Below are 222,064 nucleotides of genomic sequence, written 5' to 3'. Positions count from 1 at the left end.
TTCCTAGAACTGCAAGAAATCTCTCGCTGCGCAATTTATCCCCAAGGTCTTGTCAAACCTGCCCCAAACCCAGACTCTCCTGAGATCCTCTCTTCATTATCAAAGAGCAGAGAATATGATTCTTGCTTGTGAAGGACAATTGAAGCCTGAGGCTATCTAAAGAAGGGGAAAGAAAGATTTCCCTTGCTTCGTCTACAGAGCCAGTCCCCAGTCTTACCCCCCACACTCTCCTAGCCTGTTGTGCTGCCTGTTCTCTCTGTGCTTTTCCTTCTACCACATCCTGTGACTCCCCACATTCCCCCTTCTGCCTTCTCCATCAGCCACATACAGTGGCCAGAAGTCAGTAAAACCCACCAGCTATTCTCACCACTGGACCAAGCCCAGACCCCTCAGGCAGCTGCAGAAGCAGCTTCTCACCAGCCCAAAGGAAAGTGCCCTGTCAGCTCCCCCTCTCCAGAGCTGTCAGAGGGGAAAGCCCCATTTGCCAGTGTGCTATATTTCAAGTAGAAGATCTACAGAATTGAAGAGGTTGTATCTTAGCAACCACAAATGCATTAAGAAAGCAGTTTAACTGTTTAAACCTTCAATTATAAAATCCACCACAAAGAGGCAGCTGCTGTGCACGAGACACAAAGCCTGTGCAGTGGTTGCCCATGAGGGACAAAACTGCCGTATGCACATCCACATGCCAAAGGCACCTGGGTGAACCTTCTCCCTTCCCTGCACAAATAAGAGGGTGCTGTCATGGCCCACACCCACATCCTTTGCTCTCCTGCAGGAAGAGAAGTGGAGAAAAGGCATCGTTTTGCAGAGAAACCCTGAGGTTTGTGTATTGATCTTATGCCCATAGGACCAAAGCAAGATCTTCAACACTTTTCAAGGGGAAATAAAGGAGTCCCACAACGAAAACTCAGAGTGAAATAGGCATAGGGTTGTGATCACTTCACAAGAGTTGCTGTGATGCAGGAGGTATACCCTGATCTGTGCAGCTTAGAATCCCAATCTTTTCCCTTACTGGGTAATAATTATCAGTCCTCAGATACAAATTTCCCCCAGTTCTTTTCTTCCAAGGGTTTGTGCAACTGGAGTCAGGCCTCTGCTTTATGTGGACACCCCATACAACAGCTGTTTCAAGGTTTCCTTACCATGCCTGCAGCAAACCTGGAGTTCATCCTTGACCTGACGAAGTTATAACAAAAACAGGGGATCTGCAAAAGTTAGTTTAGACAATTCACCAATTTCTGTCTCAAAAATGGTATTTAGTGCACATTCTGTTCCATTCTACATTGTTCTCAATGGCTGGATCCCAGCTGTGTGATGACACACGGGGTGAGCCCATTGCCCTGCAAAGGGAGCTCCAAGGACTGTTGTTAATCCCTCCAAAAGGAGCTGCCTGAGAGGAACACACAGCAGGGATGGTGCAGAGTCCCTCATCCACAGACTGAAAACGTTTTGTGCAGAAAGGTAGGACTCAACCCATAAGCACAATCCATAAGCAGCCTCTGAGGGCAGTAGGAGCACATCTAGCACTGCAAAGGAAGGTCTTTGCACAGCCCACAAACTTCTTCCCCTCCTTCACTCTTACAGCTAATCTTATAGGTGTAAAATTTATTTCTGGGCTAAATAAAAAAATGGGGATATGAGCATCATAAAGGCACCCTAGGACAGATGGGAAAGGTGGCAGCCCTTGTCTTTCTCTCTCTTGCTTCATAGATGCACCATTCTGGAGAAACTTAGTATCATAAACAAAGCAAAAAAAGAAATTCTGCCAGGGCAGCTACCAGCCCCAAAGATTCTTTATGCTAGTGAGAACTGTGATAAAAGGCACAGGCATATACTCAGTGTATCCACCTGCACTTAAAGACTGTGTACCTCTAAGCTTAGACAGAAGAGCTGCCCTGGGCTAGAGAAACTTCAGGCTATAGGATTGAGGCACTCCATGGAAATTCACTTTTTAAACAACGATTGAAGATCAATTGAACTGTTACTAGAAGCAGTATTAGGAGAGATTTATGAATCATCCATTTATAACTGCAGGAAAGCATCTTCTGTAAAGAGAAAACTGAAAAATCCATTTATTGCAAAACCAATTGCTGGGCTCATCATCTGTCTGTCACACTGGTGCAAGGGCACACATATTGGGAGTGTGTCAACTGGAGCAGTCAATGGACTGCTTTCAGTGAGCAAGTTGGTAAATTCCTGCCAGTATGTGCTTTGAACAAAATTTAAAAACAAAACCAAAAGCAAACAAAAAAACCCACTCTGAATGGTTGTGCATTGCATCTTCTGGATTGAATATGTTTTGATCTTGAAGGATTTTTTAAAAAGATGGTTCTTAGAGTATTCAGACAGTGATATCCATCCTGACCTTCACATGGCATCTTTGGCTTTGATTCTAGACAAATTCTTGATCAGAACTTGGTTTGTAGACTACTTCCAAAGCATCTAAGCCTTATTAAAATAACATTTCCATTACCTAATTAATTGTTTGAAGCTGTTTTCAGTGATTGTTTATTGAAGTTATAGTTTGTCACCTGAGGCAACAGCATGGCTTGTTGTCGTGGAAACATCTCTGCTGTCACCAGCGATGAATAGGGAGGGAGGAGCTGGAGAGGAGCTACAGAGGAGATGCTTTGTTGAAATGCCTTGCTCTTTAAAGTGACTAAATTATTTCAGAAAAAGACAGGCCATGCTGAGATCGACAAACACTGATTCCTGGGATATTATGGGCTCTGTGGGCTTGGTTCAAGCCCTTTCTAATTTAGCATGACACAGCTCCTGCTGTCAGGCACTGTTGTCTCCCGTGGTTAACAGCAACATTTACAGGGCCCTTTCTGTTGCCAAACTTGCTATTATTGCACAACATCCTGCCGTCTACAAAAATAGAACAAAACATCTCTAGAAACCTGCTGTCATCTATCTATTTGATCTGTAAAAGATGAAAAATCAGTATTGAAGTTTCTCTTATTGGCCTTTACCTGGTGTGTGATCTTGCCACAAGTTTTCTACACTCCCAGATCCTTGTGTTAACTAATGTCCATGGGTACCTCAAGCAAGAGTTGCAGTTAGGTAGAAGCCATGCTGATTTAAGGGAAATTCTAGGTTTTTATTAAACTCTGCCACAGATTTTCTCAGTTTCTTGTTGTGCAGATAACAGAGAGTTAATAAAAAGGTTTAAGGTCTGGTAAACCATGATTATTATTTTTTTTGCTTCTGAGATGTGAAGATGCAGGAAGAAAACAGGGTTTCCACCAGCAGCACCATCAGGACTGTGTTTTGTCACTACTGACTTTACTACAGAACCAGACAATGCAAATTGATGCTGACAGGCTTGTAAGATCTTAGAGACAGGAACATTCTCAGAACCTGCTAAGCTGCAAATCAGCTAGGCTGCACTTTTCATAAGTTTCATATGCTGTTCATTTATCATTATGCAGTTTTTTTTATCACACAGAAAAATAGATCTTTTTCCTCCCTTTTCATAGTCTTGGATTGCGGGCACACTCCATAATGATGCCTTCGCTTGGCATTTGTTTAACTTCGCTTGTATCTGGCAGGGAATCGGCATCACAAATGGTTATCTATTTTTCATAAGAGTTTTTTTTTTTTTCTTCTAACTGCATTTCCTCTTCGAAATGGAGTAAAACCAGACCCTGAGTCTTTTGTTCCTTGGCGGTGCCCTCTGGAGACAGCGGCAGAGGGAGGAAAGCGCAGCATGAGCCTGGAGTGCCACCTGATGGCACGGGAGGCAAAGCGCCAGCTGAGTTCTCTGCCAGATGGGGACACCTGCCCTCTGCCAAACGAGCAAACGTACCATTTCCTTGCAGAAAGTCCTGAATAGCAAACCAGTAGAGCGAGGCTCCAGGCAGAGATGAGCTCTCTCTGGAGGTCAATGCTCCTGCGTGAGGACACGACCTCCTGGCTGCCCTAGGACTGGCTTTCTGACTTTTTAAAGAGCACACTCACGTATTTTTAAAGGAAGGCTATAAGCAGTGTTTCCATGTTCCTATTCTGCTTCAAAACTTGAAGTTCAAGCTTACTTAGAGGGGAGGAAAACACAGGGCTTAACACTTCTCCTTAAGGGACAGGTGACTCTCATCTTTTCCACATCAGGCTATGATTTAGAAGAGGAACTGCAGGATGCTAATTTTTTTGTTTGTTTGTTTTCTAGAGTAAAAGGTAATTAAAGCTTTTCAGTAATAAAATGAAAATAAATGAACCATCTTAATGCATATAAACAGGGATGTGATTTGGTGTCTGGTCTCCAGGCATCCTATTTGCACGCAACACTTTCTTGTATGTAGGTGCCAGGAGCAGGTATGTTATTTCCTTAGAAGTTGGCAAATTGCACCTAATTTTTGCTGCATGGATTAGTATATTTCTAACTCAATGGCGCAGTTGTTGGTTTTCCCTCATATCCATCTGCTGTTCAAACAGTTACAGCTGTGAAGCTGAGGTTGGAGTGCAGCTTCTTTCAACCTCCTTCAGCTGTTAGTGGATCTGAGCCTTAGCCTGAGAGGCTGCAATGGGTTTCAGAAGTATTGAAAAGGTATTCACTCATCTTCTTTTGCCTTTTCCAGTGAAAACAGAGAAGCCAGAAGGCAGACAAGCAGCTCAGTGTAAGAAAATAGGAAAGCACTACACTACCCCCAATGGTAAGACAGAATGGTTTGGGTTGGAAGGGACTGTCAGCCCCCCTGCCATGGTCAGGGACACCTTGCACTAGGCCAGATTGCTCAGAGCCCCACCCAGCCTGGCCTTAAACACCTGCAAGAATGGGGTAGCCACAGCACCTCTGGGCAACATTCTTATTACCCTGTTAAAAAAATTTGCAACAAAATTCCAATTAATAACAGCTATTGTATAGCACTTTAAAAAATCTATTAGTTCTAAGAAATAAAACCATGTTAATTCCTACAGATCTACCATTTTATTCTCTGGGAGAACAAGGCAAAACCCTACATTCTTGCCTCCTGCAAGATGCTGTTAGTCATTACAGAGTGGGCTCTTAAGTTATTCAGAATCTCTGTATGTGTTGTGTTGTTTTTCTGTGCTTATGGAAGAATGTACCAGTTTGGAGAACAAGCAGTACTTTTTCCTGTTACATTGAAGATGAAATTCAAATTAATATTTTTTCTTCTAAATTCTTTATATTCTAAATGCTAAAGCTGAACTTACAGAACAGCTGAACCTAATTTAGAATTGTCAATAGCCATGTAATATCCTCCTCCTCTTTCATTAATTAATACTAATTCAAAAGACGGAATAACCAGCCTAGAGAAAGGGCACCTGCCTTTGGAACTGTTTATAATTCATCATATATTGAAAACTGAGTAAGAAAATAATAAATGTAGGAATAATTGAATAATTAACAGCAGCTGCCAGATTCTGTGCCTCTCCAGCCTAGAAGATGGACTGGTTTGGAACACAGAGCTGTAGCAATGGAACAAAATTATTTTGTGCTCTCTTTGCTTGCAAGGTGCAAAGTAAATAGAGGCGCCCTTTGCAAAAACAACTTGATTAATAAATTCCAGCAATTTTGTGATTGTCAGCTAAAATACACTTTAAAAAGGAAAGATTTATTTGGTAAAGGTTTCAGAACACTGAACCACTGACAAGATCCATCAAGTCATTAATGTACCCTCTTTTTCCATAAAAATTTAAAAACATCAAGGAGAAACACTACAGAAATAGCATTAAAAGGCACTATTTAAAGGTCTTGAAGTAGAATTTGCTTCCTCTGTCCCTTGTGGCTGCACTGAAAACCTGAAAACATATGGAAAATTACCTTCAATGTGCTGCTGTGAAAAAATTCCCACCTGTGCTGAAAGGAGGCACTTGACAAATTCAAGTAGGCCCAACAATCCATCACTACAGAGCACATGGATTCTTTTTCCTAGGATCTAGCTAATTTAGCTTGGCTTTGGGTGTTTTTTTCTTCATGTAAGCGCATAAAAGGTAATTATTTAACTTTGACCAATATTGATATGAGTATTTTTGGAGGAGCTCTCCCCCTCTGAGGAACCAGAGATTTTTAGCTAATAATTCAAAGTTTTCAAATTTAATAACAGTTATATGCCAATATCCTCAACTTCCACAAAAAAGGCTGCAATACAAGCTTCAGGGTTGTTATTATGATACAGATGGCAACTAAGGTACCAAAACTAAGCCTTTTGTCTCTTAAAAAGCAACTCATTCCAAAGAAATCAAGTATCTCCCTCCTCTTGCAAAACTTCCCACACCTGACTTGAGTCCCTTTTTCATTTTCAAGACATGTAACAACTCCTTCAAAATGCACCGCAGTAAGTCACTAAGTTGACATCCATACAAAGGGTAAAAGCTAAAAGGAGAAATTTTAACATTAGCTCTGAATTCCAAGACTGTTGCCTTTTTTCCCTCCTGACAAATACATTAATAGAAGTTTCACAATTGTGTATATATGTAAGGGAAAAAGGTTTGAAAACTTAAAATCTTTTGCGCTTATATTTCAGAGCCAGGATGAATGTTTGGGTATCTAAAAAGAGCCTATGGATGTTCTAACAAAAGTAGGAGAAAGACCTAAGTTTAGTTTATTTCCAGCCAAAATGGGCCTGGATAAGGGAAGCTGTCAAAACTTGCATTTGCTTGCTATCTTATTCCTTTCTTTTCCCCAAGTGGAAACAGAGATACTTGGCAAGTTTTCAAAGCTACAAGCACCCTAAAAATATGGTTTTACTTCACAGATTTTCTGATGGGCTGAAGCATGACTGTGGGGCTTTGGATGGTGGGGGTTTCTGCCGTGGGCACTGGGCAGCACATCTGGAGGTGCCTTTGCTGTTCTCCCTCCAGCTGCAGCTCTGGGAGGGAGGACAGCATGCTTAAAAGGGTGCTCATAGCTGGCATGCAGCCATTGCCTCACTGTCCCCAAAAGTTTCCCCTTCTCCATCAGGTTTTCATTGCTAATCCTTCTCCCTGGTCCTGGTGAGGACTGACACACGCAAAAGGGAATCTAAAGCAGGCTCAGTGGAGGAGTCAGGGAAATGGCAGGATGGATCTGTGACATGCAGCCACAGTGGCCAGAAAAGGTCCAAAGTCACAACAGGGAGAAGCACTATGTGCAGACTGCACAGCTACAAAAACTTCACCTGGCACACCAGATTTTACTGTTGACTTCAAAACCATCAAGTGCAACTTCAAATATCTCACACCAGAATATTTTAAACATTCTAAATCATACTTTTCAGTGAAAGCTGCTATCAGCACAACACAAACTGGTCACAATGTCGAAGCATAATGAACAAATGTTGTACCCACTTAATTCAAGTTTGTACTTCATGTTTATTTGCAAAATACAAGTAATTAAACAAACATTCTATTTCCATTTCCACTAGAGACTTTTAGGTATAATTTCAGTTGCTGTGGCTTCTCCATTACTGGTACCATCTCAATACCAGCCTTGGTATTTGCCTTTCACACATCAGCATGGACTATATCTTAGTGTAACCAATCAGAACAAATAGAAAATTTCATTCACTATATTTAATGCTAAGTAGAAGCCTGGGGACTTTGTAAAACCTTGCTGGGGTGTGAAATGTTGTGCCCTTTCAAAAAACAGTGGTCACTATCTTCTGGACAAATAGTGAAACAGTGATTGCTGTACGCAAATATTACCACCAGGTACTGACTCTAAGATCAATTTTTTCTAGAAAACACAAAATAAATACAAGCAATAAATGCAACAAAAGCTATTGTCAGTTACCTATTCTAAACCATACCTGTGAAAATACAAATGGGCACATTGTGAATACTTAAAAGAGTAAAGTGCTTTTAACATTGAGCAAGTGAATGCATCTAGTGTTGTACCACAGGCAATATATCCATTTTGGACAAAACAGTTTCCATGCAATTAGTCAGCAGTGATCCCCTGCATTCATTTACAATATTAAAGTACTACATATCACTTCAGTCATATAGGGTTTAAGGTCAGGATATGGTGTGTACGCTTGCAAAACTCAACCAGTGCTCTATATTAGCACACTGTTTGAGCATTGCAACAGCAAGGTAGATTTTTGTTAGGTGTTTTATTTTCTCTTAAGGAGCCAAACCTTTGGTAGTGTAAATGCAGTGAACACTGAAAATACCACTGAACCAATATGTGAGCACATTATGCAGCTGACAGGAATGGGAAGAAGAAAAAATCAAAAGCAAATTTAATGGCTTTATGCACTGTGCTCCTCCAGTCCTGCTCTATTTTCACGTGCCTCCCTGCAGGTAAGAGTTTAGACATGCAATTCAAGCAAGTGATTGCTTTCAGTTCAAAGACAGGCCATTTACTGCCAAGACGACCCTCCAGAATTGTGCTGAATTCAATTATACTCCCTTGCCTCAAGTTCAGCAACACTGTTTTAAACTCATTGCTTGCCTTCAGCACAATATCTTTGGTTATATCATCCTCCTCTATAGGCTTGCTTCCATTTTTGCTACTGAAAGGCATGCCCACAGTTATTTCAAATTTGTACCGATCAAACATTTTCATGTGGCATTTATGCTTTGTCAAAAACTTCAGACGACACAATTCTTCCTCCTCCAGTGTAACATTTTTGGGATCACAAAGAGGATAGGTTTCACCATACAAGCATCTCATCCAATCACCAATAAAAAACGGAAGCATATTTATTGCAGATTCTGCACTGTTGTCGATTTCTGTCACGCGCACGTATTTGAACCGCCCGGTCCACGTCACTCGGTGTCCTTCCAGGTGACTGCACAAAATCTGAGTACGTGCCATGTTAGTCTCCTTCCAGGCCCGGGGTCCACAGAGGAAACCATACTGATTCCACGTCAGGGTGGAGTTGTAAACTTTCATGCCTTCAGATCGATACACATAGAACCAACAGAACAGCACCACAGCTGTAATCCACACCAGAATGAGTTTCACAATGGAGCTTCGAGTGAGCGATTTAACCACTTCAACCACGGAGAAGTTAACCTTTGTCCACCATCGAAAGAGCAAAGGAACAGCACACAAAACCAGGGTCACGACAATTTTCATGAGCTCCAAAGACAAAAACCACTTAATGAAGTGGACAAGACACATCAGTGCAATGCCTACACCCAGCACTGGCAGGGCAAAGAGGAACAGGAAGTAACCAATGGACGCACGAACGAGCCCAATGCCAGAGGACTCGCGCAGAATGACCACAGAGAGTTCACACCACATAAAGCACACCAGGTAAGGGACCAGGTAGCAGTAGGTGCCTTTAAAATTCCGTAGTTGGGCCATTCTAAAGAAAAGATAGAACAAGTACAAAAACAGAAGGCAGGGGATGCTAACATTGATCACAAAGAAATGGCCTACAGGAACTGTAAAGAAGGTTTTCCCTAAGAATTTCAAGTAGCCAAAATTCCCAGGTAATACCTGCAATAAGGATAAGCAACCTGCAGCTGTCTCAGTTATTAATGCCCTTCGTGTGTAAGGTTCTGCACACGTGCTTAAACTCATGTAACTTGTCACTGTGAAGAAAACTGAGACAGTAGCTAACTCTGAGCACGGTATACAGTCTTTGCTTGCTATAGGGAAGGAAAAAATTACAAAGAATACTGACAGTAAAAAATAAAAGTACGGCTCTAAATGATTCCATCCAAAGTTCACCTCAGCTTGCTCAACATCTAGGTTTGGTTCAAAACGAAGCAGTAAGTCAGTCAAAGCACGGAAGTTTTCCCAAGCCTTACTGTCCTGAAAAACTTTCAGTGTGCAAATCACCATAGAAATGAAGGACAAATAGAATATGACTAATGGAATAATGAAGGCAAAAAAATCAATTGTCAGATTACTGATGATGAAGAAAAAGATGAGAGCATTGATATGGTGTGTTGGAACAATGGTAGACAGCCAATGCATTCCTGCCTTTGATGCAATATCTATAAGGTATTCTTTAATTTCCATAATGGCATGAAGTGGATATTTTACAACCTGGAAAAAAAAGAAAGAAGCATTTTATTAACGAGCAGTTTTTTATCTTTGCATCACAGACATTCCTAGCTGAAGCAGTAGCAGCTAGGAGTCTAACACCAGCTAACATGAAAAGATTTGTATTTCAGATCAATGTTGCCTATAAAAAAAGATTACGGTGTCTGAGATTATTAGCTCCATTTTTATTAACTCAGTCAGACGAAGCTCAGAGACAATTTTGATTTCAGGCACAATGTATTTCATTACCTTTGACACATATAATTAAATGGCTTCCTAGTCAAATATTCTGCTCTGCTAACTTCATACTGAAGATAAACTACATGGCTACAGCCCTCCACTACCACATTCTGCAAAGATTATGCTATACATTCTATGCATTTACACTGCAGGAAGTAGTGCCTATGACTCATATACACATACAGCAAGTCTTTACAGCTGCGGTTTTATCTTTAAAGAATCCTTGCCAAGCATCTAGGGATGCAGCTGTCCAAACCTGTTTTGGAAGCAGCAGCAGTATGTTACATTCAATTACTACACATTTACAGATTCTTTTAACTCCACAACAGAAACTGTGGAGGATCTTAAAATTCTTCCTATTTTACGTGGCATTTTCCAACACAGTCACTGGACAACAGAGAAATTGCTGGATTGAATACTCTCCCTGTAACCAACCATACTTTACAGAAGATCAATTAAAAGGTACTGGATTTTTCAAACACACATTCAAATATTGCATAGGGACATTAGATGCTGAAATCAATCCTCCTTCCCCCATAAAACGACAGTTTTCATGTTTTCCCAGATCCTACATTTTTATATTAATTAGTTCAAAGGGAAAAGCCAAGAATGTTCCAGCAAATACCTGTGGCACTGTGATGAACTGGGACAGCACACCCCTAATGATTTGGGCAAAAGCTTCTTTATTTGTGAAGGCATCTCTGTACCTCATAAATGCAACTCTTTCAGACAATTAGCCACGTAAAAGCTTGGAAAGAGACACCTTTCACACCCCCCTTTTTCCCCACCCCTGCAATATGATAACGGGCAACAAACTTACACCAAAAACTCAGGTCAGCAACCACACACCCCCTACCTTGCCTAAAATTTATGCCAATATTGAAGGCATGCACCTTTATTTTCCCTTCTCCTTTCACTGTCTAGAGAAGCATCAGTGTATAAGCTAACAGCAAGTTTCATCTTTCTTGAATTCCATCATAACAGAACCTTTTCATGCTATGGATAATTTTTCCACCTGCTTACTCCTGTTTAAATTAGAAAGACATGAAGCGTATAACAACATCTATAATAAAAATAGGGCAGTGATGACAGGTACATTTAAATCCTCCCTGAAGATGTAATGAAGGTAGATTGATCCCTTACAGGGAAAACTGTTGTTCCTTCCTTTTAAATACGTGGCTCTTATATATGAAACTTGAAACATATAATTGAAGTCAAGTCCAAAAAGAAGTTACAGCAACAATTCTTGTGGTGATCTATACAGACTAAACATCCATATTGAGACAGAAGTGCGAGTCACTCCTGTTTTGTCTGTGATGCTTAAGAGGCCATTCAACATAGCCTGTTCCATACTGCCTTTTTACCTTCAGTCGTAGGGGTAACTCTTCAGGACTCTTCCCTGCCAACTCATCATCTTCCTCTTCCTGCATAATCAGGTTGGATGGGATGATTCCCTTTGCATACTTCTTGGTGATTTCAACAAAGTCATCCAAAGCAATAAATTTTTTAGCTAAAAAGATAAAATGAAAATTTGGAGTAAACTTTATCACAACACTGTATTGATTATGAATTGGAATATTGGAATATTAGAATTTGCTTTCCTGCCAGAACCTAGTCCACAAAAACTGAACTACTGACAGCATAGGTTTACCTTGCAACTTGTCCTGAGATCTCTGCTGAAAACAACAACCTCCTTGAGACAGCAACAAGTATAATACTCTACATCTTGTCAATCAGCAGGTAAGTTTATTATACTGATAAATAGGATAACAGAGTGAGTGAATGTAGCTTATCTGCAAGGATTCCACAGGAAAAAAGACTACTGGATTAGCTCACAGTTTTAAATCATAAACTATTTTATCTGCTTCAGAGAAATATTCAACAGCTGCATTGGAAAGAAAGATTGTACAGAAGCAGTAATGAATTATCTGCATGTCATCAACTAAAACATTGACTTATGATTTGTCATTTAGCAGTCATTTTCTGAGTTCAGAAGTTACAGACCTATAATTATGGGAAATACACAATTATTATATCTATGGATATAATCCATATAGTAATATGGGTTACCTAAAGTGTATTTAATATGATATGTGGCTATACAAAGGGCCTCCTCCAAACTGTATCAACTGTGATCTAAAACAGCTACCAGCAATGAAACAGACTTTGCTCTGTTTACATAGAGACAAAATTCATCCCTCTGCCCTGGAAGATCCTTATCCACTACTGTGACCATAAGGGAGGCACGGGGTTCGTACTGAAAACTCAGGGAAATGGCAGGACAGAAGATGATTTATACACTGGTTCAAACTCTTTGCACCCAGTTCTCCACATTAGCATGGATTAACTAGTTTGTATGGCAGACAAGCTTGATGCAGTTTGTAAAGGAGAATAATTAACAGCAATTTTTTTCCCCATACACTAAAGCAAATGACATTGCCGTATACATGAAAGAACTGAATGACGAAAATCTGTAACACACCTCCTACACAGTAAATGTAACTAGTTAGCTGATGCAAAGATATGAAAGCTGGCCTGCTTACTAGTTAGAGATTTTAAAGAGACAGATAACTGCTTCATTAAATTCAAACTCAGAGGATTAATGGGTTTGGGCCCAGAAAATTTTTAATTTAAATATGCTACTTTTATAGAAGCAACATAAAAGTAACTCTGTATTTAAGACTGAAAACACTGGAGATATAGAACAAAACAAAGTATTTGTCTCAAGATACATACTAGAGGAAGAGGAATGTTAAGAGTTCAACAGAAAATCAGCATCTTACAATCTATCTTTTGGTTTAATCTCACAATATGGATGCTGCCTTTGGCTTGGGCTTTTACCACCCCCCCTCCTCCATCATGAACCCTTATGTCCCACAAAATACCATCTGGCATGCCTCCCAAGAACAAGAAAGGATTTATTTTTGCTAACTGTTCTTATTATTCACAGACTGTAAGGCAACTTTACTTGCATCAAGAAATCTGTGAGACTCTTTAGGTGTTTTGGTGGGCTTCAGATTAAGCCTAGTATGAAAGGTGTCATCTAACTTTACTGTCTCATTGGGAAAAAAAATATACAGTGCAGGAATAGTCCTATTCATGTAGAATCAGCAAACAGGCATGTTAGAACCTCACAAAAATACCTTAACAGCCCTTTTACTGTATCATGGGACATCCTGAGAAGGAAGGAGTTATTAACTTACTATGTATGGATGGCCTATCCACTGCAATGACATGCACCCCCTCAGGCATGCAACAACGGCCCATTGACAATGTCACCTCTAATTTTCTGTTTATACCTCCATTAAAGACAACCCAGATCAGATATCTGCAAACACATATCTGGCTTAAAAATTATCTTCCAAGTGTTGGCAATGTACTAACACTGAAAGAAGAATCTCCTTCTGGCAAGGTAAATGAAGAAACTCAGTGAGTCAGAGAAGTAAATGCTCAAGAGTAACAGTTTTCTTGTTTTCCCATGAAAAGATAAAAGCTCTCCAGAGAAGAGGTAACAGCTTAACTCCTACTTTAAGTGTTTGATGAAAACTGTGGCGTTGCGTGTTTTAGAAGAATGTTAATTTTGGTTCTGTTAATTGTTTTCTGTTTAGAAATGGTTTGGTCCTCAGTTCTCCCCATGTGATCCCCTCACGATGGTTCCTTCCAAGTTGTTTACCCCTACCTTTCCTGCCAGTGGCCTGCCCCTCAGAGTGATCCTCCACTCCTCCCCTTCTGCCCCTATAAGTTTCTTCCCCTCCTTATGGTGCTGCCCACTCCCCCTGCCTGTCATTGTAATCACTCCCCTTTATTTCGAGAATTTTCTGTGTCATCCCTAACCTGCTACATATTTGCCTCTGTGGCTTCTCCCCTCCTCTGTGTAACCCTCATAGGTTCAGCTGTGTTTTACATTCCTCCCCTGCCCTTAGCTTATTGGATGTCTTGTGTCTCCTCCCTTCACGCCCACTCCCTTTATCAGTGCCTCTCCAAGGCCTCCTTTTTCGACACTTGTCCCTGGAGACATCTGGGGTGTCAAGCCTCCTTGACACCCACACAAGTGCCCACTCTTTCCTTCCTTTACCTTGGGACTTTGTAGCCATGCTCTCGCCTGTGCCACCCATGCCGCAGACGGCACCACTGCCAGGGGGTCCTGAGGAGGACCCAGGAGTGGCCACACTCTGGGAGAGGCTAGCCAGCGCTGTCCAGCTCCCGCGGCCTCAGAGAAGGCTACAGAAAACTTTTCAGTTTTACATGTCATTAGTATTTTGTCACCCAGGTGTCCCTTAAATTGATATAAAAAGTGTATTTTGTAGACTATACTTTATTATTCATAGATTTTTTTCAATTTGGTTATGACAAATTCTCCTGCCTCCCCCATCCATCTTAGGAAGTGGAAAAATATTCACATCAATTTCTGCCTACACTTATATATAGTTTCATTTACTGCCCCGCTATTTTATCTGCAATTTAAGCCTTAAAAAAAAAACATATTTGCCAGTTCCTTTTCTGATAACTCTGAATTACTGAAGAATCCAGAACAAAATGAGTTGCTCTGCACTCACTTGAAGCAGCATATGCCAGTTCACGTACAGGGATGGAAAGAACCCCAATGCAACATAGCTCAAATGAACCCAAATACATCTGCATTATGATACAATGACGGGACAATGAAATTCAACAGTCTTGTCCTTGAAGGACTGCTTCTAGCTTGCCAGAAGTGGCAGCCAAGTCACAAAAACAGCTGACATAGTCTCACAGAAGGTTTGATAGGACCATAAAGCTTGGTTTCCAAAATATTATTTCTCACATCCCTTAATACCTTTTTCTTACACAGGCACATGCCCCGTTCCTCTTTTACTTCTGTGAAAGCTAATGAAAACTAAAATACTCTGCTTTTCTTAGGAGTGCTATTTTTAAAGTCACCTGTGTAACAAACACAATCCTTGAAGGTAAAGGACAAATTTACCTAATGAAGTGTAAATCTAATCTTTCAAGGAGTTTAAACCTGCAAAGCTCCAGATCTGACTCTCTGTTCCTTGTATGATACTTCAGTTACACATAATCTTAACTACAGATGTATTAGTAAATAATATGCTGCGTGACATTTAAAGTGCTCTTCAAGTATTGATCTAGACTCCCCATGACCTATTCCATATGACTTAGTGCATTTCAAGAAACTGAGGTTTTCCTGACAATGAATAATTGAACCTTATGTTAAATACTTTTCTTGAAAAACTACACATGCTGCATTGTTGCTAATTCATTTTCTCTAATATAGCACTTTCCTCCTAAAAGCCCAAAAGCACATCAGTATTTCTAACAGTTATGCCAGACTAATAGTTTTCATTTCCAATCCCCACCTCACCAAACCTTACAAAACTCACAGACTTACATCTACAAATCTGACCCTGTATGTGTTAAGGGGTTTAATTCTTCTCAATACGTGAATTAAGCTGCTGTAAATAATGAAAGAAGTATCTTGGTGCATCTTTCCTAATTCATTCATTGAACAAATATGAAAAGACAAATATTAATTATAAGGGAAGAGCAAATGGAAGCAAGGCAAATAGAATGAAGGATCTGTCTGCACTAAATTGGTGCATAATTCATTCCCTCACTGTAATCAGAAACAGTACTGCATTTACAACTAAAAAAAAAATATGGAAGGTGAGAATCTTCTTTGCTGAATAGCTTTTGAGTGCTGAAAGGGCAAGAATATAAAAATAACAAATGACATGCAAATTTCCCTTTAGTAGTTGACTGCAATGATGATGTCTTCTGTGAATTCACAGTTACTTGTTTTCCACACAGAATAAACTGACACTATCAGTTTATTGCAATCCAAACCTTCTATACATTCTTAGTCTGGCAGCACAAAATTGTTTTCCAAAGCAAACTGGAAACTAAAACTACTGGCCAAGACTGAAAGCAGCAGCGTGCACTCACATTCACTGTTCACTAATCGCTCCAGCATCCTTCTCTGCTTCTGCACGGACTTCGGGACTGGGCCAGGCTGCTTCTCACCATCTGTTTCAAGAACAGAAGTTTATGGAAAGTCAAAGCAGTCAATTAAAGTGATCGAACAGTAACTGAAACATCTGGGGAATGATATTTTCTCAAAGTAAGGAAAACACAAACTTACACAGAAACAGATAACAAGTAGCTAGTTTTCTATATTCCCATTACTGTATTAGAAAAAGAAACAGGACTGCCACAGACAACATTTAGTGCTGTAGTGGCAGAATGTCTTGAAGACTGAATCTATAAATTGAATCATCTAGTGAGGTATCATCAGATGACTGTTAAGAGGGGAAAAAAATCAAATACAGCAGAGCCATAAAATACCTATTTTCCAAAGACAATGAGTGATAAATAAATATATTTTAAATAAATGGTCAATTAAACAAGAACTCAAATGACCCACAACCTACAGCAAGTGATGGTCCAGAGAGCAGAGTTATTAAAAGAGGGTTAGTGTTCGAGAGAGTTACATTATCTTAAGTAGACTGTACATTTACTATTATCTTATTCCTGATTGTTCATAAAGCCCTTTAGGTTTCGAGCTGTACTGTGCCCAAAAGACTGTATTTATCAATACCATAATTCAGTTCATGAACAAACCTTCATTGTCAACTTGCCCAACATTTTCCAGCAGTTCAGAAACCGCTAATTGCTTCTTCTTTTTTGGATTTAATTTCCAGTACATGACCAAGGCAGCTTTTCGAACAGCCCTCTCCAAGTCAGTCTCAGATGTTAACTTTTTCACCTCTTCCTCATTCTCAGAAGTTATGCCTCAATAAAAGAAAAAATACATTACACACTCATGCCACACCCATGCAGAAATGATAGATTTTCTCACAATTTATTTTTCTCAGTTTAGTCTGAAAACTTCTCAAGTTTCAGTCACATTCTGACCCCCTAAGCAAATTACTCAAATGTGCTTCCACGTCCATTGCTTATCAAAATCTAGGTTTAAACTGTACTTCAAAGATGTGAAGACATGCATTATACTATGTCTTGCTTCAACTTTTGAAGCACAGTGGATCAGGCAAAAGGTAGTGCAGACAGGCATGGGTGACATGCAAAGGCAGCAAAAACTGAATAAAAGTTGGTTTTCTTTTTTGTTTTGTGGGGTTTTTTCCCCCCCCTCGTAAGAGTTCAGATAGTTGGTGGACCAGAGGAGACCATTCCAAGCATGAGAAGTAATATGAAGGAAGATGAGAGTCTTACAGTGGGAGAAGACAGCCAACAAGACCAATTAGAAGAGGTTGGAGGGGGACAAAAGAATGAAACAACAGCAGATATGTAGCTGGTGTGTGGTTATATATGCTCTTCAGAGTCAAAGAAAAGAAGCTTCCATGAAAAGTTAGGATGAGAAGAACATGTATGGATTTCATTAAGAAATTCAAGCAAATAACTAACAAAATGCTTTAATAAGCAGTATTGGTAATTAGTGCTTTTAAAATTACCTGTTGGAACAGTCTGTTAGCAACTCTCACGCAATTTTGCCACAATCATTTCCATCATACCTTAACCACTCTTTTCAGAGTTAAAAGGAGTACAGCATTGTTTCAGATAATGTGAGAAGTGCAAGCAGGAAGCCTCAGGGAACCCATACCTCTTCTGTCTTCCAGGCATCTACGCAAGAGTTTGACAGCTTCTCTTCGACCTTGCTTAGCAGCAAGAATGAACCAGTCAACTGCACTACAATTGTTAAGTTCTTCATCCTCCTCTTCTGCTAATTTCAAGAAATGCTTCCCCACCTATAATAAATAGGAAACAAAATTCCTTCAATTACTAAAATATACTCTACTTTGTCTTTATGTCTTTCTCTCTTCTTCCCTCCCACCCCCTGGAACTCAGCTAAGATGACTTCTCTCTGAACAAGAGGTCAAAACATTTGCTCCTAGCACTAAACAACATAGTTGTAACCTGATATTCTGATTGGAAAGATCTGGAAGAACTGGAAGCAAGAAGGAATTGCAACACATTTGGCCAGGTTAGTGAATCAGTTGCTGTCGATGTTCAGGCACCTGGCAGAATCAAGTGAAGCTCAGAGTGTTAAAAGTTTTCTTGAATTCTTTTCCTCCTATAGCAATGATCAGACAACACTGTTAGTTTCCTTTTAGATCCAGAAAAAGTAAGTGTAATATAATCTGGTGCCAGTGACAATCAGAAATTCAGATGAAACTATTGACAAGGCCTTGACATGGAAGAAGGCATCAAGAAGGGCAATCCCTGACTCACACCAGGTCAGTCACTGAAGGTCAAAGCAAACTCATGATTATTTGGTAAATAGAATAAAATTAATGCTGCTTAAGAATCAAGAAAATTCAATGAAAAAGCTTATAAAAATTCTCCTATTCAGGATTACAGAAATTACCAAGCAGGTGTCTATATTACTGTTTTACAGGTAAGAAAAAAACACCATCTTTTTTCTTCCTTCAAAAAATTAAAATATGTGAAAATGTACTAGTAAATATATTTATGCAATAGTATGAAACACTTCTGCTTATCACAACACAAGGCAATAAGAAGTTAAATGGCAGAAAATTACCAGAAATACTGGACATTTTATCTGCATACCTCGAGAATATGGGAAATGTTTTTGCTGGGCTCACTGCACTCCCCCTCTCTCTCCGTAATGTTACTTCATTCAGCTACATTCTAGAAGCAATTAATGCAATACCTTAATAGCTTTTAAAATCCACAATATTATCTGCTGGAACAAAAAACCCTGTTTGAAAGGTTCTCTGAAACTTTCATTTGTTACTGAAGCATTTGTACTGCCAGTAAAGGTGACTAAAAAAAATATCACTGAAAGATTAACAAATCACGTTACCCTTCTGAAGATTAAATGCAGTGATATAATATATATAATAATTATATATATATGTATAATAAAATTATATAAGACAGGTCTTTCTTCCTCCAGTAGAGTTTATTTCTCCAGCCATTTAACTGGTTTCATACACTTCAGAGAGTGCTTCAACAACTTCCACACAGAGAGTTATTGGGTACATATGAAATCCATAGCACATACAGTGAAGCTATCCAAAACCATACAGAAATAAGGAGAAAATTGGACTAGATAATCCAAACATTGATTACAAAGTCATGCCAGAGTTCAATGGGAGGTGCACACCAAAAAGAGAGTGCATGAGACGAAAAAAAAATCTTTCCACAAGATAGATTGCCAATTGCATGGCAATCTATCATTCAACTGCAGATGTACCTACAGCTATTTATTTCAGAAAGGAATTACTTGAACAAGTTACATGGCAAATAACACCCATCTGACAAGTACAGCTGTTGCTTAAGCAGGTTTATATTTATAGCCATTGAGATTTTGAGCAAAACTTCAAGAGTAGCAACACTTAGTTATGCAGCTCTTAAGTTTCTAAGGACGTCTTAGGTATAAAAACATGTATTGCAACATCAACTAACAGTTTGTGGGACGAGTCATAGCACAAAAGGCACATAGCACAAGCGAAATGATAGCATAACCTCTTTTATAACTGAAATGCTTTTTGGCTTGTCTGTGGTTCTAACGGCAATGCTCCTACATCAAACCACCTGAAAATGGCTGCAAAGCTCTGGTCTGTAGCAGTCAAAGGAGGAAGAATGGATAGGAAACAGTGTTAACCTCAAATCTGTCATTTAAGTAGTCTGGGATTCTCTCTTTCTCATGAGCTGAAAGTGTGAAATAAAGTCATATTTGGTAACAGCTTAACACAGACTCTCACACTGTACTTCTCTAAAGGCTGTTCCCATTTCTGGCTTTGCTAAATGAGGTGGTCATCTCAAGCAAGATGTCCCCTTGCAGACATCCTCTGGTTAAAGACACAGAACTGCCTTTTCTCCATTATAGAATTCCAGCTGTGGGTGTTTCATTTATGTAACTGCCACACAGTTATTTATTGATTAAAAAAATATATATATAAAGTTACAGTAATACATGTTGACAGCCACTCAGAGTGCATTTATTTCCATAGTCATTTTCAGAATTATTTTTGAATAAACACAGAATAATAAAATAACTACAAGCCATTGAACCAGCTAATTTCTTGTGTTTGACTTAGTAATTGTTAACAAACAGCATAAAAGCGGCATCTCAGCATCTCATTCATGCTCCTACAAATGTGAGAAATTAAAATACATTTTTCTAATTGATTCTAAAGGAATGTATTCAACCATAGAGAAGAAATAAATTTCTTTTTGGGTTTTAAAAACTAAAAGCTAATTTTGTCTCCACAAGCAACATGAAACGTGACTGCATAAAAAAAGAAATTACTGTATTTTAGGCTCCATTTCAGGCAATTTATCCTGAGTGATACTGAAGCAAAACTGTATGCTGTATCTTTTTATGGTAAGAATCCTATTACTGTGTGGGAATAGAAAATGTACACAATTAAAGAGATAAAGGAAGAGAGTGAAAGTGGAATTAACAGTGAAGGAGAAAAAACCCCATCATTTATATACATATGTATGCATCACAGACTTAGATTATGTAAGTATTTCCAAGTATTTTTGCTCAACTGGAAATTATATCCTGAAAGAATATTATGGACTTTGCTTTCTTACGTGTGGAGGAGTAGAGCCAAAAGATGCATTTTACAGCAATGATTCCCTCAAGGATAATGTTTCATCCTCCACAAAGCCACCAGCTGTTTCAAAGTGAGGAATTTGTTACTATCTCAGGTTACAACTCCAAGGTCAGCTTGCCCCTCAAACAAATTGATATGGAACGGAGAACAAGCCAAGCACTGCCATTTTTTTTTTTTTACCAGCTTTGAAAGAATTACTTTTTCATCCCCAACTCTGATTTTTACTTACAAGAGGAGTGGGGATCCTGGGGGAAAAATCCAAACCACCAATGAGCATGTAGGAGACTGCAACCATTCCTATTTGTAATCAAAGCAGAATTTGGAAAACAATTCTCAAGTAAAACACCAACCAGGTTAAACACAAATTAAAACCCTTCTAGAAAATTTTAATCTATATATAATTTTAATCTATAATTTTAATATACTAGACCAAAATAGACCAACCAGGCAATATAATGCAGTAGAAAACTGGTACAATTTTTCTAAAACCTAAGGGAAAACCTGAACTGCTAACAAATGCAGGACAGAAGTGATACTATTAATTCAATTTTATCTGCCATTAAATAGGTAAAAGATTTCAATAAACATGGGGGTTCTTTTCTAAAACGTGTAATGGTATATGAGCAAAACATCAACAACCAACCTTTGTCCCTGCTAAAGCGCCTCAATGGCAGCTTCCTCCAGAGTCCAGCCTAAGAGCCCTGGTATCTTTGTATACCATGTAGTGCTGAACCAACAGCATTCAACAGTCCCTGTCTGCACAGCTCCCCACATGCTTCTTTAAAAAAAAGAAAAGCAAAATCAGGTCTGTACTTTTTCCATGCTAAAGAGCTGGACCTGAAGCCACACTCTCACGGAAGCAGCATGTCTCAAGGCAGAGAAACCATATGGCACCACCTTCCTTTGAATAGTTTAGCATCTAAGCAGACACAGTTCAACTGAGGAAGAGATAATAGTTCTGCAGCAGGCAGAGCTATTTTTAGAATGAAGAACAAATGAGACTGGACAAAAACCATATATAATTACCTCTGTTTGTGCTTTTGGTTCTCCAGCTTTGGCCCTCTCAAGCAGTTCTTCAAAGAGCATTTCAGGTTCTTCCTTCATGCCCTCTATAAATTAGATAAAGAAAATTGTTTATTAGCAATAGTTTAGTTTTTAAATTGTTGCTATATGTGGTTGAAGAATTAAATTATCATAACGAAAAAATCCAACAGAAGGATTTTGCAAGAACAGTGAAAATTAACTTATTACAATATTGACTCTCCATCTCAGTACTGTACTTCAGCATATTGACCCTTGTTATTTGCTACATGCCACAGGATGCCACAGTTTACAGTTTCTCATTTACTTCCACAAAATTTGTTTCTCAATAGAATATTCATTATAATAAATATGAGCACATGTGAAACACGTAGTATCGGTTAGCTTTTGTACTATTACTATTCTTTTCTTGGTATCACCTCAGTCTTTCACCTGTCAATCTCTTTATTTAGCACTGGAACTTTTTCTAGGATTTTGAAAAATTAATCAGCTTTTAAAACAGTGTATTTGAAAGCTCAGTCCCTCAGTCTTTAGAACATACAGAAACTAACAACAATTACACCTGCTAAACCTTCGTTTTTTAAAATTTTTCTCAAGACTCCACCTTGTATTTTATTTCTTTCCCATCTACTGAACACCTACAGATTTAAACAACTGGTTTTCTTCAAAAGCATCATACTGCTGCATCAGTCAATCATAAAGAAAAACTTGAGAGCTTTATCTGATATCCAGTGTTTGCAAACAACATCATACTGCGTGCTGCTTGGTGAATAAATAATTAGTTAACAGCAAAGCTGATGAAGGCCTGGACTGCTACTCTTTTATGAGATGACTTCTCATAAATTAGTTTGGAAAAACTTTAAAGAGAAAAATCAATACAACTTGTATGTTTTAAGTTGGGCAAGAATGGACAACTGACCATTCTTGCCCACTCTGACTCAGAGTACAGCTTTACTAACCAACCAATCTAAAATTACAGTGAGAAAGGCAGACCCAAATTCTACACTAAGCACCAAAGTCTGACCCTTAATGACATTACCCCACACAAACACTCTGTGACACTTTGTAGCTATGTCCTGAGGGCAGTGACAGCATGAAAAGCGAGCTTGGGAAGCAGTTTCCAGGTGTAGGCAAGTGACTTTCAGGCACCACTCCAAGTTAGAGTCCCTACCTGACTGGGCACAGCAATGCCAGCTGAGGGGCCAGGCACTACCAGCTATTCTTCATGAGATGGTAGGAAGGAAGAAATCAACCCCATCCCCCATGATCTCCTGAAGAACAGGGTCACTTGCATTCTTTAACATCCCTGGTACTGGGACCATTTTTAAAGAAGAACAGGCTACAAGCCAACACTTTCATTAAAATGGATGTATTTAACAAGAGCAAATAATGAAGTAAGATTTCTTCTTCACCATGCCACAGTTCTGTCTGCCAAGTTCTACTTGGAAAAGTTCTAATGCCAGATTATAACATGTTGTCTGGCTAAACAAGGCACATAATGAAAAATAGTTTTCATTTAGTACTTGGTCTTTTCAAAAAGCTGTAAAAATATTATTGTAAAATAGGCAAACACCATCACAGCAAAATTAACTGCTTAATCTCCTTGCCCTGACATATAACCAACATAATTTGAACTCTAAACAAGTCAGAAGCCTGTTTTCCAGATGGCACCATTAACACCAGCAACATCATTCAGGGGCTCTCTGGTAACAATAAACAGGAAGTTACAGGAAAGAGCATATTGTTTGAAAGAAGCACAATATTTATCTACCTACCCCACTCAAATGAAACAAGCTGGGCAGGGTGGTACTTTTCTTGTTTCCTCCTGTGCTTTCAAATTCATTAAACCCTTTTGCATCAAAATTTCTGTACTAGAGGGCTTAGGAATGCCTTTTGTTTTTTCTGTTCAAGGTTTTCTACATGTTGAGAACACCACAGATATTTCAGTGATACCCTGGATAATATAGGAGGCACCATTCTTAAGTCAGTATTAAATGATAAAGTGGAATTTGCACACATAAGAAAAACAACAAACTACAGAAAGCAGTTTGCTAAACTGATAAAAGCTCGAATAAGAAAGGCAGTTCTCTAGCAGCTTATATGGCAAAGTCGCCTCCTTTCTGTCCTGTTCCACCTGGCACACACAAGAGCATGGCACAACTCTGACCCCTTTTAGCTCTTTTTGCTCAGTAGAACGTGTTAGACAAGAAAACATACTTCCAAAGAAAGCTGAAGAAACAAAATGGGAATGTTTTACAACGCCAGGCTATAGTTACTTTATTGCAATTACACTGCAGATTAACATGTACATAGTGGTATTTGCAAAGATGGGGGGGGGGGAAAGAGAAAAATTAAAAATACGCAGCCTTATGGTGAACTACCCCCTTCAATGAGGAAAAAAAAATGGTGTTATTGCAGTAAACTTGTTGAACTTGTTTGTTCTACACAGAGCTGACTGCCAGGGGAAAGAAACACTTTCTGTGGTTATTTTCAACCTACTGCCCCATCTCTCCCACCCAGTTATCAATTCTGTGTACTTGCACATGTGACCTATGAATATAAATAACAGACAGTTAATTAAAAATATGCCTGTGGGTTGATTCTGTAGTTGTAGGGTAAAGGTGGAAGAACAGGTTGTGGAGATCAAATTTAGAATATCTTAGTATATACAGCTCTTGTAACCAGCAATATTTTTCCTCTGCTTAGAAGATAACCAAGAGGATAATTAATCAGGCCAAGCATGAATGACTCTAGTTTCATGGCTGCCAATATCAACCTACTTTTTTATACGGTATACAGGTCGGTCTCTAAAGGTAAAAGGTCCAAAGCACAGTTGAGGTGTTTTAGAACAAGGATGGCCAACACATTCTTTCAATTCAGCTCAACACTGAACAAGGAACTACACAGGAGTATATGCACCCCCCACAAAATACCATAAGAAGTGATGACTGCGACTTACCACCCTTGTTCTTAAGCATGTTTTTAGTAAGAAAATGTCTTGTGTATTTCTCCCACATAAAAGTATTGTAATGGAAATGCTGTCAGTGGAAGCTTTTATTTTCCAGCTTTGCTAAGAACTCATGCCTTTTTAATGTCAAATTTTACTCTGTCTTGAATATAAAAATTTCCACAAGACATGAACACTCAACTTGCAATACTTCATATATCTTTTATGACAATTAAAATTGACTTCTCTAGCTGTTTTGTGTCAAGTGTGTTAATGCAAGCCAATGAAGTCTATCAGTCATTCAAGGCTCACAAGCATTGCAGTCATTCAAATGAAAGCAGGCAAGAGAAAGCAGAAAAGTTTAAGACAGCACATAGCATTCATAAAAGAAGTTAAGACCAGGGTGTAGAAGGGCAGTTAGTACTTAGTACTTGCTGTAGTTCCAACTCTGCCACCAAGAAATGAAGACTGTGTAAGGCTTAGTTCACCATCAGGCTGCACTATAAATCAGTTCCCAATACAGTTAATTCTACTTTCCCAGAGACAGATCACTCATTCAACACAAACTAGTTAATAGATATTGTAACAATAACATTATTAACAAAATTTTAGTTGTTTTAGATTTTTTACTCAGTGTGATAAAATCTTAGGTTTAAGATATAAAATGACACTGTATACTTTAATTTTTCTGTTTCGTTTAAAAAAATGGAAAAAATTATTTGTGATCTGCAAAGTATGATGCAGATGCAGATCATACTTTGGTGCATCTATGTCATCATACTACAGAAAGACAGCTACTTACTTTTTGAAGCTTTACACATTACTTGGCACATTGGCCACATAAAGTAAGATTCCAGCTTTGTTGCTGTAAGCTCAAATGGGAATTTAGCATTCATTCTGTCATAGGCAGGCTTTTTTACTATTTCTATCAGGTTTTGATCAGAAATAGGGAATGTTTAAAAAGGAAACATTTCAGTTTCTTAAGTACTTTGCTGGGATGCAATTATTGTCCCTTACCTCTGAAATGTAGCTATCAAATTGACAAAAAGGCAGTCAACCCACAGTAGGGGATTAGTCCAAGTGAGATTGTAAAATACCAATGCTTAAAATTTTAAAGGAAGATGCCATTACAGGTTAACGATTAAATAGCATATCTAAACCTCATCTTTGGAGTATATTGAAGACTAAAACCCAACAAACCCTTCAACATTCATACAAAGTTTTGAAGAATGGACTTACACAATCTAGATAAGGAATATGTTCAATGCAAAAGACTTTAAAGTCCTTCCCAGTATTCTAATACAAATCAGTAATAGATGCAGTAGATTCCCAACCCTTTTGATACCCTTAATGTTAAGGGTATCAACTGAATCACATCACGTGAGCATTCACTGTAGTTGGCTGGCTTGCCACAAGGTGTCTGACCACATATTTAGCAAAAACATTTTACACACATTTTAGACAAACACTGCTTCCAAAACCTCAGCATGTTAAAGTGACATTGCATGTGACGCTTCCATTCTTGAATTCTGAAATCTTTAAAGGCACATAATAGTCCTTTCACGTAAAGGAAGATTTTCAGTTGTATATATAGGCACACAAAGTGGATCATACACACACACCCATCACATAGAACACCCTCAATTTTCTCAGTGCTCTTCTAACCACAAAGAATCACTGCCTTCCTTCAAAAAAATTACTAAAGTTATTTCAGGCAGAAAGAATCAATAGAGTGCATGCTGAATAATAAAAAGTGTTTGTCGATTTACTTTCCTACCAACACAAACACATTAAAGCTCTAAGCAGTGGATTTACTCAGCTCAAGGGAGTTTTAGCCCCTTGGCTGCTAATATCACCCCTGGCCAGGTGCACACAGCTTTCTTCTTAGGTCACAGCTGCAGCACCTGAATTCCAGATTAAGCAAGAGGGCAAAGACCATGAACAGGGAATAACTAAGGAAAAAAAAAAGGTATTTTAAAGGATCACAATTTCTTACGCCTTTTGAGCCTGAGATTTTATTTGTTCACACAGTTATTGGAGGCTGGCCCCATGACAGTCATGCTATCATGCACAACAAATAATTATTTTAAACAAACACAAGCTGGAGACTTGTAAGTGCTTTGAATGAAAAGGTGAAAACCTTGTGAGAACAGGATAAAAGAAAATCTGAAAGCACCTTCTCAGACAGGAAGCAATAATGAAGCATTCATACAAAATATGTAAGTTTAAAAGAAATTACAGGTTTTACAAGTGAATATTAAAGCTCATGGAAACTCTACTGAACAAAAGATTAATGCATTAAGCAACACCCACACAAAGAGTATGAAGGAAGCCTGTATGGCATACACACTTTATATGATCATGACTTCATGCATTCATTTGGGCTCAGAAAAAGAATTGACAGGAATGTGCAGTAGGAGGAGGATAAAACCCATGTGCTGGGAAGAATAAAGGATCTGAGATGACAAGATACAAAACAAGATTTCTGGATTGGCCCTCCCATTTTATAGTACAGGAAGTATTCCTGAAGTGACTGAAAACAGTCAGGAACAGCTAAGCATATGCACAACAAAATAATATGTTCAGTCCTACCCAGTGGGAGCACTCCTCCAAGCTCACTGAGCACACCCTAGGAAAATACACAACCATTTTCACTAGTCCATGAGAAGATCAGACAGTTGACACAGGTGAAAATTGTTATCAAGGTGGCCCAGCAAAGTGAGCTGAGCAGTCTTACAAATGATCTTGCAAATTTTTGGTTTAGCTATAGAATTTTAAATGTAGTTTCCCTAACCTTTTGTTTGAATAGATGTGACTAAGACAAAAAACAGAGCCACAAAAAGTCCAGAAAGCAACACAACAATAACCTCAACCACACCCTAGAAAATTATGCATTCAAAAACAGGATATGCTTTTAAATACATTTAATAAATAACTTTATATGTTAAGTAGTTCCTCCAACTAAGGAGGATACAAAAAAAAATTTAAAACCTATTTTTTCCCTAATTAAGAAAAATAGACATACTGGGTTGGACAGGCGGATCCAGCTCATATTTACATCTCTAAAGGCAGGGAGCAAGGTTTCTCACAGAAGTCTTTTAAACAAATTAGAATGCAGGTTACATGGAAGAGTGAGAGATTAAGAAACAGAATATGAACATTAGAAAAACACAGCTTTCATTCTCCCAGGGGAAAGATTATCAGTTTAGACACACAGGGATATAAAATAAGGCCTAAATCACTCAATACATTTATATGAGTGAAAGAAAAAAGGGTTAATACCAAGATGCCAAAATCTGCTGATGATTCCATGTTATTCAGGAAAAAACAACAAAAAACTCAAGCAAAATCAGCAGAAGGATTTAATTACTAGCTAAGTGATAAAAGGCTGGATGAAATGCACCAAACCAGGAAGGCACTTTATCATTGAACACGCAGTAATAAGCTCTGAACTATTATCACTCAGCACAACACCTTAGAGTTGTAACAGTGTTTTATGAAAAACACAGTTCAGGGCTAATAAGACTGTTATCGGAGCTTTATAACTTGGGGAAGAAAGAGAGGAGGATGAAATGGAGAAGGTAAATAGAGTCTATTCAGTGTCTTTCCAAACACAAGAACTCAAGGGCATGAACAGATTAAAATATTTGGCCAATGCCAAATATTTCTGTGAGCTTAAAAAGACTTTTAAAAAATGTTTAGGCTGTAAGAACTAAAGAACATTCTGAATAAAATAAAGGACAGCAGTAGCACTGCATTTAGAAAAAAGCCCCTTGACTCTAACAGGCATGCTGGAAATAACAGGGTAAATGATTCTCAGGAGAAAGATAACAAGAACCTTGAAGCTGACAAAGCCTGTTACCAATCTCTGATATTAGCACTGAGTATTGACAGCAACCTCTGTGAGCCTTCCTAAACTGGAACACACCCATGCTAGTTCAGGTGTAAGAAAAAGCTGGATGGCATCCAGAGGAAGAAAAACTGCACTTCACGTTTTCATTAGCTTTATTCCAAAAGCTCACTACTTAACTTCAGTGGGTTTTCTACTTATAAGGAGTTACAGGATGTCAGGCATCTCCCTCAGTGCCATGTTATTAACTGACAGAGTAACTGAGATGTTTGATGGAGTAGTATGGAACAAGATTTCATCCCCAGGCATTTCTACCAGCTAAATTACTGGGGTGGGAGCAGGGAGTGAAGAATGTCTTCTTTGACATTAGATCTCCCACATATGAACAAATCCTCTATAAACCAAGAAGAGCACTGATGTCTGAACTGAACTTTGTCACATTGCACAGCACTGTACTTACTTGGAGCTTCAGGCATCCATCACTTTACTGCTTTAGCAAGAAGGCTTTACTGTAATTGAATCTGAAAGGGAGTACTGTCTCAATCACAAGGAAAATTACTTGCTTCTACTGTGAGTGGATACTAGTATGAATAAACTATATTCACTGCTAAACTCCACTCCTCCCACCATGCTCCACAAGGTAAGATGAACAAATGAATGTGTAGGTGGAGATTGATATGGCACAGAAAAGACAGATATAGAATTATTTGTATTTGAGAAAGCCTCTTCTATGACTTCCATTATCAAGACTTGAAGCTGGATTTTTACTTAACCTTTTTTCTGTTTAGGAATTTCCATAAAAATATGCCTCTGAAGTGCAACATGCAAAGCTTATCCCATTCTTAGAATTAATAAAAGTGCTTAAGTAGTACTTCCAGATAGGTTCTAACTGTTCTACAATTAAGTTTAGAATCACAAAAGCAGTCTTTGCCACAAGTTTCATCAGAGAAAAAATTGAAATGCAGCTATATAACCCAGCATTGGATTAGGCTGAAAAAGAAATAGTCAGTAAAAGGTCAAAAACGTGCTAGGAATCCTGTGCCAACAGAATTGAGGGTTGTGCACCAAAGGACCTACATCACCTTAACTATTACCATATATATTTACAAAGACAATCAGCTTGCTGGAAGCCAGTCAGTTTTTAATACTAATTTTTCATCCTCAGTTTGCATTCAACAGCACTGAAATGTGTTCTGTTCCCTAGATTTCAATGCCTTTGGTAGAAATAACCCAAAATGAACGACATGAAAAAGCATCATTTGGTTTTGTACAAACCAAGCATTCAGCTGCTGAAGACAACCCACCTGCAAAACCTCTGAATTTGCAGACTACTTTGAGGCACTGGCATCTTTCAGCTCTGCATGACTGAATGGCATTCTCAGACAACTGTTAAAAAGGAATCCTTCTCCTATAGCTCAGTTTTCATCAGTCTTTTTCTCTATTCATCCAGTATTTACCTTTGCTATAGCACAGTCAGAAAATGTTATAGCTTCTTATGAAGTCAGTAGATGTCTTACTGCACTGTTCAAAACTATGATACGATTGTATTGTAATCAATCATCTGGTTTTATCATGGTACTTAAAAAAACAAGGCAAAAAACAAAACCCAAACCCCCATGACTGAACCATCAGAAAAACACCGTCGCAAACACGAAGCAGTTAATTCATGTTAGAAGAGAGAATGAACTTGCTTTCACAATTTTCACAAACTAAATATACTAGCTATAGGAAATCCTTTTGTGGTGGATTCTCAGTAATAGCTCATTTGCTAGTATGAAGGAAACTTCATAACATGGGAGAGGGAGCAGGCAACAAGAATGCATGCACATACAAGGTATATAATCAAAGCTTATTTGTAAACCAATAAATAATCAAGAAAAAGTAGCAAAATGAAAGCTTATGGGGGTGCCTGTCCATGGATATCAACCAAAACAGGCAGAGCAGCACATTTGATGCACAATCTGCCTACAAGGTATTTCTTTTGGAGTCACGTCCTATATAATACATCCAGCTTCTTTTGGAAGTGCATGGTGGTAATTCTGATAGTGTTACACTGGATTTTATGCTTCTTTCTGTAAGCACAAATCTGGTAAGGTAATTAAAAAAAAAATCAAACAAATTCAACAATTTCAAGGAACAGCACACAGCTTTTAATTGCAGATTTTATTTTCAGTAGGAAACGAGCTTTCTAGAATTTCAGACACTCTTAGGAGTAAAGGCATAACACAATTAAGGCAAAATAAAAATAATTTCTTTTGTTAGAAGATGCTATGCAAGCTCATCTCCTAAGTGAAAGATGTCAGATCGCCTCCATTCATCTACAGGCAGAATACGTACTTTTAGAAAATTTGATCTGTACATTTTATAACAGCAAATGCAGGTTCTAACAGCTTTTTTGTGTCACTGGATGGTATTGTTGAGCTTTCAGTGCTCAGGAGAGCCAGCCTGAGTCTCTAGAGAAATCCTCCTACTCACTTTCTGCAAGTTCCGAAAGCTCAGTGGTATTGTGTGCAGTAACTGTGTGGGAGTTAAGTTTCTGGAAAGACTGACATTCCACTTAAAAGCTGGCATGAAGCATCATGTCATAAACATGATTTGCACATATCAAATATAATGACAGAGGAACTGACTGCAGAAGAAGAAGAAATACTTTGCTCAACAAACATCAACGATTTGAAAAAAGGTTTTATTAACTTTAGATGTTTAGCTGTTCCTCCATGAGTGCTGAATCCCTTCATCCATTCAGAAGCCTCCCAAATTCTTAACTGAATAGTAAGGGCTTGGTACAATTTAGAGTACAGTGCATCTTGTTCTTTTATGCCTTTAACCTCCATGGTCAGATGTTAAGACAATTCTACTTGTCCCAAGAACAATTCCAAGTTCTTATACTACCATACTTTAGCAGGAATTCGACTTTAAAAGGTGATAACAGCGATGGGAAATAAGGGAATAACATTTGTTTACAGAGCTGTTCAAGTCTACTTTCTCAACTCTACTTTCTCTGGGAGGAGCAATGCATTTGTAGACATGGTAATAGTCTTACTCACACCACAATTGCAAGTCATCAAATAGCATTAAATTGAACTGGGAACAACTTCTGCACCCCCACAAAATGAACGTAAATTGTCAGGAGAGCAGTAAAAAAAAAGTCTGTAGGTGGAAGACAAAGACTGATATTATAGACTATAAATTTAAAAAGTGGAGGAAAAACTATTCTTCAAATCTGTATTTTTCTAGTGTAGCTATTATTGTACAATGATCTTTTAAAGTCATTAAAATAATTTTGTATTCAACTAATGAGCCAGTCCTGCTGCTTTTTTCTATGAAGGCATCTCTGATTGAATCCTTTATGGATGAGCTGGGATAAATCTAACAAAAATCTGCAGTTCCAGAACTGCAGAGTTAAAAATAAATTAGCATTTTGTCATTTCTTAGTTGATAATCATCAATATTAACCATTTCCAAGAAAAAAACAAAGGAGAAAGCAATGCAAAGCAATGTGAGAAGATGAGACCACAGAGCTCACCAAGCCCATATATTTTTGTAGGTACAGACAGAAAGTTATCATAACAACTTGCACAATGCACATGGAATTTCAGCAATTCTGCAGTTTGAGCACTTCACCACATTGACACTCCAACAGTCCATTTGCTGTCAAAACAGAGGGGCCCTTAAAAAAGTAACATTCCAACATTTTAGCAAATCTACAAATCCAGTGACTTAAGCATTTCTAATAAATAACTTTTCAAAGGATTAGCTTTACTTGCCATTTTACTGTTCCCAGTCTCACCTTCCAACTTTCACAATGAAGTGGGGCTGCTGCTGCTGTGAGGGGCCCTCCAGCAACACAACAGCTCCAAGTCTCTCCTTGATTACTGTACTGGAACAGGGATTTGTCTGCACAGTGGAACACACACACTGGATCTCTTCTGAAGGAAATTGAATTGGAAGATTCCAGCCACTAGATTAAATTCTTAAATTTGCACAAAAGGAATGTCAAGTCGTTCACAGCAAAGAATTTATAGGGCCACTCCCATTTCATTACATAATTCACTAATATGAGTATAGCTCTTCCCTTTCTACCCTCCTTTCTTTCAGCACCCTGGGACTATGCTAGAAATTTTGTTATCATAAACAGATTAGGAAATTGATCCACCTAGAAAATAATGGATGAAGACTGAAATAGGGCACCTTCCATAATCTGGTTCATCATATGAATGTAAAAAAATTGATAGCAGTAAGAGTATTTTGTTATCAACCAAAAAACCCATTTATGTATTTCAAAAGGTGGAAAAGGGAAAGATGGAGAATGTTTCCTCCAACAAATGGGTGTTCAATCCTCCTCCCATATAGGGTAAAAATACCAGCATGTTACTGACAGTAGCAGCAGACATGAAAAAGCCTACTTCCATTGTTCTGCACCAACAATGATGATGTCCCAAAATTTTATCAAAAAATACAGTCATTAACTTTTGTTTGGATAGAATCCTTTCTCTCCCACAGCAATGCCTGGCAAATGAGCTTTCTAGGAACCTGAGTATTTAAAGGTAAAGTTTGAAGGGGCATTAATAAAATGACAGATAAATTTTTAAGTAATTAATACTTCAAGGCATAATCCTCCCCTTCAAATAATCAAAGGTTTTTCTAATATTTCTTCAAGCTTTGTACAAACTCTTCAGTTTGCCTCAAGAGTTAGTCTGTAATAGCTAACTGGCAAAAAGTAAAGACACAGAAGTGCTAAAACACAGCTCTGAAGCAAAGGTTCTTTGTAATCTTAAGTGGAAGAAGGTAACACTTGGAAAATATTTGTAAATTAGAATGGTTCCCTATTTGCTAGCTATCATTTAGCAATGCCTTGGAGACACACTGCTATAAATTGTTGTAATGTATTGTAAACTGTTTAAAAGATTTTTTTACTATTTATAAATATGAAGTCAGTCAATTAATAAAATAATTCTCTTCCTAGAGGTACAAAAAACTTTCATAACCTAAGTACACACAGAAGTCTGTATATCTACAAACAAAATATAATAAATTGATTTTTTTGTCTGCAAAGCTCTCTGTACAAACACCTTCCCTTGTGTTCTCAATTCTAGAACAAGAGATTACAGCAAAACCATGGACAAAAAACCCTAACTAGTTCCTCAGCCAAAGAGACCTTTCTTCAAGCACTGCAACTTAGCTTTGCAATTTCTCCTTTCCAACCTTATTAGCTAGCAAATGTGCATGAATGATGTAATCATCTTTTTCATACACATATGAAAAATTAGCATCTTTTCCCCAGGTTCTCTAGTATCCTAGCATGACCTCTTTTATCTGCTGACTGGCAGACAGTCAATTTTTACGAAAGACACTTTACATGCTTGAATGTACTTAAGCATTACAATAAATGGTAACTCTTCCAGATAACCTTGATGCATTGTTCACAGAGGTCTTAGGAAGAAGGAAGAGACGAGAAAGTTGACTCCATGTTCCGAAGGCTTAGTTTATTATTTTATGATATATATTATGTTAAAACTATACTAAAAGAATAGAAGAAAGGATTTCATCAGAAGGCTAAGCTAAGAATAGAAAAGGAATGAATAACAAAGGTTTGTCTCTGACCGACAGTCTGGACATGTGGACTGTGACTGGCCATTAATTAGAAACAACCAGATGAAACCAATCACAGCTCCACCTGTTGCATTCCACAGCAGCAAATGAGAATTGTTTGCATTTTGTTCTTGAGGCCTCTCAGCTTCTCAGGAGGGAAAAATCCTAAGGAAAGGATTTTTCATAGAACATGTCGGTGACATAACCTCCTGCACAATAAACGTTCACCTGGGGTGAAAGTCATCCAGTTCAAGTTATCACTGTGGCTGAACTGAAGCAGTTATTTGAATCCAGACATGACAGTCAAGTATCCACTCATGACTGTATTGTGAAACGCGTCTCTCAGTTCTGCTCTCCTTTCATCTGAATCAAACCATCTCCTGGGACATACAGATCTACTTTCTAACTCAGCAATACAGGGCACTTACCATGACTGCAGACTCAGGCATCTCTTTCAAAAAACATTAATAGCAGCAGTACTACAGATACTCACATGCTAACTAAGTCACCACATTGAAAGTGCTTTTTTCCAAGCTCTGTTCTGTGTGTAAGGAAAGGAAATGGTTTCTCTAGCAAGAATGATATTTTTAAGCCTACTTGGAGAATTTGGTGTTGGGAGCTCCAGAGCTCTCACCCAAGCTCTGTCTTTTCACCTTGCTTTAAGGCTGTATCTGAAGGAAGGAGATTCTACAGAGTGGATGAAAACACAGAAACCAGGAAGGGGTATGTAACACTTGGACCAAAACTGAGGGGCCTGTGCACCTGAGAGGCATAAAAGTGTCTTATGAGATCAGTCTTAGTCTGTTTCAAGACTTCACTAGCAAGCAGACACTGGTCTTCCCTGCTATACACGAACTCTCCTGTAATTTCCTTACATGAATACTGATGACTCCATGGCTTTAATATTTCAGGAGCCCTAATTATATGCTTTGCTCACTAATAAGCTTCCCTGTCCATGAACATCCTTGGAGTAGTAACCATTTTTCTTCTCACTTATTTTTAAACCTGAAAGCTGACATACTGACATTCACTCCATTCCTACATATAGAAGGAATGGAAAACCAAAACCATACATAAGCAGAATGCAAAAGTTTTGAGTAGAAATAGGAATGCCCTCCTTTTCTAACAAAAAACATGTATCTAAAAATTATCCCAATGATTATTTTTTTCATTAAATCTAGATTCAATTTGCTCAATAAATTCTCGAAACACTGTTACCTCCCATTGTGAAAGAAATTATTGAAGGAATAACATAAACATTACCTAATGATACATCAGCAGAACAGAGACTGAAAAATTGCTGAGAAAAAAAAATTGCAGTGTAAGAGTTTGATCTAAAGGAGGTACCTGTTCTGCTGAGGATATTGTGTGTGTTTAAGTGCTTTACTGAGTCAGAGCCAAGGCATTCATTAATTTGTTGGATTACACTACAAGATAGGGATAATGCTGCAGGAATAGATGATGTGCTTCCAGGAAACAAATTACTTAACATTCACTTTGATGCTATAACCTTAAACACAGTGTATTTTAACAAAAACTGGAAGAAGAAGCACAGATCAGAAATGCAGATATGGTGTCAAGAATATTACAAGAATTAGTAAAATGGTTGAGGTTAGAAAGGATCACTGGAAGTCATCTGTTGCAACCCCTCTGCTCATGCAGGTCCACCTAAGTTGGCTGCCCAGGACAGCGTCCACATGGTTTTTGAGTATCTCAAAGGATGCAGACTCCATCACCTCTCTGGACAACCTGTGCCAGTGCTCAGTCACCCTCACAGGAAAAACAAAGTGTTTATTGATGGACAAAGGGAACCTCCTGTTTGTGCCAGCTGTCTCTAATCCTTGTGGTGGAGACTACTGGAAATATCATGGCTCCATCCTTTTTGCACCCTACCTTCAATTATGCCCACTGATAGATCCCCCTGAGACTTCTCTCCCCCAGGCTGAATAGCCCCAGCTCTCTCAGCTGTCTCCCACAGGAGAGATGTTGCAACTATTCACCATCATCTCTGTGGCCCTTTGCTGAACTCTCTCCATGCCTCTCATGTACTGAGTAGGCCAGAACTGGATGAAGCACTCCAGTGCTGACTGGAGGGGAAGGATCTCCTTCCACCTGTTGGGCAATGTTTCAACTATTGCAGCCCAGTATACCAGTGACCTTCTGTGAGGGAAGGGCACATGGGCACGAAGTAGATAGTCCTGAGCTGAAACTGCCTTTCCAAATAATTGAGATATACACAGTCCATTTCCCCTTCTCAAACAGAAATTATAGCTGATTTATTAAAAATTATACAAACTTTAATTTGTTAAAGTAATTTAAATTTGAGCAAGATATTTAATTCACTATTAAAGACGAGTGTTCTATGTATTTAGTAAGATTTGAGACAGCTTTCTGTATATTAGTGTGCTGGTCTTTTCTATCCTCTCTCCATCACTCTGAGTTAGTCACAATCATAGTGGCTATTGAAATTACCCAAAATTACCCAACTTCTTAATCTTCTAAGAAAGAAGTCAGAGCAGCCTTTCCCAGAACATCTGGTCTGAAGCATATTTCCTTTCATACAACCAAACCACAACATGCCCTGACTGTGAGTCCAAATCCTTCACTTTTCCTAGACCTGTCAGAAACTCAAATGCTATTTATCGGAAGGGCTCTGGTGATTCCAAGGAACACCTTCATGTTAGTTCAAATATTTTGACAATTTCTGAAGTGCCAATTTTCTTTTTGACATATCAGTTTGTTTTGTACTTATTTTCATATGTACATATTTGAATTTGTATTTTTATTTGCTGGTCTTTCTGAAGTCCTACTAAAATACCCATTTTTAAGTTCTGATGACTAGAACTTCCTTTCTTTTAAAAAAGTTTTCACTTCTAGAAACTGTTAGCACTATCACAAATGGCATAACTCTAAAACCATAAGCCATATAAGAAAAGACATTTTCTATCTAAATTCACTAAAATCTTGGTTGTTAGAGATTCCAGCAAAACACTATGGCAATGGTAGCTCATTCTGCTGCATTAAATACTTGAGTATATTAAGAAGGACATGGGAAGGGCAATGACAGTGGCACCAGGCACCCATAATATTTTAATGGGAAGCAACTTAAAGCAACCAGGAATGAGTCACAACTGAAAAGGAGAAATACATCAGTGCTCAAAAGCCCTCTTTAATGAGCAGCATCTCTAATACAGTGCTGCATAGGTAGGGCTCATTAGCAAATACACAGGACTATAAAGATAACTAAGATAAAAATCAGTGTGATTTTAAAAGTCCAACATTCGTCTAGAGTAAGACAATCTCCAAATTATCTAGAAAAGAACAGCTGACAGAACCTATATGCAAAACACCGCTGGACAGATTGTGTTGATTTCCAGAATCTTGCATCAATATGGGCACCAAGAACAGAAACTTACGGATTGCTTTTTCAAATCACAGTATAACTAAGGCCAAGATGACTTCATATTCCTATTAGAGTTACTATTCTTTCCTTGTTGAACCATACTAAGAAACTAGAAAATGAAGAAAGAAGAGAAAACATATCTGTTAGCACTAACTCTAAATTAGCAACCATGTAGGTAATGTTTGCAGTGTCAAATCTCCATAATCTCTCAATTCTTTTACAAGTGGGCTAGATGACAAAATTGGTACTGAACACTGATGCATGACAAATTAGGATATCAAAAAAAAAATTCTCCTTCACTGGGAACAGGGAACCCAGAAGGTTCCAACAGTCAATTATGAATTAGATGCAAACAATAGATTTGCTGACACAGTCATAACATTGGCCTGAACTACGTGCAGAGCTCAGTTCCATCTGGTATGTGCCACACAGATAGTCACACATTTAATAATTTTAAACTCTTGGATGCCTTACTATCTTCAATAGAGAGACTCATATTTGTGAACATAAGGGCATGTACATAAGCAGTTTCACAATCAAAAGTCCAATTTTAAAGAAAGTTAAAGAGCAAGAGATGACTTAGATCTGGAGCACATGACCATCTTGCACAAGTGTTAGATGACAAACTGAATTAAAACCAGAACTCAGCAGGTGAATACAGGAGCCAGGTGGTTTTTGTTCTATATTTTGCACAAGACCTTACTCTCATCCTATCAGTTTCCACAATCTTTGAAACTCAATAGTTTCACAGCAAATGGAGGAAAAGAACCACATTATTCTACCTTTCACAGTGTATCATGACTGTAAATCCAAATTCTTATCTTACTGCTAATATTAACTTCAATTTTGGCTTCATGTACTAGTTTATTATTCTGTCAGTCTACATTACAGTAGTATCTTATGCATCCACATTAGAATTCATATTAAAGCTACAGTTATAGCATGTGTTCTAGCCAAACAAAGAAATTAAATTGAAACATTATTATGCTAAATTTAATTAAATCTCCCTGCCAATTTTTCAAATAAAGTTCTTTCCTATTTCTTTGTACAAACCTGAAAAATTAGATAGGAAAACCCAAAAATATGCACAAAGGAAGCTGAAGTAGAAAAGACTCTTCCACAACAACAGATTAAAAGAAATTGGAGAAATTTATTTTCCTACTTTACAGTGTCTTTAAACAGAATTTTGAATACATATAGATGAAACATTGGGAGATTATTGTGTGTAAGCCCATTTTGCACAAGAATTACGTTCATACTTACCCTTTTTTTCTGTTTTCTCCCTGCTGCGGGAGTAGCCAGGAACTGAAGAAGTTGCAGAATCTGCAGAAGAGGTTCCAGGTCTCTGACTGTTCCCACTATGGGTCACAGGAGCAGCATTTAGCTGGGACCTTCCAAGATGCTGCTGGGGGTGAGAGGGACTTGAGGTGGGATCAGGAACTGAATTCATTTTAGCTGCCAAAGAAGAAAATAATGATAAATTATCAAAAAGCAGGTTTACAATGTAAAACTGAATGAATTTTTATTCATTTAAAATGAATAAAAACTTGAAATCTGAATTTACTTGTATAATTTAGGTAAACAAAAGCCTAAAAAACAGCAACAAGGCTGACAGGAACTTCACGATTTATCTATACATTCTTCAGTAATTCCCAGCATGAGCAGCTATAGCTGAGTCTAACCTTATATACAACATTGTGCCAGAACAGCAACTGCTTTTTTCCCTAACTAAAATAACAGGGTTACAAGTGTAAACAAATGCTGAAACTAATAATCAATCCTGTAAATGCTGCATATAAATTTCTTCTTTGAATGTAATGTTCTGCTTATGCTAGAAGTAAAGACTAGCCCCAAACTTTTTATGGACAAGTCTATAATAATTTAAAAAATCACATCAAAGGCCTGGTTAACTGTCACCACCTAATCAGGAGACATAGAATAATGATAAGAAGGCAAAGCAGGAGGAGATGTAGGACTCTGCATGGGAAATCAGAGGAGGAACACCACCAAGGATGCTGTTTTTAGACATTATCAACTTAAATGCCCATGATTCAAAATTAGCTTACTTTAAATACCTTTATGTCCCATTTAAAAAAAAAAAATAAAAATCATACATGGCAGGGAGGCAAAGGTGTTACACAAGAGGGCCTTTTAGCTATAAGCCCTCTCAAAAATAAGAGGGGACCTCTGCTCTATAGTAAAAAGTTCCCTAAATAAGTAAACTTGCATAAAAATGCCTACTGAAATTTTGGCTTTCGCAAGACAAACGTAGCAAGGTATGCATATACTACCACAGCATAACACATAGCAACTCCTGCTGCTTAAGAACAACTTTCCTGAAGTTAAGCAATTTGCAAGGAGCATTTTAGAATATTTCTGGCAATAAACAATATTTTTTAATTCTGCATAAGCACAGAATTATTTCAGAATACCAACCTGAACATGTCCTTGTAAACATCAAAGTAGTACAGCCAAAACCACAGACACAACTTAACCAACAACTTTCTCCACTCAAATGACGCAAAAATCACAACAGGGTGCTAAGAGTACTAGCAATGTCTCCACTGCCAAACATACTACTCGTAAAGTGACAACTCGGCTGCAAAAATTAAGCTGCCCTAAACCAGAAAATATTTTACTGATACAAGTAAATGCGCTTCTGTATTATGTTTCTACATCAAGTTATTAATAAACCAAGATAGTTCAGTTCAACCTTCAAACAGTCCTCGGAAAATACAGAGATTAAAATACCTTCCCGGTAAACCAGCATGAGTATTTTTAACCATTATACAATCACAAAAGTTACTGTGCCTCCAGTTTTAACTTGACCTTAGTGCTTTGTAAGAGGGATGGCGAGCGCGGCCAGGCCGCGCCCGAGGCGCCCCGCGGGGGATGCGCGGCTCGGACGGTCCGGCTCCTTCCAGAACGGGCAGCACCGGCACAGCCGTGAGCAAGAGCTCACCTCGCTATCAGCCACCGCGCAAAACCATTCCCGTCCCAAAAGTCACTCTGCGCTTGCCCTACAAAGAGCACCACCAACTTTTCCTCCGGGCCGTTCACGAGCCAGCGGGAGGTGACTCCGCACCCACCGCCGCCAGCCGCTCCCAGTCGGGAGCACCGGAGTTCGCTCGGCCTCGTTCCCCGAGGTCCGAGAGTACCCGGACGGCCCTGCCTCTCCGGAAGGCCAGGGAGCCCCAGCGGGGGGGCGGCAGCTCGGGCTGTCCTGCGCGGGGTCCCGCCCCACACGCTCACCGAGCCCGGCCGGGCGAAGTCAGCACCGCGCACCCCCGATGACGAACCTCCCCGCAGCTCCGGAGGCGGCCGGACGCCGACTGGGGCTCCGCCAGCAGCCCGCAGCCCTGAGGGGCGGTGCTGCCCCGCCCATCGGCCGCAGCCCGCTCCCCTCTCCGCTGCCACTCACCGCCCTCCGCTAGCGGGGAGGGCTCCGGCGAGGGCCCGCCGAGGCCGGGCGGGGCCGGCGGCAGGAGGCGGAGGCGCGGTCGCGCATGGCCGGCGGAGGGAAAGAGCGGGCGGCGCAGAGCAGCAGTACCGGGGCTACTGTCGTGTGCGGCCGCGCCCCGCGCAGTGACAGCGGGCGGGGGCCCCCGTGGGGCCCAGGGGTATCAGGACGGGGGCGGGCTTGGGCCGCTGCAAAATGGCGGCACCGGGTGAGGCGGGCAGAGGCCGGCGGGTCCGGGGTGAGGCCGCAGCTCCGCTCCGGCGGTGCAGTGGCGGCAGGGCCGGTGTGAGCCAGGCCGGGGTGAGGGTTCAGCGGCGGCAGGGTCGGTGTGAGCCAGCCCGGGATGAGGGTGCAGCGGCGGCAGGGTCGCTGTGAGCCAGCCCGGGATGAGGGTGCAGCGGCGGCAGGGTCGGTGTGAGCCAGCCCGGGATGAGGGTGCAGCGGCGGCAGGGTCGCTGTGAGCCAGCCCCGGTGCTGCAGCGAACTTTTCCCCTCCTAGCTCGGGGTTTCGCGGTACAGGAGCGAAAGGAATGGGGAAAAAGGGCGGTAACCCAGTAGCTGATTTTTTCTAAATGCCCTCTAAGTTACTGCTGCTGCATCTCCTACCATTTCTGCCACATAGGTGGAAGGCTTCTGGGCGGGAAGCGAACGGTAAACTTATGTGTAACTGTTGCTGTTGTTATGATGGTGAACTTAATGCATTTTAGAAATAATTTTTATTTTCCAGGTCTTTAAATAAATCAAGGTCCCTATATAGTACTTTGAATAGCTTCTAATTAAAACCTCAATCAATAGAACAAGCTTCAAATTCAAAGTAGGAGATTTAAGTTTAAACTTAAGTCATTCGTATAAGTTACTTTGTTGATTTTCACAAGTTCCAAGTTTGCAGGAGATGATGGGGAGCTTTCATTTTTTTAAATGTCAGTTAAATCCTTTCTGTCACTGCCTGCTGAGTTCTTTTTAATCCCCACATAAGAATGTGGTCCCGGTGTTGTTATTTCCTTGCCTTGTAAGGCATAAGACTTTTTTTTTTCCTACACAAAACAAGTTTAAACAAACATGGCTAAGTTTCTGTTTACTTCAAAATAAACTTAAATTTCAAAAAAACCCCACATTTAAGAAGATCACTTGTAGTCTTGAATGTAATGTGGTTTCATCAGGAATATGCAAGCCATGTGGTACCTGTTGTTTCTTCAGACTGACAGTATGACTTAACTCTGATATGACAAAGTTCTGCAATCTGCTCCCCCTGCTATTCACATTTCCTTCAAGACATTATTTTATACAATTGATTGGTATTTAGTGGGTGTACTTAACGGATGTAATATGCTTAGGGAACAGGTGGAAATGAGGGTGGTAGCTAGAAAAGCAACTATAAAGGAACTGTAAAATAAAGCCTCCCCTGCTGCTTTCCAGCACAGGCAGAGTCATACATGGCAGAAGCCATTCCTGTTCAAGGGTAAAATTGCCACACTGGCTACTAACCCTCATAAGAGCAAGGCTTGGTATAAAAGCTTTGGTTGCTTATGTCTGATCCTACACTGAAGATGCACATTGCTGAATTTGATCAGGTCCTTAGTTAAAGCCAACTAAACCTTTGCAGTAAATGAATTGTCATGCACACCTTATATGCTCACATGTGTTATATGAATACTGTAACTCCAGTGAGGGTAAACCAAACTCAGACATAATGACAACTGCCATTATCAATTCCACTGATTTCACTTTGGCATTACTTTATCACAAATGATGAGTTCCTATCTGACATTATCACAGTTGCAAATTGTTGCAGCTACAGAGAAGAAACATGGAAGTCCTGTAATAACATGGCACACCACCTGTTTCAATTTCAGTTATGACTCATGGCGTCAGTAGAATGGCTGTGGTTGGAATGGACATCCTGAGGTCAGTTGCTCTTCCCTCCTGTTCATGCTGGGTCACCTAGGGCTGGTTGGCCAGGACTGTGTCCAGATGAGTTTAGGAGGATCTCTAAGGATGGAGACTCCATCACCTTCTTGGGCAACCTGTGCCACTGCTCAGTCACCCTCCCAGTAAAAAAATTATTTCTTCATGTTCAGAGGGAACCTCCTGTGTTCCAGTTTGTGTTCACTCCTCTGGTCTTGTAACTAACTGGACACTACTGGAAAGATCCTGGCTCTGTCCTGTTTGCATTCTCCCTTCAGGTCTTTATGTACATTGGCAGATCCCTCTGAACCTTCTCCAGGCTGAACAGGTGTTATGATCAGGTTCTTAAAATTTTTAGAATGAGATGCCTCTGCCTGAATTAAGGTGCAAATGTGACCATATGCCAAAGTCAGTAGTATGGATTTTATTTAACAGCAAATGAGAGAGAGAAAAGAGAAAGAAATAGAACAAAGAAAAGGGGGAAGAGAAAGATAATGACAGAGACAGATTAAGTAGAAATTACCACAGATTAATGACAGAGACAGATTAAGTAGAAATTACCACCACTCTGGATCTCAGTGTCCTGTTGGTCCTGTCCTTCTGGTTTTCTTGATGGTGAGGGTCCCCCAGAAAGAGAGGGTTCAATGGATTGATATACATTTGTGCCAGGTGGAATGCCCAGGTATCCCCCCTGATGGGTGGGGGACAATTTTGACACAGTCTCACAACAGACTCTGGACCTGTTGCATCCCTTTGCATCACATGCAGTGCTCTGCTGCAAGGCCTCAGGAATCAGTCTGGGGAGCACTTTGGGGGTCTTTGATGGATTATGATACCCCCTCAGCTGCCCCCCACATGAATGTCCCATGGATGTGGCCTTCCTGGGGTGGGGGATTTTACAGCTGAGCCAGTTTGTGTGAAGGAGTATGGGTGTTCATTGTCTCTGACCAGAGTTAGGCCACACACTCGAAACTCTGCTCCCCCTTTGGCTGGGGGCAGTCTGAACAAATCTGGCCTCAGCAGATAAGCCTGTGGGCTATGGCCTCCCCAGCCTGAACCCAGCCAGGATGATTTTCAGGACAGCTGATGGGTTTGGTTATCTTGTGGATGTTCTCCCTCAGCATTGTTTGCTTTTCACTAGACCTGAGATGATTGAGCAATACTGTCACCTTATCTCAGGTTCCCTTAGGTGGCTTAACCCGCAGTCCACGGTTGCTCTCAGGAGGCATAATCACAGTGGGGTGCTCTTTGATGATCACAGCCTCTGTATACAGTGTTCCCTTAATGGGCAAAGCTCCTTCATAACAATGTTCCAGCCATTAACCATGACATTTCAGTCTCTGACAACAAGCCTTGCTCGTTTGGCTTTTCCCTGTAGGAGAGGTGCTCCAGTGCATTCATCGTCTTAGTGGCCTTTGTTGGACTGACTCCATGCTCCTTGCATGAGGGAGTCCAGAACTACACACATGTTTAACTGCATGAGGTTGCTGTCAGCCCAGATTTAAAAAAAACCTTGTTGCAACAAGAACAAAATAAAAAAGCCATACTTTCTGTACTAGAGAATCAATCATCCTTTTACAAGTATTTTGAAGGTTTACAGAGTGATATTGGACTTAAGCTGATTTCTGTAAACATTTTTTACTTGAGATGATGAAGTGTAATAGAAATGGCTGTCTGAACACCTGAGGTGCACTATTGAGATACAGGCTGAAATTAACAGCTTTTCCATATAATCATCACTGAGTTCTAGAAATATTCTTGGGATATCTAATAATCTGAGCAACTCTTATGTTGCCTCTGTTAACCTGCATGTAATATAAACTGACATTTTTACATTCTGTTGAGAAGTTTGTATTTCTGTATTTAGGCATGTGTTTAGTATTGAAATGTGTAAGAAAAGTCTGTCTTCTAGAAAATTAATTTGTGACCTCAAAAGATTATGCTAAGCAACATTTAAATACATTTTATTATTAAATCCCTCAACTCAAACTGATTTATCTATATTACTGAAATGAAATCATGTTTATAGCATTGCTGGCATACAAGTAGTTTCTTATCACTCCAGAGGGAAAACTAGCCACACTTCCTAAAAGGAAGAGAGAAAGCAGTGATCATCCAAGAAAACAGACCTGCATGAAGTGTGATTCATTCCGATGAAGAGCCTTCAGCTCCGTATGTTTTTCACAACACCTCTGAAAATGAATTTCTTTAGTCCATGGTGTACTAAGAAACAGATTTGGCATAGTTACTCTTGATGGTTTTGGAATACATTAATCCTAGCAAAAAACCTTGTCAGCAGTGCTCTTGTGCCAGTAAGAAGAGGTGAAAAATTCATACAAAAATACCATGTGCATCTTCAGTAGTTATGAAAGGAAGTACATTATGGAAATGAAAATGTCTGAGTGATGCTAACTAAACTGTCCTAAAACCTGTCTCAAAAATAATCACTTCTTTTCTTGCCACACCTTATCAATTAAGACAAGAGCTGTTATTTCAAAATAATAGGTTTAATTGTTTACTCTGTTTACCCATTTTAAAAGTATAATTTAATTGATGGAAGCATTACATCACCATAATATTAGTGCAATACAAGCTGCAGCATTCCTCTTGGGCATCTGGATAATATTGTTTCCTTAGACTAAGGACCACAAAACCAGATTTTTTAAAATGTTTTTAAAGCAGTGTATAATTTAAAGTGGGAGGTATTTTCTGTTAGAGCACAATACTTGAGCATAGAAAAGGGACACCAGCATCCAGAGAATCAACAATTTGATGGGAACAATTAAGATGTTAGTGCCATTTGGATGGACATTCAGTAGAAAGAAATGATAAAAGGGTGTGAGGAAATGGAAGGAAAAACACAAGAAGTAGGCACAAAAAGTAGGTAAAAATAGGAATTGAGGAGTTTTGTGAAGATAATGATGATGAAGACTCTTCTTCCCAGATCTGCATATTAAATTTCCCTGTGTTACCTCAGGGTTGGAGTAGCTTCCACACAAGTACTGTTTTCATGCACTAAAGTATGTAGGGTAATGTGAGCATCATTCCCCGTCCACTGCTCTTTTAATCTCTCTTTATTCCACTGTCCTTGTGCCAAATACTCTGGGTGGCAGCACAAAAGTATTGTTCATCATCACTGCTTTTATAGAAAAGCATCACTCTCATTCTCCCATTGGCTCTCTCAGCCATGAGGAAAGGGTTAACATTTTCCTTTTCAAATGAATACCTTCACTAAAGGAAGCCATAGGTGGCACCAGATGTTCAGTTTTGCATTTACTGCTCAGCCGCCATTTCAAATCATGGGCAGGCACTGTGAAAGAGCACAAGTTTTTAAAACTGGGCACAGGTACAATCATGTGCAGGTGAGACTGTAAAGGTCTGACACAGCAGCTGTTGGGAGGTAAGCCCTGGGTTGGATGCATTCCCTGAAACAGGTAAAGGACAGTCCACTCCTCTTTCAGTTCCTTGAATGTTCTAGATTTGTTCTATTCACAGCTTCACTCTGAGGCAGCTACTGATGTTGTTCCTAATCCACAATACAAACGGGACTTAGCTTGCTTAACTCTGGAAGCAGAACTTGAATCTAAGTTGCACTGTTCTGCTACAGTCCAGAGAAAGCAGGGCAGTTTTCCTAGGGGGAAAGAATAGTACCTTAAAATTTATAAGTGAAGAAACAGCAACAAGGATCAACAAAGTCTGGAACTCTTATCATTAATCAGTTTGGTGTTGCCAGAGATTAAATTTGGTCTAAAATTGAACTGGACATATTCAAGCACTAAGGATTTCTTCATAGGAATAACTTCTTTAAGTAAGTAAGTAGTTGTCTTGTAAGTAGTTTGTCAGTAAATGAGGTAACATTAAGTACCATGGCCCCTCTCAAATCACATATTTCACATGGATGGCTTTGTGTCAACCTTTGAAATCCAAAGATATGCCACAAATTTCGGCCTGTAAATTGATCCATCAGTGTTCTTGCCTTTTCAAGCTTAATCTTTGCTCACAGTGACCTCTAGTGTGACTGGATGAGACAATGCAGTGGATCCAAGGCACAAAGAACTTCAAATGTCTTCATACTGTTTCCAGGATGGGGGACACGTGTCTGTGCCATCTGTTTGACTGTAGACAACACTGCATTAAGCATGCAAAACATGAACAGGAAACCATGAACTCAAAAACATTCCTTCAGCCAAACCAAATAAAGAATTTAAAGATTTCTTCATTCCTGTGCCATTTTGATCAGATTTTTGTTTATCAAAAACTCCATGAATGGTTTGATATGTTTGGTAACAGGTTCAGGTAATTTTCAGCATTCCCAAGTGCAAGAGATTGCTTTTACTTTCTGAAACCCTGCACTGGACTTTGTCTGAAAGATACAAATCAGAAGGCAGTGATGCAACAATTTCTGTAAGAACTGCTGTAAAATGTACAGATTCTTCAAACCCTGTCCGCAGTATAGCTATGAATTAACTTCAGTTGTTAAGAATTGACATCAATATATTACATATATTTTCTTCAGCCAAGTACATTGAAGAGCCCATTTCCCTCCTCTCTTCTGCAGAACAATTTGCATGAAATAGGGGCAGGAAAAAAGCTCTAAAGCAAAGATTTTTCTGTTTGGTTTCTCCAAAATTGCAGGAGAAAAAAGTGGAGGATATAATTATAGAAAGTCATTTAGTAGGAAATATTACATATTAAAGTGTTTGGGAGTGTTAAACTGAAATTTGGTAGTTAGAGAGAATTTAGAATTAGCTAATGCAGTCCTTTACTATTAAGAATTAAAGTTGTAAGCGTAATCACACATTTCAGAATGAAGTAATCTTGGGCTTACTTTGGACAAATAGAGATGACCATTCCTTTTTCAGACAAGTTCACATGGCTTGAAATATAAACTGTCAATACTTTGCAAAAGACCCTGGAAGTTTTTTTTTTCCTATAAACTACTTTCTGTCCCTCCTAGGATTACACGTGGTACATGGCAGCAATGGTCATGTTGTTCTCTAACCACAAAACATGGCATATGAATTGCTGTCTGAAAAACTGCCTTGCTACATCTCAGTTTTAGGCATGTTTAATGTAAAAGAATTCTGTACAAGAGGTTATGCAGAATATCATTAAGGTTTCAAAAATGTGCAAAACTGTCACGTTGAAAATTTAATTTCTGACATGAAGTATATGCTATTAGTCATATCAGATCAAGTTCTGTCACATTGTGGCTTTGGGGGTTTAGTCAGAAAGCAGGACTTGCTTGTGGTAACCATTTCCTAACATTCCATGTTTGGGTAAGGTGAATTCTCATTGCACACTCATAAAACCCTAGAATGCCTTTAATGGCTCAGAAGGGACATTACAGATCATCTAGTTCCAATGCCCCTGCAATGGGCAGGGATGCCATCCACTAGACCAGGTTGCCTAGAGCCCCATCCCTGGAAGTGTTCAAGGCCAGGCTGGATGGGCAACCTCTTCTAGTGCCCCACCAACCTCTGAGTAAAGAATTCCTGCCTAATATCTACTTGTCATCTTCCATTTTAAAACTCTTCCCCCTTGTCCTATCACTATTGGCCTGTATAAAAAGTTTCTCTCCATGTTTTTTTAAGCTCTAAGCTTTTTGGATACTGGAAGGTGGTGCAAGATCTACTCAGAGTCTTCTCCAGGCAGAACAACCCCAACTCAGCCAGTCTGCACTAGAGGTCCTCCAGCCTTCTTTTTGTCTTGCTGTGGACTGCTTTAATAGGTCCAAACCTTTCTTGTTTTGGGAGCTGCAGAGCTGGACTTGACACTCCAGGTGGGGTCTCTCAAGGCAGAGTAAACAGGGGAGAATCACCTCCCTCAGCCTGCTGGCTGTGCCTCTTTGGATGCAGCCCAGGCCAGGCTTGGCCTTTTGGGTTGCAAATGTGCGCTGCTGTGGCATGTCCAGGTTTTGTTCCACCAGAAACCCCAAGTCCTTCTCTGACAGGCTTCCTTCAATGAATTCTTCTCCCAGTCTCAACTCATGGCAGGGATTACCCTGACCCCAGTGCAGCACCTTGCACATGGATTGTTGAATTTATGATAATCTCCTGGACCCACTTCCTAGGTCCCTCTGGATGGCATCCCCTCCTTCTGTTGTGTCAAGGAGTTCCTAAATGGAGAATTCCAGAATTATTACCTGCAAAGTTCACATTATTGACTGTCAGTTACAAGGGTTCAGTCAATTTAAAATGCATACTTAAACCTCTGTTCTTTGTCCATTAGGCTATCTTCCCAAAAACTTTTAAATACAATTTTCTGCCATATTTCATAGGTAATAAGAAAATTATATTTTTCTACTATATTTCACATTTAAAAGCTTGTTCAGATTTTATTTCTACATGCCAGTACTCCTGTTGTGTTGATTAACATCAATAGAACTGGAATTTAGTAAATTAACCATGCCTTTACCTGACATTAAAAGGAGTGTAAGGACAGATTGCAGCTCTTTAATAATGCTTTTCAATAATGTTTTTTCTTAGCAAATTGAATAATCTAATTATTCTCATGATGCCAGATGTAGTCAGACTGTGTTCTTGCAGGATGGTGTTGGTCAGTTTGAGATATTTCAACATCTTCCCAATCTTGTCTGCATTTAGGACGTGTCACACACAAGACTCCCACCAGGTGGCAATAAAACCTCTTCATTCTTTAAAGCATTTGCAATTATTTTCGATGGTAGAAACGTCTGTTGTGTACTAATTAGACGGGGGAAATCGTGATTTCTAATAAGATGATAGAAAATTATTTTTCTGAATTCTCAAGTTACCAGTGCTTACAAAAAGTCTGGGAACAGACAACAGCATGCTGGGCAATAGTCATTGTTGTGTTCTTAACAGCTATTTCAAGGTAAATACAAGTAATATATTCCACTTGGTTCCTGAGAAACTGAAATAATTTTGTCTTTTGATGAAACTGTAGAGAGCAGACAGTGTGAAATGCTAATTTATTAGTGGGAGCTTAAACCTCACAGAAGGCTCACAATTATAGTTCATATTTAGACTGATCAAATTCACATCTTCCACTACAAAAGAAATACTCTTTTTAGACTGAATCCAGGTGTGTTTCTCTAAGTGCTGTACAGCTGCTATATTCCTATCCTGTATTTCTAGTCCTCTCCTATTTTTGAAGGAGAAAAACCCTGCACCCATACAGCCTTAGTCGACTGCCCCTAGTGGTGAAGTGCCCGTAGCATAACCTGCAGAAAGATGCACTGATTTGCCCCCTACTTTTCTTTGATAGTTTCTGACATATATTTCTCACCCCCTTCATCCCGATTTCCTGCAAAAATCACTTTTTCCCTTATTTCTTAATGATAAATGATGTTTTTCTTCTTTATGTATTACGTCACCCTTGATTTTACACCCAAACAGGCCTCAGTATGATGAGTAGCACACTGATACAACTTTGGCCTGTACACACTTCCTGGTGCAAATTTTCTTTTTAATTTTGAAACAGTTAATGTATAATGCAGATTAACAGACTCAGTGTATCGAGTTGACCCTGGCTAAATGCCAGGTGCTGGCTACGGTCACTCTATCACTGCACTCAGCTGGCAGGGGAGACAAAGGGAAAGGTTCATGGGTCCAGATAAGGGCAGGGAGAGATCACTCACCAGTTACTCTCATAGGCAGAACAGACTCAACTCGGGGAAAAATTATTTTAATTTATTACCTATCAAAAGAGAGAGGGACAATGAAAAAAAAACCCTCTTGGGCTCAACTTCACTCACGTATTCTCCACCTCCTCCCCACAGCAGCACAGGGGGACGGGGGTCAGGGGACTGCAGTCAGTTTATCACAGGTCATCTCTGCTGCTCCTTCCTCCTCAGAAGGAGAGCTCCTCACAGTCTTCCCCTGCTCCAGTGTGGGGTCCTTCCTGCAGGACAGTCCTCCATGAACTTCTCCAACATGAGTCCTTCCCGTAGGGTGCCTGGGATCAGGACTGAATTGCTGCCTTGACTCAGGCCACACATTTGCCCTTTTCTATAGCTCTCTTTCTTTATCTGCAAGAGCTGCTTAACTGCCCTTCTAAAGGACTTCACAAATTGTTAAATAAGGCAAAGATTTAGCAAAAGTTACTATTGCTCTTTAGGCAAAATTACAAATCTGAAGAAAAAGCCATCCAAGCTTGCGGGCACACAAACACTCCATGTATTATGAAACATTACAAAATTTGTAATATATTAAATACTAGCAAAAACCCGTTTAAAAATTAATCTCATGTTCTTGGTTAAGCTTCGTAACTTGTACTTGTATCTGTCCCCACTTAGATTGTTCACAGTTAAGAACACAGAATTTGACATTAAAGGCTACAGTAATATTTTTTCCTATCTCCTCCTCCCCCCCCCAAAAATGTCACCAAAACCCACCAAACCAAACAGCTCTGCAGAACAGTATCTGGCTTTTGGTACAGACCATTTGTTCCTCTCCAGTGATAAATGCATTTATAATGCACTTGTATCAGTCACAGGTGCAGCAAGAGATACACTTCTGAGATACACTTCCTAGAAATACTGCTCCTGATGAACAAATAAATAGTGTAATTCTGGCTTTCATAAAAAGGAATACCAGCATATTTTCAACATATGAAAAGTTCTGCAGTTCTCTGTTTGCATTTCCCTGTTTTCCCCAACATACTAATCAGAGGATACTATTATATTCTGTATTGAATTCAGAATTCATAGGTACATTTCACTGAGGAGGAGATAACCTAGTTTTCTGAATGGAATTAGAATTTATCAACACAGCTTAAAACAAACAAGTTATGACATTTCCCACCTCTCACTACTGATAATTGTCTTCAGTCAGTCTGCTGACTTTGTTAACAGAAAATTAAACTATTGAAAAAAATCACTCTATGATTACAAAAAAAAGTACTGGGGGAGATTCAAACCCATTTCTCTACTATGTGTATCCCTATACTACTTCAGGAGCCACTTTACTGTAATTGATCCAGGAAAGATTAAATAAAATGACTCCGGATATTCAAAGACAATCTGTTACAGTTCTTCACTTATTTTATCATTACAATGATTCAAATAAATTGGAAAAAAAAAAAAAAAACAACCAAAACCAAACCACCCAAAAATTTGACACAGTATGTTACATTTTTTAGAGCTAAGCTATTATCCAGGATAGGTCAATAACAGGATGGATCAAGAAGCCAAAGAAGGATGAAGAATAACTGGCTGTGTACTAGTACATAGGGGATTACAGTAGATTAAAAAATGATAAATCAGGAATGTCATTCTATTTCAGATAAAAGCAAGTGCCATTGTGGCATGCAAGGCATACAGGAGGTAATCCGTTCACTACTCAGGCTTGTAAGGCCACAGCTGCCACACTTCAAAATCCAGGTCCATACTTTCGAAAGGGACAAGTCACATGGATAAAGTCTAGTGGAGAGCAGCGAGTCAGAAACCTAGATAGAATTTTGGGAAAAAAATGTGGGAAAATTGGTCTTTTAGCCTTGGCAAAGAAGATACTTCAAAATGTGCAAAATGTTTTGCAAAGAGAATGTTTTTTAGTACTCGGAGGGGTTAGAACAGAAAGTAATAACTTGCAGCATATGAGATTTAGATTAGATATTAAAACTTTACAAGAACACTGTAGCAGGCCATCTGTACCACCATCATGAGAGGGTTTTTGTAAGAGGAGGCAATACAAACTGCTATAAGGGATATCCAGGTATTAGGAATAATGTTCAGAGAACAAGATAGTTCAGATAATGTATCAACATTTTGTCCAACTTTGAGATTTTTATCAACATGTCTTTATTATTCAGATTACCACATTTTGTGAATCGCTCTTCTTTTAACGAAGTTTTGAGGAAGTTCAGAGCATTGATAAGTACTTAATTCCAGCTGCATGTTGCAATATATCACTTTTTAAAAGTATGGTATTTAGGATATTCCCTTATTACTTCCTCCCTCTGTTAATCTCACTAAGATTGGTGAGAAAACCTAAAAAGCTTTTTCTGCTGGACACAGCTAAGACTACCGATAGAGACTTATTTAGTAAGAGTCAAATTTAGATATCCAATCAGCATAATGCTTTGCTAACACGATGTTTGACAATATTCACAGTTAGCAATTTGAAAGCAAAAAATACATCTGCCTTTTATTTTTTGTGGCTTTGTTGACATACTTATGTGAATCATTGCATTAATTAAGTTTCACGAATAGAGATCTGATCTTTACACATGATAAAGGTGTCATCTGGTCTTAAGATAAAACTTTCAATAGCAGAGTGGGAATAAGAAACAAATCTTCAAGAAGCTCTTGGGGCACAGGATAAAAAAAAAAAGGACCAATTTAATTCTTGAGTTAGACCCCCTTTAGTTGTCTAAGCTGGCATTTTAGTGGAGTGAGAGAGGGCAGGGAGGGTTGTTTTTTTTTTTTAAGTTATGTGTTGTGGTTTCACCCCAGGCAGAGCTGCTTGCTCACTCCCTCAGTCAGCAGGATCAGGAAGTGAATTGAAAAATAAAAGCTGGAAAACTCACGAGTTGAGATAAAGGCAGAGTAACAGGGAAAACAAAAGCCACACACACAAGCAAAGTAAAATGAGGAATTAATTCACTGCTTCCCATGGGCAGGCTGGTGCTCAGCCATCTCCAGTACAGCAGAACCCATCACGTGAAATGGTGATTTGGAAAGAGAAACGAAGGCAAACACCATCACTCCAAATATCCCCCCTTACCTACTTCTTCCCCACCCCACTAATATACTGACCATGATGTCACATTGTTTGGAATATCCCATTTTGTCAGTTTGGGTCACCTGTCCTGGCTGTGTCTCCTCCCAGCCTCCCATTGACCTCCAACTTCCCACCCAGAGTGGAGGGTGAAAAAGCAGAGAAGACCTTGGCTCTGTGTAAGCTCTGCTCAGCAATAACAAAAACATCTCTATGTTATCAACCCTGTGCTCAGCACAAATCCAAAACAGCCCCACACCTGCCACTGTGAAGAAAGTTAACTCTACCCTAGCCAAAACCAGCACATCCTTAAGATTAAAAAGGTTATTTCATAAAAATGCAATTTGAGGTTTGCAAAATTTTTTTGGTTATAAATTTTTAACTCACCTAAAATCTTTCCTTTGGGCAATTCTAAAAGTCTTTAGAATATGTTAAGACTTTTTATGGTAAGGGCCCAAGCCACTTGAAATGATTCATAAAAGAACACAGTCTAATAGGGAAAGTAACATAAATAATTCAATACTGTTATGCCCTTTGATAGGTACATGAGGAACAGAGAATGCCTTTGGAGGTTCTGTTTCATTTGCACTTTAGGCAAGAGAACATTCTTTTTTGAAGCAGAGAAATACTTTGCCTTACACTGCCTCATGTCTGGCACCACAAAGTGTTTTGTACACACTGTGCTTGACTCATTCCATGTGAGGAAGAAGGGCTTCTGTAGGAGACAGGCAGGCTATATTCCAAATGCAGTTGTATTGACATCTTAAATAAATAAAAAAAAAAGCTAGGGAAATAACGCAGAAATTCCAAGCACATCCGGTTGCTTTATGAGCTTTACCCTTTTTAGCAGATTAAACACATTTCAAACACTGAGCTCTGGGGTATGAATAGTGTTCTCTTTGCTTCTTCTTGCCCTGCAGCCTCCTTGGATGAGCTTTGGGAAATTGGAAAGACTGCACAGAGAGAGAGAATTAATTTGCACGCAGGATCTGCGGCCTAAATTTGTCATCCTGGCAGCCCTCTATTTTTGAAGTAAATCATGAATCATCACCAAGGGAAGAGGCACAGAGGATGAAGTCCATGTTACAAAGTACTGTGGCTGGAGCCAACCTTCGAGAGTCCCCATGGAGACTGGTCACGGTTCCTCTGGAAGCAAGCACAGCCACGAGCCCCTGGGCTGTGAACAGCCAGCTCATGCACAGTATGAGCTGTGGGACCTCAGCAGTTTGGTCACCTCTGTGGCTGACTGCCCTTTCCTCCACTGTACATCCCTTGTATCTTCTCACAGCCTAATTTGCTGATACCTTCTGCTATCAGCTTCCCACTTGACCTGTTTGAACCCACTATGACCATACTGTGGCTAGACAACAACTGAGAGCCTTTTTCAGGCTGTTGTATGTATAACACCATCTTATGGCAGTAGTCACAACACTTTCATAGTGTTACTGTTTATCTGAGCCTGCAATTACACAGTTTAATTAAATTTTGTTTGACATGCATCTCCGTTTTTTCTTAGTCTTTATTTGCATGTGACTCCACCCTCCATCATGAAATGGTACTGGCAATCTCCACCAGCATATATTGCTGTTGGCCTAGAGGGCTGATGTAGGTCCCTTCCAACTGAACTGCTCTATTCTAGTCCCAATTATTTTTCTAAAGAAAAAAGGGGGCCATTAGAAAATGTAAGTGCACTTGGACAGAAGTCTATGTTTACACATTCTTAATTACTCAAGTTGTTACTGAACTCTGAGCAGTGTACTTTAAGGCAATAATCAATTTGGTACCTTTCCTAAGGACAAACATTCTAAAGACAGAGCTAATGTCATTAATCCTGTCTAAACTTTCTGCTTATTGCAGCCTGTTTTATTGAACTTAGGTGAAATTGCCTTTAAAGTGGTGTAAGTAGACCAAAACTATATGAGCAAATGATACAATTTTTTTTTCTCATCATAATATTAATTATACCTGAGGCAATTAATTTTTAAACTTGAGAAATATTTTCTTTTTTCTCCACTGCATATTAAGCTGTCATTTAATAGAAATGAAATATGCTTAACAGAGATTAAATATACTTTTATTACACACAAAATCATCCAAGTTCTGCACCACCAGAAACCAGACAGCACGGAACAATTTAAGTTGTTTTGCTTCTGAGCATTTACAAGAATGTGATAGTACAGGACGAGTTTTGGTATCTTCACTGAGCATGGTAATGCATCTCTAGGATGAGTAATGAAAGGGCTCATTTCATCTTCCACAAGGTAAACTCCCTGATTCCAGTACCTTTGGTTTGCAACTGCTCCTATCCAGTTTCTACCTCTAAAGAAAAGACCACATTCAGCATTCAAAGTCCTGCTCTGTCTTTGAAGAAAGCTGCTTCCAAGTGAGAAACAGCAGATCTTACACATCTGTGCTTGGTTGCATACTGCTTTCCAAAGATAAACAAATCTCTGGCTAATTTTCTCTTTTAATATGGAAAAGGGAAGGAATTTATCAGACTATCTGTTCACTTCTCTATCACCTTTTACTTCTTAAAGGTCAGCTTTATGAGAGCAACCCTTTTTCATTCTCTAAGAAACTACATCCAGGGGAATTCCTCAATATTCCCCTTAAACAAAGACCTTGCATGACAGCAGTAGAGAATTTATTGATTTTGAATACTGATTGAAGATTTACATCAGTGTGCATAACAGAAACTGTGGTAGGTCTTAAATGGCATTTCCAACTAGCTGCTATCCTTTGAAATGATGCATAACCTTGTATCATGTCCTGAACCTGCAGTTTTGAATCCATAGGTGCAAGAAAAGTTCACCTATGCTCAAAACATACAAACTGCTGTAGCAGTACTAAAATATTCTGTGTGATTAAATTCTGATATTAATTAGAAGATCATAAAGGGTATTTTCATTTCTTTTTCCCTTTGCATGTTAAGTTTCTAGAAGAGGGATGCTACAACCCAAGAGCTGATGAACTTACATAATATTATCAATATATACTATAAGATTTGTCTTCAGAAAGTCAAGGTGGTCATTAGCAAATCATTCTTAAAAAGAAAGAAAAAAAGAATCATGAAGAGAAAAAATGATCCACCAAAATGTCATGATTTTAACAGCCGTGTTTAGAAGCCTTTTTCCATCAAAGCTCTGACTAGCTCAATACATCACATAGTAAAGCAAGCGTGAGTGAGTCACGAGCACACATCCTCAGAGAATTCCTTCTAAGAAGTAGAATGGCTGTTATTTTTACACTTTTAATCCCTAGCCTCTCCTTATTACAGCTAATCATCTCAGCAAACGCATTAAAGAGGGCTCTGCAGGTAGTGTAGCATGAGAAATCAATTGCCATCCAAAGCACTAGTGCTTGCTTCTATAGCAGCATCTTTGACCACACATGGGTTAATATATTGTGAATCTTCCATTTTCCCTTTTGTTTTAACCTGAGTCAAATGCTTTATTCCCATATTCCACAGCATAGTCACTAACTTCATCTATTTATATTGTCATTTTTAATTTGATAGGTGACTGCACAGCAAGGCAGCTTTTAACCAAGTCAGCTGTACATAAAGCCTATAATAAATCCTAATTTCAGGATGTATATTCCCAGAAGACTCTTCCCCCTCTATTAAGGAATAAGTGACTTCTCTAAAACAGGTGCAAGGAAACATTAAAAGTGCATAGATATCTGCTCAGACACGTGCTGACACACAAAAGAAAGGAATATTGTACAATCTATCCAGTACAATGCAGAAACACAAGTTAAATATTCCGTATTAAAAGCAGGAATTTGTGACAGATGCTATTTCTGGGTATTATACCATCACCCACCTAAGGCAGAACCCATCACTAGGGTGAGAAAGATTGGAGAACATCTCCAAAAAGATACACCTAACTGAAACTGTCATATCAGTGTTTTGACCATTTGTAAAAGAAGATTAGATTCTGACTATGTGTTGTTGTGAGAATTTATACAATTCACACACAACTCATGGTAGGTGTGGGCAGGTTCTGACCTTGGCCAAACCTTTACTGGTCCCACCTTGTGAGCTGTGGGACATCCCAGCATCACTTCCCCTTTGGTAGAGCAGACACACCCCCTGTGTTTTGAAATTCAGCAGCATGGTAGGTGATTTTTTCTTTTTTGGCATGTGTTGGTGCCACTATAAATTTTGTACAGAACTGCACGGCAAGACAGATTCTCTTGGGGTGTGTAAAAGGCAGCACTGCTCCAGGGCCAAGGTAACCTTGCCAGAGATTCACCCACAATGCAGAGAGGGAGCCCAGGCACCCCATACACAGACACTTAGCAGCCAGCTCTCTGAGCAAGACACGTCTCAAGTACAGAAAATCAGGCCAGCTCTTTCCAGCAAGCTTGAATCTGAAAATAGTGTTTCTTAAAAAAACTTAAATGAATGCTAAACATGACTGTTTTAAATGCAAATCCACTGCAAGTTTCACAATGCCACAATAACTTAGAAGAATAAACCTCATTCCATTTCAATGACTCCGAATCTCCCAGGCTTTCTGAAGGAGATGTCTTGAATCCAACTTTTCTAGAAAAATCATTCCCATAAAAGTTCACATCCAAATCCTTTAAGGGGCATAATTATAGTCAGTCAACTTAAGGTTCCCCCTAAATGAAACTTTCTCTTGCTTGTCCTGAGCAGTATTAACATTCATAATAATCAGTGCTGTAAGAAGTTTTAAATATAGCCATATATTGTACATAATTGTTGCACTGTTGCTATGCACTATTATATAACTGCCTGCAGATGGCTGCATTTCAATGGGAAAAAAACACACTGTTTAAAAAAAACCCTGTTCTTTGAGTGTGTATTTCTGATTTCTAAATAATAGTATTGATAATATTAACAATAATAGCAGCAACAATAATAAAAAATAAATCAATGCACTGCTTTTACATTTACAGCAGCAAATAGGCTGGTCCCCTCTGTGTAAATCAGTTTCAAATGTGCTCTATTTTTTTTTTTAAAATAAAAGAATGTAAAAGCTTAAGGCATTACAAAAAGAACTGAAGGTTTAAAAACTTCTCATGCTTTGAGTTTTAACTGAACAGGAGCACCACCTCTGTTTATAAGAGATTTTTATTAGGATTAAAACTCAAATTTAGAGCAAGAAATCTGATATTCTTCTGCTAGTCTGCAGGATTAAAGCTCTTTAAAATGAGAATATCAATATTAAAAATGAATTAACTTTTCAATTATGGCCTGTCCTTGAAATTTTATTTTGCTTTCTACTTAATATAGTTACTGCAGAATGAGTGCAATAAAGTCAAAGTGCTTCTAATTCTAAATTGCATAGTTGTAAAGTTACCAGAAGGTTTTTAGGGCATTTTTAAAGTGCTGTTTCAAAGAGTCAGTTTTATTCCTCCTGAAATAAATGAAGAATTTGCATTGATTTTTAAGGAATTCAGAACAGAGCTGAGTATTTTCTTGCTGATGTCTCACATACCACTTTTCAGATCCAATACTTCAGTCTGCTCTACCAGTCACTAATAGCAGAGGTAGGAAGCTGGTAACACACTAGGCAAACAATCAGTAGTAATAAATCAGCTGATAGCTGGGCAAAATATCTTCCTTTGCAGACATCTTCTGTATTTCACACTCCACACTCTGTGTTGCTCAGAAGCTTCTCACATCAGCAGGGACACCACAGTCACCAGGACATATCAGGATTAATTTTTGGTCAACCCACTGAATTCCAGTGTGAACTTGGGCTTGACCCAGTAGTTTTCTTCCAGTAAGATACAACACTGCTGTAAATAAACAGGCCAACAAAAACTAGGCCAGATGATAAATCTTTGCTTTCACTTAATATGCCAGTCTCTTGGCTATTCCACGACCACTAACAGCACTTGTTCTTTGGGGATGGGCCCATCTTTCCAATAAATCTGTGCAGCACAGAGAGTGCAGTGCATTCTTCAGGTTCTAAATATTAGTGGATATCAAAGTCCAAGCTCTCAAAAGAATGCTTTGGGGTTTATGGAGCGATGGTTGCTCTCCAGCTGAATGGAACAGCAGGTATTAGAGCCATGTCTGACAGGAAGATAATTTTTTTGACTCTCTGCAGACAAGATAATCACATTACTTTTAAAATAAATCAAATTCATGGTAAATTAAAAAAAGAGAAACATTTCTATTAATGAAAAATACTGAGAAACAAAGTGCTAAGATATAAACTATACTTTCTTCTTTATTTTCAAGTAATTTTGAGTGAAAATTATTTATTAAGAAAATATTTTACCTGTAACAACCCTATGCACCTACCCATTACAAGCAAATCCTATAGAGAACATGCTGCCTTTTTTCAGAACACATAACACTAATATAACACCATGCATATATTATTTATGAGCTCCAATTTCCTCTCTTCCTGACCAGGGCCAGAACTAAGGCCCCAGATTCCTACTCTTATGAACAGTTAGATAGCAGCTGAAGCATAACAAGCTGCTTATTCTGGTTTCATTAATCCAGACTTGGAACACAGCCACTAATAAATGTGTTGGCATTTTTTAAAAGCCTAAATATCAAACATTTATACCTGAAATTTTCTTAGAAAATGGTAAATTAACTATATGAAGTAATTAACACCAACTGGGACATTCAATTTGTATTGATTTTAAAATCAAAAGTGGCATTTTCTCTTATAGAGAAGGAACTTTTGGGGTCATTCTGGCTACACGAATTCCTTTAGGTCTTGTTTGAAATGCCTCCCTTTGGAAAGAGATTTAAGTGTTGCTTCACACCACCCAGCAATGAATATTCCCTTTTAGTCTCATAAGGTTTTTCAATTTAATTGCCTTGACTGTTAAAATGTGCATTCCAATTTGGATTCTAATCATTCAGTGTGGCCGTCAATATAGTTTTATCTGCAATACTGAAGTGTTCCCTTCTCAAATTTCTGTGCCTGTGATGATGCTGCCCTGAGCTGTCTCTCTGCTAAGCTCCATCAACCTACTTTGTGTATGTTCTGAGGCTGATGCATGTTTCTTGTATATTGTGATTCCTGTTCAAATCTATTTTCCCATAGCCATCTTGTCTTTTTAAACTAAGTACAAACCTAGCACTACAGCAGCAGCAGCAATAGCAAAACAAATGGAGTGGTAAACTTGTTTATTTTCTCCTTGATTTGAGGCCAGTTTACACAAATTCCGCATAAGCCATCAATATAACGCTGAGCCAGTTATCATGACTGTTCCTAATCCCTGAGGTCTTGGTGCTTGGCTCACAGAACACATTTCTGCTGCATTCACTGGGTCATCACTGAATTAACCACGAACATTTTAGTAAAGGTGCGCTCACAGCCGATGCAAGGAGGAGTCAGTCTGGTTTGAATCCCCCAGCAAAGCCCGGGAGCTTCAAGCTGATATTCTCTTCCATTCTGACAAAAGAACGAGGTTTTAAATGGCATCAGGATTTACACGCGTCCGCAGCTGAGCTGATCTGACAACTCCGTGTCTAATTCTTGTGCGACATAAAAAATTAAATGGGTCCATCCCCTGGGCACTCTGTGCCGGACGTGCCCGCACCTGCTGAAGCGGAGACCGAGCGAAGGGACCCGGTCCCCGTGGCGGGCGGGACGGCTCTCCCGGAGCCGCAGCCCCGCGGACCCATCGCGGCCGCGCTGCCGAGCGCCCCGAGCGGCGGCGGGCGCGGGGCGGGGCCGCGGGAGGGCCCGGCCGCCGCCGCCCCCGAGGGCGGGCCGCCGGTGACAGCTGGGGAGGGACCGGGCGCCGGCAGCGAGGTGCGGCTGCCGGGCGGTGCTGCGCCGCTGCTGTGTCCGCATCGCGCCGGCGGATCCCTGGGGAAGGAGCGGGCAGGGGCTCGGCCGGGCCCTGCCGCCGTCGCTGGCCGCCGAGTGGGTGAGTGGCGGCGGGCACGAGTGGGTGATGCGGGGGCGGCGCGGGCACGGCGTGGCAGACGAGGGAGGACGGAGGGATGAAGGGATGGAGGGATGGAGGGAGGATGCTGCCGCGCTCGGAGACTTTGGTCGTGCGAGGTGTCTAAGGGAAAAAAGTGCATCCCGAGGCGGGGCGAGGCTGTTCTCCTCTCCGCTCGCCCGTTCGTGCCGGTGACCCGACGGGCGAGGACGCCCCGGGAAGGGGGGCCGGTCCTTGGCGGGGCAGGGGCTGCGCGTCCCCAGGCGGGGCGAGGCGGCTCCGGCCCGCCCAGGGGCCCGCTCGGCCGGTCCCCTGCCCGCCCCCGCCCTCCCGCAGCTCCCCCGCAGCCATCAGCGGGCCGGGGCGCGGCCGCGGAGGGGCCGGGACAGCTCCGGGGGCTCCCTGTGCTCCCCACCCCCCCGGTAGCCGCGGCATGGCGGCATGACGGTCCGGAGCATCCCCGCGCTGCGCCCGCCCCCCTCCCGGGCCGTTCCTGCGGTACCGGGGGTCCCCGGGGCAGCCTCCGGCACTGGCACCTGCTCCTGCAAGCCGGGTCCTGCCAGCGGGGATGTTCTAGGAGCGAACCCGAGGCCTGCCCTTGGAGGGCTGGCAGGACGAGGCCTTTATTTTTTTTTTTTTTCAGGGTGCTGGCTGGCTGATATTTACATAATATCTCTGCTTAAATGTGACCTCGTCCCTAATTGGAGACTTCCTTTCCATTTTCTATGGCAACACTACAGAACAGATCACTCCAGTGGGCTGGATCAGAGGCGTACCTGCACACACTGTAATTTTTCTCTCTTGGTTGCCCATCAAGACTGGTTTGTTCTAGTGGATGAATGAGATTTTTAAAAAGTTCTTTCCATCAGCCCTTAAAGCAGTGGCTGTGCCTGCAAGTCACTGCAGATTTACAGGATCTCTAAATTAGAGGAGGATGAACACAGGCTTAACTAACTAGCAAGAATTATTTTTGTTAGGTATTTATACATTTACTAGCCTTACAAATAACTTCCATGCACCACACTGCTTAATCAAAACAATCATTAGAAATTATGTTAATAATAACTGACTGTATTTATTTTAAAATTAATTGAATGATTAGAAGAAATAAGAAAAGAAATCCTAGCAAATTCTGTAAGGAGGAAGGAATTGAGACCCACTTCATTCAGAGATTCGTTTTGCTCAATGAAATCCCTGCCCTATGCTTCATACCCATCATATATACACAGTAGTGTCTCTTCTTACACAGTTGTTCTCTACTGACAGTAAGCTTGATGTACCTATATATTTATGTAGGAGTTGGATTCTGTAATGCTTATTAGGATCTGCTGCGTTTCATCTCTGTGAGATGCCAGCTTCAGTTTCAGGTTTTATATGGCGAAGGGCGAATATCTTTGTGTTGGTTTTCCAAAACCTGCTGAAAAGAAGTGTTTTGTGATTGTATGACACACTAATTCACGGTGCATTTAGGCAGGAAGGGTTTTCTAAAGACCTTTAAATTTTGCCTTAATTGTCTTTTGACATGGTGGTTTTGTTCTGCATTGAAAAAACACGTCTTTTTGTTAAAAATGCTAAAATTAGTTACTGTGATACAAAAGCTGGGATACTGTGTATGGCTTAGAACATTTGTTTTCTGTCTCTGCTCTGTTTGTACTTCTTGGTTCACTGGGATGACTTTGTTTCTTGCACCTGAGGTAGTGTGGGGTCTTTTGAGGTTTGAGCTTTTTGTTTCTGGATGGGTGCACGGAGTTAGGTTGTTAATACTAATCTAATCTTTGAATAGATATATTGGAGATTCAAACAGAAGGGTCAAGAACCTTGGTTCTTGTGGAAGAGGGGATTCTTATAGGTGGAGAGACCACAGCTGGGAGAGGTGCTCTACAAGTTCAAGGAGGCCACTCCTGGGACTCTTTCACTGAGGCTCTGGGGCTTGTCTGCTATAGGCTGACACAAGTACTGTAAGAGGCCATTGGTTTAGAGATTTGCCTAACGTATTTAAGTTCTCCTGCATGTAGATGAAGGCTTTTTATTTCCATTTGCTTTTTGGAAATGCTTTGCTCTGAGCAATGCTCGCTCTCCACTTAAATGAATGCTCCTTTAGTGTCTTAGGTTGTTGTTACGGGAATGCAGGAGATGGAAATGTCCTCGAAAGCCATGTGTTGAACCTGAGGTATAAATGAGGCTTGAACTGAAAGAGATGTGCTCTTTTCAAATGTTAATTCCAAGTCACAGTGATGGAGCAGAGGTTTCTTAGATTCTTCTCTCAGAGGTCCATCTCATTCAAGCTCACGTTTTGTTTTCCATAGTTGGTACCTTTATATCCACAGCATCATCTTCGTTGCAGTTCATCCCAGCTCTGCTGTCAGTTTCTGCCTTTAAGTATAACTTGTCTGTATGCAAATGTTGATAGTTACTTCCATGTATAGATTTTCTTTCTTGTAGAGCATTTTGGTTGGATTATGGTGGAAGATGGGAGATGTAGGAGTAGCAAGTATATGACGAAGGAAACGGGCCTGGGCTGTATTTCTGGATTGTGCAAAGCCAGATGGAGCTGGCATAAATACGTGTCAGGGAGCAGAAAATACTGAAGAATGTGAAATTGGATTGCCCCTTTGTATTAAAGCAAAGTTGGATGCATGCTGCCTCTGTGTAAGAGGATATTAGGTCAGGTACAACTGATTCTTGCATCTCCATTTATTAATGTTGAACCAAAGTTGCTCTGCCATCAATCAAAGGAAACATCAAGCCCTTCCTCATGTCTTTGTCTGTAATCCTGATTTTTTTTTTCTCTCAACTTTCATTAACTCTGTTCTGCTGCATTTTGAAGGCACAATATTCAGAATATACACAAAGCCTTAATTGCAGCTTTGTGTACTGATATGCACAAACACATTCCATCTCTTGTTTCTCATTAAAAAATTCCATATTTAGAACAATTGTTAATTTAGGGTACTTATTGCAATGTTACTCAGCGTTAGCAAGGAAAATCCATTTCATGGTCATTGTTTTCTCCACATATTACAATAAAATATCTTGAGTTAATGATCTAAAAAAGTGGAGTTTTTTCCTTCTTGGGAAGTTTCACTCCTGTATGCAAATTTTGTTTCTTCTGTTTAGTTGTTGCTAAGGTTTTTTAAAATAGCAAACTTTATGAGCCCTAATTTCAGTAATAGGGAAAAATCGATAGTAGTTCAATCAAAGTGATGCAGATTCATTGTCAGTGGGGCAAAATGGAACCACAGTAGTAGTTTAAACTAATTTTTCATTCATTCTTTTTTTCCATGATACTTCCATCCTTTGCACATTACTGTAAATGACAGAACTTTGTCTTTGGCAGATGGAATGCTTTTGTAGGCCTTTCTTAGAAATCACTAAAACTTGGTTGGTAACTTCCTTGCTTGCAATATTTCATCACTTTTTTTGTCTAATAAGAATGGCAGCTGAAGAGAACCTTCTGCCACGTGCTGTGGTGGCTGAGGTCTTCCCCTTTTCCTCTCAACACAATCCAAGCTCATAGATCTGGCATTTAATTCCACAGCTGCCTTTGGATTTGATGCATTCTTTCTTTACCATATAGGCGCTCAAACACATGCATAAATGCACATGAAGAGCCAGATGTATTTGGGAGGCTCCCACCTGGAGCTGTTAAGTTGGACAGGAATGGGTAATGCTTGATGTAGTGAGGAATACAGTGGGAATTTCCTTAGTTTATTTTTGTTCTGTTAGTTCACAGAAACTTGTAGCCAGTCTGTATCTTGTTCACAATGGGAAATTACATGTTGATGAAGACAAAGATATAGAGTGGTAATTTCTAATTTATCTTCAAATCCATGGCTTTAAGAGAGGGTTACCTAAGGCACATTTTATAAAAACATAAACATACACATGAAGTTGTTCTGGTGCTTTCCTGTTAACATGCTGGATAATCCAATAAACTGAAACCAGCTTCTGGAGGTAAAAGTGAAATTGATGCAAAAATCACCTAAATTCTGTAATGTTTAGAAGTAATGAATAGACTTTTTTTTATAGTTGTTACGTCATCCTCAAAAAGCACAGTCAACACTGGTTTGCTTTGCTTTGACTTGACTTTGTTTTTAGTGGAAGATGGCTGATGGACATCTTTGCTTTGTTCTGATAATAAGAGAACTTTGATGTAAATATTAGTTGATTTGTTTCTTGCAGATGTTTTTTAAAACCTATGTATTTAATCTGCAAGCTGACATTCTGTAATCACTGAAAAATTAAGAGAGGAGCTATTTATATTAAACGTATTTGTTCATGTGTGGCTTATTTGGTCCTTACTAAATGGTGTATGTAGCCACAACTATAGGGGGATCAAGATGTCTCTCCTAACTCTTTGAAGTTTCTGTTCAGTCTCCTTCTCACTTTTAGCCCATTTTAACCCCGTGTTGCCCTATATCTAGCACTGTCCCTTGACATTAAGGAAAATGAGAGCTCTTTCAGAAAGTATGTTTTTTCATATTTCCTAGTCCATTTAAATTTAATTTGCATTTGACAAGACATTATGACTGAAAGCTTTGAGTTGCCCTTGTGATAGCTGTTACCTTTCCATCCAGGAAGGAAGTGTCAGTAGAGTCTCACAGCTGCGTTCTGCAGTTTCACTTTTGATTTAGCACTGATGCTCAGCATGTGCTGCAGATGAAGTGTGTGGCTTCCTGGGTGTAACCTCAATCAGTGGTGTCCCTTTGGCCATGGTCAGCATGGTTTGCAGCCTTCATTATGGGCACTGTCTGCAGATCTGATTGCTTTGACTTTGCTGTGCAGGTGAGGAGGTGATTTTTTTTGTTTTTCCCTGCGAGTAGAACACACTAAAATTTAATCCTAACATTATCTATTTATTTTAGGATGAAGTGAGCCAAGCGGTATGTTGGTGTAATTGAAACTGAGGTGCTACTATTGTTGTTATTATTATTATTGTTTGTATGATTAGAGTAAGAGTGAGCCATTGCAGAACAATCCTCTGGATTCTTCCAAAATTAACTTCTTCTCCTTCTTCAACAGTCAGAACAAGGAACATTTTATCTAACTAAAATAGACTATTTTGTAAGACTTTCCAAAATGTCAGTGATTATGAGGCTGAGATTTTATTTTCTTTTTCTGTTTTCTATCCAGAGCAGTATCCAGTATCTGGTAGGTTTTTATTTACTGCTCTGTAATGCTTCTGTTTGTCCAAAAAAGCATCCAATACTTTGCATTTCTTCTCACTAGCTTGTGTTTGAACTACCACCCAAAGATACAAGCCTTGTTTTCTTGTGAACTGCTGATTCTCTGAACAAGCTTATTATCCATATTTATAAATACTTGAGGTGATGTGATGCATGTCTGCCCTGAGTCTAATCAGGACATGTTTCCAGGGTGAAGGTTTTACTTTGTGAGACAGTGTTTCTCATTCTGTTTGAGTCCCTAAGGTGCAAGCACTGCTCTGGTTTTGAAGGAACTGCTTCCTGTAGTACTTTCTGCTCTATCTGGATCCATTCAGAATGGACAGAGTGTGTTGGGAAGTGCTCCTTATCTGAATTGCTTAGAAATGAGAAATGAAACTCCAAGAACCAACTTTTTTTCCCATATCAAGGTGTAAAGCAGTACTTTCACAATGTTTTAACTTATGTTGATCTACTTGAGTCACATCTTGTCATTTCCTGTAGAACAGATCATGGCTCAATCATTTATTGCTAAGTTTGTTAGATATAGACTATATTATAATTATACTCTGCTCATTTAGTGTGGCAGACTTCTATTTCTTATAACATAATTAATTCCTTTTTCCTCTTGAATACTCTTCTGGACTCCCTAGTTCGTAAACAAACAAACAAAAAAGTCTGCGAATTCCTTTTATGCCACCTTCCTATGTTCTTTGAGATGCACTCATTTTAAGGAAGACCAATTGATAATTTATCTGCACTATGGCAAAAGAAAATAATTCAGCTGACCAGTAAGGATGATGGATTTAGTTCTCACAAAGGCAGACTTCAGCTTCTCTGTGCAGCATAATCCTTCTCAAGATAATCATCCTGTTAGCTTCTGCATGAGGCTTTGGCCTCCACCACGTAGGATGGGAGGGAGGATGGGGTGCTGTGGCCCAGCACTTACTGTCTGTTCTGGTAATTCTGAGGTTTTTTAGTAAAATGGCAAACTCTTACTAAAAACTTTAATTACATTTGCTGTAGCCTGGCTTCCTACGGAAATGAGCCTTAAATGCTTCTGCAGTCTCTGAGTCCCCTATGACTAATTTTTGCATTTGTTGGGCAATTTCAAACTACATGTGTGAAATGCTTGAAGTCTTGAAGATAAATCTCCTGCTCCAGAACTTAAGACATATATGCTTGATTGCAGATGTTAGATGAGCCTTTTTTTTGTATTTTTGGTCAAGTTTAACTGATGAATGGCATGAACTTGTGTTCTTTGCAATGAGTCACCTTGAAAAATGAATCTTTTGGACGACTGTGTTCCTGACAACTCACTATATATCCCTTTAAACTCATTATATCCCTCTATTAATGCTTTCTAGTTTGGTTTGGTGGTGAGATTTTTTTGTTTGTTTGTTTATTTTGGGTTTTGTCTGGATTTGTTTGGATTTTTTTGTAGATTGCCATCATATCCTGAAATTTCTCGGAATTTTTTAGATTCTATATTTGACCAGCTGGGAGGCTGGAGCTATTACTGCCTCTTGCAGCAAAAATGCAAAGCTTTCCTGCATTCAGCTAACTACCAACCCTGCCTTTATGTCAATAACAAATTTTTTGTGTACATATTATAGCTTGCAGATTTTTTTTTTTTTTTGGCTACTGTCCACTGTGTAAGAAAGCCTGAAATATTTTTAGGATTTTTTTGTACTTTTTTCCCCCATCTTTTCCCCTTAGCCTTTCCTAGATTATGTATAGTCTAAAAAGTAGATGCCTACTTCTGCATCAAAAAGGGAGCTGTGACCATAGCCATAGTTAGGTATATCTGATCTAGATTTAGTCTGTCTATTTAGTGAGCTATTAGGATTGTAGGTATTGGGTAAAAAAGCTGTGCTTTCTAAGAGTAAAAGTTGAAATGCTGAGAATTTTGTGTGTACTCAGAAAATGCTCCAAGAATTAATATACAGATAAATCTGTTTCATCAGCCTATCTGATGAACTGGGTGAAATAGAAGATTCCTGCATACTAGCACTTTAGCATAATTGCATAATAATGATAAATTATGCTTTACAAGGGAATGTGTTGGAGATGTGTCTTATTTAAACAGTGTTTAAGCTCTAATCACAGCACTTAGTTTATCTAATATATGTATTGTCCAGGAACTGAGGAGAGGCTAATCCTTCAAATAGCACAAAAGCAATGCAGGATTCCAATTATTTGCTGTTTCCTCACACAAAGTAGAGAAAAATCTAAAACCTTTAGAGGGATGTTTTCCTATATCACTTGAGGTAATAAATACAGTGCATTTTTTGAGATTTAGATCTGTGAGTATAAAATCAGTAAAGAAGAGCTGTGAATATCATGATTGTCAAGAACAATAATTCTAATCTGCAGAAAACCTCCCCAATATATGCTGCAGGTTTGCTCTTTCATACCCAGTCCACTATGTCTAGCCTTTGCACATCTGATGCAAAAATGCATTGCTGCTTCAGCTGCCATAATCAGCTGTAACTAGGATGTGGACTAAGGGAGCTGGAAAAAATCCATGGTCCTGCACTGGAATGCAGTAATTGCCATATCCTTACTGGGAGGTGGAACCAAATGTGTGAATCTATCACAGCATGAAGCTTAGCTCTGTGGAATAACTCTCCTGCTCTAGTTATTTCAGATACTCTGGAATAACATCTCTCTTTCTCAAGGAAATTATTTTTATTGGTATATAAATAAAGAGGGAGAAGGAAAAATTAAAATGGATGCTGTATTCTGAACTGTTTGTAAGGTCAGTCTTCATGTGAAATTTCCATGGTCAGTCTTCATGTGAAAACAAGTCTGAAGAAGCTGTATGGGGAGTAGATAAGTCAAGAATGGTGAGAAAGATGCAGAAGGAAATGAGTGAGTTAAAAAAAATATACTGCAGAGAAAATAAGAAAGAGTGGGTGTCTATGTAGGCAGCTTTGTTGATGTCAGAACGCTACATGGTCTTATTTTGTTGTGCTTTGTCGTGATGGAGGAGTACATGTTCTGCACAGATTAAGCCATGTCATTCTGTTTTCTGAAATATTTTTTTTTAATGTGGAAGGAATCATTAAGTCTGAGATACATTCTTTAACAATGAATCTGTGCAATATGAAACTCTTATTTTTGGGGGTTTTGAATTACACAAAGCATTTTTTCTTTTTCCTGTTTCATATTGCCTGAGATGCACCCCACCCTGTGGGTGATAGAAATGTTGTCATGGCTTCTTTCTACAGCAAAGGCTGTAGATTTTAAAGTAGAAAAATAAGAGCCCTCTTGATACTGACTCATTTGATTCTGTTCTCAGCTGCAGTATGTATAACGTGGATCCATCATCCATACATTCATCACCTTTACTGCATGAGTTCTGAATTTGCACTGGATGTAAATAACACCCAGTCTAGGCAGTGAGGTTGACAGTAGGAGTTACACCCATTGTGACCCTGGCCTCTGTGCATGGGAAGAGCTGCTACAGTTTTGGGGCTTTGATTACACATATATCATTCTTCAATCAGCAGTAAATAATCTGAAGTAAAGTCTAAAGTTTGGATTTTTTTCCCCAGCTTTTAGCATGGCCCATGCTGCAGGTGTTTTTGACTGATGAAACCTGCCCTGAAAAGTGGGACTGTAAGTTGGTGCTTGTATGGATTCCAAGGATTTTAGTAGACAAATGTGACTTTGGAGCCACAGAAGAAAACTTAAATGATTGAAGAAATGCACAGACCTTCTTCTGTGGTGCTAACTCTTTATATTAGTATAAAACTAACACAGTACACTTATTAATTACAATGTCAATAAATATAATCAGGTTGTATTGTAGTTCTGAGACTCATTAAACCTACCTGTGAAAATCCATGTAACAAAGCTTTGTATCATCCATACCTGCATTTTTAGGACTTCATTGGTTGTCCTTAGTTTTGTTTTCAGTTCACACGCCAAGCCCTTTCATTTGAACTGCCCAAAACTTATTTCTTAGCATTTTTCAGTAGGTTTCATGTTCAGGAGCTGAATTCTTCATCCACTGATGCATTTGACCTCCAACTGCATGTGCTCTCTGAGTCTGTTCTATTTGGTGGCAGACCTCAGACCTGGATGAAGTTTCCTAGAAGGTGGAGACAACACGTAGAAGCCACTGGAGATGCACCAGCAATAATTCTGTGTTTGTTTCTGAACTTAGAGTTGTTGACTGGTCATGAAGGAGATCTTCTGTGTGCTAACCTGGCAGACCACAGTTCCTGGCCATGTGGTTTTGCCTGTGTTGATAATCGCTGTAGACTCTTGATAGACTGACACTTTGGGTACAGGATAGGGGGTGTATTCTTACAGCATCCCAGCCCCTAGGGAGGGATGGGGATGGTAGGTGTTGGATGACAAGAAATGGTTGTGCCTTTGAAGCAGGGGCATTCTTGCAGTGTGTACATGCAGTGTTTCCCTCATTGCAGCCAGTGAGAGGGATAAAGCAATAAAGAAGGCAGTGACTATTGCCCTGAGAGTGCTGGTTTCACTACAGGCCAGTTCACTACATGTCTGTGAGCCTCCAGTTGGATATTTGGAAGTGAGTTGTGCAGGTGGTGGGTGCACCTGCCTACTGAAAAATGAAGAGACTGCTCTTTCTGAGTGATTCTGTCAGTAATGTGTATCCCTACAGCTTCCATGTTGCATGGAGCACATAAGCAGGGTAAGTAATGCTCATGCTTTGGTAGCTCTCAGCAGACCTACATCAGTGTGGAAATCCTCAGATGTTGTGCATTGGGTGCAAGGGTCTTGCCTGTTTTTGCCAGATAGGATTTAACTTTCTCCAAGTAACATATCAGATAGTCTTTCTTAATGTTTTGAGAACTTTGTTGTTAATTTTTGCTGTGGCTTTTAAAACTGTGCTTGGCTCCAAGGTGTTTGGTGAAAATGCTGCATGTCACATTCATTTAGGTGGCTGAAGGTGCTGCATGCAAACACCATTGGTATGGGATCATGGCCATTGCTATCCTCATTATAACTTGCTGTGCAAAGAGCACATATGCAAATCCAGAGGAAAAAAGACCTCACTCTTTGTCTTTGTAAAGGCCACTGCTACAGAGACGAGAAACATTTCATCTTAGCATAAATCTGGGAAAGGTCAGGGTCAAACTGATTGTGTTAATCTGTTGTAGTAAACTGCAGGCTTGTCCTCTACATCTGCTTTAGCTGGATATCAACTTAGAGAACTGTGGTACACAGGAGCTCTGTCTTGTGACACTTCTGGGGTAACAGATAAAATTGTACTAGACTTGTCAAACAAAACATCAAGAACAGAGAGATGGCTTGAAACATGTGTTAAAGTTCCTGAGCAAGGCTTCTCTGACTAATAATAATTTCTCCTCCATGGAAAACTGTCAAGTAGCTCTGGATTTTATTTTGGTTTTTTTTCAGGTAAATATTTTCAGTGTGCTCCACTGAGATGTTATGACTCACTGACAGCAAGAATCATTCCCTTTGGAACCTGGTCCTGCACATTCTGACTGCAGATCCCCTGGTTTGTTCCTGGTCTTCTTTCCTTGGCCACTTCTGTCCTTTTGACTTAGGGCTGGTTAAACAAGACCAGATGCACACTAGCTTGACAGCCCTTTGCAGAGATTTCATCCCATTGATTAAGGAGTACTTATTTTTTCAGATATTTTAAAGTATGTCCCAGCACCATCTTCTGTGCTATATGAAGGTTATAGATCCCATTGGAGCAGTATGTTCTGTGACTCTCTGGTTAACTAATGTTCTGCATTGTGGTATCTAGGGTTCTTTGTCTTAGGTGAGATGTTGGAGAAGTGGTGGCTGAAGAGTTTATTTAAAATGCTGCTTAAATAAATATAATCTAATAAACACCTGAGTCCAAGAGGAATGTTGGAAATGAGTTGCAGGAAATCCTGCATTGTAGACATGTAGAGTGGCACTGAAGACTGAAAACCCTTGGTTCTGTCACCTGGGCTTCAAACTGGACTGGGTATACCTATGCAGATGTGAAAAGCTTTATCCTGTAACCATGGCAAGCAGAGGTTTAAAGGCAGATCTGTGTTGGCAATGTCTTTTCTGCATGCTGTTAGTAGTTTTTTTGATGATAAACGAATTTTTGCTTAGAATAAAGCTGCAGTGTAGTATGCAATATTGGTATCAATGGGACTGTCAGGTTAAAACAGTGTTTTGGTTTTGGCAATTCATAGTTTCAAGCAAATCAATTAAATATCAAAGCTTCATTACTTAAGAACTTCCATTAAATTTTGTGTTTCTTTCTCTGGTTTTGTAGAGAGTTGGAGTAGATTGCTGTGGTGTTTGTATTGAAAATCACGTAACCAATCAATTTTTTTTACTACAAGAAAAAAAAAAGGAAAGCATTTCTAAGAACACTGGGTTTCACAGGGGCCTTAACTTGCAATATGTGGTCAGACTTTTATATTTGAGTGATTTTTGCCTTGGATATTCCTGTAGTGATGCTGAGTAATACAATTCAGAATTGATGTCTACATCACTGCAACTAGCAGAGAGACAATCTGCCAGTTGGATCAGAATTTGACTCTGCTTCTGTTCCTGAGTAGATGTGTGGGGAATAATAGTCTCTGTGCAGAGATTTATTTCATCTTTTAATGCCAAGGGAATTTGATTTCCTGAGTCTGTGTTTGGAGTGCTGGCTATGGAAATATGTCAAGGAGACAAAACTGTCATCCTGTTCCTGATAAGGCAGAAAGCAGTGTACTCAAAACTGATGGTTGTTTAGTTATTGTTCTGACTATCCACATGGCAGGAAAGCAATAAATTCCTTGGTCATCCTTCTGGACAAGATACTGAGGCAGTAGGAAGATGCCACATTCATAGTGTTGATCTGTAAGCTGGAGCTCAGCTTTGCATTTTCTAACTTGTCTAAAAGTCATGCTGTTTCTCATAAGTAGAATATATGTGCTGATGTTTCATATGGCTGTACCATAATCTGCATATTATTGTATAGCTAGTTGATACACTTCCTCTTTTTTCTTCATAGCATGATTTCTCACTTATTGATGTTTTCTTGCTTCTTTATTCACAAAGCACCTAAGCCTCCTGTGTAACTTGAATTTCAGCTCTTTCTGGTATGTTTCAGTCTGCATTTCCTTTTTACATAATTGCCTCTTTTCTTCCATTGAGATTATCTTTCTTTGTAGGATAGAATATGTATATTTCAGTCTGCACAGATCATCTTGCATTTGTGTAAGACATTTTAATGAATATTCATAACATGTCTTTATCTTATGCATTTGTAATAATAAATGTTAGCAATCAGATTCAAATTTACCTTTATAATGCTGAAGAAATGTATTTTATAATAAATTTCACAGGTGCTAAGCATGGAATTTATCTTTCTGGATTCAACATCAGTTTTTTTACTTCAAGAGCATGTCATGTTGGATGACTTTAAATTTCCAGAGTATTTACAGTGTTTTTGATAAATGATTTTTTTCTGAATTGCCCTTAAATTAAGAAAAGTGACCTTTTTTGTCTTTTTTTAAATAGCAAGCTACTTGTTTTCTAATTTCTGATTTTTGCTTTTAGTTAGCTTCTACTTGGCTCACCAATACCTTTTCTTTTTCCCTCTGAGTGAGTGCAACCACCCTTCTAAATTTTGAATACGTTATAAATACTTTATTCAGAGCTTGTGGCTCAGTCAGCATGCTGAGTCATTGTGTAATGCCAGGTTTTCTACTGATTGTATTGTTTCCTTCTTGGACACACAGATTAGCTTTCTTGAGCTTGAGAAGACTGCAAAAAATCAATCATTCAGTTTACCGAAGCCACATTCACAGAAAATTAACTTTTAGACTTTCCCTTCCCAATCTTTCACCTCATTGTGCAGAATATGATGCACACAAAGATGTAGCTGCTTGTGAGATAGTTCAGTGCCTGGCCCCTTTTCTGCACTTCATCTGAATGACTGGTTGTTGCAGGAGGGTTCACCTCTCCCTCTCTCCCATTAGGATTAATGTATTTCATGTGAACAGCCAAGCCAATGACAAAATTTCTGCTAGATTGGGGGCCATTATTTGTTGCTTTCCTGTCATCAAGGATTTTTTTATAAAATATTTAGGTAAAATAAATATAAACTGTTTGTCTTTGAGGCACTTCTGTGTTTCCTTTGTGAAGAGCTAAATTAGTAAAAGCACTTCCCCCTGGACTTCAGCTTTAGCTTTGCAGGGAAATAAGTAGCCTTTGAAGCCAAGATACCGTGTTTATGGCCTATTGCCCCTGTTTGGTTTTGGGAATGCCGTGTTTCCATGCCTAGTGTAGTTGCTCTGCCCTGACTCTTGAAATCTGTGGACCTGATACAGTAAGAGAGAAAGACCTCTGAGTGCCCCAGAGAAAATGTGATGTTCAGAAATGACATCTCTGAACTGCGTTTTTAGTGCTTTTCCTCTGTGTGCAATATCAGCAGAGACAGTGTAGAGAAAGCAACTAGTGATACTGAAATTCAAATTATTTTTATACATATACATTTTTTGTGTTGGGTTCATTTGTTGAGATGAACTTCAAGTGAAGAACCAGCCAAATCTGTAAATGACAGGAAGTGAAGTTGCGTGATACAATGACGAATTGTAATGATGAATTCTTAACTATTTCTTCTGGTTTTAGCAATATTTTTTCCTGTCTTTGTTTCTTACATCACAGTTTTGCATTTCATGCTGTGCTTGATTTCAAGCAGCAGTATGATTGCATTTGGCAGGTGTTTACAGTAGATGACTTGGGTCAGAAAGCAGGTTCTGAACAGCTTCATCCTTTTCCCTGCTCCTTTTCCCATCTGTAATCTTAATGTGCTGCTCTTCCCATACACCTTTTGTCACTACAGCTGTCTTTCAGCATGCAGGGGTGATCTAAACTGCTTTCAGCATGTCATTAATGCCACTTTTGATCAGCTGGCAGATGTTGCCCCAGCCCCGCTGATCCCCACGTGCCATATGTGCCTGCCGGGCAGGTGGTGGGATGCAGGACCCTCAGCTGGGGAAGCAGGACTCTCAGAGGATGCTCTCTGAAAGATGAAGACCTTTCTGAGATGGATGAGCTTCCTTGTCAGTAGATTTTCAAGGGAAAAAGAGGCCACTGTGATAATAACTCACTTAACATATAATTTGAGTCCTAAAGCATCTTTCAGTAATTTCTTCATGTGTTCATTGACTTGTAAATGCAGGCATCTGCTCTCTCTAGTGAATGCTCTAGTGTCAAAGAACTCACCAATCTTTTTATTTACCTAATTCCATTGACTGCATATTCCCCTGCCTTAAGAATCTCTTCTTTAATAACACTGACTATAGTTATACAGCAGATATAATACAAATAAAGAGTCTGTGTTATAAATATGGGGTAAATTAGGCAGAAGTTTATTTTTAAGTTACTGATTATATTGACGATTGCCATATTTAACAAGTGTGCTCTTCGTGCTGTGCAGCAATTTTTACAGTGAAATTGTACTCTCATCACTGAGTGAACATGAAAGAGCAGGGAACTTGCTGGCAGGCATATCTGGGTTAGGCTGCACTAACTCATTAGAAGCTCCTAAAGTAGGATTACATAAATGGGACCCTATCTTCTCAGGTTAAATATAGTTCTGTTGTTTAATCTAATATGTGGCTGCTGTAAAATCCATGTTGACTGGCAGCAGTAGTCTGATTTGCCCACCTTTTCAGTGCTATGCTTAAAACAAGACAATCAAAACATAAGATTCCATCTTTAATGGAATTCAGTGTGACTTTATTGCTGTATTTGGGGTGGGTTTTATAAAAATGAAAATATTAATTAACAAGTCAGACTGGAATAAAGTTGAAATATGTACATCACAATTTTCACTAATCTATTGTATCTTAATTAAGGTATAAAAAAATTACTTACTTGTCTTGATTTAGGATATAATCTTGAATCTAATTTCAGCAAAAGTAGAGATGATGTTAAAAATAAAAAAATCTATAAAAATATAAAAATCTATAAAATAAAATACATAATTTTGCATTATATCACAATAACAAAGAGAGTAAAGGAAATGTATTCATTCTATAGGAATAAATAGATTCCATTGGTGTCTTTTTTTGAACTGCTAGATTTACATTAAGATTAGAAGTTCATGACAAAGTTTATAGAAGCAATGTTCCTTAGTGAGATTTGGAATATTATTTTTATTTTATTTTGCTGCTCTATACTTCTATAATTATTTTTAAACACAATTTTCTAGGGACATTATTCTCACTTTTGGTTTCCATTCAAAAGGTTGGAAAAAAAAACCCAAAGAAAAACCCACAAATGCCCTTTTACTAGCATTAGAGTTCAGGTAGGTGTTAAACATCTTTATCAATTTCTTTGTAGGGACTTACCTTGACCTGCAGTCAAAAGTGACATTTTTTCGTATGGTTGTCAGATGCATATTTGTGTGCGTTCATTTAGATGGACCTGTATTTGTTAGTGGTTATACACAGAAGTCACATAGATTGAAAAGATTCTTGCCAGTGCCTTGATTTAACATCTTGATCTCAAAAAGCCTTTTGTTGGCACTGTGAGGTTCATTCTGCTGGGGCTCTGAGCAACCCAGCTCAGTGGGAGGTGTCCCTGCCCATGGCAAGGGTAGCAATGATCTTTATGGTCCCTCCCAACCCAAACCAGTCTAGGAGTGTGAGCAGGGCTACATTTCACAGTGCTGAACTCTTCAGCTTCTCCCTGTTACAGCATGAGCTGCATCTCTTAGTGCAGCCTTGCATTTTACCTGTGAATGTGTGGGGGCACACCAGAGCCAAAGTTCTAAAGTTCTGCTCTCCTCCATGTGTGTTGTCAGTGCCACGTCTGCTGAAGGTGCATGTGCACATCAGCACAGAGCATGGTTTGGAGTGAGGGGGAGCCTTAGCTGAAGACATGATGAGCATAATTCAAACTCATCATTGCTGTTGATTTTTTTTTTCTCAGATAAATGTGGACAAGTCTGATGCCATGTCCACCAAGCGCAGTCCAGTTATAAGTTCAAGTCGTAGTAGTAAATTTATTTATATAAAACAAAATCTCTGAGTTGCTGGGAATCTCAGTCCTTCTTTTAATTCACTGCTGCAAGTAAATTCTCTGGCTTTTATATATTATTGCATCCTGAACAGATTGTTTACATTAATAAGTCAGTGAGAACATAAAGCAATTGATTAAATTCTCTTCATTTGCTAATGTAAGGGAAAATTATTTGTTTGCCTTACATCTTTATTTGAAAGTCCAGGAGCTGTGAAAATCATACATATGAAATAAACCAAATTCTCACAGGAGTATTTCCTTTAGAAACATCTCTGTTTTTTATGACAGTCTTCTAAACAGAGAAATAAAGTTGTTTTATGGCATGCATTAGAAATGTAAAAAAGCAAGGGCAATATTTTTGGGGTACCTCAGGTGTTTTCTGGTAGAAGGAAGGTTAGATATGGAACAATAGTAAGAAAATATGCCTTTCTGCTAAATCACAATGAGAATTTAGTCCTTGAGACCAAGCACAGCTTGATGTAAGGTATTTTCAGGAGAACTCTCATAAATCCAGTATCCAAGATCAGTACTGGAGAAAATGTGGTGTTTTTTAAAAACTTGCAGGAGACAAATATACTTGGTTATTGCAACACATTCTGTTTCCATTGGCTTTAAAATTTTTTCTTAATCCTCAGCTATAAGGAAAAAAAAGAAACCTGAACAATAGAAATGTTTTATTTTCAAATAACTTTTTTTACCAATACTTTTTATTTAAAATAGATTTCCTTATTTTTGCTTTATTTGGATTATTTTACCAGGCACAGAGCAGCATTTAGGAAGGACTTCTAGTTAACTAGTAAATTCTAAACAATTTTGGCTTTTTGTTAGCTTCCCAGAAAAACTTCTCAGATTGCATCTGAAAATACAGCTGATACTTCCATTGCTTCCTCTTGAATTTAAGGTCTTTTGAACAAGGACTACCCTGTACTATTAATTCTTGCTTTGTTGTCAAGGAAATAAATGTGATAATGCATCCAGTATGTTTTAGCATGTGTTAAAAGTATGGTAGACATGTGACATATGCTTTTACAAGATGTGGCTTTGCTAGTTTGAGTGTCTCTCCTTGAGCTTTTTATCTGTGCCAGCTTAGGTTGGGGTTTTTTCATCCGGACCAGACTTACAGTATTTTCACAGCAGTGTTTTGAGCCCTAGATAAAGACAGCATGTTTATGTGACAAGCAGTCATATTTTCAGCTAGGTTCTCCTTGCATTTCTGGAATTTCAAGTTACAATGATTGTTAGTGGTATAAGTAAACTACATTGTCCAGAAGAACTCTGAAATTGGGTGCTTTTCAACTCACACAGTAATGGATGCTCTAAGTATATTTGGGTGTATGTTTAATACTTTGATTGAGGCTCTAGAAAAAAGTACCATAATAGCAAAATTATTGCCAAACAATTTTTATTTTGGAGTAGGTGAATGAGCACAAATTGCCCTCTACAGTCAGGGAGGAATGTGTTATTATCAGGATATTTTGCAGGTGTTAATATAAAAATACCTTCTATCAGCAGTCAATTTATCTAATTTACATTTGAAATTATTTAGAGTATAGTATTTGCCTGAAATGTGACACATGGATTAGTAATAATTGGTTACAAAGTCACAAGTTTAATATTTAAGTTAAAATATGTGGGCAGAAGCTGTAAGAGAGTGGTTTGTAAGGCCAGCAGCCACAGAGCAGCTGTATTTCTGTCTGGAATTTCTTAGAAGATTGTGCAGATGAACTGCATTGCATTGCTCTTGCATGCCCTAGGTGGTTACTAAATGCATCAGATTTAATGTTCATGAGCAGAAATTTCTATTTCTTAGAAGTCTTGGCTTGCTCACTATTTATAATTTTTTATATTATTGGCTAATGTGCAAATTCTTTCTAGGCAGGAAAAGTGAAAATACTCAGGTGAAATCCAGGTCACGGCTGCCTTGCTTTGTGCTTTGTATCTCTAGTTCAAAATAGTCCTTGCTGTGAGACAGACTTTCTCTAGTGCTTTTTGCTGCCTGTCTTTCTCTTGGTGGTATAATTAGAATTCCACTGAGCTGAAGCACTTTAGTGTGAAATAAATTTTATTTATTTTACTTATCTCTCTCAAGATCACCTAAATTTAAATAACGTGCGTGCATCTGTACCTCTAAGTTTATTGCTAAGATAGCTGTTGAAAAGATCTCAGTGTGTTTGTTACTTCATCTTATTTTCTGACTTCAGGTTATGTAATATTTGTAAATATTCTGGGTCAGTGGGCATGCTTGGATTGTGGCCTGAATATCAATTTGTCTTCCTTTCACTTGAAACCAAGATGGATATTCTTTGGTAAAATTCCCAGATCATGGTGACTTTATTGGGCCAGAGAGCAGGAAAAGAACAGCAATGTTTCAGCATGTTATAGGATTTTGATTTATGCAAAAAGTATGAGTGCCAAAAAGAGCAGCAATCAAAATATGTAAGAGGCGTAGCATTTTATGTGTTACCTTTGTAGTGTGATGTCATCCTTCTGTAGCTCCCAGCACATTGTTGCTGAATTACTGACTGAAAGGTTTGCAACCCCAGTGTGTTTGACCATCATCATTCTGAGTTCCTTTATTCCTTTGCCCCGGTTCAGAAGGATAAAAAAAACAAGTTTATTTTTGAGACACAACTTATCATTTTGGGTTATCCTACTTAGCCCCAGAATCCATCCATTTCTGTCCTTATTATATCTCACCAAGTCATGCTACTGCTGTTTCAAATACCCTGTTAGTTTTCCTTTGCATTACTCTGTGAAGGTCTTGCTGGTATTGGGAAATCCAGCAGTGTGTGCAGAGCACTGACCGAGGAGGGCAGTGGAGGTGGTGAAGGGCCTTGGGGGGAAGCTCTGTGAGGGGTGGCTGAGGGCACTGGGTCTGGTCAGCTTCGAGGTGCTTGAGGGCAGACCTCATTGCAATTATAGCTTCTTCATGAGGGGAAGAGCGGGGGCAGACACTGATCTCCTCTGTGGTGACAGTGACAGGACCCCAGGGAATGGCCTGAAGTTGAGTCAGGAGAGGTTTAGGTTGGATATCAGGAAAAGGTTCTTCACCCAGAGAGTGGTTGGCCACTGGAACAGCTCCCGAGGGAAGGGCTCACAGCACCAGCCTGACAGAGCTCAAGAAGCATTTGGACAATGCTCTCAGGCTCATAGTGTGACTCTTGGGGATGTCCTGTGTAGGGCCAGGAGTTAAACTCAATGATCCTGATGGGTCTCTCCCAACTCAGCTTAGGCTATGATTCTGTGATAATATCATCGAATGCCCAAACAAATTGCATTATTCCTCTTTCTTTATTCATATCAATATGGAATTTATAAATACAGAAAAATGATCACATCTACTGGACTACGAGTTTTTAAATTTAAAAAAAAAAACTGTATGGCCTTTAGGACATTAAAATTTCATTAGATGTTTAGTAGGCAGAACTGGATAAAGAAGCTGTAAGTGGCTGCTGACACAGTTTAGGACTTAATTTTATAAAAGTTTTGGAAACCAACACTGCAATGAAGAGAGGTTTTCCTCCTCTCCTGCCATACCCAGCTTCTTTTTCACTGCTAAACTCTCCCTTGTGCTGGCTCCAGCATTTTACAGATTACAAGAAGAATTGGCTCAGAAAGAAAGCAATAAATGTTAAAGATATAGAGAAGGGAAAATGCCTCACTTTTAGCTTGAATTTGTTCTCCCTTTTGATTTACCACATCTGTGCTGCCTCAAGGTAGGGGCAGAATTATTTCTTTTTAAGGTTTACACTGGCTTAAAATGTCCATGAAACTATAACCTTAATTGCAGCAAATTGCAAGGAGGGAATTGCAGGGAGCACCTGTCACTGTGCATCCTTCTAGGGATTACCTTTGAATATTGCTGACCAGAAACTTAGGATATATATATTTACATAAAAAATATCATACCAAGATATTTCCTTCAGGTGCCTTAGCACTCTTCTCTTGTATCCTGTTCCTCTGCCCTTTTCTGGTGTTCATCATGACCACTTTGCCCCAGAACAGCAGAGATAGGTGACCTCATTGCTGATGTTCCACAACAGCCCTTGCTGAGTTTAACAATTCTCACTGCTTCTGTGCTGCATTCTGCACAGCTGTGACAGGGTGTACTCCTGCAAACACCACTGGTACCTGTGGGACTGCCTGGCTGGCTGCAGCCTTGGGTCATGCCAGCATGGCCAACAGTAGCTTCTGCTCCAGTGAGGTGGTGGGGAAGGCTGGATTCACAGACACATTGAATTACCCAGACCTAAAGGTGAAATTCTTTAAGTGCCTGCATAGTAACTTCCATTCTGGGAGGGTCTGAGTTTGTGTGTCCTTAGCTCAGGTGATGAATTTTTCCAAGTTGATAGAGACTTTATTTATTGCTAAACTAGTCACTGTTCATCTGCTTTTAATTTAATCTGTATCACCAAAGGGAATAAAACCAGCAGGTGTTTCTTACTCATAGATGCTGGCAAATTGCTTGCCTTAAGAAATGCAATTACTGGATTTTTGCTCACAAATACCATCAGAGAAAGACAGGAGAGGCCTTTTCTGTGTCTGGAGAAGTCTTTTGTTCAAATCAGAGCTAGCCATTGAACTACCATTAAAAATATTTCAGGATGCCAGTTTTCTATTGAAACTAGGTCACTTTGCATAAAATAATTAAAGATTTATTGGTCCTTAGGGAAGGTCCTAGATCTCTAGACTAATGTTTGCAGCTCTCAGTGGAGAAAAATGAATCAGTCCTTTGCTGGGAAAGCATTGCAGTCATTACAATTGTGTGAAGGGCTGTTACAACATGGTCTTTCAATTGCACCAAAAAAAAAAACTTCACCTGCTTTATTTTTTAAGAAAAGCGGATCTGAACCACGAAAGGGGATTTAGAGCTGGATTAAGTGGAGATGCCTGCTGTAGGAAATCTTAGTAACAGAAATACAACTTACTGCCTGTTTTCTGCTGAGGATTGTATAGAGAGGAAAAAGTGGACTTTCCCCCTTACTGTAGAGGCAGAGGAAAGGCCAGAGGCTGCATATTCTGGATGTTTTGTGATGCTGCAACTGCAGATCTACTCTGAAATCATTAACTGAAATTTAACAGAATCACCATTATCACATGGTGCACCTTCCAGCAGTCCGGTGTCCTGCCACCTGGAATATTCACAATATTCTTTGAATTAAGAAGGCATGTCTATTTTTTTTTTTCCTTTTCAGTAAGAGTTTCTAGACAGTGTTGAAAACCATTACTGTCTATCTCCAAAATCTGCTTAAATGACAGCAACTTAAATACTGGGAGTACTTATAACCTAAGATATTTGTTTACTTTTGACTAATCTTAATTCTCTGGGCAATTGGTGTTGTCCAGACAAATTGCATTTGTTACCTGATGTGAAACAAGCCAGTAATTACACACTTGAAAACACAGTGGTTATTTATTCCAGAGTTTCACAAGCCTGGGTGCTCACTGGTATTCCACAAATCAAGCACAACAACTATCAAAACCTCTTACTATTTGTACATTTTAGCAAACAAAGGCATTAATATTCATTGGCTGCAAGTTGTATAGTTCTGTTATTAGTTACTATTCTGTCTTCTGTTGGTTGATGATTCTCTCACTTCTCATGCTGGTTAATTCACATAGTCAGTCTTTCCCTTCTTTGGGTCAGGGGTGTTTCTTGGGTCAGTGCTTTGTGAGTTGGTGCTCAGGATCTGCCCCAGCCAGAATTACCCTTTACCTGGTTGGAGCTGATGCAGCACAGTGGCTGAGTTGTCTTTATTAGTTTCTCCCTTATCTTGGGAGTTCTGCCAAATGACCTTGCAGCCTGTAAATTCTGCATTCTTTGTGTCCACTCTCAGTGGTACATCTGTCTTCCCAGGCTTTGTTAGCTTCCCACTAGGTCTGAGGTCATTGAAACATGTCAAGCCCTAGACCTTAACAAGGCAACTCTACCCACATGTAATTTGTCTTTCTAACACCTGAACATCACTTAGAGCTTGCTTGGTGGTTGCTCTCTGTTTCACAGATTAAATCTTCCTTCTTGTTGACTAGGCTGGAAAGTATACAAAGTTCAAACATCAAAGAATACCCTTTCTTAAGAAAATTTTTACACATTCCCCATTTTACAAAACTGGAATAGCAGAGCCATAATTAAAACAAAACATCATGAGCTGTATCAAAAAATGGTGCAAATTTTAATGGCAGCTTCTTTATCAAGTGCTCCTCATTCGTTCAATCATTAATTTGAAATGTTTCATATTAACCTTATTTAAAAAGACAGCCTGCTAAGTGACAGCAGATGGTGATGATTCTCAACTGTAGCAGAACCTCAGAAAGTAAAACAAAGCAGTGTGACACTGTTGTTAAGAGAGGAATTGATTCTATAATAAATTGTAAAGTTTTCTTTCTATCCCAAACAGTGGTACAATTAATTTATTTTCTTTTTGTTGTCTAATTTCAAATTAATGGAGGTACCTACGTACATCAGTATCAAATACTTTCTCTGTGTGCATGAAAGAATTTATTTTAGGATTATTTTGGGGGAGGTTTTTCCCTCTAGCTGGGAATATCTCACTTTTTTCCTGCAAAGCTAGTTGACCATACTGAGTAACTGATTCAAGTTAGCTTTCTAAAATGCAGAAACCCCAGTTTAAAACTAAAAGAATATTTAAATTAGATGTTAGGAAGAAGTTCTTCATTGTGAGGGTGGTGAGACACTGGCATAGGTTGCCCTGAGGACTTGTGGATGCCTAATCCCTGGAAGTGTTCAAGGTCAGGTTGAAGGGGGTGCTGTGCAGCCTGAACCCTGCCCATGAGAGGGTGGTTGAAATTAGATCATCTTTAAGTCCCTTCCAAGCTAAGCCATTCTGTGATTCTATGATTTTATGATCTTAAACTTTTTCTAAAGTAGGCAGACTTAAGAAGTAATATCAGGTGTGTATAGAACTCTAGATGGTAAGGGTTTACAGTTACCAGGTATGCTTAAGATGATGCTGATATTAAAATTAATCTTTTGCCCTTAGGAGGAAGACTACAGACAGGCTCCTAAATAACTTTTCTTGTAGAATAACAATTGTTACTTCTTAATTTGAATTCTAAAAATATTTTGATTTATACTGTGTCATGATAATGTTGTATCAGTACATAGTTTAACCCATCTATGAGGCAATACAAAATTAAATTGTGTTGTTTAATGACTGTTAGAATAATCCTTGTCCTTGCTCCTCCTTAATGTATCTTCCCATAGGCAGATAGCGTGCAGAGGTAGAAGTGATGCTGTGATACTTTTCTCTTCTAGCCTGGTGCAGGCAAATGTCCCCAGAGGCCATTGGGAAGCAAGGCAGGGCTTGCAGGTGGATGCCTGGGGGTGGGAATGCCAGGCAGGGTCAGCACATCCCTGGCAAACCAGCACCTCTGGTTATGCAAGGCTCTGCTGGTGCTTTGTGGTGTCACGAGGGCAGAACTGTTCTGTTTCTGTCAGTGTACCACAGCAGAGTGGTCTTCCTGCAGGATGACAAATGACAGATTTTTAATACTTTTTGACACAGATATTAATGCTGTTGCTAAAGGAATGGAAACAATTCTTCTTATTTTTGTTAGATGAAATCACAATATCATGTAGCAGGATTTGATTCAGATGGGAAAGATCATATCATGTTACTTCTTAAACTCCCTATTCATCTGTTGGGGACATTGTTCTTTTGATTTGAAGCATTTCCAAAGGGTTGAGTTGTTGGCTGTGGGGCATGAATATACAGATATTTGTCCCATAGTAAATTTTACTCTCTTTTTACACCCAGATTAATGCAGGAGAGAGTATCTTCTGCTGTGATGACATTCTGGCAGAGTAGTAAGCTCTCAGATCTCACAGACAGATACATAGATTAGCATTTTAAAAAAATTGCTGAACTCTGGTTATTCTTGTGACCAGTTGGAACATTGATGTATACTCTAATTTATAATGAAAAAAAAAGAAAAATTAGGTTGCTTTTTGTTCTGTAGTTTACAGGAGTTTGAAGGACAGTTTGTGCAAATATATCAATTTTGTGACAATAAAACATTTTAGGTAAGTAGTGTAGCCCTTCTATTTCATAACACAAACATTTCATAGTGATTTTAGAAGTTGGTTCTGTAAGGCAAATGAAATATACTTTTCATTTTTTTTTCATGATAATAAATAAATAGACATTCAGATTTGTTAAGCCATTTCATAGGTAATTGTTGTAAACTAAGAAAGGGTACATTCAGACTAGATAGAAGGAGGTTTTTTTTGGGGTTTTTTTTGCAGTTAGGGTGGTGAAACAGCAGAACAGGGTGCCCCAGGGTTGGTAGATGCCCCATCCCTGGAAACATTCAAGGCCAAGTTGGAGGTGGCTCTGAGCAACCTGTCCTGGTTGAAGATGGCCCTGCTCCTTGCAAGGGGTTTGGGCTAGATGACCTTTAAAGGTCCATTTAACCAAAGTGTTCTGTGCAATGCACAGTGTTAGTCCCTCCCATATATTCCATCCTGTACCTAACAGCAGCTACCAATAACCAAAATGAAAGAAGGAAAACAGCATTTTGTTCATCTGCTTGCATTATCTCCTCCTAGGTTTTTTAAGTTTCCCAATGAACTGCCCAGTGTCTTTACATCTCTTAGATCTTTTCACACCTCTTCAGTTTGTGAAGAAATAAACTGCCTCCTGAGCTAAAACTTGGGTCAGCTATTCCTTTTAATTCTCAAATGGACTCTGTTGTAGATGCTTTTGCATAATGCCCTTGGGTCCTGTAGTAGCTGCTCTGTTCTCTTGAGTTGTGTAACAGGAAAGTTTGTCCCAGATAATGAATGATTCCAGGCATATGTACTTCTGCTAGGGTTGAATTGGATTTGTGTTCTTCAAAAACACTGTATTTTTTTGAAAAAATAACTGCTATTCTTGAAAAGCACAGAGCAGCTTTTCAGTGTGGTTCTGGTGTTTCTCATACTCAGTCAAAGAGAAGTAATCCAGCCTGGTCCAGTGCTCATGTCAGTCACTGAGTGCTCTGAGATGCAGCAGGGTTTCAGTTCCTGTCCATGGTTCTCACCAAGAAGGAAACACACCATTCCACAATGGATGAAATCCAATTCCCTCTTCTGCCAGAAAGTGCTCCTTTCTTGTTTTAAAGATAATTCAAAGCAAAGCACCGCTCCCAATTTTTTTTCCTAATAGTTCAGATCACTTCCCAACCTATGGTTGGACTATAACCAGAGTGTTTTGCAGACAGATTTCTAAGATAGTCACCTTGCAGATCACAGCCAGATCTAAAGTTGATATTTTCCAACAAGGCAGAAGGTTGCCCTCTCTTAGAGAGTGCTTCAGAGGGAATGAAGTGTAACTGTTTAAAACCAGCAAAATCTGAGTTTCCTCTGTGATGTTCTACAATGACAGTTTGTGCAATAAACTATCATGGAAGTCAATAGCAAAGTTTTTAATGTTCTTGATGGAGCCAGGAAATTAATAAAATGATTCAAAGCAGGATTTGTATACTTTCCAAGGGTAGCAGCATAACCAGCAGAGAAAATAGGGTCTTCAGTAGTTTCTTCCTCCTACCTGGGTTTTGTGTGTCTGTAAGAATATTTTAAATTAAAGTAAGAAACATTGTGAATCAAGTGTTTGGCTTTTAAATACCCTTTACTGTAGGAATTCCGTTACTGATTCTGATTACCAGTGTGATTTTACATGGAAAAAGACTGTTTTTTACTTCCCTCTGGTACTTTGTAATTTAGGAAGCACTTATTTTTCTTTTTAAAGGATACATTTGACAAGAAGGAAATCACTTTACAGAAATGCTATATTGTAATTCTGCTTTTATAACCTATTACCATTTAAGTGTTTCATTTTTTACAGTCAAGATATTTCTCACGAGTGCTTAACTTTTTATTTCTCCTGCACTTTAAAAGCATTAGCATGGATTATGTCCTGTTGAAATACTGAGGAAAGCTTTTGGGGGAGGGGGATTGTAGGGTGTGACATTTGTGCATTCTGCATCTCAGCTGCATGCTGCTATTCAAGAGTGACTTGCCAAAAATGTGTGTGAAGTTTTTGTAGTACTGAGGTATTGTAGAGTTTTACACCAGTCATCTCAGTTGATTTTTGAGAAGGTTAGGGAAGGCTGGAGGGGTGTGATATTGGTAATGCCAAGGCCAGTAAAGTGCACCTAGAAATACCAGACCAGAGAACTGCTGATGCCTCATCTTGCCTGAGAGAATTGCTGTTCCCACTATATATAATGGTTGTAATTTATTTGGGCAGAGGATGCCTGATAATAGCCCAGGACGCTTCTCAGGATTTCATCAATTAGTTCACACTTCTGGGAAGCTTAGAGAGCCTTCCTGGTTGTGCTGTCATATGGGAACTGTTCAATTACACAGGCAAGTGGAAAGAAAACTTGGCAAGAGCAAAGCTGGAACAACACTACTGACAATAATTATCTCCACCATAAATCATCAATAATATAAAAATTAATCTTACCAATTATATGCTTTTGTTGCTGTTGTTAGGAAAGCCCACTGATCTTCAAATATTTGGAAACTTTGATTTTTTTTCTCATGGGTTTTTTCTTAGTCTGCTGTTAGCTTATAATATAAGTGTCCAATACCAGAAAAGGGTGTTTTTCAGAGCTGAGAATATTCTCCAGATCTTCACAGGTTTTAAGAAAGATTTAGAGAACCTTTTTTACTCACTAACATTTAGATGTATTTTCTGGAGGTTTCTCAGCAAGATCTAATATAACGAGAAATAATATGTTCAAGACATTGGAAAATAGTAACTAAGGAAATGCTACAGTCAGTCAAGCAAAGACACTAAGAAGACACTAGAAACCCATAACTTCTTTTGAGATTTTGTTACTTAGGATTTTTTTATTTATCCATCTCTACCAAAAGAGGTAATTTACGTGCAGAAAACAATTATAAATTAAGTTCTTATTAACAGCAGCCTTAATCCATCCACTCTATGTGTAGATGGTTACAGGAAAATAGGAATAAAACTGTACTGTCTAGCTAATTAGACAAAGTATTTATTTAATGGAACTCCCTTTCACATCCTGCAATAAGTGAAAAATAGGTAAAGCTGCAAATACAAGTGTATTATGCACTATTGGGATCAGTAATGCAAAAACTTAATTGAAAATTAGCTTCTGCTGTAAAGTGGAGCTTCTGAAGAGTTGTGAGGTGAATGCATGCCAGGCACTGCAGGAGGTCTTAAATGTGTGACTTGATTCTTATGGTGCTATTATAAAATAAGAAGAACTCACCATGTCAGGGGGCAGCCTGCCAGTGAAAAAGCAGACTGAAAATTATCTCATTAACCAAATTCATCAGCACCTGTTCTGGCCCTTTTGGAGCAATTTTTAAAGCAAAGAATTGACCTAACTGGTTGGTTATTGTGGTTTCTTTGCCTTTAGGCTACCCATCTTTCCAGTCAGGAAAATCCTTATGTTCATGACATCTGTCTGTCTTCCCCACTAAGAAAATCAACGAAAAATGTCCCCCCTAAACCCTTTTCTTCATCAAAGATATTCCAGTTACAAATACTGTGGAAATCCAAGAAACCAAGTTCATCTTGAATTGGAGAACTGCTGGTTGTTCAGTTGGCAAGATCCCGGGCAATAAATAATCTCTCAAAGGGAGGGGTGAATCTCCTTAAGCTTTTTGTTAGTTTGAAACACTTTGTTTCTTTGTTATTTCTTTAGAAGTCCACTCTTTAAAATGTTTCCTCCACCACTGGAATTTTTTTTCATGTGTGCACACAGAAATGCTCTTCTTTTTTTTCTTGTAATAAAGAGAGAGAATTGTTTTGTGATGTGTTTTTTTTTGCTTCTGTTCTCTCTTTTCAGGGCTGGCAGCTAGTTTTGGAGAGCAGGAGGTACAAAGGTGTGTTATGTGTCTAAGGGGAAATAGATGAAATAAATTATTTGGGGAAAAAGATTTCAGGTTTTGTTACTGGCCTCTAATGAAAAGATGCTATTATGTATTCTTAAATGCTACCACTTCAAAAGTCCTACAGGAACTTAAATTTGGGGTCAGGATAAGTGCATATGTGTTCCAGTGTAATTCAAAGATTTCAGGCTTTTTGTGTGAAAGGCTAGGTTTGTGATTTATGTTTGCACTGTAGGAAGGGCAAGTGATCAAAGTATCAGTTATGTTTTTCTCCAGAGTACTTGTGACCTAATTCTCCTTCAGTCAAGCAATTCTGGTGCTTTAAATTGAACATCCTTCACAAGGAAACACCTGCACAGCAACTGCAGATAGTAATTGGAACTCTTGAAAACGAGGTTCATATTCCTTCTGTTTAGGGGATTATTTATTTGCCTAAGACTCCTTGGAAAAAGGAAGTTTTTGATGCAGTGCCTTGCTACTTAGCAATGTTATGGCTCTTTTATATCCTATCTCTAGCCTTGTAGGGAATACTGCAGCCTCCCAACTCTTCCTACAGCCAGCTGAATTGGTTTGCAACTTCAGCAAAGAGATCAGCTTTAGTTTCTTTTTAACTTTTTAAAATTTTTAATTCTGCTGGACATGAGGATGAAAGCTTAATATGGTGTTGTGGATCTGTATGAAACCAGTAACTTAAATACACAGTAGGGAATGTGTGCCAATGCATTGAAGTTTCCTGGGTACCACTGGTAGCTGCAAATACTAGCAGTGGTTCTGCTGGCTCTCACAGGATTGTCCAGGAGGGCTTTCTCCTTTCTCTCCTTTCTAAACAGATGCCTTCACACCCTTCCCTGCTCTCTCTTGTGCTGTTCTCCTTAATTCTAGCTATTTGACCAACCCCACATTTTCTTCTAAGCACCACTGAAGATCCAGTAGTCTTTTACATAGTGGAAGATACACCTCCCTTGGATCAATGTATCCAAAAATCAAATGGCAACTTAGCAAAGAAGCTGTATCTCAATTGCTTTTTTGATCTATTTAATGTTGATGCAAGTTGTGCATGAGGATTGGGACTTTTATTTTTAAAAAAGCACAATTCTGCAAGCAGAAGTATTAGTAAAGATGATATTGAAGAAGCAGCTAGACTTCTATGAAGAAGTAATATGATCTAATGATATGTCAGCAGGTGTGGAGTTGGAAATACAAGTAATTTGTTTTTCATTTGTAGCCCATAATCCTGCTCTGTAAAGAAAATGAAATCTTTGTAATTAATTGTTAAAATTAGAGAGAGAGGAGTAGAGTAAACCTCAGATATACTCTGAATTTTGGATTTTTTTGCTGTGAGAATGGTTTGAGAGCTAATAGCATTCTTCTCTATTTTTGACAGTGAGTTACACTACTTCATCCCAATGTATGCCTTAGGATTTTCCTTTGGTCCCAAGGACAGAATTTATGGTCATTTTGTGAGTTTATTTATTATGTGAAAAAGTAGTTAGCAATAAAATATGTTGATATCTTCAGACAGAAAAACTCAACATGCCAACCACTGAGAAAGATTCCAAGTACCTTCACACTCAAACAGTGTTTACTGTAAAGTCTAATGGGATATTAAGAGAGGACAGTTGAGGCAAATAAGAAATTTGTGCCTTACCTCAAACAGAAGTAAGGATTTCATAACAAGATTAGTAACAGTTCTTGGTGATGAGATTTAAAGGGATTGTCCTAGTTTATTCTTTCACAGACTACTTGTGTAATCTTGGAGAGGTTTTAAATTCTTTCTTTGCCTTAGTTCCCTATTCAGAGGGTTCCTCATAGAATATATAAGCAATGTCTTCCTTTTTTTTTGTGTGTGTGTGTTTTTTGTTTTGTTTTGTTTTGTTTTGTTGAACCTTTCAGGGAAAGGTATATATATTTACATATATATATATATATATATATATATATATTTAAAAAAACAAACACTGAACAACTTCTCACAGCTTTTCTCACTTCAGTTCTCTTCTAGTGAAGTTTCAAGGTGTTAGGGCTTAGGATTTCAGTAGGAGTAGGGTGAGAGAAGCTGTGTGATATATATAAAAACTTGGATTTTGGGTGAAAGGTGATAATAATTTTGCTGATTCTAATTATTGAGTTATGTGAATTGTTACTCACCTTACTGTTTTAATATCTTTTTTCCCCCATCAGCTTGGGCAATATGAGTTTTAAACCTCTCTGAATTTTTCAGAAAATTGTACAGCCCTGTTAAATGTCACAGAGTAAGAAAAATCATGCCATACCTTAGCTAAGAATCTTCTTAAGCCTTCACTGAACAGTAGTTCCATTGATCTTCAGAAGAGGCCTCAAGGTATGAGTGGAAAAAACAAGGTGTATCAAACAGGACTTGGTATTCCTATAGCTTTAAGAAATCTGCTCTATAAATTACTGTCAGACTGCTTTTGCTTTTCCCTTTTGTGGTTTTTTTTCCTATGCATTTCAACATGACAACTTGACGTGATAATGCAAAGATTGTAACCAGTCTTTATTTCATCCCTCCTCTTGCTAAAGTGTTCTTTATTGTCCATTATTTTTTTGATAACTAGGCCTGTTCTCTATTCCTAGCCAATGAAAAAACTGCATAAATAGTTTGCTTGGAAACAGAAAGAAACTGATGGCAAAGTTTTTTTCAAGTGGTACTTTTAAGAGAAAATCATTAAAATTTCTCTTGGTAAAACTCATATTTGTAAGAGATGTTCTAAAACAAAACTCATAAATGGTCTTCTGCTAATCTCTCTGTCATTCAATAACTTGTATCTTACTAAAATGATCAGATTTATGAAAAATAAGATATAAATTAAGGTGAGATTGTTTGGTTTTTTGTTTTTCTTTTTTTTTTCCCTTTAGTAAAACACTTAATGTTTGCAGCTTAACCACTGGAATACTGGAAGCTCTTGCAGTACTGGCTGTCATGCACAGATCCTTAGTCTAACACTTGCTCTCAGATAATGAACAGAACTAAAATGTGGCAGAAAAAGAAGCAGAAACCTTAAATGAAGTCTATTGGAATCTTGACCTGACACATTTTATATGTTTTTGTGACAATTAAAGAGAAGTGATGCTATGTAATAACAAATTTAATCTTAACACAGTATATGGTGTATCCTGATTGTTGTTAAGCTGAGTCTGGGGTAAGAAAGAATTAAAGGCAGGTCAAAAATATGAGATGCTTCCCACTGACTCTTCCACTCCCTGGCTGTTGCAGCTTAGAGGTTTTGTGTACTGAATGTGCTTAATTTGTAATTAGAAACCATCACTGGATTGTTTTTCTGCAGAAATCTGTCCATTCTCCCTCTCAAACCATACACATTTCTAAAGCAATAGGTGCTTTTAGTTGTTTTCACTCCAATGCTGCATAGCACAGGTGGTACCAATGTGTGATGATCCTGCAGATACTGGCTGTGGGCATTTTATTTCTCATCTATCTGTTCCTATACATTATTAACATTTTCAGTCAGGGCAAAATGGTTTTGCCTGATGTAGTCTTTGTAGGGGTGGTAGAGTTTTCTACCGTTCTGTCTATGTAAAAAAGAAGCAGAGCTTGATTACTTGTTTAGATTTTTTTGTCCCTGCATTTTAGAGACTAAGAAGTACCAAAGTGCTGCCAACATTATTTGCAGTATTTGTCCAGCTTCTCCATATCTAAGCTATTTTAATATCCAAATACAGACATTTAATTAAGTAAAATCTTAGCTTTGAGCAGTGAGGAAGCATTAATGTCAGTAGCAAGTCCTGCAATTTCTTTTGCATGTTGTAGATCCTTGTTGAACACAAGATCAGGAGCTTAACTTTTGTAATGTTTTTGTAAGTGGGGAGATAGCTTTAAAGACTGAATTAATTACCTGGTTCTTTTCAGTTGGTTGTCTGATTCCCAAGTGTGTCTTAAAATCCCCCTTTCTCCCTCATGTATATTAATAGAGAAACATGTTCTTTCATTAACAGTTTTACAGTATGGGTTTCCTTAACAAAGATCATTTCATCCAGGTGGAAATGCAGTGTGATCATAACATATTCTTGTAAAACAGATGAACATATAATAAAAAATGAAAAAGAAGTCAGTGTGGTGACCTGACTAATACACCACAGTCAAGCTGTGTCATAAAATGTGCAAAAACTGTTTGGAATTCAGTGTTTCCTTCTAATACCAGTAAATAATACAGATATATAAGAAGCATAGAAAGTGCAAAGCTGGTGTTAATTTTCTTTTTCAACAAAGAACAAGCAGGTAAGGTACAAAATCAGATCTTTCAATGGCATCTTTATGTTGTTGTCATTTTTTATCATGATAAAATGCATGACCTATGAAAGTACCAACAATTCTTAAGTCCTTAATCCACTTATAAAATGCACTTTATAAAGGCAGATCTGTCAAGCAAATGTCCTACTTCTCAACAGGTCAAGTCAGTTCTGGGTGCTGAAGGATTTGGTTTTGGAAAGTCTTGAGTATTATCAAGTCTTTTGTAGTGAACAGGAGTTTGTGTTCTGTGTTTTTCTGTATCAAAGCTTCTGTAGTTGGACAGTAGAAACTTGCAGTTAGTTGAATAAACATAGCATTTAAGTATTCTGTTCAGCCAGAGGAAGTTTGCCATTTCCAGAGCAATGCCAGTTAAATTAAGGCTCTTAGTGTTTGTGTGTCTTTCTTTTTCTCTTTTTTTTTTTTCTTAGAAGTTATGCTGCCTACCAGCTTGAATAATTATAGAGGAGTCAGTAGAATACTGATCAATAATTTATTGTATAATGAACTGATATTTACAAAGCAGATTGTCTGTATTGTCCTTGAACACATAAGGAAAAATCACTGCTGATGCTTGTGCCAATAGACCTACCATGGTTCAAGATCTGAGGTGATAAGGCAGATGCTTTTTGAGTTGAACTACATATTGAGATGGAATTAATTTGTAGCAGCCGTTTCGGTGGGGTAATTATCTCCTCCTCCTTGCACTGTGCCCATGTATGCCCAGCTGTTAAATGTTCATGAGCTCTATTGTCTGTGCTAATCTGCAAGGGTTTAGAACAGCATCTCTCAAGTGGCTACTCTGGAGCAGGGGTTTTTTTATGCTTCATTTGTATTTGATTTTATTTGACTCAGATGAAGGATGTGGCAACTACTTCTGACCCATCTGCCCTAAGATCTATGACAAAGTGGTGGCTTTTTCAGCAATAAAGCTGTAGAAATGTTATAACATTTGTTAAAATGTTTATGGTGTATTTCAGAAGTGCATGAAAAGTGATAGTTTTCACCACCTGTGGGTTTACACGAATAGATTTATTTCTCCTCTCATCTCCCCTTTGACTAAATCAGCAAATTAAAATGGATTACATGATCAAGTGTAGCAATGAAAAAAGATCAGTGAAACAAAGTGATTTATTTGTGTTTGGTCTGTGGGTGTTATCTTGGGCTAGATTGTAGTAACTGCAGGTCTAGTGTCCAGCAGATTAATAAGGAATATAGGAAGGGAATATAGTCTGTGTTAGCTGTCCTGGAGGATGCATTGTAGAAGGTCTCTGAGATGCATCCTTGGAGGTTTTCAAGACAGAATAAAGCCCTGAGCCATATGGTCAGACCTTGGAGCTGCCCCCCCAGCAGGAAGTTGAAATAGAGAACTCTGGAGGTCCTGACAAGCCATGCTGTCCCCCTACCCTGTCAGCTGGATCATCAGGAATTCTGTCCAACAACACTGCACACCGATAACCCCTATGGCTATCCAAGCATGTAAACAATGGTACTACCAGAATAATAATTTAAAAAAAGAATTAACCATTAAGCTGGTTCTATAATGGCAAACTTGACCTTTCCTTCCTAACCAGACCTTCACACTGAGGCAATCAGTTGACTCAGACCTGCTTCATTCAGATGGATCTATACAGAGCTACAGGAATCCAGCACTCACTCCAGGAGCATTCTTCTTGATCTGCCTACTGGAGCTATTTTGGCCTGGCAGGACTGGTGGTATCTAAAACAAAATAGATAAAATGAGGTTAACAACTCTGACATGCATTTTTAAATTCAGTGGAAAAACTTTAATTTTTGTGCATATTTCTGTGAAGAGCAATGGCTTAAGTACTTAAATGTATTTAATGTACTTAAAAAGTACATTTGTTACAAAGTCAGTATTGTCAACATTGTGGTTTAATTTAGCTGCTTCCCACTGCAGATATTCAACACCAACCTGCCTGACACCAGCTATGAACTTTGAGGTGATCACCTGTCACATTAGGGAGGCTTAGTCTTTCCAGAGACTTCCTGGAAAGCAAAAATGCAATAGTCCTACCACCTGTTGGTGTCTTGCATCAGAGCAAGGTGTACTTCCAGAAGAACTAGAATTAAAAATGTGGGGTAAAGAAAAGGAAGGGAAAAATAAAGACAATTATCTCACCCACCTAACTGGTTACTCAGTGGTTCCTTAAAAATGAGCCACAATATGTGAGCACATCTGTTTGCATGTATTTTGTGTATCATCTACAGCTGTTTTCAGAGAGCATTGAATTAATAAGTCTTTGGCATTCTTGCATTACCCTTACTGTTTTCATGTTGATTGGCAGCCCATCAAAGTATAAATAAGTAGTTCTCAATTGTTCTGGAGTTCTGTCATTTTTATGTTAATAGAATCCAAAGAAGCATATGCAAGGATAGGAAAACATGGTGGATTTTCTGCCTCATTCAACAGTCACTTCAGGGGATAAATTTAAATCTGATTTAGAGTTTAGTTCTGTAGCTGTGAGGTACATGATGACATTTTTTTGTTCTTGATGAACCTTAATCAGAAATTATTAAAACCAATTCAATGGAAAAACAAAGGTTTTGAGTTGCTTGGGGTGTTTTGTTTTTGAGACATTCTTAATATTTTGAATTCATTGAATATTTCTAGATTGCTTGTTTTAGGAAAGCAAGATTTTATTTCTTGTGGAAAATATGCAAGCCCGGGTGATTGAAGATATCTGGTTATAAAGTAATCTGTAAAACCATTGAGGACACAGTGTGGGGTTTAGATTGGAGCTGTTACTCTGGCTGATTCTCCCCTTAAAAAGAGAGAAGCCCTACTCTGCAGTGCTGTGTTTAAGGCATCCACAAATATATTGCAAGTATGGTGATAAGGCCAGTGTAGTGGATGATGGCCCTTTTGGAATGCCTTGATAGTCCTCTAAACAATCAAATTTTCTTAGCCTGGCATGTAAGTGACTCTTAAATTACTGGAGAGGCATTTGAGAAACACTCCTACAGAACTGACATGCCATGCAGAAATAAATTTATGTATCCATACTGCTTCCCAACCGCCCCCCCCCCCCCCCAACTCTCCTTCAAAAAAAATCTTTAAAGGAGTAAAAAATGGATTTGGACATTACTTGGTTCATTGTTCTTAGCAGTAGGATGGATAAATAAAGCACCACTATATATTTCTTCAACTTGTTCTTAATAGCCTGCCTGATGGAGATGGCTTCTCAGAAAGATTTAATAGGTCTTGTTAGGCTGCTTCTTTCTAGGTTATCTCTTTCTGGTTAGGCAGTCTTAGTGGTTTCCCTCTCTCCCTCACAGTATCACTCTCGTCTTGCTCCTTTATCATCTGCTTCACAGGGAACTCAGGGAGAATTTTATTAGTTTTTTTCTTGGTTACAACCTTTTACAGATATGAAGACTCTTAACCCTTCACTCTCTTCTTTTATTCAAGGTTAACAATTCCAATTATTTTTAGCCATTTCGTTTAGGCTGTTTCTTGTGGCCTCTATCTAGATGCCTTAATTGGCCCATTTCTGCACAAAATTGGATGCAGTACTTGAGACTGAAGGGAATGAAGGGAATCACCTTACATGTGAGGTTTATTCTTGAATATACCTCATATTGAATGTAGCTGCCTGTTTGCAGTTTGTCTGCTTTTTGAGACAGATGCACAGTATGTTCTTAAGCTCTTCAAGCATTTATGTCTCCCTGCTGATGGGAGGAGGTAGAGCTGGAAAGGAGGGAGGGGGAAGGAGGAAGCTGTTTTTCAGATTTATTTTAAGATTTATTTTACTTCTCATTGTCTTGGTATAATTTTGTTAGTAATAAATTCTATTAATAATCCAAGATGAGTCCGTTCTACCTGTGATGGTAGTCGGTGAGTGATCTCTCCCTGCTCTTACTTCACCTCATGTATCAGTCAGTGTACTTTCTCTCCCCTGTTGACTTGTGGAGGGTAGTGATAGTGATAGAGTGTGTGTCTGGCATCCAGCCAGGGCCAGCCCACTGTGGTGCTGCTTGGGACCTTCCACATAGTTTGGGAAAGATGTGGTAACTTTAGAATCCCTTCTTGGAGCTCTGCTAAACTTTTCTAGTCATAATTCTAGGCTTTGGTGTTTCAAGTTCATTCATTCTTTAATACTGAATAGTTTCTTTCAGATAAGAAGTGTTTTATTACACACCACACACCATGGTTTGAAGTGATATAGAGCATTAAATATAGATAGAATTATAGACTTGTTTAGGTTGAAAATGACCTTTAAGATCACTGAGTCCAGCCGTGAGTCCAGCACCACCAAGTCCACTGCTAAGCCATGTCCTTAAGTGTCACACCTACACATCTCTTCAATGCTTCCAGGGATAGTGACTCCACCACCTCTCTGGGTAACCTGTTCCAATGCTTGACAACCCTTTCAGTGAAGAAATTTTTCCTATGTAAATTTCCCCTGACCATTTCCAACTTGAGGCCATTTTCTCTTATCCTGTCACTGGTTACCTGGGAGAAGAAACCAGTCCTCACCTGGATATAACCTTCTTTCAGGCAATTGTAGAGAGTGATAAGGTCTCTCTCTGAGCCTCCTGTTTCCAGATGAAACACCCTCAACTCCTTCAGCTGCTGCTCATGAGACTTGTGCTCCAGACCATTCACCAGCTCTGTGTACCTTCTCTGGATACTCTCCAGCACCTCAGTGTCTTTCTTGTCATGAGAGGCCCAGAACTGAGTACAAAACTTGAGGTAGGACCTCACCAGTGCCAGAGTGACAATCACTGCCCTGGTCCTACTGTATTTTTGATACAAGCCAGGTGCCATTTACCTTCTTGGCCACCTGGGCACACACTGGCCATGTTCAGTCACTGTCAACCATCACCTCCAGGTCCTTTTCCACCAGACTGCTTTCCAGCCACTCTGCCCCAGCCTGTAGCAGTGCCTGGGGATGTTGTGACCCAAGTACAGGACCCAGCACTTGGCCTTGTTGAACCTTCTACCACTGGCTTCAGCCCATTGATCCAGGCTGTGCAGATCCCTCTGCAGAGCCTTCCTGCCCTCCAGCAGATCAACACTCCTGCCCAATTTAGTGTTCATTGTGAAGTGACTGAGGGTGCACTTGATCTTGTCCAGATTGTTGATAACAATTAAACAGGACTGGCCCCAGCACTGAGCCCTGGTGCCCGGCCCCAACTGGGTGTATCTCCATTCACCACCCCTCTCTGAGCCCAGGCAACTGTTCCAGTGCACCCACCCAGGCCAGGAGCAGCCCGTCTCTGCTGTAGAATGCTGTGAGATGACAGTGTCAAGCACTTCTCTCAAGTCTAGGTATACTGATACATGAAGTCTAGGTATACTCATTCATTTTGGCTTGTTTTAAAGGGGATTTAGCCCTTAGCCCCTACTGGCAGTCAGCTGAGAAATGGGAAAGCTGGTGTTAGGACTCGTGAAAAACTTACTCGATGTGTTTGTGGGTTTGCAGTGACCTGAATTCTCTAAGAAATGGCCTGTTGTGTGTGATGCTGTGAGCAGTGGTGGTGGTTTCTGGGTTGGGAAGGGCATTGGGGGTGCTCCCTGAGCTGCCCTGGGCACGGGGCTGAGGCTCAGGGTGTTTGCCCAGAGCTGTGCCCTGCAGCTGACACTCACCGAGAGGCGCTGATGATCCAACAAGGGCAGCAAGCTGCTGTGCTTAACACAGTTCTCTTCTGTGCTGTAGATTGGACTTTAATTAAATTTCTTAATTAGGCCAAAATCCAATAAATCTAGAAATAGTAATTAGCAGGAGCCAGCTGTTTTATAACTTGTTATCCGGCTTTTGCAGTTTAAACAAGATCTGACTTGAATAAAAGTTGTTCTATCTGCTCATGTTTGTTGTTAAAAAAAATCCCTTGCTCATGTTGTTTTAATCCTTGCCTCGTTTTGGAGATCATTAAATATTTTAAAAGGCTACAAATATAGTGTGTTTTGTAAAGATATGTTTTGAGCTATATTAGAATATTATGTATCAACTTTTAACCTGTTTTTTTTTTATTTACATCAGTTGTCTTTTTGTATCTCAGAAATCTATGATGCTGCTTGTGAATAAAGACCTCAGTTCTAAATGTTCAATCATCATTTTTTTCAATTCCAGTAATTTGTTATTGGGATTATATAAATAGTACTTAGAAAGTTTTCAATAAATCTCTTTCTTAACAAAAATAATTGGAGATATTCTTCAGGTTTAATGCAATCCTAAAGAGCAGTTTTAGGAGGCTTCCATTTTATTTCATTTCTCTAGCCTGTTGAATTAAAGTAGATTGCTCTAAAATTTCCAAATGCAATTGCAAAGTTTCATGGAGCTTAGAGTAGCAAGTAGTGTATGCACTGGAGGATCTAGCTGTGTCTGTGTAAATCATTTTCCTCCCTCTGCAAACATGCTGATGGCTTGCTTGTATCTGTACCAAGTCATATTTTATAAACATCAAAACTCATTGGGAAGGAATAATTTATCCTATTGCTGTACTGCAGGCAGAGGATCTCGTGGAATAAAGTGATAATTTACTTTCTGTATCCCTCTGGGTGAAATAGCACCAATAGTACCAAGCATCAGTCATCTTCTAGGTTAATTTTATTTTTTCCCAAGTGCTACTGCTTGGGTTGGTATGTAAAAATCGGTGATAATTAGATGACTATGTCACACATCCTATCCATTAAAGCTTATGCAAGTTACTTTTGTAAATTTTACAGACAATTTCTCCTTTATGTTAGGTATTCAGTGCTCTGAAATTAGCTTTGAACTCACCAAATCTGAAATACAGTGACATTTCATACTTAGCAATATTTTAGTATAAAGTTGAAATGAATTTTGTTTGTTTTACAGCAGCTGCTGTGCTTTCAGCAAACAAATTGCATTAGTTACAGAGTATTGTGAGGAATCCACAAGGATTTAAAAAAGGTGAACATTGGCTGTATGACAGAATAAATTTAGTGCAGGTTTGCCTAAAGTGATATGTGTGGGAATGAAGAACTGTAATATCTGTTGGATTTTAAATCATAATGGATACATGCAACCTAGTGAACAGCTTCCTTAGAAGCCTTTGGGCTGTGCTGAACCAAAAAGAGCAAACCCAGCATCGTGACCTTTAGAGGGTAAGCAGAGAGTGGTGATTAGGACAGCACCACATAAATGGTAATGTCCACAGCACTCAGACTCTGTGGGTCAGCCTTGCAACAAAGGAAATCTGTGCCAGAAAGAAAAGTTCAAAGTCTGCATCTTCCCATTTTAACCCCTTAAAGGAGTTCTAAATTACATGTTATTAATAATGTTTTAGAGAGAAAATGTCTAAAAACTGCCATGTTGGTGAAAGAAAAATCTTGGCTGTGTGTATGTATGCATTTAAATATATATATCTTTGTATATATAAAGATAGATAAATTATTGCTGTGTAGATAAGGACAAGTATAAGCCAGCTTTTACGTGGCTTCTTCAATATATTTTATCAGGAACATGCACTTGTGCTGATGGTTGCACTTTCCTTGCCTTTACTGTTCCATTGTGCCTAATAAATATGGATACTTTGATGTAGTAGCATGCATATCTTAGTTCTCTTTTTCTAACAAGTCTTTGCTGACTCCAGCACGAGTCTGTTTCATCTAAATCTTTATTTACTGGAAGGTGTTTATTTAAATACACAGTAAAAAAAGGGTGGTATAAAACCAATGATTTATCCAGTGTGGGAAAACCAAAGGAAGAGGAACCCAAGAAACAAACCTGAAACTGGACAAAGAAGTTTTTTAAATATTTCTGTTCAGTATTTAAGTTAGAGTTAGTAAATAAGTGCACAATTTTTTGAGCAACTTGGTCTAGTGAGAGGTGTCCCTGTTAGACCAAGATGATCTCTAAGGTCCCTTCCAACCCAAAGTGCTCTATGATTCTATGGTTAATTTATGCTTTTCATTAAAGGTGGTACTATACAAAAAGTGAAAAATAGATTAATTTTTTTAACTGTCAGAAAAACAATTGAGGTGATAGTATTGCAAATAATTTTATATGACATAAATTGTCTCAACTGAATTGTAAATAAAAAATACTTGGGACAGGATGTCTGGTATTGCAAAGAATTTCACTTAACATAATATTGCAATATTAATACCAAAATTAGCTTGTTACGGAGCAAACAAGTTTGAAGCAAATTTCTCTTGGAACTTACTTTAAAATATATATATACTCTGCACAGGTGTGGAAATGTCAGAACAGCACTGAGCTGCAGTTAGGGATGCTGAGTTTGAACTTCATGAGCTGGCAAAGTAAAACAAGCTGAGCTGTGTTAGTGCAGTCAGCACAGCAAGGATTTTAAGCTCAGCATATGTCACAATAATGAGAACTCCCTTGTGGGAGAGTGAGAAGCAGATTTGTGTCTGCTCCTGGCCTCCATACTCGTGTTCTTCAGAGGTGGGGATTTTGCAGGTTTGTGTGAACAAATCTCTGAAGTGCTGCAGGAAGAGTGACAAACACAGAAAACCCCACCCTACCAGGGCATGTCCTGTGTCCACCAAGCCCCTCAGGCTGCCTCCTCCCCGTGTCACTGCTGTGGAAAGTGGGATATTGCACATTCCAGCTCAGGTTCTTCCTGACCTTAGTGAGCACCAACGAAATGCTTGGTGGAGTTGCTGCATCAGAGGCTCAGACCAGGCTGTTATGCATCCCAGAAATGAACTTTTCCTGCCAAAACTGTAGCCATTTCTGCTGTCATTTAATGACAGCATTCTGTTTTGGTGTGCAGCATATGTGTTGCTGTGTGTATGTGAATATATATATATATATATATATATATATATATATATAGGAGAAAAATGTGTGAGGAGAGGAAGGAAAAAGGATTTCAGACACCAGGCTTAGAGAGGTGTGTTTCTACTTTTAATTTACTTTATGGAAAAAGATTAGTTTCTCTGATGTATCTTGAGAAGGCCATGGCAGCCATATTTTTAGGACACTCAGATTTTCACAGCTGGTATTTCCAGCTCTTGCTAGGGAGGCTAGAAGCAGAACTTCATGATGCAATAGGGAAGGCAAAGCCCTGTCAAAATACAGCTCAGTGGTTTCCTGTCTTTCTGTTCATTGATGACCAAAATTGCTCCAACATATTTCACATATTCTGATTGTAGGTGTTTACTCCTCAAGAGAGATCATTGTCTCTTTACACTGGCAAGACAATGTCTGCAGGCAGGGGCACTCACCTAGCCTTTGTTAAATCCAGCTGATGGCTGTGAGAGAGTTAGTTGGGCATACAGCTTTTTAATTAGGTCTGAAACACAAGGGGCCGCCTTTAACGACCAGCTTATTCTGAGCTAAGACCTGTTCTGACTTTAATTAGATGTATGTCATCCAGAACATCTCTAGAAGAAAACTTATTTAATACTCATGGCAAACAAAAATATTAATGAAATGAAGAGGATAGGAAGAAGTGGTGAGATATTGTTTTCAATAGGAAAAAGAGAGTTCATTCTCTGTAGAATGGGAAGATGGAGCAGAGGAAGAATATAATCTAGTATGTTAAAAGAAACTTACATTGAATTTGCAGTTTGGGTATCAATAGTCTTGGGCTTTCCTTTATGCGTGTGAGGTGTGACTTTGGTGCTGCTAGTGAAGAACTGAATGTTTTGAATTGAGAATACCAAAAGTCTTTGGTCTTTCTGTGCATAGGAGTAACTGAGACAGGTAGTATTTTTTCTTAGGGACTGAAAAATCTGTGGTAGATAAATTGCACTTATAAGCATATATTGGTTGCCTAGTTTAAAAAATCATGCTATCTCTTTCCATCTTTGAATATCTAAATACTTCTTGACTGGAAGATGCATTTTCAGTAACAGCTGTAAAAATTGTGTATGTTGTGAAATGTGCCATTATCAGACATGAAATCCTCACAGTAGAGACCTCACAGTGAGGATTCAGCTGGGTAAATAACTGGACTGGAATTAACAGAGAAGTAGAATTTAGCAGCCATCATGCTCACAGATTACAGCACTCCCTTACAGGGCTCTTGGCAAAATGGCTGGACAAGGATGTCACTTCATTGCTGGGTAATTGTTCCATAAAGGCAAGTACATGGAGAGTATTTGGGCTGATTTTTTTTCCTCCCATCCCCCATTACTATGATTTTAATTGGAAGCAGCTCTTTGTTCATGTAAAACTAGCATGAGGTCCTTTACTGAGAGATAGTGATGTCTTTGTATCAAACAGTGCCCGTTTCAAGCTGTTACGCTTGTCATTGTTTAATTGAACTTGCTGAGGTTTCGGGGAGAAGGAAACTTTTACCATCTCCTGCAAATCACTTTAACATGCTGTTTCTGAACAGAAAAATATCCCATTTTTGAGTAGGTGGAATAATAGGCTGTCTGGATTCTGATACTTATTAAATGGTAAGTCTTTGTCAAAATCTGCACGAGAGCACTGAGAAGCACAGAATTTGCAGATGTACAAGCTCGTGTCATTTTTATTATCATTCTGAAATCTGTATTGTGCACCCAGCAGCTGTGTGCTTCATAGAGAAAACACAGGCATTTGTAACTTTGCTGTTGGAACTGAGGCATTTACTGCTGATGGTCTACAAACCAAAGGTCCCTGAGTTTGTGCCTCAGCAGAGCTGATGGGTCTGGGAGCCCAGGTTTGCTGCCGAGGCTGACACGGAGCCCAGGGCTGGGCTGCCCCGGGTCCTTCCCCACAGTTTGCTGCTGAGTCCTGGGTGACCTTGTGTAAACCTCTTTCCTTGGCACACACTGCCTGCAAAGGAGGAGCACCAGCAATGGCCTGCTCACTTATCCTTGGGTGAGGAGTTCACTGAAGCTGCAGATTCGATGTAAATGATTTCCTTTGTCTCTTGCTTTATTAATCTTATGATAGGCACTGTGTGTCAATAATAAAAAAGGAGGTGGGGATATTTGTGTTAAGGGACAGAGAGGAGAGAGCTGGGATGGAGGGTTGATAACTTGTCTGAAGACCTTTCTGGATTTTAGAGCATATTCCAGTTGACCCTGCAACACCGATTCAAAATTAAGAGGCCTCTGTTCAAAAAAAAAAAAGAGTAATAGGAAAAGCTGGTACTGAAATTTAAAAATGAAATTTCTTTCAGCCTGATGTTACTTTTAACCTTTTATATGGCTTCTTATGTACATACATACAAGTCTGTCCTTAGGAATATACATCTAGAAATAGAAATAGTGGCATTATGGTGGAATATCTCTGTAATGGGTCTTTGACATCCTATCTTCTCCCTCCTGACAGATACTTTTATGCTGTTCTATATATTTTAGATTTACAGCTATTTGATCTGTTTATATACTGATCTGCCTATTATTGAACTAATTTCCCAAAAATTATTGAGTTACAAGTGTTTGTATACAGGCCATCCCCTAAAGCCAGGAATTTGTCTAAAATGAATGAAAAAAATTAAAGGAAAGACTGTGATGCTATGAGATCTTTGTAACACTGTAAGGCAAAATCTTATACTTTTCCAGTTTTTCACATGACACCAAATTCCAGCTGGCAAAGATCCTTGGCACAGCACTTGGCTTTCATTTGGGTTGAAATTTTAAATGTACTAATTTCAAATCTTCCCTTATTGAAAAACATATTTTAAGTTTTCTTGCAGCTTTAAGGATCCTTTAAGCTTATAAAAGGAAGGACTACCACAGAGCTGCAAAGAAGAGTTTTGTAACTAGTTTGTCAAAACTCTGAAAAATAGCTCTCATATCATGAAGTATCACTGTTATGACACAGTGCAGATTTCTTAAAATACACAAGGAAATTAAAAGTGAACACTATTACTTGTAGCAATGGTCACATTTAGCAATTTTCAAACTGATTGCAAATGGTGATGACAAAATTTGTTGTTTTTAAATTAATCATGTTTAAGTTAAGTTTGATAATTTAATAGCATTTGCATAAAAGATTTTCAGTTTAGATATAGGAAAGAGATTTCAGGTTGTTCAGATTTAGGGATTAATTTGTTTCTTTATGAGGCCATTGTGTGTATTTGCTTGTACTCATATAAATGTAAAATGAATGTCATGCATATTTATCTACTGCATGAACTGCTGAGGTAAAACAGCAAATAAACAAGCCATATGTGAGAGAAGCTAAAAGGCCTGAATAGCCTAATAAATCTTGCATTGGACTTGCATTTTGTAACTACTAGGCCCTGTTGGAATACATTTGGTGAATACTAGGCCCTGTTTCCCATTGGAAAAATAGGAGTTCTTTTTGGAGGGTGAAAACTTTGCTTTTCCATTGTGTGCAGGAAAATGCCAATACATGAAGTTGTTTTACCAGTGACAGATGTATGAGGAATCCTTGTTCAGGCTTTAAAACTGAAAAAAATCTCCAGTATCTAAAATATTGAAGAAGAGAGTGTGTTGGTGATCTTACATCCCTTTGGTAAAGCAGCACTGGACAGTGTGTGTGGGGGTAGGGAAGAAAAATGGTCTTTTAAACCTTCACTGCACCAGCCCATGCCTGTGAGTAAGCTGGATAAGAGCAAGACAAAATAAGTTTGGTTGCTGGACGAAAATTGTTACTCAGCAACTTGAAACTGATCTGGAAGCAAAGCATTGCCAGTGAGCACAAAGCAAAGCAGAGCAATGGCAAAACATCTGCCTCAATTCTTGTCCCACTGCAGTGGGGAGCCTACAGAGCTGGACTGCCTGCTGGTGTAGCACAGGCAGGCAGAGCAAGAGGTGTCAAGCCAGGGGATGAGACTTACACAGAACTATTTTGGAAGCCTATGCATGGCTGGAAATTCTCTCTGGATCAGTTCATCAGTCAGAAAAGACTAAAGAGAGTGTGTTGAAGAGCATTATTTATTTTGTTTTTAAAAGTAATCAAAAATCACTGATGTTTAAGACTGTATAAAGAAAAAAAAATTCCTTCAAGTTTCTTAATGCACTCAACATGCTCCTACTGAAGTATTAGACCCCCCAATTTTATACTTTTTAAGATGATGCTTTATGGATGATTATATAAAACTTGTTGTTCCCATCTTTGCTCCATTTGTATAAATCCTATGGTAACATAAAAATTAATCTTAACCTAAAAGAATAGTCTCTTTTGTAATGTCTGAGTAGCCTAAGACCACTTTTCTGTATGGAACCTGTCTATAAGCTTATTTTGTGTGAGAGGGAGAGCCTCCAGGGAGTAGGCTGGCTCCTTTGACAGACCTGGAAGCAAAAAGGGCCCACAAACATTTGTAAACAGGCTGAGAGGTGTCACCACTCTTAGCCTTCAGCAAAGAAATCTGTGTTGGAGAAAACATTTTATGTTGACTGATTATTTTTTTCCCTTTTTTTAAAGGTATAAAAAGACTGGCTCTTAGTGTTTGTGAGGCTGTGTAGTCTCTGGCCATGCCCACTGAAAGCACATTGAATATGTTTTTTTAAAGCCTTAGTGTGTTTGATATTTAATGAATACAGAATGCCATTCAGTACTTTATTAGTTAATTATTGGTAGGCTTAAAGGACATAATTTCATATGGATAGCTTTCCCTCCAATTGCTGCTTCATCCCCTTCATCTTAATTACTGAAATAGTTTTTGCCTGACTATTACACATAAGCACTATGTAACACAGAGAATACAGATTTGCCTAATTCTTCATGCAAAAGCAACCCTGTCCTGCTGTATGCACACAGTATTTGTCATATAAAATCTAGTAAACACTGTAATTAGCTAACTTTCTAAATGTGTTTTATGGTTTACATCAACTGTAGAAGCAAGTCAGAGTCTTCTGGAACACATGCTCAAGAATCCCTATTGCCCCCTACTTCAGAGAAAAGGAGAAAGAATGGGAAGATTTTTCTTTGCATTGACAATCCAATTAAAGCAGCAAGGTGTCAGGAATGATACCAATTCCTCTGAAAGCACTGCTTCAGTCATTGGTAGGCTCTCCATGTGGGAATTGTGGCATAGTAATCTGCAGCAAGGCAAAAAGAATAACATAGGAACAAATTTGAATTGTTGACCTTATTTTGGTAGTCCGTCATTGCTGACAGAAGTTCAAATGATCCCAAAGGTTTCCTTATTATGGGGATGCCAAAACAGAAAGATGTAGCATAAGGGAGGCAGGAAAGAGAATGGGTACTTCTATACCTTCCATTGCTTCTAGTATCCAAATAAAAGTTCTGTGTTTTGTCCACCAAAGATGTATTTTGCAATAAAGAGTTTAAAACAGATCAGGAAAGTTTTCATCAGTATTCCCTGGTAGCAATGAAAGATGTCTTTGTAGCCAAGAACTTGCTGCTTGTCATGTCTGATTTTAGCTATAACAATTTCAAAGTTGGCATTAAAAATAAGAAGAGAAAGCTTCTGAAGTCTTGTTGTGCTCTTTAAGTTTGTGCACTGTGTAAAGAATGGAGATTGTAGTTGCACATTTTTCAGAGTGTATGTTGCTCATATGTAGAGTGGTCTACAAAGGCCATGCCCCAGTATTTTCCTGCTGCTAAGTCTTTGTGTTGAAAGGAGGTGCCTCTGTGGCATGAGCTGTGCTATTTCTTCCTTGGGCCATGATGCATTTACATTGAAGCCTCCCTTTAGATTGTCTTTGCTTTCAAGGGATTGTTTTAATACCTTTTTTTTTTTCTTCTTCTTCTTCTATTTTTTTTTTTTTGTCTCCTTCTTTTTTTCTTTCCTCCCAATCTTCTTTTGGTGCAGCCACAGCAGAAGGCAGCACATTTCTGGTTGTAATTCTGTGTACTGGGCAGACACTGAATGGGTAAAGGAGAGAGCAAGTGATGTATGTTGGCCATAAGTGCTTGTTGCTGGCAGGTTCTGGCTGTCAAAACGTTGAGTTGTTCATGAAGGGCTGCATCTGTGCCACTTATTTATGTGTAAATAAAGGTTTTGCTTTTGGAAATCCCAGGGAATCTGGTACCAAAGTATCACAGGGGCCGGAAGGGGAAGATGCAGTCTCCTTGCATGTATTTTTTATGCCTGACAAATAGATCTCCTAAAAAGCTGTAAATCAAATTAATATGAAAGATGGAAAGCTTTAGAGTAGAATACGAGGCACCATAGTAAAATGTCATAGGTTTTTTAAAATAAATATGCTTTTTTAGTCCTTTACTATTTGGTTGTATGAAAGAACCCCTTTCCCCTCCTCCTCTAGCTGTCAATTAGAATAACTTCTGACAAAAAGCCAGTGGTAATGTTCATATTCTTATTACAAAGCATTTGCCAACTGAAATCTCCAGCAACTACTGCAGAGAATTCACAGATGTGTTCAGCACTGTTTTCCCAAAGAAATTGCCTTTTATTTGGGTCAGTATTGTTTTATGCTTAGTCATTTTAAAGCAAAAAGCCTTGTTTTCAAAAAGTCTTCAAAATGCGGATCAGCTGTACAAAGACATAGGGAGGGCTTCCCAAACATTCAGGGAAACTGTTTTTCTGTTTCCATATGCCAAGGATGATTGCTCTTTTTTCTGCTCTGGGGCTTATACTTGGGCCCTGCCTGTTTCTGTCTGAGATGTGTTGGACAGAAGGAAGGTTTTGTGCCACTCTTCTACTGAACAAGGTGTTCTTTTGAGATCCCCACTCCTTATAGTCCACAGACCCTGCATATGTGCACTGTACACATTACCCCACTTGTCAGAGGAATTGTTCTCAGCTGTTCTGCTTTCTAAGAAATCTAAACTAGCTGTCCACCTCAGTAGCTATTTTTTTTAAACTTCTGTAAGTAATGCTCTCTGTTTAGTTAAATGGACTAAGATGCCCCATGTGAACAGATCTGGCAAAAATCTCTGAGAACCTGAGTGATTAGTCTCAGCACTATTTTGGGAATCTCAAGGAAAGGATGGAGGCTGGCATCAGTGTTTATTCTCTTACCTTTAAACTTGCTTTCAAGATGCAATGCTGCCTGAAATGATGGAGGTAAAAGTGTGAGAAACAGAACTTTGACCAAAGTTTCTATGTATTAAAGTTTGTGATTAAAAACCTGAACAATCTCCAATTCCTTCCATCCTTTCCTAACTATGTGGGAAATGTTGGCAAGTGTTGCTACTTATTTCCATATAAACAGAGAAGACCCTTCATTTTTGTAACACTGTATTTTGTCTGGAGAGCCATTATATGATAAAGAACATAACTGAATCAACTTTGTTTATTTAGCAATTGCTGCCATAACTACAGGGTATGAACCCATCGGTGATTTCACTGCACTGAGTGAAATTAGTAATGTATCAAACATAGCTCATCTGTCAAATTATTTCTGTAATAGTTTTGGTTCTTGGAGGTGCTTTTGGTGTGTGTGTGGTATATTCTGAATTGTGAATGAATTTGAACAGCTGTAGTTTATGCTCTGTTTGTTTGTAGATTAACAGATGTGTTTCCACAGTAATAGCTTCCCCTCTTTATCTGTCCTCTCCACCATTAGAAATAGATTTAGTTTAGCAGTTACTGGAAATGAGAAATTAAGTATCCAATTATTTTAAGTTATTTTTGTATTACCATAGCTTTTAAGAAGCTATAGGAAGATTACTGAGGGATTATTAGGTTGTAGTTTCCCGTGGTTGCTGGTAATTTGCTGTGAATAGCCCTCTAACAAGTTGTACTGACTGGCATAATTAAATGTTTCAAATTTGCCCCAGTTTTTGCAAGACTTATTGCCAATTAATCTTCTTTTTTAATCTCACTCATATGCTATGCTACTGAAGCATCCACTTTCAGAAGCAGATATTTTCAAATTATTATGTTACTTCTTTTTATTTACTCTTATGACTGTAACTTACACACATTCTAGATCTCTATTTCATTCTTCTCTCAAAGCTTTTTTAAACACTACTCTTGTTATATAGTGAGGACAGTTGGCCAAAAAGAAAAGATATTTTTATCCAAGTCTACTAGAGCATTCAAAAAAACTTAATCTTGACAATAAGCTTTATAGGATCAAATCATTTACTTTTTAGAAGAATTGATATTATAGAATTAGTAGATATGCTAAAAGATAAGTACATTTTTCAATGTAAGCAAATTACCCAGGTAACTTTGGAATTTGGAGGTTTTCTGGGTTTTTTTTCCCTTTTGAGTCTTGTGGGTATTGGTCTGTTTTGTTATCATTGGCCTGATTGCTGTCTACTTGCCTTTTACAAGTAAATTCTTGCTTTGTTTTAGGTGTTTCTTTATTGCATATTAATTTGGGGAAAACTTCTCTTTCCATTTTTTCAAATGTATTCAGATTTCTAACTGAAGGCCAGAACAAAGCAAAAATTTTAATGTGGAACAACAATATTGGAATATTTAAGAATAGGGCAACTCAAAAAGGATGGTGAAGATGGGATAAAGTGAGACATATCTGATGTCACAAGAAATAGAGTGCTTGGCCTGAAGAGCTTTGTTACTATATAAATAAATTGAATTTCTCTTTTCCAGTGTTTTGTGCTACTTAAATATGCCAACTAAGCTGTTTCAGCACTTTGATCTTCTGCCATGATGTGGCCCTAGCTGTACTTTCATCCTTTTCAAAAGTATTCTATCACAGCAGTGAATTTGGCCCTAAGGAAATGAGTATGCAGATTTCCTTTCTCCATTAAATACTACCTAGATGCCTGTCTTTATTGAACAAATAAAGGATTAAGGTTTTAAACCACTAACAACAGAATACATGGTGCTGCCTTAAACAAACCCCTAGAGAGAAATGCAGGATTACCCAGCAAGGGAAGTAGTTTTGAAATTATTTTGTTTTTGGGACTGATACTGTTGGATGCAATCCTGATGTATTTTATGTGTAATATTTTCTTTTTGTGAAGATGTGAACATTGCACATGACAATAGTTATATCCATCGTGTTTCAGCATGGTTCACTGTGGAATTCTGTCTGGCTTCCAGCTCCCTAGCCCAAAAGGCAAAGAGTTTGACCTATTCTGTGTTGTGCCTGCCAGCTCTCTGCTTTGGAGACCCCCACATGGCCATATCTGCTTAGGACATTGCTGAAATCTGTTTGGCTTGTTCAATTCACTTGTCCTCAATCTCTAACACAAGGGGTATACCAAGAGAAGATTTAGTACTTTTAGTCAGAAGATTTAGTACTTTTTTACTTTCTTTTTTTCATTCTGCAGTGAAAGGTGTAGTTAAAGGTGTTTAGAGACTCTAGGAAAACTGAGGTAAATGATACTCATTAAGGAACTTGAATTGCTTTCAGTCATTATGCTTTCAGAGTGATATTTTCCATGAAGATATCCCCAAAGTGATAATTTTATTTCTGTAAATTTTTCTGTGCATGGGAAATACCAATTCAAATTAACAGGCAGCAAACATCAACAAAAACTCAAATGCTTCTGTTGTTTCAAAATACATTGTGATCAAAATACATTGAAGTATTATAAAGAAATATGAAGCAAGACAATATCAAGGCTCTGTCCATTGTCTTTTGATTATTTGTTTTCAGAAAGGAAATTGTGATCATTGCCTTCAAGAACAGAATTCAGGTTTTCTAAAATTTAGTCTTGTCCTCCTTTCAATATGATGCGTGATATCTTCCTTATGTTGGTATACTCTTGGTATTTACAAAGATTCATGGCAGTGGACAATTTCATGGCATGTGACAATTTATAGGTGGCCACCATGACAACTCAGGCATCCCAAAACCCAATAACTTGTGTTGAAATGGAATACAAATTTAGTGTTAGCTAAACAGAGGTAACATTCTGGATTGACCTCTTCTAGTTGCCAAGGAGCTTAGCAGCTTCCATCCTGCTTTCCCTGAGGACCATCCAGGAAAGGCCACCAATCCTTATGTGTTCTTAATGGAGAGAAGATTCCACACTTGCAATTTTATATGATACCTTATTCTGCTACCTTTTGTTACCCTGTGTAAATAAATTTCCATTGCATTGCTATCATCAAAGCTTTTAAGGAAATCTGATGTGTGTTAAATCTCTTTTCTTTTGTTTAACAGATGATGTCACTAATACTGCTCTGGAAGCCCTCCTTGCTGATGAAAAGGAGAACGTTCCAACAGGACTAGGAGCTGTGGTGTGGAAAGTTCCAGAACAAACATAGCTTGTGACTCAGCTGCTGGTGCTGCTCAGTCTTCATCTCTTTCAATTAAAATCAAACACAGCTGCCTCAGAAACCCGTGGACAAGAGAAAGGTACTGTGCATTGGCAGCACGTTGGTTGGGTAGGAAGAGAATAAATCTGCCATACAGATATGATGCTGTCATTTTATTAGAGACAATATCATTTGAAGCCTCAAGTTTGAAATTCTTTTTGTACAGAGAGAGATTTCTAAACACAACCAGATTTTGCAGGCAATGAAATAAATCAAATGAATGAAGCTTTTGTCTTTTTGTGAGGTGCTTTCGTTCTCTTTATAGAGATGTTTTCTGGATTCACTGAACAGATTCTTGATATAAACATTTTCTCACTTGTGATTTCTTTATTAATTTTTTAAGTGGTTTCCCCCCACCACCACCACCCATGACATCTAAGATGTGCAGTACAGAAGGGTGTTAATGTCTTGTATTTATCATATGCTTGCTGACTTGAGCACTGTGTTACCTCACCTGTATCTGTCACCATTAGTAAAGCAGAAGGGCTTTAGTTGCCTTGGTCTCAGTCAGGAGAGCTAAGCTCTTTTGACAGACTTTCCCAACCTTCTGCTGACTTTTATGTGTTTATAATGTAATATATAATATTTTGTTTGCTTCAAGGATCATCTTGAAATTAGCTGTCCCTCCCATTACAGAAGTATGGTAAGGATGGCAGTTTAACTCCATGCCCAGTTTTTGGTATCTTCATCTTGTGGTAGTCCTGCAGTGATGACAGAGTTACTAGGCTTAGAAATATTAGGAAATAGTAAACCCCCACTCTGTGTAACTGTTCTTTCTGCAGCAAAATGCTGTTGACCCTTAGAAAAAGACATTTTTATCTAGAAAGATATTGAGAATATAATTGAGGTTTGCCAGGAAACTGTAGTACAGAAAGAAAACAAAAGCAGCAGTAACCCAGGAAATATCCTTTCCCAATGGCTCTTTTGTAGTTTGCATATTGAAACTGTTGCCTCTTTGCTACTCACAAACTTTGCTTGATTTGAAATACACCTTGTTATATTCAGTGTACTGCATGGTGAACGCTTCCTTCTCTGAATAGAAAAGTATGACACTAAATAAGGCAAGTGCTGTGGGAACTGACAGCTGTAGAATGCATAATTGTTAATAAAAAAGTCATGAAGAAGGAAAGAATAAAGTAAAAAATGTAGGATATAGAATGAGTCTTAGGGTCCTTCTGTTTTCTATGACACTCAAGTACAGCTACTATTTCATTGTAGCATCTTTGATTTTAACATTTCACAGAATTTCATTATAGTGTAGTCATTATAAAGAAACATAAAGACTGAAAAACAGTGTCTAAAATAATTTAATATTTGCTAATGTAATTAACTTTCATTATAGAGAGTAATTATTTTCATTTGTGATTTCTAATTTGTAACTAAATTTGTTTTGGGGACAACAGATAAACTGATGTGACTACTAAACAGATAAACTGATGTGACTACTACCCTCCCTACTGGGAGGGTAGTTCATCTTTTTCTTCTGACTGGATTTAACACTTTGTGGTAAATGCATGAGGAACTTTGGTCATAGATTTATCTAAAAAGATTATTTACACATCTACTTAATTATAACAGAAAGTAAATGATGTTGATTTTAGAAAGAATTAAAATGCTGCACTCTAAACCCAGCTGATGACTATTATCACTTGGCTTTCTGGGAAGGTAAATGTATTTTAATTTTTTAATTTCAAAAGGATGCTCTTTAAAGATTATTATCCCCCTGTTGTACTTTAGATTGCTCTGTTTGTGTACATCCAAACAGTGGAACACTGATTAAAAAATTGATTTAGACTTAATAGTTTGTTTAGCTGACTCTGCATAATAAAGATGAAGTGTTCTAAACATCAGTCTTCAACAGCTAGTGTATTTTGGAAAGTGATTTCATCATGTGCCAATTATCTGTGTCTTTCCTAACAGCTGGAACTAGCTTATGAAAATTTGCACAGTGGGTTTTCGTCTTCTGGATTGCCTATGCACACTTTCCCAATGCTATGGGAAAAAATATTGCCTATGTGGTCCCTGTTTTTCTTTTGGATTATATTTCTTGCACGTCAATGTCTTGTTATTTGTCTAGACTATTCCTGATCTCTTCCAAGTGTCTCCTCAGACTGGAAGTGCAAACACAAGCATTCATGCAGGAATGGTGCTGCTTTATCATGCAGCTGTGAGCTGGCACTTTGCTCTAGAGAATGGCTGGCTGCTTCTGTGAAAATTTAGGATTGCTGCAGCATGCCTGGCCCTGCAATAGGACCAGGCACATCTTTTTAAATGGCCCTTTCTTTCTTTTGCTGACTGATCATGGAATCTATCAAAGATTGATATTTTCTTTCCTTCTCTGAATACTGAAAATTAAATTCAGATAAACTTTGGTATTGCTTTCAACTCCCTTTGAACAAACAACCTGTGCTGACTAATCCTCTATACAAGTATTACTTATGTTCACTGCCACATGATTACAGATCCATTATTTTCCAAACACAGCAAACAAGTACTATAACATGCTTGTCTCTAAAGAGTTTTTCTTACTTGCAAATGTCACAAGGTAGTACGTTTGGGTGGCTGGTGGCTGTGCAGCTGCTGGCAGAATTCCCACACATGTTTCACCACTAGATAAGTCTGAGGTTGGTTATGGTTGTGTCAAGATAAGATAAGGGACGTTGCACTTAGTCATCTAGAAGTAATCATCTATGTGCTGAGTGTTTGCAAGAGGTCTTAAAAGGAAAACTAAACAGACTTTTCTGACACCATGGAAAGGGCTCTCAAATAAATCAGCCTTGCTGTCCAGTATTAAAGCACAACAGATCTTCAGTCTTTTCTGGAGCTCCTTGTGTGTTCATAAATGAGTATGAATGGGGAAAAAAGGTATGAACTGTGAGAAACCTGTAGCCTGTGTGTTGTGCATTCAATAAACAGTAGTGAGAGCCCATAAACTTGGCAGTTCTGAGAATCCTTAGGATAAACCAGTTTTACAGCATCTGGTGCTTTTTCTTCATAAATAGGCTCTCTCTTAGTTATGGTTCTCTTTCTTTCTAGCTTTTTGTTTGTTTTTCTCAGCTCTTCAATTCAATTAATTTGTAATGTCAATAGCTCCAAATGGTGTTTTGAATATTAAGTAGCTTTGATAATGTGATTTTATTATGGCAGTATATGTATGCATGTGGACAAAATCCTGCTTTATGCATAGCTTTGTGTGAGTGTTGATTTCTAGGAGAAAAATCTTGAAGGACACTAATTTTAATCTCAACACCTACAATTTACCCTTTCTGAAGGAAATCTATCCTGTGCACATCTGCACATACTGTATTTATACAGTTGTGCTGCATTATTACAACACAAGAAAAAAGTGTGGGATTTTGTACAAGAAGGGAGGCAGAAAGTATTTGGGCATTTCAATTAACTTCCAACAATCAGGGTAAGAATTAAAAATGCATACTCTGGGACAAGGAAAGGAAACATAGCCTTCTTATTTACTGGGGAAGACTTGCACATCTCAAAGCAAACATCTAGAAGTTTTCAATTCTAAATCCCTTACAACATTTGGGAAGTGTTAGTGAAGATCTTTCTGATGTTTCCAGATGCCTCTACTGCAAAAAAAAATTAATAAATAGTATGTGTTTGTAGTGTAGGCATTTGAATATATATGCCCTGGGAGGGGAATGAGCATGGCTTCACTTAAGAGCTCCCAGTTTTCACATTGTTCACTGAAACAGGCAGCATTTCAGCATTTCCCCTTTCATGTGCAAGGGCAATGTACACAGGTAACAGCCAAGTCCTGATTTACATGAAGCTTTCAGTTCTGCTAGTATAGGTTTGCTATGTAGGAGGTGAAAAATTACAGTGTTACTGCCATAGCTGTGACAACGTTAACCTTAAAGGAAAGGAACCTTTCACCTCAAGTTTAGGGAGATGGTGTAGAAAGAATAGTTCTTGGCAATACCTATTTCCATATTTTTCCACTGAGTCTTCATTAAGACTAAGTTTTTCTGTAAAGTCACTGCCAGCACCCTAAATTTGAGGCTTCCCTCAGCCACCTCTTCTAGGGGATGAGGTGGGAAGAGGAACAGAACTGAACACCAAGTTCAATCAATGGCAGAAACTGTATGAACATATTTCTACACAACTGGATTCATAGACAGGATTGCAACTGTGCCAAATTTACATGATAATACAACTTGAATAAAGATTTTTGTCTATGGTCACAGATGATTTGCAGCCATTTAGACCTTCCAGAGAATAACCTTCTTTGCAGGCACCAAGGCAAGAAGGAGATTGTGTTCTGAAGCAGTGAAGCATAAACATTTGTCATTTAACCACTGGGACTTTTGTAAGCTTTAGGTGACATGTCTTGGCCTCAGCTTTCTGCAAAACACTTGTAGCATCTTCACAATTTGCTCTCTGAAGCAGTATAGTGAAATGCAATCTTGATTCTCAGTGAAGGAGAGACATTACATAGGTAAAGAGACAGGATGTTTTCTTTGGAGTGAATAAAAAATCACTTTTTAGTCCCCCTAAATGTCCAAATCAGCTTGACTATGACAGCACTCAGCAGTTTAGGGTACACTGCTAGCAGTGCTGTGGCCCCATAAATTGGATTGCCCCATAAGTTACATGTACACTTTGCATACTAAAGCATTCAGAGTTGTATGTTCAAGTAGTCTGGTTCTGTCTAACATTATCCCTAATTTAGGAAGCTTTTAGGAAGCTTTATTTCCATATGTGTGTGTGTGTGTGTTTGTGTGTGTGTGTGTGTGTCTGTTCATTGATTAATTTCTGAGCTTCAGAATACTTTGGGGCAGTCCAACCTGGACAACAGAAAGTGTCACAGTCTATAGTGCTGTGTCACAGAGTATTTCTGGAGTTTGATATTTATATCTACTTGCCTGTTTCCCTCTTTTTAATGAAAGAACATGATTGAATGCATCTTTTTAACATTCTGAGGGATGCTGTCCTTAAAATTATGATGTTGATACCTGTACCTGGATAAATATATTTTCTGCAACTGTTCATGGCTGCCACATTCAACTTTTAGTATCTTCTGAGAGCACATTTGTATTTCTGGTGGCCAACTTGCCAACAACATTTCCAGCAAGTCTGGAATGGTTTGAATCAAATTTGCTGGCAGTTACCAGAAGGGTATTTTATTTGTAGTCTTCTCACGGTGGTGAAGCGTTCTCTGTTTGTGGATATTGGAAGATGGTTGCACAAAGAGTTCAGTTTCTGTTCTGTGCTTTTCTTGTGCTTTGTCATGTTTGTCTTTGTCCTGTTTAACCAGAGAGAAGCAAAAGTTTGTCTCCAGGCTCTTGCTGTGTTAGTATCTAGCTGTGCTTTTTACTGCCTGTATTTGAAGCCATTGCTCAGCTCCCTTTCAGAGGGCTGAGAGGGGAAGGAAGCTCCTGTCTGGCTGAAACACCCAGTTTAAAATACTTTATCCCAGGTGATGCAGTTGCATCAGCCAGTTCCCAGAGTGACTTAAACTCTGTTCACTGCAATGAACATTCACTCAAATACCAGTATTTGAAATACCAGTTTTAGTTGGCTGATTATCAGAGCACTGCTGTGAAAAGGTTAACAGATCTTCTGAGGGAATTGCAGTTTTGTTGGACACTCAATTTGATGATTCCTGCAAAAAAAAATTGCAGGCTCTTTCTAGGTCTCTTGTGTTTCATTTCTCATTACATGTATCTAGTCTCTTATTTGATAATATTGTCCTCAGGATACATTTCTGATAGCCTTTCTGGAACTGTAATGCCTACTTTACTGAGAGATTAAGTGTTTTGGTAGAGAAAATACAAGGCATCTGAGACAGAACTGTAGATGCAACCAAAATCCATCAAGCCTTAGCCTGATGCCAGTAAGATAATACTAATAATTATCCAGTTAGATTTGACATCAGATTTGCACTTGGGGTTCAAGAACACTGAAGCTGAGCAGGAGTCCTGATGAATTAATCAAACACAAGGTCGAGGTCCTAAATCCTTGAGCACAGGCAGATACCTTGTTGGAAATTCTATCAGTCTTCACAATTTAAGCAACAACACTGCCAGTTCTGTAGTGTAGATCCTGACTTTGAACTCAGGAACTAAGGAACTTGGCTTTAAAAATGGACCATGATGGGAACTTTGGAAAAAATGCAGCAAGTTCTTCATCAGTCTTCCTGTATTACTTGACTAGGCTGATACCTTCATTTTGGCCAAGAGTCCTGATTTTAATGAGAAGTTATGTGAAAGTTGAGCCATCCCTTGGTAGGTGAAGAAGTTTTGTAATTCTTTGTTTGTGCTGACTGATGGGCTTGTGCTGCTCTGCACAGAGCTGTGTGCCTCTGCTGTGCTGGAGCAGTGAGATGAGAGTGTGAGCTGCCTGGCACAGCAGGAGATAGCTTACAGACTTGGCAAAGGGGGTCAACAGCACAAAATAATTATTGAGATCAGAGACAGTGGAATGAAATCATGTTCCTTCTGCTTTACTGTTCAGCTGGTAACTAATCACATCCAGAAGCACCTTTTCTTCTCCTTACACTTGCCTGACCTCTCAAGTCTATCCTATTGATTTACAAAATAATAAATATTCAAGATGCAATTAAGTGTTAGACAACCCCAGGTTTTCTCTCATTGAGGTTCCTCCTCTCTCTCTTGAGGCTTAAAATAGGGAATCTGAACCTCTTCCCCTAAACCTGTCAGTTGCCTTGCACATTTTCTACACACTGTCGTCCCTGAATTTTAAATTTTTCTAGTTTCAGATTTTAGTTATTCTATCTCTTTACAATAAAATAAAAATAATAATAGAGATGGGTTTAAAAAAATACCTGAAGGAAGCTTCCTGCAAAAATCAGGAGAGTAGCTAAACAAAACTGGTCCAGCATAATCCAAAAGCCCAACTTTGACAGGCTGATTATATTTGTGGGGTGTCAGTGATAGTCAATAAAGATATTAGAATCTGTCTCTGTATTTGCCCTTTATCTAGCCCTAACTGAGCAATGCTGTAACCTGCCCTTTCTTCCTTCTTCTGTTTTTGCTCTTAAGTATTCTGCTATTATGGGGATGCTGCTCCTCAGTGGGAGCACAGGGATCTCCCTTCTCCTACCCAGGGCACAGTGAGAAGGTCCAGAGGCTGATGCACCGTGCCAGACTGCAGGCATCAGGTCAGGTCTCCTGTCCCTGCTGGAAAGAAAGGAATTGGCCCAGAGATCAGGGGAACAGCTCTGCCCAGAGCTGCCTCTCTGGAGCTGCAGTGAACCCAGGACCCTAAAGCACTGTGGTTGTGTAACAGAGCTGAGTTGTGAAGGTTGTGGAGGCAGGGTTCTGTTTTACCATTTTTAGTTGCATTTGAACTTTGCCTTTCTGTGCTAGTGTCTCTTTTATTTTATGTCTGTCACAGGACTCCTCTTTGTAGCATTTTGTGTTTTAATAGGGCGAATAGACCAATATTAATGATTAATGATTTGGTAAATCCTTGAAACAGTGCTATAAGTGAAATTGGGTAAATATTAATAATGTACATTCATTTAAGTCAGTGAATATTTTTTATTTACTAAAAATAAAAAAGTCCTGGAATCAAGCTCATGGCTTTCTGAGAAGGGATTCAGGCTAAGTTTTCAGTAACTCTGAGTGTATGAGAGTGTTGTGTAGTGCAGAAGGGAGGTGCAGGATCCCTTTCTCGTGCTGTGTCCTCTTTGGCTCAGACATCCTTTTTACTTGTGGCAATTCCTTTTCAACTAAGAGCTAGATTTTTGGGGTGCTTTTGGTGGGCTGTTTATGTCATTTCACTAGAATGAACCTATTAATATACTGGATGCTATCCAGTGGCATGTAGTAGTACTTATCAAAAATAAAAATTCAGTGTCACATGGTGGTTACTAGCACATACACACACATTTACACATTTGTGTGAGTGCATAGCATCTAAGTGAGTTTAAAATGCTTACTCTTTTTTTTTTTTCTTTTTTCTTTCTTTTTGGGATGTTGGTGCCCAGTGACTTGTATACATATTTTAGTTGCATATGTTTTAACAGATGAACACATCACAAGCATCCAATTCACTGAAGAGAAATGAATACATTGGTGAAATTCACTTAGGAACTTGCCAAATTAGTTCTATCAAATGCTGTATAAGGACCTGGAAGGCAGTGATTCATGGTGGGAAGTTAAAACCTGGATACTGATTCCTGAGGGCATTGGGAATTTTCTGAAAGATGTGGAGTGACAGAATCACAGTACATCTTTGCTGAGATGCCATTGAAAAAAATATGGAAGCAATTACTAACCTGGCCTGAAGAGCTGAGTGCTTTACACATCCTGTGCTCATCAGTGGGATGGCACCTGCTGTGGAAATCTGAGCAAGTGTCATAAAAGCCTGACTCATGCTACTCTGTAATCTCCACCAAGGAAAGCTCTGTTCCACATGGCTCTGCAGGATTGTTACTTTGAGGTCTTCTGGCAAAAAAAGCAATGAAAAAATGCTTACAGTTTCTTGGTGATTGCTTTCTGTATAATGTGGCCCTATCATGTATATTATTAAAGCAAGAATGGCTCAGGACTTTAGGCTGTGAATCTGGAAAAATGAATGTAGGCTGTTGGTTAACAACAAAGCTGTTTCAGGTTTTATCCATCAAAAAATCAAGTGACATTTACAAAGTGTTCTGCTGTAAGGAAACTCTGTATTTCCCTAAGTGGGCTATGATTTACAGTAACCCTCAAAGGTTCTACTGTTACAGAAATAGACCTGCCTTTGTAGGTAGCTACAAAGGGCTATCAGAAGGGTGGCCACTCTACAATATACTTAGAAAAGTGTATTGATAATTTGCATTTAGATGTATTGGCGGGATGAGTATTATTTTACAATCCTGTAGAGGTTCTTTTGCTTTTATCCATTCAGTCATGTTTTATTACACAGAACTGAGAATTGAAGCAGTAAATGTAGGTCATCTGAGCCTTGTGAGAAATGTGCCATGGGCATCAGCAGCTATGAATGCTGTCTTTCCCATACAGTCACTGGTGGATTGTCACTGTTTTTTTAAACTATAACATAGGTGAACTGCAAGTTACTCCTGAAATTAACATTGTACCTGTGTCCACTGCATTTACTATTGTCAGATGCTATGGTAATAAAATTTATTTTATATTTCTTGAGTGTACAGAATTATGCTATGTTGAGAATGTACTTACATCTCATGTTCACAAGCACAATGAGGGTTATGGGTAGCTGCAGTAGGCTGTGCAGAATTATCAGATAAAGTTGAAATTAAAAAAGTTGAATGGTGCACTCTTTATGTGGGGGTGCAGTGGAGAGATGAAGAAGCTTTATTATTTCCCTCCAGTAACTGAATTATGGCTTAGTGTTTCAGCTGAGATGACTCATTGACAATTTCACCTTCCAAAAATTGTGCTGCAGCTGAGTAATGTTGTTGAAGTCTGAAATAAGGCTGGAATGCAGAATTTTGGTTGATATAATTTAGTAAATCTATCATGTTATAATGTTATCCATATTTATTACTTGATATTATGGGTTTACTTACTTTTCCTGTTGATTACTGTTTGTTACTGAAAGACTCACTCTTGACAGATATAATCCTCCCCATATTTTTGTGTATTTTGTACAGGATAATGTTTAAAGACTTGTATTTCTTTAAACTGACTTCCTTTTCAGTAGAAAGTACTGGGTTCCTTTTTTCCCTTACCCTTATGTAATTAAAATTCTTTGATGCCTCACTTTCATGTTTCTGCAGTAACTGATTTTTTCTTTTTCTATTACGTTTCATTGATATTTAACATCTAGAATAGTCATAAAGCAAATAATTACATAGTTTGTTGTCTTGATTGATAAAATCAGGGAAGAGATTGAGGTAGTTATAAAAAGCATCCTTTGAATCTGCTAAGCAAATAGAAGAAAAATTGGAAGAAGAAAAATTGGAAGGGCATTGTTCAGCTGATTGATTTTCTAGTATGCGAAGAATTTAATGGATTTCCCAAAACATCTGTAAGAGAAATCATGTTAAATATTTTGATCCTTTACAGAAAAATCCCCCAAACTATTGTGTAGTTGATCCAGATTCAATCAAATTTATTTATTTTATTGTTTTTCTTCAATGACAGTTGTCCCTATACCTATCAAGTAAAGTCAGAAACTTGGTATGTTCTAGAGACTGCTGAAAACCTGACTCGTGCTTTAGAACCCATTTCTCTTTCCTATCTTTTTTCTTGATGTGAAATATAAAGTACATTCAAATGATTCCAAGGTTGCCAGAAGTGTGTAGAACTCAGAGTGCAGGAATTGGCTATTTTTAGTCATGGAGTGATTGTGGGACTGTATCCTGGTGGCATCATAAATTTGCCTCTCAGCAGACATATGGGGAGTTAATAAATAGGTTGTTGGTTGAACAACAGTAAAATGCATCAGTAAAATTTTGTTAGAGTGGAGTGTTTTCTCTTTCATTTTTTCTCATTGTATTTGCAATTTGTTTGGTGGTTTTTGTTTTTGTTTTTGTTTTTGTTTTTAACCTGACCTTTATCCAAATATCAAATTTGAGAAGTCAAATAGGAGGGAATCTGGGCACTCACTGGTTCTGTGCCTTTCATTTGGGAATCAGGATGCAGTCTCTGCTTCAGCCCTTGTGTGTCTGGGCTGTGTGCCTCTCTGAGTGCATAGAGAGGCTTTGTGTTGCCATAGTTCCTGCTTTTCAAATAGGTAGGCTGGAAGATGTATCCAGGGAAGAGTAAAAATGGAAATTTTCTTTTTATGCCCACCAATGCAGTTTGATGGGTGGTTGTTTCTTGGTGTGGGTTTTTTGTTTTGTGTTTTTTTTTTGTTTGGGTTTTGTTTGTTTTTTGTTGTTGGTTTGTTTTTTGGTTGTTTATTTTGTTTTGTTTTGAGTTTTTATATTGTGTTTAGTTTGGTTGGGAGATGGTGCTTTTGCTCCCCTCCCCATGCTCCTTCCCTCAATGCCTATAAGAAAAGATGGTGATTTTCTTCAGGTTCTGGATATAAGCTTTTCTTTTACTTGAAAAGTACAATTTTCAAATGCTGAGAGTTAAAGGAAAAACATTGAGAGCAATGCCTTGAGAGGTTTTTTTTTTTAATTTTAAAGAGTACTTCAAAGACTAATGCTGAACTATCTAGTTTTAAGGCTAATTTGAGAATTAAATGTAATTTGAGCATCATAGAAACTCCATAGATTAATAGCATGAAATTACTTTATTAAGAACAGTAATTCCTCACATTTCTTCTATTCACCAAAGAGTTTCTTTTTAAAAATTTACTGTAAGAGTATTGCTGATTTGTTTCTTTTGAATCAACTACTATGTGTAAAATCACTATAGCACCAGTGTTTATTTGTTTTGTAAGGTAGGTCTAATACATAAAAAAATTATAATTTATTTAAGTTCCTGTTATTTTCACAGATTGTGTATTAAAATGCTTCATATAATGAATACAAGGAACAAAAAAAAATTATTGAATAGATACCTTGATAAATCATTATACTTCAAAGGAAGGATATCAGATATTGCACAGCAAAACAACAATTTCTCTTAAGTTACTTCAGCAAATAATTGATAAAGTTCATGTTTTTTTTCATTGCTTTTTACAAATGAAAGAACTCAATGGGAATATAATAAAACAGAGACTTGGCATCCTGAGTTCTGTTCACTTTTCATCTGATTTGGCTTGTCATTCTAAGAAAGACATTTAACTCACCACCACTTTACCAGTGCTTGAAAAGGAGCATAAAAGTGAGGTGTTAAGTTTTTCTCTACACACCTGAGGTATTAGTCACTAACTCTTTAGAAAGTATGTGCTAAGGAATGCATGGGATTTTCATTCTAATACAATTTCAAAATAACTCCCCATCTCCAGTAGTAGGTTGGAAAGATCAGCTTAGTGTTTGATGGCAATTAGATAAAAATTTTCTTGGAAATATAATACTCCAGTAATGTCATTCAGTTTTAAAGTAGGAACCTTTCTGCTTTGTGAAAAATTTAATGATGAAATTATGTGAATATTTAAAAATGTGCAGAGAACATGGGTTTGGAAAGTAGTTCAGCATTGATAGCCCTTGTTCCACAGTTTGGTCTTGTAGAGCACTGGGTTATTCTTAGAGAAGAGCAGAGAGGAAAAAAAAAATCACAGATTAAAGTTCTATACTGACTACTCATGAAGCAAACTAATCATGGGATTTCCTAATTATCAGAATTAGTGTTCTTTGTCTGCTAGTGATATTCTCCTTGAATATTACATAAAGCTGATTTAAATAATTGAATACTTTTTAAGCCTAGAGCATACTGGGAAATGAAAATGAAGTTAAATACTTTCTTGTTTCCATTGCAGCTTTTCAAACAGTATCAGCCCTGAACATAAGCTGGTTATTGACAGGATATTTAAAGAAACGTTTTTAAATATTTTTTCAGTTTTGTGATACTATTTTAATAGGTGCTGATGATGCAAAACTCGATGATAATTATGAATAATACAATTATGCATTATAAATGATACATTAGGGAGAAAAATACTTTCTTCTTACTACAGAAAATAAACTCTTCCCACTGAAACACTACCTCAATTAATTTATGGTTTTCTCTGTGCCTCTTGGGAATTCTGAGCATGGTTCTAGTCAGGTCTTGAATAAGATATAATTTCTGTTTATATGCTATAGTCATCAGAACTGTTAACACTTCTGTTTATGTGAATATCAGAATACAGTGGATAGAGTTTAGAGATGGTGAAATATTATGTAACTTCTTATCTGTTTCTTTCAAACTCGGGTACATTATGCAGTATAGTATAATTCAAGGAAGTCCACTGTGCCTTAAAAATGGATGTTAAATCTGATATTTGATTCTGCTCAATGCTGTAGCCTCATTCTGTTCCTACCACTTTGCTTCTTCCAGGCCATGAGAGACTGCTCCCATGATGGCAGAGACTGGTATGAAAGGTTTTGTTGACCACTGCACAACTCTTCAATGCTAAAAGCAGAAAGCACTGGCTGGTAGCTCAGTGTGGAGCAAACATTTTATTTTAAACTTCAAAAACAATTATGTCAAAGAAAAGTCGTGCCAAGGGAGAGAAGTCCGACATGGAGACTGAAGCCCTGCAAGCTGCTAATGAGGAGCTGAGAGCTAAACTGACCAACATCCAGATAGAATTTCAGCAAGAAAAAACCAAGGTACTTGTCTCTATTTTGTGATCATTCTTTTAACAGCAGCACTGTTAGAAACCAGCAGAGTTTGATACTAAAATGTCTTAGTTGTAAAAGAAAAACATGACAGAGAAGTGAAATCAGAAGAGCCACTGATAAACTAAAATTGGTGCCAATTGTTTTAAATATTGTGCAAAAGTGACTAAATATCCCCAAACATCCAGACCCTGAAATTTGCATTCACAACAATACAAATGGCATTAGCTTACTGACAAGGGGGTTTTGTATTTGACCTTATTGAAAATTGTATGTTGTAAAAAGAATTGTCTTCAAAATCAAATATCAGCACTTTTTTCATGTCACTTTTAATGCCTATGAAGAATATCAATTAACTGGAAACTGTCTGTGTAGGAGTCCTAATTGGATTTGCTGAGGTTATGTGTGGCATTGTTCTGAGCTACTCAGTGATGCATCTGATTGCTGATGAAACAGATTCATCAATATTTGTCTACCTAGCATATGTTCAACTGGTATTAAGGTAATCAGGAGGACACATAGGATTCATCAAATATTAATTCATCAAATACATTTGTATTTATGAAGATTAGCAGTTACTTTTATATGTTTCTGTAGGTTGTTCAAAATATGAATAAGCCAGTAAGGTTATTTATATTCTGTTATTTATTAAAATCAGTTAGTGCATTTGACTTTGCACAAGGCAGTTCTGGAGAATAATCCATGTGCAGGTGGATTTAGCAGTATTTGACTGGGGATACTGTAGTTGCAAGAGTCTCAAAGAGTTACCAAGTGGAGAAGGTATGCACTGAAAATGTGTTCTCTTTATATAAAGGATTTTGTTCTAGCCTTTTTCTTTTTAATCGGTGTAAAATGTGGAACACCTGAACAACAACATTTCTGTACATTCCAGTTTCATTAACATCCTTGTGTGGTACTCAGCTTTTAAAGGTTCTTAGTTTTTGCATTTTAATTTACAAAGTAAACCCACAACCCATCACAAATGTAATCCTTAGATTATTATTTTTACAGAGGAAAAAAATCATGAAGCCTTAATTTGTGTTTGAATGATGCAATAGATTCAGAAAATATCAGCCAACTAAATTTGTGTTGCCTTGGAAATTTTTCTTCTTCACAGACTAAAGCAAAAAGTCAAATCTCTTATGGGTCAGGGGTACTGATAAATTAACAGATAAGTCAGGAGCTTTGCTATTCGCTTTCTCATCCAACTTCTCTTGCTGTTGATTGATATTGTGACAAGAAATTTTAAAACAAGTTGCACAAACTACTTAAGCTTTTTAAAACCACACACCATGAAATTTAGTAGTGGCTAGTGCCCTTTATAATTTACAGGTCAGTAAGTTGCATTATTTCACTGTGTTTAGAGTCTCAGTGTTTCTGCTTGGAGAGTTGAGTCGATGGTAGATTACATTTACACTAGTAAATTTTTCTTTTTAGTCATCTTATTTCCTATTTTGTTCTGAATAACTTTATATGCAGAAATATGGATGTGATTTTTATTGTGATTTTTAAAATTGCATTAAAAAGAGCACATAAAGTTATCTTATACCTTGGACAGAAGAATGAATTAAATTTGACTGATTAAATAACTCTGGTTAAAAAAAATTTACATGAACACTAGAAAGAGTTTAGCCCTGATTCACTTCCAGTCTTTAGCTGTAAGAGCATCAAGTTTAACTCTTGATTCAAGTAAGAATGAGGTATAAGTACATGACCTTGACAGCTGCAAGAATATTTTCAGTAACTAGTCTTCTTACACTATATTCAGTATAGAATTTGCTTCAGCTTGATTTCTAGTTCACCTTTCTTCAGCTTAAAAATTTAATATTTTCTAATGTGTTGAGGTTGTTACTGGAGACAGAATGTGTACAGTGCACATATGCATGCAGAGAAATGGGTGAGCTCACAACGAAATCTGTGAAAGAAGAAATTACAGCCAGAGTGCTCTAAAATCCTACCAAGTGTACATTGCAGTCTGAAGTAAATCCTGCAGTGTGTTGGAGTGCATTTCTGTGAGGATGCAGCTGGGGGAGGAGGTCTTCAACCTCTTTCCCTCATCTTTGCTGTGGTTCTTGCTGTAAATCATGTAACTGGAACTGAACGTGTGGTTTATTTCCCAGCCTACTCTTGGTCTGTGCAGCAGTTACAGGAAGACTTGACTGACAAGATGAGTAAATCAAAGCCATAGAGATTTTTCCTGTTTAGACTGTAGTTCAAAAATAGTAACAAAACCAAGAAAAATTATTTCTTGGTATCAGAAAAGTAAAAAAACTGTACCTAGACAATTCTAGGTAAATTTGATTTATTTACTGGTGTAAATATAGGTAAGAGAGAAGTACTGAAGCTGCTAAACAGACAGCTCTGTGACCCATGGGATATGAACTGTATTAGGAAAGGTAACAAACTCTTGTGGGGCCAATTTATTCAATTTAATTTTCCTCAACTGTTTTTCCCTCACGTATATGCCTATATTAATGATTTATCTGAGAAGGAACCTTCTAATTGATGAGAGACATCACAAATGGAAATTAGCCTTACCATACTTTTGCCTGAAAAATTCTGCTTTCTCTGAAATAAAATTTTACCCAAGAGACATTCAAAACTTTGTACATATTTTCCTAGTACATCTTGTTTCATTGGTCGTAGATCCGTGTAAAGAATTTTTTTCTGTGAAGTTGTTTACTGCATGTTTATGGATTACCTGATCCAAAATGGATATGTTTGCACGTTTTTGGATGTGCATCATTGTTGGTCTTGCTGGTGGTGTGCTGACCATTGGACACATGAGCAGCTGGGTTTATTTTTTCTGTCTAAGGGGTGAAGCAAAAGCTGTGGCCCTGCCTTAGTTCCCCTGTGCTGTGTCTTGTTTTGGGAACACCTGCTTGATAGCTTTGGGGACCCTGTTGGATACAGGATGTCCTTCTGGACTGTAGGTTTGCTGCCATCTATGGAGAGCCTGGAGATGGAAATGCATGAACTGAACAGGGGCTCACATAACCTCACTCTGAGAGTGAAAAAGCTTTGTTGGAAAACATCCAGATGTTGGGTAATGACTAATGAAAGGAGCTGACCAAAGCACAGCACAAAAATTTTACTAATTTTAATGAATGGGATCAGGTCTCACTCTGACTGAACCTCAAAGTTCAGTGCTATGAGCACAAGGAGCTGGAGTGAATGAGCATGGCCTTGGCAGTTAGCTCAGTGGTTTTATAAATGCTTGTGATGAGATCCATGAATATTTAGGAACAAGTATTCCAAATGAGAATATTCCCACTGAGAGAGTTAGGAAGAGTTAGCAGGTAGTCATCAATATTTGGAGTAATACTTTGTTCTAGGTAGCAAGGTGTTACAATGTTGGCTGTCACTCCATCTTCACCAAGTTCAGTTATTGCTTTTAAATATCCATCTTCTACCTGTGGCTGTACATATATAGGCTTGTGACACAACATCTAGGAATTAGGACAAATGAGATGCCATTGCCTACCTCACCACTGGGAAGAGGAGTGATAGAATGGCTTGGTGAATATTTGTGTGTTTTAGTTTATGGCCATTGCTCCTTATTCTGTCATTGGGCACCACCAAAAAAGAGCCTGGCACTGTGCTCCTGACACTCTCCAAGATATTTATATGTACTGGCAAGGTCTCCTCTAAGTCTTCTCTTCTCTAAACAGGCCCAGCTCCCACAGTCTCTCCTCATAAGGGATGCTCCAGACCCCTCCTTACCTTTGTGGCACCCCTACTGGACCCCCTCCAGTAGCTCCTTGTCTTTCTTGAACTTTGGAGGCCAGAACTGACAACATTGTATCAAACATGCACCAATTATTGCATTTTTAATTTAGAAAGGTAGACAATAAATTTTTTTTTTGATGCCCTGATATCATGCCTGACTTTGCTTTCCTATTGACTTGATTTCTTGGAGAGAATAGCTTTCTTCATATAAAAGAAAACAAAAAAAAAAAAACAACCCACAAAGGGTGTGCAGGAGAGAGGGACTGAGGGGTGAGGGAAGGGCAGATTATGGCTTTCAGAGAAGATCTAACAGACAGATGTAACTTTTCATCTTCTCTGACCAAAAGCAGTTATAAGAAAAGACCTTGAGTATTGGGATGGATCTTTTTTGTCTGAATCATCATAAGCATTTAATATGGTGTGTTTTTTAAAGGATTTTTTTTTTTGTGGATTTTGAAGGATTTCCAGGGATTTTTTTTAAGGATTAAAATTCTTCTTGTTTAAATTCTTCTTGCTGAACCTTTTAGGTAAAATTAGTAGTGATATCTGATAGTACTCAGTTACTCTGAGTGGTTAGTACCTGTTCTCACAGACAGCAACAGTGCATATAGGTTTTGCCTCGCTTTCCCTTAATTTGGTGAAAGATGAAAAAATTGAGCAAGTGTGCTAATTTGGTGACTCAGTGCTCCTCCAAAATGTCAAAATCCATTTCTCATTTATTAAAAATTCTTTTAGGAAGTTAACTCATGAAAGTGTTGTATTGAAAACTGCCTTTCAGTCATATGCTTTATGTGCAATATGACTAATTTAAAATTACTGTGGTTCCTGTGGTATATTATCTGTGTTTGTATGTGCCATTATGCAGTTTGTTTCCCCGTGTTGTCATTAGTTGGTTTCATTGCTCAATTTAATTTCAATTTTCTTGGCTCATCTGTAAGGCAATAAGTAAATAATGAGTGTTGCTTCATTTTTAAATTTATCTATAAACCAGTTTGTTTTCTTCTGATGATGGATAGGCGGGTAAGTGACAGTTTTGTTACAGCATTGGTATGGCTTGGAAGGGACCTTTAAAGATCATCTATTCCAGCCTCCCTGCAATGGACTCTCCTATGGAATTGAGTACCCTCATGCAAGCACTGAAAATCACTGCTATCCACTGTAGGCTTGCAACTAAATGTCATCCCACTGAAAAAAATGATACATGGATATATCCTGCACATAATTTCCAATAGCCAGATTTACCATTTGGGGGAAAAACCCAACCTCTGTCTCTCTTAATAAAGATACATTCTCAGGATCATCCTGGAACAGAGTGACAATATCTATAAAATCTGCGTGTGACTGCCTGACTCAGAGCTATTACCTTTTGGACAGCTCTAATTATAGTGCTCTGCCAGCTGGTGTTTAGTCAACAGTGCATCTAGGTTACTTTCATAAAAATGTATGATACTTTTCCTTCCTTTCTTGCTCCAATCCATTCCTTTCTTTAAATCAAAGTTAAGTTTGAGATGGTCAATTTTCAAACCTGCTGTTCAAAATAAGAGGATTGTAACATTTTCTGCACAGGAAAAGTCAGCTGTCCCAGCTGTCTGAAGGCTTCAGGTCAAGTTGTGGTGGGTTGATCCTGACTGGACACCTCTCTGATCAAGATGCAATTCTGGCTTAATTTAGTGTAAATTAAATGCATCACATGACTACAGATCACAGCTTTGTGTTGCACAGATAGAGGCAGATGTGGCAGTGACTAATATTTTGCTTCTTGGTAGCCTCCTTTTAATATGAAACTCTATTTGCTATGTAAGTTTGTATTGTCACTGAAGGTTAAAATAAAATTTTTGAAACCTCTGACGCATAGAGGTTTTGGCAGTCTCCATAATGGGGATAGTTGACAGATCTTACTGAAAGTATGAATGAAGAAATACATTATAGCCTTTCTGGTATACTACAATAGACAAGTGAGCCTTTCTCTTTTTCCCCCTTTATTCTAAATTAACATCTAATCCCACATGGAAAAAAGCATTGCTTTCCATGCAGCCTGATGAGCATAATTTTATAATGAGGTTTCATCACAGTGGATATTACTATAATAGTCTATACCATTTTTCCACTACTCTCTCCCCAGCCCTTAGACTCACTGGCCTATATTTTCTGAAATGTCTGGGGACATGAATAGTCTCAGTTTTGGGGTGAAATCTGAGGTCCACTGAGTAGACTTGATTTTTCAAAAGGCCAATTCTTTTGGCTTATATAATAAGGACTTTCCCATTAAAATAGCTAAGAAATTAAGAAATCCAAAAGAAAAGTATTTCCTGCATAAACATAAAGTCTTTTTCCTGTTTGAGTAATTTTCCATTTGCTTGTAGAGCACAGTAGAGGGGTTATGGGTGAGAATAGTCTGGTGTGGTTGGTACAGGAAATAAGGAGATAACTAGATTGCATGTTGGTCAGTTTTATTTTATTCCCTAGATCTGTGAGAACTCATTACCAGTTGCACATCCCTATAGCAGAGTCCTTAACATGCACATGGCCTTCTCCCAGCCCCACTTCTCCATTTGTTTACTGGAGAGAGGTGTGCAGTCTTTAGGTTTTCAAGAATAGTTTAGAGGCAGTTTCCTTGGTGATTTTAAAAAGTGGAGTGGTGCTTGTTAATCAGTATTTTTTATTTTGTTCCAGGTGGGTAAACTGAGAGAAAAAATCCAAGAGGTTAAGCAAGAAAGGGAGCAGGAGCAGCATAAGCACACTGCCTATGTTTCTGAACTGAAAGCCAAGCTCCACGAGGAGAAAATGAAGGAACTTCAGAGTGTCAGAGAGCTACTGATCCGGCAGCATGAGCAGGAGGTGGCAAGAATGGTGAAAATCAAAGATGGTGAAATCCAGCGTTTGCAGTCAACAGTGAATGTCCTGCGGGACGGGGCGGCTGACAAGGTGAAGACGGCGCTGCTGAGCGAGGCAAAGGAGGAGGCTCGCAAGGCGTTCGACGGGGAGCGAATGAAGCTGCAGCAGGAGATCTTGGAGCTGAAATCTGGCAAAAAGCAGCTTGAAGAAGCTCTGAACAACATCATGCAGGCAGATAAAATGAAGGCTGCGGACCTGCGCACGGCTTATCAGTCCCACCAGGATGAGATCAATAGAATAAAGAGGGAGTGTGAGAGGGAGATCCGCAGGCTGGTAAGTTCACTGAGTAATGCTGCTTATTTCAGTTTGTAGCAGGTATTGATGCATTACTGTATGTGCCCATAAACATCAAAGCAGCCTTTGGCAGTGTTATCTTCCATCAGTGCTGATTGCTACAACGGGCCACTCTTTCCACTGTTTCTCCTCCTTACAGCAAAGGTGAACCTTGGCTCCATAGCTTATCCAACACAGTCCAAAGCTTTATGTCCCACCAAATAGAATAAAAGTCAGCCAAGGCTTTTCAGAATGAATTTTCTCAACAGATCAAAGAAATAGACTTTCTCCTTCCTAGTTGCACACTATACTCCTGGTGACCAAAACAAGTCAGGGATTGTTCATTGGACAGTGCAAGAATGCCTTGTGAGATGGCAACATTAAATTCACGTAGAGTTTTATATTTAAATTGGAGGAATCAGTTGTGCTGAAAGACAGTCTCTTTGCTTCTTTTGCATCTTTCTCCAGGTCATTCAATATGAAGCAGTGTTGCCCTTTCAGAATTTCTGTGTTTTTTCTATAGGAGCAGCAAAGTTAGGGCCTGGGACAGCAGGCTTTTTTCACGCTTCATAAACCCTAGGAGTTCAGCACAGATGGCAGACTATGCTGTTTGTATAAAATCAAAATCCAGGCGGTATTTCCTGACAGTGGGTGCCCCAAATTATTCAGCTTTGTAAAATGTAAAGAATCTAAGATGGGCTGTACACAGTAATACATTTAGAGAGGTCTTCATGAAGTGACACTTCTGTTTGGTAACGTGATATTTTCCATATCTATGTATACACCTAATGGTTTATCTGCACAAAGTAGTAGTATGATAGCTATGCAAATAAAATAAAAAAAATACAATAAGCATAATATTTATGTTATGTCAAGTAGTACAGACTTTTAATAGAATGAAACATCAGTTTCCTTAGGAAAATATCTTGTGGGTTTGAATTTGTGCAGAAATGACCTCTTATTTCTTCTATTCATCAGGAAAAATTATGATGAGGACAAGCTACAAACTGTAATATCTATTTAGTGCTGCTGATTTTCTGTCTGTTACAATGAAAGCTTTTAATGCAGTAAATATTTATGCTTTGAATTAATTGGATGCTGATTGAGTCTCAGGGGTATCATTTTGTTCATTAATTAAGACCACTGCAAAGACCGACAATGCAGAGTTTCTGCAAACATAACTTCTTTCATATTCTGTTCTCTATTAGACATGTAAAATTCTAAAATCATGGCTGTGAAATTCAGACAAAGCATTACAGAAGAGAGAAGGTTGATACATTCTGGCATATGTTTTTCTGGAGGACATTTTCTAAATGAATTTAACCTCCTCCAAGAAGGGTTTCAAAGGAAATACTTAACCCTTCACCTTCATGAGTGGAGGTTTTCAGTCTGCTGTTGTGTAAAGGTGATGAAGAAGGTCACTGTTTTCTGTCTGGCACCAAAAAAAATTCTGTGAAGTCATTCAAAATTTTAGTTGCAGCCTTGCTGGGCCTGTGTTACTCAGTACAGCTAAAAAGGTGAATATATTGGCAGCAGAGGAAGCCTGCCACTGGTCTCATGGGCTTTCTTAGGAAATGTTATATCTTCCTCCAAGAGTCTTGTGCTGCCTTCTAGTGCCTCCCTTCCTTTCATATAACGAATTTCAGTTTTTTCCTTAAATTCCATGGTTTGTGGGGTTTTTTTGAAAGAGTTTCTTCCAGGAGTTCTTAGGAATTTAGGTAGTTGCTACTGCACAGGGCAGTCTTTAAATCTGAGATGAGGTGAAAAATACTGCAGGGCTCCTAGATAGGTTCTTTTCCTTTGAGAGAGCGCATGGGATATTTCCCTCTCTCCTCTCCCCTCCACTTAATTAGTTCAAGGGATGCTCGCCTTCGATTTCAGATTAACCCTATCAGCTCTGGATTTGGGGTTCTTTGTTGGTTTGTACCATTCTGTGAGAGTAAATGATCAGGATGTGAAAGGAAGTGTTATTAATATCAGCACAGTTCTGTAACTGAGTTTCAATTAATGTGCTCTTTTGTATGGGTGCAGTGTTTTGTGGCACTATTAAGAAACCAGCATCTTTGGAATTAACGACCTAAATGGGCCAGCCATACTGTAATTCAAATTCAGATAGAGTAATTCAGGATGCAGTCTGATTATCTTGTCAGACTTGGCTGATTTATTTTGCATTTCAGATCACAGATTACTTTTGTGAATGTTTTTCTTACAGATATTGCAGCTAGAAAAAAAAAATCTGTATTTTGCCATTAACTTTAACACTCATGACTAATCTGACTAAAATCTTACAGTTCTTGACTGTTATTAAAAAATAAGTTATGAGAAAGAAAAAAAAGCAAAATCCATTGTCCATGTGTAAATGGATACAATTATATTGACCATATTTTTTAAAAATATGAATAATCAATTTGGGAATTTTGTTTGAAATGAGCCATGAAAAATACCCAACAAACCTCAACATAAACAACACTGGATGGCTAAGGTCCTAGTGCCTAATAAGAAAAAATAAAATATCTATTTGGCAAAACTTATAACACACTTTTTCTGTGTGCAGTAAGAAATTATACTGGAATTTTTCACTTCCTGTAATTGAAAATGTAAAAGTGATATAAATTTTTTCCATTAATTTAAGGAATGCTAATTGCTGTGGATTTTACTCCCCCATCCTCCAAGAAAATGCATTCTTGTTGTATATATGCATCAGCACAATGTGCTGGCAGCTATGAAACCAGAAGTAAAAATAGCTAATTACAAACTGGAGGGACAAATGAAACAGATGTCTTGAAAGTAAAGAGGCACCTTGGAGAATAAGATAAGAAAAAAAGAACAGTTATTATTTATTTTGTTCAGCCCATATTTTCTGAGTAGTTGAGTCTGAACAGTTGTATTGTTCCACAGAATGAAAACTCTGCAAAAGGACACAAAATAGCCATTTTAGCCAATTTTTCTTTGTCCTTGATTAAGCTTGCCATCTAACTGACTGACTTGGTTTGATAATCAGTTTTGCAGTTAGTTTTCATAGGTAATTAAAGTTGCTCTCTTTTGCATGGCAATCCTGAAATAGCCTGCTCACGTTGTTGGGGATCCTGGGAAGCAGCCCAGCCTTGCTCTGCTGCCAGCCCAGGTGGGAAGGAGGCCATGGCCATTGACCATGTCAGTTCAAGGTTTCATTCATTCTGGCACCACTTGGACAGTGGTTGTAAGCAGCCCCTTACATTGCAAGGCAGATTCCTCTAGGTACTGTTTTTGCAGTGGCAAGATTAATGGGCCCTTTGCAGTGCTTGCCTTGGAAAATACATGCAAAAACCCAATCATTAAAAGGATATTGAATTGTGACATCACTGATCTAATTTTTAGTATTGGTTGAACAAGAAAAAATTGAATGTTTTTTTTGTGAACACTTAATATAATATTTAAACTTTGGAATGAACAAATGACCATTGCCCCCTGCATTTTGTGGTGTATGTTTTTGTTTCTTTTACTGGAAATGTCTTTAACACCAAGCCTTTTACTTATTTTCCAGCTAAATACCATTCTACCCTGTTAAAATCTTTACAAACATGGTCTTCCTAAATATTCTTTAACAACTTGGATTGAAGTTAACTGAAAGGCTTCACTTCAATATAAAACAGACCCAATTTTCTTAACCACAAAATCATTAAGATTCCACTGATTGTAGAAGATGCACAATAAAGTTCCTGTTTAAGAGGGCACAGAGTACACAAGATGAATTAAATTTGCATATTTCAATTGTATTGTCAAGTAGCCTTATAAAAATTGTCTAAAGAGCAATGTGACAGTACTGCAGATTCATACTTGCAAGGCAAAAATTCCTTTTGCTGCTAAGAGCATCAAAGTAAAAGAAATTGTTTTCAAATGGTGATTTTTAGAAGTTCCTGATCAGCAGTGATTTATGGAGACAGATGCACTATTTAAGTGTCCCTAATCTCCTTAGTCCAAATTATATTGCTGCATAAATAAAAAACTCTTTCTAGTGTGGATGCTGCTTCTGTCTGGTGTTTCCCAACTAAATATAACGCAGGACATGAAAGAACATAATTCAAACTAATAGATGAAGCAGTTTTTAAAGATAGAAGTCCAGGTAGTTTCACTGAAACTTCTCTTCAAGAGAAAAACCCTGTTATGGAATGAGCTCGTGTATCATTTATATTGATTTTTTAAAACTAGTATTTCAGTTTTTGTGTCTGTGTGTAACACAGCATCTCACATTCTAAGTGAGATGACTTCTAAATAAGAAGACTTCTGAAAAGTTTTTTTTAAGAATTAAGAATTAGGTTGCTCCAGCTTAGGACAGCCCAAAATTTCAACTCACATCCTTCACAAATTCATATTTTCTAACCTTGCACAACTGGTTGTGTTGGCAATATGGTTGTCTGTCTGTCTGTCCTTAGTATGGATTATACTAATACTAATAAGGTGTCTATGTCTTCAGTATGATTTAGCATTGGGAGTATAATACAATCATGGGACATTTAGATGGTGAAGGTGCTCTCCTGGTCCAGTGTCCTGCTTGAAGCAGCACTGCTTTCAAGGTTGATCAGGCTGCTCTGGGCCTCCTCCAGTCCAGTTTGAAAACCTCCCAAGATGGAGTTCAGCAGAGACACCCTGCCCTAAAGCAGGGTGAGATTTCTTTCTTGTTCTTCTTGTTCTTCTGTTGATTGTCACTTTTGTCCTTTTGCCGTGTATCTTGGAGAAGCATGTACTTTGTTCATGGCTGTATTCCCCTTTGGATGAATGGATATCCTGAATAGATATTTGCTGTTTTAACTCATCCTGCCTGCTTCCTTTGGCTGGCTGAGCAAGCCTGGCACCTTCCTCATTCTTTCAATGCTGGATGCTGCAGCCCCATAGTGGTCTTACTGGCCTTCCTCCACTTATATGGCACTTGGGCCAGTTTGCCAATACCTTCTTTTTTGTGCTGGGAGCCCAGAAGTGGCTCTGGTGCTCCTGGTGTAGTTTCCCATATGCATAGTAAAAAGCTAAATCTCTTTTGGTACACCCCTCCTGCTTTGGCCCAGTATCAAGGTAACTTCAGTCATTGCAAGCTCTCACCACTGACCCGTATGGAACTTGCCCTACAGGATGCAAAGATCTTTCCTTTTGTCTTTCTGTTTTTCCTCTTTTCTTTCTTCCCATTGCAAAACTGCCAACTTCAATTGGCATCCAACAGGCACTTGAGTTCTCCCAGGGACATTGTACCTTTCTTAGGCAAACTTTATGACAGCTTCTTGGCTCATTTCTCCAACATGTCAAAAAAGTTCCTCTGAATGGTTTTCCTATCCTCTAGGGTAGTGACAGCATCCCCAAATTTGGGATCATCCACAAATTTGAGCAACAGTGCATTCCATTTCTTCATATGAGCAATTGACATGAATAGTAATAGAAGCAAAAGTTTAATCCTCCACTGAACCCCAAATTACCTACTGATGGGAAGAGTTTTCTAATAGCATTCATGCTCTCCTGTGTTACCATTACTGGGATTTTGCCATTTTGAGGCAGTGGAATTTGTATCTTTATGCTACTTTCATCACTGGGGGCAATGCAGAGACATTTGTCTCTGAAAATTCTGCAGCAGAGGGACAGTTGGCTGTTGGCAGGGGCACTCCCTGCTGGCCTGGGGAGAAGGGTGGAGCCTGGATTTTCTCACTTCACTTGTGCCCTGGCACGTGTGTGTGAGTTTTGACTCCTAAGCAGTCTCGAATGTTGGAAAGCTGAGCTTTGAATCATCCCAGGCAGTCGAGCATGGCTGGGCAGAGCTCAGCGTGCTGCTCCGGCCGCTCCCCCCGCCTGTATTTCACACACAGCTGCTGCTATCAAATGCTAGGCTGCTCCCTGGATTTTGCCATCTGTTTGAGACACGTGTTTCAGCTGCATTCCAAGGCTGAGCTAATCTGCAGCAGAGACCCACCACCTCCAGCTTTGTAGGACTGCAAATAATATTTGGCTTTCTGTCCTCTCAAGATTTATGCTGCTTCTTTTAGGAGCTCGCGGGGCAGCATTACAGCCAGATGTTGTTTTTCCTTAAACCAAGCAGATCTAATGAAAACTTTTTCATAGCGCAGGCTCAGCATTTTTTGTTAGTTCTTAATATTTTCTAAAAAGTTAAGAAGTTCACAAATTTGACTTCTCCTTACAAAATTTGGAACAGTATTAAAAACCCACAACAGTTACATGTGTTGTAGCACATGGACAAAAGAAAAAACTTCCTAAAGTTTGTATTACTTAGTTTTTCTACATTTTAATCTTTTGACTACTTTTTCATTACAGTTCTATTGATGAACACTTGGGATAGGTAATAGGAGAAATCCAGTAGCAGAAGTTGTAATTGGCTTTTGAGAAAGATGTGAGAAACCTCTTATCAGTAAGTTCTGGAATTTTCTGCCCATGTGGTGTTTCTTGTATAATTTACCAAAACTTCTAAAGAGATTTACACACCTCAGAAAAATATGTGGGAAAAGCTACTAAAAGGAGGAAATTATTGACTGTTGGTTTAGAGAAATTACACATGAAATTAAGAATAAATCCTATCCACTTCTGTCTGTGACCCTTGTTATTCCACTGAATGGTTGGCATCTCTTGTCCTTTTTCCCCCTAAGTGTCCCAAATAAGCAGCAAACATTTATTTGAATAGCTGACCATGTCTGCTGTAGGGAATACTATACACAGCTCTGGAATATTTTAATTCTTTTCTCCACATGAGCTTTCAGCTTGGGATATTGTTGTTAGTTCTTAGTGTCCCTTTATAAATATAAAAGATGTTAATTCTTTTTGATTTAATCTTTACCTGCTTTTTTTTTTTTTTTTTGAGTATCATCTTCTTTTAGTTCTTCATAGCAACTAGCAATCCCTCTGTCATGATAGCCCTACTTTCAGTGTCAGGCACTTAGTACAAAGGTTAATCAAATTTCTACTGCAGAAGAGCACTGTAGAATTTTTTTCTGCAGTTGGTAGGAGATAACTTTGACAAGGATGGGTAAAGAGGAAGGTCTTACACTTGGCAATGCAGCAGCTGGCTTTTTCCACTTTGGAAACTGAATATGTCATTGCCTTGATAGATGTGGCTTTTAATTCCCTGGGAATTTCTCTTTCAACTTCATGAGAGACTAAAGTTCCCCAAAGGTCTCTGACTTTCTTTCACTGTAGCCATTGAAGTGTGGCATAATTGGCAGGGGATGCTTTTTCTAATGACTGGCTTGGTTCTCTTTCATGTTTGATAAATATTATTAAAAGACTCATTTCTGCTCATTTCTCTTAGCTGTAAGGGGGCAGATAGATACATGTTCTTAGGAACCTGGGTAATTTTGGCACAGGCTGTAAATGCTATACCTTCATGGACATAATGCAGGTAGTGTCTGTGTTCAGCAACCAACATTTGACAGCACAAAACCCCTGAAGAAATGATATTTAAAAAGCTTTAATTTTAACCAAGAGCTCCAGAGTTCCTTATGCTACTCAAGGTGATTTCTCAGTAATTTGCCTCTTCAGCTGCTTGTGAATGATCTTATTTTCTTTAAATCCTCTTTCAGAGGATATTTCGGCTACTTTTCTTCTCAAGGCCTATAATTGAAAATACGTTCTAACCTCATGTTGCTCCACTGTCTTCCTACCACAGACTTTTTGCACTGACTTGTACCACCCTTAAATGCATAAAGAAAAATAATCACTCTTCTAAAGTACTTTAAAATCCATGCAAAAGAGAATATAAAAGAGTTCATGTGACCCTGTTTTACTTGGTAGCTGCAAAAAGCTGCAAAAACAACACTTGTAAGAGATTTCTGGGATTGTGTATTTGATTTATACAATATGTGTGAGCACAATGCATGATTGGGATGTCATTGTGCTAAATATGTTGGAAGAAAAGATGGTATCTATTCTCTTTATCTTATTGAGAGGTCTCAAATGAGTTGCAGAACAGGCAGGAATCCATGAAAGCAGCGGTGGGAGTTAAGGCGTGCACGTTCCAGTTGTCAAATGTTGGTCCTTCAAGTGCAATGCCATGGTTGAAAACATGAAAACACTTCTTAATCTGATCTGCTGAAAGGCTTCTGTGCCTGAAAGCTTTCTTATCAACTCTGTCACTTAGTCTAATAAAAAATACTCCTTCTCTTTAAGACCAGTAGATTCTTAGAGAGTCTTGGCTACGACAGCGTTGCTTCCACAACATGTGATGGATTAAAATAGAAGCAGCAGAGAAACTGGATTAATCCATTTTGATTTTCATTTGCCTAATGGAGACTATGCATCTCCCCACTAAAACAGAGACCATAATACATATGTCTAAAATACATACCTAATGCATACCTAATTACATTAGTTGGTTGGCCTTTATGCTGCCAACTTTTTTTTCCTTCATATAACAAACTGTGGCTCGTTGTTTTCCAGTGGGACAGAACTGACATGGAGACTTTGAGCTTTTAAAAATATTGGAATATATAATACTAGGCTAAACTAAAGTCTTCTATGGCAGCTTATGTTCAGTTTAAACTTAAACCATCTTTCTCTTTTTCCTAGTCATGTGACTCCTCTTTCATTGCCTCCTGGGCCCCAGACATACCATCTCTTCCACATGGAACTGAGGGAGGCTGCATTGCTGTATAATATTCTCTTCTCTTTTTTCCCCACTCTGGACCAGCCTGTGCTCTCTGTTAGGAAAACAGGCAAGGAAGATGATTTGATTTCCTCTGCAGATTTGCTCTGCACCATGGAAGGCTGAAAAAGTTAGTAAATCTTTGGGTGAGATTGCTGTAGATATAAGAAAATTGAGACATTAACTAGGTCAATGCAGTTACATTGGATGAACAAAGGGTGTAACCATTCCCTTGAAGAGAGCACAATTGTACTGACCCCCATGCTTCTGAAGCACAATTTGGAGGCATTCTTGATGCAATTCTAATCATCTTTATCAATTGGTGGTAAGTTAGTTCCTTAGAAATTCTTTGTTCTGGTGGTTTGTGCTTATTAAAAACAAAGCACTATTGCAGTGTTCTGTGTATTTGTGTGTGTGTGTGTTTGTGTGTGCACAGGTTTACAGTAAGAAGTTCTCGAGTGCATACCTGTAGCTAAAAATAGAAACCCAAAATAAAAAAGGCTCTGCAGTCATTGCTATTTCATTTTATCAGTGTTTCAAAGTCTTTTAGCTTGACTTAAACATGAGGCATTTGTTTTTGTCTGAAAGATTCATCACATGTAGATTTTTGTGGGAGGAAAAAAGAGTATTAGGAAAAGCAGAGGAGAATTATGCCTTTGCTTAGCCCTTGCCTCAAAGCCATGCTCTTTTGTGGCATTTCTTTCTAATTTGTGTGAGCTTGTGTGCTTTGATCAATGGAAGTGTGAGAGGAAGGTGACGTGGGTGTGACTGCACTGGTCACATCTGTTTCAAAGGATCAGTTCTGCATCAATTCTGCAAGTACCAAGATTGTTGCTTTCGTTTTTTCTTCCAACTTAAAGCCTATTAAAGTCATTGCATTTACCATTAGGTTGTGAGAACAGGAAGAGTATGAAATACACTACCAATTAGGTACCTTGAATTAGGGCTGCATATGTAAGCTTGGGTCTTCTTATTGGATGTATGTCTTGCCTGGGCAGATTCCTGTGTCAGATATGTGGATGTTCAGTGTGAACACCTGTGTAATTGAAAGCCAAACTGTCCACAGTATTAAGTTTCATGACAGACATTTTTTCCCTCCCTTATAGATCAGTGTGCCTGACAGATAGCATTCAGTAAATGAGGCAGCTGCTTAATTTTTGTCATTGTTGTGGACTGCACAGTCCCTCTGAAACCCTGCATGTTGCAAATTCTTCCGTTAATAAAAACTGCATTCTTTCCTGCATGTCCTTTTTTGGCATACTTGGAAGTCTCACAAAATGGGAGGTGACATACTGGGAAGAATTGTTTTTATTTTCTGTACGAGGAGTTGGGAAACAGCAACTTTTCTAAATCAGAGAAGAAATCTCCATCTGAGCCAATCTTCATCAGTTCCAGTTAGAACTTCAGAGTAGTCTAGGCCAGCTTATTCAATCTGACCTTTTTATCTTTGATCATGGTTCAGCCAAGCCATCTCCTGCCAGTCAGGTTCTTTACACAAACTAATTTCATGTGCTTTGTAGATTGAGAAAGGATTAAGACAAGAATCCTGAAGAAGCAAATTGCATCTGATCATGTAATCTCATTGTGTTTAATCCTGTAAACCACTTTGATTGAACTATAAATTACTTCTAGTATGTCTTTTTTTTTTCTTTTCCTTCTCTTTTCTTTAGGTGTAACTTGACATAAAGGACTTCCATGGATGTAGGAGTACAATAAACAAGAAACATATGATTTAACTACTTCATTATTTTATTTTTCAAAATAAAATTGACTTCCAAAATTCCATGCATTTATGTTGATCAAGAAAGCAGTTTTGTAAACTGGAGGACATACAGCACATTTCCAATAAATACTTTGTTAATGGTTAATGCTCTTGTTAAGAAATCTGTTTCTATAGTAACTGCTGCAGATTGTCACTTCCTCTAGCATTTGGAATAGTACCAAAGTGAATTTAGCACTGATGCTGCGAGGGACAAATCCTGTGAGAGCTGCAGTGGATCACTGTGAGCAGTGTGCTTTATTTGGCATGGAGATGTATGAACACACAGTTCAGTAACCAGAGAGGGTGTTTAAGAACTCTTTCTTCCTACCCTTTATTCTAATGGTCTGTGGGCACTTACTTTTTTCCTTCTACACAAAGACATTTGAATCTTGTAACAAGGGCACATAAAATACATAGGTATGCTTAAGATTTTAAGTTTAAATATTGTGCATGTATATGCTACTAATTTTAAATGTCTGTGAAGAGATTCACCACACATGATATTCACTAATAAAGAGGGAGTTGACATGGGGCAAATGTCTGTGGCTCAAGCCTTGAAACAAAACTCAAAGGTGAGTTTTAAAAGGTGTGTTTGTCTTATCTTGTACTAATTGTGTTTCTTTGCTGAAACATAGTGAAAGCAGATTTTTCTTCTCTGTACAGAAGTGTGTATCCTCAGGTGAAGTGGATGTTTTCAGTGGCTGTGTATTCTGTTTCACTGCATGTTTGCCTCTGGTTTTGTTTGTCTCTTGAGTTGAGACTGGACCAAGGAAACTCTTGCTCGAGTGAAGGCTGAACCTTTTTTAAGGACAGAGAAAAAGACTACAGAGAAGATATATTTTCTTTTTGGCAGCCACAGTTTCAGTGCTGGTGCAATCCTGAGAGAAACAGAACTTTGTTTTTGCAAATTTGTATATTTGCATGCAGTGAGCACTTGGGGATGTTACAGAAACTTCCTTCATGCATCATTTCTTTCCAGATGGACGAGATAAAAGGCAAAGACAGGGTGATTCTGGCTCTGGAGAAGGACCTTGGTGTCCAGGCAGGCCACACACAGAAACTGCTCCTTCAGAAAGAAGCTTTGGATGAGCAGCTTGTCCAAGTGAAGGAGGCAGAACGATACCACAGTAGTCCTAAGAGAGAGCTTCCTGCAGGAGTGGGGGATATCAGTGAACTGATGGGAAGTCCGGTAAGAAAATGGAATTTTCTCTGAAATTCAGCTCTGGAGACCTGCCTGGGTGTTCACGTTGGTTTTGTGGTTACTACAAGGACCAATTAATGGTAGATGGCCTGGTGCTGCACTGTGCTGTTTTACTGATGATTTAAAAACTCCTTGGACCTCTTAAATTGCAAAGAATATTGAGAAATATGTGGATATAGAACTTCCAGAAATTACACTGTGATCTTGATCTGTGAACTTCAGTATCTTCTCACTATTTCATTAATTTAGGGATATTTTAACCATCAGAAAATAGGTACTATACTTCTCAAAAACTGAGCCATGTGATTTTAATCTATGTCCTTTACACTAGAACTGTTTTAGCTGAGAGCAAGAAATCTGGTAAGAAGTAACCTGCTATATTTGAAATATTATTTACCTAGATAATTTTTTAATTGGCAAACTTTACATGCATTTCACAAGATGCTGTTCATGAAGCATTTTTCCAGGATGTTATTTAGTATTTCTGTTAATTATAATAAGTTTTCCAGACACTGATGTGCATGTCTGTTTTAAACTTACACAGTACAGTTGCTAAGCTATGATATTACTGTGGACAGTAAAATATTTTTTAAAAATTAATTTTATAAACCTGTATGTTTTTGATGTAAAGGAGCAGCATCTGGATGAACGAGATGTGCGGAGATTTCAGTTAAAAATCGCTGAACTGAATGCTGTAATAAGGAAGCTGGAAGACAGAAATACTCTCCTAGCAGATGAAAGAAATGAACTGGTAAATTAATTAGTAATAACACAGATGGTGACTGGGAGGGCATCTTTATGGCAAAAGATTTAATGTTGGAAAGTCAGTGTTATAAATAATTTACGAATTAGTCCTGGTTGGCCTCGGTCAATTATATCCAAATGTAACAGAGATTTCTATAGAAATTAATCTTGTGACCATAGAAGACGTGGATGGAATCTGTCCTGTTCCACAAAAATAAAAATTTACAGATTTGTTTTGGGGTCATAGTAGTCAAATTAACTGCTATGTCGCCTGTAGCACTGTGTAATGATGTTGTGTAAAACATGCATAATCCATGCACTTAAATTGCTTTATTCATCCTTTTGAAAGTTGTCTCTGTGACATGCTTATGCTATCTAGGAGTTAAAATAGCTTTCTTGTGCTAGTGATGAAAAATCTGCCATTTCTCAAGGGAAGTCTCTTAAGTAGGTGAAATTACCCTAGAAGAGGGACAGTAACTTACACAAAAAAGGATATGACATGGATTTTAAGAATGAATTTTATCAGCCTTTATCAGTACTTAATTGCTTGTACTGAGGTTAATGGTAAAACTCCCGTTGACTGCAATGGGAGGTGAGTTTCACAACAGGAATTTTTACACGTGTCCCTTAATGCCCTAATTCTAGTGGCAGTAGAAAAGATTTTTCATTCTAAAAAGATGGAACCTATATATCTGATTTTAAAATTATGTTGAGGGTGAAGTGGTGCCTTGTGTCAGTCCTACAGATGAGTGAAACCTTGACATCTTTGTGAAACATTGACATCTCCCTCCTTGTTAATCCTTTCCGTGGACCTATGTAATTCAAAACATCCCTGAAGAATGCTGAAGTATTTCAATGTATCCCTCAGTGTCCCTCTGGATGGAGGGCATGTGTGACTCAGTCAAGTCTCTTCCTGATTCTAGATTCAGTGGCATAAGAATATATTTTAAAAGAGATGTGGAGCAATTTTTATATTATGAGACAACAGTACACATAAAATCAGTAGTATCAGGAAGGCCATGTGATTAAGCACTGTGAAAAATAGTTTTCTCAAGAATGGAACAGAAAACCAAATACTCAGTGAATTTATCTCAGGAAAACAAATATGATCTCTTTCTCCTTTCCAGATAAAACTTAGCAAATTTAAAAATCTTTTGACTGAGAAAAATAGATTTTTTTTTCCTAAATGAAACAACTCATGGAGTAGAAACAGTGAGATATTAAATACACACAAATGCAAGGAAGAGCAGTAATTTGCTTCACGTAATTGTCCAACATTAAAAAAACCACAGGAGCAAAATTGAGCAGCTTGAAAATGTCAGCAGAATGCTGAGATTGAATCTGTGCCCTCTGGCTGACTTTCTCATTGCTCTAATTATGCATTAAGAGGAGGAAGAGTGTCCTCCTCTTAAGGGATGGCTAAATTGGTGAAAACAACTTGTCTGGAGACCCAGTTGGTCACAAGAAGCTTATATATATTGAGTTTAGTTCATAAAGAAATCACTAAGGATCATCACAAGTGTTTGCCAAGAGCAAAATCCAGTGACCAGATTTAGTTTTTTTGGCAGACAATGCAAAAACGTTACATCTTACTTGTTTGGGCTGCTGTAGTTCTTAGTTCAGCAGTGGTGTATGTCGGATGCCATTTAGCAGAAGAGCTAAACTTTCTGAATTAAGAAAAGCAAGTGGAAACACACCACCACAAGTGGTTTTTTCTTTCCTTCAAAGGTAAACTAAAGCACAGCTAACTTTGTTCCTTTGCCATTTGCAGCTGAAGCGTTCTCGGGAGACAGAAAGTCAGCTGAAGCCTTTGGTAGAAAAAAATAAGAGGATGAGCAAAAAAAATGATGATATGTTACAATGTATCCAGAGGATGGAAGAGAAAATAAAAAATTTATCGAGGGAAAATGTAGAACTGGTAAGTAACCATCTCTGGTAAGTAATCATCTCCAGCGTCCTGTGATGAGAGCACATTGCACACAGTTACTTTGAGCTGGGAGTGCTTGTGAGGCTTTTATGCTAACCAACACATCAGTCTCCACAGTGGGATGGTGCAACTGTCAAATGCAGACAATACAGCTGAATACTCATATTCTAAATTCAGAGTGGCATGTGCTTTGTGTTGTATCAATTCACTCTGATTAAGGGAAAGGAGCCCAGATAGATAAAATGTTTTTGCAGGCTGTAAAAAGCTGTGACTTAAAATCAGCTTTAATAAATACTGCTTTTATGATTAGAAGTCAGAACTGAATTTGAGTGCATGCACTGTGCTGGATCACTGAGTTCACTTGTCTGCTAATTTTTTTCCCCAGACTGTTCTTTGATTCTGTTCTAAAATACCTTATGTGAGAGATTACCACAGAGGCATATAGAATGTGAGGGGTTTTTTTTGTTGAAAGAGGCCTTGTGTTTTAGTGGAGTATGCACCGATGGGTACAAAGAATTCTTGGTTGCTACATCATACAGGAGAGTTTTTCTCCTCTTGCAGCAAGACACTTTCAAACATTCTTTATGTTTTTTATTTTTGCAGAAAGAAAAGTTATCTGCACAACCAGCACTGAAGAGGCACACATCTTTGAATGATCTCAGCAGCACACGAGAGGAACAAGAAATTGAATTTCTTAGACTGCAAGTCAAAGAACAACAGCATGTTATTGATGATCTCACAGTGGTAATGTTTATGACTGGTATACACATGTGCATGCACACACATCTATAGGCAAGCTAAGATTTGAGAGGAATGTTTTAACTCCAGTTGTAGTAGTGATATAGAAATACTTTGGTGTCAAAGGGTTGTTGTTTTTTCCTCAGGTAGTGAATGAATTTTTTTGGAATGTGTATGAATCTTTGTATTAAAAATATTTACCTATTATGAGCTGCTTGTGAAAAAAAGTGCATGATCAGCCTTACTGGCTGTCAACAAATGAGGATCTTGAGTAAAGGAGGCTTTCCAAAACTTATGACTAAAATGTGTTGGATACAAACCCAAGCACTCCCCTGATCTAGAAGTTCTCCTAAAAGAAGGAAACATGGTGTCATTAATTTCACCTGGCTAAGCATCTCTAGCTGAGCTGGCCACACAAGCTGTATTTTAAAAAGATGGGGAGAACTCTGTGTGGTTCATCAAACCAAAGGTAGCAGCATGGTTTGGGATTAGAATTGCCCAGCTGCTGCCCTCTGACTCAGAAGGCTTCTGAAGGTGATGCTCATGGATGTTTGCAGTGTTTGATGTTCACAGGAACTCTTCAAGTTGTGTTTGATGAGGAATCTTTCAAGTTGTGTTAGAGGTGGTGTCTAGTGCTATTTAGTGCAATTTGTGATAAACCCTTCTGGTGCTGGCAGAAATTACACATAATCTCTGAGAGACCCTTGCCATTCTGGAGCAGCATCTGGAACTCAGGCAGACTCAGACATCTCAAATGGCACTACTGACTGCTAAAAGATGATAAAAAGAATTTAAGAGCCTTCTGTCTAAATAGAAAATTAAACAATTGGATACACAATTGAAAATAAAAAGAGAAGCTTCAAAAAGGAAGAAGAAGGTGTGTTATTCCTGTATGTGGAACATTGTCTCAGTTCCAGGCAGCTCCTCTGAGATTTTGGCCCAGGATTTTTCTCTGAAATCAGTGCCAAAGCTGGATGTCTGTGTGCATTCCCCAGTGTCCCAGTGTTACAAGCAGTAGGATGTTTCTCAGATGCTATGATGTAGGGTCTGGCCCACAGAGTGATGCTGCTTTAGCTTCCAAATAAAACTGCATAGGCAGGGATGGTGATATGACATTAGATGTGCAGTATATGGCAGATAAAACCTCACTTATATTTCAGTGCAAAGTCGGTATGTGAGGACTCTTTTCTTACTGTTTCAGCTAGTGATATGAGGAAATATATTGTATCCTGACTTTGGTCAAATAATATTAACTTGTGTTTAGTGTGAAAGTAAAATAAATAAATATTTTAAAATATTGTTTCATTTTTGCTTTGTTTCCTACTTACAGATACTATCCCACTTGCAGAAATTACTTAAATTTTTAACTAGGAAACTTATTTGGTTCCAGCACAAACTAACTGAGCCTTTGCCTTTGATGTGATTGCAGTGGAATTCTGCACACTCTTGCTTTTGAGCTCTCTTTTCTGGCCCAAACCACACCTCTACAGACTACAAATGTATCATAGTTACCAAGAATGACCCAAATGTCCCTTATCTGAGTAATATAAAAATAATCAGCCTAACTCCAGCTGAGACCAGTATGATACATGGAAATAAGAGCAGTAGTCTTGGGCAGTAGGGTAGTGTGAACTGATTAACAGTTCATCTGTAGAGTATCTTTGATGCTGTTAAAACCTTGTCAACGTGACTTCTCTCACAACAGGGTGTTCTGGTCAGTTCTTAAAAGGAAAGCTGTCAAGGTAAATTCAGATGACTGCAAAAGATGCTAGTGGCTTTTAATTGGCATTATTATTGTTCTGGTAGATTGATTTATGTTGAAGAAGTAAATTAAGCAGTCTTCTTACAAACAAGACTAGAAACAGGAAGACTGGGATTTTGGAAGTGCTTGTTCATTCTGCACTGCACTTGTTTGGACACCTGCTTGGGAGGCAGAAGATCCCACTTAAAGCAGGAAATGTGCCTTAAATGGACATCTGAGAAGAGAGCACTCTTTAACAGTATAAAATTCAACTGTCTGGTTTTTTAAGCTTAAAATGTATTATTCTGCAGCTTGAAATACCTGCATCATTCTACCTTGGCAGTCATTTCTTTTCTTTATTTTTCAAACCACATGTATTCAAGGTGCTGTAAGTTGATGTACTCCTCTCAATTATTTTGCATTTTCCAACACTTATTTCCTGGAACAATGTGCTGATAAATAATTTTGTTGTGATTTCTACTGTGAGCTTCCTATTTTTCCTAGTTTCTGAACTGAATGCAAAGCAAATAACTGAATAGAATAATACCATGCAGTGAGCAATAACTGCTAAAGAAGCACTTGGAACTGCAATCTGTCTTTTAAAAATAGAGGTGCTGCAAACAAAGATGCAGAGCTAAAGAAAGAATCAGACAAAAGCAAGAAGACAGAGACCTGCCTCCTGTGTTGTTGGGTTTTTTTTACTTGCTCCTTCACATTTTTTTAGCTTCTCTTCCTCCTCTTCTCCTTTGGAATTTGAGGCAGTATTCTTGTGTTTAGATGAACATAAATCTTGCATTTGCAGCCATGACCTCCTCATGTCATGGTATAGTTTATTGGGATCTCGCACCAAAACCGGAGTAGAAAAAAGACAGCGACTAAGATGACACAGACTGAGAGTGCCTTTGGATTTGAGACTTTTGCCCTACAAGGATAAGTCAGATGTAACACTGTTTCTGCATATGCATGCTTCTATATCAGAATATGTCTGATATAATAACTTTTAATTACTAAGACTGGACTAATATTTGGCTACTGACCTGCTGCTTCAGGATGGTTGAACACTGGAGTGACACTGAATTCTGTTTCCATAGTGAGCTTCTTGGTAAAAGAGTCAAAAGAACTGTCAGAAATCTGTGCTCAGTATTTAACAAAGCCTTTTCTTGCCAACTTCCCATCAAATGCGTGAAGTACGTGGCTGAAGGTTTGTTTGCTAAAGGCATAAAGCTGCAGTGCAGTGTGGTGTAACATGGTGTTACTCAAAAGGATAAAGACATTGTGTTAGCTTTACCAGAGGCTTAAAGAAAATGTTAATGGTATTTCTCTATGTTAGACATATCTAAGTATAGCTTTAAAACAAACCCATACCAAAATGTTCTCTTTCCTTCTAGGAAAGAGAACGGTTATTGCGGTCTAAAAAACAGAGGAGGAAAAGTCTGAAGCCTCCAAAGGTGAGCAAATCTCCAGTTATTCGTGCATTTCTGTTGCTGTGAACAACACCTCTTTCAAATACTGCCTGAATTTAAAGCTCTGCTTAATGAGAAAAATCCATATAATTCTTCTGCTTACTCTGGTGAGTGCTTCATTTTTTAGGGTAATTCAAGAGTTTTGTACTTCACACAAGTGATGTTGTTTTGGGGTTTGTTTTAAATAAAAAAAATAAAATTATGCTTTTAGCCACTGTAGCCTAAATATTCAAGAGGCTTGAGGCATAATGATTTAATGGCTTGAAAATACTCTGATTTCAAAGGACAAATATTCAGCCTGTTTAAAGAACATATCCCCTTTAAACTACTTGTACCAACATAGAGCTAAATCACAATTAAAGAATAACTCATGCTGGGGATGTTACTGAAATAATATTTCTGTATGTGATATATAAGTAATATGACAATTCCAACTGTTATGCATTAATAACTTATCTGCTCTAGAATACAGGGTTCAAGACAAAAATTCAGATTATAAAAAGAGAGAAGTTTTGCTTCAGAAAGTACCCTGAAGTTTCTTGTAATGCACTAAAAGTAATTTGCTGAATAATGTTTTTTGTGAAGTTGAACATTAGCAGCCTGGAGCATGTGTGTGGGAGGTGGGAAATGGAGTAAGAGGGGAAAAATGGAAATGAAGAGTGGAACTATCATTATCATCTATATAGTAGCTTAAGATATATTCTGTCATAAATGGGTGCCTTGTGTCAGTGTGTTCTGCATAGTCTATTCCTGGTAACCTCCAGGTGGTGCCTTTTTATTGCTCTGCACTCTAATGCCTATATTCTGAAAAATTTATCCTTTGGGACTCTCTATTTCAAAGAGAGTCAAGAAACTGGTAGTTTCTTCTAATTCTCTTTCTAATAATGATGTGTCTTTTACATAGGATAAAAGAAAAAAAATCAGAAGTAACAATAGATCCTGCCAAATATATTTGATATTTGCAGCAACTGTAAACCATTCTTCCTTGATGTAGTGTAACTAGAAATTTGTGTTTTGAGAGCAATTTTAAAAAAAGAATGCAAAAGTATATATATATATATTTATATATTTATATGTATATATGTATATGTAACTTATACTGTACTTTTTATAGTTTTCTCTAATTTTGGCCTTTATCTGACTGTAAGTCGAATGTGTAAGATCATTTGCTAAATTGTAAAATTCCTCATGAAACAAACTAGTTAAGTCAATTTTTAGGAATTGAAAAACATGAGGATTGAAGAGAATGGGTGTGATAAAAATTAAAAATTTTGTGGCCATGCTATTTTCTGTTTGCTGAGATTGCTATATGGGGAATTCTGCTGAGTATACAGCAATAATTGTATGCATATGGGCAGCAGAGTTAGTAGGGGTGTGACTCTTATTTAGGGTATAAAAGATACATCAGAGAGAACAAATTAATCAGTAGCAGGAATTTCTGCTACAAATTATTCCATCCCCTGTCCACTAGATCTTCAATGGCTGTAGTGTCCATTTGAAATTCTGTGTGGTGCTATCTCCTGAAAGGAAAAGCAGGACTATAAAACAAAAACAAGTGAAAAAAGAGAAGGTTATGAGAGAAGAGCAAATGGGATTTTATGTACTATAGTAGTTACACCAGGGATTATATGTACTATAATAGTTACATCATATATACACACTAGTTAATATAGTTCATTTCTAGATGTATTCAAACTTTCTAAATGAGCTAATTCCTGAAGGAATGAAAGAAATAACAAATAATACTACTGTGCCATTACCTGCCATTGGATAAACCTGTATTTACATTTATATGCAGCATTGACTCACAGTTTAACTGCAGTTGGTGTTAACTTCTAAAAATCCAATCCTGGCTGATTTCCTTCCAGGCCACCTGTGTGGTCCTGTGAGGATCAAAATCCTCAAAGGAGACTGTGTTTCCCACAGTTAATTTAAACAATCTATGTGGAATGAGTTTCTCACTCTGATGAGTTGGGATTTTGCCATTTCATCACCTCTGTTTTTACAGCCTATATCAGGAATCCAGAAGAAAATTGTGGAATTCATTTATCCAACTGTTGCAAATGTTGGTTAGATGTTGGTAATGGACATGAGATACAGACATCTCACTCTGGATAAAGTGGTAACATTAAGTGGTTGGAAGTAGATATCTAAATAGGACATAGGAGTTTTGGCCTAAAATTGCCTGGTTTTGTCCACAGACCATAAAGGCAGTCTAAGATGAGTTGTTTTATGCACAGCTTAAGTGTATTTCTGGCTATTATCTGTGCAAGATTTTATATCTCATGCAGACCATGTAACCTGTATGGAATAGTAGTGAAATTATGTGTTAACCTCTGTCCTAAGCAAACACTTGGAAGAAGAAATTTCTGATCTAAGTTTTTGGCTTTGCTTTTCTAAGGTTTGTTAAATGTAAAATTAGGGTTAACACAGTGAACTAACAAGTTTGGCTGGTGGGTTGTAGCTATTTCCAGATGTGTCCCATTCCTTGTGACAAAGTGAAGGAGGAAATAACTCATGAGAATGAGGTTTCATGAAAATAGTGAGATAAGCTCATTTTGGAAGGTATAGAATGATTCCTTTTTTGTTCTAATAACCAGGAATGTGGTGCCAGGGTGAAGATTTACACTCATCTGTTGCAGATTTTCCTAAATGTGTGCTTTTAGACTCCAGCTTCCTTCATTCTTGAGATGGTCTGACTGCAGAGAGTCTGTGGTGGTTTTCTAGTGAGTCTGTGGTGGTTTTCTAATGAGTCTGTGGTTGTTTTCTAAGGAGTATTTTCCTGACAGTTGTTTGTGTTATCTGGAGCAGAATCCATGGAATGCCTTTCACCATCTTTGAGACATCTTGTGTGAATGATCTGCCAGTAGCCTTTACAGCCCTGAACATTAGTTCAGCTGAGAAGCTTCTGAAAGTTCTGTATTTCTTGGGTTTGTAATTAGCTATCAGTGTTATTTCTGGAGCTCTGTAGGTGCACTAGGTTACTGTTGCTACTGGAGCTTTCACTGAGCACTCTTTTAATTCCCAAGGAGTCCATGGAACAATGCTGGCAACTGGTTCAGGCTCCCCAAGGAAAGAGCAGCAAAGTGGGATGGGCTTTATCACCTCTGTGCTTGCAGGGTCTTCAGAGGAGCGATGTAGTGACTCTGTATGGTCAGGTACCTGATTTTTTCCAGGGTGCTTTTTAATTTATTTTTTTCAATTTTTGTTGTGAAATAACCGAGAACCTTCAGAAGCAGTATTTTTTATATTTTGTTTATTTTTGACTTGTGGAATGGAGGTACATTCATTCCATGAAGGATGGAGTCATGCACTTGAAAGTAAGACAAATTTACCCAGCCTGTAAATGTCCAGTCCCAACTGCAGGACTCTGTGGATTGTGCCTTTTTTTAAACTTTAATAAATGAACTGCATTTGCAGTAGTGGAAAGCCTGCACACTGGTGTGATGGAATTCATATTTCTTGTTTTATATTTTTCTTTTTTTCTCTGCCTCTGTGCCTTGGTGTGCCTTTATTTTTCTGGCTGCCAAGAAATGACATATAAGCATGAAGGTAAGAAGTTACTGATGAGCACATCTGATTGCATTACAAGGAAATGTATCTTGGATCTTTTTCATCATGTTTGATTAAATCCCTTAAAATGAGATATTTAAATGTAAAATGAAACTCCTTTAGCAACAGAGAAATCAGATTATATTGAAATTTGCATATAATGTAGTTCATGTGTCACTACTGATTTATAGTAGTCTAAACTTTCATGTTTACTAAGCACCATCATTCAGTAGAAGTATTAATACTTGAGTTATAAAGACCTAATGCATAATTTTACTCTAAAATTCTATGAAAACATCGCTATAAATCCGCATGAAAAATACTTGCTATAAAATGCATGGCAGTAATCAGAAGAAATTAGAATTCAAATCAGAATTTTTCAGCAATTTACATGACTATTTTCTCAGTTAAGACGTCATGATTTAGAAATAAGAAATGTGCAAACAAATATAAAGCAATCTCTAAGTTGTTAATTCAGAATGTATCCATTTTTAAAAAAAGTTTGAATGAAACTTGAAAAAACATAGCTTATATAGTTACAAAAATCCAGTGAGTATTGTGCATTTCTGTATACTTTTCAGAAACTATTGTGGTTCAGCTTTTGAGGCATGAGTGGAGTCTCCCTTGGAGTTGATATATTTATTGATGCATTATTATTTATTATCTAAACTTTATGACTCATATATCTTTTTTTCAAGGTTGTGCTTTTTGTTTTTTTTTTTTCTCTCTCTACAGCTGTTCCCTTGTGAATTAATTTGTTTAGGTTTTGCTGTGAATCAGTTCTTGTAGCTGGTTGTTTCAGATACTAGATGATCAATAGTAAAACTGGCTATTTTGTAATTTTGTCATGAAGCAATTCATACATGTACAGGTAATACACAGTAATTCCATACCTTATCTCTATTGCTATGGAATGGATCTGCTCCACAAAATGATAAATATATAGCTTTGCTAAAAATGAAGGAGTCTTAAAAATAAATAGTTCACTTGTAACTCCAAACACTACAGGTAGTCTTTACAGCATTTAAAATTTTTCACTTTTAACTCTCCTTTAAGTGTTGGGGTTTTTTAGTGTGATGGGAAATATTAAGTTGGTTTTTCTTTTTTTCAGAATTCCCTCATATCTAATAATCAAGTGGTTTATTTATTGATATCTATATATTTTCCCCCTACTTTTGATACAAATGAAATGGTAAAATTATTTTTCACATTAACAACATCGTTTAAATGTTTTCTCCAGCCTATATACCCTTATTTAAAATCAACATCACTGTTGTTTTGCTAATTTATTTTCCTTTCTTGAAATGGCATGGGTGGGTGCGTGCATGCAGGGTTGAAGGAAGACCTGTATTTGACCTGAGTTACCTAAAAATGACTGTACAGCAGAGATGTAGCAAAAAAATCCCATAGGTAGGTAGGTTTTGTTGTCACCTCTAATTAAGCTGCTGCTGACCCTCGTGGTACTGTGATCTCTGTGCCAAATGACAATAAACTGGAGATTTGTTCTCCATATTTTAGAAGTCCCTTCTGCCAGCCTTTGCAAAGTCAAGACTTGACACTTACTTTGTTTACCTGCCACCATCTTCTTTACCTCCATAAAATGTACCTTCTTGTTTAAAAAACTGTATCTGCAGATCAGTTGGAGTCAGGAAAGTGAGTTGAGCTGGCTACTCAGACTGTAAACTTGTCTTCCTTACAACTTGAAGTAGCACCATTTCTTTAGCTCTGTTTTCAACTTCCAATATTTATTTGTAGTATTACTGTTACATGGTTGTAAGCTGCAACCAGTATTCAGTGGGGGAGAAGAGCTGGATGGGCCATCTCCCAAGGACTAATGACCCCTTGTGTTTTGTGGTAAACCTTTGTACTTAAAGAGAAGTCTGAAATGGTTTTAATTCAAGTGAGAGTAAATACATTAGCTTTCTGGTAAGTCTTTGTATTTTTAGACTAGAGCTTAAACCTACTCCTTGTGCCCTTTGTTTTGTTAAGTAGGACAGAAAGGTGAACTGGTGAATGCTGGAGGAAAGGATTAGATTATGCCAGGGAACTGTTTTAAGCACCTTGGACATAGCTCTGCCTGGTGGAAGATCACAGTGCTTCCTGAACAAGGAAAGAGTAATGGCTTTCCAGCACTGTGGCACTATAACTGTGATCTTATGAATTCACAAAGTAGTGCTCTAGTAGCTTGCAAAAGGAAATTTGTTTCTCAAGGTTGTTTGGAAGCTCTTTGCCTTTTGTGCTGCATCATATTTATCTGCATGCATATGGATAAACGTAGTCTGCCTAGAAAAGATGTGGCTTTTTGTGGTTCTGAATGAAAATTTTTAATTTTGTTTGAAGGGGTCTTCTTAAGTGAACCAGTTGAGTGATTCAGGACATGACCTTGGAGCTGTCTTTGGCAGTTTGAGTGGAATTAGCTGTACTGTGAAACTATTATGGACTTGTTCAGCTTATGAGTGATGAGGTTGTGACCTGGTGGACTGTGGTGACCAGGGCTGCAGACTGGCAATGGAGCACATGGTGTCATGCATGCTGGCAAAAAGTCACACCTACAGGCTTGAGTTTTGGTACCTCTTAAAACAAAACAGAGTATTTTGACTGCTGATGAGAGCTGTGCTGAACCAAAAGAATATAGTGAGCATTAGGGCTTTGTGAGAAAGAGACCATACTTATGTAGATATACTGGAAAAAAATCTCTAAGGTTAGGTAAGTCTGGAAAACTGCAAGGAAAGATCAATATTTGGAAATCATCATGAGAGAGGGCATTATAGTTAAAACTTTTCAGTACCTTGAATTAAATTGATTGATCATAATTCTTTGCTGAAATGTAGGATTCGTGATGTTTGGAACTAATAACAACTGATAATTTCTAATCCTTATGGCTGTTTTAATGAACTATTTTAATGAAGCTATTGTCTTCTCATAGACAACCTCTGACACGTATATGAAAAAGACCCAAACAGCAAACTGTGACATCAGGATCTGTGCTTCAGTATCAAGCAGTGGCAAACATGTGGAGATCTTTCTTCATCTTCTTGCAGCCACCTCTCTCCACTACACTCTCTCTTTAGGCTGCTTCATAACCTGAATCCATTTTCCAGCAATGCCCTTTAAGAAAATATTTTCAGTTTTTTTGCTTCTCTGAAATTGCATTGGATTTGTGTGGTGTAAGAAGTCATGCTTTCTATTGATTAATAACAGCTAAAAAGATTTTTTGCTAGTTAAATTTATAAACAGTTTTTTTACATTTGAATTTCCATGGAAATATGCTGCTTTCTGTGACTAAGTTTATATAAAAAAATCAACATTTTCACAAGTGATATTGTACTCATTTCCACTAGCTACTAATTTTCTCTAAGCATGTATTTAATTGATAATGTTGTGTAAAAGTTTTTAAATCTGCAGCGCAATGCTGCTTTTCCCTAGACATGTCTTTTTGGTTTGACATAGTATTGGAGCAAACTTATTGAAAAAAAAGAGAATTATGATATTGAAAAAAATAAATGGTAAGCATTAATGTATACTTTTAAGTAGGGTTTTCCAAAATAGAATTTTTTATTTTTGCAATTAGTATGAGCAATTAAATTTGTTCCACCTTGGTCTCCAGAAAACTTTTTTCCTTTTGGTTGCCCATGTTATATGTTGCATTGTACTGGCTTACTTTCTTCTGACTAGATACTGGATTTCTCTACTGTGAATCTTGTAAGGACTTGTGTGATTTTGGTAATTAGGTAATTTTATGGTTTTGCTAAAGCATTACTCTTCTGGTATTTGCCTCATCTCTGTTCTATGTCCACTTCTGTTCTTGGAGGTTCTTCCACAAATGATGTTGAACAAGTAACTTATTTAATCAGAGAAGAGTTTGCACTGGAGCCTTTCTTTCTTTCTAAATACTAAAATAATTATCAGAGAAGACCTTGGTTACTGCTTACTGGTCACTGGGGCTTTTAATCTGTTTTGCTACTAGCTAAAAAAAAAATAATTTTTCAGAGGCATGTTGTGGAGACATTTTTTGGATTTGATGAGGAGTCTCTTGATTCAGAAACTTCATCTGTAACTTCATACAACACAGATAAAACAGACAGGACACCTGCAACACCAGAAGAAGATTTGGAAGATGTAAGTGGTAACTGATTCGTTCTTCTTTCTACTTCTTGAAGTATAAATACAAACTTTCAGCCATTGTACCACATGAACTGTGAAAGATTTGCAGAGAATTTCATTGGGTTTTTTTCAAGCCCGGTAACATATACACTTTGCAATAAAATGAATAAGATCATATTCTGCCTAACAGATTTGGCAGATATTGGTGTGAGTAATAATTTTTTCCTCAAACTCTTTCTTATTAGTCAAAAGAAAATGAATAGGCATATTGCTTTGCCAAAAGTCAATACTTACTAGACAATAGTTTGCCTTTCAACCTTATAATTTATTTGAGTGTTTTGATACAATCAGGATTTTCTTTCTTTGCTCACAATACTCATAGAGTTCTTTGCAATTCATGAAGGCTTAGAGATCATAGGTAGTAAATACCCACTGACACATTTTGTCCCAGCCCTGTGATATTCACTGCTGCTGGCCTACTTTGGAAGATTGCGTGCGTGAGCACAAAGCACAAATTAGATGCTCTTTTTTTCATCTTTCTTTCTTGTTCACTAACTTCTGCCTAATACTCCTCAAAAAAAGCTTCCTTTTTTCCTAGGTTTAGTGTCTAATAATATTGTAATCTCTTTTCTTTAGAACTCGAGTTCCTGGAGCAAAAATTAATTAAAGTGAAGGACATTTCTTGTCCTCAGCAGTACAGGAAGGACTTTATAAGTGTTAAAGTTAGTGGCTCAAAATTCAAGGAAAATAAAGACTTTGAAAATATTTTGCATTAAAAGAATAAATTTAAAAAAATATATTTGAAATAATTTTGAAATGTAGCTTCTGTGTCAGTGTGCTTTACCCTGGCGTTGTAGAGAACAAGTGTAAGGAGGGAAGGGTGGACAGCATGAGAAATAGAACAAATACCTCCTGAGACCCCTCTGGCTCTGGAGTTGCTGAAGACAGTGTGGCACAAAACTGTTTCCTCTCATCTTTCCCCAGGCAGTTTTCCCATTTCTGTACATTGCTGTCTTACATGGCAACTTATACTATCCTTGAGTTGTGTGGTAGACACAGTTACTTATCATCCTTCCCTCCTTTCCTTTGCACTTGTTTTAGGATTTCATACCTTTATTAAACTTTGAGACTTAGCATGAGTTGTGTTGCTTGTTTGTGAGTCTGTCTTCTGTACAGACAAACCCATTATGAAATATATTTTTACTAACCCACTTTTCCCCCCCTTTTCATTAAGAGCACGCCTAAAGAGGAAGCTGAACTCAGGTTTTGCCAGCTAACAAGAGAGTATCAAGCTTTGCAAAGAGCATATGCATTGCTCCAAGAACAAGTTGGTGGAACCCTCGATGCAGAGAGAGAAGCAAGGGTAATTTTTTAATTGAAATTGTCTTAACTCTGAAGTAATAGAAAAAGCTGAAACCATTTGTAATACCAGGAGGTATCTTTGCAGGTCAGTGAAATGCAAAGCCCAATGTTGTTGAGGATTAGAGGATGTCATAAGTAGGGAAATAATTTAGATTAATGAGTGCAATCAGAACAAAGATGTCCTTATACTTTATTCTAGCATGTATAATATATTAAAGATTTCTATGCTATGACAGTGATAACCCATTTGAACCTGCAATTTGGATAGTGACATGATGAATTTTAAATGAATCACAGGGTAGGTTGTTACAAGGGCATAGGTACTTCCATCATATGATTATATTAAAAATCTCCTAAATCTGAATCAAAAATCTGACCCAAGTCTTGGTTCTGGCTCACTGGGAAGCAGTTGTGCACTACAGGAAGTGGGGGCTTCTGATGGAGACCAAGTTGGACAGTTAAAAACCCCTGCCTGTCTTCCCTCTACAACTTCCCCAAACCCCAAAAATGGAGAAACATATTAAATACTGTGATTATTACATGTTACTGCTTTGCTACACGTGGCCACTGTACTGTGCCACTGCAGTGTGTTGCTAAGAATGCAGAAGGAAAATTATTTTAATGTGTTTGAAATTTACTGGTGGGAAAGGACTCAACCAACCTACACTTCTTTTTTATTTTTTCCTGTGAAATATAGTTCTTATAATAGTAGAATTACTGCTTTATGGCTTTATTTATTAGAGTTCTTAGCATCTTACAAAAGCCTAGTCAGTTTTGACACTCTCTTTTTAAGTAGGACACTTAGCCAAGGAAAGCTCAAAAGACTTTGAAGATCACTTCTCAAGATAGAATTAGGATGGGGGCATAACGCCATCAACCATTAAAAAGGATTTCAGGGGCAGTCATCTATTTGCCAATTATGAGAGGCCATTATATATTTTCTTTGCCTTCATGGGGATTTTTAAATTTTATTTTGTAGGCATTTGCAGACTGTACTTTTTGTAGTCTTGGAAATTGTCTCTATTACTTTTTAATGGCATTTTGGGTTTTTTGGTACATCCCTGCAAATCCATCTCTTGAGTGAGTCAGAAATTAGCTTTTTGCATAGTTTATTTTGGTGGGATGAAAATTTCCTATTACTTATAGATGAGGCTAAAGGTCAAGGAGCCTCAGTGGTTGAGGGTCTCCAGAAACATGTTTTTAATTCTTTTTTGGTTTAATACCTTGTATGATCCAGTGTCTTTTAATGCATTGCTGGACACAGGGGGTAATACCCACTGTAGTGTAGTGGTGAGTGTAATGATGGTGTAAATGGGGAAAACTGACCAGCATATGCTGTTTATAGGACATGTAATTTGTTTTGGGTCAATATACTTCATTTAACTAAAGGCCTTTTTCAGTGCCTAATGCAATTCTCTTTCTCCCTTGTCCTTTTTCCCCAACTGCCTTGTTACTAAAGCTTATGGATAGCTTCTTAGAGCTCGTTCAGTTTCTAAATTTGTTTTTTTTCTTCCCCCGATAAGAACTTTGTCACATCCCAATATGGGATGTTAACATCTTTTCAGGCTAGGAAGGAAAAATGCTGTTAAACTGCCTGCTTCAAATATTGTGTAACATAAACACAAAAACATTTTGATTAAAAACATTAAAAGATGATGGGCCACCCTGTAAAATAGTAGAAAATATATTTACTTTTGATTTCTCCTTCTCCCCTCCTCCCTCTCCCCCTTCCCAGACTCGTGAACAACTGCAAGCTGATCTTCTCAGGTGTCAGGCAAAAATTGAGGACCTGGAGAAAGCTCTGATGGAGAAGGGACAGGTAAAAGGCTCTCCTAATGTGCTCTCCCACATCATGTTCTCTGCGTGCAGTGGTGCCCTTGCCATCTTCATTGCTTACTGGTGTGTTGGTGTGAATGATGCAGCTTAATTGCTACTGCAGCATTACATCACTCAAATAAAGGAAAGGCTTTTGCAGTCTAAGAAAATGTCATTAGAGACTTACTTTCTAACACATAACACACTAAAGGATAGTACCAAAATAACCACATGTACATGCACATTCTGTTCCCGTTGCCATTTGGTGAAGGGCTTTCTCCTCTTTTCCATTTTGTTACTATTTGTTATAAACTCTAATAACATAAATATTCTATATTTCTACTGGAGAATATTTTTGATATGTACCAAAGAAAAATTTTTTAAAACCCCAACTTCTAAGCACACTAGAGATATGAACACTGAGCCTGTCAGGTTCATGGGAGCCACTTGAGGTGTTACTCTCCTGGGTTTAAAGTCTCAGAGGGCCCAGTTGCTTTCAGATTCCCAAACCATCACACAAAGTAAAATCAGGCCTTGTGCTTCAGTATATATATATGTAAATACTCATCAAAGATGTGTCTACTGATGCATATTTAATATTGTCTAGGGCCCTCAGGAAGTCTGATTAAGAGTTATGAGCATGCATTTGAAAGTTGTTCAGTTGTGTGACTGCTAGAACACACAGTAGAAATCGGGGAGATGTTATTTTACGCTTCATTGTTTGAAATAAGAATTTAAGCTTGCAAGTAGCTTATAGTAATAAGATAGAGATAGCTATAGTTACACATTTCCTGTAGCAGTTGACACAACTTACACAAAATGCCAAATGAATGATAACAGTATTTTATGGTTTATTCTTTGTAATTAAAATTTTCTGTAAGATTCTGTATCAATGCAAAGGTTTGGGGACCATATTCAAATTAAGGACAAAAATCATTTATGCTGGCTAACACAAATTTCAACTTTCTTGGAGAATTTCATGTAAATACAATATTACTAAAAACTGAGAATATGTTACCAATATAAAAATGATGGCCCACTGAACTTCTGGAAGAATAAATGAAACCAAAGACCTCCCAAGCATTGACTGCTGCTGTTTTGGTTTGTTGATAAGAAAGGTGTTGTGGGCAAACTGCTGTGTAGTTGAAAACATTAACAAGATAGTTGGCTGTAAAGTGTATAATGTAAGTACTGTGTATGTAAATAAGAGAAATGAATTTGGATACCCATGTAACGAGTTACTTCTGTGATTCTTCTGCAAGAACATTGTGTCAAAAAGGTATATCTGGAAATTAGAATTTAATCAATTATCACTTTGAGATTCAGAACCACATTTTCCACTTTGTATCTCTTAGTAATCCTGAGAGGGTGAACAGGGATGTGACAAGGAGCACTGTGATGTTGTTTCTAGCGGGCTGGTTTGTACACTGAGCATTAGCTCTAGCACCTGCTTGGTTCTCCTGAGCTATTAGTATTTACAGTCAACAAAATAAATGGTTGTATGATAAACTGAATTCTTTGTGCACTATGTGATTTTTTAAAAAAATTATTACTACTTTGTCATTTAGATGTCATTGTAGTGATGATGATTTAATAATAATTGTGGAATGTTCATTCTGGGAGCTAACCCCTGAAGTGTGTTTGTAAAGCAAATAATGAATCAAAAGATCCAAGTGTATTATTCCAGGAAATTTCCTGAAGTCTATTTGAGAGCATGAGATTAGAAGCTTATTGTTAAAAAATTATGTGAAGCTTTGTTTATAACAACTTATGTGGAATTTCAAAGTAACTGTCAATGGCTTTTGTTAATCTTTCTTCTGGCTGGACCTGTCAATATTTCCCCAGAAGTAACACAAAACTAATAATCCATTTCTTCATGGTACATTGAGGTGCATGCATAAGAAATTTTATATTAAGTGAAAAAATTCCTAAAACATCTAATGGCAAATATTTAAATAATATTAAATATATTTAAATAATATTACATATGTTTAAATAATGGCAAATAATAAATCTAAAAGTATTGGAGTATGCAATATGCCAGATGGATGAATGCTCAAGTGTCTCAATGGTCTGGTGTGTAAATGCAGTTCTGCTGGAGTTCAGGTCTTCTCGGAAAGTGCAGTTGGACTCCATCAAGAAGGATGGAGGAAATTTATTATCAATAGAGCAGATTTATCTGTTTTTTCTACTTGTGTGAGCTGGTGTAGTTGAAGCTGCAGTCTGATTTAGCTGTTGAACCTTACCACGTGGGTTTGTTTACCATATCCATGCACTGGGATGTCCACCCTGTCTGTGCCTGCAACTCTTCATTCCTTGACCTTAGTAAAATGCTAGTTAAATACTAAACTAGATACCAGATTCTATTTTCAACATTTCTTTCACTTGCCTCAAAAATTCTTGACAAGTGTAATGCCTTTCAGTACTTATTTTAGTATTTATTCTTATAACATCACAACCATGAAAGCTTGTTTATTACATGAAATGCATTTTTGTGCATGAATGGAAAAAGGTAGAACAGTACAACATGAAATTGTAGTAGACAGTAAGTAAGTAGAAAAACTAAAATGTTTTCAAAACTGCTAATTGGAATCAATATAATACCATAATATTTTAGATTGAAATTTCAAGGATATTTGATGGGCTGGGATAACCAGATTTCATTTATTCCTTATGCAACATGAGTGTGCAAATATCTTCCTGAAAAAGAATTTATTGTCCTTAATGCTTTAGTAAAGGCATGTAGATTTTGAATAAATCATCCCTTGAACCTAGAAGATAATTTGATCTAGAGTTAGTATGGCATATTAAGAGCTGGATATTGTTATAATAAACCTTTTAGAGCAGCATGAGCAAGGTTATGTAAATAGATTTCTCTATAGGAAAAACAAGAGCAAATTTGGCGGTTATAATCCATTAAATCTGAATGTCCAGCTATGGCTGGCCATGAATTTTTGTACCTCGGCTCTTTAAAGGGATATTTGATGAGGCCTTTTGAAGCCATTGGAAAACCTAAAAGGAAAGACATGTTTTGGAACAAGTGATTAATTGGACATACAGTTTCCAAATGGAGTGTACCATGTCTTGCATCATTTCCCTTTCTCCACAGCCTTGAATTTTTTGTCACAAACACTGTATATTGGCCAGATTCTCAGATTTTTAGCAGAGGGTAATTAACTTTATATTGCTGGAGATTTTTTTTGGTCATTTGGGGTAGTAAAAGCATTTTCATCCATTCCTCCCTTCGTATTTGTATTGCACTACTTAAAATGGGTTTATTTTGCAAGAAAGTTTCCAAACCTTTGCAATGGAAAGCAATAGTTTTGAGTTCAGCTGAGTAAATAAATGTTTTAAAAATGACATAAAGCATATAACTGTGGTAACCCACAATTGCTACATGTAAAGATTTTAAAGTACATTCCAGCTGAAACATAGTAGGAAACAAAAGACTGCTACAGGAAAGATACTTTTATTATCACTGTAGTATAAAATGCTATACATCCTTGAAACATTTATGATGGCTGTATTTTTCAGTGTGTGACCATTTTATACTCGAATACAAAATGATGTCTAAAATCTAATTATTGTTGGCATTAATTTGTCTTCTTTAATAAAACATATGTATTTTCCTCACAGGATTCAAAATGGGTAGAAGAAAAACAGCTGTTAATTAGAACAAATCAGGAGTTGCTAGAGAAGGTATGTGGGAATATTTTCACCATTGCTGCCATTTATCATAGAAGAAATTGAATGCCCTAAGTACTATAAAATCAGCATGAAATTGCTTTATTTCTCATCAGAAACAGAAATTTAAGTAAAAGTCTCTGAATAAAGTATCAAAATGCTTTTATATTCTTCAGGAATCAAAGCTGCTTTTTCTTGTGGAATTACATGGATAGCCACCAGTGCATCCCAAGCTGGCTGAGGTTTCTAGTGCCCAATAAAATACAAAGATACACAAAGATTATTATTGTCCTGACCACTAGCAAAATTTCCTGCTCCCTTCAATGTTTTTATAGTTTTTCTGCACATTAAGTAATACTGATCAATTTAAGGTTTATTATATAAACTGTCTGAGATACTCAGAGCTGAGCATCTGCATTTTTCTTTGTTGACAGTGGTGGAAAAGTTGGCTAGCCAACTGAGGAAGACAAAAAACTGATATTGTTAATTAGTAGCTTAATATTAACATAATACAAATACAAATAAGATAACCAAATAAAATATCATGATTGAAAGTAGCTACAGACAGGTTTAATTTACTTGGACACTTACATGGGCACTGTAAATGTCAAAGTACATTGTGCCAGATGGTACACTTCTATTTAGTTTTGTACAAGAAAAAGATCACCCAGTTAAAACAGACAGTAGACCAAAGCTATTAGTTGGCATAATTAATAGCCAGTATTGAATTTCTATTTTGTCTTTGTTAGTACCCCAAGGCAAAATTCTGCAAATTAAAAAGTAGTCATTAAAACCACACCATTATTGTCTTTCATATACTGTAAAAAATATATTTCTAATTAGGCAAAGACAATGAGAACAGTCTATCCAAATGTTATTGTAATTAATTTCATTTGCTGGATTTAAAACTTCTACTACTTAACTTATTTAGATACAACATTCATATCACTTTTATGTTACTTCCAGATTATTACTTTAAGAGAACATTGACCATTTCCTGCTGACAGCTCTCAGAAATACTTTCTGATAAAATACTTTCTTATCTCTATGACACAGCCTGATGTATAATGAAAAATGGAAATAATTAACAGTTTTTTCTAAACCCCTGGCTTGTAACTCTTGGCAGTACCTTTTCTAGCGCTTACAGGGTGTTACATGTTGTGTTTGTCTCACAGATTTACAGAATGGAACAAGAAGAGCATCAGCTGAAGAATGAGATGCAAGATGCAAAAGACCAGAATGAGCTGTTAGAATTCAGAGTGCTAGAGCTTGAAGTAAGAGATTCTCTCTGTTGCAAACTCTCAAATGGAGCAGAAATTATGTTTGAACCCAAGCTGAAATTCCTGTAAAGATTACTGATGTCTGGTGCATGTTTAAGGGAAGTCACTTAGGTATCTATTTTTTAAATGTTGTATCTTGGGATAATGAAATTGATGCCACTGCCTTAATATGTTTTGGAGAGAATGCTCACTAATGTTTATAAAGATGTAATATAGCTAATATAAATTGCATATAGTTTGGTTTTCATCTAATAAAAAATATTTTGTTTTGCAATATTTTGCCTTTTTTATTTGTTTCATTTCCATAACTGCTCCTTTCCTGCATGTAAAATCACCTGGTATGTATTCTACAGCCTTGGCTGGCATTGATTAAATTAACACACCTTCTCACATCTTGCATGCAGTGATCTGACTAAAGATCTGACACGTCCATCACATCAATGTAGAACTGCTTTAAATGACATCAATTTAATGCTGACAACATTCATATGAAGTAAATTTATCTTTAAAAGAACACATTTTGATAGCAGCTTCCAAAGAATTCCTCTTACCTTAAATCCATTTTCTCATGGTTTAAAATGGTCATGGATTGGAAATAATTGGCTTCAGTCAAAGAAAAATGAAAAAAACCCCAAACCTCTGGCAATGCCAAAGAAAAGTGGTAAAGCAGAATTATAACTTCTGTATGTTAAACTATCATGTTGCCTATATCAAACAAATTCCTTACTTTGCATAAATGAATTAAGCAAAATTATTTGTTATTAGCACTGAACATGTGGCCTGTGGTTACAACTGAAAGCAATGGCTCTCATCCCCTCACAAACTGGGCTCATGTCGGATTTAGCAACACTGAAATATCTGCGTGTGATGCACAGTTGTCACATGGTTGTATTGCCTGATGACACATTGTTCACTTTCAAAGATCACCAGCATTCTTAACACTGCTTAGAATAAACGCTCTGACAAACCTGTCATTGTCACTCCTCCATTTTTATCACCCAGCACGTTTCACCAAAAACCTCAGCATGTGTAACTTCTCTGATAAAGATGAAAATGTCATGTCTCCCTGTTATGTGGATGTTCTTTTTGTCTGACATTTCTTTATCTTTTTCTCATCCTTTATCAACCATATTGTTTTGATGTTGTAGCCCATTACATTCAAAACTATGAATTTAGGTTATTAGAATTTCAGTAGATGTTCAGAAAAATAGATATGCTTTCTAATACATATCTTTATATTTTATTAAAGGACTGTAAAGAAAAAGAGAACAATTTAGCATTTGAATTGGCCATTGCACTAGAAATTGCTTCCTAAAGTGTGGGTGTTCTTAGAAGTAAAACTGTCCAAAAAAAGATTTCTTAAGCAATGAACAAATATTCTTCAATAGATCCTTCTTAATGTATTTTTCTCATGGAAGAATCACATCAAAAACAGCTCAGTATGTCATGTAAGGTTTTGTCATGTGCCAAAGCTTGGAAAAATTCTTTCACAGAATAACAATGGAAGCATTTTTATGTGATTGCAAGAAAAGATTTTTTCCTTAGTAGACAAACATGTAGACACCAATGTGTCTGACAATGCCATGCTTTAGGAAAACCATCAGTTCTACTGGTAATCAGAACAGTATTTTTTAGCACAGTTATTTCAGATGAAAATTAGGTAAAGTATAAAACACAATCATTTATTTATCAATTAAAGCAAGCAAGTTTAGGTGAGATGAATGCAATAGCAACTGATGAATTTTTAACAATATCTAAAATCATAACTGAGTTTGGATAACAATTAAAGTTCTGGCTTTGGTTTACAACAGCTAAGACACTATTGAAGCCCATTTCAGAATTAGACTGTTGATGTAAATATTATTTTTAAAAAGCCTCAGAGGGGGGAAATTGCATAGACTACAGAGATTTTTCTCTCTACACTGTAGTTTCAAATTAGTTTTAACCTAATTAATGTACAAGATTTGCCATGCTTTGTAACTTGTTTAACAGAATGGATGCAGCCTGCCTGCCATATCAATTAAAGCATCTCATTTGTGATTTAGGAAATAGAGCAATACATGGATGCTCACAGGAACTGAAGTATTTGTAGTAGTGGTCTTTCTGAGAAAATGAAGCTCATGTTGCCAAAGCATACCATTGTAACAGGGAGATGAAATCTGGTGTTTCTTGCTCGTGTTCTCATGGCCAGAGAGAATTCAGAGTAAGACCCAATGCCTTGGTTGCCCAGAGCCTTCAGTCCAGTCATTTTTCACAGGCACATGAAAATTTAATTTAGCTAAAAATTGCTTGTTATGTTATATCTGCCTTCTGAAGAAATAATAGGTTGGTATTTTGAAGAAATGGATGGAAGTCATCTACATGGACCAGTTAAGTTTTAGATATACTAAATATCTTTAGATAGATGGGAATTTTTAATTTTTTGTTTTGTCACAAAAAACATTGTAACTGTAGAATATTGCTGCCTTTCAACATATTCTGACATTTTGGCTCTTGGAGTGAATTTAAATGGGGATTTTAAGTGCTCTAATAGGAAGGCAGACTGTGGAATAAACAGGGACCAGACACAGAGGTTTAATTTTAGTGAGAACATATTCAACAATACTATTTCATGATGAAGTTTAAATTTTTTTTCTGCAGATTTTTATTTCTAAATTTTTTATTGTTCCATGAAAGAAAACAGTAGTTAAATAAGGTTATAATCAACATAAAAATCTGCAGAGTATTTCAGGGCTCCAGTCAATTAGGGCCAGTGTTGCAAGGGTTCTGCAGCTGGGCAGTCAGGTTACTTTGCAGAAACTGTGTGCATGGAATCAGCTGGCAGCTAACACTATGTTTGTATTTAGCCAAAATTCTTCAAATAAAAAGTAAGAGGAAATAGAAGAGATTTGGAATGAGAGCAGGAATCTGCCTTTTTAATGTACAATTATGTTTTGTAAAGGTGGGGAAGAAATGTTAATGTATATTCACAAATGTTGTTTTTAAACAAATCTTTCCTCAGGAGAGAGAGAGAAGGTCGCCAGCATTTAATCTTCATATAACCACCTTCCCTGAAAACAATGGAAGTGCACTTCAACTGTTCTGCCATCAGGAAGGAATAAAGGTATATGCAGAGAAACACTAGAAACAGTTGGATGGCTAGGAACCTTTCTTGAATGACCAGTCTAATATCCAAAGAAATGGTTTGACACTTACCAGGGAAGAAAATTCAAAAAAAGAAAACAAATTAGAAAAGACATTTTTAACTGGGGAATCAGTTTTGTAGGAATACGATCTGGTCATATCAGCAGTTCCTCAGTGAAACTGAAGGCTGGTCATTCAAGATAATTTACATTTAGTCTAGGGAAGAATGTGGATGTTGAACTGATTCTTTGTCAGGCTTGCTACAGTACATGGTTCATGATATTAAATGTCTTCATCAACTTCAATGAGTTCAGGAACATGACATTCAGTCCGTATTTTACACCCAGCTTAGTGAAGGCTTTTATTTGTTGAATGAATATGCTTAAGTTATTTGCCAAGGCCAGGGCCTTGAAGCATGAGATGCCTGATCCAGAACTCATTCAGATAGGTGGGACTCTTAGAACAAGAACAAGATAAACATCAGGATCTCCCTTGACTACCTTCTGATATAGGGAAGCAAGAATAACTCTTTTCACTCCTGTTCCCCCATGAACAGGCTATTTCTGCAACTTGATTTGCAAGCTGGTTCACTTAAGATTGAATTCAGACTTGTGTTGTCAGTAATGTTACACAACGGGGCTGGGCAACTTTTCTACAAGTAACTAAAGCATAATCTCAGTGCCACTCACTAGTGATTTATGGTTGAATTTTTAGTTGTGTTTACAAGTCCTTTTATAGGAGGCTTGTTGCTATTCAGTGCTTTAATGAGCACAGCATGATCTCTAGAGGAAATAAACAGAAATTGTCCCTGCATATTTTTAGGAAGTTGAGTAGTCTGAAAGAAAAGAGTTAAAATCTGATTCTGACCTACAGATTTGGTTGGATTCTCATCTCCCAAAGCACACCAAGAGTCATCAGTTAGCACATCACCTACACATAAAGCCAGACCCACTTTTAGCTTACCTGTTGTTCTGTAGCAGGTACAGTGTACCAGAATTCATAATTTTTTCCATTGTCATCTATGATATGCTTTAACAGATGGATTCTTTTCAATATGCCTTTCAGTTTGCTTACCTGGAAGATGGGGCAGTCACCTAAAATGGGCAGACTGAAATGGTTGAACTTTTATCTGTTTTCAGTGCTTTTAAAAATTATTGGCCATCAGTAGCAATGTAGATTCCAGAATGATGCAAAATCTAATTTGGTTTCTGGTTCTTCCTTTATGGATCATATGGAAATAAATTATTAGGATGATTATTTCTGGCTCAATGGATGCAAGTAAATTCCATTCTTCACTAGTGTAACTTGTTGGCTAAAGAAGTTTCTGTTCAGCACTGTCAATGATGACCATAATCAATAGTTTTGTTTTTAAAATTCATACAAACACAAGTGTATTAGGATCTGCACCATTCCTAGAGTTAGGGATGTGCACAGTTAAATAGCTCATGTAGCATTTGGGAACATCCCTGAAGTTCTTGGGAAGAGACGGAGGGGACCTCTCAGGATAGAAAAACTTGAAAACTGCACATGGCCCTGTGACATGTTGGCCTTTTCTAAGTGCTGGATACGAGCAGAAGTTCTTTTGCTTTATGTATGTGTATTAAGCATTTTGGACTAACATGGACTATTCCATTCCCATGCTCTCAAGGCTTCCTGCCTTCAAACAGCAAGGCTGCATACGGGCTGTCAGTGGAAATGGTCCTTGGTCCATGTAAACTTTGATGTGTTAACTTGCAGAGCAAACTTGGGATAGTTGAGGAAAATGTGATTACCTCTGTTTAAACAGTTATATGACCCTTTTCAACAACTTTTTAAACTTTAAATAGAGTTCTGGGGCCTAGGAATGTATCCTGGCACAGTGTGAAATACAGACATCATGTGAATTTTATCAGGAAAAGGTTCTTCACCCAGAGGGTGGTTGGGCACTGGAACAGCTCCCCAGGGAAGGGGTCACATCTCCAGCCTGACAGAGCTGAAGAAGTGTTTGGACAATGCTCTCAGGCACATGGTGTGACTCCTGGGGATGTGTAGGGCCAGGAGTTGGACTCAATGATCCTGATGCACCTCTTCCATCTCAGCACATTCTATGATTATGTGATTCCATTAATTTATGCCTCTCTTTTTTTGAATCAGAGGAGTTGTTTTCTTTATTTCAGTGGCAGAGCCTTAATAAGGATGGGCTGTTCAGTTTATTATCTGAGAGTTGAGTGGCAGAGAAAATGTGGCTTTCTAATTAGAAAGATGATTATGAGCTGATAAGCTGTTTGGAGGAGGATGTTCAGCCCACTGTGCACATTCCCTTCTGCCACTGTAAGGCTGATTTGAAACTCCATGGTTTTGTTTAAAAAGCAAACCACCAAGCAAACTTTCTTAGCAATTATTTGTTCATACTCTCTGTCCTTGAAACTTCTGCAGCTTGATGTGGTTGATGCTCCACTCCAAACAAACAAACAAAAAAGTCTTTTAAGCCCTTTCTATTTACGTCTTTTAAACCTGTTTATCAGTTTTGATCTTTCTTCTACACACATTAGCAGGATGAGAAGCGTGAATGATACAGGAACATTCTGCCCTCATGCACAGACATCCAGGTTGCTTGTTATAATTGAAAGTGACTTTTAGTTTTGTCTTAAAGTACCAGTAATTACTTTTGTAACTGTGATACAAAATTATGTTTCACTTATTTACATTTGAAGTCTTTTCACACACACAGAGAATAAAGGGTACATAAAATGTAGCATATAAAAATTGTTTCTGACCTACTTCATAAAAAATAAGTGTCAAACATCTTTTTCAGGACGTGAATATATCTGAACTTATGAAGAAGCTAGATATTCTTGGAGATAATGGGGTAACAATTTTTTACTTTTAAATGTACCTCCAGTTTCATGGTTAATTTAAAGCATTATTTTTCCACAGCAAATACTAACATTCAAGATAGTGCACTGGGTGATTTTTATATGCCTGGGTTTGTATGAAGAATATGAATAGTTAGGAATGGCTTTTACAATGTGAAATGTTTTAGTTAAACTGATGGTAGTGAAATGAGTATTTTTTCAAGGTAGAATTTGGTCTTGACCAAATGATACAGAAAATAGGCACTGTAATAGGCAAAGTGAAAAAATGCAAAACAAAAGTCAAAGCCAGACCAAGCTGTGAATTATCCCTCTTGAGTAGTTATAGTAGCACCTTCTACTGTGAAGGCTGTCACTGCCAGGAGTGGATTTTCTGGGAGAAAGGCAAGGATAACTGTCACCCTTTTTTCTTCTTTATTGCTAAATACAGTATAAAATCTTAGCCACAAATTTGGGGCACAAACATCCAGGGAGCTGAGTCCAGTTTATAGCTAGATTTAACAGATTGAAGTATTTTTAATACTAGTTTTAAGTTTTAGATTTGCATATTATGTTCCAAGTCCTGTGCAGGTTTCTATGGCACTTACTCTTTGCACTGTTTTTTTAAATTGGAACTCTGAAGTGCATGAAGGTGAGATTCACTTGCTGCAAGGCTTAGTCCAATGAACTGGCAAAAACAGCGAAAAAACTGCAAAATCCCTGACTAAAACCACCTAATTTTCATTGACTGATCTGTTTCATTAAATGATCTGTTGAAAAAGTGTTGTGGTGCTGGTATGCTGAAATAGAGTGGAACTAAACACCCTTGGTTTAATTTTCAGTACTTTCAGTTGTGGGTCATGTTTTGGTCATGTCTATAATCCTAAATATTATAACTGATTTACTTTTTGAAGTATGGTTAAAACTTACTGCTCATGTTAAAGGATGAATTTTTAATCAAAATTAAAATGCATCTTTTTGTATTTTAGAATTTGAGAAATGAAGAGCAGGTTGCAATAATCCAAGCTGGGACTGTGCTTTCCCTCTGTGAAAAGGTAGAATTCAGTAAATATTTTTCTCTGCTTAAGATTGGCCATGTCTTGTAAGGTACCTCATAACATTGACAGGGAAGCATGGCTTCTCTGTCCAGGTCGTCTGGATTGGAGCATGCGTTCATCCTTACATGAATGTTGGGATTGTGACGTCTTGAGGTAAAGCCAAACTTAAGAAAGAAACCCAGTTTAAAAATAAAAGCATGTTTTGGAGATATTCCCTTAGCATAAAGAACTAAAAATCCACTTAACAGAAGAGACTCCATTTCCAGAAGTGCTGTGCCCTCATTGCTCTGGGAGCAGTTGTAAGGTGCCCTCTGTGAGGTGCCCATGGTCCCTTTTGGGCTCATTTCTGTGGATGACTGAAAAAGCTCAGAGTAGTCAGTGGTCCTCTCCTCTGCAAATTAGTGGACATAGAGAAAAAGTAGTTTGCACAAGACAATGAAGTCATTCATTTCTGTATGGCTAGTTCTTTACTTCCAGAGAATATAATCTGTATGTGAAAGGGGGGACATTTAGAACTAAGAAAGACTTGCACATTTCTCTAAAGAAGCTCTGTGCATCCTTTTCATATGTTTCCATTAAATCTTGCCTGGTGTATTGTTGAAATTCAGAATCAGGTATTTTAAATTAAAATTTGAGCAGTTTTAATAATTGCTTTAATTGATATAATTTTGATAATCTACTTATCTAAACACCTTAAAGTAAATAATCTACATTAGGTAATTTAATAATCATTAATTTAAATGAGTAATTGCTATAATCAAAATAAAAATGGGGAAAAGGGCTAAAATGTTTTTTCACTATGCTGTGGCATTAAAAGAGGAGGAATTTTAGCACTTCACATCCAAAAAATGAAAGGAGAAAAATTCCAATATAAAAGGCTAAGATATAGACTCCCAAAAATACTGTTTGTGTCTCCTGTGCCCCATGGTTTATGAAACGGTAACAGGCATAGGATGTTCAGAATCAACATTTAGTTTTGCATATCATTTGCATACCTTAAAAAAAATTAGACCTCTAATTTTTGCAAATAGCCCTTCACTTGATTAAGGATAGCTGTGAGAGATGCTCAGGATTTCCCACTTCCATTGATTTCAAAGGTTCAGAATGCTCAAATATCCGTGGTGAGGCTTTCCTTAGGAATATCTCTGGCTTGTCACCTTCAAAATGAAGAAAACAAAGATGGTGAAAATAGAATCTCAGGGGAATATGGTGTTCCTGTTAATTTTTTCCTGTAGAAAGCTAACCTGCTAAGCAGATAAAACAAATTTTCATTTTTATTCATCAGTCTTAAACTGTGGAAGGTTCAAAATGATGAAGAAATGAATTCACATTTCCTAAGCTGTAAACTTATGTTTTTGAAATTTTCTGTGCAAATCTTGGGGAAAAAAGCTAGTATGTCATTAATTCCTTTGACTCTGAGGCCTAATTAATTCACCAAAACACTAAATTACAGGAGTTGCTGTGCAAAGATTAGCAAAAGACTTAAAGAAGATATGAGTAGTCCAGTGTTAGTAAACAAGGCAGTTGAGGAAAGCAATAATTATCAGTGGCAGATCTGCTCTCTCTGTAAGTTAGTCATGGGTCCTTATTGAAGACCAGCAGGGAAATTAAATAATTCAGAATTGACCATTCCATCCATTCCATTTTGAATGTTACCCATAATGGCAAGGGATTCACAGTAGCAACTACAAGAGTTTCCATCCCTCTGTTTTATTTTTCCCTCTACATCACCAATGTTTTGCAAGTGAGCCTTTTCCCACAAAGAATGCAGCAAACTGTGCAGAATTAACTGTTGAGTTTTCCACCTTGTCCTTTGTTTAAACTGCCCTCTGGAAAAATGAAGGACTGGAGGCCTGAAGTGAGATGATGGTTTCACAAATCAGGCCAACAAGCATTTGAGTAAGAAACAATCAGGTTGATTTTGCATTCTTCACCCAAGTCTATTTTGTTTCTTGAACTTTACAGGGGAAATCCCCATTTAATTTCCTGTAGGAAAGCAACCTCCACTTGTTTGTCTTTAGTGTGTCTCTGCAGTCTTCCATTTTCCCTGTGCTCTCACAACCTGTTTATTTTCATGTGTGTCTCCAGAGTGAATAGACAGCATGGGAGAAGCATGTGCCTGGAAATGCTGGCAACAAACTGGAAAAATATTTGGTAGAACCTTTTTCAAAATCTCTGTTCATTTTCTATTTTTTCTCTTCACTCTGCTGTAGTGGTTGAAACAGATAGAGGGGACAGAAGCTGCACTGACACAGAAGATGCTAGACCTGGAGAATGAGAAGGTAAGAAACAATAGCTAAAAATTCATTTAGCTAAAACTCACGTAAGGGATTGTGCATATATTTCATCCCAGGCAGGTTTGCTGCCTTTCTCTGCTTGACAGAGATGGCTTCATGGTAAAATAGGCAAGTGGTTTCTAGAACAGTCTATTGCTTGTATTCTTTGGGGGGGAGACAGAATTTTCAAATCTATATAGAACAAAAATAGCAAAAATATATATGAATTAGGGCACAAAGGCATAACTGGAGAGCACGTTAACCAGTGTGAAATTGTCTCTGTGCTTTGTATATTAATTTGTCAGGCAGCAACATCATCTTTTTAATGTTGGGGTCATGCTAGTGGAATTGGCAAGGGTATTTCTCTGCTCTCTGGTACTTAGCTTCTGAACAAGCTGTCAAGACCTCTTACTCCAGATGACCTTTCTTTCCCCATGGCATTCATGCCTAAAGACAGAATGTTTTCTCAAAAAGCAGTTCTGTCTGGAAGAACAAATTGACCTTATTTTTCCATATGTTGAAAAGTTTTAGAAGGAGTGTTTGGCTTTACTGGTTTAGCATGCATGCTGTGCTCCACATCTTCAGATGGCAATCCAAACACTGATTAATCCTCACCACACCTTTTACAGGTAGATAAATAAGCAGCATTGCATTCCTCCTAAAGAATGGGACAATGAGACAGGGAGGTTAAGTGATTTGCCCAGGGCCACTGAAGAAGTGTGTGTTTGAGCCACAAACAAAAACAGAAGTGCCGAGACTGTTCTCTCTGTTGAGTGTAACCTTGGACTTTAACACAGATAAGATACTTTCCACATTTAGTATTTCCTTATTTTTAAGTCTTGTTATGGAAAAATACAAAGGTTTGGGGAAGGGAAAGTGGCCACAAAAACTAGATTCTTTAGTAAAGAAAAATTGAAAAAATAGGGGGTTTATAACTTGGTAGATTATCTTCCCCCTCATTATCTGTGATGTTTTCAAGTCTTACCATGGATAGCCCTTGCATCTATTTGTTTAGCACAGCAATCTGAGAATCTGCATCCCTAATGATTGACTCAATGAGTTGAGAAATTATGTTCTAGCATGATACTTTTAGAAGGACTGAGAACTGGTGTCGTTGTCCTTGAAACCCATGTTAAGAGTTTGAGGTCCTATTCTTGTTTCCTTCCCTCTTGCTTTGTGTGGGCAACCTTTACTATCCCTTTTGAGAAGTAACATGATCAGGGCAGCTGCATTGCTATTCTGGGCTCTGGTGGTAGCTCTGACCCATTTGATAGTCTCAGACAAGTGAATCTACCTCTGTGGTGTCAGACACTTGTAAGAAAGTCAGGAGCAGGCCTGTCCTTTGCTGCGCCCTCCCAGTGCATGGTGGTGTTTCATTCATCCTGTACAACAGCCTTGCAGTTGCTGTAATTCATCCATGTCAGAAAATGAGCCACCTGGGTAGCCATGGTGGCATTCAGTTGCATAAATGTGGTGTCTAATAACATATCACATTCTCCAGAGTTCTGGACTCAGAGTTCTGGAGATTTCCAATAAGGGCTGAAAAATATATCCCACAGGACTTGCTGGAGGCCCTTTCCCTTCAGGACCAGTAGCATATTTAGAATATGCTGGAGCAGAAGAGTCTAAAATGGCTATCATGGCAATAGATGTCCATCTGTTCCCAACCAAATTCCAGCCCCAGGACCAAAGTCTGACTTAAACTTTGGGTTTGCCTTGAATGTTAATTAATGGGTAATTAAAACAACTCCAGGTTCACAAAATAAATTAATCGTAAATATTATACTTCTTATACAGAGAACAAATAGCACCTTGTTCCTCTGAATCCTCTAATATTGGTCTTATATGCTGCTACTGTTACCACTGGCAACTGACAGAAAAGTTGTCAGAAGTCCACACGTCTGATAGAAAAATTTGGCCAAGTAAGTGACTTTGAGGCAATCCCACATTCAATAAAACTAACCAGATCAACAATATTTGAATTCTTTAATACTGTTAATAAAAGCTGCAATTAGTGATCTTAAGAACCATATATATTTAATTTGGGATTTATTCTATATGTGGAGGAAAAACAAACGTTTGTTGATTAGGAAAAAGAATGATGGAAAATATTGAATTCAGTCAAAAGGCTTTTCTGCTTTTTGTTCTACTACTATTTCTTTTGAGTGTGAAAACCTGCTTTGAAAGAAAAGCTAATACAATTAAGCAACTCTTTAATGTTCTACTTACTATCATCAAACCTGGTCTAAGGGAAGGTGTCCCTGCCCATGGCAGGGGGGGTGGATCAAGATGATCTTTGAGATCCTTTCCAACCCAAACCATTCTATCATTCCATGATTCGAAACAGTCTAAGGGCAACCATTTGAATGTCCCCAACTTGCTTGAAATATCATGTTTTGGATACTGATTTCCACTGAAACCCCAGTCTGTGAGGTTTATATATAACAGCCGTGAAAGTTGAGGAGTTTGATTTTTAAGAACAAAAGTAAACAATCCCTGTAAATCTTAGGTATCTTGAAAACTTCTTCAGCTCTTCAGCTAGTCACTCAACCTCTCTGGGCATCACTTCACCTGTTTCAATTTGGCCTCCTGCCTGCACAAGCTGAGGACTGAGTTGTTACTTCAGCTTCAGTAACACGTCACGGGATGGTGCTGCAGAATCCAGCTGTGGATAATCCTGCATGCTCGGGTTTCCTCCCTAAAAGAACACATTAGACAACAGCATTTAGGGCTTGCCCCATGATTTCCTTAAGGGTAATATTTCCATGGGATATATTCATACAGTGCCCTCTCTTGTGTTTCTCTTTTCCCTCCCTTGGCCCTGTGAAAGGTACAGCTATTGGACCATATGCATGTACATCCCCACTCACCTTTCACTGTGCTTCTGTCAGGTCCAGGCAGGTTTGTGCACTGGTGAAGAGGTCAATGTTTTCTAGGTACAGCTTGTTAATATGATAGACAGATTTGAAGTGCTAATATCGTAAATTTGATATTCCAAACATCCTTAGAATGAAAGTGGTCATTTGCTATGGGTTTTCTTTTTCTTTCAAGCAGAAAGCTTGCATAAAAATGATGGCATTTATGATTCTTCATGGACTAGGATAAAGAACAAACACTCCCTTGTTTTTATTATTGCTCAGGACCTGTTCAGTAAACAGAAGGGTTATTTAGAGGAAGAACTCGACTACAGGAAGCAAGCTCTGGACCAGGCATACATGGTAGGAAAAGAACAGTCATTAAATTTTTTTGTTTGAACAGATCTGATAAAATGCTGGGTTTGTTTTTTTGTTTTGTTTTTTTTTTTTATTATTATAAATAGGACTCTTTTTTACTTTATATCTTTTTTTTTTTCCCTGCCAGACTAGAAATCAACTCCTTCTTAAACATAAGTTTGAAAATGGATTATAGTACTTACAAGTGTAACATTTTTGCACTGTATTTTTTATTCTATGATATATAAACATCTTTTTGGTACTTCTGGAAGCTGGTTTATGTATGAAAAAAACCATGACTGCTAAAATACACCAGAAATTACTTTAGAACTTCTCCAATATTTCTTTTCTTGAAGCATTTGTAAGTATTACTGCTGCTAACCTATCCTAAATCAGGAATGCCTGTTCTTCCTCTGCGATTCCTTCCTGTGCAATCCTATCCAGCCTTACCCTTTCTCCTTTTCAAAAGGGAAGCTGCAAACCTTGGCTTTTCTCAGGCTAAACAACAATCAGGAATTGTGCAGGAATTCTACACACACAACTTTGCTAATAATAAGACTTTGGGAAATCAAAATATAATGGCCTGAAGCACTGTTTATACACTGTAAATGTTATGTGGAAAATGTTTCCAGAGAAGAAGCAAGGTCTAGTGCTCAGAGCAAATAACAGAGATAAAAGCAAGCAGGCACTATTTCTAGCACTGTGACCTTGGGCAAGCCATTTAACCTCTCTGTGCAGCTGTTTGTGCATCACTAATATGGATGGAATTACCTACCTCACAAAGGTGTTACGAGGGCCAAAGGGATGTGGTCAGATGCTCTTAATCCAAATATTGTTAGTCTGGATGCTGGTTTTTGATAGGATCATGCAAATCCCAGTAATCAAGGAAACACTGCCACGATTCCTTCCTTTCCCCTTGGGAGTACAATTCTCCACGTGAATCTGAAGTTCTCCTGTGTTGTGTGCTTTGCAAAGTACTGCAGTTTTGGTCAGTGCATGAGAATCATGTTAGGAATCTGGCAGACAGCAAGAGATGGATGAGGGATTAGTGTATGCAAGCGTTCCTTCCTTCATTGCTTATGGCAACTTGGAGCTAAGCCAGTGACATAGACTGTGAGCTGTGGATATCAGGTCACTAGGGCCACAGAGAGGGAGAGCGAGATTTCTGTTCACAGTTTTTCCTGTGGTCTTTTTATTTTATAGGATGGCTTAACAATTCAGCTGCAGTTGAAGGAAATCTGTTAGTTTAAGTTAAATTTGTAATGTTCAGCATCAGGATTTGGAGTTTTATCAGGTACTGAATGCAGACCCATCTTCTGAATCTTTCTTAAATGGAAGAATCAATGACTTGCTAGAGCAGGACCCATCTCCCGGGTGTCCATCCGTGCCAGGAGGCTGCGTGCACTCTGTGTGGAATGCTCCTCACCGCTCACGCTTGCTGCTTTCTGTCTGTCTGTCTGTGTCCATCCTGCCCCAGCCTCGCTTGCTAGCCTTCTCCTCTAGCTCTTGGTGGGTCGTTCGCTTGCTGGATTCAAACGCCAGCCTGTCTGTGTGTGCTTTGGGTTGCACTAGAAAATCCAGGAGCTGGAAGCCACGCTGTATAATGCCCTGCAGCAGGATCCGGGCCGGCGGGCCAGCGAGTCTCTGACGGAGGCGCAGCGGGAGGATCTGCGGGCGGCGGTGGAGAAGGTGCGGCGGCAGATCCTGAGGCAGAGCCGAGAGTTCGACAGCCAGATCCTCCACGAGCGCATGGAGCTGCTGCAGCAGGCCCAGCAGGTAATCCCCCCCCGGTTCTCTCTCCTCCCCCTTGGTGTTGGTGTTACCTCTGTGGTTGCCGCCACCGCCCGTACGACAGCATCGCTTCACCCTCACCTCGTGGAGTTGTGTTCAGTCTGGTCTCTGTACAGCTCCCGTGCCAAGGAGCGTGTGGTGTCAGCACCTGGGTGTGCTGGGCATGGCGCACACACAGAACAAGGCACTGTCTCACCCAAGGTGCTGTTGCACAACCTTTCGTGTGAGAGCGACCACAGCGCCTTCCTCAGGACTCCAGTGGGAGCTTGTTGCAAGTCTGAGGCCTAAAGCAGAAAAAGTCAGAATTTAAGGTTGTTAGAGTGTACCATGAAAGGAATAAAGGCAGAAACAGTAGTTACAGGAATCCAAGTTTTTTTATTTTTCCTCCCTTTTTATTTATTTTAGCTATTTATGACTTCTTTTAAATAAAATAAAAAAGGAAGTTTCAGGAAGTGTTTTTAACAGGCTATTTACAAGCTTTCACTCCCTTAAATTCATTCATTCTGGTCTGGCCAAGCTGCTTCCTTAAGCACAATTACTGACAGGTTGAATTTAGCAAGGTCCTGGCCTATAGAAGTGTGGCAATTATTTAGTATTTGTGTTTTTGTGAAAGTGAGAGCTTTCAAGTGAAAGAAGAGAGCTGCATGTCTCAGGGTGTTAATTAATTACTTCAGCAGAAATAATTGTTTCCAAGGACTTTGGTTCTCCTTTATAGTAGTCTCTGGAAGTTGTAGACAGATGTCCTAGATCTTGAGGACTGCTTGGCTACTTTCTGTGCAAGTCTGAAATCACATATTTTAAGTGCCAGAATGTGCTATGCAGATGTGTCCAGAACAATGTTGCTATTTCAGGTGCTGGGGCAAGAACTGCTTTTAGTTTAGTCCAGGCTTCTCTCTGTTCAGGTTGGCTTCTAGATGAGTATAGATGAAACTGATGTAATGTGACCCAGCACTGTTGTGGTCATCTCCTGTCATCCTGCAGTGGTGGGACGTGCTTATGGTGGCAGTGCTAGACCTGACCTCTGAGTTCCAAGAAGTTTCCCCTCTCTACTCCTTGACTCTGTTGTGTTGGTTTGGAATGTGTAACATTGAGAGCAGGAGATGAACTTGTTTAATGGGTTGTCACTAAGTTTTAGTCATCAGCAATGGTGCACAGAAAGCTGGAGAAGGTAGGTTCCATCTGCAACTAAAAGTGTCAGAAAGAGAGAGAGTAAATATATTAAATTGGGTAAATAAGGATGGAGCCAGAAGATATTAGTTTAATGTTATTAGTGTAGCTAAAAATTAGTGAGAATGGAGTTTTTTTGTTAGTCTCTTAGGCAGTCCAATTTCCTAGCCAGACTGTTGGTGTTTTATTCAAAACAGTAACACTTCAGTTGGGTAAATATTGTTTTTCAATGATATTTAATGGGTATGAATGACATTGTGTGTTGAGTAACGCCTCTACACCTAAATAATTGACAATTTCAGATTTTAACATCAGACTAGATATAGTTTGGTCCTTTGCTTTCGCCAGGAATGGGGTTTGACACATTTTGTGTCCCTTGCTAGAGGGTATTTTTGGGAGACCTGGGCAGAGCCTGTAAGTGGAGCTCATGTAATAGTGGCAAATAGAAAGGAAAAACTAGGAGTAGACTTGTAAAACAAAACAGTTGTCCCAGAGGACTCAAAATCCATATTTTATGTATATCTGGGGTTTAATTTAGATTTTGTTCCAATTTATTCCATGGCCTGTTTGCTATCAATTACAGCACTTTATATGCACATCTGGAGCACATCTTCTGTTAGTCCAGTTCATGTACTCACAGATTGCTTCACAACATAAGGTTAAATATGATGAGTGCATAGGAAAACAAAAATGCCAGCATAAACATAGCTTCATTAGCCATGGATGTTTATGTACCTGTCTCCAGATCCATTTTATAGGATGTCATTAGAGTTTCATGTTATGCCCATCTCATTAGACATGCTAATGTTACAGCCCTGCAGGACATGTTAAACTGAATTCCACTGCTTAATAAGCATCTAAGTATTTTAGTCATCTATTTTTAACACTCACACACACACATGCCCTCCCCCCACACATTCCCTATTAAACAGAAAAACAAAGGCAAAGATGCTAGTTAATTTGCCTGGGATATTGGAGGGCTAATTCTCACGGGATTACTTTCATCTCACTAGCAAATGACACAAGCTGAAAGTTACACAAATGAAAGCCCACTTGTGCTGAGAGAATCCTAATGAATGGATGAAGCTGCACTAAGTAAAGTACATCTCTGATAAGTACCATCCTTTCCTCATGTATTTACATCCAGGAGACGTTTTGCTGATGCTGTGACATCAGCAAGCACCCACTGCACTTTGTTCTGGCAAAATAGTTTTCTAGACCTGGCCATATTTTACAGTCTGCAGTGCCTCTACAGTATGTGCAACACTTCTCCTCTGCTGAAGTGGAGGTTACAGAGAATGATAGGACAACATGATGGACCTGCAAGGCTTAACTTCTTGTTGCAAACACTCTCAAACTTTCCCTGAAACAGAAATGATGTACTAAAGACTCCAAATTCTATGAAACTTTGGAATTTCAATCACTTCAGAAGGCCTGTTACTTTGCTTTCATTGCCTTCTGGTCTGCCTGATACAAGGGCTTCAAAAGAACAACTCTGCTTATCTGGCAGGCTGGCAACAGTCTTCTCTGAGTCAGAGTTTCTGTGTGACAGAGCAGAGGTTCAAGGACATCTGGTGATGAAGGAGTTCCCTCCTTCTGCCTATGAATGGTTCTTGACCATACGTGCAGGGTGCAGGAATGGGAGGGCATGTGGTTAAAGCTACAGGTTGGTATGCAGGGTTTCATTATAGGTTAATTGCTTCATGCAGGGACTTGAGGATGTGTGAGGTGCTGGTTTTACAGAGCTGGTAAATGTCCTTCCTGGGGAATGACTGTCTGAGAGGGACAGGGATGGGCATAAGGAAAAGGGTAAGTGGCTGCCCAGGTGTGAGCCTGAGCTGCTTTATGTGTTCTTTGTCCAGATATAAAGCTTGAGTTCTTGGCCACTGGGTGTTGACTTTGTTCCAGTGAAATAAATATATCTTAGGAAGGTAGGCTCTGTATTACATTGGTAGGTCTGTTCTTCTTGGGCATGTGTAGCCCCACATTATTACTGTTCATTAGTATATAAATGGAACCATTCATGTATACCCATTGTGCATTAAGGAAAGCAGGCCTCTGTGGAGCCAAATTAGACAGGCTGTGTGATCAGATCTGCTTGCTAAGGCACACAACCCTTTTATTAAACCCAGAGTGCAACATGCAGGTCTGGGGGACAGATCCTCAGCTGAAATATGTGGGCAGTACTCCCTCTAAGTCAGAGAGGGTGCTCTGATTTACACCACCCTCTCTATTTGCAGGAGGTAAAACATGTTAATTAAAAATCTGTCATGAGCAGCTTGTGCTATTTGCTTCCAGCAACAGGGCATGTGCCGATGTTGCCATCAGAAAAGTCTCATTGTGCTACACTGCTCTTACAACCTTTTGGAAATCAATGTCTGGTTTATTTTTAGCAGGACTTCATTTAAAAGTAACATTTGTTCTATAGTCAGTGCAGTGGAATGGCTTTACTGCTTTTTTTGAAAATATGAAGGTCATTACTAGCAAGTTCTGTTAAGAAGAGTAATTTTTTATGCATATAATTTTAATAATTTCTAGAGGGAGAGAAAAATGTGTTGTGTAGCTATAAAATCCATCTCAGAGAAAATATATTTTAAACAGAGCAATACAACATGCTTCTGAAGTAGTGATGTCAACTTCCTAATTAAGCAAAGTTAAAAAAAAATAAAACAAAAAAACCCATAAAACAAAAAAACAACAGCAGCCCAAAAAATCCCAGTACAGAAAATCCACACAACATTATGGTTAGTTCACCTTAAAAATACATTGTAATTGTCTTGTCTTCTAAAACTACTAACTATTTAAATGTCAAATTATGCTTTATATAAATCAAACAAATTAAAAACCAAAATATATTGTTGGTTTTACTGTAGCTGCTTCTGGAGTATGAAACTGGGGAAAGTCAGCAGAAGCAGGTTTTAAATTAGGGTAGATTTATTCAAATTGCACTGTTGGCAGTATTCAAACATGAAGAAAATTTATAATAGAAATGTAATTTATTCTGATTTCATCTGAAGTTATTTTAAATCCAAAGAGAAGATAGAAAATCCTTGAAGGATAGCAGATTGACACGCAGTTCCAAAAATGGCTGCTGCCAGTCAGCTGTATGAAAGACAGATTTTATTAATGTAGTCCAGTAATTTCCTAGAGCAGTCTTATCTTTGTATAAAAAAAGATAGAAAAAAAGAAAGATAAAAGATAGGTTAGTTCATTGTGCCATCAAAAAGTGTGATTTTTTTCCCCCCTAAGTTGTACTGTAGTACTGAACTAAGCTGTGTGTTTTCTTTTGAGTTAGAATATTCTTGGGTGAAGCTCAGTTTTACAGAGTAAAAGAAATCATTACTTTAGTTCTGGACCTGAATATAAACCATCTATGAACTGCTGAACTCATCCAATTCCAGCTTTTAATAGTCGGAATATAGCTGTAAAAATTTTAACTATGTTTTCATTAAACTAGGGCATTTACTCTTGTGACCAGTTTGGTTCATTCAAAAGTAAGAAGAGCAGAAATGACCACTTTATTTGCAGGTTTTACTAGAAGGAGGCAAAGCTTTAGGACAGAGCAGGTACTGACCTCCAAGGGCCACTTCCTAGAGAAGGATTCACTGCTGGTGTGGGGCCTGCTTCTTGTGGACACCAAGGAAAAGTCAGAAGCACCAATGTCCTTTTCCATCCTGAAATGTCAAAATATCACTTGAAATTGAGAAACAGCAACAAATTTTCTTCACTAAATTCCTTAGTTCTTTTTCTGACCAGCAGTTTTTTTCTGAAGGCACAGCTCTTCTGGCTTAAAGGCCAAACAAAGCTACGGTAAATGCCATTGCCCCATGAGTTCTTCCTGCTCTCTTCTATATGGACAACTTTTCCATGCTGGGAGAGCAGTTTGTTTACAAATCCATAGGGTTGGATGTCACCATATCTATATGACCATATTGGCTAAGCCATTTATAATAGACATTTGTTTGGAGAGGGGAGGATGGTTGGTGTTTATTTCTCACCCAAGGAGAATTATTAAGGTTTAATATTTGATGGGAACACTTTCGGGGAGAGGGAGAGAGGATTTTGTGCTCAGTGTACCTCATTGATATATAAAAATATAGGCATTGATAGGCATGAGGAGGTGTTCTATTAAATCTGTCCTCTCTGGCACAGTGCTTTGTGAAAGAGAGGACGAGTTAAAGACAACCCCTCCTCTGCCACATTGCCTTGTGCCAGAGGGGCTGGCTCAGTCAAAAACTCACAGCTGTGTCACACAATTTACAAATTAGGTGAAGTATTACTATGAACCTTGCTATAATAATAATGGGGGAGGCTCAGATAATTTTTCCTCCAAATCTACCTAGATTTAATTGTTTAATGTTTTTATTTTGAATCTCAAAGGTTAAGGTGCTAGCTGTTTGCATACAATATGAAAAGGTACACCTAGGGTAACCACTGATTTTTCTTTTTCCTTTGTATTAATGGTCTGTAGTTTGTTGTTTAAAATATAATAGATTACTGTTGACAATGGAATTTTTATATTCATTAATCGCTCTTAAAAGCATCTGATATACCACAGCTGTATAACTGTCATCAATATTCATCAAGCACATCATGACTGGGCTAATCATGGTTGACCTGTGGTATTGATTTGTCATGCAGGAGTGAGCATGGAGTCTTTCAGCACATTATTGCTGCTATAATGACAATATCACAATAAACTTCTGTAATTTCCCACAGCTGACATGCATGGCAGATGAGGGTTAATTTTAGTAATTCCTATATGTTCATCTTACAGTGTTTCTCTGTGTTTGTTTCCTTTATATAGTCTTCAACTGTGTCTGCTTTGCTTATTGCTTTAGTGATGCTACTTGTCTGAATAAATGGTGATAGCAGGACTGCTGTACCTAAAAAAATACATCTGAAAGGTCTGCTCTCTTTGTCCTAACCAATGTTTGATGGAGGTTCTGCTCAGAGTAAGAGCAACTGTATGCCTTGCAATAATGTTAGTATCAAGAAAACTCTTATCTGAAATTTGAATGCTGAAATCCTCTCATATGAAATCCTGAATACTCTGATTCTTAGAAAAAGCCAGTGGGAGCTGAGGAAAGGCAAGGCTAAAAGAGAAAGTATGTGAATTTTGTTACAGAAGTTAAGGATAAGTGTATTTTCATATGCCCAATGCATACATATATCATTATAATTACCTACATGGGAATTTGTTATTTAAATATCTGAATGTAAAATAATCTAAATTTAATGATAAATATTACATTATGCTTATGGGGGTTCTTTTCCTGCCTGATGATGTGTCTAGGCTGTCACAGAGTCAGTTTCAACATGTGGAACGTGTTTTGTCTTCTGAGCTCACACAGACTTAGCACAGCCATTCTCAATTCTGTGTAAATATAAATCTAATATGACTTAAATTATTGTTTTTCCCTAATGAAAAGCAATAGGACTGCTGATATTCTTCTGTTAGATATCAAAATATGTTGTTGCACAAATTAAAAGATTCTCAGTGTTAAAAAGGATGAATCAAGTTTACTAATAAATACTACATACATATAGTAATTTGTACCAGATTATAACAGATAGTTATTTGGGGCTGAATGCATTTATAAAATTCACTGGTTTACAACTACAAATGTGACTGAATATATTTGCTGAGAAATGCATGAGTGCAGCTGCTAAAAGGTTCATTCTCCTCAGAAAGGCAAATAAAGAAACTACAGATGCATAATAAAGATTAAAAAGAACAATTCTCCTACATCAGTAACTATTAATTGGATTATAATTAGACTGCAGAACAGAGAAAAGAATGAAACTTTTACCTGCTGTGCAAACAAAATAATGATTGAGAATCAGAGGGGTACAGTCCATCCAAAATGATCTATTATTATCATATGTAACTGGCTGAAATTTACATTAAATTTTCATTCATTAAGTAAAATAAGATGTCAACAAAACCAGCTTAAACTAATGCTGTTGCAGTGGCATTTTTGTTTCCTTATGACCATTATGCAAAATCACATTCTAGGAATATGGGATTAAAGGGATTTTTGAATAGACACCCCTTCCAGCAGCAGATCCAACAGCCTGAGTAATGCATGTGACAATTGCCTATGCAAACTGTATTGTTAAAACACTACATGCTTTTAAACAGCTGTTAAAATGCATTGGATTTCAAAAAAGCCCAAGAAAAGAATGTGTTTATCCATCACTATAGTGATTTGAATAATAGCTAAAGGCAAGTCAGTTTATATTCATCTTTGTTTAAATTTGTACATGTAACATAGTTATGCCATTCACACTGCTGAAGATCTTACATACCTGTGTCTTAACAGTGAGGAGAATCTTCTTAAAATAATGATGTAATGAAACAATGTTGATTCTTCCCTCTGTCAGATTGATAAAATATTTCCCATGCTAAATTTTGCTGTACCTTCTTGATCATAAGATGGTTTCAGAGATTCAAAACATGGTTGATGTCAAATGTAGACTGTCCTGTGAAAGGACATTAACCTGAACCTTTCCAACATTTCAGGGCCAGGCTCTAAGCAGCTTAGCAAATCCTTCTTTGTCTGCTTTGTGCTAAAATTATCAAATTGTTTTCTTGGATTTGCTGGTGAATGTAAATCCAATAAGAGTGTGTCACAGGAACTGTTAAGGTGATTTCTAACCCTCCTTATTAGTGCATTCCTGTATTTTCACAAGTGCAGTAGCATGGCAAGGAGCATATTTTGCAGCTAGATTAATTGATCTTCTTGGTGTTGCTGTCTGTAAAAACAGTACATTCATATGGGTGGGATCTTCACTTACTTATTAGGGAACAAGAACATCAGTTCTACAATTTGACATCTAAATGAAGAATGATGTGGTGATCATTGCCTGAAAGACAAAATTTGTCACAAAAGTTCTTTTGCTGATAGATTTTTCCCCGTTTCACACAGCTTCTTGAGGATTTGAAGCTATCCAAGGTGTTGGTTCAGGATTGTGAATGTCTGACTAGTCCTGCGGGTAAATTGGAGAGGACAGAAGGCTTGGATGAAGAAGTGGCAGTGTTGCAAGCCACTTCATGTAGCCTGCAACACTGCCCAATAGAGAGAAAATGCAGAAATTCTGTCTGTGAGTAACTAAAAAGGCAGCTGGGACATCAAGTAAAAAAAACCAAAAAAACCAAAAAAAACCACAATAGAATCTGTGAAAGGCACCATGTAACTGTAAAGTGACACTGTCAATTTCTCATCAGAAGTTGAGGTAGCTTGAAAGACAAGTTTAATCATATGAGGAAGTGCACACATTTTGGCTGCTTAGGGGAAGAAATCTGGACCTGGCATTTAAGTGCAGGGGGGCACTTCTGTACATCTCAGATCAATTTTCTTTCTTTGTATTGCTGAGGTTCCTCCCATGTCTAAATTTATGAGGAACCATTACTGGGCTGAAATGTTGCCTCCAGTGTAAGAATGATATCTCTGAGACTGCAATCTAGGGCTCACTGAACTCAGACTAAGGATTTCCATTTATTTCAGTGCTCCTTTACAAGGGGAGCAGTATTAATGGGAATGGTACTTAATGTAGATGGATTGCTATTAAAACACATGCTGAGCACTCATACCTCATATGTTCTGTGTGGGAATGCCATTAACCTTCTTCTTTTTAAATGGAGCAATGTTGTCACTTTGGCTAAACCACAAGCTGAGTCCTCTAAGTGTGTGTTACTGAAATGTCTCTGTTAGTGAAAGTAGAGTAATATTTCCAGGCACACATCCACCATGGTGCTGCTTGCATTTTGCCTAAACTTTGATTCCTCAGACTTCCCAGAGATATGCCTTGCAACCTTGGGGTTGCAGTATAGCTGCAGGAACCAAAGCATGGTACAAATTACAGAAATTTGCCTTTTGAAATCAGTAGCCGGATGGTTCTTTACTGGAAGTGTACTAATATGATTTCATTGGACTCTTTGTCTCCAATTCACTTTTAAATACTGTTTTATCCTATTTGTTGCATCCTTGTACAAGGGAGTGATGACAATAATCAATCTGCATCCAGGGTTATCTAGCCTCTTGCTGAGTTTGGATGCAGATTGATTATTGTCATTACTCCCGTGTACAAGAGTGCAACAGAGGTGCTGGAAATTTTCCAGCTATCAGGAAAACTGAGCTGCAGGTGCAGGGATACCTGAATTGGACCCACCAAGGCCAGCTCAGGTACCATACTGCCTATAAAGCAATGCTTCTACCAAACCTAGACACTCCCACTCTGCAGGAAGGTCAGACCTGCTGGGATGTCCCATCTTGATGGCTCAGTCCTCTGCTACTCGAGAACTGACTTACCTTAATTTTCCTGACAGTACTGGAAGGCACTTGTTGTCCAAGTTTACCAAAGAGAATTGCTTAAGTGATCACTGGACTTCAAGAAGTGGATCCTGTTTCTCAGAAAAAATGTAGTTTCCACCATGAGGAGGAAGGAAATGGAGGGTTATGAGCATTTATGATGAATCTTCTGTACATTAATTTCACTGCTTAAAAAAAGGTCAAATTTCTTGCTTTTGGGGCAGTTGGACAGCCCTTTGTGTTTGGAATCTCTCCAGGAGTTAAATTGGAGAGGCCTGCAGTCAGTGAACACATAATTTATATTATTGTGGTTGACTGATGGTAAACATCCCTTTCATGACTCTGGTAGTAACAATGTCATATGTAGTGCCTGCATTAGGGACAATCTTTGCCTGTCTTGGCATTGCAGACTTCCAAAGGAAATGTGTACTTTAGCTGCCTGACCCTTCTGGCTGTGCTCTCCCTTACCTAATTGTTAGCATTTTTAGGCTGGTACATCTGTGCCTCCTGCCTTTGTACATGTGCTGCATGTGTAACTACTAAGAAGAAAAGTTTTATATTGGAACTCAAAAGCCTGTTCAAATCACAACTAAGTAATAAGTTAGATGCATCTTGAGCATCTTTTTTTCTGTGGCTGTCTGGCAGTGGAGTGGATCTGTGAGCTGAGCCCCACTCCTGGCAGAGCTGCAGCTGCAGCTGAGCATAGCCTGGCCAGCAGAGCCATCTGCTGATAGCTCTGCACAGGGAATGCTCTGCCCTGGCTGCACCGTGGCTGCCTGGGAGCACTCACTCAGAAGAGACAGCAAACTCACTGCTAGTGCAAGAATGATTTATTTATCAAGCAGTTGCCTGCCATGCTGAAATGGGGGCTGGTCCAACCTTCTTTTGAAGCTCAGGGAAGCTCCATGCAAGGAATATTTGCAAAGGCACCATCTATTATCCAGAACTTTTGTGATGAGATTTTATTTGCTATTGTAATAAAATGAATGAGAAACAAGTGTTCATTATTTTGTCACTTTGGTTTTGAATGCAGGCAAGGTGGACAGTGTTAGGAGTCTGTCCCTTATGTTCACTCTCCTCTCTTCCATGGTTGCACTCCCATTGTCCTGTTTTTGCCTGACTATGGCTTTTTGTTTGCCTACAGTAACTCCATTGTATGGCCCCATGATTTGACTACACAGGGTTGTTCTCATGAATCCTGTCAGTCCCAAAAAGGTGCACTCCTGTGACTGAGGGGCAGCTATTAACTGCAGGGACACAGGACTTGCTAGAACCCAGCAGAGCACTGCTCTGCATTGTCCCTAATCCTCACTCTGACTGTGACCAAGCCAGGGACTCCAAAGGAAACACAAACACTCTGCTGGACTCAGGTTGCCTATTGATATTTCCTATCCCTCTCTTTTTAAAAAAGGAAATAAAGAGACAAACAGCCTGTAGCTTTCCTTTCAGCTGAGACTTATCAAAGTTCTGAGAGCAAAACAGAGACAATTTGTTGCTTCCTCACACTTTTTTTGTGCTGTTGCAAATATATTGGATTTGCAAGGTTCCTGCAAGCCATGTCGTGGGTAGAACTGAATGCATTTCTTACAGCACAATTGTTACCACTCTATACCACATAGCAGGAAAAGCTCAACTTAATGATCATCAATTTATATCCTGAAAAATAAAAGTATGTAGAATTTCATGATAACAAATCATGCAGAACTATTTCATTGTTGTCACAGTCACACTTTTGCAAACATAAACAAATCAGAATATACCGAAAGCATTTAATCAAGTGTTGGAATCTGAGATTGAGTCCACAGCTTCTTGATTGGTAATTCTTGCAAATTAAAGGAACAGTAGGCAAAGATACAAAGGCTTACAATGAATCTTAAACAGTCCTGCCTTGGTCTTAATTGGTATCTCTAACTTTTGTGTAATTTCCTTCTCAGTAATTAAATATAGCCTTTGACTGATGAACATGTCTTGTTACTTCTAGAAGATGCTTTTTTGTTACAGCTATGATTATTTATCTTACATATATTTTTTAAAGTTGTATTTCGGAAATTGTCATCTTTGTCATCAAGATAATGCAGTAAATGCAGATAGGTACAATAAGAAAAAATTATTCTTTTTATGTGTTAAATACTAAGACTTTCTCTATAGTTAAATGGAAATAAGTAATTAAATCATATTTTTCAGCATATATAAATAGCTGAACTATGCTGGTTATCTGCCAGGTCTGTCCCTGAGCAATCAGAGGATATTCATGGGAATAGCTACACCCACTTCATCCTCCTGGATAATTCTCCAGGGGAAAGCAAGTAAACAGCTAGGAGCAAACAACGCCAATCTTTGATACCTGATGAACAATTCCAGCCCAAGGTTGAGTTTTAAAACACATTTTGGCCTGTCTAAATTCGGAGTCTTTAATTTCTGCAGCAAAGAACTTAGTTACAAAATTTTACTCATGGGCAGCACAAGTATTCTGTCACTGTGATTTGCACTCATATGAGAGAAATACAAGCTGTTTAAACAATCACCTGTCCCCAGCACCAAGTGTGGAGCAACTCTGAGCACACATTCATACACATCAGTGTCTGCCCTGCTGGCTGTATCTGCCCTCTGCAGGGCAGCAGCAGTGCCTTGGTCTCCTGCCAGCCCAGGCCCTGCACCATGCCTGTTATCAGAACATTCCCAGGCACAACTCAGGGAGGAGATAAGCAGTACAGCACTGCAGCAGGCAGGAAAAGCAAGAAGTGGCCACTACTGGGCAGTAGAGTCTAATATACAATCAAGTAATCAAGCCCCAGGGCAGGAACAGGAGCCTGCTGATCCCTGGCTGAACAGCACCAAGAGCTGTAAATTCAGTCTGGTGCATCCCAGTTGAACCTGCTGTTATCCCAAACCCTTCAGCCCCACATTGGGCACCAAACAGAGCTCCTGTGGTTTTACCCCCTCTGGCAGCCAAGCTTGACACAGCCACTCACCCACTCCCTCCCTCCCCAACAGAATCAGGAAAGAACTGGAGGAGTAAACTAGAAAACTCATGGGTAGAGATAAAGACAGTTTGATAGGGAAAGCAAAAGATGCACAAAGACATTAATTCACCACTTCCCATGGGCAGGCACATGTTCAGCCATCTCCAGAGGAGCAAGGACCATCACATGTAACAGGGACTGGAGCCAACAAACACCATCATTCCAAATGTTCCTCTCTTCCCACCTTCTTCCTCCCAATTTATATACTGAGCATGATGTCACATCGTTTGGAATATCCCATTTGTCAGTTTGGGTCACCTGTCCTGGCTGTGTCTCCTCCCAGCCTCCCATTGACCTCCAACTTCCCACCCAGAGTGGAGGGTGAAAACGCAGAGAAGACTTGGCTCTGTGTAAGCTCTGCTCAGCAATAACAAAAACATCTCTATGTTATCAACCCTGTGTTCAGCACAAATCCAAAACACAGCCCCACACCTGCCACTGTGAAGAAAGTTAACTCTACCCTAGCCAAAACCACCACAATCTGCCTCACTGTTACCAGTCTAGTTGTTTTGAGAGTTTTTGTAGATTTTCAGTGCTAAGAAATTCAATCCTTTGTGTATTTCTTTCAGCTGGTAGGTTGTCTTTGTATTTTAAGTGATTTTTAAGAAAGTATATGTTTCTGCACCTTAAAACTTCTTTATCTTTTTTCTCCCAAAATTTAACAGTTATTATGGGAAGGAAGCAGGAAAATGGAACCCTCAGCCCTTTTTTAGAACTGTTCTGAATAGTTGGAGAAAATAGCTGGATAGCTATAATCTTGAAAAGATGAAAAATTCATGAGGGAGTAATAACATCTCGATTTTTACTTGATTAACAGAATTCCCAAATCCTAAAAATGCCATCTTATCCTAATTAACTTGTTCTTTTAGAGAGGAACACTTGCTCTAAACCCTGAGGTGAGAAAACCACCAGATCTTCAGTGGCTTTTTTATTTTCTTTTTTTTTTTTCCCAAGGCAATGTCTCAGGAGGTATTGAAAAATACCTTTACACGATAAATCTTGAAAATGATGTTTTTAAAAAATTGCTTCTCTCCACTTATCTTGCTATGGTCAAATTTTAGCTCAGAGCATCAGAGCCAGATGCTCTGAGGTAAAATCACACAACCCCCAGAGATCTGAAGTCTGTCAGTCAGGTCTGGGATGTGGTTAGAAGCAGGAATCAGCATAACTGTAAAGAGCAGGAGAGAAACAGGAGTCTAACCTGATGGATTAGAGATGTTGGGGGTGATTCCAACTGCCTGCATCTCATCCCATGTTTTTTCACAGTGATTGTAACATTCCTGCTACATGCAGTATATGAAGATGATCACTTGGGAGAGGCTTGCCTTGAACAGGGTGTAGATGAGCTATAAATCAATTTAAATGGGATAGAGGAAAAGTGAAATTAATACAGCTGTGCTTGGGGCATTTGTGATTGTCAGCAAAGGTGGATTCACTCATGTCACCTGAGGGTAATCTGGTTCATGCTGGTGTGTGCATTATCTGGGGAAATCTTTGAGCACTGCAGTATGCTATAGTGTAGATTTTGATTGACTGACACTGCATGTACAATATTCAAAGCAGGCTTTAAGTGAAATCTTCCATTTTGAAACAGGAGCAGCCGTATCAAAGCTTTTTTGCTCATGGCTTGTCTTCAATATTTGTGTTCCTAGGGAGCATGCCCTAGAAAAAGGGAACTGCAGGGTTGTGTGTACCTAATTTTTGAAATAGTTCCAGGTTAGATTTGTGATTTTTCAGGCCAAACTTTGTGTTTCTCCAAAGCAGTCTGGTCACTGGCTGAGCTGCTGCCTTGCTGCAGCTGCCCTGGGCTATAATGAGTGTGGAGCATTTACCCTGTTTGAGGTCTGAGAGCTGAATGCAGGTAAACGACTACCAGCAGCAGCTGATGCACACAGGTTTGTCAGTGATGACTGGATGATGTTTTGAAAGAGGTGCTGTTGTTCACATCAATTTGAGAGTCATAAAATAATTTGTGAGTGAGGCAGCAGCAGCTGCATTAATTGTACTCACCTATGCCACTCACATTAGAGGAGATGATAATTTGTCTTTCCAAATTCAGGAAATGTTAACATCCCTAGCTGGTGTAGGCCAGGCTGAGATTAGGTAGTTAATCCCCAAAAAACTCATTGTATGAAGTTGTTTCTTGATCACTAGTGACTGTTAGTAGAAGATTTTAGGTTTCTGCCTATAGAAAAAATTACTTATAACCTACTTTATCTGTAACAAGTGCAATATACTGAAAGTGTAATAAAATGCATCTAAATTGTGTAAGACCCCCAGTATCAAAAGAAAAATATAAACTAAGAAAAAAGAAGTGTGACTTGCAGAAAGGAAAAAAGGAGCTAGGTGATACAGAAAAGAAGAAGGTATGTTGACCCAGCAGCAGTCATGTTTTTGAAGAATCTTTGTGAAACTGAAGAAAACTCCTTAAAAATATGGGGAGCTACAGTGAAGGAAACATTCCATCTGGCTCTGGTGGGAGGTGACTGGTTAAAGGACAGAGCAGAGTCTCTGGATGGTATCTTTGTGATAAACTGAAAATCTGTGCATTCTCTTGTCTGTGGTATGGCCTGAATATGCTAGAAGCATGGTTATGTTTTATAGGAAAAGAAAATTAAGGGTTAAAAGGAAATGTGATAGTGTCATCTGCTGACTGTCTAAGTAAGCAGAAAAACTGGCAGTTGCACAGGAAAAGAATTTTGATGCAAAATGGAATTTTCTGTGTGTATATGTTAAAATCATGATTAATGAGTGGTGATGAGTAGACTTCCTGGTATAAATATGACATTCTGAACATGCAGCTTGTTTGAATTGCCATGGTTTCATGGAAACGTGGAAAATTCTGCCATGGAGATGCCTAATATAACTGTAAAGGAAGTGTTCCATTAATAATGGGCATTTGTTCTCTTTATTTTAACCCATTTCTTATCTTTTTGATTCATATGCTTTTCAAATTAGGTGTAATAATGTCTGTTTTGCTTTTTCTGTTCCAGCGAATTCGAGATCTAGAAGATAAAATAGAACTTCAAAAGAGGCAGCTCAAAGAAATTGAGGAAAAGGTAAATTTATGTCTGTGTACCAACAGAGTTTTTTTCCCCCTAGAAAATTGTTTTTCTCTGTTGCACTGATGTTAATAGTACTTAACCTAATATCACAAAATCTATTTTAAGACAAGATAAAATTTGAGTTTGAGTCATTGTGGCATGAAGTGCAGCTCTGTCCCTAATCTGCTCAAAATTATTTCCTATCCAGGATTTCTGTCAATTACAGGAAGGAATCAAGGAGTCTGGGGAGACTCTGGACTAGTAGAAGGAGGATTTGCTGTGGTTTAGATAAAAAAGGAACAAAGATTTGTCACTGAAAAAATTGGTTAGCTCAGCCCTATTCTTTGGATAGCATTGCTTTGCAAAACTTTCAAGTACTGAAAAATAAAACAAAATTAGGGAAGTGCCTGCCAAACTACAATTAGGGAGTTTGGCAGGCACTTGTTTTATATGGAAAAAAATTAATATAAAGGATCTGATTTTTTTTTTTTTAAGAAAGAAGGTCTGATCAAGGCTTCAGACAGCAAATTAATTTGTGTCACTGTGGTTCCCAAACTTGGGATGGCACAAGGTTTGTGGAGTGTGGGCTCAGGTTTTTCCCAGCTCTGTGGAGTTTAGGCTGCTCTGCAGAGCATGGACTGACAATGGGTCTTTCTCCAGCCCCAGCAGAATGTTTTAGGTATGTTACCTTTGCTGAGCCACTGCCTAGATGCCAACAAGAGTCACATCCCAGGTTCATTTTCTTCAGCATTTATGGGCATGTAATCCTACATGAACCTACTGCTGGGCTGAATGGGGACTTCAGTGGAGTTCTCAGGCATTGTTTTTTTCTCTTGGGATGAGAATGGGTAAAAGGGCAAAAGGAAGGCTTTTGCAGGACTCTGGAGGGAGTTGAAAGGGGTCAGTGGGGTTGGCAGAACAGGGGGAGGATTCAGGGAGCAACTCACTGGGTATGGAAAAGTTTCTTCCTCACCCGTCTGTGATTTTAGCATCCCTTCATCTGCTTTCAGGATGTGACAGTCCTCCCAGTTGCACTTGCAGCAATTATTCTGATTCCCTCAGCATCTTCCTCGGCCCCTTCTGCTCCCACAGTAGATGTCTCCCCTCTGCTGTACCTTGTCCTGCACTTTTCAGACTGTGATCCCTGTCTGGGTTTGTGGAAGAGCAGGAGAAGAGCCTGCAGAAGCTGGGCTGTCTGTGCTGTTGCTAATTCCTGCTTTGCGTCACCCCCACGATGACGTGGCTGGGGCTGCTCTGTCTGCATCCCTTGGGAGGGCAGTGCTCCATGCTGGCACTGGCAGAGAAACACAGGCACTGCTCTCCCTTAAAAGGGCTCTCTTCACCCCTAGAAGGGCTCTCCTGCTGCCTTTGCCCTCTTCTGCCCCAGACCATGTCTGTACCTGAAGCTGTTCCTGCCTAGCAGCCAGTGATGTCTAAGGTGCTGCACTTAACTCCTCAAAGCAGAGAAATGTTGAGGGATAGACAATACTTGTTCATATTAATTATTTCAAATATTACTGTTTATCCCCCTGCTCTAAGAAATAAACATCTCTAGATGTTGTTCTTGACAAAATGTAGGCCTTTAAGGCATTGCCATTGCAGTTTACAGAGCAGGTATAGGATTAGCCAGACTGATAATTCTGGAAATGGAAAATAGCATTATCTCTGCTGGTTCATCAGCCGGATGGATGTGGAAAAGCACTGGAAAAGAAAGAGCTTAATCACAAGCTTAGCAGAAAGCTGGTAATGAGTTAAAATGATTAACATCCTCTTTGCTTTAATGTTACATTAGCAAGAGACCTCAAAAAAGCTTTATCTCTTTCTATTGACCTTCAGCTTCTGGATGGGTGGAGGGCTTCCCTGTATCCCTATTACATTTGAATTATTTTTTCCCTGGGATTAAATCCCATTCTGATGGCCCAAAGGAAGATTGTGTTGTCAGGGAAGCAATGAATGATATAATTTTACCTCATTGTTCTTCTAAAGGTTTAATGTGTTAAAGGGTGCAAACTGACACCTACATGCTACTGATGCTGAGCACAATAATTTCTTGTGAAGAGAAGTCATATGATTTTGAAGGAACAGCAGCATTTATAGCATTTATAGCTGGTGGTAGCTAAGGGCAATGCACCACTTACAGTTACTGTGTCTGAGTATGACTTTTCATTTTCCTTTAGGAGTGGATTCAATTTTTAAGCATTGTGTAAAATTCTGTCGAATCAGAACATAAATATTACAGTATTTCTACCCTATAGGTTCTTCAGCAAACTGTCCTGTTTCTAGAGGCTGTACAGAAGAATGATATAAAATCTCAGTTTTAATCTGTGGGTTGATATATTAGGAACAAATGCTGTTTAAACACGCTGTGGTCTTCTCAAAGCTGATTCTCTGCTATTTCAGTTGCATTTAGGTTGTGCCCTTGGCTTGGTAAGCTTTGATTCAGGAAAGCTTTAGTGTGTGTAATTATAAGTCCTTCCTTAAGTGAATCACAAAACCAAGCCTAATATATATGAAGTTAAAAAATCCACAGATTTTGCTATTGTAAAACTGCCCTCAAATACTGATTTTTTTACTGCTTTTTAGAGCAAGATTGGTATACTGTGTCTTTCTTTCAGATCAACTGAATTAATGATGTAAGACTAACTGCTGTAATGTCATTGGATTTCTTATTGCATATCTTACATCTTCTTTCTTTTCTTTTTTCCTCATTTTCTTTTGATCTTATGTTATAGTTTTTGTTCCTTTTTTTGTTTTTTTCACTAGCATTCATTCTGTGGCCTTGATGACACAACTGAGCCAAGACGTGTGGTTGGTATTCTTTATATTCCTTTGTACTCAGGTTTTGACTCCTAGATTTCACCATGTTTTGGGGATTGTCTGTAAGACCCTGAAACCATGAGGAAGGGCATACTGGTTTTACCTGCACAAAGAGGTAAAGCCATCTATAAAATCCAACTTGGATACTTTCCTTCCTGGATTTCGGCAGAAAGTGATTGGGTTTTGAATGAGAAATGATTTTTTATTCGAAGATACCAAAGATTCAAAGTACCATAGCTGCAGTGAGTGCTTTCCATTCTTGCAGGGCAGGTACATTTTGTCTCAAAGTTCACTGATTGCTGTAGGTTCCTGCTTTCTGTCATGCTGGATGTAGAGGAGGCAAAGAATCACTTGGCCCAAGTTTTGCTTTCTAAGAAGCCCTGTGAGCATAACCACCCATGCAAAATAGAAAGTTGATTTCACTTTCTCCAGATCCTTGAGGCCATGAAATAACTTGGGAAATAATAACAAAATTTCCCTTTTATGAGGCAATTTGAGGGTTGCAACGTGAATGACACAGCACAGAAAGGGTGAGGATAAAAATCTTCTGTGCCTCTCCCTTGAGACATTGCCATCACTCTCACTGTCCTTTCACACTGTCCTGGTCCTTTCAGCTCAGTGCAAAAGTGAATTTTTTCAGCTGTGGCATGAGCCATAGCACCAGTACTCACCTTTCACAGAGAGCAAGAGGGAAATGCAGTTTAGAAAATCAGTCCCAGTCCCCTCCCCTGAAGCAGTGCAAGTTCCACACTGCCTCTCAGGAAGGATGGTAACTCAGCAGCCTGACTGAGGATTAAACTCTGCTTTAAAGCCATTGAATGTTACACAGTATTTGTATTGTTACTGTTGTTGGGTTTTTGTTTTTCTTTGTTTTTAACCCGATGATACACAGTGCTTTTACCTTTACAAAATTTCTAAGCTTTTTCTTCTTTGCAATCGGTTGTGAATTATCTTCAAGGAATCTCCTTACAGTGGGAGTTTAATCAACATCTTTGAAACTGCAGTCAGTACTGTAGATGAAAAAGAATGATGACAATAGTTACCCTTAGCCCCTATTATGAGCATGAGACAATATTGTTAGCATGAAACAATATTTTCTACAGCCCAGATCTCAAATACTTTTGAGAAATCAGATCTGTAATATTATGGGCTTTTTCTAGGGTTTATCCAGGTCCAGTATGTTCAATTATCATCTTTCTGTTGATGCTCTTTGAAACTTGTTCTGAGCTTTCATTACAAGCATTCCTGCATATGCTTTTTATTTTTCAATAAATTTTTCAATAAAATGGTAACAGATGCAGAGGGGTAGAATGTAACTCTCAGGTATTATTGTTTTCTTAAAAGTGCAGGAGCTTTCTGTTGATTGTTAGAAGTTGCAAAGTAGTTGAAATTGAACAAAATTTTTCAGTATTTTCAGGATTGCTTCTGAAATTTTGTATATTTTGTAAAAAATTGAGCATATGCTTATAGAAAGGTGTTTGAAGAAAGATGAAGCCTTGTAGTAAACTGTTCACCTTTCCACATTTTGAAGTGAACTTTTGGATGCTATTTTAGTTAACATAAGTTAGAGTAAAGTTAAAAGAGTCACCAAACTATTGCCTTTGGAATTTCCTCCAGGTTTTTTATACCAGTCCCAGTTAGAGGTGCTAACAGCTGGATGAATATATATGCTTTTAAATATGTTGAAAGACCCACTGGACAAGTCTAGAGATACTTTATAAACATTCAATAAACAGTGAAATCACCAACATTTTCAAAATTCCATTTAAAATATTTTGACATACTATGCATTCAAGGGATTTATAGGTTTCCATCCAGGTATTACCTGATAGTATTCTGGGTACCCCTTAGAATAAAAGAGAAAAAAAAAAAATTAAAATAAATTGAAAATGTTAATATTGTTCAAAAAATGCATTGTGCTGACCACAGCATCCCAAAAAACTCACTTCCTCTCAAACCATGACAAATGTGCTACTCTTGCTGTTAACAATAAGCACTTAAGTAATTAAATTCCAGCTTGGTGATAAGCATTTTGGGAAGATAACACAAGGGTAATGACTGTGTAGCCACATAACTGCTCAGCTTATGACATTTCTGGGAGTGCACATCACATAGTGGTGCTGGTGTGAAGGGCAGTGTTCTTTAATTCATTTTGCCAGAGGTGAATCTGTCTGCAGTTAATCTAACACAGAAAAGCCAATTTTAAGAGACTTAATTATGGCTGGACTTTTCAACAGTGTTAATTATTTCAAGGCAAACCAGGTGATTTATTGATAGTAATTTTGATTCTAGTTATTCTGAAGGTAATATAAAACATTCAGAAAGGTATTGTGCTATCTGTGAATTTAGGGTTCAATACAAACACATATTTCTAAAGTTATGTTTTCTATCTAAAGCTCAGCAGATTTTTTTTTTTCTTTTCTTTGTTGTTTTTGTTTTCTATTTTGGTTTTCTTTTGTTTACAGGCTATTAAAAGAAGCTATGGAGTGAAAAGCTGAGTCCACATGCAAAAATACAGAAAATATTTATTAAGCAGCTTTAAATTGGTGCATTTTTTCATAAAGCAGTTTGCATAATACTTGAAGCTGCAAAATATTTGAACTTAAAATTAGAGATTTTTTAAAAAATACGGCTTCAAGCTGGTATGATTTCACAATCAAATAAGGACCAGCACATCATAAACACTGAAAAAAATTACAAACAAGACTTACACTCTCCCACCAACCAAACAGCAGAAAAAATACAAGTGCAATTACTGGCTGCTATGTGAACTGTTATCTACCAAATGGTTTTCTTACAGTACTGAGATCTTTGTCTCCATACTGCATGCTTTCAACAAATGTGGTTTGCATTTCACCCAAGAAACACAGGATCTCCTTTTTAGTATCTGTATTAAAAAAGCTTAGTGTTTGACTTAAGTTGTCTATGGTAAATAGCTGAAAGGAAGCAAACTGTTCAAAGTTGGAAACAAATAAAGATTTACAACCCAGCAGTGATCAAATTCCTATTAAATTCCTAAGCTGGAAATCCACAGGTGCAGAAAGGAAGGTTTTTAGAGAAAAGCAAGATGGTAGATTGAAGTATGAAAACTTTAAAGTGGGTGAGAACTGTGTGGGAAATATGATTCTTTGAATGCTTATTGAAAAGAAAGGCAATGTCTTGTAAAGACAGCACTGGGAAAATGACAGATTCCATGGTGGCCTGAGAGGTCAGGAAAAGAGAATGCATGATGTGCTGTGCTCAGTGATCTCTTCAAGAAGAAAGGACTTTGAGAAATGGGCATGTAGAAAAATGTGCTAAGCAGAGAAATAGGTGAATGTGAATATTTGGAAATCATGGCATCCTCTCAGGTGAAATGAATAAAACATCATCATTAGCAAAAATGGCACAATCTCAACCAGCAGAGGTAGATAAACAGTCATTGACCACCTGAACTGCAAGAAGAATTTGGGGTGAAGCACACACTGGAAAAAAAGGAAGTTGCAAAGACCTTTTTAAGAGAATGGTTAGAAAATAAAAAAAATATTACTCTTTCAAAGAAGGAAAAGGAAATAAATGCTTCAGAACTGTAAAGGAAATATGAATAAATAGATAATTGTAATTGTTTCTGAAATGTTGAGGCAAGATGCAAATATTAAGAGCACAATATTAGAAGATAACTTCCTCCTCCCTCACATTTTCTTGAAAATCATATTTGTGAAACAAGTCTACTCCCATGGACACACTGAACTCCAACATGAAGTAGCTGGTAACATTAACACATCACATGAAGTGGGAATTATGATTGGCAAAAATAACATGAGGCAATGAGCAACTATGAAGGACAGAGGAAGCTGTTGAAGGTTCTGGAATCAGCCTCAGAAGCAGCCTGTGTTCTCAGATAATTATCAGGCTCTGAAGAGAAGTACTCTGCACAAAGAATCACTGGACAAGACCATTTACCTGCAGAAGGAGCTGAGACACTCCACAAGATTAATTCAGTCGTATGCAGCAAATTGTGGCTGATGTCAGGGTCGGAATAACCCTGGTAGAAAGCACAATTTACCTTGGAAACAAGCATCATGCAAAAGTCTGGAATCTCAATCCCCAAATGAATGTGTTGCTCATAATATATTGTTCAAAAGGAACAAGCATTTAGAGAATGTGTTTTCAAATAGAAATTGTTCATGTTTTAGTTAAGGCTTTTGGCAGTGTGATGACAGAATGTGGGAAAATAAGGCCTTCACTGCAAGAGAGAGTCCTGGCATGACTCAGAAGCAAAGGACCACAACAGAAGGTAAACAGAGCTTGAGATAATCAAACCTGGTGCCAGTGAAGGAACAAGGATTCACTTGGCAAAGAAACACTTCTCATAGACACAGATTTGCTCATCACTGTTTTGAATAAGGAGCTACAAGCACAAACACGGGATGCTCAGAGCACGTGGCTGCCACGAGAAGCGCACTGCACGGACAGGAGGGGGTCTCCTTACAAGGCACAGAAGGTATGAGCAGTTTCATTTCCTTACTTTGGTATGTGTTTTGTCATTACATTGTCATTTACATGTGACTGTTTTCTCAAGAAAACTGGCTGATTGGGCTGACTTTTTCCGATGCATTTGTGATGGTTTTTTTCTGCACTGAGCTAGCAGGATTTGTACTTTTAGAAAACAGATCATTACAGTCTTACTATCTGTTGTATATTGGTATTTGCTGTAGAGCTGGGCATGGGTACAGTGTGTTAACAGGGTGTTCAGGCTTTGGAGTAGGCTATCCAGGGAGCTGGTAGAATCATCATCCCTGGAAATGTTCAAAGGCATGGATGGGGCACATGGGGACATGGTTTAATGCTGGACTTGGCACTGCTGGGTTCGTGGTTGGTATTGGTGCTGTTAGAGATCTTTCCCAACCTTAGTGATTCTATTATTCTATCCATACAAGATGGACTGAATCACAGAATTTGGGCCTGATTTTCCCTTTTTGTGACACAGCTTTCAAATCATCTGTCCCTACTGTATAAGTGAAGAAGGAAACTGTAAGTTTCTCATTGCTTGTGTCAGTTGTAACAGCTTTCCTGGTTTCATGCTACAGCTGCAAATGATATTAATTTGGCTGCCGCTGTAAATTATTATTGAGAAAAGTAACAATGTTCACTGTTATTGTATGTGCCTTTTGCAGTGCTGCTCAGGAGTAACCACTGTCACAGAACAGGGCATCTATTCCATTTACAAATAACAAGTATGGACAAAATACTGATGTCTGAAGGAACTCTAAATTGAAGATACTGTTGCATTTGGGAAATGATACCATCCAGGGGAGAGCAATTATGTTAGCATGTCTCAGGGGTGCATGGTCTCTGGCTTGGTATGACAAAGAGGTGTGAACTTTGTTGTGCACATGGATTTATCCTTTGATGTCTGTCCGCACTTGAAGCTTTTAAGTATCATGGCTCCTTAAGAGGCTGAGTTGTTTCAGCTCTAGGTCCTTGTGCAGCTGACAGGCCAGAGAGTTCATACAATTGACCAGAATTGCTCTGTGTAACTTTGTTGGCTGAACCTATGAATAGCACATAACAAACCATTAAAACATGAGGTGATAAGAGAATTGGTTTTTTTATTGTTTTGCACTGATTGTGTGCCATTTTCTACTCATCAGTATCACTAGAGTTACTTTTATCTTCTTCTTTGCGCTGCAGATTCAGAATTTGTCTACAAAAAAAAAAAAAGTAATTGCATTATTTCCTTGGTAATAAATTCAAACTCTGGTTGAATTCTAGTAACAGATCCGATTTCATATCAACACAAATGTAGCAAAATAATTTCACAGGCATTTCACAGGTGCCAGCTGGTTGAGGTTTAACCCAGCTGACTGCCAGCACCATGCAGCCACTCCCTCCCTCCACTGGTGGGAAGGAGAATCAGAAAGAAAAGGTAAATCTTTTGGGTTGAGAAACAGTTTAATAATTGAGAAAAAATATTATTATAATAATATGCTGATGCTAATAATTGTAATTATAAGGAGAGAGAGAGAATTTAACAGGACTCAAGACAAGCAAGAGTGCTTTGCACTACAGTTCCCACCACCTGCTGACCAAGGGCCTCCCAGTTCCTGGACAGCAATCCATCCCTTCTTGGGTAATTCCCTTCCGTTTGTATAGTGACACTCTGTGGGTTGGAATATCCCTTTGGACAGTTTGGATCAGCTGTCCCAGCTGTGCTCCCTCCCAGCTCCTGCTGCAGCTCCTCACTGGCAGATGTGAGCCACTGAAAAGTCCTTGACATAGGGTGAGCACTACTGAGCAGCAGCCAAAACATCCGAGAGTGATCAACACTATTCTCATCCCAAATCCAAAACACAGCCCTGTGCCATCTTCTAAGGAGAAAATTATCTCTGTCCCAGCAGAAACCAGGACACAGTTATAAGACTAAACTTACTGAAGTGAGTTTCCGAAGAATTTTTAGATCTATGACTAAAAGAGACAGCAGGAAAAAACCAACTTTAGCTTGCCTTCTTAAGCCCAAATCTGAAAATTTCTTTCAGCTATGGTTTCATGACCTTTCAGAAGTGAAGTAGATACAAATAAAATACTGCATGCAGAATTCCAAAATACCAATTAAATAAACAGAATGTTTTCTCTGAAATAGTTATAGAATGCCTTTTGAATAGGAAATATACTTTTTTAATCTTCTGTCTTGAAACAATAATAATGTAATATATTTACCCAAATTAAACACACTCAGTTTTATGAACTCCCATGTTTAGTAGAAAATTATTCTTTTTTCAAAACTTTGATGACCAATTCCTTTATTAATTAGCCTAACTGAATCATTTATGGGGATCTTGTGTTGTGAATGGCAACTCCCTTCATACAGGCTAATGAGGTTAATGAAATGAGACTTTCTCATAAATAATAAATGTGCTCAGAATCAAGAAGGACTGTTCATTTGATCATCAGAGGCTTAGACTCTGTTACTGCATGCTTAGACTGTAGTACACTGAGAACCTAATTTGGGCTCTTTTTCATCATGGATCCTTCATCTGGAAGAGAGCAAGAATTTTGTTACTGTATTAGAATGCCCAGTAATGAAGGATTTGCTGTCCTGAATTTCAGTGTTAAAATTGCTACTCCCTGGGTCTTCCAGGAATCAGAAGATGCAGGCACACCTGATGAAAAAGTAAACAGTGCTGGAGAAGAGAATTTGACTCTCAGAATAAAAGAACTGGAAAAGTCAAGGGAAAAACTGAAAGGTGTTCTAGAGGACTACATAGAGTCAGATTCCATCCTGAGAAATAGGTAAATGGAAGGGGGGATTTGCATTAAAATTTATTTTTGTGTGACAGATGTACTCTTCACTTTGTCCTGTGTGCTGGTTGTCAAATGATACATGCAGAACCAGCAAAAAGAAAGACTTTCTGCGTTCTTAGAAAGTTGGAGAATATTCATGTGTATTTTGTATAGCTGTCAGAATAGAAATGCAACAAAATTTTTTTAAGAATTATTATTTAAGTAAGTAAGATTTACAGCATGGTCTAGCATATTGTTGCAAATAACTAGGCAGCTTTCTCAGGATGTTTCATTCTTAAAGATATGATGCAAATTCATTTGTCAAGTATATTCCTTTCCATTTAAAGTAATAGTTAATTTGGAATTTCGTGTTGTAAAAAAAGTTCCTTTTTTCAGAAAGCTTCATCTAATGTAGTGTGTCAATGCTAACCATTACAGTAGATGAAGGTGCCATTAAGCATTAATTATACATTTGACTAGAATAATAAGGTTTTGATAGCCAGTACTGTTCTAAAGAATGTTAAAGAGAATAGGAAATATAAGTGGCATTAAAACATTTATTTGTATAATTTTTAATTGCTTTGAATTCATTAAGGAATTTTGTCAGAAATATTTTAATGGAATTTTTTTCAAAATAACAATATTTTTTAAAAGACTTTTATATCACACTTCAAACCATTTGACTAGCAATAGGCAAAGCAAACCTGTATTTTGTCAGAATCCATCTTTGCAGACAAAGTCAATAGAATTGTGCACTGTAGGTTTTAGTACCCTTGAAGACATGTTACAAGTAAGATATTTTCACTTCAGCCCCTAAAACATAGGTTGCCCGTAATGTTACTTTTGATGGGAAGTATTTACTGTCATAAAAATTGAATCTCACTGACTGTGAACCTGCCATAATCCTATGATCAGGTACATGAGAGACTGAAGTGTTGTGGTTGTCTTTATGGTGAGTTATTACTTCATATAGCATGTCAAACTCCATTGAACAACAATCTTGTACATGTGTTTGCTTCTGGTATTCTTATTAAGTCAGCAGAAAGGTATTCTTTAACAACTTTTACACTCTCCAGCATAATGTGCAAACCCCAGCAAACTTGTTAAGAGTGAAGTGTTTGTTATATTAGTGATCAAAAATTTGTTACTATTTTATTTTTGGGAGACAAATAGGAAAAAAAGATAAACTGATGCATTGCTTGTGACTGCTTATCCATCTGGAACTGTGCTGTGGTATTTACTTAGCAAAAATGTTCATTCTCGCTATCACAGGATGAAAGAGCTGGAGCTGTCACACAAAACACTTCTTGTGAGGATTGATCAACTTCATGTGAAGCTGGAGCAGGTTGAAAATGCCAATCTGCGCATTAAAGGGAAACTGCAAAGCATTCAGGGGGACCTGATCCACTTGGTGAGGGGATATTGTTTCAAGTGACCTAGTTTATTTCCTCTTTGCGGTACTAATTTATAAGTCAAGCTCATCTCCAGCAGCCTCTGCTTTTAAGCAATAAATGGTCTCAGCCTTCCTCTTTCTCTACAATCAAAGAAATCAGATGGATTTTTGGATTTTTTTTTTTCCTCTCAGCTTTCTATTTTTCCATTGCTTTGAATAGCCCTGCTGTTACTTCTCTCATTCAGGCCCTTGATCAAATTTATGCTCCCCCTTCTTTACTTCCTCCCTAGGACCTGCTCAGTGTACTCCTTCTTAGGTCAGACTTTATCTTTCTAGCCCCATACAACAGGCATTTTTATCTAGTTTGCTCATTCATTGGATTCATGAAAATGGAGAAGGAATTAAAGGTTTTCAGGAACAGGCTTCAGTGAAACAATGTCTTTCAATTCTGTTTATCATAAGATATCCTTTCATTTTATCAGCATTTTAGGTCTAAGTTGAATACTTTAACAGGACACCAGTATTGTGAGGCAAGATTCACAAGAATGTGGAATAGTCTCTACTTTTGTAATTAAAAGTGAAATGTAATTTTCATGACTCGGGAAGCTTAGACATATGTTCCCATCAAGAGTTAACAAAACAAAATATTAGCCCACATCTACCTGACTTTTCAGCCTAGTGTTCCTTCTGACCAGTCCTTGCCAGTGAATGCCTCAGACAGGAAAGTACTGATGATCAAAATGACTGATCTAAAGAAGTCCTTGAAAAAAACAGCGTTATTCCTTCATGTCTCTGTGCCTTCAGTCTTACTTCAAAGTTGCTGCAATGTCCCTGTGATACTGGTGGCTCTTACTCTGCTCGAAGCAAGGGCAGTACAGGACTCATGAAAGCTTTTTCTGCCTTTCACTGGCATCTTTCACCTCCAAGTCTCTGTGTTCAAACACACTGGAGTGCAAAGGAAAATGCCAAAGTCTTTCTCAAAGTGTCTCAGAAAGCGTCTGTTCCTTTCTCCTTTTTCAGCAGTCTCATAAGAGGAGCTGACAGATGACAGGTATAGTGAAGAGCAGTGGGAACAATCCTGGGCTCTGGAAAGTGTGTGTCCTGTTTTCTATAACAGAACCACAGCTCCTCTGCCTGTAACAACCCAGGCAGTGCTACAGTACTGTCAGTGTTAAGGATCTGTTACTGTATAAATCAGAGCTGGATGTATGAATTACAGTTCTAAGGTTTATTTTGGTTTAATACGTACTTTAGAACATTTTAAAAAGTGTTTAAAAGGTTCCTGTATGTCATGTAATAGCAGATGTGGATGAGTTTGTTTTATTTGGTTCCTACTGAGATGTTTCGGTGATGCCTGAAATGACAAAGCAGGTTATTTTTGCTCTAAATGCAGTATTTTACTGCCTTTAAAAAATTCTACTTGTGTCATTCCTGAGTTTTCAGAAAACAAGGTCAGAATTATCACTAAATTAAGAAAGATTTTAAGTGAACAGTTATTATTAGTTGTTAACTGTATATCTCACTGAAATGATAGGTCGAAAACCAAAAGAAGTCAGAGAAGAAGCACAAGGAAAAATTGCGTTGGCTTCAGGAGCAGCTGAAGACAAAAGAGGATGAAATAAAAAGCCAGTCAGAATATTTTGAGCACTACAAACAAAGGCAGAGACAACAGACAGCAGTACTGAGGAAAAGGGAATGTTACCTTCAGGGTGAGGCATCTAGGCTGGAAAAGCAAGTCCTAGATCTTAATGCCCATATTGCTCTTTTGACATCCAAGTTAGAAGAGGGAGTGGTGCAGCACCTCCAGCAGAAGCTGCAGTCAGTGTGCAGTGGGACTCAGGGCTGTAAACAGCCTGGCAGGGAAGAAATGGAATGGAAGGCTTGTATTGAAAATGTGGAGCATGATGTGAAAAGCCACCTTAAGGCATTTCAGCAAAACCTGAAGTTCTTGAGGGAAATGGAAGAGAACACTAGAAGAGAACAGGCAGACCTGCTGACTGAACTGCAGTGCTGTCAGAACACTGAAGACTTCCTCCGAACAAAACTGGAAGAATCTCACCATCATGTCTATAGTTTAAAATTATCTGAAATCCAGCTCAAGGAAAAAGTGGAAGAGCTTTTAGATGAAAACAGAACTTTAAAAGATCAAGGTACTATGAAGCTGAAAAAGAAGAAAGAAAAATACTCCAAACTTACAAGATTGGTGGATGGGGACAACAGTGTTTACCTGGTAAGTCAACTGCTAAGTAAAAATAATGCAAAATGTAATTAGTTTTTATCTTTGATCACCCAGGATTACACCTGTCATTAGAGGTACAGTCTAGCTGCAAGTGTGAGGCTTTATCCTGCCTGGTTTTTTTTATTATTATTATTGTTTATTCATTAGTTCTTCCCAGTGTCTCTTTCACACCCAATAGAATCAGTAGTTGGTTTGCTAGGTGCACACTGGGGACACTCAACAAACCTTTTTTCCTTAACCTTTGAAGTGATGTGCTCACAGCAAAAGGTCTCAGTGTGAATGAGATTGGCACTAAAAGCAGAGCCCAGAACTTCTGAGACCTGCCTTGTGGACACCCCTCAGTGGAGGAGGACACTCATGGTTGGATGAGTTTTTGCATGTTATTCATGCCCAAATGCTGGAGCAAAAAGCACTCTTGACAATAAATGTTGTCTCTGAGATTTTCTGGATAATGGTAAACAAGGGAAGATGGAGGCAGCGTTCATGACAAATGAGCTGAGCTGGTCAGTGGTTTGTGGCTCTGCAGCATTGTGGTATGCCCTGAATACACTGAATGGGACTTGTTTGCTTCGAGCACTTCACTGCAGCACTGCATGGGAAAGCTCTGCTCGTGCTGTTATATGGCATTCAGCTTCTGCCAATTCATTTTGCTGACAGGGAACAATTATTTTCACAGAGTGGACTCAAACAAAGTTTTATTCTTCATGCCCTGAGGTGCAGGGTATTTTTATTGAGACTTTATTTAAAGTGAGATCAGCTATGCCTCACACTCATTCAGACTGATGTCCCAAGAACTCTCCTGATTTTAACTTCAGCTAACCAAGAGGTATTGGGCATGAACAAAGCCCTTTCATATTGGAAGTCAGTCAGACTGTGAGTACTTCCAGAACTGGGAGAAGCTAGAGAGGATCTTGTATCCATAAAGCTAGAGGAAATATAGACTTTTTTTTTCAACCTGATAGTGGAATGCACTTTTGCAGGCCTAGTGATTCTATCCCATCAGTGATTCTAGAGTCCCAAAGCAGTGAGCTGCAGGAGGTTGTCTCTGTGGGAGAGTGGTGAGATCATCCTGCAGTAACCAGCAGCACGTGGGTGACCTCTCAGGAGAGCTCAGAGCTGCACCTCACCCCACATGTCTCTGGAGCTGCCCTGAGGTGGCAGAAAAACCAACTGCTTACCATGAGCCATTGCTGTAATCACTTTAACTGGTGTATTCACTATTCACTTCTCCTTGGGAGTGAAGAATACAGTTTAAAAATATTTTAAGATACTTCTTGAGGGATTTGCACTGAGTTATTAACAGGTATAACAAACAAATGCACTGTGAGGGTACTGCACAGCTAAAGTCAAGAGGAGTGAGGGCTTTCAGAGCCAGAGAAGAAGTAGTGAAGAATTACTATTGGTTTGATAAAATTGAGAAAAGGAGAAAAAAAAAGCTGAGTTATTTAAAGATGGGAAAGCAAGGTACACAACTGGCTAATTTCCTTAGACCAATCCAAGGAGTTTTCAAGAAGCAGGATTCTTTCTATTCTGTACTCTAATAAAAGCCTGTTTTCTCTACATGAAGTTTTCTAACCATTTATTTTTGAAGTATTAATTTACATTTCTGGTGTCATAGGAGATTAGCATCTCAGTTACTCAGTCTTTGGTAAAAATGAACAGGCCATAATTTGTGTTTACTTTACTCTGCTGCAGAGTAGATAGAGTTCTTTAAATACTGTGCATAGCATCAGCAGCATCAAATCTTGTGCCTTCTGCATTTCTGATTGTCTCTTCCTCCTATTTTGGTACTACAAGTACACTTGCATTTTTCTAGTAGAAAATGACTTGAGATAGCAGGGGAAAGAACTTGCAATATCTATGATAAAAGGAGGAGGGAGACATCTGGTGTTTTTTCTGTAAAACTGAAAAGGGTTTTCCCCCCTTATCTGGAGTTTTACCAGCATGTATTAAAATAGAATTTCTCAGTCTCAGCACTTTGATCATGTAGTGTTTAAGCCAAAATAGTTGCAAGAAAACTCCTATTTGATCTCATCATACTCCATCTACAGCCCTAAAAATTAGAAATTGTGTGCAATGCAAGATCCAATTAGACTGAGCACCGAGAGGTGAACTGCATCTCATGGTGAAGTGTAGTCTCCAAGTAAATCTTATGGAAAACTTGGATTTCCAAACTCAGTATCAGCATCCTGTCTGCAGTGTTCCAGTGGCAGTACATGCCTGAATGAGAAATGAGCATACAGCAAAAAAAGCAGCTTGTAACATGTGGCTGTGTGTTGTCTTATCAGTTTCTACATGTGAGCATTAGCAGGGTCTGTTGAAGGTGAGGGAAAGGTATGAAAAAACCAAGCAATGCATTTTTCTGCAGCTTCCACATGAGAGCTGAGGTCTTGATTTCCCAGTGGGGTGTTCTGATACCTGAGCCTTGTGTCTTATTCATCATTTTGTGTAACTTTCTTTTGACAGTACCCACATATAAATCAAGAGCTGATATCTGTAAAGAAATAAATGAAAAGGTGCAGGAAAGGAATGATTGTGTTTCAGGGAATTTGCATTAGTTTCAAACAGGTTGCCCAGAGAGGTTTTGGATGCCCTGCCCCTGGGGGTGTTCAAGACCAGGCTGGATGGGGCCTGAGCAACCTGGTCTGGTGGAAGGTGTCCCTGCTCATGGCAGGGGGCTTGAAACTAAATGACCTTTAAAATACCTTTCAACCCAAACCATTCTTTTAGTTGATATTACTGAGGAAATCAGGGAAGGAATCTTGGAAGTGTTGTGGTTTCCACTTAAGTTGTGCCTCCCAGTCAAGATTTTTTGATAGAGCACAACAATGAAGCAGCTGACTTGGGCTGAAATAAAAATTACTCTCACTGGTGGTCCTGTGGAAAATCAGCAGCCTTTTCTGACTCACTAGGAACTGAAGACTTGGAAGTCATTGCCTTTCCCATCCATATGTAATTTTAAAATTGCATCTCAGTGCAAAGGGATCAGATTTATTTCCTGCTGGCGTTTGATGCAGAGCACTGCAGGAAGACAGAAGTGCCTGTGTTGGTTTCTGTGGTGTAGCTGTTTTGGTTGCTGTCTCAATAATGTGTTTTACTGAGACAGTCAAATCTGATTCTTCATTGAAAATGAGCACAGTGCATGTGAAATGTGGCCTGCAGTTATCAAGCAATGGGGGTATCTGCTTTGCATCAGGAAGTGTCAAAATTTTCAAATTCAATCAAGGACTAAAGATAAATGTCTAGAACAGAATAGGAAATATGCAATTAAGTTATCAATGGAAAAACAAATTTTTTTTCAGAATGGTTATTCCACTTTGAGTTCTTCCAACCTAGAAACAATTGTCTTTGTAACTGGGCACTGAACTATTAGTCTTATTCCCTACTTGACTGGACTTTCTTTTATCTTTTTTGATGACCATATAATTTAGCCACTGTTTCACCTGTGATCTGATGTATTACATGCTTGTGACTCAGATTTTTTTTCCTTAATGCTATGTAAAGTATGAAGGGAAAACTAAAGGAAAGTCTACAATTACAGCATTTACTGGAAAATGTTGAAATAAGAAAATTGTATTAAATAATAGCAGTTCTAAGGAAATAATTTGTCTTTTGAATGTAAAATAGCAAAGGAAATTTATTTGCCTGTTTTTCATATCACAAACACCTGTATATGTAAATAACCTGTGGGTTTTTTCCTTGTCCACCCCTTTTCCCATTAAGAATGGAGATCTAATTCAGGATGAAGTTCAGAATCTGAAATGGAGGGCAGTCTTGGATTCACTCAGAAGCAGAGCTACTCAAACTCCAGTTGTGCTGCTATATGATAAAGAGTCTGGTATGCAAAGAAATTTGACTTTTCCATTTCATTTCTGTGCCATTAAAGTGAAGATCATTTCATTCATGGGATGTGTATGACTTAAAAGGTGTAAACCCTTTGAAAATCCTCCTAATCTGTAAACTGTATCTGGGGAAGGTGAAGTGATAACTGTTTGCCACTATTCAGATTTGAGCTTTCACATGAAATCCTAGAACTTTCAAGAAACTACAGAGGTCAGGGGGTACTTGGTATGGCCTGGGTGAAGTACAGTATTTGGGAATGCCATGCAGCAGACAGATTTGCTCTTCAGACCAAACAACATGAAAGCTTTTTTCTTGGCAGATTGTGTCAGGTAAATTCTTCCAACATAAATTGATGGGAATTTTATAGCAAGTTTTAGTGTTTGTAAATGCAGACCTGCACTGAGTACTTTTAACCTGTAAGTTTAATCCCTAAATTTTCACCTGCCCACTGTAATGAAATGTATTTTCCATTTCTAAATACTTTGGGAACTGGAAACTGTGAACCCCAAATACGCCTTGGTTTAGACCTCGATATTGATGGGGTTTTCTGAAGCTCATTTTCATGTCTAACTTCATGTTGTATCTGTGTCAGTGGTGATGTGTGCTGCTGGTACAGAAGGTAATTTTGAGCATACTCAAAATATTTTTGTATTCAGAACATCTGCTCGGATGATTTTGGGTTTGCTTTTTGGGTAACTATCTGGGAGTGACATTACATTTACCAGTGCTTTACTATAACAGAAACAGCAGCCTGTAGGTATGAGGGACTAAAGCAGATGGAGGAGCTACCAGAAGACCTTGTACCAGTTTTGGAATGCAGTTCCAGTGCCCTGGTGAAAGTTGCTGCTCTAGCTGAGACTGAGCAGGTGAGAAGAAAAGTTACTGCTGTTCTTGCTATCTTTGTGCACAGGGAGCATGTGAAATTGGAGAGAAAATGAAGAGTTGGTGTATTTAAGGTGAATATAAAAGTATCTTTAAATTATAGCTACTAGAGATGCTTTACAAGGTGAATACAGGTGTGCACTAAGACAATGGTTGATTTACTCATACCTAATTTGTAACATTACACTCGTTGCAAGTCTTTAAATTATTTGAAAACCCTTTGTATGGAAATAATTTTTCTCATCAATCTGTAATCAAGTATTTTGTGGATGAAGAAAAAAACAAATTATGATTAGTTACATACTGTAGCATATATTTTTTAATTTGAAACATTTCTCATTTGCTATCATCAGGTCACCCTTGGACCACAGAAGGCAAATACTCTAGAGGACAGTTTCACTTTGCTCAGGTGTACCCCAAGTCATCATGCAGCAGGATTGCTTCCCCTTTGTTCTGAGAAGTTACCCAGTGATGAGACAAGTAAGGAAACCAAAGATGAAGAAACCTTTTTTCTCTTGAAGGAACACACTGTAACTCCACCAGTGAAGACATTCCCTGCTTCTCTGGTTGAAATTTTAATGAGTGAGAAGTTCCAGCTGACCTTGTTTGAGCCTGGAAGATGTCACATAACAGCTTTCACCACTGAGAAGAAAGTGAGGAATTCAAGTTTCTGTGAGACAAATACTAATCTTTGGTCTGATGGTCTTTGCATTGTTGCAAAAGGAGGATTTTATGACAGGGCTACTGAATTTCTTCATGGAATGTTGCCTTCCACTGTGGCTGAAATTTTCACAACATCTCTAGAAGAGTTCAACATGGAAAAACATTGGGGAAACGAGCAAATTCTTCCAGAAAGTGTGAGTGAGAAAAAATGTCTGGATAAAGATGTGGATGATGAAAAGTATCACCAAAAAATCTTTACAGGGAAAGCTGAAAGAGAGGAAATACAGAATGATGAAGCACAACAACAAATGGTGAGCTGTGATCTTGAGGAATGCTCTGAAGTTTCCTACAAAACTGAGTTATTCAGTCCTGGGAAGCCAGGAGTGGAAGCCAGAGAGAGTCTCCATAGCATGCAGGGTGCCCAAAGTTTACCTGTTGATTTCAAAGTCTTTAAAAAGTGTTTTGAAGGTAGTCCTGAACGAATGGAGAAAGAAGAAAATATTTCAGAAAACTGCATCCCTGATGTGAATAGTGGATGTAATGGAGAAGACAGTATTGAAATGGAAGAGAAAGGAAAGCAGGCTCAGAAACCAGCTCACCAAACGAGCCCCTCCAGCAATATTCACCTGAAAAAAGGGAAAGACCAGACCTTGAAACTACATGACCCAAATAAGAATTTCTCATACCAAAAATTAGCTGCTAAAAATGTGCAACATGAATGCTCTCTGAATTTGTTTTCATTGGGTGAAGAGAGGTATCCACTAAACTTGCTGTTTCCTCTGCAAGAGAGACCTGTGTGCTTAAGCAAACTATTCCAGCCAGGGAACAGTTTTTATAAATGTTTCTGTCCTCTGTCAGGCTGGGAAGCTGGAAATGAATGTGCTGTGAGAATATCTGTACTGGAAAAAGCAGTGGCTGCATGTTCTCAGAGGATATTTCTGCTGATGCAAGAGAATGAGAATTACTCCAAAAAAATCTGTGTATTACAGCAGGAGAATGACAGGTATGCTCAGATGATGTGTGCCCTGGCAGAGGAGATGGATGCATATTTTCAATATGTATTAGCAGCAGATGAAAGTAACATTGTTTCATTCCAAAACTTACTTAATGAGAAAGAAGTTGCTGGTGGATGTTATGATAACTTTTCAGAACAAAGCACCATTACCCCAGGAACATTTTTAGTTGCAACTTTTTCTAAGAATCTCTCATATGTTGAAGAGAAAAACAGGAATTCTGAAAAAGACTCATGGACAATTGCATCAAATAAACTTCACGGGAGCATTCTATCCCTGAATGGAAAGAAAATGAGGTACTTCCAGCTGCTTTCTGACCTGAAAGAAGAAAGAAGCAGGTGCTTGAAAGAAATGGCTAAATTATTACAAGACAAGGAGAACTATGTAGCAAAATATAATGAATTAATGCAAGAGAGAAAGAGAAATTTACAAAGAATAGCCCTTTCAGAAGGTGAAAAAGAAACCTTGTTGGAACATTTGGCAGAGATAAAGTGTGAGCAAGACAAATACAGGACCTTAGTTTCAGAACTCCAAGACTGCAAAACTAGCTGTTATCAAACCATTTCTGACTTACAGGAGGAAAAATGTGTACTGCAAAGAGAGATAGACAGAATCAAACAAGAAACTTCAGAACAGCTTGATGAACTTCAGAAAGCAAATGCAAACTTTGTTTTAGAAAATAGAAATTTAAAAGAGCTAATGTCTTCTTTGGGTTTCACCTATGAAGAGCTGAGAAAAGAGAAAAGTATAGGAACAAACAAAAATATGGTAATACTAAAAGAAGAAAGTCAAGAACCTGGTCTTAAGCCAAAGGAAGTTGAAACAGCGTGTAGTGTGACGCAAACTGAGGAACAGGGAGTTCTGGCTATAGATCCTTCCGATTATTCCCCTGGGAAAAAGGTAAATAAGAACAGTAAGGAATGTTATCGAGCAGGATCTTCTAAAGGGAGATACAGATGTCATTTGGAGGGCAAAGCTGAGTGATGGAGGAAACTGTAACCTCTTAGCATGAGCTGAGGTGCTAAAGTTAACTTCGAAATAGAAGGCAAAATGCCAGAGAGGGTTTTTTTTTGAATGTTATATTAGAGAATGTAAAGTGATACATTAAGCTGCAAAGTTAAAAATAATACTTAAAAGACTGCACTGTTCAGGCTTTTAAAAAAATTATTTATGTTATTGCAAGAGTAAAAGCTTTTACAAGAATCTTTTATTCTACTACAAGTTCTCCTAACAAAAGGAAACTTTGTATAATGGTGAAAATATCATGTTTGGTGAAAAGTGTGCACATGATCATTTACTAATTTTTATTTTGATTTGGTCTAATTTTTTTTATTGTTTTGATGTATATGAAGTATATCTCTAAAGACAGGATCTTTACTCGTGGTGAATTTCTTATCCATGTTTTTCCTCTGTAGCCATGTATCTTACACCACAGTGAATTTCTGTGGAGTTACTATGTACTTATAAATGCAGAATTACTACTTCACTTGAGAACAGTCAACAGGGAAATATTTATATGTAATACCTTGATTTTGTGCAAGTTTTTTGGTAGTAGTTTAAGAGGAAGCCATCTATTGTTCTGTAAATGACTGTGTGCCATTTGGTACAGGTAAGAGGAGTCATCATGTCTTTTTTTCTATCCAGGGCAGCATGTTTGAAAGCTACAGTATGATGAAAGAGCAAGTCAGAAAGGTGGAAGAGAAACTAAAAATACAGGAAAAGGAATTAGAAAAATCAAAAAAAGAGGTAAGCTTCTACTCTGATATACTTCTGAGGACCAAATTTGTTTTTTCTTATGTTTTCTTATATGGCTGTCTTCTTTCTGCCAGGCTCTAACACTTTCACAAAACAGGGAAGTCTCTGATCTGCAGAACCAAAATGTTCCTTGATCTTTGAGTGATGAATGGCACAGTCACCCTTGGTTGGCCAGAACATCAAGTGAAGCTGCATTCCTGCAGCACGCTGTGCCAGAGGCTGGGTGCCCTGATGAAGGCACACACAGCAACCTGCCTACTCTGGCATCTTTGGGCAGCTGCTTCCCTTCACATCACTGGGAATGAGGACAAGGAGAAGGTAGTGGAAGCACTGAGGGTTACTGCAAACCTGAGTTGAAGGCAGTTTTTGAGTGAGGAGCCAGATCATGTGCACCTGGCACTGTCAGGGGTTTGATGCATCCAGAGGCTTTGCCAGGTGTGCTGCCCCTTCTCTCCACAGCTGAGTAGCAAACACCAAGTCCAGCAACACCTTCTTGGAGACTTCCAAGTGTGGAGGGGTAGTTCTGTGCCTGTGTGAAGTAAATCTGCACTTTTGACACCATCCAAGGAAGTTTTCAGTGTTTTTCCTTTCTGAATGCACCAGATATTTACATTCCTATTTTTTATTAGTCAGTCTCCCCTCCATGCCCATCTAAGCAGAATGTATTGTTTTTGTGGCAGGAATATTTTTGTGGGGTTGTGACAGGCATCAATCCCTCACATGCCCTGTGGACAAACCATGTGGCAGCAGCAGGTGTGTTGAGTATGTAAAAGAAAAACAGCAATGGGGTTTTCGTGGTGGGTGTATGAAATTATTGTCCTTTGGCAGCTGCTTTATAAGACTTCCCAGATTTCAAGTGAGGCAGCTGGAATGAAGGGGTGGATTTAGATGACTGTTGCATGGTTAGACAAGGACTTCTTACCTTGTATTTTGAACATAAAGAGACAGTTATATTTCTATTTCTTTTGTAAAATCTGATTAACTTGGGTCATTCTAATTTTTTTGTGTGTTACAAGGAATTTGAGTGTTAAAATACTTTCCTCAGTTTACTTAAAATAATGTGAAACCTTTGCTTCCAGAAGGGAGAAAAAAATTATATACAAAGGAAAGAGCTTGCTGTCAGGGAACAACTGAGCTATTGAGGGGCTTCTTTGTGGGTTTTGGTTTAGGTTTACTTTTGTTTTCAAAATTACAGTTAATGTGTGTAAGTGAAAAAAATTAAAAAGTAAGAATATGGAGGGCTTTTTTCCCCCTTTTTTGCATTCTTCATTTTTGATATTTTTGTTTTGATTCTTATACTGAATTAAACACTGCATTGTGCCAGCTACTAAGGAGAAAATTAACTCTCTCCCTGTTGAAACCAGGGCACATTCCTCAAGAAAACTTTTTCCCCCTGCCCAGCTAATAAAAAACTTGCTTTTACTTTGCTCTGAGGACTTTCAAAGATGTAATCTCTGAAATCATGCGTGCATACACCACAGCTTTTTAAAACTTTATTCAGAATATTCATGGTAGCTTCACGTTTAGAAATAAATTTAAATTATATTTTGTGGCATAGCTCTAGTGAGATATTCTATAGGGCGTACTTCTAGAGTTGCATTAATGTCTAGTGATAAGATTGTAGTGTATTGTATAACTCCATTTATTTTAATCAATTTATAACAATTCCAAAGCTGTAATGTAGGGAGCAGCCTCCAATCCATGGTTGTAAGCTGGTGTTGAGAAAGGATTCCACTGCTGGACTCACTATGCTCAGGAATTTTTGTTCTTCCTGTTAGGCTCAGAAGTGGTACAGAGAGCTTGGTTTTGCTGAAACAAGGTATGAAGAAACCAAAACTCGTTTGGTGCAGGCTCTCTCAGAATTAGACCACCTTAAACAAGAAGTTGGGGACAAAATGCAGGGAAAGCAGCACTGCAAATTAATGGTATGTATGTAAATGGCATGGAGAAATGCATGGTCCTTGGGAGGAGGGTTCTGCTGCAGAAACACCCATTATTGGTATTGGAATAGATTTAAAGAGCCTCTCCAGGCACTGAAAACTTAAAAGAGAGCAGATGTTATGCAAGGTAGACCATCTGTCTGCAGAGTAGTCCAGGTTCTGGGCTCTGCATGGGCAATGTAAACACCTCCCTTTTTTGACTAGGAGGGCTCTTGTTCTGCTCTCTTCAGCCAAAGTCCTTTTCAGGTGGCCTAAATGAAACGTCTTGGAGGAGTCTGCAGTGTTTCCAGTATTTGGCCTTTCTGCCCTGATTTCAGGCCTTGTAGCCCTGATTGCTGGATTTGGACAGGCAAAATGACACTCTGGACAGATGGTGTGGATTAAAGTCAAAGTCTTTAACGGAGGCATGTGGCCCAAATATGTGTCTCCAAAATCCAGGAAATCTTTCCATCTCCCTGGAATGTGTTTATATCACAAAAATTCTAGGTTTGCTGTAAATTAAACTTTTTTTCATTTTCAGGTGGTTCTCTGTCTTGATACAGGTTTATGTTTTCCACCAAAATAAAGTGTTTTACAGAAACGTTTTTAATTACTGAATAATCTTCTGGAAGCAGCTTTTATAAAGACTTTTCAGCTAACCCTGTAATTATTTTTGCCCTCCTTAACTGGTGAGCTGCAAAGAGGAAATACTCAGTTTCTACTAGGTGGAAAAGCACATTTGCAGCAATCTACAAATATTTGCAGATTTGTTTTGAACAGGTTGGATAGATATAGCTTTTGAAGAAAATAGAAACAAATTCTGGAAAATATAAGGATTCTGAGATCAGTTTAGTTGCTTAAATGTCACTGTTTATCCCAGTTAAAGGCCTTAGGGCATCCTGGCTGAAGGTGTGAGTAGCCAGGAGGTCCTAGGCAGTTATTTCATGATAGCTTGTACACCCTACTTGGCACTATGGGCTGGTGTTTAGACAGCTGAATTCAGACTTTTAAATGAACAATTTAAAAGATTTTTCATGTCATTCTGATGTATTGGCATGTAGCATCCTCATACAATAGAATCTATTTCAAGCAAGAAGAAATGCCCAAATTATTTGAAAATAAAAAGAAATGTTTCACATCTTTTGTTAAAGCTAGCAGATAAGGTTTTGGGTGCATTTTTGGGAAATGGAGCTTTAATCCTCTTTTTAGGGAAAGTCTGGGGCAATAAGTGTTTATTTTGTTGGTCAGTGAAGTAAGATATTAAATATGACTCACATGGGAATAAAATTCATGGGCCTTGACAGAATATTTTTACACTGGAAAAAGTGCAGGTCAGCCTTTCGCTATAAAACCCTGCCACTTTAAAATCCCTCCAAAAATTTGTTTTCAATTTAGTGTTTATTGATCAGTAGGATATATTTATGCAGTACTGTGATGCTGTTTATGTCT

At 38.3% G+C, this 222,064-nt stretch overlaps 2 protein-coding genes and 1 long non-coding RNA gene across 6 annotated transcripts; 1 reads left to right on the top strand and 2 right to left on the bottom strand.

The window, feature by feature from the left end:
• Positions 1-7,297: 7,297 nt before the first annotated feature.
• WFS1 (wolframin ER transmembrane glycoprotein) lies at positions 7,298-41,026 on the bottom strand. Of its 4 annotated transcripts, none has more exons than XM_059845203.1 (8): positions 40,923-41,026; positions 38,887-39,078; positions 21,817-21,899; positions 17,802-17,946; positions 16,805-16,975; positions 16,130-16,210; positions 11,554-11,699; positions 7,298-9,952 (listed from the first exon to the last, which is right to left on the bottom strand). In XM_059845203.1, exons 2-8 carry the CDS (start codon positions 39,071-39,073, stop codon positions 8,144-8,146), a joined length of 2,622 nt encoding a protein of 873 aa, XP_059701186.1. In that variant the 5' UTR covers positions 39,074-39,078; positions 40,923-41,026; the 3' UTR covers positions 7,298-8,143. The 4 variants fall into 4 exon arrangements, with proteins under 4 accessions (XP_059701186.1, XP_059701185.1, XP_059701187.1 ...); XM_059845202.1 differs by having other exon boundaries at positions 40,876-41,015; XM_059845204.1 differs by lacking the exon at positions 40,923-41,026 and adding an exon at positions 40,782-40,804.
• A 25,205-nt stretch (positions 41,027-66,231) lies between these two features.
• Positions 66,232-206,912, top strand: JAKMIP1 (janus kinase and microtubule interacting protein 1). Its single transcript, XM_059845201.1, has 24 exons — positions 66,232-66,369; positions 112,791-112,985; positions 125,827-126,101; positions 132,513-133,007; positions 144,357-144,566; positions 145,210-145,329; positions 147,094-147,240; positions 147,853-147,993; positions 151,117-151,176; positions 158,734-158,862; positions 160,082-160,210; positions 161,945-162,028; positions 165,661-165,723; positions 166,884-166,982; positions 169,990-170,091; positions 172,906-172,959; positions 173,932-173,997; positions 176,214-176,282; positions 179,417-179,494; positions 181,061-181,264; positions 196,778-196,843; positions 199,592-199,636; positions 202,111-204,128; positions 206,766-206,912. Exons 3-23 carry the CDS (start codon positions 125,973-125,975, stop codon positions 202,141-202,143), a joined length of 2,523 nt encoding a protein of 840 aa, XP_059701184.1. The 5' UTR covers positions 66,232-66,369; positions 112,791-112,985; positions 125,827-125,972; the 3' UTR covers positions 202,144-204,128; positions 206,766-206,912.
• LOC132326675 (uncharacterized) lies at positions 165,478-181,063 on the bottom strand. Its single transcript, XR_009486304.1, has 3 exons — positions 180,264-181,063; positions 178,848-178,974; positions 165,478-175,157 (listed from the first exon to the last, which is right to left on the bottom strand). It is a non-coding gene; the product is annotated as an uncharacterized LOC132326675 (long non-coding RNA).
• Positions 206,913-222,064: the final 15,152 nt, after the last annotated feature.

This window comes from Haemorhous mexicanus, chromosome 4 (genome assembly GCF_027477595.1).
Source record: "Haemorhous mexicanus isolate bHaeMex1 chromosome 4, bHaeMex1.pri, whole genome shotgun sequence".
Classification (NCBI taxonomy): Eukaryota; Metazoa; Chordata; class Aves; order Passeriformes; family Fringillidae; genus Haemorhous; species Haemorhous mexicanus.
The sequence above is the reverse complement of the archived record's forward strand: the minus strand, read 5'-3'. Positions and strand labels throughout refer to the sequence as shown.

Excerpts from the sequence above, each read along its gene's own strand:
- JAKMIP1 (XM_059845201.1), top strand. The coding sequence starts at position 125,973 with ATGTCAAAGAAAAGTCGTGCCAAGGGAGAGAAGTCCGACATGGAGACT. Across the intron at positions 147,994-151,116 it reads TTATTGATGATCTCACAGTG|GAAAGAGAACGGTTATTGCG; the intron begins GTAATGTTTATG and ends CTTTCCTTCTAG. Across the intron at positions 196,844-199,591 it reads TCAAAGAAATTGAGGAAAAG|CATTCATTCTGTGGCCTTGA; the intron begins GTAAATTTATGT and ends TTTTTTCACTAG.
- WFS1 (XM_059845203.1), bottom strand. The coding sequence starts at position 39,073 with ATGAATTCAGTTCCTGATCCCACCTCAAGTCCCTCTCACCCCCAGCAG. Across the intron at positions 17,947-21,816 it reads AACCAAAAGCACAAACAGAG|GTGGGGAAGCATTTCTTGAA; the intron begins GTAATTATATAT and ends TATTTATTATAG. Across the intron at positions 9,953-11,553 it reads AGTTACCCCTACGACTGAAG|GTTGTAAAATATCCACTTCA; the intron begins GTAAAAAGGCAG and ends TTTTTTTTCCAG.